This window comes from Stegostoma tigrinum, chromosome 28 (assembly GCF_030684315.1).
Source record: "Stegostoma tigrinum isolate sSteTig4 chromosome 28, sSteTig4.hap1, whole genome shotgun sequence".
NCBI lineage: Eukaryota > Metazoa > Chordata > Chondrichthyes > Orectolobiformes > Stegostomatidae > Stegostoma > Stegostoma tigrinum.
In genome coordinates, this window is record NC_081381.1 from 11,122,214 (window position 1) to 11,410,571 (window position 288,358).

Genomic DNA, 288,358 nt, shown 5'->3' on the forward strand with positions numbered 1-288,358 from the left:
TCCCAGGACTGGAGTTGCTCATGCGTAACAATAGCTTACATAGTTCATTGTTATAATTAGTACCTCTGTTAATCACTATATGGCTGAGAGACATTGCTAATGATCTCTGCTCAAGTGATGTACGCAGGTGTGACTACAATGGCAAAGTTATTTTGTGCAGAAGTGTTTCAAATATAAGAGGTTTTCTATAGATGTGGTTGTGAGGCTCCTAGAGCTGTAAAATCTACCTTATTTAAATTATCGGTCTAAATATCAATACACATTATAGTGCAATCACCAGATTTCAATAACAGCTGAAGAAACTCAATATAGCCAGTGCTGTGGCCCTATGTTTGTCCTGTACAGATGGGCAACAGTGTCATACAGTATTTACTCTAGAAATAACATCTGTACAGCTGCACATCTTTCTGATTTGGATGATCCAAAGAAAAAAATGAGCCTGGGCACCCTTTTACCAACTTTATAGCCATGCCAACGTAGCTGGCTCTGCCATTGGTAAAATTGCTTGAGACAAATATAGCACAAGTCTACAGGTCAAGAATCTAAATTGTGGAAGTGATGTACCTGCCAGTGAGATTCCAGAACTCTTGGTCTTTGTACACTTACATCCACATGTGGTAAAACGAGGCCACAGTGAGTTTAATCCCTGGGCCTTATTAGGCAGCTTCCAGTTTAAAGTTCACCTGGAACTTAATAAAAGTAGGCAGAAGGTAGCTGGTGGAATGTGAAAATCCAAGGTCTATAAGGGTGTCTAATGACACTCTGGTATGTGTATCAACTGGAATGAAAGGAGGACCAAGCTGGGATGCGTAAACCTTAAATGCACCTTGATTAAGTAAGCCTGCTTCGTAATGACTCCACAGAGAAAAGTAAAGAGAAACTTACCGGAAGAGCCTCTTATACTTCAATGCTCTTCTCAGTTGACTTTACCTGGTGAAAAAGCTGCTGCAGCCTCCCCACTCACAGTGGAGTGAAAATTCCAATCATGCCCAGTGACTTCATTGCACAATGATTTGCATTTTTAAAGAAAGATCCCATCAGCATTGTTTGAGTACCTTTGCTATTAGCCATATTGCATGAATAGATTGTGTATGCAGTTGATGGGCTCGGGGGAGAAACCAGCAAGTAAATCACTTGATGAATTAAGGGTAATGGTTGTGTAATGGTGATGTCAGTAGACTAGTGATCCAGAGGCTCATATATTATTCAGCTAACAAGGCTTAAATCCAATCGTGGTAAACATTGAAAACATATGGAATTGAAAGCTGAGCTACAGGGAGAGGCTGAATAGGTTGCAGCTACTTTCCCTGGGCCATCAAAGGCTGAGGGGTGACCTTATAGAAGTTTATAAAATCATGAGAGGCATGGATAGGGTGAACAGCCAAGGTCTTTTTTCCAGGGTGAGGGAGTCCAAGACTAGAGAGCATAGGTTTAAGGTGAGAGGAAAAAGATTTAAAAGGGAACTAAGGGGGAATGTTTTCACGCGGAAGATAGTGCATGCATGGAATGAGCTGCCAGAGGAAGTGATGGGAGTTGATACAATTACAACATTTAAAAGGTATCTGGATGGGTTTATGAACAGGAAGGTTTAGAGGGATCTGGGCTAAATACTGGCAAATGGGACTAAATTAATTTAGGATATCTTGTCGACATAGATAGATTGTGCCAAAGGGTATGTATCCATGCCATACATCTCTATGATTCTATGACTCAGTAATTGTGACCTTAGAAATCTCACTAATTGTTGCAAATACTCATCTGCTTCACCAATATCCTTTAAGGAAGAAAATGTGCTGTCCCTACCTGATCTCCAGACCCATGACAATTTGGCTGATTCTTAACTGGCCTCCGAATTGCACAATCACTTAAATTTAAGGGCAATTAGGAATAAATACTGTATGTGTCAGAAGCATCCCATGAAAAAGTAAATGCAACCTACCTCTTTGGTAAGGAGGGTTAAAATCAAGTTCAATGTTCATGTCTGAGCTTGCTATGCATTTGCCACTCTGTTCCATACAAGACAAAGGAGAAATGAAAATATCAGTTTTAGAGATGATCTGAGACAAGAAAAATCTCCAGGAGTATTTATAAGCTTTATTTGTAAGCCTTTATGTCATGGATAGAATGGAGAAGCAGGAGGTATTCTCCTTAGAGAATACAAAATTGATACATTCAATATCATGAGAAATCTGAACACAGTAGATAGAGATTTTTTTCCCCATTGGCAAAAAGATTGAGAATGAAGACACTGATTTAAGGAAAATGGCAAAAGAGACAGAGGTGATCTAACGAAAGTCTCTTTTTGTAAACACAGCATATAGTTAAGTGCTGGAATTCACTGCCTGAGAGCGTGGTGAAGGCAATTCAATCAAGGCTTTGAAAAGAGAATTAGTTAATTATCTGTAGGTCTATTGGGAAATGGGGAGGAATTGGAATAAGCTGAGTTGTTCTTCTACCACCATTCTATGATTCAATGCATGTGTTTGAGAAACTGGCCTAAGCATCACAAAACAATAAAAGGCAGCCACTAATTCAGCTAACAAGGCTTAAATCCAATCGTGGTAAACATTGAAAACATATGGAATTGAAAGCTGAGCTACAGGGAGAGTCTGAATAGGTTGCAGCTACTTTCCCTGGATCATCAAAGGCTGAGGGGTGACCTTATAGAAGTTTATAAAATCATAAGCGGCATGGATAGGGTGAATAGCCAAGGTCTTTTTCCCGGGGTGGGGGGGAGTCCAAGACTAGAGAGCATAGGTTTACGGTGGGAGGAAAAAGATTTAAAAGGGAACTAAGGGGCAACATTTTCACTCGGAAGATGGTGCATGTATGGAATGAGCCGTTAGTAGGAGCCAACGTATTGCCAAAAAGTAGCAAGACTAGACCAGAATCTTAACACTTGAAGATGGGTGCTCAACCAGGCACTAACACCATTAACAGATTAACATATTGGAGCTGTTTCATTGAAGATTCTTCACATAATCTGATCCCATCATATTTTTTAAATTTTTTTCTTAATTTTGGATTTATTCATAAATCAATATTCTTACTTTCTCAACTTCGTGAACAGATTCTTTCTTCACACCTACAGGCGCTGAAAATTAGTTTGTGGATGAAGTGCAAATTTGAACTTGAATAATTTTTTTTAAAATGTGGATGTTGGAAAAATAAAACATAATAGAAATTTCTGGAGAAACCCAGCAGGCCTGGCAGCATCTATGGGAATAAAGCAGAGTTAACATTTCAAGTCCAGTCACTCTTTAACCAGAACGGTTATTTATGCTGACGCTGATGTGGGGGAAGAGGCGAGTGGATAGACGGACCCTAGGGAGGGAGAGAGAGACATGAAACGTGTAGGTAAACAGGGAGATTATGGCTAGCAGGCCAGGAAAGAAGAAAAGCTGAATATGTGAGAATAAGGGTTAAGAGTGAGGAAAAAGGTTAGCAGTGCTGAATGCAACCCAGATGTGATAATGGGCCTAGAGTACATCGGAATGGCTACCTGTGCTAAAAGCAACTCATGTCATAACAGAACCAGGCATAGGATGGGTGGAAAATATGGAATGATGGAATCAGGCTCTAAGGTTATTAAATTCAATTTTGAGTCCAAGAGGCTACAAAGTCTCCACTGTAAAATGAGCTGTTGTTCCTTGCGGATAATAGAAACTGCAAATGCTGGAGAATCTGAGATAACAAAGTGTGGAGCTGGATGAACACAGCAGGCCACACAGCATCTTAGGAGCAGGAAAGCTGACGTTTTGGGCCTAGGCCCTTCATCAGAAATAGGGGAGGGGAAGAGAGTTCTGAAATAAGTAGAGGGACAGGGGGAGACGGATCAAAAATGGATAGAGGAAAAGATAGGTGGAGAGGAGACAGACAAGTTAAAGAGGTGGGGACGGAGCCAGTAAAGGTGGGTGTAGGTGGGGAGGTAGGGAGGAGATGGGTCAGTCCAGGGAGGATGGACAGGTCAAGGGGGCACGATGAGGTTAGTAGGTAGGAAATGGGGATGCAGCTTGAGGTGGGAGGAGGGGACAGGTGAGAGGAAGAAGAGGTTAGGGAGGCAGGGATGAGCTGGGCTGGTTTTGGGGTGCGGTAGGGGGAGGGGAGATTTTGAAGCTTGTGCAAAATATTATGCAAAATGGAACATGAGCACATTTCCTTACGTGTGACAACTTTTCTAAAGCACTTCATTGGTTGTAAAGAACATAAGAATGTCCTGAGATCATGAGAGGTACAAATGCAAATTCTCCTTATTTTTTTGATTTTCATAGTTAGAGAAACAATGAAAGTCAGAAGGGAAATGCTTGATTCCAATGAAGCTTAGTCTTCAAAAAGAAGTGAACACATGAAATGATGCAAATTAGTTGGTATTAAATATGGTTATCTATCAAATTTTTTGTTTAGGTTTTCAGTAAGATGGTGGCAGAGTAGGATATCCCAGCTAGAACTTGTCCATTTTGCCTGTTCTTTCTTCTCCCTCTTTTCTTCCCTTCTGTGGTTGTTCTTCTCCTCTTCTGCCTCAGATGCCCAGCCACAGCGTCTGACTCCCGGCATCTGAGGGGGGGACGTCAGTGACTAGTATCTAAGATGGCGTGTCCAAAGCAGGGAAGCCAGAAACCAGCCACTCGGTGTGGGATTGTGGTGGCAGTAGCTCGGTGTGGGAGTGTGGTGGCAGCGGCACAGATCGAAGCACAGTGGCAATCAGCGATCAGTCATGTGGAGGCCCCCCTGCACTGGTTCTGCTTTGGAGACATCTTAGAGAGAGACTGTGATGTTTGTCTTTTTAACTTGCATCTTGTTTTTCTGACCAATGCTGAATAGCTGAAATGTAACTTTTTTTCTTCATTTCTCCATTCTGTAACTAAAGATTGTACCTAGTTACTCTATAATTAAAATGGTGCCGTGTGTTGGTGACATTGTTACACTGGACCTAATCTTGCAACTGAAGAAGCTGTATCTGGTAACTTTGTATCTAAGATGGCACTATAAATGGCGACTTATAAACTTCACAGTATTCATTTGAGTACATGGAATAATAAAGCTAATTCAATTCAATTTCTCCACTGAATTAGTGACTAACTGCACCACATACTATAACTATAAACATCAAGTTATAATGGCACAGAAGCAGACCATTTAGCCCAATAGGTGCAGTACTGTAAATCACAGGTTCAAATGCATTTTCTGTGTAAAGTTTGCTAATCAGGATCAAGGCTACCTGTGATGCTTCTCACAATAAAATATTCTGCCAGTATTAACCATCTGAGAATGTGCATAAAGACTTGTCCCTTGTTGTTCCTTCGATTGGTATGTGTGAAATTGCATCCTGGGAATACTTAAAATGCTTAACTGATGAGACAGAGGGAAATAATTGACAAATAAAGCAATACTTTATCTAGATTTCCTTCGTAATTATGCATTTTTAATAAGAAGTTTTAATTGATGAAAACTGAATCCCATCAAGGAGTTGACAAGATGTGGAGCTGGGTGAACACAGCAGGCCAAGCAGCACCTTAGGAGATGCTATCTCCTGTTATCTCGGAATCTCCAGCATCTGTAGTTTCTATCATCTCTGATACAATTTTAATCCCATCGAGGAGTTTATAGTTTGTGCTCCTGAGAAGCAGAAGGCTCATATTTTACTGCAGATACTGGAAATCTGAACTACCTCTCACCTTAACGTCGCATTCATACTTAATTCTCCCACAGTAAGTATTATAAGCAATAGCACATTTGTAAGTTTAAGTATAGAAAAGTACAGATTTATACAGTTTGTCGATTACATTTATTTCCCTCTCAGCTTCTCTCTTCATTCAGTAGTATGTTCGATTCCCTTTCATCAATCCCCTCAACATGAACTCCTATCTTCCACAAATGAGCTCAGTGTACATCATTTGTCAGATATTTATCTTGTAAAATGCCAACCAAGGTCTATTATAATACTCTGCAAATAAATAGACTCTTGGAGAGTTTATATTTTCCTGAATTACCATATACTTTTTAATTGTTATACAATGCTCTACTGTTGCTCAAGTCATCTCTACGTTTTGTGTTACACAACCAGGATCCGCTAGTATCAGAGATAATAGGAACTGCAGATGCTGGAGAATTCCAAGATAATAAAATGTGAGGCTGGATGAACACAGCAGGCCAAGCAGCATCTCAGGAGCACAAAAGCTAAAAGCTTTTGTGCTCCTGAGATGCTGCTTGGCCTGCTGTGTTCATCCAGCCTCACATTTTATTATCTCAGGATCCGCTAGTCCTTACTAACTACTTTCCAAATTTTATTATGAACGTATGATCTTTGGCATGACTACAGTGCTCCTTTGAATCAAGAATTTGTGGTGAGTATCCTTTCTTTATTGTTCTATTCAGAAGTGCTCATACACACGACTGAATTTTTATCTCCCCATCACCAAATCATCCATCGTATTCTTATCATTTATTAACCACCACCAGTAAATCACTGTGTTTCCAACTGAATAGTTGATATGCAAAGCCTGTTAAGGGCAATACAAACCACCAAAGGCGAGGGAGAGATAGAGGGAGGAAGGTGGGGGCTAAATCAAAATGGAGTTGGAATGGGGTGGTTATCCTTCACTCTCTGTGCTTTAGCTTTTCTCAGCTGTTCTTAAGACTTTGCTTCTGATGGTGTATCATTCAACAGGCATTAGCCAACTGCTCAATCTCACACCTTGTAACAATCAGCTGTTCAATTAGAATAAAATCTCATCCCCTCAATGTAGTTAACATGTGAAATTAATAGCCACAGACAGTAATGCACTAATGCCACTAATCAACTTGATATTTCTCCTCAATCTCAAAAGGTATTCCTGATTATGACAAATCACGTCGCATAAGCATAGCTTCTTCTGTAACGTTATTATTTATGAATGCAAGTTATTTGTACAGATTTTTTAAATTCATTTGTGTGATGTAGGCATCATTGATGAGCCAGCATTTATTGCCTGTCACTAGTTGCCCTTGAGAAAGTGGTGATGAGCTACCTTCTTGAATTGTTGCAATCCACCTGCTGTGGGTTGACCCACAATGCTGTCAGGGAGGGAATTCGGGGATTTTGACCCAGTGCCCGTGAAGAAATGACAATATACTTCCAAGTCGGGATGGTGAGTCGCTTAGAGGAGAACTTGAAAGTGGTGGTGTTACCATATATCGGCTGCCCTTGTCCTTCCAGATGAAAGTGGTCGTAGGTTTGGAAGGTGCTGTCTGAGGATCTTTAGTGAATATCTGCAGTGCATTTTATAGATAGTACACACTGCTGTTACTAAGTGTCAGTGGTGGTGGGAGGGGATGCTTGTGGATGTAGTGCCAATCAAGTGGGCTGCTATGTCCTGAGTGGTGTTGAGCTTCTTGAGTGTTGTTGGGACTGCAGTCATCCAGGCAAGTGGGGAGTATTCCATCACACTCCTGACTTGCACCTTGTAGATGGTGGACAGGCTTTGGGGTGTCAGGGGGTGAGTTACTCACTGCAATATTCCTAGCCTCTGACCTGTTCTTGTAGCTACTTTATTTATGTAGTGAGTCCAATTGAGTTTCTGGTCAATGATAAATCACAATGGTAACACCATTGAATGTCAAGGGGTGGTTGTTAGATTTTCTCCTATTGGTGATGGCTCCTGGCATTTGTGTGGCACCAATGTTACTTGCTACTTGTCAGCCCAAAACTGGATATTGTCCAGATTTTGTTGCATGTGAACATGGACTGTTTCAGTATCTGAGGAGTCATGAATGATCCTGAACATTGTGTAATCATCGGCGAACATGACCACTTCTGACCTTATGATGGAGGGAAGGTCATTCATGAAGCAGCTGAAGATGGTTGGCCCTAGGATACTGCCCTGAGAACCTCCTGCAAGGATGTCTGGGAGCTGAGATGACTGACCTCCAACAACTACAATCTGGTATGACTCCAGCCACAGAAAATTCGCCCACTGATACTCATTGATGCCAGTTTTGCTAGGGGTCTTTGATGCTACACTGAGTTGAACGCAGCTTTGATGTCAAGGGCTGTCACTCTCATCTCACCTCTGGAATTCAGCTCTTTTGTCCATGTTTGAACCAAGGCTGAAATGAGGTCAGGAGCTGAGTGGAACCCAATCTTAGTGTCTCTGAGCTGGTTATTGCTGAGCAGGTGCTGCTTGATAGCGCTGTTACTGACACCTTCCATCACTCTACTGCTGATCGAGAGTAGACTGATGGGGCAGTAACTGACCTGGTTGAACTTGTCCTTTTTTTATTATGTACAGGACATACCTGGGAAATTTTCCACCTTGTTGGGTAGATGCTAGTCTTGCAATGGTATAGAACTGCTTGGTTAGGGAACGGCAAGTTCTGGAGCACAAGACTTCTGAATGTTGTCAGGGCCTGCAGCCTTTGCAGCATCCGGTGTCTCCAACCATTTCTTGATTTCACATAAAGTGAACTGAATGGGCTGAAGATGGTATCTATAATGCTGAGGACACTAGAGGGGCCCAAGATGGATTATGCACCTGCACTTTTGGCTGAGGATTGTTCAAAATGCTTCAGCCTTATCTTTTGCACTGATGTGTTGGGCTCTTCCATCATTGAGGATGGAGGTATTTGTGAAGCCTCCTCCTCCAGTGAGTTGTCTAATTATCCACTACCAGTCATGCCTGGATGTGGCAGGACTGCAGAGCTTAGATATGATCCGTTTGTGGGATGCTTAGCTCTGTCCATCACTTGCTGCTTATGCTGTTTGGCGTGCGAGTAGTCCTGTTTGGTGGCTTCACCAGATTTATATCTCATCTGCAGGAATGTCTGGTGCTGTTTCTAGCATGCCCTCCTGCACTCTCCACTGAACCAGGGTTGATCCCCTGACTTGATGGTACTTGTTGAGTGGGGGATATGCCAGGCCATGAGATTACAGATTGCTCTTCTCAGTCTTTAAACAAAAGGTAATAATATCATTAATGTCATTTCATGGAGTTAGGTGCTTGTCAAGCATTTTCAAGTAAAAATACGGTCTTTTTAAATATTGTGACCCTTAAGTACTCAAAAGGCCATTTGTGATTTTGCAAAGGCCTACGGTCAAATCCATGTCACTTCTTTAGCTTTTTGGTGACAAACCATGGGACTGATACGGATCAATACCAGTAACCTACATTCACTATGATAATATATACCAAGTTGTCCAATTTAGAAACACATGCAATCATGTAGTCTATTAAACAAACCAACATGACAATATATTGAAGATACATGCTGCTTTACGTATCACGTCCCCGCATTCTATGTGACTGTGGTCATAATGATCAACTGTCAACTTTCTCAACCTGGTCAATTGTAACATTCTCCTTAATTCCTTCCATTGTTCAACCTGATAAGGCTGTTCCCACCTGGTTCAGCTCCTATACATTCAGCCAAAGCGGGAGAATCTCCCAAAATGTATTTTTCTTATAACTACATGAAGAGTCACTTTGCCATCTGAGCAGAAGAAGCAATTGTACTTACGGGATACTGATTTAAAAGAGACCTGAGGGTGACTTTTCACATAGAGAGTGGTGTGTATATGGAATGAGCTGCTAGAGAAAGAGGTAGAGATGATTACAATTACACTACTTAAAAGGCTTACAGGGATATGGGACAAATTCAGGCAAATGGGACTACTTCTGTTTAGGAAACCTAGTCACCGTGGACGAGTTGGGCTGAAGGATCTGTTTCTATGCTGTAGACTCTATGGATCTACTATACCTCCTGAGACTATCTTTATTTCCTTCCTAGGCCTCATTCACATGCAGTCATTAGCAGCATCATGCTTAAACACAATAAACACCACAAGAACTGCGGATGCTGTAAATTAGGGACAAAAACAAAGTTGCTGGAAAAGCTCAGCAGGTTTGGCAACATCTATGGAGGAGAAAACAGAGTTAACGTTTCATGTCCGGTGACCCTTCCTCAGAACTGTTAACTCTGTTTTCTCCTCCACAGATGCTGCCAGACCTGCTGAGCTTTTCCAGCAACTTTGTTTTTGATGCTAAAACACAATGTTGATTCCACACATGCACTGAAGACACTGCCAGCTCTCTTGGTGATGCCTCATTACTCCAGATTTGTCATGCTGCTTGTCCAATATCATGTAGTGGATAAAAGAAATTTCCTTCAAATAAATGTTACTTTCACCTCTGCAATATCTTCCACCTCCTCCCCACCTCAATTAATCTTTTATCAAGCCTTCAGCCATGCTTTTGTTATTCCAGACTTGATTATTTTAATGTTCTCATCTGTTCATCTCTGTAACCTTCTCCAACTCCTTTGAGATCTCCACAATTCAAATTGAGTCTCTGTGCTTCTTCCACCGATGACCATCAGCTGCCTGGCCCCCAAGCACTGGGCTTCCTTCCTAAATTTCACTGACTGTCCTTCAAGTCAGTCTTAAAATCTGCCTTTTACACCAAGCAATTGGTCACATTGCCTAATATCTTTTTGAAATTCTGTCAAAATTTGTCAGATAATAATCCTGTGGAGTGTTTGAAATGTTTTACCGACAATAAATGCACTTCATAAATATTCATTGTTGTTTGAAACTCAGTAGTGCACACTTTGTTTGTTCACCCATGGGATATGGGTATTGCAGGGCCAATATTTATTGCCTGTCACTAGTTGCCCTTGAGAAGGTGGTGGTGAGCTGCCTTCTTGAACCACTGCAGTTCATCATAATTTATTCAAGCACATAATCCCAACTGCTTCTATTCAATAAGAATGACCAGAAATTGAAATCTGAAGAATGTTAACTTTCCTCTATATAGTTCACTACCGCTACTTTAAAAATTCCCTTTATTACATAGAAGTGCTCAAGAATTATTTTACTCAATAGAATGACCAAGCTGTCAGAAGCACTGTTAAGTCATGAAAATGTCATTGTTTTATGCCTGATATCTCAATAAATGTTATGTGCAGCTCCTCAGGGTAATTTTTTTTCACTTTCTAAACTGAGCATCTATTCAAACCAGCCCAGCAACGTCATTCAGTACATGGAACTGTGCAGCTGTCTCAGCTACTTGTATCAGCCATTTTGGAAGTATAGGTCACCTTATCATAGTTCGCAAATTTATTACCAACACATCAGTTACTTTCCGTATATTTTTCCACTATTGTATCATCCTTAATGTTCAGTTACTATATAATATACTGGATGTAATATTCATCCCTGCAGCATCTCCACTTTGGAGGTCTGGTACATTTTTGTTTGGATGCTGTGAAGGTTGTGAAACAGTGCTACTCTGACAGCACCCGGCCCAACCAGGTGGTGCAATGCCAGAACACCTGATCCGGATCACACAGGTTCAGCTTGCTCTCTTCCTAACTCCTTCAGCTGGGAAGACAGGCTCTCTTGGTTAAGTGAAAGCAGAAAATCAGAATTTGAGAGGGATAGAATGTTGGGTAGGACATAAGAAGTCCCTGGTCACATAGGAACACACTGAGAGACTCCCAGGTCTCAGTGACATGGAAATTGTGGACTCTGTCGCAGCCATTTCCAGGATGCTGAGAGGCATCTCCTCCACAGAGGTCAGCAACTGCTCATCCTCTGCTGGCTTTGTTTTGCTTCCATATATATTTATATATTGTCCTTGACATCTGTAAGGAACAAAGCTGCTGTCTCAATTATTTGCATTAGTCATTTTCAAACTATAGGTCACCTTCGAGACAGAAGGTATGGTGTGGAGCTCTGCGTTTAGGTGACATGCCTGCCAGTTGTATAGCCGGTGGTATAGAGACAGTAAGAAGTGATGTGAGGCTAGTATCGTTGATATGTGTGTGAAGTTGAACTTGGCAGCGTGGAGGAACAGAGGGATCTTGGTGTGCAGATACATAGATCCCTTAAAATGGCCACCCAAGTGGACAGGGTTGTTGAGAAAGCATATGGTGTTTTGGCTTTCATTAACAGGGGGATTGAGTTTAAGAGTCGTGAGATCTTGTTGCAGCTCTATAAAACTTTGGTTAGACCGCACTTGGAATACTGCATCCAGTTCTGGGCGCCCTATTATAGGAAAGATGTGGATGCTTTGGAGAGGGTTCAGAGGAGGTTTACCAGGATGCTGCCTGGACTGGAGGGCTTATCTTATGAAGAGAGGTTGACTGAGCTCGATCTCTTTTCATTGGAGAAAAGGAGGAGGAGAGGGGACCTAATTGAGGTATGCAAGATAATGAGAGGCATAGATAGAGTTGATAGCCAGAGACTATTTCCCAGGGCAGAAATGGCTAGCACGAGGGGGTCATAGTTTTAAGCTGTTTGGAGGAAAGTATAGAGGGGATGTCAGAGGCAGGTTCTTTACGCAGAGAGTTGTGGGAGCATGGAATGCGTTGCCAGCAGCAGTTGTGGAAGCAAGGTCATTGGGGTCATTTAAGAGACTGCTGGACATGTATATGGTCACAGAAATTTGAGGGTGCATACATGAGGATCAATGGTCGGCACAACATTGTGGGCTGAAGGGCCTGTTCTGTGCTGTACTGTTCTATGTTCTATGTTCTATGTTTAATGTACCTAGATCAAAAACAGAAACTGCTGGAAAATCTCAGCATGTCTGGTGGCATTTATGGAGAGAAATGAGAGTTAATGTTTTGGGTGCAGTGACCCTTCTTCAGAACTGATGTTAGATACAAAGGGTATCCGGATGTTAGATGCAAATCCTGAATCCCAGAGAGTCCAGCTGGGTAAGTGATGTAAGTGTGTTGTGCCATGTTGGGATAGATGGGTAGTATGGCAGGTAATTTCATGAGAGGATACACTCACTGATCTTCATCTCACGAATGAGATGCTACTGCAAGATCTTTGGGACCAGATTCTGGGAGATATCTTTCCCTGACCACATCCTCTCATTCAATTCTCATGTTGGTCCTTGACCTCGCTGACCCCTCTTCAGAGGCATGGCTGCTCTTCACCTGCCTACAACCATCTTGAAACCTCTAGTATCACATATTTCATTGTCCACATTGTAAATTCCAGAAACATTATTCATTGCAGTTCCCCATGAATAAGATAGTCTACTTAAAGAAGGAAGTGTTGGCCATACCATATTCAATTTGCAATATGCTATATGGTTCTTATGAAAGCACAGAAAAAGAAGGTATTATGACTTAATCATGAAGTTTGTATGCTGCCCACCTGCAATGGAACCTGCATAGATAGGTCACATATTGGGAATCCTACACTCAAGAAGCAAGGCAGGTGTGTTTAATTCACCATCTCCACTGAGCACTAGCCGAAATTGTTCTATTAAAGAGAAGCATAGCAATTAAGCAATGTTGAGTGGTCTGAATAAACAAGAAACCAAATTAAGAAAAACTGAGACAAACTAATGAAAGAGTCACATTTGAAACCATCATTATAGTAAGTTACCAAAATAAACTAATCAAGTACTGCCGCAGCCATACTTTTGAAGTACAATTAATTTTGACTAATTAAATGTCATAAATTGGATGTATTTAATTTTAAGGTTTGTCATTCATTTGAAATGAATGAGGATAATGCTCTATAACTAAATAAAAGATGCTGCCAGACCTGTTGAGCTTCCAGCAACTTCTGTTTTTGTTCATGCTCGGTAACTAGCTGTCTATACCAATCAAGCATATAGTATGAAGTTCTATAGCTAATTCCCTACAAAAATTGATATCTGAAAGGAAAAATAAAATGCATTTCATATAATGGCTTTATGACCATTTCTCAAAGTATTTAATACCAGAGAAAGTGCTTTTAAAGATTCCACAGATCTGAGGATATCTGCTCTTCCCTCGTTGATCAGTATGGAGGTGATAGCTTCAGTTCCAGGGCCCCAAGCTCCAGAATTCGCTCACTCTATCTCTATTGTTGTGAAGTTGGGTAAAGTATTTGTGGATTGGAAGGCAGGATGTTAGAATTTGATGTTTGTAAAATGATAAGGGGGGAATAATGTGTGGTCCCTTTAGCAGATAATGTGTTTTTTCTAAGCTTGGAAATTAAGAAATGTCTGCACGTGCACAGAGATTTCCTGAAATTGAAACAATGTATCAAGAGGCTGTGTGGTTAGCAACCCAGGCAATAATTTATTTTGTTATTAAGGCAACCAGTTTGAAAATCAGCCAATTAATTAAAACCAGGCACTTAGAGACTAAAAAACAATTAAATTGAAATGATAGTTTTGACAACCTAGGATTGATCCTATTGTAAGAAATTAATAGGTCAAAGGTGTAAAAGAAGAAGGCCTTTGAAGCTTGGGTTGAGAACAACTACCATCTGTTAGAGTTAACAAACAGCTGCGCTAAAGAAAAAAAAAATCACTGCCTCTCACAGAATTGTCTAAACTCTCAGAAAACAATCATCTGATTAAAGGTACAGTGGCACTCTTAGCTAAAATTGCTGACACAAGAATTTGATGGAGAAAGGTGTTCCTGACTAAAGAACAGCAGAGAAGTCACCAAATATCCTGGAAGAGATATCTTGGCTGTAATTTTGACAGACTAAATTTCAAGCTTTTTTTATTTATTAAATTGATTTATATAACTAGGACTTGTATTTATTGGAACAGCATACCATTAGAACCTTGTTTTATTTGGGAATAGATAGTTGTTAAGGCAGAATCCAAGATAACAAAGTGTGAAGCTGGATGAGCACAGCAGGCCAAGCAGCATCTCAGGAGCACAAAAGCTCTCTGATGAAGGGTCTAGGCCCGAAACATCAGCTTTTGTGCTCCTGATTTGCTGCTTGGCCAGCTGTGTTCATCCAGCTTCATACTTTGTTATCTTGGATTCTCCAGCATCTGCAGTTCTCATTATCTCTGTTAAGGCAGAATTGTTTGGTTTGTTAGTAGTTCTGTTAATTTGTTCATTGTTTAGAGTTAGATAAATAAATTATTATTTGTTGATTATAGAGTGACTGTCAGGAGTTCATTTCATTTGACCTCCTCTTTATAATTGATTGGGTAATGGTGAGAGGCAGGTTAGACCATTTTCACACTTCCTTTAACGGATTATGAGGTGAGGTGAGTTTCTCCAGGTGTTTTGGTTTTAGTTATGGTGGGGGGGAGGGTCAACTTCTGCTTCATAACAGTGTCACTCAGACATTTCGAAAACCTTCCTCTTTGACCGAATTATTGGTTATATGACCCGTTATCCCATTATATGGCTTGGTGTTTTCTAATGCTCCTGTGAGGCACCTTGGACAGTGTTTCATGATGTCAAGGTGCTATACTAACATAACTTATCGTTAGAATGCAGCCACTGCTTTAATTTATCCATGGGATGTGGGCTTCACTGACTGGGCCTGATTGCCCTTGAAAAGGTGGGGGTGAGCTCCAGTCCATTTGGTGTCGGAATGCAAGCAATGCTTTTAGGCAGGGAGTTCACAGATTTTAACCCAGTGACACTGAAGAAACAATCAGGATGGTGAGCTGTTTGGAGGGGAATTTGCAGGTACTGTTCCCATGTTATTGCTACTTATGTCCTTCCAGATGATAGTGGTCAGTGTTTGGAAGATGATATTTAAGCAGCCTTGGTGAATTTCTGCAGTGTAACTTGTGGATGGTACACATTACTGCTACTGCATGTCAGTGGTGGAGGGAGTGAATATTTATGGATGTGGTGCCAGTCAAGTGGACTGCTTCGTCCTGGATGGTGTCAAGCTTCTTGGATATTGTTTGAGCTGCACCCATCCAGGCAAGTGGGGAGTACTCGATCATATTTCTGACTTGCGCATTATAAATGGTGGACAGGCTTTAGGGAGTTAGAAGATGGCTTCCTGAAGGATTCCTAACCTCTGACCCGCTCTTGTTACCACAGTATTAATATGGCTTGTCCAGTTCAATTTCTGGTTGATAGTAACTCCTTTGATGTTGATAAATTTGAGCTGCTAAGTTATTGCTGGCGTGTTATTCATGTATCAAGTGTTGTTTACTCAATTTTTGGGGAGAATCATTGGCCTGGTATATGCTGTCAGCCTCAATGTCCCACTCCAGCAACAGCTTCTTTAACTATATGAAAGGAAAAAGAAAGCCACAGTTAACATTAGACCCCTTAGAGAATGAGGCTGGGGGAATAATAATGGGGACCCAGGAAATGGCAGAAGAGTTGAATACATATTTAGCATCATTGTCACTGCAGAAAACACAAATAGCACTTCAAAACTACTAAATAATCAAGGGGCACAAGGGTGAGAGGAAATAAACATCATAACTATCACTCGAGGAAACAGTGGTGGAGAAACTAATGGGCTAAAGATCGATCAGTTCGATCGGCCTAATTGGGCAGCATCTAGCACATCAAAGTAGTTACAGAGATAAAGGATGAACTGCAAGCAAGTAATCTTTTAAGAATCCTTAGATTCTGGAAAAGTCCCAGAAGATTGAAAACTGCCAATGTAACGTCATTCTTTTCAAGGGAACAAGATTTTTTAAAAAGCCAACTATAGGCCAGAGATAGCAAGAGCTGCAGATGCTGGAGTCACAGGTAACACAGTGTGGAGCTGGAGGAACACAGCAGGTCAGGCAGCATCAGAGGAGCAAGAAAACTGACATTACGGGTCAGGTGCCTGAAGACGGGTCCCAACCTGAAGTGTCAACTTTCCTGTTCCTCTGATGCTGCCCGGTCTGCTGTGTTCCTTCAGCTCCTAACTGTAGGCCAGTTCCTTGACATCTGTTATTGGGAAAATGTTTGAGTCTATTATAAAAGATGTATTAGCAGAGTCAGCATAGCTTCATGAAAGGAAATAATGCCTGATAAATTTATTAGAATTCTTTGAATAGGTAACAAACAGGATAGGTAGCAGGAGACAGTGGATGCAAAATATCTGGATTTTCCAAAGGAATTTCATAAGATACCACATGTTAGCTTAATTAAAATAAAAATCTATGATGTTGGAGGCAATATATGAGCATGGACAGGGAACTAACTAATTAATAGAAGGCAGAGAGTAACTATTGGAGTGTCACAGGGATCACTACAGGGGCCACAATTATGTGCAATACATTTATGACTTGGATAAGGAAAGGGAATGTACTCAGCTAAGTTTTTAGTTTGGGAATGCAAGTGTTGAGAATGATTGGCTCAAAGAGTCTGCAGAGGAATGTAGGCAGTTTAAGTGGGCAAAAACTTGTTAGACAGAGTATGGGAAGTCGAACGCCTAGTGTTATTATCACTAAACTGTTAATCCAGAGACCCAGGTAATGTTCTAAGGACTTAGGTTTGAATCCTGCTATGGCAGATGGTGGATGTGAATCCAATAGAAATCTAGATTTAAGAGTCTAATGATGACCATGAATCCACTGTTGCCTGTTGGGAAAACTCATCTGGTTCACTAATGCCCTTAAAGGAAGTAAACTGCCATCCAAATCTGGTCTGTGGCTCCAAACCCACAGCAATGTGGTTGACTCCTAATGCCCCTCTAGACAATTAGGGATGGGCAATAAATGACTTGCCTACCTACTGATGCCCTTGTCCTATGAATGAATAAAAATGTATATGATCTTATGCCTTTAGTTAGGCAATATTATTTAAAAAGTTAAAAGCAATAAAGGAGAATTAATTTCTTATGAAAAGAAGACACTGGTCAGGTTATAGGTGGAATACAGTGAACAGTTGTGGGCCTCTTACCTAAGGAAAGATATGCTATTATCATTGGAGGCAGTCCAGAGAAGTTCACTAGGTCAATCATTGGTATGGAGGGACAGTTTGATAAGGAGACGCTGAGTCAGTTGGGTGTACTGGAATATAGAAGAATGAGAAATCTTTATTAAAACATACAAGATTTTTAGGGGTCTTTTACAGGGTAGATGCAAAAAGGTTGTTTCCCCTTGTGGAAGGCATAATCTCAGAATGAGATGCCACACATTTAAAACAGATGAGGAGGAATTCCTTACCACAGAGGGCTGTTGAGACTGAGTTATTAAGTATTTTCAAGGCTGAGATGGATAAGATTCTTGATCAGTTGGGGAATGAAGGGTACAGGGAAATGACAGAAGAGTGGATGTGAGGAATGTTGGATTAATCATGATCCTATTGAATGGTGAAAAAGACTTGAGGAGCTGAATGGCTTACTCCAGTTCCTATTTCTTATAGTCTAAAGAGAGAGATGAGGATGGGTCTCTGAGAGGGAAATGAATCAGTGGAATGCTTTACAGCAGTGAGATGTTGAGGCTGGGTGGTTATTAGTATAGGTACTTTGAAGGCAGAAATTGATTTTTTTAATCAGTAAGTGGAATTGAGGTTTGTGGGAAAAGGAAACTGGAGTTGAGGATTATCTGATCAACTGCAATTGCAATAAATGGCACAAGAGGCTGGAGAGGCTAGATAGCCTACTTCTGATCCTTTTTTATATGGTCTTAAGACCGAGGTGAGGAGGAATGTCTTCTCTAAGAGGGGCGTGAACGTGTGGAATGATTTATTGCACAGGGTTTTAAGACTGGGAGGTTAAATCTGTCTTATTGAATGACAGAGGCGGCTGACTGATCTGCTCCTGCATCTTATGGTCTCTGATAGGTGGAAACTGAACAATAATTAATATTAATAATGTAATAGTTAACATTATTACTGTACCAGGTAGACCGCAGTGGGTGACCCCACCTAGTGACAGGGTAGGTAGAGGATGGGCATCTCTTTTCCAGGAGCTCACATTGTAGGACTGATAAAGAAAGAAGGGTCTCGGCCCGAAACGTCAGCTTTCCTGCTGCTCTGATGCTGCCTGGCCTGCTGTATTTATCCAGCCAGCTCCAACACTGTGTTAGCTCAGATTCTCCAGCATCGGCAGTTCCTGTTATCTCCACATTTTGGAGCCTGTCCTCCTCAGCAGCAGCTTCCCTAGCAACCGCATGTTCCATATCACCCTTCACACCGAGAGAAAATCACCTCGCAATACTTAAAAACATTTTCCTCATCAACCTGCCTGTACATCAGTAATTTTGTAGTAATTACTGTGTTCGCCATTAATCCCACGTTGCTGCAGTTTCTTCATTATAATTCCCCAGAAACTCTCACCCCCCCCCCCAACCGGACTGTTCCGCTCGCCCGTTACTATGGAGACGACAAGACGCTAGGCCTGAAGCCTGGGCCTCGGGTGGATTCGAGCTGCCGGGTGAGGAGCGCGGGGTAGACTCGGTCAGGACTTTACCGGCGCGGGTTCGCGTTGGGGTTTTATGTGTCCCGGGGGCAGGCGGACGGAGCACAGAGACCAATTTCCACCAACCCACATACCTCACCCCTCCTTCAACTCAGATCTCTTCCCTTCCCCCCGAATCTCTCAGCACTCCCTCTCCATCCCCTTATCTACTAAAGCTCTCCTTCCCTTCCCTCATCAGACTCTGATCTTTACCATGTAAATCCCCCAGAGCTCCCCTCACTTAAACCTTCCTGACCCCCCCCCCCTGTATATTAACCCTCAGAGCTCTCTCCCCCACCACTTAAACTTTCCTGACCTTCCCCCCTCTCTCTATTAACCCTCAGAGCTCTCTCCCCCACCACTTAAACCTTCCTGACCTTCCGCCCTCTCTCTATTAACCCTCAGAGCTCTCTCCCCCACCACTTAAACCTTCCTGACCTTCCCCCCTCTCTCTATTAACCCTCAGAGCTCTCTCCCCCACCACTTAAACCTTCCTGACCTCCCCCCCTCTCTCTATTAACCCTCAGAGCTCTCTAACCCACCACTTAAACCTTCCTGACTTTCCCCCCCCCATTAACCCTCAGAGCTCTCTCCCCCACCACTTAAACCTTCCTGACCTCCCCCCCTCTCTCTATTAACCCTCAGAGCTCTCTCCCCCACCACTTAAACCTTCCTGACTTCCCCCCCCATTAACCCTCAGAGCTCTCTCCCCCACCACTTAAACCTTCCTGACCTTCCCCAACCTTTCTCCATATATCACTCAGAGCTGCCACCTTCCCCACATATCCCCCAAAACTCTTCCCTGTTTTTCCCCCGAGCTCTCCCACGCAAATCCCATAGAGTTTACCCCCTCCCCAACAATCCCCCAGTCTGCCCTCCTCTTAATCCCCACAAAGGCTCTTTAACTTCCTTTCACCACATCCTTCCCCGCCCTCCCCCCGGAGAACTCTCCCTATTTCTTTAAACTTCTAGAAGTCCCCAGATCCCTCCACTAAGAGGTCTCCAGTGGAAGCAATGAAGAGTGGTACTGAAGAATGCAGACTTGAGTCTGACTCCTGTGACCTGCAGAGTTAGTTGTGATAGATGTTATTGGTCTTAGTGTTTCTGAAATAGAAACAACTAAAAATATATCGACCAGAATTTCTCTCCCTGATCTATACACAGTGAGTCCTTTGGCCATGTTTGTGTATGCGTGGAGCTATTGGTATGGCACAAAATTAGCTGAGCCCTAACTGTCCCAGTAATCCAATAACCTAGAAACTAATACTAGCTTTGCACATTTAAGACTGAAGCATTATACCAAAGAGTGGCTTATATCAATGGAACTGTCTCTTGATTAAAAAAAAGACTGCAGCCCAGGCTTATTAAGCAAAGTATAATGTAATTATAATAACTTGAATTTATATAGTATCTTGATGGAATAAAAAACTTAAAGACATTGTGTTAATTTGCAGTCAATTAATTCTGTTAAGACTTGATGTGAAATGTTATATTTTCCTTATTAAAAGAAGTATTCACAGAATCCTGAAGATTCTGTACCTGACCCATAAATGACGACGTGAAAACTTTTCACAATACTCATGTGAGTACATGTGACAGTAAACTTAATTCACTTAAAAAACAGACCATTCAGCCTATCAAGTCTGGGCTGACCTTCCAAAGACCATCCCACCCAGACCCATGCCTCCACCCACCCCATCACTGCAACTCTACGTGAGGTTTTCACTATGGCTAACCTACCTAAACTGGACACTTTGGGGACATTTCTTTTAGTCAAATCCACCAACTTGCACATTTTTGAATAGTGGGAGGAAACTGGAACATCAGAGGAACTCCACAAATATGGTAATACCCCACACAGAGTGCAAACTCCCCTTAACAAAAATCTAAAGATTTCAAACATTATCTTTTCAAAATGAAGATTGTAACTTCTTCAGTGTAGTAATAACTAGCTAGCAGTGCAATTGTGTGAAGTTTTATTTTTAAATTCATTCCCAGGAAGTTGGCTAATTGAACATTTATTGCACATTCCTATTTGCCCAGAAAGTAGTTAAGAGTTAACCACATTGCTATGATTCTGAAGTCACCTGTAGATCATGACCACCAATTTCCTCTAGTAAAGGGCATTAGTGAACTAGCTAGGGTTTTACAATAATTGAAAGTGGTTATGATGTCACTATTAGCCTAGCTGTTTGTTAATTCCAGATTTTTATTGGATTCAAATTTCACCACCTGCTATGGTGGGATTCAAACTCACGTCCCCACAGTATTACCGCAAGTCTCTGGATTACTGGTCTTGTGACTGTACCATCACATCTCTCATTTCCTATGAAGAGTGAATTCTGTGCAAAGTACTTTGCATGTAATGTAGCACATTTAATAACTCTCAACTCAACATGTAATGTTAATGCCTAAATACTGTTAACCTATTGCACCTAATTATAGCTAGTTCCTGAATAAACAAATTCTGTGAATAATTGCTTAAATGGGGCAGTACAGTTTTGATTGTCAGCAGTTTTGTTCGAACAAACTGAAATTTGCTTTATTTACGCGCACATATAGTTTTAGAAAGGGCATGTGTTTATCATTATTATTTAGGTTTAAAACAAATGTATAAAATGCATCAAAATTCTTATTTCTATCTATGTTGCAGCCATTGCAGATGGAATTACTTGAATATGGAGGAAGAGGATGATTATCAGGTTGAAAATGAAGGTAAGGGAGAAACCAAATTCGAGCCAGAACAAGAATTATAAATAAGTAAGGATGGAATTATTACCTTCAATATTTTTCTCCACAGCATGTTGCTGAGATATTAGTATCATTACCTTAAAATAAATTGTAATAAAGTGCATATAGGGGAGATTATTCAGTCCACCAACTCCTCTTGTTCCAGCTGTGTAGCCAGCGGCTTCCTGAATGACTGACTGACTGCAAAGTCTTTGTCTGTACTATCCCTCTGGAGGGCCAGCACAGGTATTGCTACTTTTTGTGCACCTAACCCTTTGTACAATATGGTAGCCTGATGTCTTGTTTGCTCCAAAACATGCTGTTCCAAGAAACTACCCTGAAAATGTTCTCTTAAATCTTTTTTAATCCACCTTTGTCCATCTAATTTTTCCAATCAAAATACGATTAAACCCCCCCCCATGACGATTTCCATATCTTTCTGATAATTTCCCATATCTTTCTGATAATTTCCCATTTTTTCTTCCTTTACCTTTGTAGGAAATGTTTGAGAGCTTATACTTCATGTCCACAAGTGACTTGTCTTTATCATTTCTCAACCTAAACTGCTTCTAGTTTCTGCCTTCCTGAACAGAACCTTTTTTTTCCTAATCTTGAGCCATATCAACTTTCAATTTATTCCTGTCACAATTTTAATCCTTTGCCCGCTATTTAGTTTAAACCCCAGTCCATTTCAGTTATGAAACTAGTTAGAACATGAGCTAAAACATTTTAGAGAAGACATTAGATGCTATTATTACAGACTCTATAGCAGGGCACTTAGAAATGTTTAAGATAGTCAGGCAGACTCAACATGGTCCTGTAAAAAGCAAATCATGTTTAACCAAACTGAGGGAGAAACGCGTACTCTGGGTAGAGGGAAACCAATGGATTTACTGTACTTCTTCTGGAAAGCATTGAATAAGGTGTCACATCAAAGATTTTCATGGGATGTGGACCTCACTGATGACATATTACATTTGATATGAATTGCTTTGACCGAAGGTGGTATTGCTAGATTTACTGATCCCATAGAGATATGTAGGAAAACAATTTGTGAAGACAATGTAAGGAAGCTACAAGATAGACAGGTTAGTTGAGTGAACAAAGTTTGGCAGATGTAATCTAATGTTGGAATTGTGAACTTGTACTTTTTTGGCGGAAGAATAGAAAAGAAACACATTATGTATATGGCAAAAGATCAGTGAGCTTTGATGAAGGGGATATGTATTTTGTTGTATTATGCAAGTTTTACAGTAATTAGGAAAACAAATGGAATGTTATGGTTTATTCTGAGGGAAATTAAATGCAAAAGTAGATAGCTTATGCTTTATTTGTATATTGGTGAGATCACGTCTGGAATAATATGTACAGTGTTGGCTAGCTTATTTATTGAAGCATGTAAATGCAGCGGAAGCAGATCAGGGAAGGTTTATTAGACTTGTGTCTAGAATGAGTGGGTTCTCTTATGAGGGTAGATTGAATGGGCTAGGCTTATTTGGCAGAGTGGAGAAGAGTAAGAAATGACTTGATTCAAATGCATATGATCCAAAAACGTCTTGACAAGGGTAGTTGTGGAACAGATGTTTCAGCTTGTAGGAAAATAGTCATTGTTTACAGTGTGGAAAGAAGCCTTTTAGCTTGTGTCTGTGGGCTCATCAAGAACCTATTGACTTTAATCCCATTTTCAGCACTTGGCCTGTAGCCTTGTATGCTGTGGCTTTTCAAGTGATTATCTAATTACTTTTGAAATGCTGTGATAGTTCCTACCTCTACTACCTTTTTCAAGCAGTGAGTTCTAGTACCCTCCACCCTCTGAGTGAAAAAACTGTTCCTTAATTTCCCTCTAAGCACAATGCCCTTTGTTTTAAATCTATGTCCCCTGGTTATTGACCCCACTACTAAAGATAAAAGTTACTATTTATCCACCCTACCTACACCCCTCATTATTCTGTACACCTGAAATGGGCCCCTTCAGAAAAACAACCCCAGGTCATCTAGTCTGTCTTCTTAGCTGAAATGCTGCAGGCCAGACAACATCCTGGTGAATTTCCTCTGTACCCTCTCTAGTGCAATCTCATCTTACTGTAGTGTGGTGATCAGAACTGCACTATGACCTAACCAATGTCTTGTGCAACTCCATCAGGATCTCCCTGCACTGTATTCAGTGCTTAGACTAATAAAGCCAAGTATCCCATATGCTATCTTAATCACCTTATCAGCCTGTCATGCCTTCAATGATCTGTGGGCATGCATACCAATGCCCCTCTGATCCTCTGTATTTCCTAGAACTATATCATTCATCATATTCTGCCTGGCCTTGTTAGTCACCCAAACTGCATCGCCTCATACTTACCTAGAACAAGGAGTCACTGTTTAAAAATCGGTGGTCTTCCATTTTAGATACATAAGGAAAAATGTGATGGGTCATGAGTCTTTAGAACTCTCTTCCTCAAAAGGCAGTGGAAGCAGACTCTGAATATTTTTGAAACAGAAGTAGGAAGAATCTTGATAAATAATGGAAAATTATTTGGATAGATAAAATGTAGAATAATCAAATCGGTCATGATTTTATTGAATGACAGAGCTAGCTTGAGGGGTTGTGTAACCTATTTCAGCTCTTAATTCATGTGTTTTTATTTCATAGTCCTGGTACTCAAGTATTTTGCTTCTGTCCTGTTTTCTAGAATTCCATAACGTCTTCAAAATCAGCAGCTTTTCTTTGGTACCTTTAGTAATATTACAAGGGTGAGAAGCTCTGGTAGCTTCTTGATACTTTTGTTCACTGGAAGTGACATCCGTCTCATTATGATGTGAAGGTAAAGGTGCAGGTGCTGGACAGGGGTGAACAAAGTTGGAAGTCACATGACACCAAGTTATAATCCAACAGATTTATTTGAAATCCCAAGCTTTCGGAACACTTGTCCTCCTTTCACCTGACGAAGGAGTTGCGCTCTGAAAGCTTGTGATTTCAAAAAATCCTGTTGGACTATAACCTAGTGTCATGTGATTTCCGACTTAAAACAATAAGTTTAAGTTGATTTTGCATGTTGAACTGTCAGTGATCATATGTTGTTTTTCTGAATGTGCAATAGCATAACTGGAGCTCATGTTTTATTTCTTTTCTTGATATTTTGTGTTACACATTATTATATCATTTTAGGCATTTAAGAATTATTAATCAGTTTCAGATAGTATTTTGGTCCCACGTTCACGAAAGTATTGAAATTATGTAAAGTTGGTTTTGCTATTATGGCTTGAAAATGGATGACCTATCTCTAAGAAAGACACTATTGAGGCACCAGAAAATTAAACCTCATGCAGTCCATCTGTGAATTCTTTCACTACGTTTAAGCAGGATGACCATGATCAAATCAAGCTCAAAATAAAATCCATCACCCTTCTTCCTCAGTTAAGGAAAAGTACAGACCTAGGGTGCACTTAGGACCATAGGAGCAGGAGTTAGCCATTCAGTCCCTCAAGCCTGTTCTCCATTCAATGAAATTATGGCTAATCTGTGGCCTACGTTTATAAGCCTGCCTTTGGCACTTAACCCTTAATACCTTTTGCTTAACAAAAAATTGATCTATCTCAAATTTAAATTAACAACTGATCTAGCTACAACTGTTTGTGGAAGAGAGTACCAAACTTCTATCACCCTTTGTGTGTAGAAGGTCTTCCTAACGTCTGTTCTGAATGATCTGATTCTGTTTTAGACAATGGCCCCGAATTCTAGAATCTCTAATCAGTCTCAAGAGCTAAAGATCATTGAGTTAAACTTTTTTGACAAAGCAACTAGAAGGGAAATGAGGAGCAATCATTTTGCAGATGTAACTATTTGAATGGGTGATGGAATGGGAAAGGCAATTGGTAGACATGTACTTGAAAAGGACTGATATCCAAGATTTTGGTGGAGACAGCTGGGTGTGGAACTAAATTTGACAGATCTTAGAGTTGAAAGGGTACAACAGGGTAAATGATCTGCTCATGTGTGATAAGCTCTCTTGCCTACACCTGACGACGGCAAAAGATCTGTGAGCTCTGATGCAGGGGATATGTATTCTGTTGGATTATGCAAGTTTTACAGTAATTAGGAAAACAAATAAAATGTTATGGTTTATTATGAGGGAATTTAAATGATTTCACCGCATTGTTTATCAAGAATCTATTTACCTCTGCCTTTAAAAAATTCTGCAAAAATTTCATCTTTTGAAGAAAAGATTTCTAAAGACTCTCAAACTTCCGTGAGAAAGATGTTTTCCTTATCTCTTTGTTAATGTGTGGCCCCTTATCATGAAACAATGACAGCTAGTCCTAGATTTTGCTACAAAAGGAAGCATCATTTTCACAGAATCTTAGATTTCAATCAAATCATCTTGCAGTCTTCTAAACTCCAGTGAATACAAATGTTGCCTATTTAACATTTCCTTGTAAGACAACCTGCCCAATGCCAGTATTGGTTGAGTAAATAAAAAACAAAACTGCAGATGAAGTCAGGTCCGGAAGCACCTGTGGAGAAAAGACAACAGAATTAATTTTGAGTTTGATATGACTCTTTGCCATAAGCTTCAGAATTCTCAGTTTTCCAGTATCCACAGTACTTCTGTGCTTGACCTGCTGTGTTCATCCAGCTTCATACCATGTTATCTCAGATTCTTGAGCATCAGCAGTTCCTACTATCTCTCCACAGTACTTCACTTTTGTTTTAGTAAAGTGAACCTTCTGTGGTCTGCTTCCAATCACTTGCATCCTTCCTTTCACAAGGAAACCAGTGTAGTACACAGTACAGGCATGGTCTCACCAATACCCTAGCTTAGACTCCATATTTTTACATGAAAGTTCCCTTCCAACAAGCAATATCATTCTGTTAGCTTTTCTATTACTTGCTACATATGCATACTAAACTTTTGCAATGTGCATACTAAGACACCCAGATCCAACTCCATCTTAGATGTATACAATTTCTCACCATTTAGATAATATGCTTCTCTTTATTCCTCCTGCCAAAATAGTCAATTTCATATTTTCTCCTCATTATACTCCATTCGTCAGCTTTTTACCCTTTCACTTAATTTATCTACATCCCTTTATGACATCTTACAATTTACTTTACTACCAATATTTACGTAATTGGCAACTATAATTGCCATACCTTTGGTACCTTCAGGTCATTTATGTAAACTGTAAGGAGTCGAAGCACCAGCACTGATCCCTGTGGTACACTACTCATAACTGAAAATGACCCATTTGTATGTACTCCCTTTAGTCTGTTTTCCCAAAATGTTATTTTCCACACGATGAGCTTTTACTTTCTGCAACAATTCTTGTTGTGGTGCCATTAACAAATGCCTTCTAGAAATCTATATACAGTACATGCATCAGTTCCCCTTTATCCACAGCACATTACTTCTTCAGAGAAGCTCAACAAATTGGTTAAAAATCTTCCCTTTCACAGAGCCATGTTAATTCTGCCTGGTTATCTTGAATGTTTCTAAATGCCTTTCAATAACATCTGTAAGAGTGGCTTCTAACACTTTCCCCAAGTCAGGTGGTAAGCTAACCTGCTAAAGTTTCCTGTTTACATTCCCCTCCTTTTGAATAAAGGAGCTATTTCCAATCTAATGGAATTTTCCTTGATCCAAGGGAATTTTGGAGAATTGAAACCAATATCTCAATTATCTCATTAGCCCTATTTTTACAATCCCAGAATGAAGGTTACAGGACCAATGGATTTGTCAACCTGCAGCTGAAACAATTCCTTAATGACTGTAACATTCTTGAATACTCCCTTCCTTGTGTTTTCTGATTTACAACTTTTTTGGGAATGTTACTTGTATCCTCCATGGTGAAGACTCCTGTAATATTCTTTACTTTGACAGTTTCCTTGTTGGGCACTAGTTCCCAGGGCCTATCCTTAGTTTCTGCCCAAGCCATCTTTCTTGCTTGTTTTCTTCAGCCCAGGGCTTATGATTCTTCATCCCCAGTAATTTCAATCTTTGCTTCAGCTTCCCTTCTTACCAGCTAATCTTCCTGTTGTCCTTCCTGTTGTGCCCTTGCTTTGCTCAACAGTGGCTGAGGAGCTCAGGAGGCTGAGGCTAATCCCCTCTGGGCAAGTAGGGATGGACAATAAATGCTGCTCTGGCAGTGATGTCCACATCCCATGACTAAATAAATTAAATCTTGCTTCTATTTGCATCTTTAATGGAAGAAAATTAACCCCAAATTACTTCACAGTACTATTCAACAAAAAAAACCAACTCTTCCCCCAAAGTAGGAGATATTTGGAGGGATGGAGAAAAGCTGGTTCAAAGATCTAAGCATTGTCATCTGGCACCTAAGCTTGGCTCATTAAAGGATGACATTGAGGGCAGCATGTAAAAGAGGAAGGATTCAAAGGTAGACTGTTGAATTCTCCAGAGGTAGTGTCACACCATTCAAAGAGATTGACCAAAATCACATGAATAAGAAAGGAACCAAGCGAGCGCAGTTCCATTCAGTTGGAAAATAGAGGAGAAGCATTTTGAGAGGTTGAGATACAAAAGCTACGGAGCCATTCAGAAGTACAAGGTCAGATAGTGTGCCAAGCTTGATAACACCTCTTCAGATTCTAACAGTTCGTGAATATCTGTTTAAACAAAACTCCACCTCTTCCTCCATTACATTGATGACTGTATCGGCGCCGCCTCATGCTCCCAAGAGGAGCTCAAACAGTTCGTCCATTTCACCAACACCTTCCACCCCAACCTCAAGTTCACCTGGACCATCTCCAACACATCTTTTACCTTCCTGGACCTTTCTGTCTCCATCTCAGGCAACCACCTACAAACTGATGTCCATTTCAAGCCCACCGACTCCCACAGCTACCTGGAATACACCTCCTCCCACCCACCTTCCTGCAAAAATTCCATCCCCTATTCCCAATTCCTTTGCCTCCGCCGCATCTGCTCCCAGAATGAGGCATTCCACTCCCGCACATCCCAGATGTCCTCGTTCTTCAAGGGCCGCAACTTCTCCCTTGCAGTGGTCGAGAACACCCTCAACCGTGTCTCCTGCATTTCCCGCACCTCATCCCTCACACCCCGCCCTCCAATATTCACCAAAAGAGAATCCCCATCGTCCTCACATACCACCCCACCAACCTCCGGATACAACACATCATCCTCTGACACTTCCGCCATCTACAATCCAACCCCACCACTAAAGACATTTTTCCCACCCCACCCTTGTCTGCCTTCCAGAGAGACCACTCTGTCTGGGACTCCCTTGTCCGCTCCACACTCCCCTCCAATCCTACCACACCCGGCACTTTCCCTGCAACCGCAGTAAGTGCTACACTTGCCCCCACACCTCCTCCCTCACCCCCATCCCAGGCCCCGAGATGACTTTCCACATCAAGCAAATGTTCACCTGCACATCTGCCAATGTGATATACTGCATCTGCTGTACACAGCGTGGCTTCCTCTACATTGGGGAAACCAAGCAGAGACTTGGGGACTGCTTTGCAGAACACCTACACTCGGTTTGCAGTAAACAACTGCACCTCCCAGTCGCGAATCATTTCAACTCCCCCTCCCATTCCTTAGACGAAATATCCATCCCAGGCCTCCTGTAGTGCCACAACGATGCCACCCGAAGATTGCAGGAACGGCAACTCATATTCCGCCTGGGAACCCTGCAGCCCAATGGTATCAATGTGGATTTCACCAGCTTCAAAATCTCCCCTCCCCCCACTACATCCCAAAACCAGCCCAGCTCATCCCCACCTCCCTAACCTGTTCTTCCTCTCACCTCAAGCCGCACCTCCATTTCCTACCTAGTAACCTCATCTCGCCCCCTTGACCTGTCTGTCCTCCCCAGACTGACTTATCCCCTCCCTACCTCCCCACTCATACTCTCCTCTCCACCTATCTTCTCCTCTATCCTTTTTCATTCTGCCTCCCCCTCCCTCCCTATTTATTTCAGAACCCTCTCCCCATCCACCTTTTCTGATGAAGGGTCTAGGCCCAAAACGTCAGCTTTTGTGCTCCTGAGATGCTGCTTGGCCTGCTGTGTCCATCCAGCCCCACACTTTGTTATCTTGGATTCTCCAGCATCTGTAGTTCCCATTATCTCTGATCCCTTCTTTTCCCCCTTTCTTCCACCAAATTACATATTCCCCCAGGTCCTTGAACCTTAGACATGAACTCTCTCTAGATTCTCACCCATACCCTTCCTAAGATAAGTGATAGGATAGTTTTGAAAGAATTTAGACTCTACTATTAGCTAGTGCTAAATACAGTAATTATAACTGACAGCTTAGAACAGTCTTGGTTTATTGCTATAGTTGTTCAACTGCAGCAAATCTAACCTCCTTTCATTACGACTTGGATTGTTCTGCCAACAAATGTAATTTTTATGACACAGATATTAACAATGTATTACAGCATGACTACATTTTTAAATTGTTTCTTTGTTGCCAAGGCAGCATTATTATTAAAGACATTGAGCCCGTTTCCAATTGTGAGATAGGAAATATGACAAGTCACCATGAAAAAAAATTTCGCACTTCATTTGCAAATGGAAATATTTATTTTACACATCAATTCTGAGAACTTTACATATCTTTTCAAACCAGCTTATCATTTACCATTTCTTCTTTTAGACTTTTTATTGCAGAATTTGGTATTACTATCAAAATAAAAAAAATACAGATGGTATATTTTAAAATTTTAAATAAGCAGGTTTCCTCTTTGCAAAACAAAAGATTTTAGTATTGAGCCTTTAACATGGACTTATTTCAACCATTTCAACTATTTGAGCAGTTGTAAAATATAAATTGCGACAGAAGGTATCACTGATCAGCATATGTTGGGGCCCTGTGTAAATGATTCTATATTACAAAAACATACACTTAGAATTCTGCAGAACAGATAAACAATGTAAGCATTGGGAGGTGGATTTATATTTTGTTGCCAAGCTAGTGAAAGGAGGATGGAAAGTAGTATTATCAACTCAAGACTGATTTACCACCTTTAGTCAGATAGTTCATAACCTCTCCTTGACTGGATAAGTACGACTGCAATAATGCTCAAGAAGTTTGACACTTTTCAGGACAAAGCAGACCCACTGATGATCATCCCATCTATCACTTTAAACACTCACTCCCTTTATCACCATGTTCCAAACCCAAAACCACTCACCTGAGAGAAAAATGGCAGCACACTCGTACACCAATTTCTGCAAGCTTACCTCCAAGCCTCATCATCATTCATGGAAATATTTTTGCAATTGCTTCACTGTCATTGGGTCAAAATGCTGGAATTCTGTCCCTTAAAGCATTTTGGCTATATCCATACCACATTGAACTGCAGTGGCTCCAGAAAGTGATTCACACCACCTTCTCAGAGGTAATAGGAAACGGGCAATAAGTGCTACCTTGCCAGCGATGCTGACATCCCATAAATGAGTAAAACAAATCACTGTGTTCCTATTCCCAGAGCCACAATGGAATGCCTTATCAATAATTGTATTTAAATAATTCTAAGCTTTCTGATTAGCTTTCATTGCCACTTTGGTCCATTCTACATAGTTAGTGCCTGATTTGGTATATTCTTGTTGGGGGGCCAAAAAAGAAAAATTGATGTAATTCAACATGTGTGAATGTCTCAGTGATACAATGGCCATGTAGATGCTCTGGTGCTTTAGTATAAGTCTTGAGTAAAATGTTATGTAAAGGAGAGTGCACTTACAAGAACAATTTTGGCAGACGACCACTTAAAACTATCAGTCAATTGCCAAATAAATATTGGCATTTCTGTTTTTATTTGTAGATATGGAAGAACAGTTTTATGAATGTGAGGAGCTAGGTATGGAAAACAACGATGGGTTTTCAGATGTTGATGACTCTGAAATTACATGGTGAGTTGGCGAACTCAGTGGAGCATTGATTCAAGTTAAGCAGGTTAGTTCGAGTTGCTGCAAACAAAGTTGCTGGAAAAGCTCGGCAGGTCTGGCAGCATCTGTGGAAGAGAAAAAAGAGTTAACGTTTCGTGTCCGGTGACCCTTCCTCAGAACGGGTCACCGGACCCGAAACGTTAACTCAATTTTCTCTTCCACAGATGCTGCCGGTCCTGCTGAACTTTTCCAGCAACTTTGTTTTTGTTCCTGATTTACAGCATTACTCTTCTTTTGGTTCTTTCTCAGTTACAATCTAATTGGATGGTTGAGCTGTCTTGAAAGAGGATGATTGGCTGTTCTTGTTTCAATATATTCCTATATTGAGATAGTTGATCACACCAAAAATTTTAGTATTCTCACTGGTTTTCTTATGCAACACATTTCTAAATCTGCTATATCAATATGAGCAATTCTGTTTTTTGATTATGCTGTTTTCCTCAAGAGAAACTTATCCTAAATTAAAACAATAAATACATATGTTGTTTTAAATTAGCTGCTGTGGCTTGTCAAATTAATTTTGAGTGTGAACTTTCAGCATTCATTGGAGCAGCCTAAAAAATTATATTTTCATCTTTGTTTCAAACTTTAAAAAGATACTTTTATTTTGAAATTTCACCTGCTCTTCAGTATTCATACAATTGAATTGGTTCATGCTGTACTGCAATATCTAAAATTGAAAGAGTAACATTTCTCAAAAACACCCAAAACACATCTATGAAAGGCACAGCAAGCCCCCTTGTCTGATTGTTAACGTGTCCCAGGATTTCTAGAATAACCAAATTATCCATTTGGATTTCTGTAGGAAAAATACAAAATTAGATTTCAAGCATACGGATGGAAAGACACTGAGTTCAAATCACACAGATAAAAGAAGGAACTGAGAAGAATTAGTTCACTTGGTGTTTTCTGTAATTCATCTCATTGCTTCTCCCTGGAGGGAGGCAAGTGTGCCAGCACTCCCACTAACATAAATGTGGGTGTTGAGTTGGCAGGGGTATATTGCAAATTGTATCATAATTATAGGATTGATATTGTAAACTACAAGTATAAACCTCAGGTGCTGTGTTATTACATGTATCAAAGATTATGATGTTTCTATTACATTTGACTTAGTAATCAGAATTATTTCTGTTTAATCATTACACTTTTGTAGTTAAAGAGGATGACATATTATTTGTTTGTTATAATTATACATTTTAGGACATATCTTACAAATTCTTGCTCCTAGTGCAGTTTCATTTGCCAGCTGTGCATACTAGATATTCAGGCATGTATGTCAACAGCTACCAGAACATTTAGCAACCATTATGGTTCAGCTGCCACTCTCTAATATTCTTGAACACTGCCTCTCTAGCTTGATTTCTATCTTAAAGCCTACTACTTTAACTAGGTTTTTGGTTATCTAGACTAACAACTGCATATAAGAGCCATGCAGCATAGAAATGGCCCCTTTGGCCCACCATGTCTACGCACACAAAAAACACACCAAACTACACAAATCCCAGTTACCTGCAATTGGTCCATAGCCTTTCATGCACTAGCATTTTAAGTGTTCATCCAGATACTACTTAACTGCTGCGAAAGAACCTACAGCCACCACCCATTCAGCAACACATGACATATTTCTAACACCCTCTGAATGGAAACATGTCTTTTTTAATCTCAGATCTGCTTTAAACTTGCTCCACATCATAAGCTTATGCCTTCTGGTCTTAGATACATCTAACTTGGGAAAAATATTCTCACAATCATCTCTGCCCATGCCTTTCATAATTTTGTATACTTCAATAAATTCCCCCTCAGGCTCCTCTGCTCCAAAGAAAATAAACCCAGCCTATCTAGTCTCAGACTTCCTTGCTTCCACATTGTAAGCCCTGGCTAATGAACGCAAGCATCTCAAATGCCTTCTTTACCATTCTGTCTACCTGTGCTGACAAAATTCAGGGTTCTATGAACTTATACATCAAGGTCCCTTTGTTCCTCAGTACTCTGTAGAGATCTACCATTCAATCTCACTAAACATCCTGCCACCATTATCCTTTTCGTCCTATTTGCAAATCAATTTTGGATCCAGTTTGCCAACTTGCCTTGGATCCAATGAGCTGTTACCTTTTGGACCAGTTTTCCGAGTCAGACCTTGTCAAAGGCCTTACTGGAGCCCACTTAAACCACTTCAACTGCACGACACTCATCAATATATGTAGTCACCTTTTGAAAAAATTAAATTAGTCAAACAGAATCTCCCTCTAACAAACCTGTGCTGACAATCCCCAATCAATCCCTGCCTTTCCAATTGATGATTAATCCTGTTCTTTAGAAACTTTTCCAATCATTTCCCACTTACTAATGTCAGATTAACTGCTCTGTAATTACCTGGCCTATTTGTGCTGTCCTTCTTGAACAAAGGAACCACATTAACTATCCTTCAGTAACACGGCTCTTCATCTGTGGCCAGTAAGGTATTAAATATCTTGGCCAGGGCCCCAGCAATCTCCTCCCTTGCCTCCTGCAGCAACCTGGGATACATTTCATCAGGTTTTGGAGATTTATGCACCTTTATGCCCACTGGAATGTCTAATATTTCCTCCTTATTAATCGTAACATGTTTTAGTAACTCACCATCTCAGCTGAAATCCTCAGCTACAATATCTTTCTCCTCTGTGAATACAGATGAGAAATATTTGTATAAGATCTCACCCACATCCTTAATCTTCACACACAAACTGCCCCTTTGGTCTCTATTATGTCCTATTGTTTCTCTGGTCTTACAGTCATAGAGTGATACAGCATGGGTAACAGACCCTTTGGTCCAACTTATCCGCACCAACCAGACATCCCATTTGACAGCATTTGGTCCATAACCTGCCCAAACTTTCCTCTTCATATACTCATCAAGATGCTTCCTCCATTTCCTCTGGCAGCTCTTTCCAGTCATGCACCACCCTCTGTAGAAAAAGTTACACCTCAGATCCTTTGGAGAATCTTTCCCCTCTTTTCTTAAGGATATGTCCTCTAGTTTTGGACTCCCCACCTTAGGGAAAAATACCTTGGCTATTCACCCTATCCATGCCCCTGATGATTTTATAAACCTCTATAAGGCCACTTTTGAGGAAACTAGTTTTGGGAGGACTAGTAATTTTCTTACTCGTAGAATAATTATCAAATTCCTTGGGGTTTTCCGTAATCTTATCTGCCAAAGATATTTTGTGACCTCTTTCTTTGTCCTCCTAATTTCTTTTTTAAACAACCGCTTGCACTCTACTTTTAAAGGGCCTCATCTGTTTTTAATGCTCTATGCCTGACATATGCTTCCTTGTTTTTCTTTATCAATCTCTCAATATCCCATGCCCTTCACTCTTTTTAAAGGAACACATTGCGCCTGAATTCTCACTGTACTTAAAAGATTCCCACTTTCCAAATTTGGACTTATCTGCAAGAGCTGCTCCCAGTCAGGTTGCCAGATCCTGTCTAATGATAATAGACACTTAACTTCTACATTATTTTTATCCATTATTGACTTTGAAACTTGTCACTATCCTTAAAACTTCTTGCCTACTGAAACTTCTACCACATGACCTGCTTCATTCCCTAGGATGAGGTCCAGCATTGCCTCATCACTAGCAGAATTCATATTGGCACAAAAAGCACTCCTGGATGCACTTTAAAAATTCTACTCCATCTAATCCTTTCACAGTAAGGCAATCGCAGTTAATGTTGGTAAAACTGAAATCCTCAACAAGTATAATCCCATTTCTCTCATACCTTCCTGTAATTTGCATGCGTATCTGCTCTGCTATCTCCCCACTGACTGTTGGGAGGCCTGTAGTATAATCCCAACAAAGTAATCAGCCTATTTTTGTTTATAATCTCTACCCAGATAGCCTCATTTGAAGACCCTTCTGGGACATACTCCCCAATTACTGCAGTGATGGATTCATTTATTAATAATCCAATGCTTCCACCTTTCTTGCATTTCCCCGTATTTTAGTTAAGCTTATGTATCCTGGAAAGTTGAACTGCTAGTCATCTCCTTCCTTTTGAGTCTAAGTGGTTGCATTAGTATCATATTCAATAATCATTGCTCTAAGTTCATCTGTTTTACCGAGCAAGCTCTTTGCATTAAAATAGATGCAATTTGGCTTTCTGGATCTCCCATGTTACTTATTATGCCTGTTGTTCTCCACCCACTGGACTGTTTTAGCATTCCTTCTATAACTGATTGAACCATGCTCTCAATTTTTCAACTGCTCTGTGCCCCAGCCCCCTGCCAAACTTTTAAAACCTCCCCAACAGCACAAGCAAACTTCCCATCAAGGATTTGGTCCCGTTCTAATTCAAGTGGAACCTAGCCAACTTGCACAGGTTCCACCTACTCCAGAAGCTATCCCAATTATCCAGAAATCTAAAACCCTCCCTCCTACACCATCCCTTTAGCCACGGTTTCAGATGAGCTGTCTTTCTATTCCTGTAATGCATGGCACTGGAAATAATCTGGAGATTACAGCTTTCGTCATCTTCCTGTTAAATCTAGTACCATCTCTCTAAATTCTTATTGCAGGACCTCATTTCCTTTTTTACCCATGCTGTTGGCACCTCCTCCCCTTCACAATGCTTTGCAGCCGCTCTGAGATATCCCTTACCCTGGAACCAGGGAAGCAACATACCATTCCAGAGTCTCGCTTACGGCTACAGGACCACTTGTCAGTTCCCTTTACAACCAAGTCCTGTATCACTAAACCTCTCCCAGTCTTTTTTCTCCTCTGCTGCGCAGCACTGAACCATGGGGCCTCCAACTTGCTGTTACTGCTGTCCTCTGACAGGTCATTGCCTCCCAACACAGTATATATTTGAAAGGGGCGGCTAACCATAGGGAACCTCTGTACTCCCTGTCTTGGTTATTAGTCTTCCTAATAGTCACCCAAAGCTTTTTGGCCTGTGTAGGCCTTACTTGTGATGTGAACCAGCTTGCTAAATGTATTATCCACAATGTCCTTACATCATGGATTCTGTGTAGGAGTCCGTCCATAGCGGCAGCCACTCCACGTGGTCAAATAGGAGCTGCAGCTGAACACACTTCCTGCACTTCCTCAGTGTCTTACTAATGTTTTATAGAGCTCCCTTGAAAGAAGACTTGAGCTCACAACTAGATTAACCATGATTTTAATGAATCATGGAACAGCATCCATACAGTCTGTAAATAGGCTAGTTGGCCCAACTAGCCCACCCGAACCCTCCAAAGAGCAGTCCACACAGACCCATCCCCCTACCCTTTCTCTGTAACCCTGAATTTCCCATGGCCAATCCACCTCACCTGCATATCTTTGACAGTGGAAGGAAACTGGAACACTCAGCGGAAACCCATGCAGACCCGGGGAGAACTTACAAACACCACAAAGACAGTCTCCTGAGGGTTGAATCAAATCCACGTTCCTCGCGCTGTGAGGCAGCAGTGCAAACCACTGAGCCACCATGCCATGAATGGTACAGCAAACCCAAAGGGCTGAATAGCCTACCCATCTCCTATTGGACCATAATATGTAGGAACTAGAGTAGGCCACTTAGCCCATTGAATCTGCTCTGCTATTCAATGAGTTCATGGCAGATTTGATAAACCTCAATTCCACCTACCACTTTATTCAAATAACTTTTGATCCTCCTCCTGATTTAAAAATTGTCCACTTCAGCCTTGAATTTGTTTAACGACCCAGCCTTGAAGTCCTCTGGAGTAAAGAATTCCACTGATTGACAACTGTCTGAGAGAATAAATTCCCTGTTTTCCCTGTCCTAAACGGGCAATGCCTATCTGAGATTATGCCCTCTGGTCCTAGACTCCTTTGCAAAGGGAAGTAACCCCTCCCCATCTAACTTGTCAAGTCCCCTAAGAATCTTACATTATCCAGCAAGGTCTCTTCTCATTATTCTAAACTCCAATGAGTTCAAACCCAAACTACTCAACCTCTCGTCATGTGAAAATCCCTCCGTACCCAGGATCAAACAAGTGAACCATTTCTGGACTGCCTTCAATGGCAGCATATTTTCTAGATAAGGAACCAAATGTGTTCACACTATTTCAGTTGTAGTCTGGCTGATGTCTTGTATAGTTTCAGCAAGACCTCCTATTTTACATTCCATTCCCTTTGAAATTGAGGCAAACATTTTATTTTCCTATCCTGTTACCTGCTGAAATTGGATGCTACTTAATGTAATTCATGCATGAGGACTGCCAAATCCCTCTGCACCGCAGCTTCCTGGAGTTTATCCCCATTTGAATTAAAAAGTATGTATTAATTATTTATTATCACATATATTTGGAAATATATGGTGAAAAGTGTTTAGTTCAACTCTTTGATCCTTGCTGCCAGAGTACATAACCTCACATTTTCTCACATTATATTTTATCTGCCAAGTTTTTACCTATTCACCTAACCTAGTAGACTCTTTTCGTCATTCTCCCTACTTGCTTTCCCAACTCTTTTTTTGTCATCTGCAAACTTGGATTTAGCTCATTCACTACGCGTCCAAGTCATTAATGTATATTGTGAATAATTGTGGCTCCAGCAATGACTCTTGTGGCACACCACTAGTTACAAGTTGCCATTCCTGGCAATGTCTGCTATATCCCAACTCTGTCTTCTATTAGTTATCCAATTCCCTGCCCGTGCCAATATGCTAGTGCCAACTCCAAGAGCTCTTATCTCAATAAGTAGCCTTATGTGCATTACCTTATTGAACACCCTTGGAAATCCAAATATATTACATAGATTGGGTACTCTTTATCTACCTTATTTGCTACCTCCTCAACGGATTCCAGCAAATTTATCTAGCATGATTTCCCCTTTGTTCTTTTAGAATGTCATGGAACATTTTTATTCTATTAAGGACACCAAAAAGCACTGTAAGTGGTTTGTAAAATGCATTTGCAAACTGTGAAAGTCATTGAGAGAACTAAGAGATTATTTTGTTTTGATTTAAGAACATTGCTATTTGTTGTTATGTCTTAAGGGAAGAAAATGATACTACTAATGTAAAAGGGCTATGCAATTCTGAGAGAGTGCAGGTCGGAAAACGCCAGAGAAAATTTAAGGAGCTTGAGATACTACATCAGGAAAAAGATGTGAAAATTCAAAAGATAAGGTACTGAATATTTTCTGTAATCCTTTAAGTGATCTGGAGGAGCCATATTTTAAGAATTGGGAAGAAGATATGTGTGTTAATGTGGATGTCTGCATATCAAAAAGTGAGATTATTTTTCTCATGTTTGACACAAAATCTCAATTTATCTTTTACAGTATCTCTGTCGTTTCAACATGTATTCCATTTCATTGCATTTTCCTTTCAATTAGAAACCATGGGCTGAATCTTACCGTATTTGGCAATGTGTAATTTTTGCTGAGTTTCTCTCCATGAGGCCTAACTTTTTTTTTGCACAACTGTCCCAACTTGATCTCAAACAAAATACAATGTCTCTATGGTGCTGCTCTCATCTGATGCTAGTTTGATTCTCCCTCCATCTTGCTATACCTGGAAGTACTCGCCAGATGTTCTGGCACCTTTGGCATATATGAAATTCACACCTCACTCTGCGGACAGAGACTGAGATCCTGGCAGATGAGTTGGTCTACAGAACTGTGTTCAGTTTTGGAATACTACATTCATTTCTGTTCCCCCAGTGTGAGAAAGATGTTATGAAACTTGAAAGAGTTCAGAAGATACTTACAAGGAAGATGCCACTGTTGGAGGGTTTTGGGCTATAGGGAGAGGCTGAATAGGCTGGGGCTATTTTCCGTAGAGTGTCAGAGGCTGAGGGATGACTTTATGGAAGTTTGTAAAATCATGATGGGCAAAGATAGGATAATAGCCAAGGTTTTTTTCGAAAGAATCTAGGACCTGTTGATTACAATTGTTTGACTGTGTTCTAGTTTTGCCTTCTTTTTCATAACATTCCTTTCATCAGATTTTAACCATAAATCTTTGGACATACCAGAATTTCCTGTCATCTGGGTATAGCTACACAAGTGCATGATGTCCATAATCTCTTCCAGTGAAGACGATATCACAGCTGTACTGAAGGAGGGCGCCATGGAGGACTCAAGCAGTGAGGCAATATGGGTAGAACTCAGAAATAGGAAGGATGCAGTAACAATGTTGGGGCTGTACTACAGGCCTCCCAACAGTGCGCATGAGATAAAGGTACAAATATGTGAACAGATAATGGAAAGGTGTAGGAGAAACAGGGTGGTGGTGATGGGAGACTTTAATTTTCCCAACATTGACTGGGATTCACTCAGTGTTAGGGGTCAAGATGTAGCAGAATTTGTAAGGTGTGTCCAGGAGGGTTTTCTAGAGCAGTATGTATGTAGTCCAACTCGGGAAGGGGCCATACTGGACCTGGTGCTGGGGAATGAACCTGGCAAGGTGGTTGAAATTACAGTAGGGGACTACTTTGGAAATAGCGACCACAATTCCGTAAGCTTTACAAAACTCATGGACTAGGATGGAAGTGGTCCTAAAGGAAGAGTTCTAAACTGGGGGAAGTCCGACTCTACCAAGATTCGGCAGGATCTGGGGAATGTAGATTGGGAGAAACTGTTTGAAGGTAAATTCACATTTGATATGTGGGAGGCTTTTAAAGGGACGTTGATCAGCATGCAGGAGAGACATGTTCCTGTGAAAATGAGGAATAGAAAAGGCAAGATTAAGGAACCATGGATGACAGGTGAAATTGTGAGACTAGCCAAAAGGAAAAAGGAAGCATACATGAGGTCTAGGCGACTGAAGAGGACGAAGCTTTGGAAGAATATGGGGAATGTAGAGCGAATCTGAAACGAGGAATAAAGAGGGCTAAGAGAGGACATGAGATATTGCTGGCAAACATGGTTTAGGAAAATCCCAAAGCCTCTAATTCATATATAAAGAGCAAGAGGGTAACTAGAGAAAGGATTGGCCCACTTAAGGACAAAGAAGGAACGTTATGCACTGAGTCAGAGAAAATGGGTGACATTCTTAACGAGTACTTTGCATTGGTATTCAACAAGGAGAGGGACATGACAGATGTTGAGGTTAGGGATAGATGTTTGCTTAGTCTAGGTCAAGTTGACATAAGGAAGGAGGAAGTGTTGGGTATCCTAAAAGAGATTAAGGTGGACAAGTCCCCTGGTCCGGATGGGATCTATCCCAGGTTATTGAGGGAAGCGAGAGAGGAAATAGCCGGGGCCTTAACAGATATCTTTGCAGCATCCTTAGACATGGGTGAGGTCCCAGAGGACTGGAGATTTGCTAATGTTGTCCCCTTGTTTAAGAAGGGTAGCAAGGATAATCTATGTAATTATCGACCAGTGAGCCTGATGTCAGTGGTTGAGAAGCTACTGGAGAAGATACTGAGGAATAGGATCTATTCCCATTTGGAAGAAAATGGGTTTATCAGTAATAGGCAACATGGTTTTGTGTAGGGAAGGTCATGTCTTACCAACTTAATAGAATTCTTTGAGGATGTGACAAAGTTGATTGATGAGGGAAAGGCCGTAGATGTCATATATATGGACTTCAGTAAGGCGTTTGATAAGGTTCCCCATGGCAGGCTGATGGAGAAAGTGAAGGCACATGGGGTCCAGGGTGTGCTAGCTAGCTGGATAAAAAGCTGGCTAGGCAACAGGAGACAGAGAGTAGTAGAAGGGAGTTTCTCAAATTGGAGACCTGAGATTAGTGGTGTTCCACAGGGAACTGTGATGGGACCACTGTTGTTTGTGATATACGTAAATGATTTGAAGGAAGGTGTAGGTGGTCTGATCAGCAAGTTTGCAGATGACACTAAGATTGGTGGAGTAGCAGATAGTGAGGGGGACTGTCAGAGATTATGGCAGAATATAGATAGACTGGAGAGTTGGGCAGATAGATGGCAGATGGAGTTCAATCCAGGCAAATGCAAAGTGATGCATTTTGGAAGATCAAATTCAAGGGCGAACTATACAGTAAATGGAAAAGTCCTAGGGAAAATTGATGTACAGAGAGATCTGGGTATTCAGGTCCATTGTTCCCTGAAGGTGGTGACACAGGTCAATAGGGTGGTCAAGAAAGCATACGGCATGCTTTCCTTCATCGGACGGCGTATTGAGTACAAGAGGTGGCAGGTCATGTTACAGTTGTATAAGACTTTGGTTCGGCCACATTTGGAGAACTGTGTACAGTTCTGGTTTCCGCATTACCAAAATGATGTGGACACTTTGGAGAGGGTGCAGAGGAGGTTCACCAGGATGCTGCCTGGTATGGAGGGTGCTAGCTATGAAAAGAGGCTGAGTAGATTAGGATTATTTTCATTAGAAAGACGGAGATTGAGGGGGGACCTGATTGAGGTCTACAAAATCATGAGGGGTATAGTCAGGGTGGATAGCAAGAAGTTTTTTCCCAGAGTGGGGGACTCAATTACTAGGGGTCATGAGTTCAAAGTGAGAGGAGGAAAGTTTAAGGGAGATATGCATGGAAAGTTCTTTACGCAGAGGGTGATGGGTGCCTGGAACGCGTTGCCAGCGGAGGTGGTAGACGCAGACACGTTAGGGTCTTTTAAGATATATTTGGACAGGTACATGGATGGGCGGGGAGCAAATGGACACAGACCGTTAGAAAATAGATGACAGGTTAGACAGAGGATCTTGATCGGCGCAGGCTCGGAGGGCCGAAGGGCCTGTTCCTGTGCTGTAATTTTCTTTGTTCTTTGTTCTTTCTTTGAAAACCTGTGGAAGTCCAGGCATGCCAGTCCTTTGCATGTATACTCAATGTGCAGTTGCATAAATCTTTACTTGACTTGAAATTTTGACATTTTTCTAGGTAGGCTATTATTTTAGAGCAACAAAATCATTTAAAATCCACTTTTATTTGAATAGGTCCCAGGAGTTTCTAATTTATCTGTTTAAAATTTGGATTCCTTGTTTCTGGCCATTTATAATTAGTCTATTTCATTTTGGTTGACTGAATATCCTATTTTCATTGCTTAGGATTATGGTATTTTCTGGAAGCGATTCCCAGTATATTATGGGCCACTTTCCATCTCTCAAGCAGCTTTCTGCATTTAAAAAAAGAGCTGAACTTTGCAAAGTCCCTTCCTCCTTTTTAAAATTCACCCTAGCTGCCTTTCTACGCTCTGCCTTTCCACCCTACACCTGAAAGCCTACTGTCGCTTCCATGAGTGTTTACAGTGTTCTTAATACAGTTCAATAGGTCAGTAATAGAAATAGTACTGTGCATCCACTGAATATAATCCTAAGGATGTATTTTGGACAGCCAAATGTTCACTTTTAGTATAGAGATTATAATACTTTAGATATTTGATAATAGCATGACAGCCAGAGCAAAATTGTTTGCCCTGAAATAAAAGGGTATTGCATTATTTGCAACATCTTGCAATCAGGCAGCTCATTTGCACAAGGCATGTTGTGAGGTTGGGAATGATCAATGGCAGTAATTAGAACATCTCACTGAGGGATTCTGACACTTTACTGCATCATTGCTCTTTCAGCTGTTCAGATTCAGACAAAAAAATTCTAACAGATGTCTATGAACATAGATATCCATATTACCAAATATTTATATTTAGAATATTGTCTTCTGATAGTTTGTCAGGTTAAACAGTTAGCTATAGATGCATTAGTCTATTTTTCAGATGATAATGTAAATTTTCATTTTACTTCCCTGTTAAGTCAGATTGTTTAGATGTCTGAATGAACTCTATGTTGTTTGTAATATGTTTCTAAAATACATTTTTCTGTGTTTTCTTAAAATCCAACCTTTGTGAATACTAAATAGTCCCATGCTAGAAATCATTCCCAAACCCACAGTGCCAGGGACTCGAGTTCGATTCTAGCCTTACGTGACTGTCTGTGTGGAGTTTTCATGTTCTCCCAGTGTCTGCATGGATTTCTTCTGGGTGCTCCGGTTTCCTCCCACAGTCCAAAGATGTGCAGATTAGATGGACTGGCTGTGGTAAATTGCCCCACTCTGTCCAAGGATGTGCAGGCTAGGTGGATTAGACATGTGTTACAGAGATAGGGTCTGGGTCTTGATGGGATGCTCTTCAGAAGGTTGGTGCAGACTCAGTGGATCAAACTTGCTGCACTGTCAGGATTCTATTATTTTTCCTGCCATTTTATATTTCAATATCTGGCATCATGCATACATGCTTGTTTATCAATAAAGATATAGTCTAATTATTTATTATCCCAGAGGCTTATGACTGATTGTAATTATTCAGTTATTTTAATAGTAACAGCTAAAAATATACTTTGTGTATTTATGATATAAATAATCATGAATTCTGATTTCATATGAATATCAATCAGGGTCCATATATTTGTCTGAGTATATGCCTGAGTGTTAACTGAACAAAATTTTAAATGACTGATCCTATGTACCTTTTTATCTAACTCAACTTCAACTTAAGGAATAGAATTAAGATGCATTATTTATTTCAAATCTTTAGAGAATCTATGAGCAAGGTAATCCTTGTGATTAGATTCTTAGTCATGTGGTTTCAGTGAAGTTCATGCATGTGGCTACTTTCAATAGTAATTCTCTGAGGACAGCCCTCCTCTATTTCTGACAATGTCCTGTAGGTGTTTACATTTCTGGGTGAATCCAAAACTGAAAGTCATAAATATAACATAGTAACCAATAGTCAGGAGAAACATGGAAATAATGTAATGCTTAGAATGTGGAACCTTGGTGCCTACATGGAGAACTTGAAATGAATAGTAAAGATGCATTTAAAGGAGAAGCTGAATAAGTATGCAAGGAACTAAAAAATAGAAGAATGGTCTGATAGACATAAACATAAACCATGATATTAAACACACATATACACAGACAACAACACAGGTACAGGGTTTTAAAAAGAACTGTTACACACAGGCAGGAAGAAAAAGTTATTAGAATCCTGGAGTGATTAAATTTTGAACTGAGACCATAATTGTTCAATTGGTGACTGATATCCTTAGCCATTGCAAAATATGTAGATTGTCTTGAATTCTTGGTCACTGGTTGTTCCTCTTTGTGTTTTTTTCACCAGGCACTGTTTTGAATATGATGAGGAGGAGCAGGGAGAAAAAGACTTTCAATCTTTGCTGTTACAAATTTATCTCTTTTGGTGAAATGCCAATTTTAATTCAGAAAATTTTGTTTATTAGTTTCCTGATCTTGCCTCAACCTGTGGTTAAATGATTGATTTAACAATTTTAGATACCTGATTAAAATCAGATGATGGAAATTGAAAATTGAAAAACATACTCATTCATTTTATGGGTAATGGTGTCACTGGCTGGGCCAGCTTTATTGCCCGTCCCTAGTTGCCCTTGAAGGTGGTGGTGAGCTGCCTTCTTGAATTGCTGCAGTCCTTCTGCTGTGGGATGACCTGCAATGCCCTTAGGGAAGGAATTCCAAGACTTTGACCCAGTGACAGTGAAAGAACAGCGATATGTTTCCATGTCAGGATGGTGAGTGGCTTGGAGGGACACTTGAAGTTGCTGATGTTCCCATGTTATGTGCTGCTCTTGTCCTTCTAGATGGAACTGATCTTGGGTTTGGAAAGTGCAGTCTGAGGATCTTTCAATTCTTGCAGTGTATCTTATGGGTAGTACACACTGCCACAACTGAATGTCAGAGGTGGAGGGAGTGGCTGTGTGTGGATGCAGTGCCAGGCAATCTGGCTGCTTTGTCCTGGATGGTGTCAAGTTTCTCAGCTGTTGTTGGAGCTGCACCCATCCAGGCAAATGGGCGGTATGCCATTACAGTCCTGACTTGCGCCTTGTACACAGTGGACAGGCTTTGGGGGAGTCAGGAGGTGAGTCACTCACTGCAGTATTCCTAGCCTCTGACCTGCTCTTGTAGCCACTATGTTTATGTGGAGAGCTCAGTTGTGTTTTTCGTCAATGATAACCCCCAGGATGTTGATAGTGGGGGATTCAGTGACGTTAACAACATTGAATGGCGAGATTGTCTCTCATTGCTGTTGGTCATAGCCTGGCATTTGTGTGGTGTGAATGTTGCTTGCCACTTATCAGCCCAAACTTAGTTATTGTCCAGATCTTATTGCATTTGGAAACATACTTCTTCAGTGTCTGAGGACTCACGAATGGTACTAAACATTATGCAATCATTGTGTGAACATCCCCACTTCTGACCTTATAATGGAGGGAATGTCATTGATGCAGCTGAAGATGGTTGGGCCTAAGATACTACTGTGATGAACTCTTGCAGAGATGTCCTGGAAGTGAGATGATTGATGTCCAATGCCACAACCATTTTCCTATGTGTCAGGTATGACTCCAACCAGTGGAGAGTTTGTCTGCAGATACCCATTAATTCCAGCTTTGCTAGGGCTCCTAGTTGCCAAACTTGTTCGAATGCAGTCTTGATATCAAGGCTGTGACTCTCTCACCTCACCTATGGAATTCAACTCTTTTGTCCATGTCTGAACCAAGGCTATAATGAGATCAGGAGCTGAGTGGCCCTGGTGGAACCCAAACTGGGCATCACTGAGCTGGTTATTGCTGAGCAAGTGCTGCTTGATAGCACTGTTACTGACACCTTCCATCACTTTACTGATGATCGAGAGGAGACTGATTAAAAGGGCGATAATTGGCCCAGTTGGATTTGTCCTGCTTTTTATGTGCAGGACATACTGAGACAACTTTCCACATTGTCAGATAGATACTAGTGTTGTAACTGTACTGGAAGAGCTTGGCTATGGGAGCAGCAAGTTCTGGAGGACAAGTCTTCTGTCCTATTGCCGGAATGTTGTCAGGGCCCATAGCCTTTGCAGCATCCAGTGTCTCCAGCCATTTCTTGCTATCACATGGAGTGAATCGAATTGTGTGAATGTTGCTTCCCACCTATCAGCCCAAACCTAGTGAAGACTGGTATCTGTAATGCTGACGACTACTGGTGGACGCCAAGATGGATCATCCACTTGGCACTTCTGGCTGAAGATTGTTAAGAAAGCCTCAGCCTTATCTTTTGCACTGATGTACTGGGCTCTTCCATCATTGAGGATGGGTATATTTGTGGACCCTCCTCCTCCACTGAGTTGTTTAATTGTCCACCACCATTCATGACTGGATGTAGCAGCACTGCAGAGCTTAGATCTGATCCATTGGTTGTGGGATCACTTAGCTCTGTCTATCATTTGTTCCTTATGCTGTTTGGTGGCTTCACCAGGTTGACACCTCATCTTCAGGTATCCCTGGTGCTGCTCTTGGGATGCCTTTCAGCACTCTCCATTGAACTTGGGTGGAACCCCTGGCTTGTTAGTAATGGTTGAGTGGGGGATATGCCAGGCCATGATGTTACAGATTGTGCTGGAGAACAGTTCTGCAGCCGTTGATGACTCTCAACACCTCATAGATGCCCAGTCTTGAGTTGCTTGATCTGTTCAAAGCCTGTCCCATTTAGCATGGTGATGGTGCCACACAACACAATGGAGGTTGTTCTCAATGTGAAAATGGGTCTTTGTCTCCACATGGACTGTGCAGTGATTGTTCTTACTGATACTGTCATGGACAGATGCATCTGCAGCTGGCACATTGGTGAAGATGAGGTCAAGTCTGTTTTGCCCTCCTGCTGGCTCCATCACCACCTGCGGTAGACCCAATCTAGCAGCTAAGTCCTATTAGGACCTAACCAGCTCGATCTGTAGCACTGCTGCCAACCCACTCTTGGTGTAGACATTGAAATCCCCCATCCAGAGTACATTTTGTGCCCTTGCTATCCTCAATCCTTTAAGTGTTGTTCATGGAAGAGTACTGATTCATCAGCTGAGGGAGGACAGTATGTGGTAATCAACAGGAGGTTTCCTTGTCCATGTTTAGCCCAAAGCCATGACACTTCATGGGGTCTAGAGTCAAAGTTGAGGACTCCCAGGGCACTCCCTCCCACAGTATACCACTGTGCTGCCACCTCTGTTGGGTCTGTCCTGATAGTGGGACAGGACATATCCAGGGATGGTGATGGTGGTGTCTGGGACATTATCTGCAAGGTATGATTTTATGAGGATGACGATGTCAGAGTGTTGCTTGACTTGTCTGTGAGACAACTTACCCAATTTTAGCATTAGCCCCCAGATGTTAGTGAGAAGAACTTTGCAGGGTCAACAGGCCTGTTTCTGGTTTTGTCTTTTCTGGTGCCTGTGTCAATGCCAGGTGATCTATTGGGTTTCATTCTTTGAGACTTTGTAACGATTGGTACAACTAAGTGACTTGCTATGCCATTTGTTGTGAAGTTGGTTAGAGTACTTGTGGATTAGGAGGCAGGATGTTAGAGTGTAGTATTTGTAAAATGCTGGGGGGGGGGGGGGGGATAAAGATTGCGTGGTCCCTTTAAAAGGTTGTGTTTTCTATGCTTAAAGATTTAAAATGGATGTCTGTGAGCAGCAGCTTGAAAGCACGCAAGTACACAGAGCGTACCCAAATTGAAACAATTGTATCAAAAGACTGTGCAGTTAACAGACCAAGACACTAAGTTTTTGAATTTGGCCAATCAATTTAAACCAGGCACTTAGATACCAAAAACCAATTACATTTAGATCTCATGGTTTTGACAACATAGGACCAATGCCATTGTAAGAAATTGATCTGTCATCAAGGCTATAAAAAGAAGAATCGAGAGAATCGCCAGCACTCTCAGACTCCACTAAGTCTTTAGAGAAAGCACCCATTTAAATACCATCAGTACCCACAGCACAACTAGTTAATATTCCTGACAGAAGAATCGACGGAAAAGTCACAAAGCATTCCGGATGACACTTAACCTGGTGGTAATTTCAAGAGACTAAATTCTATTTTTCTTTTATATTTATGTTTATGTTTGTATTTATTGGAACAGCATATCATTAGAATTTTAGTTTATTTGGGAATAATGTTCAAAAGTTGCTAACAATTTGTTGGATACTTAGTTGTTCATTAGTTAGCAATTAGCACCATATGCAGCCAAGGGCTCTTCTCCCTGCCAGTTTTAGGTCATTTACAGTTTTATATAGTTGCAGCCACAAAATTATTAGCAAACAAATCAAGATTGAGTTTTTTCAACAACATAGAATTTTTTTAAGATATACAATATGCATCACATAATAAGAAAGATCACAACAGAGAATTAGATTTTCTGAAGGGTCCCAACCTGAAACGTCAACTTTCCTGCTCCTCTGATGCTGCCTGGCCTGCTGTGTACCTCCAGCTCCACACTGTGTTATCTCTAGCTCCACACTGTGTTATCTCTGACTCCAGCACCTGCAGTTCCTGCTATCTCTGGGAGAGCCATTGCAGTTGGCCAATCTGATCATTAGTCTTTTCTTCATGAACTACCTACCTATTAAAATATGGTCACCACAATAATGCATAGAATATGTATCTAGAGAAGTAGAGTGTCACTCTGTGTAATCTGAATATTGATGTTATCACCTTGTATTAAAGAGTGCATTGCCAACTGTTTCATGGTTACTGTTTTTGTGGAATGATGGAAATTGAAACACCAAAGCTTGGAGATTGTTGTGGAACCACTTTGATCATATTCACATAGGCAGATAAGTTTCATAAACTTCATGCCTGATGCAATCTGTTGCAAGCCATCTTATTATGTTTACATGATGGGAGGTGGTAATTCCCTTCTCAGTTCAAAGATTTTGAAAATGAGGAGGAATGATTATGCCTTTAGGACTGAATCACTGAATATTTCTCTTTGAAATTAATAATAAGGTTCTTACTATATTTAGTTTTGCTAAAAGTTTAACTTTCTAGTGTAAACATGGAAATATAAGTTTCATTCAAATTTTAGTTATTGGTTTTTATTTTTGTCTTTAATGGGATATAGGCATTGCTGGCACAGCTGGCAATTGTTGAGTTTAATTTATTGCACTTTGAGACCAGTTAAGGATTAGCCACATTGCTGTGGGTTGGAGTGACATCTAAACTAGAATTCAGTAAGGATATCAAATTTTCTTACCATAAAAAAATTAGTGAACTAAATGGGTTTTCATGACATTCCATGATAATTTCATGCTTGCCCTTACTGAGAATTCAAACTGATTTATTTTGAATAATGAATTGTTTTTAAATTCCACCAGTTGCTGCAGTGGAATCTGAACCCTTGCCTGCAGAGGTTTTTCTGCATTACTAGTTCAGTGACGTTACTACTGTGTCACCACCTCCCCACAGAGAAATTAATGCCTAACCACTGAAAGATCTGCTATAAATATAGCCAAGAAACTTTTCATGGCAGAGATGCAAATCAGGAAACAAAAAATGCAGTCGCTTTGCTTTATCCCAGAAATCTTATTTATCTATTTCATTCATTGCTAAATTTTTGTTATCATTGAGATGAAGAATAGGATCTGAATTTTTTCCCAGCTTCCCCTTCAACTAATTTTTTTAAAAAAATCATTATATATATGATAGTTTTTCATCATTTATTATGAAATTGCTTTGTGACACGTGAGTATAATTGCCTAACATGTCTAAATTCAGTTCTTCTCTGCACTATCCTAATGAAACATTAACCTGTTTCATGTAACTTGGTTAATCCCTTCTCAAATAAACTAAAATAACTTACATGAAAATATTAAGCATTCATGTACTGGTAATTTCAACATGACTAGAGGCAGAATTTTCTTCTCCTTGTGTGGTGAGATTAATGGCAAGCAAGACAACCTAAATGGGTGAGAGTGAAAAGATTAGATTCTTGAATGCAAGAAAAACGTACCTCACAAGTTCCAGATGTCACCAGAGTGGCAACTAGCTCATTTACATACATTTGCATCTCACTAACAGCCAGCATTGCACTTCCAATTTTCCCATGCTGCATCAGGAAACTAAACAGCACGACAACTCGACAAGTAAAACAGAGGGTGCCTGGTGATTTGGCTGTCAGCCTTTGGTGCAGCTTAAAGAATAGCTGTGCTAGCCTTCTACCTTCTATACATGTGGAACTGCTTCATCTGTACAAGGTCCCTGTCTAGTTAGTGGCAACAATCCTCTTCAGCTCTCCATCCATACAACTCGGCACCAAAGTACAAGCTTCATAATATCACCATGCTTTCTCCATGACCAACTCAGACACCACCTCAGGGCTTCAACCATCTGATTTGGAGCTAAGTGACACCTGTGACTTGAATGCTTCTGCCAGATTGGTTTGACCTCAGCAGGCCAGGCATCTCACATATCCATACGTAGTTTTTTTTAAGCTGACAGAGGCAGGCATTTTATGCTCCTTGACTTGCTTTTAAGTATACAAGGGCTTTAGCACTAACATTTAAATACCATTCCCATTTAAATACTAATATGCCCTCTAATTTTTCTAGACAAAATGGACAACCTCACACTTATCCACATTAAACTTCCTCTGCCAGGTTCTGGCTCATTGTCCGAGCCTATCGATATCCATCTGTAAAATCTTTACCTGCTCATCACTGCCCACTTTCCCACCTATTTTAGTATCATTCATGACTTTTGATATTTACACTCTATCCCAGTTTTTAGATCATTTAAATAGATTGTAAATAGTTGAGATCCAAGGAAATGACCCCTGTGGCAACCCCTAGTTATAGTTCACAACCCAGAGAAGGACCCGTTAATCCCAACACTCTGCTTTCTGTCAGTCAGCCAATTCTCTAACCAAGTCATTTCACTACCCTTAAATGCCTGTAACCAACCTCCTGAATCAGTCTTTAATATGGCACCTTGTCATATGCCTTTTGGAAGTCTAGATATACCACATGCACCAGATCCCCATTATCCACCTTGCTGGTTACATCAAAGAACTCCAGCAAGTTTGTCAAGTTTGACTTGCCCTACATGAAATCATGTTAACACTGGTGAATTGAGCTTTGTTTTTCCAAGTATTCAATTATCTCCTCCTTTATGATTGACGCTAGAGTTCCCTGGATGCTGCATGTGCCTACAAAAGAGAGATGGAGGCAGTTGGAGAAAATGTCTAACAGCTTGCACAAAATAAGGATGCGTTAGAACTCGTGGTAATGAGAAAGAAGGACAACACAATAGAGCTTATTTGGTTGGTTATTCATTGGCAACTCCCACATGAGCGATTCTAGTCTTTCCCATTTTAGCCTCACCATTGTCTTCTCGTGGGCAGTCAAAGGCTTTTGTTCACTACTCCCCCACCTGTATAAAACCTGTAAACCCAGTTGTGAGCCAGTTTTTGTTGCAGTGAGATGAAGGAAGGGATTGAATATGCTGGAACAGGATGTTAGAGCCACCAGTGATCATGCATAGCAGGAGAGGTGATGAAATGTGCCTGTTGAGTTAATAGGAATAGGCTGATTATGGAGGATGGGGTGAATGTGAGGCTTGAATGGATATGATGTGTGTGATGCTGAGGGTTTAGTCCATCAGCCTTTGTAAGAAACATCTGCATTGGAACAATTAGAATGTATGCTGGCCTCCAAGTACGAAGTGGTAGAAAGTGCAGCAGATCATTGACCTTCTTCCTGCACTACTGGTCATTCCTGTTGACCCAGGAGAAAACTTGAGCTTGGCCATTATTTCTATTCAGGTTGGTTGGGTCTGGTGGCATGACCTCTGTAAGAGTGACCTCTGTAAAGGCAGTCAGATACTTGGAGACAGCAAAGTAAAACAGCACTTGAGAACTTTAGTCAAGCAAAATACTGGTGTGGGGGCCCAAGACTCACCCTGGAGTTTGAACTTTCTCCAAAAGTACCTCTTTTATACCATTACACAAATAAACTGCCACAACTCTGAAACTTGATGAAGGGTCAAGGCCCAAAACATCAGCCTTCCTGCTCCTATGATGCTGCTTGGCTTGCTGTGTTCATCCAGCTTCACACCGTGTTCTCTCTTAATTACAACCCACATCTGGCATGAGCAATAACTTTAACAGCACCACACAGTTTACTATCAGTGGAGTAGGGCTCCTACACTATCACACTAGAGGCTATGTCTGTTGAAACTTTTATCAAAAATAAACATGCAGTTATTCATTGTGCCTAGCCCTGACCCCTTGCCACTAACATTTGCAGACAAGTTTGCTTCCCACCTGAAACATCCCGTGGCCTGTTCCCTTGGGAACAATCTTTCAACTAATTATCTGTCCCTGCAGCAGCAAGCAAGTGCTATTTTAATCCTTACCTTTTAAACCTTACCTATACATTTGTCCCTTACTACAGATCTGTGAGAAAACTACACTTCTATAAGAAACCTATATCTATACACTCTTTCCCCCTTCACCTCTTTCTGCAGTTATACAGGAAGAATACAAATTTCTCCACCACCTCAGCCATCAGTGGCTCCGGATCTTTCTTTCCAGCAGAGGAGTAAGGTTGATTTCCTTCTGCACCATGTGTTCACAGCGTGGAAGCGAGCACCACAGTATGATGGGTCGAATGTGGCTTGCAGCAATTGAACCAATGTCCAGCTGGTGTTTATAAAGCAACAAGAGTATTAGAACCCAGAGATCTTGGCAATGGCAACCACATCAATCACTAGATTCAATGGGAAACATGTTCAACATCTCATTTGCATAATTAATAAGATGAAAGACAAACCCTAATCTTATCACTCATGATGACTCATCCAGAGTACGGCAGAGTGTACATTATGAAACTCACTTACCATCACACTTCAGCTGCAAATCAGAAAATCCATCTTTACATTCGGTGCCAAAACTTTAAAAGCATAATTGTTGCTTTTCATATTATAGGTTGGAATGCAGCCTTGTTGCTCAAAGGCGAACTGTTGCAGTTTCACTCAGTCTAAATGCAAATTAATGATTCAATTAGAACAATAGCATTTCCTGTAATGTTCGATGAATGTTATTCAGAAAACTGTGTACTTACCTTTGCATGTTCTTGTATCACCATGTTCTAATTTTAGAGAAGAATTAAAAGAATGCAAGATGAGAATAGAAACTTTGGAGAAAGAGAGGAAGGAAGTGGAAGCAGATATTCAAGAACAGGAAACTGCCAACAACAAGTATGTGATCTTTCTGCTATTTAGTTCATTCCATCATTTCTCTGTATGAATCAGATTCTTTGTACTTCTGATGAAGTTAATATTGCTTATTAGTTATTAAATAAATTCACAATTTGCTGTGTTCTCTTAAGATCTTAACTTGTCGCACTTGCTTTTTCTCCCCTTCTTACAACATGAGAATCAATTTAGTTTTGGGTCAATGATGCTCCTTGATGTCGACTACACAGTAGGGATAAAGAATTCTAATCTTGATATAATTTTCTTCCTTCTGAAAGCTAAAATTGAGTTTATTATGAATTGTCTTTAAACAGTTGTCACTGCTTTATGCTTAGAAAACATTTATTTGTTTTTTCTAAAAAGTATTGCAGAAATAATGAACTTCGCAGATAAGCAAACATCTTAAGACTAATAAATTTATTAGTGTGAAAAAAACAACTCCCACTATTTGTATCTCAACTTCAGAATGTTCAAGGATGTTTTTCAACCAATGAGATAGTTTTTACTGCAATGCAAAAATCCTCAGCAGCAAATTTTTCTCACTGCAGGATTGTATGAACAGTAGTGTGATACTAGCAAGTTGACCATTCTTTTCAAATGTTGGCTGAGAGATAAACGTCCACTAGGACATTGGGGAGAATTCACATCCACTTTTTCGAAAAAGTGGCATTGGATCTTTTTACATCCAACTGAAAGTGCTGTTCCTAAACCCCCACCCCTCCCCCTCTCGCTCTTGCTCGCTCTCTCTCTCTCGCTCTCTTTCTCTCCCCTCCTTTAACATATTCCTTAAACCTCTCATCTTGGACCAAGTTTTTGGCCATCAACCTAATGTATCTTCATGTGGCTCAGAGTCATGTTGTTTTGTAATGTTTCTGTTAAGCACTGTGGGATATTCAGTTATGTTAAATGCTCTTCATAAATACAAGTTTATGCATTATGCATTAACTTGTTACGTCTAAACATTACATGATGTGGTACTACTACATTGCAAATTGATTTCAGTGATGGAAGGATCTTGATAATGGTGGATTCAACAATGGGACTGCTGTTGAATATCAAGCGATGATAGTTAGCTTTCCTTTTCTTGGAGGTGGTCATTGCTTCAGCATTTGTGTAACACGAATGGTGCTTGGCACTGGTTGCACCAAACCTGGATATTGTCCAGTTCTTGCTACATTTGAACATGGACTGCTATAATATCTGAGGAGTTGCAAATCGTTCTAAACATTGTGCAATAATCAGCAAGCATCCTCATTTCCGACCTAACAATGGAAGGAAGTTCATTGATCAGAGCAGCTGATCTGCTAACAAAGGGGAGCGCCATTGTGTGCCATTTGCATCAGCTCATGGAAGAGGCTAAGTGACAATATTATGACTTATCTTCCTAACTGTTTCTGAATTATAAACCTAGTATTCAACAGTAGGCACTCATATTTAGACAGATGTTGGTCTCATTTCTTCTGCAGGTCAATTGATCAATTCAGGCAACACTCTCCATTTCCACCTGGTTTCCAACGCTAAGAAAATGGTTTGCCCTGGCTGACCCATTATTGTATTTAATTACTGCTTCCTTGGCATGGGTGTCAAGTCATTTTGCTCTTCCTTGGAATTGATTTTAACTTCAAGCAAGATTAGATCAGGCAATGCGTTTGAGAAAGGCACTCACCAAAATAAGTTTATTTCTAACTTCACAGCCTAACACATTTAATCAGTCCATTTTCTACTCATTATTGGTAAGAAGAGACTGCATAGCAGCTGTCAGTAGGTAAAGATCAAACCGTTGTTGGTTGGCCATCAGCTTGCAGCTAAGTTGTGAGAAATTTGTTTTGAGAAGGAAGAGAGGAGTGAGCCTGGAGTAGGAAGGTTGCAACTCTCCTTGACAAATCTAAAAAGCCTTTTCACCTGAAGTAATGGAAATAGTGGCAAAAAATAAAATGTAGAGGTGATAAATTAACTTTTATGATCAAATGCATCTGTACCTTCCTCGACTTGGTTTGTCTTGCTCAGAACCTGAACTAGATTTGTTTTAACTTGAATCCCGTAAATGAAGCCTATCTCAATTGTGTAACTTCTTTACAATATGTGAAACATTCTTTTCTTCCAGTTCTCTTTAGGCCCTCTCTTTGACCTGTTCTTCCGATACATTGATATTTAATATTTCTCATTTCCACTTTTGCCTCATCATGCACTTATCCACCACTGTTTTTGATCTTACCTTGCCTGGACTGTTCTCTGCCCATCTCAGAACATGAGCTTCCACAAATATCTATCACAATGCTACATGCTACTCAGCATCAGTTTACCTCATTTTGTTGATGTAAAAATAAAGCAATGTGATTTTCTGCTCCCGCTCTGTGATGATACCCAGGCTTTAAGAGATGTATTTTGTCCTGCTTTTGTTTTTAATAAAGAGAGATTATGACAAAGATGCCAGGCAGTCTGCTCCAAAAGCAATCAAGTAAACAGGTTATGAGGCCTTGGTACTTTTTTTTAAGTTGGAACAATAGAAGCAACCTGAATGGGTGGGGTCAAGCTCCCACAGAACCAGAACTATTGGTTTTAGTTTTACATTAGCAGTTGCTATTGGGGTCTTGAAGCTGAGTTGGAAGCTCCCCATTACTCTCTCTCTCTCTCAGAATTTTCCCTTGATATTTTTCCTCCTGGACTGGAGAATTGCCTGTGAGACAATCTATTTTACTGAACTTTCCTTTGCTAAGAGTGTGGTTGTGGGATGTTATTACTTTGGAATAGTTACTGTTCAGTAGTTAAATAATCTATTATTTTGTTAAGTTTTCCAGTAGAGTTCTAATATATTCTTCCTTTTGTTGCATTTTAACTATAGTGTATGAATAAAGTGTATTTTGCTTCAAGCCTGGTAGTTTGATCAATCCAATTGCATGCAGAACGCAACACCTGGCACTGGCCTTCAAAATAAAAAAGTTAGGGTCTAAGCTATCCTCTCAATATATTTTGAGGGGGTTTGGTCTGGTCTATAACACCCTCTAAGCCAGAAGACGAAGTTAGTAAAGAAAAGTTTAAGCATAAAGGAAAGGGAGGTATGTGTCTCTGAAGATTGCAGCTTAGCGCTTATTGTGATTTAATTCAAATGCACCGTGACAAAGGTCATGTGCATTCATTAACATATTTTGTGTGTATAATGTAAATATTAACAAATATAGTAACATTTACTTTTCTAGGTCTGTAAAACCTTTAACCTGATTACGATCTCTCTCATGACTTGTATCATTTTGCTGTTAAAATCAGTTTATAAATACAAATTGTTGTAAGTGGTTCCACAATGACAAATATGAGAATAGAAAAGATGGTGAAAATTAGGTGAAAAAAGCATTTGTTGCCTTCATACATAATCATTTTACTTATTATTAATATTCATCATTTCTCCTGATGTTGTACCAGTGCTGCTTTGTTTCGCCTTCGGGCACAACACAGACGGCTATGTGACGAGCTTCGGGGGGAAGAAGACCTTCAATCAAAAATTACTTTGAAATTGCAAGAGAATGAGTGAGTTATAGACTGAACAATGACGTTTGCAAATGCCTTCACTTTGCCATTGAAATAGTTTAAATGTTTGTAGCTGTTTGTGATATGCACTGATAGGTTGCATGTATGTGGTACTCAAAAGGAAAAGTAGATGTATTTCTTCAATTTTTTTTAGTGATATTTTCCTACGGTCAGTTGATGAGGACTGAAGGACTTAACAGCAATATTTTACAGTCTTTGCATATCAAAGACATCATGAGCATAGCTGGCATATGTACCCCATTTTGACCTCAAAACCTTCCTATTGGTAATAGCGTCACAAAAAATGAAGTGGCTTTTCTCGGTAAAAATAACTCAAATCAGAAGTGTAAAGTCATAGGCATGAACAAACTAGTATTTTCTGGTTAACCTAGCCATTCATAAGAATTTGTACCGAGTTGAAATGTAAGAGCATACATAATTAAGAAGAGCTACCAAAAGAGGAATTAATCAAAGTCTGCCTGTACTGACAATCCTGTAATGTTAAAATGCCCATTTTGATTTAGTGTGGCACTAGAGAATTTGGTTAGAAAAATATATCGTAACCTGTTGAGTAAAAAGATTTCTGCTTATCTTCTCACCTTTCCACCACACCCCATATTACCCTTGGTGACCTTTTTCATAATGAATTTAAATCAGTGATATTTGGATTCCAAATTTTCTCTTACTTGAACTTCTACTTGTCTGCTCTAAGTTTATTGTATTGATACATTTTGCGATATCACACGTATAGTACCGTCCGCCTGCTATCTACCTATCATCTAGCTCCCTAGCAATCTCACTACTAATTGGACAGATTTATATGTTTTACGTGACAAGTGTTGGGTTTGACATCATATTGAAATATTTTTATATTTATACATTGTGTTGGAGCGGAATGCTGATACCAACTCAATTACTCAATGCAGGATTTTGAAGCTGTAATGACTTCGTGAATTTAATAACTTTGCCTTCTAAATGTGTTACAATGACAGATTACAGCCCAAAAATACAGCTGACGTGTTTAGATCTTATTGTTAAAAAGTGTTTTTTTTAAAAAAAGAGAATTACTAAGGAGACAAAATATCTGCAGGTAAAATTCAGTGGCTGGCTGAATCTGGATGGGACCACGAGGATGTAACACCTAAATGCATCATAGAAACTTCAGAGTGAGAGAGCGGCTTGAGATAACGAAGGGCTGACAAATCCCTTCTCAACAGCAAATCACCCCTGCAGGTTTTGCCTAAAACTGCACACATTTTGTACTTCTCTCGAAGAATAAACAAGGACAGGGGTTAGAAAGAATGTTTCAACTTTACCGGAGAGTGCCAGTGGGACTGAACATTCTCACTTGTACCAGCCTCTGTTCAAGAGTAAGTGTACTGTGAAAGTCACAGTTAATCCCCAGCCTCTGATGCAGATGGAGACCCTTTATTGCTCTGAGTGCTTCAAGCCAGCTCACTATCAGCCACTTGAAAGGAAATAGGGCAACAAAAGTCCTCTCTTACATAGAACATTACAGCACAGTACAGGCCCTTCGGCCATCGATGTTGTGCCGGCCTGTCATACCGATCTGAAGCCCATCTAACCTACACTGTTCCATGTATGTCCATATGCTTGTCCAATGATGACTTAAATGTACTTAAAGTTGGCAAATCTACTACCGTTGCAGGCAAAGCGTTCCATTCCCTTACTACTGTCTGAGTAAAGAAACTACCTCTGACATCTGTCCTATATCTTTCACCCCTCAATTTAAAGCTATGCCCCCTTGTGCTCGCTGTCACTATCCTAGGAAAAAGGCTCTCGCTATCCACCCTATCTAAACCTCTGATTATTTTATATGTCTCAATTAAGCCACCTCTCAACTTTCTTCTCTCTAATGAAAACAGCCTCAAATCCCTCAGCCTTTCCTCATAAGACCTTCCCTCCATACCAGGCAACATCCTAGTAAATCTCCTCTGCACCCTTTCCAAAGCTTCCACTTCCTTCTTATAATGCGGTGACCAGAACTGTCCGCAATACTCCAAGTGCGGCCTCACCAGAGTTTTGTGCAGCTTCAGCATAACCCCTTGGTTCTGGAACTTGATCCCTCTATTAATAAAAGCTAAAACACTGTATGCCTTCTTAACAGCCCTATCAACCTGGGTGGCAACTTTCAAGGATCTGTGTACATGGACACCGAGATCTCTCTGCTCATCTACTCTGAATGCTGGAATTCAGTAACAGGTTAAAGGGTATTAGAGCTGTGGAATCTCAAAGAATACACTAAGCTAAGGATTATGAAACTGACTATTCAACTACCAATGTCAATGCCACTGATAGTCTCCACTGCAACAGCATATCATTCAATTATCCACCCTTCACAAAGAATTCTGTGACTGATCCAGAACGTTTATCTACTTGCATTTAGCTCTTATTTCTAATCTGTGTGTTTCATTACTAATTCTTCGCATGTTCAGTAACTATTAAACTCCCTCATTGTGAACTCTGTTAACTTTGTTGAAGCCTGGTTAAATGGGGCGGTACTGTGACATAGTGGTTAGCACTACTGCTTCACAGCATCAGGGACCCAGATTCAATTCCAGGCTTACATGACTGTCTCTGGGGAGTTTGCAAGTTCCCTCCGTATCTATATGGATTTCCTCCTGGTGCTTTGGTTTCTTCCCAAAGTCCAAAGATGTGCACGTTAGGTGGTTTGGCCATGCTAAATTGCCCCTTAGTGTCAATGGATGTGCAGGCTAGGTAGATTAGCCATGGTAAATGCAGGGTTATGGGGGAAATTGGTTACGGGTGTGAGTCTGTCTAGGATGTTCTTCAGGGGGTTGGTGCAGACTGAGCGGGCCAAATGACCTCTATTTGCACTGTAGGGATTCTTTGATTCAAATATAAGTTCATTTGGAATAGGAGAATGCCGTTCACAAGAGAAGGAATCTTTTAAGGCTAACCTTGTTGCAACCAACTGAGGGGTGGGTGTAAAAGAAGAGAGAGTCATTTCACCCCTCCTCACCTGGGAACTTAATGGTGTGGGGGTATCCTGTCTAGAATGTACTTAATTGAGGAACATCGCCTGGGATCTAACAAAGGAAATACTTGAACTGACATTCAGTTGAATTTGTAGAAATTATTAAACTTGTGCATTTCCCATTTCTTTTAACCTGAATTCACCTTGGAAAATCCAATTACCTTGATATCAATAACCCATGTTAAGGTATATTCTTTTGCATCGATGGTAAAGTGATGGAGATTTTAAACAAATTTTCAGCTGTGGTGGAATTTCTCGTCACTTTTACGTGAACAGAGAGCACTTTGGATGCCTTATGTAAGTAAGTTTACCTTAGTGCCCAAAAAGAATTTTAGCAATAGAGCAAGTAAAAATAAAAATGGTAAAACTGAATATTATTGAATTTAAAGGTGTTACCAAAAATAGTTTCTATCAGATATTTTCACTGTAGATTATTTATATATAAATATAAATATATAGATAATCTTTAGAACAGTGTGGTAAGGTTTTATTAGTTGTATTGGCATATGATTTGCTAACCTATAGTTTCAGCTTTTAGTTTAAATCATTTAATTGTTGTCTTAATTGAAATTTTATTTCACAGAATTGTATTGTTTTACATTTTAATATTTGATTACTTTTTCTCATTTAATATTCCTGGTATTTCAACCATGATGTGGAGATGTTGGTGTTAGACTGGGGTGGACAAGTTCAGAAGTCACATGACACCAGGTTATATTCCAGGACCTGACAAAGGAGCAGTGCTTCAAAACCTTGTGATTTCAAATAAATCTGTTGGACTGTAGCCTGGTATCATGTGGCTTCTGACCTGGTATTTTAAGATTTTTTTACAGTATGAGGGGTGATAGCAAAGAAGCTGAATAATTAACTTCTTACACCAGCATTTTTCTTTAAATGGTGTATATCTACTACAGAGGAATTCAGCTGTACAATGTTTACTTATTGAGCATTGATAAAGATTTGCTCAGAGCTGTATTTCAGTTTATTCTTTACCCCTTTTCAGACATGAAATGTTTGAAGTTGAACTTGAACAAGGAAAATTGATGCAACTGTATGAAGAACATAAGAATGACGATGCAAAATATGAGGCACAACTCTTACTAGAGGCAAAACAAAGACTGGAAGCAGAAGAGACAGCTATTTCACAAGCAGAAAAAAGAAAAAAGTTAGTGAAACCTAACCCAACAATTTAGTTCAGTCTTAGTCATTGCAATGGTATTGTTTGTTATCTGACAAACAGTCGTGCACTTCAGTAATAGACCTTTCATGGTTTATGTAAACTTTCTAAACCTTTCATTATTGGTTAAACATCAAAATAACATTGCATGTAAATGAGAGCTGCAGTCAGATATTAGTCACTGGAGATGTTTAATCCGTGTTTTATCAACATTTTTGTATTGCTTACTTGGATATGTTGTGCTTTAAGAAGATAATGAATAGAACATACAAAAGCAAAATACTGAACATGCTGGAAATTTGAAATTAAAACAAAAATTACTGGAATACTTAGCAAGTCAGACAGCATATGTGGAACATTTCATGTCAGACTTGCTACGTATTCCAGCATTTTCTGTTTTTATTTATGGATATATGTTCCACTTATTTGTTTGGCCTTAATATAAAACATTTCAAGCAGACATTTAAAAATGAACAAGTACTGCAATCTGAAATAAGGACGCAGTGGCTGAAAATACAACACCTGAAGTGAGAAATGACGTGTTGTTTCTTCACCGTATCTGATAAGTTACTGATCCTGAAACTTGGCTTTGCTTGGTAGTGAACATACTAACAGTAGAAAGACCTTCATCTACCATGACCATGTCAAAGCCCTTAGGTACTATGGACATTTTTAATGTGTGATTCTAATTTTTTGTTTTATTTGAAAGAAGTGTGATAAAGCTATAAATAGCTGCAGGTGTAAATTAAGTGACTGACTGAAGAGAGGCTCCTGAAGAATGTCACACCCACATATGTGAAGGGACCTGACCCTCTAAAGAGAGGAAGGGGCAAGTCAAAACAGACTGGACTGTGATCTTGTCCAAACAGCAGACACACAATTTGTGTTCAGAGATAATGGGAACTACACCTCCCAGTCGCGAACCATTTTAACTCCCCCTCCCATTCCTTAGGTGACATGAGCATCATGGGCCTCCTGCAGTGACACAATGATGCCACCCGAAGGTTGCAGGAACAGCAACTCATATTCCGCTTGGGAACCCTGCAGCCCAATGGTATCAATGTGGACTTCACAAGCTTCAAAATCTCCCCCTCCCCCCACTGCATCACAAAACCAGCCCAGCTCGTCCCCGCCTCCCTAACCTGTTCTTTCTCTCACCCATCCCCTCCTCCCACCTCAAGCCGCACTTCCATTTTCACCTACTAACCTCATCCCGCTTCCTTGACCTGTCCGTCCTCCCTGGACTGACCTATCCCCTCCCCACCTCCCCACCTGTACTCTCCTCTCCACCTATCTTCTCCTTTATCCATCTTCAGTCCACCTCCCCCTCACTCCCTATTTATTTCAGAACCCTCTTCCCATCCCCCTCTCTGATGAAGGGTCTAGGCCAGAAACGTCAGCTTTTGTGCTCCTGAGATGCCTCTTGGCCTGCTGTGTTCATCCAGCTTCACACACAATTTGTGTTTCTCTTTTTGAAGAATGCGCAATTTCAACTCTGCAGGAGTATTCTACTGGGACTGAATATTCTCATATGTACCAGACTAGGTCTGAGTATTAGCATGCTGTGAAGGCCACAGTCAAAGAATTATCCCCAAGTTACCCCTGTATTACAGTTAAAGACCCTCTCATTTCAGTCCGTGTGCCAGAAGTCAGCTAGCTACCAAACAACCAAAAGGAAATTGGACAGCAAATGGACTGTCACTCTGAATACTGTGATCGAATCCATAAGACCATAACATGTAGGAGCAGAATTAGGCCATTCAGCCCATCGAGTCTGCTCCACCATTCAATCATAGCTGATATGTTTCTCAAACCCATTCTCCTGCCTTCTCCCTGTAACCCTTGATCCCCTTATTAATCAAGAACCTATCTATAGGGTTTTAGAGTAGATTTGTAGCTTGGGTTAGAGATGTTCTAGTTGGTAGGCTCGCCAAGCTGGTTCATTGTTTTGCAGACGTTTCATTACTCTGCTAGGTAATATAATCAATGTAGCCTCCAATGAAGCACTGTTGTGTTTTCCTGTCTGTTATTTAAACTCTGGAGTCTGTTGAGCTGGATTACCTCATTTCCAGTTTTCCTTTGTAGTGGAGTGTATATGGGGTCAAGCTCTGTGTTTGTTGATGGCTTTCTTCGTGGAGTGCCACGCTTCTAGGAATTCCGTGCTTGTTTCTGCTTTGCTTGTCCCAGTCGAATTGGCCGTTCTCCTTGTCCATGTGGGTTGGGATGAGTGAGTATTGGTCGTGTCTTTTTTTAGCCAGTTGATGTTCATGCACTCTTGTTGTCAATTTCCTTCCTGTTTGTCCGATATATTGTCTGTCACAGTCTCTGCAGGGAATCTTGCATATGACATTGGTCCTGTCCAATGTGGGTTTGTGGTTCAGGTGAGCAGTTGTCGTAGGGTTGATGTGAGTTTGTGTGATATTCTGATATTCTGATAGGAGTCTTGTGGCCAGTTCAGATGTGTTCCTGATGTAAGGTAGCATGATGTGTGTGTCGGTGCATATAGTATCTTCCAGGTCCTCAAAATAACGAACCAGCTCAGCGAGCCAAACAACTACAACCTTTCTATTTCTGTAATTGTGGTTGAAAGGATCAAATTGACAGAATCTCAATCAATCTGCAAATCTAAGGATCATGAAACCAACTGTTCATTTCCGAATGTCAATGCTACCGGTAACCCCCACGGCAATGGCTGCAATGTTCATTATTAGCATTTCACGAACTGTTTAAATCTTGACCCATATATCTTTTTTGTACTCACCTCTTATTTCTAATCTGTGTTTATGAATGTTGTATTTGTATTTCTTCCCTTCTGTGATTAAAAATTTACCCTTTTTATTAACTCAAGAAGCCTTACCACTTTGGCTCTTTTTAAAAACACAGGTTCATTTTCTGAGAGATAGGTACTGTTGTGGGCAAATCTCCACAAGTTACTTTTAATTCGGCTACTTATTAAGAAGTCTCACAGACATTCATGTATGGAAACAGCCATTCAAACTTTATTGCATGTAGCAACCAAATATTGGACCTCACAAGTAAGCAACTACAAGCCTGCGACCCAATTTAGCTAGTACCTGATTAATGGTGAAATCTGGCCAGTACTTCAACCAACTGATGCTGAGGGTGGTAGTGTTTACGGCTCAATCCTTGTGCAGTTTTGTTTGTCAGAGTTCTGTTGTTCTGTTGTTCGATTCCCCATCCTTCAGTCTCTAAGGTGATCGATGATTTCTTTAGAGCCTTTCACCTGAGTTACTGCAAGTCTGTAGTTGGCCTTCTTAACAAACATAATTTCTTTGTTTCTTGTTACATTTGGCGTTGACTGTTCAAAGTAGCATTTTTCCTGTGATTAACTCCTTAAATTCTTCTGCAGGGCAATCCTTGTCCTTTGAGGCAATAACACACCCAGTTTATCAAGCAGGTTTCAAAGCAGTTTTTATGCAATCTCACCAAGTAAAGGCTAATTGCTTGTGTCTCTGTAACAGCTTGTCTTTGTTCCTTAACAGTTCATTCCAGACAGACTTTTTGCTGTGTGTAGTAGTTTATCTTTTGTTGATTGATTAAGTTTATGAACTTATTAAAGTTCTGAAGTCTATAATATCACTTATCCGTAAGGGAAGGTATCCTTTTAAAATTAATCTTGTAACCAACTGAGAGAGTGGGAGAATAAAGAAGGGGAAACAATTCATCCTTCACCTGGGAGCTTAATGGTTTGGGATATCCATTTGGAACCGTAATGAATTGGGGAACCATGCTGAGGTCTGGAGGTAACACATTCAGAAAGCACATTTCAACAGTTGAAATAGATCATGCTGTACATCCTAACACTACTTACCCAGCTTAGTTTCATATTAATTTACATTCTTATCTCAGTTTTGAAAATTAAGTTGACTCAGCATCTGTAGCCTTTAGCAAGAAGAGTTTCAGATTTTCACTAACACTTGCATGGAAAATTGCCTTGTGATTTCATACTTAAATTGTCAAGCTCAACGTTACGTTCTCATCTGGACTCCCAAACAATAGACAACAGACAATAGACAATAGGTGCAGGAGTAAGCCATTTGGCCCTTCGAGCCAACACCACCATTCATTACGATCAAGTCTGATCATAACCTCTCTCATATGTCTCTCAGTGTCTATGATATTGCATTCCTTAATCATTATGAACAACTTGAGTAAATTACTCCTTAACCTTCTACATTCTACAGAAAACAAACCAGGTTTTTGCAACGTGTCTTCATAATCTAATCCTTCATGTTCTGTACAATTCTGGTGACTCTAATGTATTTCTGAATTTTCACAGTCTTTCTACACCACTTCCAATTCTTCTGTCCCTCCTAGAGAAACTTGATGGTGCCAGTTGCTGACATGAAAATCAGAGTTCCTGCCTGGTGATAGCAGCTTTCTTGCTTGTTCCATCCTTCATCCAGCACTGGCTTCACTGTAATATACCTGAATGCTCTGTAGACACTATCCTCCTCCAAACTTCATTTATACAAGTCAGCAACAGTAAACCAGTAGCCTCACTACAACATCGTATCCACTCTTGGTCAAACTCACATACCACTTCAGCCGTTTAGGACTCTATGTTAGAGCTCAGGGATACCCACAATGTGCATGTTTCCGACAGGTCGCTTTGCACACAGGGATATACGCATTTCATGTTTTTCCGCAGGATGCATCTCATGACTCTTAGTTTCGTAGCACTCACTCACTTTGCACTTACTCAGAGGCTGCCAGCCTTGTGTTTTAGTGCAGAGGAAGCAGCTTCTCACTGTGGGGAATACTGAACAGTCATGTGAATAGACTTTTTGCTGTATGTCATGATGCTATATCAATGTCAGACCTACACCATGTGCCAGATGTTTACATGCCGAACACACGGCACGTGCTTACACCTTAGGAAGAGTGTATTGGTTTTGGAGGGAGTACACTGTAAGTTCGCAGGAATGATACTTCAACTTCGGGGTTAAGTTATGAGGAGGGATCATATAAACTAGGCCTGTTTTCTCCAGAATTTATAAGGTTAACGGGTGATGTGATCAAAGTCTTCAAAATATTGACAGGAAACTATTTCCACTGGTTGGGAATTCTAGGACTCGGGGCATAATCTAAAAGTTAGGTTCAGATTGTTCAGGAGAGTTGTTTGGAAGCATTTCTATATATAAAGGTTGTAATATGTTTCGAACTCTCTGCACTAATGGCAGTTGATGCTTAATCAATTGTTAGTTTTAAAATCAGAGAGAGAAAATTTTTACTAAGCAAAAGGAATTAAGGATATGGGCCATAGGCAGGTATATGGAGTCATGCCACAGGTCAGCCATGATCTCATTGAATGATGGTACAGGCATGAGGGACTGAATGGTCTACTCCTGTTCCTATGTTCCCATGCTGCAGGTAAACATCATGTCTGAAAGTCTAGAGGAAGCGGTCTAAAATGGGATCAGTGGGGCTGCAGTCAGTCAAGCATGCCTTCTAGGGGCTTGGCCATAGTTGGCCTGACGGTTGAATCTACCAGAACTAGTGCTCTGAGGAAGGGTCACTCAACCTGAAATATCAACTCTGATTACTCTTCACTGATGCTGCCAGAACTGCCAAGCTTTTCCAACATTTTCTATTTTTGTTTCTGATTTGGTACTACCAGAATCCAGACATCATATCTTTGTAGTCTGTGGATTTGGAAATGGCCACTGCTGCAGACCAAGTGCAACCAATCTGGGGAGAGCGGGAGACTTCCAGCAGATGCTGGAAGCCAACGCCTGTAGACGTGAGGCTGGAAAAGCACAGCAGGTCAGACAGCATCAGAAGAGCAGGAAAGTCAACATTTCGGGCCGCAACCCCCAGCCCTTATGAAGGGTTTCATAAGTTAACTTTCCTGCTCTTCTGATGCTGTCTGACTTGCTGTGTTTTTCTAGCCTCACGCCTATAGACTCTGGGGATTGAATGTACATGATGCATTCAACACTGAAAGTTGCACTCCATGATTCTAGGTGAGATGCATGTGAAATGGCAAGTTTAGATTGAGTGGTGACTCATTGAGTGTGTGGTAGCAGACCAAAGATACCCTTGTGGCATACAGAAAATCATTAACCTTCTTTCCGCACTGCTGTGTTTTCCATGTCACACTGAACAGAGCACAGACCATGGGGGAACCCTTGGCCCAGGCATACTGTGTCTGTTGGCAAGTTCTCTTTTTCTGGTCAACAGAATAATGCACTGCTCTCCCCTCTACCAACCCATTCGCCAATATTTTCACATCCTTGTTGGCAAGCTAAGGAAATAATAAAATGTGAGGCTGGATGAACACAGCAGGCCAAGCAGCATCTCAGGAGCACAAAAGCTGACGTTCGGGCCTAGACCCTTCATCAGAGAGGGGGATGGGGAGAGGGAACTGGAATAAATAGGGAGAGAGGGGGAGGCGGACCGAAGATGGAGAGTAAAGAAGATAGGTGGAGAGAGTATAGGTGGAGAGGTAGGGAGGGGATGGGTCAGTCCAGGGAAGACGGACAGGTCAAGGAGGTGGGATGAGGTTAGTAGGTAGATGGGGGTGCGGCTTGGGGTGGGAGGAAGGGATGGGTGAGAGGAAGAACCGGTTAGGGTGGCAGAGACAGGTTGGACTGGTTTTGGGATGCAGTGGGTGGGGGGGGAAGAGTTGGGCTGGTTGTGTGGTGCAGTGGGGGGAGGGGGCGAACTGGGCTGGTTTAGGGATGCAGTTGGGGAAGGGGAGATTTTGAAACTGGTGAAGTCCACATTGATACCATTAGGCTGCAGGGTTCCCAGGCGGAATATGAGTTGCTGTTCCTGCAACCTTCGGGTGGCATCATTGTGGCACTTCAGGAGGCCCATGATGGACATGTCATCTAAAGAATGGGAGGGGGAGTGGAAATGGTTTGCGACTGGGAGGTGCAGTTGTTTGTTGCGAACTGAGCGGAGGTGTTCTGCAAAGCGGTCTCCAAGCCTCCGCTTGGTTTCCCCAATGTAGAGGAAGCCACACCGGGTACAGTGGATGCAGTATACCACATTGGCAGATGTGCAGGTGAACCTCTGCTTAATGTGGAATGTCATCTTGGGGCCTGGGATGGGGGTGAGGGAGGTGTGGGGGCAAGTATAGCATTTCCTGCGGTTTCCCATTATCTCTGGCAAGCTAAGGAGTTAGCTTTCTAATCTGGACCATGTACTGAATGTAGAGGCTTGAGCACCAATGTGAGAGTCACTTCCTGGCTTGCAGCTTCTGAAGTGATGTGCAACAGGGCTTTCAATCTGGTACCAATAGTGTGAACGCTGGAAGGTCTTAGAGCACTTCTGCCTCTCCTGTGACTCGCCTGATTCACATTGGAATTCCAGTCTTCAGTTGACTGGGACATTATCCTTCATGAATTTCTTCTTCCTGTTTTCTGCCTACTGTGCCACTGAGTTACAGGCCTTTTTAACTTTCCAAATCACAACCATAGCCTGACTAATGGTATCCGTGAACTCTGATCCTGACAATGCATAATTAGATTCTCATTTGCTAAGTGGGGCCTACACAATGCACTGCCACTTCCTGATTGAATTTAATTTAGTTGAATTGAAGTAAATTAGCAATTGATGTCCATTCTTCCAGGATAGGAAACATGATTAGCATATTGTGTAGGATTTTGCTTGTTTTATGTGAATTCCTAATTAAACTGCACCTGTATGTTCTTGATTAGATCTGTGTTTTAACTAGAGGCTTTTCTGGAGGCCTCCTGCTGTGTGATGTCTTTTATTGTGGCTGTTGTGTTTAAAATGGCTACTTTTAAGACAGATTGCAGTGTTATTTATATATAGCAATATCTAACTAATATAGAGAATCACACAGTGAGTAGATCTCAAAATCTCTACAGAATGAGTGTAGGTTGGATAACAATCTGTAGTATTTCCGAGGTGGACTAGGTATAATATTCTTACATGATTAGTTAGTGCAGTCACCAGCGACAAAAGTCAAAGGGATTGTATAGCTCCAAAGCTAATCTTCCACTAACATTTTAAAACTCTTGATGGGCTGAATGGCCTAATTTCAGCTCCTATGTCTTATGGTCTTAAAAACTATATTTATCTATTTTCAACCTATGTTATAACTAAACTAAATTCCGAACTCCTAGAAAACACTTTGAAAATGAGACAATTCAGTTATTCAATTATTACATTACAGATTGTGGGAGTTCAATGTGTGAAAACTGGCTGACATATTTCCCAGGTTACAACAACAATTCAAAACACATAATTGGCTAAAACACATAAAATACTCCAGGCCATCCTGAAGTTGTAAAAGATGCAGCGTAATTGCAAGTTTTTGTATTTTAATGTATGATGGGGATAGTTTCTAATATTCCAATATACATTTCTAGTGGATAAGATGCCTTGCTGGGAACATACATTCTTTAAAATCAGCCTTACTGAGTTCATTGAAGCATTGAAAGGCAAATTAGAGTTATTTTCTTTCAATAGGTTCGGAAATAAAGGCAGAAAATGATCTTGCTGAATTGCTGCTTTCCATTTTCTTATATGGTGACGTTACGGTTTCATTTCTTTATTTGGCCCATTGTGAATAATTCAGAATTACAACCCATTTATTTCAAAGGTATAGATTTAAATCCTGTTCAAACAAACAGCATTAAAATATTTTCTCTCAGTTCCAGGGGTGCAAACTAAAATTAAATTTGGTCATCTCATGTGAGTGTACCCAATTCCTGTGGATATGATCCATATGTAATTAGTATCATTTTATAAGAAAATTCCAATGTGACAATTTGCTGATACCTCCTTGCCACAGAAACTGAAACAAGGCTCTGAAGTAGAGTGTATTTCAAATACTAACTGTTTCATTCTCCACAGATGCTGTCAGATGTGCTGAGTTTCTGCCGTGTTTTCTGTGTTTGACTCATGAAGAATGTTCAATTCAGGCTTCTACCTTGCAGTGTTTGCAGTCTGTGGACTATAATATAACTATAACTGCAGTATAAAGTTAGTATCAAATTATTTAATGATTAACAGGTAATTCTGTTAGGTGGAAAGGACATTCCTCTTCTGTGCTGAACAGATTTGTATCTCTTAAGAATAGTTAAAGACTTCCTTCACTGACCTTAGGAAGTTACAGCTTAATGGAAGTGGTTGCACTCCACTGAAAGCAGGAGTCCTGTCATGGAATGAAACCGTGATAATGGGAACTGCAGATGTTGGAGAATCCAAGATAATAAAGTGTGAAGCTGGATGAACAAAGCAGGCCAAGCAGCATCTCAGGACCACAAAAGCTGACGTTTCAGGATGAAGGGTCTAGGCCCAAAACGTCAGCTTTTGTGCTCCTGAGATGCTGCTTGGCCTGCTGTGTTCATCCAGCCTCACACTTTATTATCATGGAATGAAACCGATCTAGTTGTCTGCTTTTATCTGGATTAATCAGGAAATATTTATATTTTCAAAGTAGTTTGGCTGGCTTTATAGCTGAATTCAGTGAAAATACTTCCAGTGAAAATTCTACCTCAGTAAATAGATGAATCAGATAGTGTTGTCTGGTCCTCTATCGAAAGAAGGAAGAGTACACCTGTTTAGATTAGATTAGATTCCCTACAGTGTGGAAACAGGCCCTTCGGAGCAAAGGGTCAGCCTAATGGCATCAATGGACAAACACTTCAACTAAAGATTATTCTTTAACATAGATGTTCATTCAAAATGAAACCCTGAGATATCACAAAAGTTTTATGTTATATATTCCCACTAATTAAGCCATTTAATAATATTGTGAGTAATTTTACTTCTAGATGAAAGCCAAAATCATGGGAGCAGCAAATGGGCTATAAGTCCAGCATCACACTTGATTCTCTTATTTTCTGGTGCAATATTGGTTTGTATTTCACAGTTAATATGTACAAGCATCTGTTTATAAAGAACATTGTGTGATGTAAAGTACTTGCTGCCAGTTTGTCACCATGTCTTTTTAGGCCATTGATAAAAATAAAAATTATCCCAGTATCTTTAAATGATTTAGAATAACTAAGAGTGTTCCTTAAGGAAATAATTCTACAATATAGAAATAAAATGTGAATAATTATTTGAAATAAAATAAGAAATGATTTTCAACTGTTTAGCATTTATGATGCAACATACAGCCCCTGTGCTGATTTAGAAGGAAAATGAAAAAAGGGAGGAAATTGCCAAAGCATTGGGGGAGAGGAAAGTGACAAATGAATTTCAGGAAATGTGCAAATTAAAACTCTTCTAAATAATATGTTGGTTTCAAACCTTCATTTATTTTAATGTTACTGTGCATTGTCCTAAAGTGATTTTTAGGAATACAAATAATCTTGATGGAATCTTTATAGGTCGACAGATTTTGGAAAAGTGTGCACGCAGTAGGGTTGTTGTAATGGGTGACTTTAACTTTCCTAATATTGATTGGAACCTCCTTCGAGCAGAAGATTTGAATGGAGCTGTTTTTGTAAGGTGTGTTCAGGAGGGTTTCCTAACGCAGTACGTTGACAGGCCGACGAGGGGAGAGGCCATTCTAGACTTGGTGCTCGGAAACGAGCCGGGGCAGGTATCAGATCTTGTGGTGGGAGAGCATTTTGGTGATAGTGACCATAACTGCCTCACATTCTACATAGCTATGGAGAAGGAGAGGATTAGGCAGAATGGGAGGATATTTAATTGGGGAAGAGGAAACTATGATGCGATTAGACATGAGTTAGGAAGCATGGACTGGGAGCAGTTGTTCCATGGTAAGGGAACTATAGACATGTGGAGACGGTTTAAGGAACAGTTGTTGGGAGTGATGAGTAAATATGTCCCTCTGAGACAGGCAAGAAGGGATAAGATTAAGGAACCTTGGATGACGAGAGCGGTGGAGCTTCTAGTGAAAAGGAAGAAGGTAGCTTACATAAGGTGGAGGAAGCTAGGGTCAAGTTCAGCTAGAGAGGATTACATGCAGGCAAGGAAGGAGCTCAAAAATGGTCTGAGGAGAGCCAGGAGGGGGCACGAGAAAGGCTTGGCAGAAGGAATCCGGGAAAACACAAAGGCATTTTACACTTACGTGAGGAATAAGAGAATGGTCAAAGAAAGAGTAGGGCCGATCAGGGATAGCATAGGGAACTTGTGTGTGGAGCCTGAGGAGGTAGGGGAAGCCCTAAATGAGTTTTTTGCTTCTGTCTTTACGAAAGAAACGAAGTTTGTAGTGAATGAAACCTTTGAAGAGCAGGTGTGCATGCTGGAATGGATAGAGATAGACGAAGCTGATGTGCTGAAAATTTTGTCAAACATTAAGATTGACAAGTCGCCAGGCCCGGATCAGATTTGTCCTCGGCTGCTTTGGGAAGCGAGAAATGCAATTGCTTCGCCACTTGCGAAGATCTTTGCATCCTCGCTCTCCACTGGAGTCGTACCTGAGGACTGGAGAGAGGCAAATGTAATTCCTCTCTTCAAGAAAGGAAATAGGGAAATCCCCGGCAATTATAGACCAGTAAGTCTCACGTCTGTCGTCTGCAAGGTGTTAGAAAGGATTCTGAGGGATAAGATTTATGACCATCTGGAAGAGCATGGCTTGATCAAATACAGTCAACACGGCTTTGTGAGGGGTAGGTCATGCCTTACAAACCTTATCGAGTTTTTTGAGGATGTGACTAGAAAGGTTGATGAGGGTCGAGCTGTGGATGTGGCGTATATGGACTTCAGTAAGGCATTTGATAAGGTTGCCCATGGTAGGCTCATTCAGAAGGTCAGGAGGAATGGGATACAGGGGAACTTAGCTGCTTGGATACAGAATTGGCTGGCCAACAGAAGACAGCGAGTGGTAGTAGAAGGAAAATATTCTGCCTGGAAGTCAGTGGTGAGTGGAGTTCCATAGGGCTCTGTCCTTGGGCCTCTACTGTTTGTAATTTTTATTAATGACTTGGACGAGGGAATTGAAGGATGGGTCAGCAAGTTTGCAGACGACACAAAGGTCGGAGGTGTCGTTGACAGTGTAGAGGGCTGTTGTAGGCTGCAGCGGGACATTGACAGGATGCAGAGATGGGCTGAGAGGTGGCAGATGGAGTTCAACCTGGATAAATGTGAGGTGATGCATTTTGGAAGGTCGAATTTGAAAGCTGAGTACAGGATTAAGGATAGGATTCTTGGCAGCATGGAGGAACAGAGGGATCTTGGTGTGCAGATACATAGATCCCTTAAAATGGCCACCCAAGTGGACAGGGTTGTTAAGAAAGCATATGGTGTTTTGGCTTTCATTAACAGGGGGATTGAGTTTAAGAGTCGTGAGATCTTGTTGCAGCTCTATAAAACTTTGGTTAGACCGCACTTGGAATACTGCGTCCAGTTCTGGGCGCCCTATTATAGGAAAGATGTGGATGCTTTGGAGAGGGTTCAGAGGAGGTTTACCAGGATGCTGCCTGGACTGGAGGGCTTATCTTATGAAGAGAGGTTGACTGAGCTCGATCTGTTTTCATTGGAGAAAAGGAGGAGGAGAGGGGACCTAATTGAGGTATACAAGATAATGAGAGGCATAGATAGAGTTGATAGCCAGAGACTATTTCCCAGGGCAGAAATGGCTAGCACGAGGGGTCATAGATTTAAGCTGGTTGGTGGAAAGTATAGTGGGGATGTCAGAGGCAGGTTCTTTACGCAGAGAGTTGTGAGAGCATGGAATGCGTTGCCAGCAGCAGTTGTGGAAGCAAGGTCATTGGGGTCATTTAAGAGACTGCTGGACATGTATATGGTCACAGAAATTTGAGGGTGCATACATGAGGATCAATGGTCGGCACAACATTGTGGGCTGAAGGGCCTGTTCTGTGCTGTACTGTTCTATGTTCTATTTTCTATGTTCTATAACTGAGTAGCTGAAATGCTGACATTTGATTATCTTCTATTCACATACAGGAAGGCAATCAAAGATGTCGAAAAACAAAAGCTGGAACATAAAAAAGCATTGGAAGATGCTAAAAAATACAATCAAAAATCAATACAATATCTGAAGGAATCTATGGCCAGGTAAAGCATACTTGTAAAACTAGAAGGTGGAATGGCATTTTCATGAAATAATCAAAGAAACGTATTCATAATTGTTCCATCCAAGACCATCTTCCTTTTTAACCACATGAGGTTAGCAATCTGTAACGTTGAGATTTAAAGATGGGACTGCTCCATTTTCTCCTTGCTAATTTTTTTATAGGTCATTATTCCTAATGCCAGGCAGTGCTTTAGTGAAATAGGAATAAGAAATCTTTATTTTTATTGTTTTGCTAAACTCATACGCTTTGCTAACACCCTCCATTTGAACCCATAATCAGAATGGATGAACAGGCATTCAGTATTTCACTGCATTCAGCAATAGTCTTACCTTACTAATGGGTACAAGAAGAGGATATTTCAGAGTGTACAGAATAAATATATTCCGACTTATAACAAAAGTTCTAAGGTCCAGACCCACCAGCCATAGTTAGCTGGAAATGGATGAAGGGGAACCAGTGGATTTCAACTGTTTATATTTTATATAAATGACTTAGGTGAAGGGATGGAAGGCATATTGCTAAATCTCTAATATCTCTTTATTTACCTCAGTGCCAAAATTAGTTTGATTATGCTACCCTAAAGCATCTTTGGGTATGTTATTTTGTTAAAAGCATCATATAAGTACAAGTCATTGTCAGACATGAATTTGTCCTACATAGTTCCCTTTGACTCAGCAAATTACAGTTCTTTTATTCATTCCAGTTCTGCAGAAATCTCAGTGGGAAAATACTTCAATAATTGACAACTTTGTTAACATGTTAGTAGAACAGGCATTTCAAACAAATCATCTCAGCTATTTATTTTTTGAGATTTTAACCATGAGCTGAATTTAATGATCCTCCATTAGGCAAGTTTTCAAAGGAGGACACAAAATAAGTTGGATCGTAGCTCACCAACTTTCTTTGCAACTGAGCTCACTCCCATAACACATTCAATAGGCAGATGCTGAAATTGGCAGACCTTCTGCCATGGTAAATAATTAAAGGTCACTTAGGTATATTAGCAAGCCTATAGACAGGGACAATACACTGGCATGTTCAGGCAAGTAGGAGTGAGCAGGCTGTTTCTAAAGATCGACATGAAAAATGTTGGAAAGAAAGGGTACACCTCGCTTTGGGATTTCCTATGTGCATTGGGGTACTGCCCACCCAAGATGTTAAACCTCACTTAACCAACTGATAGACAGAACTCAGCCTCCCAACCTCCTCCTCCTCCTCCTACCTGGACTCTGGGAATCACTTCCCATCCAAAGTACCTGGACTTGCCTTCTTGGTGCAGCCATGATCAACTTCAGGCCACTTTCTGCAATCCCAGGTGCACTCAGCCCTGAGCTTTAGTCCTGCCAGGGAGAGATTGACTCAGATCAACTGGGAGATCTCACAAGGCTGACTGTCAGGAGAGGGGTAGAAGTCCCACTGTTAGCTGACTTTTCTTCTAGGGTGCTTGCAAGTAGTTCACTTCATTGTGAAATCCATTTAACATTTAGCATTCTAATGTCCAGATAGAATATGAGTTTACTGAAAACCGAATAACTGTGTTGCTGTTTAAGCTGATGAATTTCTCCTTTAAGAATTCGAGAAATCTACTACTACTTGAGCTGACCTTGGACAAAAGAACTATGGATGTTGATTTTGTCTAAAATTTGGTATTTGGAGTGCATAAAACCTTTGTTGGGTAAAACCTACAAAATACAGAGGACTTGCACTATTGGCAAGGACTGGGCTTGCAGCAGAAGAGGCTCAGGTGAAATCTGATCAGCAGAACTGAAAAATGATAACCACGGTGAATTATTCATGTTAACTGTCATAGCATACTATCATAATTGGAGAAAGATGATGGGAACCGTTGGCTCAAGTTGACTATTTTGACTACTGGAATACAAAACATTTTATTCTGTCTGTCATAGAGAAATTCAAGATCAACCAAAACCAGAGGAAAATATGAAAAAAAATTCACTGGGAAGGTATTGTTTGCTCATATAAAATGCGTGGCAGGTTACCAGAAGGGAGTCTGTGTTGAATCCACCAAAACCTGGAAATTGGCGATTCTGAGATCCAATGATCATTACGTTGATGATTTATTTCTCATTAGCACTGCTGCTGGCAGTAGTGCAGGGAGGAAATGAAACACTATGACATAATGAGTACTATATAGGCATAAGTTGCTATAAAAATAAACTGAAGTGAATTTCCGAGCATACTATAATGAGATGTTTCTTTTCAAAATAGAGCTCGTCAAGAACAAGCTGATAAAGAACTAAAGATAAGAGATGACCTGGAGAAGAGGATGCAAATCATATTGTCATTGAAGAAAAACATTACAATGAGCCGAGTAAATATTGCTATGATAACTAACTGGATAGACAAATCAAAAATTATTGACAGAAGTTAAATTGTTCATCCATCGGGGGAAAAAAGGCAAGATTTTGAGGTCTGGTTCTAGTGTAGTAAAAATGTTCAGAACTAGAACACATTACAGGTGTGGGCTTTTACTCAGTTCCACAAGCAATTAGATACAACCTCTGCTAAGCAATTGGAGCGAAAACAAATTCCCAGCTGGAGGAAAGACAGTATGCAAATTGAACATTAAAAACCAAGGAACTGGGGTTGCTAGAAATCAGAAACAAACTCAGAAATTACTGGAAAAAACCAGCACTCAGAACTGGGGAGATGGCACTGTACCTGAATCATTGCCTCTGCCTGCCCTTCCCAGCTGCTGCCAGACCAACTGGGTTTTTCCAGCAATTCCTGATTTTGTGACAGATTGCACATGGCCTTTTTAGTAAAAGATTACAAAATATTAGTAAAGTTCTGGATCATCTCAGATTGATCAGAAGAATTTAGAGAAAATGTGAAATAGTTTTGACTGAATATAGTATAAAAGAAAATACAATTCAATTCATATTTTTGATTAAATTATAACAAGGTAAATATTATGTTAGTCTTATACTCGCTCCATCAATTTCTAAATGCTTGTGAGCAAATGTTTTCATAGTTTATATAACTTTACTGTAAGCATGGTCTGCAACACAGAACTAGAAATATGTAGTAATCTGGCAACTGTTCATTTACTTACTCAATTCGCAGACATACACATATTAGACTAATGGTATCTGCAATGATGCTATCACTGTGTGCTTGCCCTGCAGCCTATGTAATGCAGTAAGCAACAAGTACTTAGTATGCCATCTACAGAGATTCATTTATGCTTCATATTTACAAACTCGGAGAATCGCTCATTCCCATAATTCACAGGGGTATGTTAAGCCACTCAGCAAAAACAAACTCATATAAAACTGTTGTAAATACAAAAGAGTTAAGTAAGTGCACCAAATAAAATGCAGTGCTGTCCAGAATAATGTCAAAATTACAGACATAAGGCGCACATTTAAGAAATTACTTTTCCTGGCAGTCTTCAGCAAATTATATTTTAAATATCTCCCCAAAGTGAAGTTGTTGCTCACCTGAGACAACAGTACAGACTGTCTGAAAAATACCTAGCTTTGTTCATTGGAATTGCACCATACCTCACATCTATTGTCCAAAATTTTAACAGTAGGATCGGGTCGATTACTTGCAGGGAGAAGATATTACATTTGAGACTATTTCAATTTCCATTGATACATAATTCCAACAAGGATCTCTGGATGTAGAGTTTAAAACAGGAATCTTGGCTAATTCTCCTAATTCACCCAATGTAAGCCCAAATCATTGAGATTGAGTGAATACAGAATTTCTACTCTCAGCTTCACTGAGATAGACTAATTCAAATCAAGTTTAGTATGACTTAGTTGCAAAGAAAATGCAAGTACAGAATAGTGAGGGAGTTCACTTTAGCATATTTAGTGTTAGGTCATGCTGCAGGACGATATGTGTTGTATGTCGTATGTTCATTAGCTCTTACAATTAAAAAGTTATTGCATAAAATTCAGTTTCTTGTACACTTGCTAATAGGAAAGCCTCCGGGCAATTCAGGCAAGGAAAGCTGCTCAGTCTGCAGCAGAAAAACAAAAGAAGGAAAAAGAAGCATCAATAGGCTCAGAAAGTGAAAGTTTCCTACAACATATGCTTTACAGAAAGCACCTACAAGAGCTTGAGAAAAAAAAGCAGTGAGTATGTTTGATTCTTCAATAAATTAAATGTTCCCATTCATAAATTACATTTTTGTGAGATTTGCAACTCAAAATTTTGCAGTCAAAATATGAACATAAATGATGCAGATAACATGTTTAATTTTTAAAATTAATTTGTGCATTCATTATAAATTAAAATTCTATTCAACATCATTGTCAGTTAAAATATGTAGGAAGCAGAGATAGTCTTAAATGGGACTCATAACAAATAGATCTTAGAACAGTAAGATCTATTCACACAGTGGGCAGTCTATTTAAAGAATGCATTATGACAATCGAAAAGTGTATTGGAAAAGAAACTGCACGAACTACAGCAAACAGTGCTCATGACCATGACTGCAGCAAATGTCCCAGTGAAAGCAGGATAATTCCTTAGTAGTTGAAGAATGTTACAGGCATGTATGTCCACAAAATTAATCCTAGTCACTTAGAGCAGTGCTGTGTCCAGGTATGGATTGTATAACTGAATTATCCAATCATTTCCACTTTTGCCCACAATAATACCATTTGCAGGTGGTATAAATTGACCGAACCTGTACATTCCTTATTCCAAACATTATCCTGCAAATTTGAAACTAAGAAGCTATGACCTGTAAGAGGTCAGTCACTGCAGCTTTCGGAGAGCAAGAAATTATATTTTAATGTGCTCTGCCCGTTTTGCTTGCTACTGACTCTGCACAGAGATGATAATGGGAGACTGAGTGGTGGAAGAGAGTGGGGAGTCTAAAATACATAGTGGGACCAGGCCACAAGCATTTGAGTACATTTCCTAGGGTAAACTGCAATGCCATCTGCCAATGACCTGGTATAAACCCAACTCAATACTTTCAACCAGCACTCAATGACTCAAATATTTCTGATTGGAAATGGGGGAGGGAAAGGGGGTTCTGAAATAAATAGGGAGAGGGGGGATGTGGATTGAAGATGGATAGAGGAGAAGATAAGTGGAGAGGAGACAGACAAGTCAAAGAGGCAGGGATGGAGCCAGTAAAGGTGAGTGTCGGTGGGGAGGTAGGGAGGAGATAGGTCAGACCAGGGAGGACGGACAGGTCAAGGGGTCGGGATGAGGTTAGTAGTTTGGAGATGGGGTGTGGCTTGAGTTGGGATGAGGAGATAGATGAGAGGAAGAACAGGTTAGGGAGGCGGGGACAAGGTGGGCTGGTTTTCCTGTTCCTAAGATGCTGTTTGGCCTGCTGTGTTCATCCAGCTCTACACCTTGTTATCTCAGATTCTCCAGCATCTGCAGTTCCTATTATCTCTGATACTACTTTCTGATTGCAGTGTTTTATTGATTTAGGCTTTTAAATGTCATAGCTGCAAAGAGCAGAATTTTCCATGTAAATTAAGATTTTGGTCCTACTGATACTGGCCAAAAGTTGTCACTGTTTTATAAACTAACTACATTGCCCATCTGATGATTTTAATTTGAACTACCTTGAGGTTGGTTTATGTTGATGCTAATTCAAATATATGGGAGTATTAACTAGAGGCTGACTTATAGACCATCCCATTCTCTCAAACAACTTTTTCTGACTACTTTTGAAATACTTGCACATATGGACTCACTGGGTCTAACATATGAACTCAGTTTTTGGCATGCTTAGTAGCTCAGTGAGTTTGTACTAAAAATGTAGCCATGAAGATCACCATGAAAATCATCAGAGATAGGAGTATTAATAGCATATGCAGATCTAAATAATGAGCCCAGATTGTAGCACTGCATCTTGGAAAAATGATATTTGTGTCATGCTGTTTCATGTGGGGTGCACAGGAATTTACTGGCATTTAAAATTCACGAGCACAAGATGTTTAACGATATGCTTCAGAACTTTGTTTTTTTCCCCTATTCCAACAGAATTTTTGCCTGTGAAGCTTAGTTTGAGTCCCGCCAACTCGGTTTACTCCTTCTCTAAAAAAGGATTATTTTAATTAGTCTGAGCTGATTCTAGTGAATGTGCACAGCAATTATAAAGTGATCACACCCTCATGGCGAAACAAAGTAGATCTTGTAAAGTTTTGACACTTTTTGTGTCTTTATCAAAATTAACCTTTTAAAAGTGAAAGAAAAGAAGAATTCTGAACTTTACAGAAGGGGAGAAATTGCAGCTAAATATAAGGCCGATCAATTTTTATTGCTAAGTTGAGTAGTGAGTAAAAATCTCAGCTCTGCAAATCTGACCCCAATTATGTGATTTTCATTCAGGGTAGGGGCGGGGATCAACTAGGGTTGTGGCTGCCATGCTGGTAAGAGTTTGAAGGCAGCCACAGAATGGGGAGGCAGGCTGTGGGAAAGGCACAGTTTGATGGTCCAGCACATTGTTGTGACTGTTAATAAAACGAGAAACAAATTCCCAGCCCTCACCTGCCCTCACATCCACACACACACTCCCCATGCCCCATCCAAGTAACCTATAGTGCCCCGTGCCCCTCTACTCACTCACCTCATGGCCCATTATGCCTCTGATACCAACTTATATCTCCCCAAGCAGCCCTAACCACCACCACCCATTTTCCTTGCACCCTCTATGCCAACTCACCAGCGCCCACTATGGACAGTCTCCAGGACCTAAGCTAAGATGAAGCAAAATTCTACATGTCAAATGCAGACTTTATTGAAAAATGAGTGGGAATCAGAAAGCTTCCTAATTAGATCAGGAGTCAGGCAGGGCTGTCACTCTCTCCTGCCTTGATTGTGTGTTGTGTAAAGCTTTTTGCCACGCCCATCAAGCACATTGCAAGTTTGAGAAGAGTGACTTTTTCAGGCAGCAGTCACAAGCAGGTCAAAGCCTCCCTCTGCATGGATTGCATCGCTGTTTTCTGCTCGGATCCACTGTCAGTACACAGACTCATGAGCATCTGCGATCAGTTTGAACTGGCCTTGGCTACCAAGGCAAATCGGGGCAAGAGCAAGGCCATGTTCTTTGGGAAGTAGGCTGACCGATCCTTAATTCCCTTCACCATCAGGACATATAGAAATATGGTTTGGAGGGACTGAGGGTGATGCTAAAGCTTGGGCGGAGTGACTCACCAAAGTGAAGCAAAAACTGGGCAAATAGGAGCACTGCTCCCTCTCCTTTGTGGCTAAAAACCTGCTCATCAGGTGTGAGGTACTCTCGGTGTTGTTGTATGTGGTGCGGGTTTGGCCTCTTCTCTGAGCTTGGGCTGCCAACATCAGCGAGCCATCCTTTATTTCATTTGGAGGTTAAAGATGGTTCGGGCCAAAAGGGACACCATATTTAAAGTGCTGGACAACAACGGGGGGAATAATCTACCCGATGCCATCCTCAACCTGATGGCTGCCTTTGTGTGCCCCTGCATCAAGCTATGCGTAGACACTCTCTACAAACACTCAGTGTCACTACTTACTAATGTTCTGCTTGTCCCCAGTGTTATGAAGGATAGGTCTGGCCTCACTGCTGCAGAACACCCCATGTAGTTGCACCTTCCCATATCACATCCCACGAGGAGAAAGTTGTGAAGAATATCATCTTTGACCAAAAGTCCATCAAGCAGTGGTCAGCATGGAGCATCCTCTAGACCGTGCAGGAAAAGGAGAGTGTGGACCTGTTGGGCGGTTCCCTGAGTAGACTGTCAAAGTCACTTGAAAGTGTGCCTCATTGCCAGATCTTTCCAATAAGCACCCAGATGGCTGATGGTGAGAAGGGCACTACCTGTGAAACCATTCTTGAATGCCTGATGTTAGGAAGGGGAGGTCGAACCCCCCTGATAATTAAAATTGAAACATACGCCTCTGATCTATTATGGCAGGAGTAGAGGTCCCCTTCTAATAATTAAATTTGAAACACCCAGAGAAGCTTACTTCACCTGACCTAACTACTAAACTGTTACAGAGGAGCAGAGATTAAATGAAAGAAAATTGCTGATATTCACTTTATAAGTAAAAATTTACTGATTTAACCCTAACAGTGAACAAATTAACAGAATTACTAACAAACTGAACAATTCCCCCTTAACTACTAACTAGCCCCTAACTGAAATAAATTCTATTTGTATGCAGTTCGTATAAACACAAGTCCTACTTATATAAACTTAAGTAATAAGAAAATAAATTAAAACTTATTCTCTCAAAATTTACATGCTTTTCTTCTGCTGTTCTCAAGTCAAACAACTTTCTCCCACTGATCTGGCTGTTAGATGTTTTCTCTGACATCTTCAGTGAGGACTCTTAGCTAGAAGTGCCATGGTACCTTTTATGGTGCTTTCTTAGAGAGCCTAGCAATTTCTTGTGACAGCTAAATGCTCATTTCTCAGATGGCAGTTTGCTCTTGCACTAATTTTCAAAAACCCTCTCCTTATAGGCCTTGAATGACATATCAATTTTCTTACAATAACATTGGTCTGAGGTTGTCGAAACCATCAAATTTAAATTCAATTGGCTTTTGATTACTAAGTAATTGATTTAAATTAATTGGCTGATTCCAGCTCAAAACAAGCCTAAGGTTTCTGATCACATAGTTAATTGATACATGTTTCAATTTCAGAATTGTCTGTCTGCCCTTCAGTTGCTTACAGACACATTTTCATTTAAATCTCAAAGCTTAGAAAAGCGCATCACCTCTTAAAAGCACGACGCATTCTTCTCCTTTTTATTTAACAAACAATTTCTAGCTTCCTGCCTTCCGATTCATGATTATTCAACACAACTTCGTAACACCTCACCCTTGAAGAAAAAAGTTGAACCATCATTATGAAAAGATGGCTTTTTTAAAAAATGGAACACCATTATCATGAGATACTTGGGTCAATAACCTAAACTTTTAAACCCATGATAACCTTAGCAATAACTTTTCACAGCCTGCAACATGTACAATCTGTTAATTTAAAGCCTGTAAACTAAGACTCTAACAAAATTGTCTTGTATTCCTGTCCCTAACGATTTCCAAAAAGGTGTGTGTATTGTTGCTTGTATACACAACAGTCTCCAAAACATTGTTTGTATCTTAAACATTTGAGAGGTGGCACGGTGTGTCTCAGTGGTTAGCACTGCAGCTTCACAGAACTAGGGACCCGGGTTCGATTCCACCCTCAGGTGACTGTCTGTGTGGAGTTTACACATTCAGCCCGTGTCTGTGCGGTTTTCTTCCGGGTTCTCCAGTTTCCTCCCACAGCCCAAAAAAATGTGCGGGCTAGGTGGATTGGCCATGCTAAATTGTCTGTAGTGTTCGGGGGGGATGTGTAGATTAGGTGGGTTACACCTTGTTATCTCTAACCTACCAGGGTCTCCATTTTCACTTTTGGATTCTGTCCTTAAGATAACACATTTAGGAAAACTTTCAGATTTCTTTTCCAAGTAGGCTTTATGATATAAATATTTGGTTGTCTCATCTTTTCATTGCAATCTTTCAGAAGTAAACATCTTTGCCTAATGCTCTACCTGTTTATGTTTCTCTTTACCATTTCACCAAACAATGATTAGGTAACTGGACCTCAATTCCTTTGTGTCGCACTTTGGTTTCTCCTTCCTGCTGTAACTTACAACTGGGATCTTGTTACCACACAGTCTGGAAAATATTCCAGCATATTTTTCCTTTAACTCCTCAGTTCCCTAGTTTTCCTTCAGCTTCTCCACAACAAGGGGCATCACTCACACCTTTGACCCTGCTAGGTTGTTTACAAGAACAAACTGTATTCCTTGAATAGACACTCTTTCAATCCCTCCCACTGTCACTTCCCCATTCTTGATTGGACTTTCCAACCTGATTTTACATAGGGAATCACTAAATATCACTCCAGTTATTCCATAGATTACCATACTGTCAGGAACATTTCAGAAGGAGTTCAAATACTTTCATCTGTTACTATTAGGGACTAGTTGACTCTCATATCTCACAATATTTTAATTTCTCTTGCGTACTCACTCTCTCTTGCCCACACACACTCCCTCTCTCTCACTCACTCACACACACACAGACTCTCTCACACACATTCTCTCTCTTTCTCTCTCGTGCACGTACACTTTCTCGTGGGATAGGTCTGGGTGGGATTCTCTGACGGTCACTGTGGACTTGTTGGGCTGAAGGGCCAGCTTCTACACTGTGGGGATTCTATGATTCTTTAGATTCATAAGGCCAGTACCAAGCTCAGTAACTCTTTCTCAATGATGGATTATTTTCTCTGGTGGATATTGAGTTTCTTTGAAAAATAATCAATTGGCCTTTAATTCCACCATCATCCTCCTGCAGCAACATAGCTGGAACCTTTACATCGCAACGTCAATAGTGACTTTAAATGTTTTCAAGAAATTGGGTGTGATTAAAACTGGTGTGGTGGTAAACGTGGCTTTGAAATTCCCTAATGCCTCATGGCATTGTTCCGTGCACCAAACTTTTGTGCTCTTCTTTAGCAAATATGTCAGTGGTGCCACGATGCTACCGAGGTTTGGTAGAATATGTTCAGTCCCAAAAATCGAAGCACCTCTTTCTTTGAGGAATGTCTTGGAAATTCCACAATGGCCTTTGTCTTCACGTTCCTTGGGGTCATCCTTCCATGTCTGATGTTGTGTCCCAAGAACATCACTTTTGCCTTTGTGAATCCCGTTCTTGCTAGATTTATAACCAGTTTTGCCTCCCGTAGTCTTTCAAAGAGTCCTGCTAAGTGCTCCATGTGATCTTTCCATGAATGGTTAAAAATAAGTAAATCATCTATATAGATGGCACAGTTAGTCAACCTGACACAGCTCTGCTGATAAGTCTTTGAAAAGTGGCTGGTGTTTTCTTCATTCCAAAGGGCATCACTTTAAATTGACACAGCCCATTCAGCGTTACAAATGCAGAAATGTCTTTCACTGTCTCCCACAAAGGTACTTGCCAGTAACCATGAAGTAAGCCTAACTTTGTGATGTCAGTGGTTTGTCCAATTTTTTACACACAGGATTGCAGCCTTGGAGTTGGGCATGAGTCCGATTTACTTATGGCATTGACTTTCTGATAACCAGTACAGAATCGTTAAGTACCATCAGGTTTGGGAGCAAACATGATTGGCAAACTCCATTTGTTTCGACTCGGCTTGAAGATGTCTTTTTGGAACATCACTTCTAATTCTCTCAAAGCCACACAGGTATAGAAAGGATTGAGCCCATAGGGGTATTGTTTTATTGGAACAGCATTCCCTACTTCAGCCTTAAGTAATATAATATTAGTCTGGCCCATTCTATTTCTGCATATGTCCTCATATTGCTCAACAATCCTTTCAATTCAGTTTTCTGTTCCTGAGACAGACAGCTCACAATCCTATCCTGTTCTCCAAGGACTTCCTCATTATTTAACTTATTTTGATGCATATCAAAATCCAAATCATCTGGATTTGATTCCTCACTCTGAGGGGCAGTAACTAATACCTGTTTCTCTGGTTCCCTGTCATAGTTTCAGCACATTCATGTGACATACCCAATAAAGTTTCTTTCTATGTGGCATCTTTACCAAATAATTCACTTGACTCAACTTCTTCTTAATTGATAATGATCACTATACCTTGCTTTGAAGGGATCTTCTACCACTGGTAACAGGACCAATACTTTATCCCCACGGGTAAATGTACGAATTTTAGATTTCTTATCTGCTTTTCTCTGTGACATCTTCTGTGAGGACTCTTAGCTAGAAGTGCCATGGTACCTTTTATGGATAGATGGTGGTTTCTTAGAGAGCTTAGTGATTTCTTCTGACAGCTAAATGCTCATTTCTCAGATGGCAGTTCACTCTTGTAATGATTTTCAAAAACCTTCTCCTTATAGACTTTGAATGACATCAATTTTCTTACAATAGCATTGGTCTGAGGTTGTCAAAACCATCAAATTTAAATTCAATTGGCTTTTGATTACTAAGGCTTCCGATCACACAGCCAATGATACGTTTCAATTTCAGAACTGTCTGTATGCCCGTCAGTTGCTTACAGATACATTTTAATTTTACTCTCCAAACTTAGAAAAACACATCACCTCTTAAAGGGATTGCACAGTCTTCTCCCTTCTCATTTTATTAGCAAAGAAATTCTAGATCCTTGCCTTCCAATTCACAATTAGTTAATACAACTTTGTAACTTCAGGCTCTCTAAGCTATCGCACGTTGCTCTTGAAGAGGCTGTTGGCGGGGAGAGGTCCGCATGGATGAGACTGTCAGCATCTTCTGGAATGTCCCTCTGCGAAGGGACTTTGGAGAGACATGCAGTGATTATTGTCAAGATTCATGCTGAGCAAATCCATGATGCAGAACTCTGTGCTCTGTGGTCTGTTCCTCAGGATACATACCGAAACAAACATCAGCTGTACCTAGAAATTCTTCAACTCAGTGAAAGACATTCTTTGGTCTGTTCAAAACTTGCTGGTCTTCCAGTTAAACGAGTTGACCCTGACTGAGTGTTGCAGACTGAGAGACATACTAAGGCCTGTGGCAGCTGCTGCCAAAGCACAGTGCGAAAAGGCCACCATATAAGGTCTTTCTGCCAAGCTACACTGGAGGTCTGTTCAGTCATTGGACCCTCCCGATGCCTCAGATACATGTAAATAGTTCCTAGTTCCTAGCACAATTAGGAAATGCCTTTAGATTAGTTATAACTATCGAAAAGTCAAACCCCAATGTTTGTTTCCTTCTCTGTACGCAAAAACTGTGTAGATCTGAACTGCTTTAGTAACTGCGTATGTACATAAAGACTTATGTTTTTAAGAATAAAGTATATTTTTGCAAAATAGGATGGAGAGGAAGCAAGATAAAAATTTGTCTTCTGATTTATAAAATGTGTGCAAGATACTCAAATTGTAAACATTTTATGTTTGATGTTTAATTCAGTGAACAGAAGTAATCTAAAGATAGTTGATAAATTGCAGTTTCTAAAAATGCTTATTTTTCAAAGAAATGTAATTCATTGAATTAATCTGTATTCATATTATATCTATCTGCTGTTTATCTGTGGTTGCTATATGGAACATGAAAAGTTGAGATGGGTATTTCAGAGAAAAGTTAAAAATGCTGGAGATAGGAATGGGAGGATGTCTTAATTGTGGGAGATAATATAAGGAGGGTCCAGTGGAACACAATCATCAGGATAAACTAGCTGGTCTGAATGCCTTTTCATGCCAATGATTCAGTATCAGGACTTGAGTTTTGTCATATATTTACCTTTGAAAGGGAATTTGTAGAAGAGCAGAAAACATTGAAGGCAGAAATTATGGCTAAGATCCTCAGGGAAGAATCCAATATGGAAAAGAAGAAGAAGATGTATCCTGTACTATTTCCAGAAAATCTAAAGAGCAAAGATAAAACTTCAGAAGTGTGGAAATTAGGGGAAAAGCTGTTGCAGTGCATAGAAAACAACTCTGAAGATGACAGAGTTATAAATACCCATGAAGTAAGTGAAGTAACTGATTTGTCAAAATTATGTACTTTGTTATAATTATTTAGTAATATTGAACTTGAATATTACTAACAAAGACGAACTTTGTGTAAGGCTTTATCTTGCACTCATCAGGACAGTTCATAAGAATACCAAAGTAAAGTAAAACCGATATTCATTTTGTATGAGAAGAGAGTACTGATTGGTTGGCATGTGGATTTTGATTGATAAACGCATTGTCATAAAGAAGAGCGCTTTGCCTTCATAGAGTATGAATCTTGTTTTCTCTTTATTTTGCTATTTCTCACGAATTGCCTTGCTGAATACAAGATAAAAAGCTTCAACAAAATGTCTTTTCAGCAATACATAATTATACTATACCATATGTTCGTTGCAATTCTATTTTGCTACGTATGGCCAGGTTTTAAAGGTATACATGCCATCTGACTGAGATGAAAGAACTCTTAACAGTCTGCAGAATGTATTAAGTAAAAATTTTCAATGTTGAGTTCTGCATTTAAAAAAAGACTCAAAATGATGACTTAGGAATTACGATCAGACAACATAAAAAGTTCACCAAGTTTTTCAATATATAAATAGATATAATGGTATTACATAATTTATCCCCTGGAACTATTGAGTAATATGTTTATATGTTTATGTCTGTATGAATTGAAAAACGGGTTTGTTTTGAATGAGTGACTTTGCAGAGCATCATTGGCATCAATCTTTCTAATTAAGAGGTACACAAAATCCTTTCATAATAAATTGAAGTAACTTGTTGAAGGTGTAAATGGAATTAAAATTTGCAGTGATTGTTTTCTCTCTGTAATTCTGATGCTAGTGATGCGATAAACTAGTTTTTCATGTCATGCTGTTAAGCTACTGCTGTGATCAATTCAAATGGAAATGCTTGAATTCACCACTATAACTCCAGTGATGATACTTCTGGAACCCATAATAAAACTTTGGGAGTCAACAGAAGATATACACCCGAAACGTAGAAGGAGATGAACAGCAAGCAGGAACCAAGCTCCTAATAGAGCTGAAACGCATAAGAGCAAAAATTTTAGCAAAGGGCAACAGGCTACAGTGAGGTACTGCTGCTGACAATAGGCTTAGCAAAATACAATAGGTGATTATAAAATTATCAGTAACTCATCCTTGAAGTAAGAACATACCTATATTTTTCTGTTTGATGGTGCAGGTAGGTGCCATGGCATCTCAAAGAAACTTGATTTTTATTCCACTCATTATTTAGCAAGTAGGGACAGGAGTAGATCATTCATATCCTGAAGCCAGCTCTGCCGTTCAAGTAATAAAATGTGAGGCTGGATGAACACAGCAGGCCAAGCAGCATCTCAGGAGCTGTGCTCCTGAGATGCTGCTTGGCCTGCTGTGTTCATCCAGCCTCACATTTTATTACCTTGGATTCTCCAGCATCTGCAGTTCCCATTATCTCTGCCATTTAAGTAGTTCATTTTCCCACACTATTCCCATGTTCCTTCAAATCTTCAACATCCAGGAGTCTATTGATCTTTGTCTTGAAGCTATTTGTTAGCAACCAGAAGAGGGGATTTATATTTTTGTTCCTAGTATATCATTGGTCCTTCTCCAGATGGATGATGTAAGAATAGATTTTTAATTTGCAGGCCGAGCAGAAACACCTCTCCAAAGACACAATTAAAATTGGACATATAAGCTGATAATTATGAAGCAGGCCTGCCACAGACCTGGTCTTCTGAGGAAGAGTCACCGGACCTGAAATGTTAATTCTATTTTTTCCTTTACAGATTTGCCAGACCTGTTGATCTTTTCCAGCAACTGAGCTTTTGTCCATGAATTATGAAGCCAGGCCTGCCACCGTTATCTGCAGTAGTTCATTGATAATAGTTGATCTTTTAAGCAGATTTGTTGCCTGCCTTCTTAAGAAAGTTGACTCCCACGCTCCTGCATGTTTAATAATGGGTTCTCAGGCCCTACAAGCAAACAATTAATTTTGATTGCCCAGAGATAGCAGGAACTGCAGATGCTGGAGTCAGAGATAACACAGTGTGGAGCTGGAGGAACACAGCAGGCCAGGCAGCATCAGAAGAGCAGGAAAGTTGACATTTCGGATCAGGGCACTTCTTTAGAAATGGGGAGGGGAAAGGGAGCTCAGAAATAAGTAGAGAGAGGAGGGTTGGGGCTGGGGAAGGTAGGTGGGATATGATAGGTGAGTGTAGGTAGGCAGTGATGGGGATTGGTCAGTGAGACGGGAGGGGTGGACGGGTGGGAGAGAAGATTGACAGGTTGTGTCAGATCAAAGAGGCAGGGATGAGACTGGGAGTGGGGAGATTTTAAAACTGGTGAAATCTATGTTTAGACCATTGGGCTGTAGGCTAAGAGGCTGCGTCTGCTCCCAAGATGGGGCTTTCCACTCGCGCACATCCCAGATGTCCTCCTATTTCAAGGATCGTAATCTCCCCCCTTCGGTGGTTGAAAATGCCCTCAATCGCATTTCTTGCATTTCCTGCACCACTGCCCTCATGTCCCATCCTCCCAACAAAAATGAAGACAGAATCCCCTTGTCCTCACACATCACCCCACTAACTCCCACATTCAACATATCATTTTCCACCATTTCCGCCACCTACTATCCAACACCACAACCAAAGATATATTTCCCTCCCCACCCCTATCTGCTTTTCATAGGGACTGCTGTCCCCATGATTCCCTTGTTCACTCCACTCTCCTTACTAACCCTATCACGCCCGGCACCTTTCCCCGCAACAGCAGGAAGTGCTACACCTGTCCCTACACCTCCCCCCTCACCTCTATTCAAGGCACAAAACAAACCTTCAACATTAGACAGGGGTTCACCTGCATATCCGTCAACTTGGTCTACTGTATTCGCTGTTCTTGATGGGGCCTCCTCTACATCGTTGAGACCAAGCGGAGACTCAGAGACCACTTTGTAGAGCATCTGCACTCTATACGTGACAAACGACAACATCTTCCAATCGCGAACCATTTCAACTCCCACTCTCTGAGTGTAATGTCTCCTCCAGTGTCACAATGACACCACCCGCAAACTGGGGGAGCAGTGCCGCATATTCCGCCTTGGGAGCCTACAGCTCAATTGTCTAAACATGGATTTCACCAGTTTCAGAATCTCCCCAATCCTGGCCATATCCCATATCCAACCTTTCCTGTCATCCCTATGTCCTTGACCTAGCACTATCTGTTCTTCTTCAGTCCCACCTATCCGCCCCTCCCACCTCACTGACCAATCCCCACCACTGCCTACCTGCACTCACCTAACACCATCCTACCTAATCTCCCCAGCCCCACCCCTCCTCTCTATTTATTTCAGAGATCCCTTCCCCCTCCCCATTTCTGAAGAAGGGCCCAGACCCGAAACATCAACTTTCCTGCTCCTCTGATGCTGCCTGGTTTGCTGTGTTCCTCCAGCTCCAACACTGTGTTGTCTAATTTTGATTGTTCTCTTGTTTGGATTTTTATGTAATATGTAGACCTTTATTTTTTTCAAAATATGTTAACTGTATTTCACATTATTTTGTCTGATAAATAAAATGCTTTATTCTAGAACCGGTGTATAATTAAAGTGATTGGAAACAACAGAGTTCACCTATTTCTTCAGTACAGGTACACAAGTAAAGAACACATGCATTAACGCAGAGAGGAGATTGATTTGGTATAAGAAAATAGGTTCACACTGCAATTTGGTTTTTGGAATGGATTAATAGTGCAGCATAAGACGGGCTAGAGACACTAACAGATTTTAAATAAGCTCCTTAAAGCTCAGGTTTATATCTTATTCATGGAAAATTAGAAATCTGAATCTTGACCCTGAGATTAAGTTGAATCAGAAAGATCAATTCCTAGATCTAATGTATTTATAAATACATAGATATTATAGATTTCTTTCTTTCCCCTGCAGCAAGAAAGGCGATCCCCATCACAAATATCAGATGAAGAAGCCATCACAGAACAAATCCCAAATTATTTCACGCAGGATTTCAGTGACCAGCTTCTGGATGAAGAAAGTCTTAATTTGCCTGAATTTCCGGGGCTTTGGGATAAAGAGCACACACCCAACAAGGTACAAAGGACATTTATTCCAGTAATGGCTGGTGGTGATGATGTGGCAGAGCTTTGAAATCAAAGAGCATGACACAAAAGGGTGGCTCATTAAAAGACATTTATTTTTTAAATACACTTTTGTTATGCTATCTACTTTGGTATTTTTATTTAGAATGTCTAACTGACCACATTATTGCAAATTTTGAATTATATGTCACTGTAATATGTTAGAATCACCATTATAATAAAAATAAATTTGTGCTAAGTGCAGAGAATAAGGAGAATCAATAAAAATGAAAGATACAGGTAAAATATGGGTGCAGGAACAGAGTGACATGAGGTAAATGAGCACAAGAGATTGCAGATAGCAGGGTTAAAAGGGCACACAAAATTATCAGAGTCCTACCATTCATAATGTCTTGTTAGCCCCCTCCAACTCCCTTACCTCACACTCTGCTGAGTTGAAATAAGCCCTTTTGTTTTAAAGTAGAACACTAAATATTTTTGACCGTAGATTTAAGCAAATACCTTTTCCTTTAAAAGTTTTGTCAATTTGTAAAAGGCTAGGATTTAAGGTATATATAGGCTTATTTTTAAAACACTTTGTTACCATGTATTGGATGTATTTTTGTGTCACTAAGGATGAAAAGGTCAGCAAACGTTTCGGAGCAGGTACTAGTAAGATGGAACAAGAGATATTGGCACGACAGTTGGAGAAACAAAGAAGTGGGATTGTCCAAAAACAAGTAGCAGCTGGTCGGGAATTCAAAGGCTGTCCTTTCTACAGCAAGCCCGATATTATTCACTTCAAGGTTGGTGTCACATAATCGATTCAGATTGTTTTACACTTTTGGATGCCAATGTTGAAAGTAAGATTGTGCTTCATTAACTTCCTATACCTAAAGAGAAAATTATTAATTTACAAAACTGTAGGTGAGGTTCCTTTGTTAGAAGCTGAATGTTTGATACCAAGGAGGCTGCTGCATTAACTCACCACCATGTCCTTTATTTGCCTGAAGGTCTCAAATGTGGGTCAATTCTGTAGTATCCTGTAGTATTCATCAACTTCAATCTTTGGCAAACACACAGCATATTTTTCTTCTTCTTTCACTCCTCAAATTTGAAATGTTTTATAATATGCTCTTAATTCTGAGTTCCTTGCTTTTCAGATTCACCTTCTCACTGTTCCTTGATACAATATCCCCTTGCTGTGAAGATTCATGCAGCCTTTTACTGACTGCTGTGTCCAACGCTAAAGTTTGGATACTAGCCACATCATAAGTTAATGCCAAAAAAAAATGTCAGTGAGCTAGCTGACCTTGCTTTACAATTATGTGTAGGGCTGCATAATGTTGAGATAAGTTAATATTGAGTCTTTAATTTAGGAATCCTGCAATGATAGATATGTATTTTAGTGTCTAAAAATTAATAGCATTTCAGTGCATTTAATTCTATTTTAATCCAAATGAGTAGATAACAATTATTAGGAAATAGAAGATATATTGTAATCAATTTAACTGAGCATGCAGTCACTGAATATCACTTATCTTTCTTCAATGCTGTTCATTTTGGTTTTTTTTTGCCTGTTTGTGTTAGCTCCTTTTCCTTGAATCCCTGCTCATTTTGTTTATGTCTCCTCACTGCTGGTAATGTTGTTCCTATCTGTGTCCACCTGCTGATTTTCCCTTTTCTAATTTCACTTCTCAGGCTTTCCTGTTTTACACTGGTAAGTTCACTGGTTCAGCAAGTTTCATGTTCATCTCATTCTCACAGATAATGTCAAGACAGGCAGGTTACTTAACTTGGAATTTGAATGTAGAACTAATGAACATCAGTATAAAATTAATGAACTGAGAAAATATTTTGATTAAAATCATATTTTCTGCTACAGACTAGTAAGTACGTGGAATAGTTCCCAAATAAAACAGTTGATGTCTTATCATTGAACACCTTACAAAATAACATTGTTCAAAATCATAGCATTAGATGTTGGGTTGTGAAACAGTTATGCCCACGGAAGGCACAACCAAAAAATTAAATGTCACAAATTCAAAAAGCTGAATCAATCTCTCCAGTTTTATCTCTGAAGTAAGATTAATTCTATCCTGACTCTGAGTTGTATTTAAAATAGTGAGACAATGTGCCCTTAAACAGTTTGTTGGGACACTATTCCAAACAGTTATAACTCCGAGTACATTTTACTATCTGTTCTGACTTTATTCTTCACTGATTTTCAATATATCCTGTGGTCCTATGTAGTTGAAATGGTATAAAATAGTAATGTGATGTGCGTGAAATAATGCACATACACTACAATTGTGTGATTGGTGCATAATTTTTTAAATACTAATGGTACTTTTAAATTTTGAGTTTGCAGTTATAGACAGACAAGTGTTGGTTATTTCCATATAGGGTTTCCTTTTTAAAAAATATAAAGTCAGAGAGTTCTTCTGGAACAGTGAACTAAATCCAGAATTTGTCAGAAAGCAAGTGACTGTAGAAATCTAGGATGATAATAGAAAGATGCTTGTGCTGTTGTTTGTATGACGGTAGAGTAAATATTTATCTTAACATTTAAACGTTGTCTTTGTGTTCAGCCTGCTGTGTTCATCCAGCCTCACATTTTATTATCTTGGAATTCTCCAGCATCTGCAGTTCCCATTATCTCTAGGATTGAGCAAGTTTTGTTTTAAATTCTGTTTGAAAAACACCAGAATTGAGCTCAGAAGTAAGTTTTTAGTTTCTAGCCTACAGGAGTTGAAAACATTTCAGGGAACTCATCATCCCAGCAGAAAGATTTAGTTTATGAATCTTTTTAGCCAGGAAAGTTTGTATAGAAATCTGTAGGCTATGAGAGCTAAGAAACTTTGTGCTGTCAGATTTGTGAAAATTTGATGTTGGCAGTATTAGAATGGAATCATCACATTGTCTCCAGGGTTGGAGCAAAGAAACTATCAATCGGATAAATGGAAGCTTAAAGATATGAGAGACAGTGGGAACTGCAGATGCTGGAGAATCCGAGATAACAAGGTGTGGAGCTGGATGAACACAGCAGGCCAAGTAGTATCTTAGGAGCACAAAAGCTTACATTTAGGGCCAAGACCCTTCATCAGAAAAGGGGGAGGGGGAGAGGGTCCTGAAATAAATAGGGAGAGAGGGGGAGGCGGATCGAAGATGGATAGAGGAGAAGATGGGTGGAGAGGAGACAGCCCTCCTCTCCACCTATCTTCTCCTCTATCCATCTTCAATCCGCCTCCCCCTCTCTCTCTATTTATTTCAGGACCCTCTCCCCCTCCTCCTTTGCTGATGAAGGGTCTAGGCTCAAAACGTCAAGTTGAAGATATGATATAGGTGTGTATTTTCTCATGACTTGTGTCTGTGTAATGGATTGTGTCAGGAAACAGGTTGAAACTTTGTTTTGCTATATAGTTGAAGATCATTCTAATTGCCTTTTATATTTAGCTAGCTGAATTGTTTCTTCTTTTTTTCTGTAATAAATGTCTGTGCTCATGTGAAGAAAATCTGCAGGCTCAATGCTAACTAACTAAATAAAAAAAAAAATTAGTGAAGCGAGGTTTCATTCTGAGATCGGACTTTTCCATCAGTCATCAGCTGGGATCATAAGTGTCATACACATATCACACTGCTGTGTCTGAAATAGAAGGACAATTTATGCTGCCTTCTCCATGATCAAAGTTTTCAAAAATTTATTCATCTACAAACTTCCTAATTCAAAACAACCGATATATTGGCCTCACTAAGGAACTTCCATTTGGCCACAGGATAAACTTACATATAGAAATTAGATCTACTGTCTCCTGTTTCACTCAATCCTGTTAAGCAACTCTAATGATTCCTTTTCCATTTCTGACAAGGGAATAGCATTCAGAAAGTTAAACATGTTTTCTAGTTTTGCAGATGCAGACTGACTTGATATATTTCTAGCATCTTACATTTTTCTTCAGAATTTGGTGTTTGTGGTATTTTTACTTATTTTCCTTGATTTTTATTTTGTATCTTGAACGTTACCATTTTATTCTGTTCTGTTATAATTCACAGTACAAATAAATTGGTGTCAGCTAATAGTCATGTTGTAAACTGTTTGCATTTTTAGAACTTTGACGTTGGTCAAACTTACAAGAAAAAGGCAAAGCTGATAAATGCTTCATACGGTATCACTTTCTGCAGGCTGATTGCCATCACTGATTGCTTGAAAGACTTCATTGAGGTTGAGTGAGTATTATGTAATAACTAGAAATGTTTTATTACTATTAAAAAGGTGTTTGCAATTAAACTATTAAGTTGTATGTAATTCACTTCAATGGATAAATAATTAAAATTTAAATGGTACTAATTCCTCATTTATCAATGCCTACATAATGCCTGGCATTATCTAAACATGTAGTAGGATCTAGTTCTATAGTTTTAGAATTAAAATGGAACCAGCTGTGTTCGAATTAATAACATGGGTGAATCTTACTTTTTTTTGGTTAAGCTTCATCAGGTTCCATGGAGCATTTCTGTTGTGAGATCTTGCAAATTTCTTGCAACACCTGACCATCTCATCTCATTAAATTCCTACATAGCATCTATAGTACTCTTCTTACTGGCTCCTTTGCACCGTGAGCCATTCCTGGACAAATCTGCACTCACAGAATACCCGCTGAGCAACAAACATCCCTGGTGCCCAGGCCATTTAACAGACTGCGAAGCACCAGGCTACACTGGCATCCTGAAGCTCAAATCTGATCCAGAATGGACAGTCTTTCTGATGATATCAGAGAAGGAGTAAATAGCACAGTGATTCTCCAAAAGGAACTGGAGATTCTGGTAGAGAAGGTGGCTCAGATTTGTGCCTTCTCTTTCTAGAAATCTGGCAGAGGAGGCCACACCACCAGACCCTGGAAGCCTGGTCAAGGGGTCACCACCCAGCACAGTGTTATTTCTACAGCCTGGAGGAATGGCCTGGCTGCTGCGCTCTGTCTCTCTGGGGAGCCGCTGCATGTACCTCTTTCGAGCTAATAGGATTGCACATGAGAAAATCTATTTCTCTAAATTTGCCTTTTTTGTCAAGGATGTCTTCATGGGATGTTGCTATCTTGGAACAGTCACTATTTAGTCGTAAAATAACCAGCACCTTGCACTTAAGAAAAAGGTTGGATCTAGGCTATCTTCTTGATGTAGTTGTAGGGGGACTTATCTGGTCCTAATATTTGCAACTATATGATTGGCTGCTGAATAGCTGAAGAGCTTGTAGATAGAAATGATATTGCCAGAAACCTTTGAACCTCTAGAAGTGGAGGTAGTGTGTTTTTGTGCAGGAGAAAGTACTTGAAGCCTGAAGAAAGCCTATCATCTTCTCTCATCAGTTGCTGTAAGCTGTTGCTTTTAACTTTTAAGTCACAGACTTTATAACTTGTGAACCAGCCACTTTGCATCTCCTGCAAGGAAGTGGAAAGTACCTAGAAAACAGAGATTAAAGAACAATAAGTTTTGACCAGAACCTGAGGACACAACCTCAAAATGAAGGGACGATGCTTTAGAGCTGAAATGAGAATGAATTTCTTCAGCCAGAGGGAGCTGAATCTGGGAAATTCATTGCTGCAGAGCCCAAGATATTGAGTATATTTGAGACAGTCCTAGATGGGTTCTTGATTAATAAGGCAATCAAGGGTTACATGGAGAAGACAGGACAATGGGTTTGAGAAACATATCAGCCATGATAAAATGACGGAGCAGATTTGATGGACCAAATGGTCTAATTCTGGTCCTATATCTTATGAACCATCGCTGATTTCCACCACACAAAGGAATAGGATGTTCTTGTGTTGTTAGGCAGAGAAGAAAATTAGTCAAATGCTATTCACCTAAAACAAATACTTCAGAATGAAATTTGAAGTTAAAAAAAATCAGTTAGTATTCCTTGTTGTATAACTGATCCATTGCCTGATTATTCTAGTTATTGTATTTAATTATTTCCAGTCATCTCAGTAACAGTGACTGACTGACTACCTCAGCTTAATCTACTCAAACAATTCAGTTGCTTTGGTAAAGCAGAAAAATCACTGGAAACTCAATATACCCCATTTTGTGTTGTATTCAGTTTGTGCATAACAGGTGGTGAGTTTATTCCAGTGGTCTTTGGGGTGTAATGGTTAGAGCATAAGTATTACAATTCATGCTACCACCCAGTGCTGAGTTTACCCCATTATTTTTAGGATAGTTTATAGACCCAGTTTTGTACATTTTTATATCAGTTATATAAGTGCTTTGTTATTGTTATAATTACAGAGGAAGCGTTTTCATTGGAAGCTAAAAGAAACCTTGAAGAACTATCAAATTTTGTTTTGACAACCAGTCAGCTAGTATTTTAGATGACCAATGATTGTCTTTAAAGTGATTGTTCCAAACATACATTCCATCCCATTCTGGAGTATATGTGTCAAAACAGCATCTTCTCATTTCTTGAAGACAGCTGCAGATTTGGAGTATGGTTGTTGTCTTATAAAGCTTCTTGTTATCCTGTGTTCTGTTATGTTTATTTATTCCTAGCTTCAAGCCTCCAGGTCAGATTTCAGCTGGTATGTCTTGTGAGATGACAGTGACTTTCAAACCTCTGGTAAGAAGAAATATATGCTTGATTAAAAATGTATATGCCAAGAGTATTTTGGTGGGTAAACCAGCCACTGGAATGTTTTCTTCAGTTAAGTGGTCCATAAATAACTCTGTCGGCTTTAATGCTGTGCAACAGGGATGTGACTTGTAACTCAATTCCAACTTCTTCCTTTTCAGAAGTTCCAATTAAACATATTGCATATAAATTATCAAGTACTGTTTACATATTGAGTTTCTTAGTCTAAGTGACTTGTTAGAAGTGTGTCAGAGATAGTAGGAACTGCAGATGCTGGAGAATCTGAGGTAACAAGTTGTGGAGCTGGATGAACACAGCAGACCAAGCAGCATCAGAGGAGCAGGAAGGCTGACGTTTGGGCCTAGACCCTTCTTCAGAAATGGGGGAGGGGAATGGGGCTCAAATAAATAAGGAGAGAGGGGGAGGCGGGTAGAAGATGGACAGAGGAGAAGATAGGTGGAGAGGAGACAGATTGGTCAAAGAGGCAGGGATGGAGCCAGTAAGGGTGAATGTAGGTGGGGAGTTAGGGAAGGGATAGGTCAGTCCAGGGAGGACGGACATGTCAAGGGGGCAGGATGAGGCTAGTAGGCAGGAGATGGGGGATGGACGTCAGGTGGAAGGAGGGGATAGGTGGGATGAAGGGCAGGTTAGGGAGGCAGGGACAAGCTGGGCTGGTTTTGGGATGTGGTAGAGGGAGGGGAGATTTTGAAGGTTGTGTAGTCCACATTGATACCAATGGGCTGCAGGGTTCCCAGGTGGAATATGAGTTGCTGTTCATGCAACCTTCAGGTGGCATCGTTGTGGCACTGCAGGAGGCCCAGGATGGACATGTCGTCTGAGGAATGGGAGGGTGAGTTGGACCATTTCAATTGAACCATTTCAACTCCACCTCCCATTCCTCAGAATACATGTCAATCCTGGGCCTCCTGCAGTGCCACAACGATGCCACCCCAAAGTTGGAGGAATAGCAACTCATATTCCGTTTGGGAACCCTGCAGCCCAATGGTATCAATGTGGACTTCACAACCTTCAAAATCTCCCCTCCCTCTACCGCATACCAGAACCAGCCCAGCTTGTCCCCGCCTCCCTAACCTGCCCTTCCTCCCACCTATCCCCTCCTCCCACCTCAAGCCCCATCCCCATCTCCTACCTACTAACCTCATCCCGCCCCCTTGACCTGTCCATCCTCCCTGGACTGACCTACCCCCTCCCTGCCTCCCCGCCGACACTCAACCTCATCCCGCCCCCTTGACCTGTCCATCCTCCCTGGACTGACCTATCCCCTCCCTGCCTCCCCGCCGACACTCACCTTTACTGGGTCCAGCCCCACCTCTTTTGACCTGTCCGTCTCCTCTTCACCTATCTTCTCCCGTACCCATCTTCTACCCGCCTTCCCCTCTCTCCCTATTTATTTCAGAACTCCCTTGCCCTCCCTCATTTCTGATCTCATTTTGGGAGAGAAAATACAAACATATATGTGAATGTATGAATTTGAAGCAGGATTAGACCACTCGGCCCTTTAGCCTGCTCCATCAACGAGATTACTTCTGATCTGATGAGTCCACATTCACACTTACTCCCCATAATCTTTAGCCCCTTGTTTATCAACAATCTATAAACTACTGCTTTAGCAATATTCAGAGACTGCTTCCACCTCATTTTGAGGAAGAAATTTCAAAAGATTCAAGACCTTGTGAGAGAGAAAAATTCTGTGCCTTAATTGAGTGCCCTTTTTTTTAATACCTTCAAAAGATCCCCTATCCTTCCCATATCCATGTTGCCAAGACTCGTCAGAATCTTATATGTTTCAATCAAGTTGTCTCTTACTGTTTGAAACTCAAGCTTTCCCTTATTAGACAGCCGCCCATTTCAGGCATTGATCTAGGTAACCTTCAAATGTGTCCACTATGGTAATACACAGAGTCATTTAGCTACATACATTAGAATATAACAAAACAAATTATATCAAAAAACATATCAAGCAGGTCAGTGAAAAGTACTAAAAGACATGGAAATAACCATGTAGGCTAAGAATCTATTTCCAGCATAAAATAAAATCAAAGAATTGCAAATGGTGGAAGTCAAAAACAAAGTAGAAAGTGCTGGAAAAACTCAGCAAGTCTGGTGGCATCTGTAGAGAGAAAAACAAAGTTAACATTTTGAACTAACTATACAGAGGCCAGTTCCCTTCATCAAGTCACCGTTTATTTATAGTGCACAGTACACTGGCTGTGGTCAGTCAGCTTAGAGTCAGTCCTCAGTTGAGGAGATACTTGTCTCCTGAATATATCGATCAGTCAAGGCTTTCCTAATTGGCCCAGGTTAACAACCCCTATCAAAGACTCTGTAGCCAACAAGGCCTGAGATATACAAGGTGTAGAGCTGGATGAACACAGCAGGCCAAGCAGCATCAGAGGAGCAGGAAGGCTGACGTTGCAGGCCTAGACCCTTCTGCACCTCTGATGCTGCTTGGCCTGCTGTGTCCATCCAGCTGTACACCTTGTATATCTCAGATTCTCCAGCATCTACAGTTCCTACTATCTCTCTCAGCCAACAAGGTCTACTTGGTTCCAGTCACAACACATTTCAATTCAATAGTCCAGTTTTTACGAGGTGAACCACAAACATTTCTGCCCAGGCTGGGGTAGATTTTTGATTTAACCTCCTTATGTTAAGAATCACCTGTGTGAGTGAAAATCTGGTTGGAATATTGCAGGCTGGTATTAGACCCACCTGATTTTCCTTCCACCTAAATTAATGAAGTATAAATGATACATTCTTTTTCTTCATAGCTTTTGTAAAAGGAATAAGCAGTATCATTTCTGTATTTTTCCATTTTTGTTTTCACGTGTGACCAAAAAATGCATCAAAATTAATTTGAAAACAGAAATGAATACCGGCAAAGAAGAATTTGCTTTTATATTCTGACTTGATCACCCTTGAAATGTTCAAAAGATCCTCACAGCAATATTATTACTTCTTTGTGATTTTGTTACGTAGTGAAGGCTGCAGTGAGTTTGTGCACAATAATGTCACACAAAATAATGAATAAGTCGTCAGTTGATGATGTTTTGTTTTTTACTGGTTGGGAGATTATTATTGACCACCACAATAGACGAATTCCTTAGTCATCTTTAAGTATTGTCATGGAATTTTTCAAATCTTCCTCGGTAAACACTTAATGAGTTTTCAATTTCCATTTGACAGTTTGCCTTACATTGCAGCACACCCTCATTAAGACACTGAAATTCTGGGAACTTGCTTGTTACTGTCTCTGGAAATCCCGTGCTTAGGAAAAATCATGAATAAAGGGCCAATGTGAGCCCAGACCCATTTGAAACATAGAACAGTTAGGGCACAGGAAGAGATTATTCAGGCTGCTGAAATCGTGCTGATAAATGATCAACTCAACTAATCCCAATACTTGCTCATCTCCTAAAAAATAAGTTAAAAATAGGCTTAATTTTATAAGTCTGTCTCACTTCCCTGCCTGAACCCTGCCAGGTGAGTCTTGAAATGTAATTTTCTTGATCAAGATGTCCTCATCCTAGGAGCTGAAATCAGTGAGGGATCAGGCAGAATACTTCAGGGCATTATTAATGTAAAACATGTGTATTTGATGTCCTGGTGAAAATTTGCACCAAGATAGGGATATGAAACATAGGGGGATCATACAATAGGAGGGGAAACAAAATATGAAAGATACTAGCAACATGTTAAAAGGCTGAGAGTCAAGAAGGCAAAGATTAACATTCTCCAATTAGGAGTGATATACAGCTGATAATATACAGAAACATGTCAGAAGATGCAAGGAAAACCGCAAGTAGAAAATTTTTACAGCAAAACATTTGAAATATTTAAATAAATTTATAAGAAAAATGAAATACTATCATTTTTGAAGAAAAGAGTTTGATATTTCATGCATGAAACGATTAGAATTATTTTTCTTTCTGTACTCAGGTTAATAAAGATTTTGAAGGAGAAATAATGTTTCGGACTCATATTGGTTCCTTTGCTGTTCCACTTAAATGTGCAACTAAAAAATGTGATGTAAGTCTTGACCTAATATCTGTGCATCTTTGCCATGGTTATATTTAGTATTTGAAATTAAATGTATAAGGACAAAACAACTTCTCCCCCATTTCATTACAGTAGCTGGGCTAATGTAATACATCCTCCTACCAAAGTCTATCTGCAGAAACCATGTAGTTTAAATTCAAAGTATTTAATAGACAAGGTGAAAAACAGAGGCTGCAAGCCTGCCAGGGCAGAGTTGAAAATATCTGCCTCAATGATACTGTCAGGAACATCCACTGATATCTTGTTGATTTGATTATTTTAAATTTGAAAAAACTAACTGGGTATTGAAATTCTTAGTTGTTAAACCTTGGAGACCTCAACAGGTCATGTCATAACCATTTCTTGACCACTGTCAATAGATTCATATCAAGAGTCTAACTTCTTCAGAGGCATGTTCCTTACTTATTTCTTCCCAATTGTAATCTAAGAGAAAAGGAAAGTAGAAAGCAAAAAGTTTGAGCTTATGTCAATTGCTTAGTTCAACATAATGAACTGGCCCAGGGCTCAAATTCCAGCAGAGTGAAGAGGTGATGAAAATGAAATAAAACAGGAAGTGCTGCAGAAATTCAGCAAGTCTAGTAACATCTGTGGAGAAAGAGACAGTTACCAAGTCTAGAACTATGTGGCTGTTCTTCAGAACTGTTCAGATTTTGCATTCCTGTTCTTTTTTTTTGCCTTTTTTGTTAAAAAGGAAGTTGGTTTAACATTTGACCTGAAAAACAGTTCCTCTTAACAGTGCAGCTTCATTCCACACTTTACATGACTTTTTAGGATTTTTTCAGATATTTTATGATTCCCGAGACCAGGGAAAAGAATTAATCATGCTTTAGAGCTCAGTCATTCATAGGAATAAAATTCAAAACAATGCCACAATTAGTTTGAAGGAATCTTTTGTTCTGAATTTACTTTATTTTAAAGGTGTTAAAGCGATTTTGTTTTACTTTGTTTTCAGATCGTTAAATAAAATTCTTATACTTCTAAATCATAGATTAAAAGTGCTCCAGGTTAAATCCGGATATTGGTTCCCATGTTGAGTTCCTTCTTTTCAGGCAGCAGGACAATTTAAATTGGTTACAATGTCCCGAGACTCAGAATAGGAAAGATCAGGTCCTAATCATTATTTGTTGTGGATGTTGGCTTTGTTCATTGACTGACTGATGAGAACAATAGACAAATGGCCTGCCTGTATTTACAAGAGTAAATATCTGCTAGGACCGGTAGAATATCACCTAGATTTTATTATTTACAGTATTACTAATCAAATCATTATTGATTTCATAAATTTCACTGCTGTTTAATAGACACCATAAATCTACTTAAAATCAAGTTGGTTTTGCTGTTAATGTAAAATGAAACCTATTTCTTACAAATGTGTCAAATACTCATACATTAATCACTGTCACCAACCAATATTTCTAGATTAACATTGCAGGAGGGGTGAAGTCTTCAGCAGGGAAAGAAAAAAAGCCAACGAAAAAATTGTATATGTGCTGGTTTTTCAAATTGCTTCAAACCTTCTGCATAGGCTGAGTGTTTACAATTGAATCTAAAGTCTATAGTTAATTAGAAAGATCAAACTTGTATATACTGTAAAAGGTCTTGTTCAAACATGAGTTAAACTTTATGTTGGTTCCTACAGCTCGTTGTAGATAAGCACATTATTGACTTTGGATGCCATACTATTGGTGAAACAATTACTCAGACTATCACTCTGATCAATCGCGGAGCACTGAACACATATTTCCAGTTTCTGAAATCCGTTCCAAAGCAATTGTTTATTGGAGAGGTAAGCATACTCAGATAGTGTCAAATTTGTTTTAAGTAAACCATCATGGTATTTCGTGTACAGAATTCCAATGCCATGGTGGAGATTATTTTAACTCATTTGCTCATATTGTTATGAACACATGAAAAAAGAAAATTCTTGTGATGGGTGTGTGGAATGCGCTGCCGGCTGTGGTAGTGGAGTCAGATACTTTAGAAACTTTTAAGCGACTCTTGGATAGGCACATGGAAGATAGTAAAATGTAGGGTATGCAGGGTAGATTGATCTTAGCAGGATAATAGGTCATGGGCTGAAGAGCCTGTACTGTTCTATGTTCTATGTTATGTTCAAATTGGGATTGGACTTTTAATAGTCCAGAAATAATGTGAATGAAGGATATAATGGGGGGGGGGGAGGAAATAGTTGTTTGATGACAGAAGGTGCATCTAAAAGGAATGTGGCAGTTTTTTCGGGAGAGACGAAGGTCTTGAATAGTGCCCGAATTTGATTCATTAGTGGATGGAACAAGATATGCCAACACACTCTACCTGAATGTAGCGTGCAGCTGTGTAGCAGTGAAGTGCAAAAGCACCAAATGCAGCCTATTTTAAGCAGCTATTCCCACCTTACATGGGTCTTGGGAGGCCACCCAGAAATTGAGCAATCCTAAGATAATTGAATGGTCAGTCCATCAACTATTTTTTAAAAAAGGCCCTGGCATTAGAATTACTTATTGTACACAGGTACTATCAGGTGAAATTTGCCATTCACATTAACCCTCATTTGTCTGAATACTGCCCTGAGTTAAAGTCAGGGCTCATGCATTAGAATAATTTATATTTAGGAATGGCAGGTTTGAAGCTTGCCTCCTCCTGATGGAAGGCAATGTCATACCACCACTATCAAAACTGCTCATGATGTGTATCAACAGACCATGAGCAAGGGCCTGTACTAGGGCAGAGCAGATATGAATGAGTGAAATGAATATTTAGGCTAGCTATCATTATAAAGCATGTCATTTCATTTTACTTTATGTTTTTCTAGATGACTGAATTGATTGTCCCATCTTCAGAAGGTAACATACCAAGTTCAGAAGTTGAATTTAAAGACCAGCGAAATGATTGAAACTTTTCTCCAATTAAATATTGGGAAGAAAAGACACTACAATCTTTGGCTGCAAGCTTTACACACAGGCCACAGACTCCATCCCTGTCCCTGGCAGTTGTCTGAAATTCAACTTTGCTGTGCACAAAATTAGTGATGAACTTGCAGTCATATTTTCACTTTGTAATATCACCCGACTAAGCCCTATCTGAGCATTTTTGCTGCTAAGCCCTTATCCACGCCTTTGTTACCTGTAGATTTGACTATTCCAATGCATTCCTGATTGGACTCCCACATTCTACCCTCCATAAATTTGAAGTCATCCAAAACTCTGTTGACAGCATCCCAACTTGTACTAAATCCTGTTCAACCTCACTCCAGCACTCACTGACCTACACATGCTCGCACTTAGGCAAATTTTAAAACCTCATTTTTGTGTTCAAAGTTCTCCATGACTTCACTCCTCCCATTATTGTAATCTCTTCCAGCCTCTGAGCTATTGGTTCTCTTCTGATTTCATCACTAACGTTAAGCACACCAACATTGGTGGTCACATTTTCAGCTGCCTGGACCCCGAACTCAGAAATTCCCCCTCCACAACTCTGCATTTTACTCCTTTATTTTCCTCTTTAGTGACATCTCTAACACTTTAAACAAGTATTTGGTCAACTGATGGAAGTCCTCCCTATGTGGTTTGGTGACATTTTAGTTTCGAATGCTTCTGTGAAGTGTCTTGAGGTTTTATCAGATTAAATGTTACTGTAAAACCACTAGCTGTTCTGATGGTATCCTTCATGAATTCTAGAACAGCAACATGTTTCTAACTTTGGTACATTAATTTCAAGAAATTATACTTCTGCCAAAATTCTTAGAATGGCAGAATGCCCAGTTTTTCCACAGGATATTATTAGAGTCACACCGCATGGATGCAGAACCCCTGGTCCAACCAGTCAATGCTGAACATAATCCCAAACTAAACTAGTCCCACCTGCCTGCTCCTAGCCCCTAGCCCTGTAAACCTTTCCTATTCATGTACTTATCCAAATGTCTTTTAAATGTTGTAATTGTACCCACATCCACCACTTCGTGAGAAAGTTCATTCTATATGCGAACCACCCTCTATTTAAAAAAATTGCCCCTCATGTCTTTCTAAAATCCCTCTCCTCTCACCTTAACCATTTTTCCCCTACTCTTCAAATTGCCCATCCTAGGGAAAAGACAACGAACATTAATCCTATATATAGCCCTCATGATTTTATAAACTTCTATACAGTCACTTCCCAACTTCCAACGCTCCAGTGAAACACAATCTCATGTGGCTAAACCAGCAGGTCTTTGAAGATGGGAGGGGTCACTTAAAATTTAATGGGTGCCATGCCCACCAATTGCCTGCCCAGCCTTGCCTCAATCACAATGATTTGAGCAGAGTCGCCATCAGCAAGAAAAAAATCACTAAAAAAGCAGCAAACAAGAGGTAATACAGCATCACGTGGTAAATGGCAAATAAGTCCAAAATCTTAACACATTTTTATTTTGATTTTGGTAGAAATATGCAACAGTGACAGTCTTTTCAAGCACACTGATTTGCATATTTATATTCCCAAATTCCTTGCCTCTTTACCACCATTTCAGTCTCACTGTTCAAGCACCCGTCCAGCACTTTCAACATTCATTTCTTCCACTGCCAATGCACAGTGTCAGCTGTATATACTATCTAAAAGATGCAGTGGAAAAAATAACCAAGGCTGCAAACCCAGGATCTCTACCACCTCGAAGGACAAGGAGAGCAGGTACATTAGAACACCACCACCTACAAATTCCTCTCTAAGCCACTCACCATCCTGACTTGGAAATATATTGCCATCCCTTCACTGTTGCTGGATCAAAATCCTGGAAAACTCTTCCTTACCAATACCAAATGGACTACAGTGGTTCAAGAAGGCAGCTCGTTGCCATCTTCCATGGGATAAGAAGGATGCCTCAGAGAAGGTGGTGGCCGAGCCAATGACAGCCTCCCCATCCTGTGAATGATTTTTTTAAAAAAGCCGTAAATGGCCTTCTTATCAAAATGCCACGCCTCACATATACATAAATTGAATTCTATTTACTAATTACACATCCATTTGTTTATGTCCTTGTTTTTCTTTGGATTTCCAGATTTTTTTGATCTTGATCAACAGCTTCACAATGAGATCAAAGTTGGCAAGGTAAGAATAATGAATGGAACACTGAGAAATGCCAAGTTTTTAACTATTCGTACATCAATATATTCGTGACTTTCATTGTTGTAGCAGAACAGAAAATGTTAATCAATGGAAAACATCTCAGAGATAAGGGGAGCTGCAGATGCTGGAGAGTCCGAGATAACTAAGTGTGAAGCTGGATGAGCACAGCAGCCCAAGCAGCATCTTAGGAGCGCAAAAGCTGACGTTTCGGCAGGGTCTAGGTGTGAAACGTCAGCTTTTGTGCTCCTAAGATGCTGCTTGGTCTGCTGTGTTCATCCAGCTCCACACTTTGTTATCTCGGAAAACATCTCAGACTTTGTTTTCCAATTCCATTGTCACTGGTGTGTAAATTGATCTAGATAGGAGCATTGCACCATGACTAACTATGCTGCAACTCCCTCCAAACCTCTCTTCCCCTTCCCCTCCACCTTCTGTCTTTACAGGGAGCCTCATATCAAAGATAAGCCTTTATGCCCAAACTAGGCCACTCCACTCGTGGCTTACGGCCAAAGTCATAAAACCAGCACTCCCATTAATTGCCATCAAAACCTCAAATGCTTTACATGAAAACAATGAACACAACTGTTAGTTGCAAGTTATTTTGTAAAACCAAGCTGTTGTAACCTTATAGCATACAATTACAAATTATAATTTGTCTCTGGTTTGTTGCCCGTGCCATGTGCTAGTGAGGCGAGGAATAGGGAGAGAGAGGAGTTGAACACGTGGCTACAGGGATGGTGCAGGAGAGAGGGTTTTGGATTCTTGGATAATTGGGGCTCTTTCTGGGGTAGGTGGGACCTCTACAAAGCAAGATGGTCTTCACCTGAACCAGAGGGGTACCGATATCCTTGGGGGGAAATTTGCTAAGGCTATTCGAGTGGGTTTAAACTAATTCAGCAGGGCAATAGGCACCAAAATTGGAGTTCGACAATAGAAAAGGTTGAGAGTAGGGTCGTCCGAAATAAAGTTTCAGGGAAGCAAGATGGCACCGGCAAGCAAGAAGTTGGTTTGAAGTGTGTCTACTTCAATGCCAGGAGCGTCCGGAATAAGGTGGGTGAACTTGCAGCATGGGTTAGTACCTGGGACTTCAATGTTGTGGCCATTTCAGAGACATGGATAGAGCAGGGACAGGAATGGTTGTTGCAGGTTCCGGGATTTAGATGTTTCAGTAAGAACAGAGAAGATGGTAAAAGGGGCGGAGGTGTGGCATTGTTGGTCAAGGACAGTATTACAGTTACAGAAAGGATGTTTGGGGACTCGTCAACTGAGGTAGTATGGGCTGAGGTTAGAAACAGGAAAGGAGAGGTCACCCTGTTGGGAGTTTTCTATAGGCCTCCAAATAGTTCCAGAGATGTAGAGGAAAGGATAGCAAAGATGATTCTTGATAGGAGTGAGAGAGACAGGGTAGTTGTCATGGGGGACTTCAACTTTCCAAATATTGACTGGGAACACTATAGTTCGAGTGCAATAGATGGGTCAGTTTTAGTCCAGTGTGTGCAGGAGGGCTTCCTGACACAGTATGTAGATAGGCCAACAAGGGGCGAAGCCACATTAGATTTGGTACTGGGTAATGAGCCTGGCCAGGTGTTAGATTTGGAAGTAGGTGAGCACTTTGGTGATAGCGATCACAATTCTGTTATGTTTACTTTAGTGATGGAAAGGGATAAGTGTATACCACTGGGCAAGAGTTATAGCTGGGGGAAAGGCAATAACGATGAGATTAGGCAAGATTTAGGGAGCATAGGATGGGGAAGGAAACTGCAGGGAATGGGCACATTAGAAATGTGGAGCTTATTCAAGGAAAAGCTCCTGTGTGTCCTAGATAAGTATGTACCTGTCAGGCAGGGAGGAAGCTGAAGAGCGTGGGAGCCGTGGTTTACGAAGGAGGTGGAATCTCTGGTCAAGAGGAAGAAGAAGGCTTATGTTAGGATGAGATGTGAAGGCTCAGGGCACTTGAAGGCTACGAGGTAGCCAGGAAAGACCTAAAGAGAGAGCTCAGAAGAGCCAGGAGGAGACATGAGAAGTTGTTGGCGGATAGGATCAGGGTAAACCCTAAGGCTTTCTATTGGTATTTAAGGAATAAAAGAATGACGAAAGTAAGATTAGGCCCAATCAAGGATAGTAGTGGTAAGTTGTGTGTGGAGTCAGTTGAGATAGGGGAAGTGCTAAATGAATATTTTTCAACAGTATTCACTCTAGAAAACGACAATGTTTTCGAGGAGAATACTGAGATACAGGCTACTAGACTAGGTGGGATTGAGGTTCACAAGGAAGAGGTATTAGAAATCCTTGAGAGGGTGAAGATAGCTAAGTCCCCTGGGCCGGATGGGATATATCCTCGGATCCTCTGGGAAGCCAGGGAGGAGATTGCCGAGCCTTTGACATTGATCTTTAACTCGTCATTGTCTACAGGAATAGTGCCAGATGACTGGAGGATAGCAAATGTGGATCCCCTGTTCAAGAAGGGGAGTAGAGACAACCCTGGTAAATTAAGGCTAAGCGTTCTTAGTAGGTCTTAAGCTGTCTTAGTTGCCCACTATGACGTTTTGACGTATTTTTGGCACATAGTGCGTGTCGTGCCTCCCCATTGGCCCCGCCAGTAAGCCCAACAGTCCTGGCTGCTGGGTGACCAAACGACCAGAAAAAGTACGAGACAGCCGTGGTCTATACAGACCAACACTCAAAAAACCAGTATAAGTCTCCAGTTCCACTAGAGCAGTCCGGTTGGGAAGCGTCCCGGATAAACAACCTCCCCGCAGCATCGTCCACAACCGCGAGCTGTGATAAATCATTCGGTTGTACATGTGTAACATCCGCAACAAGGTCCATCTCGGTCCAGATCGAGACAGCGACATTGAGACATTACCTCCTACCATACATGGAGCTGAGATCGGTCTGACAGGAGCCTGTATTGGATGACATAGATAACGTTGCAGAAGGCACCGTAAGGGCAGCCCACCCTGCGGTTGAGATAAGCATTACCACCCAAACCTTCTTCAACAAAAGTTATCGAGACATAAAGCTGGGCAGAGACAAAAACGATAACTGAGACTGGCGAGGAAACAGCTGATGCAACTGCCTTCATGGAAGAAGTTGTCATCGAGCCAGTATACGACATTAAGACTCACTCTGTCACTGACACTTGACAGCTCTCCAGTGACAAGTGAGCAAAAACAGGGCACATCATCAGTTGGGCCCCGCTGATAATGACGATAACAACCAGCCTCATATAACACCAGCATCACCTGGTCCTTGGTCTGTGGTGATGCTAGAGAGTACACACACATCAACGAGCGATGTAAAGACTCAAAAAAGGCACTTCCCGGAGTGTTCCAAAATAGACCAGTGAGCCTTACCTCAGTTGTTGGTAAAGTGTTGGAAAAGGTTATAAGGGATAGGATTTATAAACATCTAGAAAAGAATAAATTGATTAGGGATAGTCAGCACGGTTTTGTGAAGGGAAGGTCGTGCCTCACAAACCTTATTGAGTTCTTTGAAAAGGTGACCAAACAGGTAGCTGAAAGTAAACCGGTTGCTGTGGTGTATATGGATTTCAGCAAGGGGTTCGATAAGGTTCCCCACAGTAGGCTATTGTACAAAATGCGGAGGAATGGAATTGTGGGAGATATAGCAGTTTGGATTGGAAATTAGCTTGCTGAAAGAAGACACAGGGTGGTAGTTGATGGGAAATGTTCATCCTGGAGACCAGTTACTAGTGGTTTGCCGCAAGGGTCGGTGTTGGGTCCACTGCTGTTTGTCATTTTTATAAATGACCTGGATGAGGGCGTAGAAGGATGGGTTAGTAAATTTGCAGACGACACTAAGGTTGGTGGAGTTGTGGATAGTGACGAAGGATGCTGTAGGTTGCAGAGAGACATAGATAAGCTGCAGAGCTGGGCTGAGAGGTGGCAAATGGAGTTTAATGCAAACAAGTGTGAGGTGATGCACTTTGGAAGGAGTAACCGGAAGGCAAAGCACAGGGCTAATGGTAAGATTCTTCGTAGTGTAGATGAGCAGAGAGATCTCGGTGTCCATGTACACAGATCCTTGAAAGTTGCCACCCAGGTTAACAGGGCTGTTAAGAAGGCATACAGTGTTTTAGCTTTTATTAACGGAGGGATCGAGTTCTGGAACCAAGAGGTTATGATGAAGCTGTACAAAACTCTGATGCGGCCGCACTTGGAGTATTGCGTACAGTTCTGGTCACGCATTATAAGAAGGATGTGGAAGCTTTGTGCAGAGGAGATTTACTAGGATGTTGCCTGGTATGGAGGGAAGGTCTTACGAGGAAAGGCAGAGGGACTTGAGGCTGTTTTCATTAGAGAGAAGAAGGTTGAGAGGTGACTTAATTGAAACATATAAAATAATCAGAGGGGTAGATAGGGTGGATAGGGAGAGCCTTTTTCCTGGGATAGTGATGGCGAGCACGAGGGGGCATAGCTTTAAATTGAGGGGTGAAAGATATAGGACAGATGTCAGAGGTAGTTTCTTTACTCAGACAGTAGTAAGGGAATGGAACGCTTTGCCTGCAACGGTAGTAGATTTGCCAACTTTAGGTACATTTAAGTCGTCATTGGATAAGCATATGGACGTACATGGAATAGTGTAGGTTAGATGGGCTTGAGGTCGGTATGACAGGTCGGCACAACATCGAGGGCCGAAGGGCCTGAACTGTGCTGTCCTGTTCTATGTTCTATATTTTCAAATTAGTTGTTATTTAGATGGCTTTCTGAAAATGTCAGATCTTCCCAGATACACATTTGCTGACCAACTCTTGCCACGGATTATTTTATCACTTCTCTGTTTCCTTGTTCCCTAACGAATTATTTTTAATTTCTACCTATGGATTTTGCCCTGCATTAATGAAGTTTTCTAGTTACACAGCTTATCCTACCCACTGTTTTAGATCTGTTGCCTTGGTGTTTGCTGTTTAAAGTATCCTCTTCATAGTAACAATGTATCAACAATTAGACAGAAACCAGGGCACTCTATTGCTTTACTTTTGGTATTCTTCACTTTCCAGCTAGATTTTCCAGTGTGCTGGTGACTGTGGAGCCAGAAACATAGTTGGAATCAATGAGTATCACCAAAAACAGTGGGATTCCTACCCAGCCGAATTGTAAAATTGAAACTCTTTTTAAAATTACTTTAAGTACTTTCTTTAATTTCTCTTGAAGAGTTTATTGGTATTCACAATTTGACATGCAATATGACAATTCAATGTGTTTTACTTCATTATTTGCTAATGTGTCATCATTTATTGATGTCATTTAGTGTCAGAGGAAGGAATATTTTTTAACAAGCCAAGGGTTCCCTACAGTTTCCCCAGAGAAACTCCTGTCATGTTTGGCAGAAACAACAACTTTGGATGACAGTGGCAGAACTAATACAGTACTAACTGGAATTATTATGGAAGCTAACAATATCCACTGTTCCTTGTTTACTTCCGCCCTCCTCGCTGTCCAAGGCTCTAGACACAGCTTTTGGGACTCAGTATTGAGGTCATTAATTTTAGGGTTTGAGGCACCTCTCAATGTCTTTATGACAATCCCTACTCTCTGGGCAGCATGGTGGCTCAGTGGTTAGCACTGCTGCCTCACAGTACCAGGGACCGGGTTCAGTTCCAGCCTTGAGCGCTTGTCTGTGTGGAGTTTGCACGTTTTCCCCACGTCTGTGTGGGTTTCAGTCTATACTGCATTTATACTCCACTTGAGACTCCTCCTATCTTTCCTCATCTAAACCTTCCATTATAACCCTTTGTTCCCTTCACTGTCATGTGTATATCTTGCTTCTCCTTAAATCCATTTGTCTCAATGAGTTTTTGTGATGGCAAATTCCACATTCTCATCATTTTGTTCCCTCCTACCTACCTATAATGTAATAAATTAACATTTGTTCCTAAGGTAATAAATCACTGAAGTCCAGGAAATAATTTTCAGTGCAATCAATGATAGCTGCTTCATAAAGTCTCATGTTATGTAACCATGTGTTTTGGGATTAAAGAATAGAACCTTTAATATGTACTACCCTGTTTTATAAGATTTATCTGTTTGAAAAATGATTAAAATTACCTAGCAACATTTTATAATGTTAATATTGAGAGGTCAAATTAAAGTTTGCATATTTACTGCTAGGTAGTACACAAATGTTATCCTATCCCAAAATAGATTGAAATGTTAGCAAGAAAGAGATTAGATCTTTATCTGAAAAGGAAAGAATTTGCAGGTCTATGAGGAAATGATGATGGAGTGGCACCAAATGATGTGTTTTTTCAGACGACGAGCCTGGATCAAATGGCCTCCACTGTATTATTATGATTTTCTGATTTTATGATAATTGTAAACATTATCTAACTGTGATGTAAGGTAACTTGTATATATTTTAATATCATTTATTTTAGAGTTTCAATTTGAGCCAGTGGCATATGGGCACACTCTATGTGTCTGAAGGGGGTTTGATGATTAACTTCTAAGTGGTTCGGAAGCCATGGTGATTCGTTTTAAAAAAGCTGCCTGAGACAGACAGTTTGTGAAGGCTCATGGGAGTTTGTTTACATTGGGAGTTTACAGTGAACAAAATAAGCAATAAAGTGCCTTAGGCTTTCCGTTGGAAAGCTCAGGATTTTTTTTAGACATGGGGAAGCACCCACAGCTTGGAAAAAGTGCTTTAGTTTCAGTTTAAGAGTTTGTAAAAATCTTAGCTGAAGCTGGATGTATGAAACAATTGCTTCTGAGGAAGGGAGTTAGTTCAGGACTGTTAAGAAATAGGCTACCTTAATGTAAGGAGTTTAGTTTAAAAGTTCCAGGCAAGCCGTTTTGGTTAAAATGCCATGATGTGGAGGTGCTGGCGTTGGACTGAGTTGGAAAAGGTCAAAAATCACCCACATCAGGTTATAGTCCAACAAGTTTATTTGAAAACATTAATAATCAGAGATAAGTGATAATGGGAACTGCAGATGCTGGAGAGTCCAAGACAATAAAATGTGAGGCTGGATGAACACAGCAGGCCCTTCATCAGCTTTTGTGCTCCTGAGATGCTGCTGGGCCTGCTGTGTTCATCCAGCCTCAAATTTTATTGTCCATTAATAATCAGAGCTCTGTTCCTTCCTCAGGTACAGTGTGCAAGAGGAAATATACCAACACAGAATTTATAAGCAGAAAGATAACAAACCTAAAAATGACTTGCTGACTGCATCCTGTTGAATCTTTAATCAGTCAGAAAGAAGAAGCAGGTTTCTATTGATTAAAATGCAAATCCCAAAATTTCTTTCAAGTCATTGCCCTGAGATAATTAAAGGTTTTATCAGTATATACAAGATGTTGTGTGTCAGGTCAGACAATGCACTTCAGGTGTGTGGCCTTATTTAGGATCTATCTGGTGTTTTAACCTGCAGTCAAGCTGGTTTCATTTTTTGAACAAAATAGGGTTGTATCTGCAAATACACAAACATCTTGGATGAAATAATTCACCCCATAGATTTATTTGTATGTGCGTGTGTGTCTGAGAGAGAGAGAGACAGAGTGTGTGAGTGAGTGTGTGTCTGTATATATGTATGTGTGTGAGAGAGATAGAGAGTATGTGTATATGGTGTGTGTATTTGTGTGTGCGTGCCTGTTTGAGAGAGAGAGAGAGACTCTGTGTGTGTGTGTGTGTGTGTGTGTGTGTGTGTGTGTGTGTGTGTGTGTGTGTGTGTGTGTGTGTGTGTGCGTGTGTGTGCGTGTTGTGTGTGTGTGTGTGTGTGTTTGTGTGTGTGTCAGGACACTGACTTGAAAGAAGTTCTGGGATTTGCATTTTATCAATAGAAACCTGCATCTCCTTTCTCTAACTGATTAAAGATTCAACAGGATAATAAAATGTGAGGCTGGATGAACACAGCAGGCCAAGCAGCATCTCAGGAGCACAAAAGCTGACGTTTCGGGCCTAGACCCTTCATCAGAGAGGGGGATGGGGGGAGGGAACTGGAATAAATAGGGAGAGAGGGGGAGGCGGACCGAAGATGGAGAGTAAAGAAGATAGGTGGAGAGGGTGTAGGTGGGGAGGTAGGGAGGGGATAGGTCAGTCCAGGGAAGACGGACAGGTCAAGGAGGTGGGATGAGGTTAGTAGGTAGCTGGGGGTGCGGCTTGGGGTGGGAGGAAGGGATGGGTGAGAGGAAGAACCGGTTAGGGAGGCAGAGACAGGTTGGACTGGTTTTGGGATGCAGTGGGTGGGGGGGAAGAGCTGGGCTGGTTGTGTGGTGCAGTGGGGGGAGGGGATGAACTGGGCTGGTTTAGGGATGCAGTGGGGGAAGGGGAGATTTTGAAACTGGTGAAGTCCACATTGATACCATATGGCTGCAGGGTTCCCAGGCGGAATATGAGTTGCTGTTCCTGCAACCTTCGGGTGGCATCATTGTGGCAGTGCAGGAGGCCCATGATGGACATGTCATCAAGAGAATGGGAGGGGGAGTGGAAATGGTTTGCGACTGGGAGGTGCAGTTGTTTGTTGCGAACTGAGCGGAGGTGTTCTGCAAAGCGGTCCCCAAGCCTCCGCTTGGTTTCCCCAATGTAGAGAAAGCCGCACCGGGTACAGTGGATGCAGTATACCACATTGGCAGATGTGCAGGTGAACCTCTGCTTAATGTGGAATGTCATCTTGGGGCCTGGGATGGGGGTGAGGGCTCTCCAACTGCCGTCGACTCGACCTCTTCATCTCCAACTGCCGTCGACTCGACCTCTTCATCTCCAACTGCCGTCGAGACATTAACCGCCTCAACCTCTCCACCCCTCTCACCCACTCCAACCTCTCCCCCGCAGAACGGGCAGCCCTCCGCTCCCTCCGCTCCAACCCCAACCTCACCATCAAACCCGCAGACAAGGGTGGCGCAGTGGTAGTATGGCACACTGACCTCTACATCGCCGAGGCCAGACGCCAACTCTCCGACACCACCTCCTACCGCCTCCTCGATCATGACCCCACACCCGAGCACCAAACCATCATCTCCAACACCATTCATGACCTCATCACCTCAGGGGACCTCCCACCCACAGCCTCCAACCTCATTGTTCCCCAACCCCGCACGGCCCGTTTCTATCTCCTTCCCAAAATCCACAAACCTGCCTGCCCTGGTCGACCCATCGTCTCAGCCTGCTCCTGCCCCACCGAACTCATCTCCACCTATCTGGACTCCATTTTCTCCCCTTTGGTCCAGGAACTCCCCACCTATGTCCGTGACACCACCCACGCCCTCCACCTCCTCCAGGACTTCCAATTCCCTGGCCCCCAACACCTCATATTCACCATGGACGTCCAGTCCCTGTACACCTGCATTCCGCATGGAGATGGCCTCAAGGCCCTCCGCTTCTTCCTGTCCCGCAGGCCCGACCAGGCCCCCTCCACCGACACTCTCATCCGCCTAGCGGAACTCGTCCTCACACTCAACAACTTCTCTTTTGACTCCTCCCACTTCCTACAGACTAAGGGGGTGGCCATGGGCACCCGCATGGGCCCCAGCTATGCCTGCCTCTTTGTAGGTTACGTGGAACAGTCCATCTTCCGCACCTACACAGGCCCCAAACCCCACCTCTTCCTCCGGTACATTGATGACTGTATCGGCGCCGCCTCTTGCTCCCCAGAGGAGCTCGAACAGTTCATCCACTTCACCAACACCTTCCACCCCAACCTTCAGTTCACCTGGGCCATCTCCAGCACATCCCTCACCTTCCTGGACCTCTCAGTCTCCATCTCAGGCAACCAGCTTGTAACTGATGTCCATTTCAAGCCCACCGACTCCCACAGCTACCTAGAATACACCTCCTCCCACCCACCCTCCTGCAAAAATTCCATCCCCTATTCCCAATTCCTCCGCCTCCGCCGCATCTGCTCCCACGATAAGACATTCCACTCCCGCACATCCCAGATGTCCAAGTTCTTTAAGGACCGCAACTTCCCCCCCACGGTGATTGAGAACGCCCTTGACCGCGTCTCCCGCATTTCCCGCGACACATCCCTCACACCCCGCCCCCGCCACAACCGCCCCAAGAGGATCCCCCTCGTTCTCACACACCACCCTACCAACCTCCGGATACAACGCATTATCCTCCGACACTTCCGCCATTTACAATCCGACCCCACCACCCAAGACATTTTTCCATCCCCACCCCTGTCTGCTTTCCGGAGAGACCACTCTCTCCGTGACTCCCTTGTTCGCTCCACACTGCCCTCCAACCCCACCACACCCGGCACCTTCCCCTGCAACCGCAGGAAATGCTACACTTGTCCCCACACCTCCTCCCTCACCCCCATCCCAGGCCCCAAGATGACATTCCACATTAAGCAGAGGTTCACCTGCACATCTGCCAATGTGGTATACTGCATCCACTGTACCCGGTGCGGCTTTCTCTACATTGGGGAAACCAAGCGGAGGCTTGGGGACCGCTTTGCAGAACACCTCCGCTCAGTTCGCAACAAACAACTGCACCTCCCAGTCGCAAACCATTTCCACTCCCCCTCCCATTCTCTTGATGACATGTCCATCATGGGCCTCCTGCACTGCCACAATGATGCCACCCGAAGGTTGCAGGAACAGCAACTCATATTCCGCCTGGGAACCCTGCAGCCATATGGTATCAATGTGGACTTCACCAGTTTCAAAATCTCCCCTTCCCCCACTGCATCCCTAAACCAGCCCAGTTCATCCCCTCCCCCCACTGCACCACACAACCAGCCCAGCTCTTCCCCCCCACCCGCTGCATCCCAAAACCAGTCCAACCTGTCTCTGCCTCCCTAACCGGTTCTTCCTCTCACCCATCCCTTCCTCCCACCCCAAGCCGCACCCCCAGCTACCTACTAACCTCATCCCACCTCCTTGACCTGTCCGTCTTCCCTGGACTGACCTATCCCCTCCCTACCTCCCCACCTACACCCTCTCCACCTATCTTCTTTACTCTCCATCTTCGGTCCGCCTCCCCCTCTCTCCCTATTTATTCCAGTTCCCTCCCCCCATCCCCCTCTCTGATGAAGGGTCTAGGCCCGAAACGTCAGCTTTTGTGCTCCTGAGATGCTGCTTGGCCTGCTGTGTTCATCCAGCCTCACATTTTATTAACTTGGAATCTCCAGCATCTGCAGTTCCCATTATCTCAGATTCAACAGGAGGCAGTCAGCAAGTCATTTTCAGGTTTGTTACCATTCTGCTTATAAATTCTGTGTTGCTATACTTCTTCCACACTACACTTGAGGAAGAAGCAGAGCTTTGAAAGCTACTGTTTTCAAATAAACCTATTGGACTATAACCTGGTGTCATGTGATTTTTGACCTCGTTAAAATGGTGAAGGGCTTATTTTTAAGCTGAGATAGTCTAAGCTTAATTGTGTGATGACTGTGGGAAGAGGCTGCCTCATTCTTAAGTCGTGACTTGAAGCTACAGGTAAATTAAGCCATATAGATATAAAAGAGAAAAGAATTCCCTCTGTGTGAGTATTGTAAAGGTTACTTTGGGGATTAATGGAATTTTAATTTATTGAATGTTTCTAAATATTTATGTTATATGTAAATAGTATGGTTTATTTTAATTTATTGTCATTTCTTTTGTTCAATCAACTTCTGTTTTATTATTAAAGCTGAATCTACAATATTTCATGTTTATCTTTCAGTGGAAGACAATCTAGTTACAGCTAAAATAAGACAAAATATGATCAAGCCAGATTTCAGTGTGGGATCTGACTTGTCCAGTAATAAAATCAGCTGGAATTATATCCCAACACCCATTCTGGCCGTGTTTAAAACACAGGCACATTAGTTCTAAATAAGCAGTCGGCCACGGATTAAGCTAGCTTTCTTTATTCTGTTTTATCTCAATCTCAATATAATCCTAATTATATCAGATAATACTTTGAGCTGCACTGTATGTGCATACTTTGTTTCAGTTATTATATTCTAACCAACCCATCATGGACTGTGCTTGTGCCAGCCATTTATAGTGTCATGGAAATTATTCAGCACCTATGCAGTGTGCCCACAGTTGAACACATGCTGTATGGTTGACTGCATTGCTTCAATAGTTTTGAAATGCAGAGAGAGGAAGAACCTTAGCAATTAATGGCAAGAGAAAACGGTAGCAGATGACGGGCAGCTCTAAGTAATACCAGGTTGTCATGCAGAGTGTGTGAGGAAAAGAGTTCAGTGCCAAGAGAAAAGGTGGTAAAGATGGCCAAATATTTTGTGTGGCATATACTCTGGCCTTACCATCTGTTTCTGTCCACAACGCCCATGATTGCCAACTGCATTGGCATGAAGCCTTTGTAGATGGCAACTGTTCTCTAGTTCACATCAACATGTGCCAGATTGTCCTGCAAGAGGGGTAGGTGAATTATTCCTTCAGCAAGTGCAAGACCTATTTCTGGCAGTGATGGAGACTGCCTCATAAAGTTTCCAGTATTGTACAGAGGTCAGTCAACTTCTACCCCCTCAAAATGAAGTTTCAGAATTTGAACATCACATCTTCATGAATGGCATTTAGCCATCTCAGGACGGGAGTGGAAGACCCTTATCCTCAATCCTGAGGAACTCCTAAGAGATAGAGAGAGAGAGAGAGAGAGAGTGAGAGAGAGAATTATCAGGGCCAGCATAATTTCTTGGACTACCATTGATCTCCTAAAGGAATCAGAGAATTTCCCAGATATTTTTACCCTGAATTGGCATACTCTGATGATCTGGTTCTCATCTCTTCCAGGCAGTATTGAAAGATTTTTAAAAATCGTATATTTTGTCTGTCCTGCTGCGTTTATTTCAGTTTTTTTCTCTCTGATCATCCATTTAATATATTTTTGCATGAATTTATATCCACAATGGCAAGATTCTTTTTCTCCCTGCAGGATTTCTTCAGCTCATTTTTCCTTTTTATTTTTTATTGTCTGTGAAACTATTCAGGATGACACTGGTTCAGTCTAAGCTCACGATTTTTGAGCATGCACTTAGCTTATGTGGCCACGGCTATATTTTAAAAGATGTTTCTATTCTCATTTCATTGAACAGGGATTAAGCATAACTGGGCTTTCTCTCCACATATGCTTCCAGACTTGCTAAGTTTTTCTAGCAATTTCTGTTTCTGTTTCTGATTTCTAGCAATTGCAGTTCTTTGTTTCTTTAACTTTGTAAGCATTCACTTAAATCAATTTGTTTTGAATCTTCTGTCATCCTATCAAATATAGATCTTTTAAAGTGACAAATGTTTCTCTTAGTCCTAGGTTTAATTGTGTCCCTGTTTGTATAAATGTTTTTGGTTCTGTGGTCTGTGGTGTGCTGGGATTTCCATTTTCTTGTTGCTGTATTTGTGAGATCAAGATGAGCATTGCTTCTCTCGTTCAATGAGTCACGATAAAGCCATATAGTACACTTTCCAATTCTGGATCTAGACCAGTTTAGATCAGGCTGACTGAAATTATCTTCCATAAAATATTCCTGTTCTCACACACCTTTCTTAGGTCTTCAAGCAGATCCTCGTCTTTCTGTTTAATTGGTGGTCTGCAGCAGTTTTTTGCAATGATAGCTAGAGCTATCCATACTAGTTCTTCATGTTGCAAACACATCTGAGGTCATTTTCACTCACCCCCAAACTGTTCTGACATACATGATAAGCCGCCTTGTATTCTCTCCTTCCTCAGGTGATATTTATGCTTTTCTGCCCTCTGTTTTAGCTCTATTTCTGATATTCTCAACAATTTAAATTTGACAGCTACCACAGCAGCTCTGGCCCAATAATCTCATTTTACTATACAAGTAATAGGAAAGAGAGTATGGAAAGGGTCAGAAATCTATCTTCAGGCACAGCAGACAAGGGGTCAACAATGAGAAGGGGAGCAGACAATGCAGGACTGAGGGTCTTGTATTTAAATGCGTACAGTATATGAAACAAGGTAAATGAGCTTGTCGCACAGATTGAAATTGGCACGTTCAATATTGTGGGTATCACTGAGTTGTGGCTGTAATGGGATCAGGGTGGGACGTAAACATGCAAGGATACATGTCCCATTGAGAGGACAGGCACATGGGCAAAGTGTTGCCTTGTTGGTAAGAAATTCAATCAATAGAAAGAAGTGAAATAGAGTCAGAAGACATAGAATCTGTGTGGGTAGAGTTGAGGAGTCACAAACAAAGAAGGACCCTGATGAGAGTTGTGTACTGGCCTTCTGGTAGTAGTCAGGATGTGGGGAAGAAAATAAATTAGGAGATCAAAAAGGCATATAAAAAAGGCACTATTACAATCATCATGGGGAACTTCAATATGTAGGTGGACTGGGAAAATCAGGTTGGTAGCAGATCTCAAGAAAAGAATGTCTATGAGATGGTTTGGTTTTGGAGCAGCTTGTGGTAGAGCCCACAATGGGAATAGACAATTCTAGATTTCATGATGCGCAAAGAGACAGATTTAATTAGGGTGCTTAAGGTGAAGAAACCCCTAGGAGGCAGTAGCTATAACATGTTAGAATGAACCCTGCAGTTTTAGAAGGAAAAGCTGGAATCAGATATGAAGGTACTCAATTGAGTAAAGGTAACTACAAAGACATGAGGGAGGAGCTGGCTAGAGTTGATTGGAAGGGTAGCTTAACAGGGAAGATGATAGAGCAGCAAGGGCAGGGGTATCTGGGGTAAATGGAAGAGGCACAGCAGCAATTCATCCCAAGGAAGAAGAAACATACTACAGGGAGGATGAGACAACCATGGCTGACAAGTGAAGTCAGGCACAACATAAAAGCAAAAAAAAAAGCATGCAATGTGGTGAAGATCAATGGAAAGTCAGAGGATTAGGAAGCCTTTAGAACAGCAGAGGATAACTTAATTAAAAAGCAATGGAGGAGGGGCGAAGATGAAATATGAGAGTAGACTAGCTAGAAATATAAAAAATAGTTTCAAGAATTTTTTAAATATCTAAAACATAAGAGATAGGCAAAAGTGGATGTTGGTCAACTAGAAAATGAGGCAGGAGAAGTGGCAATGGGGAACAAAGAAATGGTGGATGAATTACATAGGTATTTTGCATCAGTTTTCACAGTGGAAGACACCAACCACATACCAGAATTCCAGGACAGTCAGAGGGATGAAGTGAGTGGCCATCACTAAGGTGCTGTGAATCTGAAAGCTGGATAATTCACCCAGGATTAGATGGACTGTACCCCACAGTTATAAAGGAGATAGCTGAGGAGATTGTAGAGACTTTGGTAGTGATCTTTTCGGGATCACTAGAGCTAGGGACGGTGCCAAAGGACAGGAAAATGTTTAAATGTAGCACCCTTGTTTAAGAAAGGAGTGAGGCAAAACTATAGGCCAAGGATAAGATTGTGGACTACTTGGAAGCGCCTAGTACTGGGGTGGAGTCAGCTTGATTTGCCAACAGGAAGTTATACCTGATAAATCAGTTAGAATTCTTTGAGGAGGTGACAAGCAAGTTAGGCAAAGGCAGGCCAGTGGCTATGATGTATTTGGATTTCCAGAGGATTTTTGAAAAGGTGTTGCACAGGAGGCTGCTAAATAACATAAGACCCCATGGTATTAGGGGCAAGGTACTAGCCTGAATAGAGGATTGGTTGACTGGCAGAAGGTGGAGAGTGGGGATAAAGGATTCTTTTTCAGGATGGCATTAATGATCTAGACAAAGGAACTGAGGGCATTATTACTAGGTTTGCAGATGAAACAAAGATGGGTGAAGGGACAGGCGGTGTTGAGGAGACAGGAAAGCTGCAGAAGAATTTGGAGAGGTCAGGAAAGTAGACAAACAAGTGGCCAATGGAATATAATGTAGGAAAGTGTGAGGCTACAAACTTTGGTAGGAGGAATGGAGATGTAGATTATATTCTAAATGAGGAAAGGCTTTGGAAATCTGAAATACAAAGGGACCTGGGAGCCCTGGTGCAGGATCCTCTTCAGGTTAACATGTAGATTCATTTGGCAGTTAGGAAGGCAAGTACAATGTTAGCATTCATTTCAAGAAGCCTAAAATACAAGACCAGAGATGTACAGCTAAGGCTGTATAAGGCTCTGGTGAAACCACATTAGGAATATTGAGGGGTTCAGGGCCCCATATTGAAGGAAGGATGTGCTGACCTTAGAGGGAGTCCACAAGAGTGATCCTGGGAATTAAGGGCTTATCATATGAGGAGTGGTTGGGGACTCTGGGTCTGTACTTGCTGGAATTTAGCAGAGTAAGGGCAGACCTGATTGAAACTTACAGAATACTAAGAAGCCCGGATAGAGTGAATGTGAAGATATTTCCACTAGTAGGAGAGAAAAGTACCTGATGGCACAGCCTCAGAGTGAAGGAACAACCCTTTGGAACTGAGATGAGGAGGAATTGCTTCAACCAGAGGGTGGTTAAAATGTGGAACTCATTGCTATAGAGGGCTGTGGAGGCCAAGTCATTGAGTGTATTTGAGACTGAGATATATAGATTCTTGATTGATAAAAGAATCAAGGGTAGTTGAGAAATATATCAGCCCTGATTGAATAATGGAGCAGAATTCAATGGGCCAAATGGTCTAATTCTGCTCCTATGTTCTTATAATCTTATGATGCAAGGCAAAAATAGTGTTGGCCGCTTTTAAGAGGTGTTTAGTTGTTGAAACAAAATGAAACATGCAATAGATCTTTTAATATCTATGAGGAGGAAACACAGATCAGCTTGCATTCTGAGAAAAATTCTAAACCTAAAGCACCAAGGTTGCCTTTCTCACTATAGATCCTGATTGCTCCATTTTTTAAAAAAAGTTGTTCATGGGCTGTGAGTATTGTTGACTGAACCAGCATTTATTGATCATTCATAAGTGCCTTTAAGAAGGTACTGAGGGTAACCTTGAACCATTGTATTCCATGCAGTATAGGTGCTATTTGTGAAGAAATTTTAGAGGAATGTTGCTTGGATATACTCTGTTTATAGTTCATCTTGATAGTACCTATAGTTTTATTTCTTTTCCTTTTGATTTGTATGAGTTTGGATTTCTTGTTGTTCAGATTTGACAGAAAGAAAGGATCATCTTCCAGAAATTTTAAACTGATCGCTAGTTAAAAAAATGTTACTTTACTCATGAAAGTGAACACAGGTCCATATGAAAAGGTGAATCGAAAGTGATAGATGAAAACTGCAAATTTTAAATTAATACCTTTACAGTTGCAGTTATTAAGGGATGAATTTGAGTTGTTTGCATGGATTTGAAAGCCAAACACATTACTAAGCAATGAAAACTGGGCACTTTTTTTAAAAACAGTGACCTACCATGATGTATTTAAGAAGAGTCAAGCCAGTATTCAGGCTACTCCTGAATTCATCAAATTAGAGTCTTGTGGTTGTTTAATAGCAGAAAAGGTTTTGGTATAGTGAAAGCATCATAATAAATGCATGCACATTTGAAAGTTGCATAGACAACCTCACCTCTTGTGTGAGTCTGGAACAATTTTTTTATGAGATGTAGTATATATGTGGCACCTCCAACTTGCATTTGAAAATAGTGTGAAGACCGTAACTCTTAATGTTTTTGGATTTTTGATGGTGGACTGAAATGGGAAAAGAACTGTTTTAAAAGCTGGGGGTCATTGCATTTTTTCTGAAGTAAGTTGCCTGACACTCATTGTAAATGACGTTTACACAGTGGTTCATTCAAGCAATGGGGAAAGCCTAGGTACAGATAAGATGAAGCCAGGGGTCTGTGTATGAATGGAGATTTTGCTGATGGCAAGTAACAGATTAGCCTGTGAAATGGTGACTAGTTATTAATGACAAAGGCCTCCTGTCTGCAAACAACAATATGGTTGGCTCCCAGGTAGCTGAACAGCTTGTGGTATCACTGCTTGGGGCAGAACTATGGATTTCTGGAAGAAGAGCTGCTTATGCTCTTTCATGAAAGGCATCTAAAACCCAAAGAAAGCCAGTTTATTTCCCCTCATCAGCTGCTGTAAGCTGTGATTTTTAATTACTTAGTAAAGATCTGTATAACTGTGAAATCCTGTGCCTGCTGCAAACATGTGAAAATACCTGGAGAAGGACGATTGAGAAGCAGCATTCTGATCTGCAAAAGGATCCACCTCAACAAACGCTGTGGACAGGGACCTCTGAATTACCTTCTTAACTCTTCACTCTGCCCATAATACATACATTTTTTTTCATGTCTGTCTATATGGATGAGTAGGGAGGAGTTTATAAGTGCATTAGTGTTTTAACTAAAGTTATATATCAGTGGTTCATAATTATTTATTTGTAGTCAGAATCTATTAATGGATCTAATGGTAAAATTCTTAGTAGTGTAGATGAGCAGAGAGATCTCGGTGTCCATGTACACAGATCCTTGAAAGTTGCCACCCAGGTTGACAAGGCTGTTAAGAAGGCATACAGTGTTTTAGTTTTTATTAATAGAGGGATTAAGTTCCGGAACCAAGAGGTTATAGTGAAGCTGTACAAAACTCTGGTGCAGCCGCACTTGGAGTATTGCGTACAGTTCTGGTCACCGCATTATAAGAAGGATATGGAAGCTTTGGAAAGGGTGCAGAGGAGATTTACTAGGATGTTGCCTGGTATGGAGGGAAGGTCTTATGAGGAAAGGCTGAGGGACTTGAGGCTGTTTTCATTAGAGAGAAGAAGGTTGAGAGGTGACTTAATTGAAACATATAAAATAATCAGAGGGTTAAATAGGGTGGATAGGGAGAACCTTTTTCCTAGGATGGTAACGGCGAGCACGAGGGGGCATAGCTTTAAATTGAGGGGTGAGAGATATAGGACAGATGTCAGAGGTAGTTTCTTTACTCAGAGAGTAGTAAGGGTATGGAACGCTTTGCCTGCAACGGTAGTAGATTTGCCAACTTTAGGTACATTTAAGTCGTCATTGGATAAGCATATGGATGTACATGGAATAGTGTAGGTTAGATGGGCTTGAGATCGGTATGACAGGTCGGCACAACATCGAGGGCCGAAGGGCCTGTACTGTGCTGTAATGTTCTATGTTCCACGTTCTATAATTGAGGATAAAATGTAATTCTTGCAAAGTACAGAAATCTAATCCATTTCAACCTGTACACAGAAAAAAAACCAAGTGAACTGGGAAATTCTGCGTAATTTGTAAAATCTTTAACTCTTGTAATGACTCCAAGATAGTGGGACTAGATTTCCAGCATTCCACCCCAGTGAAGCATAACTATAGTTTTAACACTGTTTCTCTCAGTGAAGACTGTTATTTGTAAATTCAGAGAATCCTATAAATTAAGATATAAAATGCTGACATTCATTGTCTTTTCCACTGAATTTTATTACTTCTAAACATCATATGTTTACTTTTTTTTGTTTTAGATCACAGTGGATGAAATTGGTGCATTTACTTCTGTCAAGTTGCCAATCATCTTTGCACCTTTAATCCCTGGTGAAACACAAATGGATTTTGAATTAGTATTTTCTGATCCAGCATCTGAAAGTGTAAGTCTTATTCCTAGTTAGTTGATAACATTAATAAGCAAGCCTTAAATTTGAAAAGCCTTTATGAGGAAGATAAAATAACTCCACAGAGGCTGCTATCCTATCACCAAATCACTGTATAATTAGACATAAATAGTCCTTGACCTTAGTACCACATTGTACAGAGTCAGGCACCAGAGTTTCAGTATCTCTGAGACTCACTCTTTTTATGTGTCAGCCAGGGCTTCCCAATTGGACCAGATTAACAACCCCAATCAAGGAACTCATATTCTATAATGTCCAGCTTATTGACTTCATTACAATCACTAAGAAGAAACAGCAGGTTGCCAAAGTAAGTAACACAGAGGGGACGCGTACATTTTGATGGAAACAAGAGTAGGCTGATCAGTCTAATAAGCCTGTTCTTTACTTAATATAATCAATTCCTTTCACCCAATGCCTTTTACTCATACTATCTCCTTAATCCTTTACATCATGGATAATCAGAAATCTCTCAACATCTACTTTAATTATGCTCAAAGACTAAACTTCCACAGTCTTCTGGGGTAGAGAATTCCAAGGATTCACACACCTCTGAGTAAACAAATTTCTCCTCACTTCGGTTCTAAATAGTATACCCCTTATTATTAAATTGTCCCCCTAATCTAGACTCTCAGTTAAGAGAAACTCCTTAATCCTTGCCAGTACATCACCTTCCATCCCATGTTCTTTAACTTTGTTTTCAACTGCCTGTGGAAATTTTATCAAAAGCCTTCTGAAAATCCAAGTGTGCCTGTTCATTTACTGCGCTATAAATTTTGGTAGTAAAATCCACAAAAAACTCGAACAAATTTATCAAACACGATATCCTATTCACAAATCCATGTTGACATCCAGTGCCTACTTAACACACTCCTTATGATACTACTACTGATGTAAGGCTGACAAGTCTGTAGTCTCCTATTTTCTTTCTTCGCTTTTTCTTAAATAATGGAGTGACACTAGCTAGCTTCTAATTTGCAGGAATTGTTTTAGAATCTATGGAATGTTTATAAAGTCTAATGAACATGGGCTATTCAAAACAATCTCTCCTTGGAAGGGCATCCCTGATAAACCTCTGCCTCACTGCTTGTATAGCAATTATATGCTTACCTAGGTAGCAAGATCAAAACAGGAAGCAATACTCCAGCTGTGGTCTCACCAAGACCCTGCATAACTGTACTAAGACTTGTGAATGCAAATCCTTTTGCAATGAACACTAGTATTCCCTTCTTGTTCCTAATTGTTTGCTGCATCTGCCTGTCTATATTCATAGGCTGGTGTATAAGGCTACCCATATCATTTTGTGCATCACATTTACCACTATATCATCATTAAAATAACATTCGTCCTTTCTGTTTATCATTCCAAGGTGTATATCTTTACACTTAGCCATATTGTACTGCATCTGCTACATATTTGCACACTCTGTCTACTTGTCAGATTCACCTTGAAGCTTCATTGCATCGTCCTTCCAACTCTCAATCCAACTAAATTTTGTGTCAAAAGCAAATGTGGGAATATTGCCTTTGATTCCCTCATCCAGATAATTTAATATCTATAGTGAATAGCTGAGGCCCAAGCATTGATCCTTACGATACCCCCGCAAGTAACTACCTGCCACTCAGTGGGGAACATTTTTCTGTCTCAGTTTCCTTTCTGTAAACCTGTTCTTAATCCATGCCAATATATTACCCATTATTCTATGTGATTTAACTTTACCCTTAAAAGGATTTTATCAAAGCTTCTGAAAATCTAAATATACCACATCCACTGGTTATCACTTATCTATTCTACTTGTTGCATCCTCAAAAAACACTAATAGAATTGTTAAGGGTGTATCAGAGATAATGGGAACTGCAGATGCTGGAGAATCCAAGATAACAAAGTGTGGAGCTGAATGAACACAGCAGGCCAAGCAGCATCGCAGGAGCACAAAAGCTGACGTTCCAGGCCTAGACCGTTCATCAGAGAGGGGGATGGGGAGAGAGTTCTGGAATAAATAGGGAGAGAGGGAGAGGTGGACCGAAGATGGAGAGAAAAGAAGATAGGTGGAGAGGAGAGTGTAGGTGGGGAGGTAGGGAGGGGATAGGTCAGTCCAGGGAAGACGGACAGGTCAAGGAGGTGGGATGAGGTTAGTAGGTGGGAAATGGAGGTACGGCTTGAGGTGGGAGGAAGGGATGGGTGAGAGGAAGAACAGGTTAGGGAGGCAGAGACAGGCTGGGCTGGTTTTAGGCTGCAGTGGGTGGAGGGGATGAGCTGGGCTGGTTGTGTGACGCAGTTGGGGGAGCGGACAAACTGGACTGGTTGTGGGATGCGGTGGGGGAAGGGGAGATTTTGAAGCTGGTGAAGTCCACATTGATACCATTGGGCTGCAGGGTTCCCAAGCGGAATATGAGTTGCTGTTCCTGCAACCTTCGGGTGGTATCCTTATGGCACTGCAGGAGGCCCATGATGAACATGTCATCTGAAGAATGGGAGGGGGAGTTAAAATGGTTCTCGACTGGGAGGTGCAGTTGTTTATTGCGAACCGAGCAGAGGTGTTCTGCAAAGCGGTCCCCAAGCCTCCGCTTGGTTTTCCCGATGTAGAGGAAGCCATACCGGGCACAATGGATACAGTATACCACATTGGCGGATGTGCAGGTGAACCTCTGCTTAATATGGAACGTCATCTTGGGGCCTGGGATGGGGGTGAGGGAGGAGGTGTGGGGGCAAGTGTAGCCCTTCCTGCGGTTGCAGGGGAAGGTGCCGGGTGTGGTGGGGTTGGAGGGCAGCGTGGAGCGAACAAGGGATTCGCAGAGAGAGTGGTCTCTCCGGAAGGCAGACAAGGGTGGGGATGGAAAAATGTCTTGGCTGGTGGGGTCGGATTGTAGATGACGGAAGTGTTGGAGAATGATGCGTTGTATCTGGAGGTTGGTGGGGTGATGTGTGAGAACGAGGGGGATCCTCTTTGGGCGGTTGTGGCGGGGACGGGGTGTGAGGGATGTGTTGCGGGAAATGCGGGAGACACGGTCAAGAGCGTTCTCGACCTCTGCGGGGGGTAAGTTGTGGTCCTTGAAGAACCTGGACATCTGGGATGTGCGGGAGTGGAATGCCTCATCATGGGAGCAGATGTGGCGGAGGTGGGGGAATTGGGAATCGGGGATGGAATTTTTGCAGGAGGGTGGGTGGGAGGAGGTGTATTCTAGGTAGCTGTGGGAGTCGGTGGGCTTGAAATGGACATCAGTAATTAGCTGGTTGCGTGAGATGGAGACTGAGGGGTCCAGGAAGGTGAGGGATGTGTTGGAGATGGCCCAGGTGAACCTGAGGTTGGGGTGGAAGGTGTTGGTGAAGTGGATGAACTGTTCGAGCTCCTCTGGGGAGTAAGAGGCTGCGCCAATACAGTCATCAATGTAACGGAGGAAGAGGTGGGGTTTGGGGCCTGTATAGGTGCGGAAGAGGGACTGTTCCATGTAACCTACAAAGAGGCAGGCATAGCTGGGGCCCATGTGGGTGCCCGTGGCCACCCCCTGGCATAGCTGGGGCCTATGCGGGTGCCCATGGTCACCCCCTGGCACCAACCACGCCCTCCACCCTCTTCCAGAACTTCCAATTCCCCGGCCCCCAACACCTCATTTTCACCATGGACGTCCAGTCGCTATACATCTGTATTCCTCATGCAGATGGCCTCAAGGCCCTCCGCTTCCTTCTGTCCCGCAGGCCCGACCAGTCCCCCTCCACCGACTCCCTCATCCGCCTAGCCGAATTTGTCCTCACCCTCAACAACTTCTCTTTCGATTCCTCCCACTTCCTACAGAAAAAGGGGGTGGCCATGGGCACCCACATGGGCTGCAGCCATGCCGGCCTCTTTGTAGGTTACGTGGAACAGTCCCTCTTCCGCACCTACACAGGCCCCAAACCCCACCTCTTCCTCCGTTACATTGATGACTGTATCGGCGCCGCCTCTTGCTCCCCAGAGGAGCTCGAGCAGTTCATCTACTTCACCAACACCTTCCACCCCAACCTCAAGTTCACCTGGGCCACCTCCAACACATCCCTCACCTTCCTGGACCTCTCAGTCTCCATCTCAGGCAACCAGCTGATATCCATTTCAAGCCCACCAACTCCCACAGCCACCTAGAATACACCTCCTCCCACCCACCCTCCTGCAAAAATTCCATTCCCGATTCCCAATTCCTCCGCCTCCGCCGCATCTGCTCCCAGGTTGAGTCATTCCACTCCCGCACATCCCAGATGTCCAAGTTCTTCAAGGACCGCAATTTTTCCCCCGCAGTGGTCGAGAACGCCCTTGACCGCGTCTCCCGCATTTCCCGCAACACATCCTTCACACCCTGCCCCCGCCTAAAAAGGATCCCCCTCATTCTCACACACCACCCCACCAAGCTCCGGATACAAAGCATCATCCTCCGACACTTCCGCCATCTACAATCCGACCCCACCACCCAAGACATTTTTCCATCCCCACCCTTGTCTGCCTTCTGGAGAGACCACGCTCTCCGCGACTCCCTTGTTCGCTCCACGCTGCCCTCCAACCCCACCACACCCGACACCTTCCCCTGCAACCACAGGAAATGCTACACTTGCCCCCACACCTCCTCCCTCACCCCCATCCCAGGCCCCAAGATGACTTTCCATATTAAGCAGAGGTTCACCTGCACATCCGCCAATGTGGTATACTGTATCCATTGTACCCGGTATGGCTTCCTCTACATTGGGGAAACCAAGCGGAGGCTTGCGGACCGCCTTGCAGAACACTTCCACTCGGTTCGCAATAAACAACTGCACCTCCCAGTCGGGAACCATTTTAACTCCCCCTCCCATTCTTCAGATGACATGTTCATCATGGGCCTCCTGCAGTGCCACAAGGATACCACCCGAAGGTTGCAGAAACAGCAACTCATATTCCGCTTGGGAACCCTGCAGCCCACTGGTATCAATGTGGACTTCACCAGCTTCAAAATCTCCCCTTCCCCCACCGCATCCCAAAACCAGCCCAGCCTGTCTCTGCCTCCCTAACCTGTTCTTCCTCTCACCCATCCCTTCCTCCCATTTCAAGCCGCACCTCCATTTCCTACCTACTAACCTCATCCCACCTCCTTGACCTGTCCGTCTTCCCTGGACTGACCTATCCCCTTACTACATCCCCACCTATACTCTCCTCTCCACCTATCTTCTTTTCTCTCCATCTTCGGTCCGCCTCCCCCTCTCTCCCTATTTATTCCAGAACCCTCTCCCCATCCCCCTCTCTGATGAAGGGTCAAGGCCCAAAACGTCAGCTTTTGTGCTCCTGAGATGCTGTTTGGCCTGCTGTGTTCATCCAGCTCCAAACTTTGTTATCTTATTATAGTAGAATTGTTAAGCCTGATTTGCTTTTCATAAAGCCGTGCTGGCTTTGTGCAGCCCCATTGTTTATTTCCAAACATTCTGTTTTCACATCCCTTGTACCAGATTCTAACATTTCCCCAGCGCTGAAGTTAGACTAACTGGTGTGTAATTCTTGATTTTTTTTTCCTCTCCGGATCTTTTTAAATAGTGAGGTTACAATTTTCAGCAACTGCTGCAGAGTCTATGGAATTTTAGAAGATGACCATTAATGTATTCAGTATTTCCAGGACCACTTCCTTTTGTACTCTGGGATGTAGATGACCAAGCCTTAGGGATTTGTCAGCCTTTAATCCCATTAATTTTCAGTCCCATTTTCTTCCTAATACTGTTTCTTTCAGTTCTACCCTCTGACTAGATCTTTGGTTACCTAGCATATCCAAAAGGCTTTCGTGCCATTTTGGGAAGACAGACCAAAGCATGTGTTCAATTCCTCCACTGTTTCTTTCTTTCCCATTAAAGTTTCCCCAGCTTCTTACTGTAAGGTTTCTAAATTTGTCTTCACTAATCTTTTCCTTCTTACATTATCCACTGAAGCTGTTACAGTCAGTTTCTATATTCTCTGCAATTTTTCTTTCAAACTCTATTTTCCCTCTCTTGATCAATCTTTTTACCCACTTTTGCTGCAGTAACCTGAAATGTAAAGGTCCAGAATCACAGCCTGATCAGAGGGGGTGTGGGGGGATGCAGAAGAATGAGCATGAGAGAGCAGGGGAAGTGGTGAAGTGGGCCTGGCAGGGGAAAGGGTGAAGGCAGTGGGTCTGAAACAGATTATGGCGGGGCACCAGGTCAAGTTCTAAGTGTTCTGGACCTGCAACCAACCCCACCTTGCCCTGCTATTTCTGAGTTCTACCCAAACATTCCATGTATTGGTCTTCTGATCTGAAATCCTCCCTTACTACTGTATTGATCCCATCTTGTGTTATCAGCACAACTCCACCTCCATTTTCATTTAGTCTGTCCTTCCTAAACATTAAATATCTTTGAATATTTGCTTCCCAGACCTCATGACCATGCTGTCAAATTTCTGTAATGGCAATTATACCTTTACCATTTACCTCTATTTGTGCTTTTACATAAACTACTTTGTTGTGAACAGTAGAGTACCCTGTATTTTTGACTTTGTTCAGTATTTGGGGCAAATTCGATGTAGTCTTTCTCCAACTTCATAAACTTTAAGATAGAAAAGACAGACTACGGAGTCAGGCCATCTTTGTGAAGGGAGGTCCACCTAGTAGTCTGTGGCTCCAGCTGAAGCTGTGTGGATATGGAGGGCTTCAAAGCCTTTCTGGAATACTTTATCCCTTACCACTCCACCCATCCCAAAAGAAGCATGCAGCTTCCAATCTGAGAGTACATTCTTCAGTAGTTAGTTTCTAAATACATTCCTTCCAGACAAGAAGTAACCAAGCAATGGTTTTAAACAGAAATGCTCAGATAAACAGATTTAGCTGCCAAATATCACAATATGGCATAGCAAAATTAGCTGGTACCTGTGATGTTACACTTTTGTCTTTAGTCATGGTGCACTGCACTGGCAATGCATATTGGAAAATCGTACATGTTACACAGTGTTCTCTTCATTGTGGACATTGGTCCTTGATTTTGCAATATTTACTCTTACATATGAGGCAATAGCTTAAAATTTTACCCCATTTAATTTTATTATTTTATTTTATTATGTTCTCCATGTTCTCACAAATAAAACCTTAGCATTCAAAATACAGCAAACTACCAGTGTGTAAAACTATTCAGAAGTACTAATATTCAAACAATACTCAGGATAGATTCCACATTAATGTATTTTTGAGCAAGACTCCAATTGAGGACCTGAAGTTTTTGGGACTTTTCCTGCTGCAGTTTTGTCATGTTAGAGGAAGCTCGGTGAAATCTGCGCCAGAGTAATCTGTTCATTGAGGAATTTTGTCGCCTCAACCTAGAGAATAATTGTCTAATAACTGGACCCAAAACAATCACCAGACTATCCTATGCAATATTTTCTGATATAAGCATCAAGAACTTTTTCATGGGATGTGGAACTTTATTGCCCAAACCTGTTTGGCCTTGAAAAGGTGCCAGTGATCAATCTTCTTAAACCACTTCAGCCAATCTCTTGCAGCTACATTCTCAGAGTGAAGGGAGTTTCGGGACACTGTCAGTCACACATTCTTCTTCCAATCCTGTTGCATCTGAATGAAATCGGGAACAAAAACAAAGTTGCTGGAAAAGCTCAGCAGGTCTGGTAGCATCTGTGAAGGAGAAAACAGAGCTAACTCAGTTCTGAGGAAGGGTCACCGGACCCGAAACGTTAACTCTGTTTTCTCTTTCACAAATGCTGCCAGACCTGCTGCGCTTTTGCAACAACTTTGTTTTTGTTCCTGTTGCATCTAAGTTTCTTGCCACCAAATATTTCCACCTGCCCTTCGGTTTTTGTCTCAACCATTTTACCTCCATCACCATATGTCCTCTGTTTGTTCATCACAGATGATCACACCACTTCAGTTTATTCCCATCTACTTTCTTTGACGCTGTCACAATCTTCACTGACCCCTCATGTACTGCTTATGTTGTGAAATGTAAAACTAAATTCAAATGTATTTATTACCGCAGATGGAGATAAATATAAGATCCATTGGTGAATCACATTTCTAAGGGTGGCAACATGGTGACTCAGCGGTTAGCACTGCTGCCTCACAGCTCCAGGGACCCGGGTTCGATCTCCCCACCAGGTGACTATCTGTGTGGAGTTTGCACATTCTCCCTGTGTCTGCAACGGTTTCCTCTGGGTGCTCTGATATCCTCCCACAGCCCAAAGATGTGCAGGCTAGGTGGATTGGCCATGCTAATTTGCCCGTAGTGTTCAGTGTTCATGATATGTAGATTAGGTGGGTTATAGGGTATGGGTCTGGGTGGACTGTCTGAGGGTCGGTGTGGGCTTGCTGGGTTGAAGGGCCTGTTTCCACACTGTAGGGATTCTATGAAGGTGCTTTCTTTCCATTGCTCCTGAGAAGTTGATTAATGACAACATTGCACAATTCTTTTGTTTAATTGATAAAATTTACTTGATTGTAAAGAAATTTAGGTGTTCTCATTCCATTTTGCTGGCAGATTATGTATGCATGTAACTGTGACTTTAATCAGAAGGGTCAGTGAATTCTTTGTGCTACTTCTACCGTTCATACTTTCTTCACTAGCCACTCAGGCTTGTTCAATTTACTTCTCACTTCTACAGGGCAGGCTGAAGACTGTCATCTTTTGTTGGTACTGTTCCAACACCAGCTGTTATTCAGTACACAACCCTTCAGTGTCACAGAAAAAGGTTATAAAAGATATGACTTGCAAAAAATTACAAAACAATTTTTTTTCTGATTTGAGGTTGTTCTACTCCGCTTTTATTTGTCACAAAGCAATAACTTTCTTGGAATTGTTGCAATTTTTAAACTAAGCACAGCAGGTTATACAGATTAGCGATGATAATTTATTTTTTCCTACTCCTAAAAATAGATATCCATTACGGCACGAGCAAAGAGTGTTGACGTACCAGTCTGGCTATCAAATCCTAATATAGACCTGAAAATCTGCATGTACGACCGGCTTTACCAAGACTCTATTTGTGCTTATAGTAGGTGAGCTGATGTGAGAAAAATGATCCTTTATGGTACAGTGATTTGATGTAAGGAGAAAAGAGGTGAAATACATAGTTTGCAAAGGCGGACAGCAAGCAACTGTTTCTCATTCAGACACATTTTCTGAGAACCATGCCTTGTGAAGGTCATTTTATGCGAGTAGCTTTCTCAAGAATATTATATAACTACAGTAGCCTTTTTCCTTCCACATTTCCAATGCTTTCCTTAGCATTACAGTTGCTTGTTGTGATTCTTAGGAAAGAACATTACAAACAAAGAAATAATAAATAGATTTTAATTTTCTAAAATCTTGAGAGTATAGTAATTCATTCATTTTGGTGTGCTGGTAAAAGCTTGTTTTGGAATTATGAAATAGAATGCAGACTTATTCCAAGAGTGCTGCATTGGCAGTTCTTATTCGATTCTGAACATACACAATATTACAATATGCAACAATGCTCAAATGATATGTTGGATGCAAAACATAAAATATCTTAAAATTTGCAGATGTTATGCACTTGTCCAAACTACGCATACACAATACCTTTCATTTTGTTCCTCACAAAAAGATCCACGAAACTTACTAATACAAAATTAATAATATTCCAGGAGTTCATAACAAGCCTGTTGATGTGTATGCCTGATTATATAGACATTTTTCCTTTAAATACAAGAATTTCATTTGGTCCCATGTTGCTATTCTTTCCACTGTTTTTCATTTCATTCTACTGATAATCAACTGTCTTTTAAGTAGCATCTATAACTTATTCTATATTGTTATTTAAATAATTCCTCTTTGCTTCCTGTTGTTTCTTCCCAGCAGTTGATGTAATAATTCAACAGATTTGTGTAAACTTTTGCATACTTTTGGGAATACCCTTCCTAAATAGAAATGGTACTGTAAACCGACATTATAAGTATTCCCAGGACTTGAAGGTACACAGAAAGAAAAATGATCTTTTTTGTAAGTTTTGATACTATGTTTGCACAGTTCACAGTTGGATTAACAAACTGTACAGCATTTCTAGTACTCCAATATTTGTTAGCCCCAAGAGAAATAGTAAAGGATAATTGTTTTAGAGCTATTTGTAACTGCCAGCTATGCTTTCATTATGATTGAGAGAATTACATTCTCAGGCAACACATTCTAAAAATCACAGTGTAATAACTTAGGAAGTCTGACTAGAAAAGGAACATGATTTATTGTTGAACACCAAAATCTTGAATCACATAGGCTGGTTACAGCTCAAGATAGTCAGTTAGAACATAGAACATTACAGCACAGTACAGGCTCTTCGGCCCTCGATGTTGTGCCGACCTGTCATACCGATCTCAAGCCCATCTAACCTACACTATTCCATGTACGTCCATATGCTTATCCAATGACAACTTAAATGTACTTAAAGTTGGCGAATCTACCATTGCAGGCAAAGCGTTCCATACCCTTACTACTCTCTGAGTAAAGAAACTACCTCTGACATCTGTCCTATATCTTTCACCCCTCAATATAAAGCTATGCCCCCTCGTGCTCGCCATCACCGTCCTAGGAAAAAGGCTCTCCCTATCCACCCTATCTAATCCTTTGATTATCTTAAATGTCTCAATTAAGTCACCTCTCAATTACCTTCACTCTAACGAAGAAGAAGGTTGAGAGGTGACTTAATTGAGACATATAAGATAATCAAAGGGTTAGATAGGGTGGATAGGGAGAGCCTTTTTTCTAGGATGGTGACGGCGAGCACGAGGGGGCATAGCTTTAAATTGTTAGTTCTGCAGTCCCATAGCTGGGTCTGCTTTAACTTTCTTGTTTAACCTATTTTTCCTAATCAACACGTTCAGAGATGTTATTACAAACCTCAGGAGCGGGTGAGGACTTGAAACCAGGCCTCCCAGTCCAAGGGTGTGAACACTACCAATTCAGCACAAGAGAGCCCCATGGATTTGCTTCCTATTTCTATTTGGTCAGAAATCACACAACACCATGTTAAAAGATTTATTTGAAAACACAAGCTTTCGGAGTTTTACTCCTTCACGTGTTAGTGAGAGAGGTAAACGTTTTATCAGTATAAAGAAAGGGTGAAATTTTAGGTCAGACAATGTATGTTAGGTGTGAGGCCTTGTTTAGAATCTGTTTGTGTTTTGGTATGGAGTCAGAGAGTTTTATTTCTGAAACTATTGGGGGGGGAGGAGGGAGAGAGAGAGCGAGAGAGAGACTGTGTGTGTGTGTGTGTGTGTGTGTGTGTGTGTGTGTGTGTGTGTGTGTGTGTGTGTGTGTGTGTGTGTGTGTGTGTGTGTAGAGAGAGAGGTGTGTTTGTGTGTGTGTTGGGGGGTGCGGGGAGGGGGGAGAGTATGTGTGTTGGGGGGAGAGAGTGTGTGTGGGGGAGGTGGGGAGGGGTGTGGTGGGGGATGGTGGAGAGAGAGAGCAAGAGAGTGTGTGTGCGCGTGCACTTGAGAGAGTGTGTGCATGAGAGAGGATCTGTGTGAGAGTGTGTGTTTGAGAGAGACAGTGTGTTTGAAAGGATCTGTGTGTGTGAGAGAGAGAGATTGTGTCTGTGAGTAAGTGTGTGTGTATGGTTATGTGTGTGTCAGAGCGTATAGTGTGGTGGGTTCATCTGTAGTGTGACATGAACAGTTGAGGCCATCATCATGGATTTCAAACTTGGCTATCAGCCTCTGCTCGGCGACTGCATTGTTCTGTATCTGAAGTGTCCATTGGAGGACATTTACCCAAAGATCTGAGGTAATGTCCTTGACTGCTCAATTATAGGATAAATTCCATATCTAGTGACTTATTTCTCAGTATTATTTGTACATATATTGGTTGATTAACTAGTAAAATACCAAATTTATAATTTCCAATTACCAAAATTCATTAGTAATATAAACATCTTTACAAAACGAAAGGTTACATATGTTTACTGCTACTTATTAAGAAAACTCACAGACAGTCAAGTACTGATACAATTGTTTAAAATTTACTGCAAGTATCACAACCCAACTCGACTGTAACCCAATTAATGATATAACTTGGCCAAGATTCCACTAAACAGTGACTGTCTCTGGAAGTATCCATGGTTCAATCCTTATGTTGTGTTGTTCTTCGAAGCTCTGTCACTGACTTATTCTGGTGTTGGATTCTTATTCTATTTTCTCTTTCTAAAAGTTTACAGTGTGATATTTCTGATGATTCTTTTATCCCCTATTTTGGTTAGCCACTCTAGAGACCTCAAGTCTATAGCTTGCCTTCGTATCAGAAGTAGCTAGTTATATTCAGGAAAGGCTGTCTGTTTAAAATACAGCTTTTCCTGCAATTAACCCTTTTACTTCACAACATTAAGTCTCCCTACGAAAGCAATTGTCCAATAGCCATGAGGCAGCAGGTTATCAAGTGGTTGCTATCTTCTCTCTCCCAGGAAACAGCTTGTTTATGTTATTTCTTCCAGTGGTGGTTAATTTGCATGTTTTTGAGAAATGGGTCCAGGCAGAGTGGAACCTCAATTGTCAGTGTTCAACCCACTTTTGGTGGGGATGTAAATATAAGGCAGTATTTTCTTTTTCACATCAGAACTCTGACATCAAGGCATTACTGGATCCAGCCTGCACTCATTGGGAGAAATCAGCTAAAATTGATTTTTGCAGCATTGGTCAGTAAGTGGCCAGAGGACTCGTTGGGAATTTTAAAGATGGCAGGTGGGTCCCTGAGGCTGGAGGACCAATGAAAGATTCTCCAGCAGACACCACAGTGATTCCACGTTCTGGATTAGGAGCTGCTGGTGCCTGCAGAGAAACAGAAAGAGGGAGGGATGCCTCAAATGCGTCAAATACAAGGCAACCCCTTCACTGGAAGGACAGTGGCCACATCTGTGCCCACTGAGTGCAGGGTGAGAGGTCCCTTGTAAGATTGTAACCTACTTCCAGCTGGAGACCACTGTGTTTAACCGATTGCACTTCAGCTGCTATGTGAAGCTTGCTGCTGAATGGAAAAATCCAGTTGATGTGACCAAGAGGCCTTAATGCGTCCCCATATCATTTAATTGCCTACATACTGCTTTCAGGGGGATGCTCAAAACGATTTGGGGATGGAATTGTGCCAGCAAACTGACATACCAGCCAGAAGCGCAAAATGATGCCTCTCAGTTCCTCCCTGCCAATAATGAAACATCAGGCCTGGCCACAAGACAAAACTGAACTTAAAAACTTAACAATACCTCCATTTCCATGAGTGGCCAACATCTGTGATTGACTGATCATGTTTTAGAAGCATTGCCTTCCAACATCCGTCAATTTCCCGAATGACAAAACTACGCAGTAATTACTTACATCTGGTGTTAAATAAGGGCACAAATTACAGAAGTGTAACGCATGATGTGTTCTCTTCGTTTCAATAGTATCATAAAATGCTCAGAATTTTTGATGCCTAAACAAGTAACAGTGTTTGGTAAAACAAACTGTTTCACAATATTCTGCTCTGGCCTGCATACTCAACCTTGTTTTTGCAGCTCCTCAGTTGTCATTCTTCAGTCTCCAGAATGCAGTTATTTTTATTTCCTCCAGATTCACCATTAAAGCTAATCTATATTTTTCTTCCAAATTCCTTTCAAGAAACAAGCATAAAACTTACAAATCATTGTATTTAAGTCGATTAATGATGTAAAAATATTCAGAATTCACAATGTCTCAAGCATCACTTCCATTAAATCATGCGTTTTTCATCTAATGTGAAACATCTTGAGTGAGCAGTTACAACTCATTCCCATCACAGTAAGAGTGAACAGCAGGTTCTTTCTTAAATAGGTCTTGGGAGCCTGACTAGATTATCCACTTTGTCTCAGTTTATGTTTCTCTTTAATTTCTAGTCATTAAGAACATTATAAAATTACTACTATCCATTTTAGGATTTTTATAATCTAATGTCCACAGTTATTTCTATCAAAATGTACTGAAAATTTATAGAATCAAAGCTAGGGTTGTCTATGAAGAAAGTGACGATTCCTACACTTATGCCGCATCTAGTTTATGTGTATGTCTCTTTGTGTGTTTTGTCTTGAGGGCAGCACACAAGCATACACGTTAGGAGCAAGAATAGGCCATTTGGCCTCTTGAGCCTGTTCTGCCATTCAATAAGATCATGGCTGACCCACTTGTGGCCTGAACTCCATATTCTCACTCATTCCCTGATAACCTCTGGCTCCCCTTTTGGCCAAGAATTTATTTACCTCTGCTTTAAAAATATTTAATGACCCAGCCTGCACCGCTCTGTGTACCTCAGAATTCTGCGAGTTGTCCATTGCAGTAAATGCTGTTTTTCTATTCTACCTGCCAAGGTTGACAGGTACACATTTTTCTCATTATATTTCATCTGTCAATTTTTTGCCCACTCCCTTAACCAATTTATATCCATTATGCCCTCTTCACAACTTCCTGTTATGCCTACGAGGAGCAGGAAAGTCAATGTTTCAGGCCAAAACACTTCATCAGGACTGGGGAGGGGAGGGGAGCCCAGAAGTAAATAGATGGAGAGGGGTGGGGCTGAGAGAAGGGTAGGTGGGATGGTGATAAGTGGATGCAGGTAGGAGGTTATTGTGATTAGTCACTGGGAAGGGAGAAGTAGATAGGTGAGTAGAGATGGACAGGCCGAGTAAGGTAAGGGAGGCGAGGAGAAGGAGGAGGGCTGGACATGGTATAAGACTTGGGGTGAAGGGACCTTGAAGCTGGTGAAGTCAATATTAAGGCCATTGGGCTGTAAGCTCCCAAGGCAAAATATCAGGTGTTGTTCCTCCAGTTTACGTTTGGCCTCATCCTTCTCTCTGCACACAAGAACCAACCTGACCTTCCAGTTGCCATTCATTTTAATTCCTCTTCGCAATCCCCCAGTGACATGTCCATCCTTATCAGAGTGAGGCCTCAATTTGCCTTGGCAGCAATTACAGGCCTAAATGGAGAGCAGGAGGTTTGCCGGTGCATGTCTGTGACCCCTGTCCACTATCACCCCAGAGCCTCAGGAATGTTATTAACTCTTGACTGCCCATGGGCAATTAGGGAGAGACAACATGAACAAATAAAAACAAATGGCTCTTGAAGGTACAAGATTATAAACTGGCTTAGCAGATAGCATTTCTCCTTTGCCTCGACATCTGCCTAATTGTTTACAGTCATTTCTGTGATCATGTGGCTCTGGATCAGGTATTTCTCAGCTGATTTATCAAGTATGTACCAATGCTTCATTGCATTTATTTATATTCTATTTTATTAATGCTTTATTTCATCAGGGCAAGCGTAGCACTCCAGTTAAAATTTGAAGTGTGCTCCGAGTTGAGAAATCACTTAGAACTGCTACCAAAAACTGGTTACATCCAAGCGCATTCCAACTTTAGTTTTCAGCTCAAATTTCTACCCAGGTAAGAGCTTCATTAAAACATTAATGAGTCCAAAACTAGCAAAAGAAACATTTAAAAATAACCATACCTAGGAATCAACACTGACAATAAATTAGCAGATGGACAATTTGTATTTGTATAAATTTTTGAAGATAGAAAATATGGTATATAAACAAGTATAGAAGTGGAACTAAATTACAAGACTAAGCCCAAAGACCTGGCTATGAATATGGGTTTCAAAAGAACTTGAAGATGAATTGAAGAACAGGAGAGTTCCTGATATGATTTGTAGGTAGATTGTTGTGTTCCCAATTATGTAGGCTGTGGGGTGGTTGTGAGTAACATGGAAAGGCAATGTGAGAGGACTGGAGGAGACAATGGATGGCGTAAAATATAATGACAAAGGATTGGGTGAAATCGTAAAATATAACAGTGTCACTTGTTACCAGTACATGTCATACTCTATTGTAGTCAGAGTTTGACACGATCATGCAACTTAAACACTATATTTTCAGTGTTATGCAGAGTCCCCATAGTTCCTTGCCAACAAGGTAGACAAGATGGTGAGGAAGGATTTGGCACATTTGCCTTCATTGGTCATAATATTGAATATAGAAGTTGGGATGATGTGTTATGGCTGATCAGGACATTGGTTTGGCCACTTGTAGAATACTGTGTACAATTCTGGTTGCTCTTCTACAGGAAGGATGTTATTAAATTTGAGAGGGTGCAAAAAATATTTGCAAGAACATTGCCAGGACTGGTGGGTTTGAGCTACAGGGAAACACTGAATAGTTTGGGGCTAATATCCCTAGGGCATCAGAGACTGAGGGGTGACCATATAGAGGGTTATAAAATCATGAGGGGCATAGATAGGGAGAAAAACAGAAGTCTTTTTCATTGGGTGACGGAGTTTAAAACTAGAGGACGTAGGTTTAAGGTAAGAGTTTAAAGAAATAAAAGGGACTTGAGGGGTAACTTTTTCATGCAGAGGATGGTGTATGTATATAACGAGCTGCCAGAGGAAGTGATGGAGGTGGGTACAATTACAACATTTAAAAGGCTTCTGGATGGGCATATGAATAGGAAGGATTTAGAGGGATGTGGGCCAAATGCTGACAAATGGGACTAGGTCAGATTGGGATGTCTGATCAGCATGAATGATTTGGATCGACGAGTCTGTTTCCATGCTGTATGACCCTATCTCCGTATACCAAAGAAGAAAGGACATGTTGGTAGCAAAGAACGCTGGGAAGGAAGTAATCCCTTTAAGAAGTTTTATCATCAATGATACTTTAACCCTTACTTATCATGCGACTATTCACATGCATCTACCCATAACTGATTGATCAAGTTTGTTTTTTGATTTGGTGATACTTAATTTCATGTTAATACAGAAATTAATTTTATTCTTATTGTTTTCTCAAAGTAACTGGTCTCCAATATTAAATTTCTGCAGTGTTAAAGTAGAATTTCAGAGATACACACAGAGACTTAGAGAATTTTATAATCCACAGTGTAGCAAAGTATAAACCAAAACAAATGTCCTGTTATGTACCTAAATGCTGCAAGGGAGAATGAATCTTTTAGCAGTAATAGCTATTATTTTATTTCTTAACATAGCTTATTTTGTTGATAATCTTTCAAGTAAGATAACATTTTAAATTTATAACTTGGGTTCCACAGGGATCAATGCTGGGACTGCAATTGTCCGCAAAATATATTAATGACTTGGAGGAAAGAAGTGAATGTACAATAGCCAGATTTGAAGATGACAAAAAAAAGGTGGAAAGACGGATTACAGTTTACAAAGAGATATTGATAGGTTAAGAAAATAGGAAAATAACTTGGCAAATGGTGTATAATGTGGGAAAATGTGATGTTGTTCATTGTGGAAGGGAGAGCAAAAGAACGGAATATTATATAATTTCAGAATATTTGCAGGAAGCTGCACAATGAAGGGGCTTCAGGACACTTACGCACAAAATGCAGAAAACTAGCGCAAAGGTCCACCAGGTAATCTGGAAGGCAATGAAATTTTGGCCTTTTTTTCAAGGGGTTTAGAGTATAAGAGAAGGGTGGTGTTAGTGAAGGTTTTCAAGATGCTGGTGAGCATCTGGAGTACTGTCAGCAGTTTTTGTCCCTTATTTAAGGAAAGATATTATTTCATTGGAGTCTATTCAGAGAAGGTTCATAACATGATCCCTTGTATGGTGCGGCAATTGTGTTATGTACAAAGGCTAGACAGGTTGAGACTCTGTTTGTTGGAGTATAAAAAATGAATGGTGATCTCATTGAAACATGTAGAATTCTTAAGAGGCAAGACAGGGTAGAAGCTGAAATCATCTTTCACCTCATGAGAGAGTCTAGGACCAGAGGAGTTAATCTCAGAATAAAGCGGTGCCAATTTAAAACGGAAATGAGGAGGACTTTCTCCTCTCAGAGGATTGGAAGTCTTTCAAGCTCATTGCCACAGAGACCTGTGGAGGCAGATCCCTTGTGTACATTTAAGGCTGAGATAAATAACTTCTTCATCATTTGGGGAATCAAGAGTTATGGGGAAAATGCAGGAAAGTAGATATGTGGAATGTTGGATCAGCCATGATCCTTTTGAATGACACAACAGGCTCGAGGGGCCGAACAGTCTACTCTTGTTACTATTTCTTATGGCCTTATAAAAAACTGAGATCAAAACCAATGAAAGAAATTAATGAGTTGTGAAGACTAGTCTATTACCATGGAACATCTTGTTTTCATGAACTTACAAAGATATTTTCAGATATTTCTGCTTACAGGAAACACAGGCAAAAGACAAATATAGGAAAGTTCGACCATAGTATAGGTGGTATTTTATAGTTCAGTATATGTAGCTATCAATCAATTCTTTGCTAGATATGAATTGTAAAACATTACTTTGCATTTCACTAGACGACATAGCTTTAGTTTTATGTAGTTTATTTGAGTATATGCAAAAGTAATCATAATTTGAAAGTAAATACACAAACCACTTAACCCAGATTTAAAATGATGTTATAACCAACAGCTATTATTATTTCTATTCAGACCATATTGACTATGACATAAGATTTTAAATAAAAAGCAGGTGACTGAGGATGAAACTTCAGGGGCACCCAATAGGAACAAGTGGAATTGAAGCCATTCCATCACTCTTCACTCTTTCTGCTCTGTAGTTCATCATGTGCTGACAACATTGAGATGAATAGAGTGGAATAAAGCTCTTGCTCAGGTAACAGCTTTACTCCATCCCTGTATCATTGTATACACTGCACCTAATGACCATGCCTAATTGCCTGTGGGCAAGTTGCACTGAACCACCTTCCTGAACCACTGCAATCAACGTGGTGGAGATTTTCACACAGTGCTGTTTGAAGGAAGTTCAGACTTTTACCCAGCAACATTAGAGGATCACAGATAAAGTTCTAAATTAGGGTGATATGTGGTTGAGAAAGGAACTTCCAGGTGGTGTTGTTCTGATGCATCTGCTGCCCTTGTTCTTTGAGGTTGTAGAGGTAACAATTTTGGATGATGCTGTTGAATGAGCTGTTGCAATGCAACTTGTAGATGGCACACACTACTGCTACTTTACTGGTGGTGGAAGGAGTGAATGCTTTTGAGTGAGGTGCCAATTAATTGGGCTGCTTCGTCCTGGATGTTGTTAAGCTTCTTGAGTGTTGTTCATACTGCATTCATCCAGGTAAGTGGAGAGTTCCATTACACTCCTCACTTGACCCTTCCAGATGGTGAACTGGCTTTGAGGAATTGCAACTTGAGTTACTCACTGCAGAACTGTAAGCTTCTGTCCTGCTTTTGCTGTGTATGAACATAAATTGCTTCAGTACCTGCACCATTGCAATTGATGCTGAATACTGTGCAATCGTCAATGAAAATCCCACTTTGGACCCTGTGAAGGAGGGAAGGTCATTGTTAAAGCAGCTGAAGATGGTTGTCCTGAGAACAGTACCCTGAAGAACTCTTGAACTGATGTACTGGGACTGATATGATTGGTTTACAACATCCACATTCCATCTTGCTTTGTGCTGGGTATGATTGCTACCAGCAGAGGATTTCTCCTGATTGATGCCACACTCGATTAATAGGGCAGTCACTCTGAGCTCACCTCTGGAGTTTAGCTCTTTTAGCTCTTTTATCCATGTTTGAACCAACGCTGTATGTGATAAGGAGCTGGGCGGCCCTGGCAGAACTCAAACTAAGTATCAGCCATGTATTCAATAAAAACTGAATGAACTATGGATGTGTAAATCAGAAACAAAGACATAAGGAAAAGCTCAGCAGGTCCAGGAGCATCTCCGAAGTGAGGTCCAAGTTAACATTTTAGGTCTAGTGACACTTCCTCAGAACTGATGGTAGCTAGGGAAAAGGTTGCTTTTTGTGCAGAAGATAAGGTGGGGAGAAGGGTGTAAGGAGTAAATGATAGGTTGAGATAGGCTGAAGAGAGAGAAAAACAGTTGGACAGACAAAGAAATGCATAACAATCAGCCAAGGAGAATGAATCGCTGTTACTGGGGATTGTTGTTGGCTAACAAGGGGTAGTATGTAATAGCAGACCATGTGATAACGAAGCCTGGTGTATGGGTGTTGGGATAAGGACGTGGGAGAAGGTGACTCAAACCCTAAAACTGTTGAACTTGATATTGAATCCAGAGGTAGAGTTCTCAAGTGGACAGTGAAGTGCTGTTCTTCCAGTTTATGCTGAGGCTTCTTGGAGTACTGTCGCAAGCGTAAGACAAAGAGTTTGGCCAGGGAGCACGTGGTGTGTTGAAGTGACAGGCAACTGGAAGCTCAGGGTCTTTTTTGCGGGCAGAATATAGATGTTCTGTGACACAGTTGCCCAGTCCATGCTTTGTTTCTCTAATATAAAGGAGACCACTTTGTGAGCGGTGAATGCAGTAGACTAGATAGTGAGAAGTGCAGGTAAAGTGCTGCTTCACCTGGAAGGTGTGTGTGTGGTCTTGGATTCTGAGGAGGGAGGAAGTAAACGGGCAGATCTTACACCTTATGAAGTTGGGGTAGATCCCATCGCACTGTGGTGGGTGTTGAGAGTGAAGGAGCTGAGGACTACGATGTTCCAAAGGGGACAGTCCTTGTGAAAGCTGACAAGGAAGGGGAGGGAATTATGCATCTGGTGGTGGCATCTCGCTGCAGGTGGCGGAAATGGTAGTTAATGATCATCTGGATGTGGATGCTGGTGGGATGGCAGGTGAGGACAAGGGGGGTGCCACAACGCTGTTGTGGAAGGGAAGAGGAGCAAGTATCATGATAACAGTTTTCCTGGTGTGGTCAGAGCAGAACTGAAGTGCATTACCTTAAAAGCAAGAAAAAACACTAACTGTTTCTGCCTTCTCTCTCTGTAGTGTTTGGGATGAGATCCCTGATTAGGCCTGTTACCCTGGACCCATCAGGGAGCCCTGGCTGACAGATATAAACAGGAGTCTCAGAGATTCTCTTCATTCTATGGACTGGCTCTGAGCTAGCTGGTCAGCTAGCCGAGTCCATGTATGTTGCACATGTAAATAAAGGGTGACTTGGTGAAGGGATATCAGTCTCTGTTTTAGTTATTTCAGTGGCAACGAGAGAGAACAATATTCCTGAAGAAAATTCACTCACAACAGTCATCTTTGAGTTAGGGTAAGCATTTCTGGCATTATGCCTTTATTTGGGAAGCTTGACTCATTTGATCCTGCCTTTGAAGGCTAGGCCCCATTTGTGGACAACAAAAATGTTGAAGGCAGGCTTAAACAAACAGCCTATAGCTTCACTCGATAACAAACCGACCCGGTCCTTGTTTGATTGTAGGACGACCCCTCATGCAACAACAGGGATAGCTCCAGGAGAGCAGCTGATGGGGAGCAGACTGTGCCAGATTAAACCTGATATTCCAAGACCTGAGGGAAGGGTAAAATGACATCAGAAACGCCAATGCCAGCCACATGCCTCCTCTAAGTGGGAGAGACAATTTACTTCAGAGGACAAAGTTTGGTGTCAAAACCACAGAAATAACCCTGCGTGGGTATGAGGTGAGGTCAACGGGCGGTCAGGTCTGTGATATACAAAGTTTGGGTGGGTGAGGCAGTGCTGAACAAACGTGGATCACAAGGGTGGCACGGTGGCTCAGTGGTTAGCACTGCAGCCTCACAGCGCCAGAGCCCCAGGTTCGATTCCAGCCTCAGGTGACTGTCTGTGCAGAGTTTGCACATTCTCCCCATGTCTGTGTGGGTTTCCTCCCACAGTCCAAAGATGTGCAGGCTAGGTGGATTGGCCATCCTAAATTGCCTGTAGTGTTCAGGGATGTGTGGGCTATAGTGGGGTTGGTCTGGGTGGGATTCTTCAAGAGGCGGTGTGGACTAGCTGGGCCAGAGGGCCTGTTTCCACACTGTAGGTAATCTAGTCTAATCTAATCTAATTATAAAGCTGCTGCCTGTCAAAAGGCACAGGGGTAAAACATCCCAACCCCTCAGAACAGCCAGAAAGTCTGTCAGAAAACTGTGGTTTCTCCCCCTCCACCTAGTGTCAAAGAAAGCTCAGAATCCGAGATGGATGCAGCCAATGTCACAGTCCCGCTTCTGCTACCACCAGAAGATGAGTACGAATTTCTTCCAAGATGCGCAAGGCACAAGACACACGCTACAGTCTGGTACACACCACCCATGTCTGAGTCAGAGTTGGAGGAACCAGACCTGGTGCAAAAACATCCCAGGAAGAGCTGCAAGAAAAAATAACAGGCTACATCCATGGACTTGGAGGGTGTGCGGGCATAGTGGTTTGAACATGGACCAGGTGGACCTCATTGGGTATGAGATCCCTGATTGAGGCTGCTAACTTTGGCTAATCAGCGAACCTTTGCTGACAAATATACTCAGGAGTCTCAGAGATTCTCCTCATTCTAGGCCCAGGCTTAGACTGTGACCTGGCTGGTCAGATTCCATGCACAGTGCACATGTAAATAAAGGGTGCCTTGATGAAGGGATATCGGTCACAATGGAGTTATTTCAGTCAACCACCTGCCTACCCCCATAACACTTCCCCAAAACCGATCACAGCTTTGCATTTAATTTTGTAATGTAGAAATGACTGAATTTACTCGAGCTATAAAACAAAATGAATAAGCATCAGAGATAATGGGAACTGCAGATGCTGGAGAATCCAAGATAACAAAGTATGAAGCTGGATGAACACAGCAGGCCAAGCAGCATCTCAGGAGCACAAAAGCTGATGTTTCGGGCCGAGACCCTTCATCTCTAGGCCCGAAACGTCAGCTTTTGTGCTCCTGAGATGCTGCTTGGCTTGCTGTGTTCATCCAGCTTCACACTTTGTTAAATGAATAAGCATCGTCGTGTTTTGAACCATTTACTCATATGCTGGGAAACTGAGCGCAGCTTAAACTCTTCTCCGCTCCCAGCACCACCTGTTTCACGTCATTCAACCCACTATGTCATTGGTCAATTTGTTATCAGCTCTTATTGTAATGAATTCATCTTTAACTAAAATTGCAGCATCCACTGACAGGTGTCTTTTTGTTGGGAAAATGGTCATTTTCATGACTGCATTTCAATGTGTTTGTTGTATTGGTCAAATTAAAATGAAACTAGTTGAATAGCATTCAATTTTGCTTGTGATTTTACAATAATTAATTCCTGACTGGCAGTAATGTTTTGACACAAAAGCAAAGTAGAACAAAAGTATAATTGGGCTAACATATTTGTGAGGCGTATTGTAAGTTTGGACATTTTTTTCTAGATTAGAAATTGACAAAATAACATTTTCATTAATGTGTTTTTTTTGTTAGGACTGCAAATGGCAATAGATATTCCAAAGTTATGTTATCTATTTCAGGCAATCTTTACCAGAAGATGCTAAAAAATATTTTAACAAGGTAACAAGAGTCCTGGAAGCTCCGATGAACATATTGGTGGCAAATCAGGTTACTATTAATTTTTTGTGATGTGCTAAAACAGTGTCCACCCAAAACTTGAATTTTTACTCTTGCCAATTAAATCGTTAAGATTAGCAATTTTTTGATCAATTTCTATACTTCTCAGTGCATTTAACTGTCCATGAACACTGTGCTGCAAAATCATACAAAGCAATTGTAATTTTGCGGTGACTCTTTCTTTATAAAGCATGTCTCTAAGGCTCAAATTAACTTTGAATTTAAGTATACTCAAACTGCTACCTCTAGAGAGATACCCTCCTCCGTACTCCATGATATGGTTGCATCTATGTTGGAAGTGAAGTAGTTGGTACAAAGTAAAACATATCTTTCACCACAGAATGACTTACACTCTACAACATGGAAACAGGTGTTTTACCCAGTCACTCAGTTTATTCTGCACACACACCATATTTCTACCCCCATATTGCAACCCATTCAGATATCCCTCTATCCCCAATCTTACTTATTCTTAAAGGTTGTTCTAAGTACATATTTTCAACTTGTTACCTAAATTGCCTGTAATTGCTTATCAGCTAAAAATTAGCTGGATTCTATAAATGGTGGGCGATCTATTTGTCCTGGCCACTCCACAAGCAATTAAGAAAAATATCTGCCTTTGGTTAGTCTCTGCTTCAGCCAGTAATACCAACTTCGTCGAAGGCTCACTGATGATGTTACCTAGAACGGTGACGAAACATCTGAAAACTAACCTTCCAGCTCAGCGAGCAAACTCACATCCAGAACCTCAACCTGAGCTACCAATCTTCTCAAAACTCGCTAGTAATACCAACATAAATTCCACAATTCAACCCACTTCAGTGTATTGCTCTTTGTAATTTAAAGGCGGGAAATAGGCCTAACATATGTTGTCCATCCTTAATTGTCTTTGAAAGTGATGCTACACTGTCTTCTTGATTCTCTGCTGTTCATATCATGTAGGTGCAGTCACAATATTGTCAAAGAGGCAGTTCCAGTATTTTAACCTGCTGACTTTTTGAAGCACTGATAATATGATTCTAAGTTAGGATGCTTAGTAACGTGGAGTGAAACCTGAAAGTAGTTGATTCCGATGTGCCTGTTGTCCTTGCCCTTCTAAGTGATAGAAGTCATAAGTTTGGAAAGTGCTGTTGAAGGAACCTTGGCAAGTTGCGATGCAATCATCTTATTTCTGATTTCTTGTTCTTAATTTCTAACATCTCAACATGTATCTTGGTTTCCTTGTTCTAAGTCCCTCAGATACAATAAAGTCAGTTTCTATCTGTTGTGTTCTATCTCTTCACAATCTGCTAAGTCTCTATCAAATCATTCCTGTTTCCTAATGATAACACCCCACTTCCTCAAGTGTGCCTTTGTATTTGCTTTGCCTCACATGAGATGGTAACATATGAATTTGCACTATGGTTCTCTGTTAAGCCAAAATCCTTCTGCTATCATGGCGTCCAAAACTGCACACAATGTTGTGATAAATACGAAGTTCCATGGATGCTGGAGATCTCAAACAACGACAGAAAATGGTGGAGAAATTCAGCAGGTCTGGCAGTGTCTGTGGGAAAAGAAAGTGTTGACATTTGAAGTCAAATATGACTCTTTCTTAGAACTGGTTAACTCTCTATAGTATTATGATTATCACCTTACAAAGGTTTTACATACAGGAGAATCACATTTTATGTCTTTGCTATTATTGCCGTAAAAATCAATTTGACAACACTACAGCTATAGAATCACTGAATTTTTCAGCACAGGAGGGCTTTTAGACCTGTACTGGTCTTCTAAAAGACCAATATGCCTTTGTCCATGTCCTTTTACATACTTTTTAACTATCCATCCATCCCTTTAAAGCTTATCATAAGTTTTACTTCCACGCCTTCTCTCTTGAAACTTCTCTTTAAAAGTCTTCTAATTTTTATGGTAATCTAAAATGTTATACATCACAGTTTTTGATTTATCCTTCTGTGCAAACCTATTCTTTATTTAGCTTATTAAAGCACTCCTCAGTTTTGAACTATCTATGAGACCTCATGTTAACGTGTTCTGTAGTTGAAGAAAGCCCTAGTCTCTGCCCTCTCTCATCATAATCAGAACCACTCTTCCTCATTTACTGTTACATGAGAGTACTGGATGTTCACCCACTAAACATAGAACATTTTGCACACTCCTTCATTCCCCGCCCCCACACCCTCATAATGGTTCCAGCTGACTACCACTGTTTACATCCTCCATGTGTCAAAGTGATTGTCAGTAAATTCCCACTACCAGGTTCAGGACACAGGGCAGCGTAATCTCTGTCATAATTACCATGGTTCATGAGGGCCATAATCTCCTGGTATTGTTTCATTGATGGGAGAAGCAAGGCAAACAGAATGTAAAAAGACTGCTCTATGTACTATGGCGTGGAGCAGCTGTATCTCTGCCTCCTCACACTAACTAGTATTTAATCTACATAAACAGTCTCAGCACTGGGCGCTCAGTAACCCAGCCATTGCACACCTTCCCTCCCCTCTGACTCTTCCGCACTCCTGCCACAAGCCCTGGGATCAATAACTAATTTTGGAAGCTGATTAGGTTGCAGTGTGGGAAGTGAATTTAGACTGAAATCTCGCCAGAGGACACTATCAGCTACTAATAAGTGCCTTATAGCTCAACTAATGGCATGACAATAGAAAGTACAGGCAAGAGTGAGGGAAACATAGATGTAGCTTGCTACAAACAATTGGATTTTATGTCCATGGTTCCCCATGGAAGGCTCATTCAGAAGGTCAGGAGGAATGGGATACAGGGGAACTTAGCTGCTTGGATACAGAATTGGCTGGCCAACAGAAGACAGCGAGTGGTAGTAGAAGGAAAATATTCTGCCTGGAAGTCAGTGGTGAGTGGGGTTCCACAGGGCTCTGTCCTTGGGCCTCTACTGTTTGTAATTTTTATTAATGACTTGGACGAGGGAATTGAAGGATGGGTCAGCAAGTTTGCAGACGACACAAAGGTCGGAGGTGTCGTTGACAGTGTAGAGGGCTGTTGTAGGCTGCAGCGGGACATTGACAGGATGCAGAGATGGGCTGAGAGGTGGCAGATGGAGTTCAACCTGGATAAATGCGAGGTGATGCATTTTGGAAGGTCGAATTTGAAAGCTGAGTACAGGATTAAGGATAGGATTCTTGGCAGCGTGGAGGAACAGAGGGATCTTGGTGTGCAGATACATAGATCCCTTAAAATGGCCACCCAAGTGGACAGGGTTGTTAAGAAAGCATATGGTGTTTTGGCTTTCATTTACAGGGGGATTGAGTTTAAGAGTCGTGAGATCTTGTTGCAGCTCTATAAAACTTTGGTTAGACCGCACTTGGAATACTGCGTCCAGTTCTGGGCGCCCTATTATAGGAAAGATGTGGATGCTTTGGAGAGGGTTCAGAGGAGGTTTACCAGGATGCTGCCTGGACTGGAGGGCTTATCTTATGAAGAGAGGTTGACTGAGCTCGGTCTCTTTTCATTGGAGAAAAGGAGGAGGAGAGGGGACCTAATTGAGGTATACAAGATAATGAGAGGCATAGATAGAGTCGATAGCCAGAGACTATTTCCCAGGGCGGAAATGGCTAGCACGAGGGGTCATAGTTTTAAGCTGGTTGGTGGAAAGTATAGAGGGGATGTCAGAGGCAGGTTCTTTACGCAGAGAGTTGTGAGAGCATGGAATGCGTTGCCAGCAGCAGTTGTGGAAGCAAGGTCATTGGGGTCATTTAAGAGACTGCTGGACATGCATATGGTCACAGAAATTTGAGGGTGCATCCATGAGGATCAATGGTCGGCACAACATTGTGGGCTGAAGGGCCTGTTCTGTGCTGTACTGTTCTATGTTCTATGTTCTATGTCCAATCCTTCATAGAAATTCCAAACCAAAATGAGTTTTCATGGTACATCATTACTTCTAGTATTTTGAATAAGAAAATCAAAAATTTAGTTCCTATGTTGGTGTAAGGGGAGAGGTTTTTTGAATTGTGATGGCTGTGTACAGAAAAAAAATGTTGACGTCCACACTAGAAATGACTCATAGGAACTCAGTAATTTTTGGTTAGATTAAGGATTGGACAACAACTGAACTTCTGAACGAAAATGTCAAATTTATGTTTTATTACTCTATCTATCACTTTCTCTTGTTATCTGGAATTTCTTGTTGCTTTAGAAAGACCTTAATTTTTAGAACTTCCAAATAATTTATCTCAAAGACACTCATGGCATTTACCTTTCTTTTAGACTACACCGATTCCTTTCACTGTTCATGCCGTTGTCACCAGTTCAGACTTGGAGATTGATCGTCAAACAATTGACTTTGGTTATTGTTCGATCTATGAATCTGTGTGGACTACTATCAGCCTCACAAACAAATCAATCCTGAGCCAGGAATATGGATTTGTTGATATTCCAGAGGTAAGAGAAAAGTTATTGAATTTCAGTCCCATTGATGTGATATTTAACAATAAATAAAATGAAATGCAGGATAAAGCATAGCCTTTTGACTAAATATACTGAGTCCATGGTCGCTGTCAGTGGTTCTTCATGCTGACTTGATGGGGAGGTCCTGCACGGCCTTTTGTTATTTGGTCCAATGATGTCATTCAAGTCTAATCAGCATGTTTTAAAGAAGGATCCCATCAATTTCCTTAGGTCATCGTTTTGACCTGCTTCCCAGCACAACATAAATTTGTAACACCAAATTTTTTTAATGAGCCTTCAAATCTAATATATTGAGAATGGACACTTGAAAAATCTAAAAATAAGGGTTCTGGCGGTGGTGTAGTACAAGGCAGTAGAAAAGGTTGCTTTGTTTGAAATATTGTTTTCATAAGAAAATATTTTTCTCAGATTTTTGGCATCAAAAGACAGAGCCGTTTAATGACCGATAACAGGGATCAATATTCCCTGATAATATCACAAGCACATACAATAACCTGGACTCTTAATCCCACCTTTATTTTACACTGTAAAGGGAATATTACTAACAGGTAACAGAAAAGACTCTGCAACATTAACCTGTTAAGATTTGGAATTACAATTTTCTGGATTATTTCAATAATTGTTGATCGGTAATTTACAATTTTCAGCAGTGTTATTATGATCCCTATTGTGGGTTATTATTAAGATTTTAAAATGTAGAGCTAACAAGGAGTAGAGCTGGATGAATATAGCAGGCCAAGCAGCATCAAAGGAGCAGGAAACCTGATGTTTCGGGCCTAGACCCTTCTTCAGAAAAATGGCTTTTGGGTTTTAAAGGTTTTCTGAAGAAGGATCTAGGCCAGAAACATCAGTTTTCCCGCTCCTCTGATGCTGCTTGGCCTGCTGTGTTCATCCAGCTCCACACCTTGTTATCTCAGATACTCTAGCATCAGCAGTTCCTACTATCTTAAAAACATAGAGATTTGGTTTCAGTTTAAGGTGAATTGGAGGATGATTCCTTTATTGTCCCACTCCTCCACTGGTTACAACAAAGCTTGAGTTTAAAAATATGAGGCAATTTTGCCATTTATATATTAGATATATCAAATTATTTATAGCTCAGTATCAAAAACAAGTAAGCCTACTTTCTTACGTAACAAAGAATTGGCTTATTCCAAAGAAAACTTAAAGTAATGTTGTAAAGATTATTCACAAAAATGTTTATACTGTGCAAATTTATGTAGCTACCATTCTTGAGAATTAGTGTACACATATGCATACACAGGTCTGGGGAAAGATGTAAAAACTCTGCTACCTTTAAAGTGTTTTATTTGCCAAATAACAATAAATTCACCAAAAAGGACTGTTCACAGATTGTCCCAATGCTGGTGAGTGACCTGAAGTCACCTTCCACATAAAATGGTGGCTCTGGAATTTCTTCCGGGATGAGGTATAGCTGGCTGATTTTTATTTTAATCGTGAGAGTAGGACTGATTCAGAATTCGCTCTTAAAAACTCTCCACTTGCAGTGTTGAGCTATCCAATGTTGTTGCAGATAGATTATCTCTCTGACATCTGTGTTCAAATCCCAATATCTCATTACACTAAAAATATGGACCATGTGACTTCTCTTGAAAACATTAGACTCAGTGGGCTGAATTTTCTCAAAAATTAGCTCATTGTTAATTTTGGAGGGTTTCCCTCTGAAGCCCAAGCAATGTTTCTCTCATAATGTTACCGTGCTCACCAAATTGAGTGTGCACCATGCCTCCACAGCTATCTTGCTGATGGCTGCAGTGAAATGCTTGTCAGGGACAAACCTTATAGCGTTCATATCGCAGGCATCAATCTTTAAATCCAGCAACTGGGATATGTCAAACACTGCCAGACTGGTCTGAATTAATCACCAGAGTTAGTACAGTGCCCTTGATTTGCAGGAATGAAACCAATGCTACAAAAAAACATAATGACCTTCTGCCCACCACAGGGTGAAATACTTCTCTCTGATCTTCTTAAGATCTTTTGTCTGCTACCTCACAGTCACTCTAACTGTGCCATTTCTCCCACCAAGGCCCATAATCCACCAACCGCGCTATTCCATGCCACAATGGCCCTTAACCCACACCAACCTCCCAACCTACTAACCCACTCTGTCCTCTGCACTTTATACCTGCTCATTGAGACAAACATAGAACAGTTCAGCACAGTACAGGCCCTTTAGCTCACGATGTTGTGCTGACCTATTATCCAACTAAGATCAACCTACCCTGCATACCTTACATTATACTATCATCCATGTGTCTATCCAAGAGTCGCTTAAATGTCTCTAAAGTATCTGACTCCACTTCCACCGACGGCAGCGCATTCCATGGGCCCACCACTCTCTGTGTGAAGAACCCTCTTCTGACATGTCCCCTATACCTTCCTCCAATCACCTTAAAATTATGACCCCTCCTTATAGTCATTTCCACGCTGGGAAAAAATCTCTGGCTATCCATCCTATCTGTGCTGTCATCACAAGTAACCACTTTTCCTAACAGACAAAGGACCTGCCCCCTGACTGACCATAGTGCCCTGAACTGGATTAAGGACTGCTCCTCTTCGACTTTCAGACATGTGGTTGAAGCACATAGACTCATAGCCATAGAATTAAACGGCACAGAAACAAACCCTTCAGTCCAACTTGTCCATCCCAACCTGATGTCGTCTCATTTGCACTGTATTTGCCACGTAAGTTGCTCCCATAAGATATGAGAGTGATATTGACATTGTACAATGCCAGTCAATAAAATGCCCATTCCCTTGACTGTTCATTGCTGGCAAACAGTTCAAACTCCTAGCTTTCTATCTGCTCTAAAAAGCGAGACAGGGCAAAGCAGAGATGCTTTGACATCCAGTGAGCACAAGGTGAGTGAGTGCAAAAGACAGCAAGTTAACAGCTATAAGATGCACCCAGCTGTGATCATGAGTTGGTTGTCTGTTCCTATGTGCTAAGCAGCCTGACAGTACCATTGCAGTGAGACATGTCAGTCAGCTCCAAACTACAGTAGTAAAGCGCTGAACTGCATTGTACCATGCTAATATGATGAGGCTTGTACTTTGCCATTGCCAATCATTGTGAATGAAGGTTGCGGGCAGTTGCTGCCCATGGACCATACCCTGAGATGTGGGATATTACACAATATGGATGCTTGGAGAAGAATCCATGAACAACATAAAACAGTACAGCACAGGAAAACATATTGACCACGATGCCATTCTAAACTAATCCCATCTACCTACTCCTGGCATTTCATGCTTTATTACCTGGTCTAGATATCCACCCTATCCATGATCCATCTGTGAAGATGCAGAGGATTTGGGAAGATTTAAATTAATTCTTTACCTCTGTATTCATAAAGGATGATGTGGATATAGTAGTCCAAGAGGAGCAGTGTGAAATATTGGATCAAATAATTATAACAGGACACGAAGTGTTAGAGAAGTTGAAATCCTTGAAAGTGGATAAGTCATCAGGGCCAGATAAATTGTCGAACCAAGGATGTTGAAGGAGGTAAGAGAGGAAATGGCAGATGCTCTGAGGGCTATTTTCCAATCTTCACTCGACACAGGTAAAGTATCAGAGCACTGCAGGAATGCAAATGTGGTTCCTTTGTTTAAAAAAGATACAAAGGATATGTGAAACAATTATAGACCAGTTAGTCTTAGATAAATGGTGGGCCAATTGTTAGAATCAATACCCAGAGGTCAGATAATAGTCACTTAGAAAGATATGGAGTAATCAGAGGTAGTCAGCATGGCTTTGCTAAGGCTGGGCCATGCCTTATAAATTAGATTTAATTCTTTAAGAAAGTGACAAGGAGGATTGATGAGAGTAGTGCAGTGAATATTGTCGACATGGATTTTAGTAAGGTATTTGCCCATATGGTAGACTGTCCAAAAAAGTAAATGCCATGGGATACAGTGCAATGTGTCGAATTGGAGTCAAAGTTGGCTTAGTAACAGGAAACAAAGAATAGAAAGCTATTTCAAGTTGAGTTCCACAGGGCTTGGTGTTAGGACCGCTGCTATTTGTTTTATACATTTACAATTTGGACTTGAGCTTTGAGGCACAATTGGGAAATTTGCAAATGACACAAAAATTGGCCATGTAGTAGATAGTGTAGAGGATAACTGTAAGCTCCAAAATGATATGGATGAATGATTGGAATGGGCAGGAATGTGGCAGATGGAATTCAACTTTAATAAGTGTGAAGTGGTACATTTGGAGAGAGCAAACATACAAAGGAAATTCACAATAAATGGACATATACTGAAGAAAATCTAAATAAATGATAACACGCTAAGAATAGGAGAACACATGTGAGCTCGTCTGAATGCAACCCATATAGTGTGATAATGGACCTAGGAGTATATGAGAATGGAGTATGTGAGAAGAAACCCATGTCAAAATAGGTCCAGATGTTCACTGGGTAAAAAAACATGGAAGGATGGAATCAGGCTTTATAGTTGTTGAACTTGATGCTGAGTCCTAGAGACTGCAGGGTAACATTCTGCTAAACCTCTTTTGCACCCTCTCCAAGGGGACACAAAGATCCTGTCAAAGCCCCAGCAATCTCCTCCATTGCCTCCTTCAATATCATGGGATGGATCCCATCAGGCCTTAGGGACTTGTCTAACTTAATGTTTTTCAAGACATTCAACAGTTCTTCCTTCTTAATGTCAACATACCCTAGAATATCAAAGTACCCCTCCCTAATTTTACCATCATCCGTGGCCTTCTCTTTGGTTAATACCAATGCACAGTACTCATTAAAGAGCTCACTCACTTCCTCTGGCTCCATACATAAACTCCCTCCTCTGTCCTTGAGTGTACCTGCCCTTTGCCTAACTATCCTCTAGCTCTTAATATACGTATAATATGCCTTGGGATTGTCAATAATCCTACTTGCCAGGTGATTTCGTGGCCCCTTTCGTGCCTCCCAATTCCTTGTTTAAGTTCTTTCCTGCTTCCTTTATATTCCTCAAGGGCCATGACTGATTTGTTTCCTAAACCTTATATGTGCTTCCTTTTTCTTTTTGACTAATCTTTTACTTCTTCTCGCCATCCTGGGTTCCCAAATCTTGCTATTGTTGTGAAGTTGGGTAAAGTATTTGATGTTTGTAAAATGATAGGGGGAAGAGTGTGCAGTCTCTTTAAAAGGTAAAATGATATTTTAGGCCTGGAGATTTTTTTTTAAGTCTGCAGACAACAGATACACAGAGAGTTCTTGAAATTAAAACTTTGTATCGTTGCCTGTGAGCAAGACAACAGGTTTTTTAATTTAACCAATTAATTTAAACCAGGCCCTAGATACCAAAGCCCAATTAAATTTAAAATCAGATGGTTTTGACAACCTTGGATCAATCCTATTTTAATTAATGGGTCATCAAGGGTATAAAAGAAGAGGGCATTTGAAAATCAGTGTGAGAGCAAATGCAATTGGAATAGAGTTAATAATCAGCAGCTCAAAAGAGAAAATCACTTGCTGTCACGGAATCTCTCTACATTCTCACAGTGACCGTCATCTAAATAAAGATGTAGCGGCACTCTTAGCTAATGTTCCTTAGACAGTAGGTCAATGGAGAAACATGTTGCAGGCTGAGGAATGCAGAGAGGGTGTGGAACATTCTAGAAGACATATCCTGTCTGTACTTTTGAGAGACTATGTTTTAAGTTTCTTTTAATTAATTTGGTTTATACAAGTGGGACTTGTATTTATTGAAACAGCATAGTTAGTAATTAAGGGGGAATTGTTCAGTATGATCGTAAGCCTGTTACTTTGTCCACTGTTAGTTATATAAATAAATTGTCACTTTTTGATTATACAGTGAGTGAAAGGATTTCATTTCGGTTAACCAATCCTTTATAACATTCTGGGAAGTGAGAGGCAGGTTATACCACTTTTCACACTTCCTTTAACAAATTATGAGACGAGGTGAGCTTCTCTGCATGTTTCAGCTTTAATTATAAAAGGGGGTTGACTTCTGCTTCATATCGCTATCCTTATCTTTTATCCTCACAGAAACATGCTGGTCCTGAACTCTGATCAACCAGCCTTTAAAAGACTCCCACATATCAGATGGATTTTCAGATTTACCCTGGCACTGTGAGAGTTCCAGCCAATACTAGGAAGTTAAAATTACTGTCTAATAACACCCCTGTTGTTTTTACACTCTTCCATGATCTGCCTGTATGACTGTTCCTCTATCTCCTGCTGGCTATTGGGAGGCCTATAGGAAACTCCATCATAGTAATTGTGCCTTTCTTATTCTGAGTTCTACTCATAAGGCTTCATTGGTTGTGCTCTCCAAGATGTCCTGTCTTAGTGCGTCTGTGACAGTCTCCTCAATCAGTAATGCAACTCTTCCACCCCTTTTGCGTCCTGTCTATCCCACCTGAAATATCTAAACTCTGGAACATTGAGCTGCAAGTCCTACCCTTCTCTGAACCAAGTTTCTGCAATGACTATAACATCACAGTTCCACATTCTAATCCAGACTCTAAACTCATCTGCATTACCTGTTATACTCTTTGTATTACAATAAATACTCTTCAGACTGTCACTCCCACTGTGTCCATTAACCTGGTCCAGCACATTTTTCCTATTAGACTTACTTAACTTCACTTCTACCTTCTCCTCAATCATTCCATATGCTGACCTACTGCTCTGGTTCCTAGCCCCTGCCACACTAGTTTAAACTCTCCAAAGTGACGCTAGCAAACCTCCCTCTGAATTTATTGCTTCCCCTTCAGTTTGGGTGCAACCCATCCTTTTTGTACGGGTCTCACTTGTCCTGGAAGGCATCCCAATAATCCAGATACCTGGAGACCTTCCTCCTACATTTGCCCTTTAGCCACGCATTCAAGTGTGCTATCTTCTTATTTCTGGCCTCACTAGCAGGTGGAATAGGGAGCACTCCCAAGATTACAAACCTACAGGATCCTGCTTTTTACCTTTCTATCTAGCTCCCTATATTTCCTTTGTGCTCTCACTTCCTGCCTTTGTCTGCTCATTCTCCCCTTTCAGAATGTCCTGTGCCTGCTGAGATACATTGTTCATCCTGACAACAGGGAAGCAACACACCATCCTGTTGTCTTGCACATAGCCACAGAAATGCCCACCTGTGCCCTGACTATAGAATCTCCTATCACTACTGCTCACCTATGCTTCAATCCTCACTGCTGTACAACAGAGCCAGTCATGGTGCCACTGATCTGGCTGCTGTTGTTTCTTTCCACTGAGAGGCCATCAACCCCCCCATAATTGTATCCAAAATGACATAACTTGTTTGCAAAGTAAACAGCTACAGTTGGCACAGTACTACCTGGAAAAAAATGGTTTTTAATTTTCTCAATTTTGAGAATCTCATTATTTCAGCTTGCCATTATTTCCAACCTTTCCTGCTATTATCCACATTGTTCAGAAGCTGAGAAACTTCAGCCCATTATCTGCCTGTTCCATGTACCTGTTTAGTCATTATTGTGTACATTTATTTTGCTCAGATTTATCAGGTAAAGGTTCTCATAGTGTTTCCATTTAATCCTGGAGTTCTACCACTTATTTTCTTACCCTCAGTTCTCCATGCATTCTGTTAAGTGATGATAGTCTATCAAGCTAGATCCTAATAAATAAATTGTCCAGTATTCTGAACACTGGCATCATAAAAGAAGTGATCATTTACCTAATACATCACACAAAAGCCACACATGCTTATCTGTTAGTACTTGAACTACTATTTAAAGAACTCCAAAAAATCAGATTACATCTGTAGTGATGCAAAGATTTTTTTAAAAATTACTTTTTGAAATAACTGCACAGAGGCTGGTAGCACCTTACCAAGTCACCCTCTGGTTATTTGTGCACAGTACACTGGCATAGCTAGCCAGCTTCGAATCGGTCCCCTGAACTGAGGGGATGCTAAATCTCCTGGTTATATTGGTCAGCCAGGGCTTTCCTGATTGGCCCAGGTTAACAACCCCAATCAAGGATCTCGTCAATGCAATCTGGCTGGTTTCAATCGCTATACTTTTATTATTGTGCTTAAACTTGTCTTAGCATGTCGTCCTCAGCTCATGACACTGAATGTAAAATTTGATGCAGTAAAGTTCAAAGTTAGTTTGCTTGACCCAAAACATTAACACTGATTTCTCTCCACAGATGTTGACAGACCTGCTGAGCTTTACCAGCAATTTCTGTTTTTGTTTCTAGTTTGTTTACTTGTCACTTTTTCTGTTTTTTACAGTATGTGGAGGTGCAACCTAATGATGGGTTTGGTGTACTTTTACCTCTGGAAACTCTGAATATCGACATCATGTTCAAAGCCAAACAAGCCAAAGAGTATGCCTTTGAGTTGATTTGCAAGTCTGAAATTAATAGGTAATCAAAGCTAATATGGAGTGTCTGCTTCTAACTAGGACAAGTTTAAAAAAAAGTTTGATTTTATTTTTGTAATTACTGAGATATTTTGTGTTGTAGGGTCTCTAATGGATCATTGATCTGTAGTAGTGATGGTAGACCCCTCATTATTTACTTTTGTACAAATTGTAAATGATTTCATTGTCTCCTGTCAAGCTTCTCATGACTGAAGGGTTCAACATGAAATCAGTATGGACCTGCACAGAATTGTCATGACAAGAGAGTTAAGGATTTAAAAGGATAGGCAAAAAAGTGGTATTAAGGCCTCAATGTGACTGGCCATAAACTTACTAAGTGGTAGGGCATGCTCAGTGAACTGAATGGTCTACTCTTGCTCCTGTCTCTTATGAACTGATTGGTGTTTGGGGTAAGCTTCTGTGCTGCATGGCCTTATTGTGGGCTCATTCAATGTTGTGAGTTTGGCATAGATGGCCCTCTAAAGTACAGGCATAACATCTGCTAATGTGGTATTTCCTAGGAATCAAACTGAAATACTTGTCACTGTAATTAATTTATAAAATGAAATTTGAACCTGTTCACAAACTGGCAGACTTTGAAATTCAGTGAAATAAACACACAAGGTAGTAGCTATATTAGAACTGATAAAAAGTAGTAAGAAAGCATAGATCACCTCATGCTTATTTTATGTCAGAAAGGCAGTTTCTCTTCCCTCAGAAAATTTTTCACTTTGAAGATAAAGTTGGTACAAAGGCAGTCAAAAGGTTCATTTATTAATAAATACCGTTTTTACCCAAATAAAGTTCAAAAGCATGTCTCCAGGGCCTAAGGCGAGCAAGGAAGATGACAACCTAATAATCTGCCAGATTTAATGGTGCGATAATTATGTACAAAGCTATTTGAACAGCTTTGTCATAAAGTAACCATGCTATGACTATACTTAAACAATATTAGCGTATTTTGCCTCACCTTTCACAAAGCAGCCTTGCAGTTGGCTTATGCCCAAAACCCAGTTCTACCTTAGTGAGTGCACGGTTCTTAAACGTTTTAAAAAAATTTACCATGAAATACCATAAAGTAGAAAAAGAACAACAGAGAATGGGCAAAATACTCTTTTTTTTTATCTTCAATAACTAATAACAAATTCTGTTTAGCCTGCTAGCCCTTTCTTTCATGACTGCAGCAGGAGGAATGCTTATATTCAAGGCCCATGACTTCACCAATCTCACCATGAGTGTAACTGTCTAGGTTCAATCACCAAAGTGGCTAAATCCACTCATTTGTATTGCATCCAGACTAAAAGAAATATTGACCAGGCTTCTGTAATGAATTCAAAACTAACCTGTTTATTATAGACAAGACTCATTCTGAAAAAAATGAGCAACTATTTATTACCACCTAGGGTATGGTCCAGAATTTAAATGGTGTCCCATCAATCCCATTCTCAGACATGCTCAGACAACACAAAAAGGCAAGTCTCTGCAGAGATGATAAGTTTTATTTTTTAATAAAGGCCAAAAGGGTGAAAAACAAAACCCATGAGACAAAGTCTGAAAACAAAGTACAAAATCTGGTAAATTCTCACATCTGCTGAAATTTCCTGTTGACTAAGCTGAATTGCTGACAGCTGAAGATTGCTGACAAAGGTCAAGTTCCAATTCCAATGAACTTAAATTTGTGCTGTCAAGAATAGGTCACAATCCGCCACTTAAGACTTCAGAAGGTAGACAGAAAGACTGGCATTTAGAAACTCTACCAGCTTCCCAGGGACTCCTTTAAGAATCAGGACATCAGAAAAGCTAATAGCTACGGAGTATTTTCTCTACTTACTCTAACTTATGGGTTTACAAAGCAGAATTCTGAGGCCAGAAGCAGTTGTATAGACTACTTGTCCTCTCAAAGCCACTTTTTTTTTAACCAGTAATTTAGCCAATAAACTCCGTTTCTTACCTTCTTGCTTCGCGTAGCTGTCTTTCCAAAGCCACTTGATTTCCCAAAACACCACAGATGGCTTACAGCAAGCATTAAACTTTTGATGTCAGTAATTACCAGATAAGTAACAGCCCACATATTTCTGAACACAATTGCAAGAAAGCACATGATCCTGTTTATTTCAGAAAATGTCCAAATAATTCCATGTCTTCATGCTCACATAGTTTTTAAGTATTTGTGTATATTCCCAACAACTCTTTCCAATATGTATGATGTCAACTTTCTTCCACTGAGGTAATAATCCAGTGCTAAAATGAAAAAGCTCAATTCCCTACCTAGCATCACTCTGGGATTACTATCATCACAAAGACTCCTATGATCTAAGAAGAAAGCCGACATTCTCAGAGCAGTAAAGGATGAGTAATAAATATGGTTTAGCCAAGATCTTTCACGTTTCCCTCCCTACCAATTTTTTTTTAATTGCTGTAAATTTGCAATGAAAGCAAGGATTTCCAGATAAGATAATATAAAAACAAAAGGTGAGACACCATGGTGAGATTAAGGATGACAGTTTTAAATACAAGGCATTAATTGTCTGGAAATCAGGGTACATTAATGTACCTAACCAGATGCACTATCTCCCATTGTAACATTGCTAGAATGTATTAATTTGATTGCAAACAGGGATCAAACAGGACCATCTCTATATAGATTCATTTAAAGACTTTACAATTGAGCCATTACAAAAATTTATTCTTGATGTATAAATATTTTGAATAGTTATTGCTGAGAAATCAAATATTCATAATTTCCCATGGTGTGCGAGTTATTACATTTATGAAAATCACTTCTATCTGTTTCCAGCTTTGACCAATGTTCTGCATGTGAAAAAGTAAATTTCTACTGTTTTTTCCTTTTATAGTTTATTAATAGCCAAGTATGAATATAGAGAGAACACAGCTAAATGTAAACGTTATCGTTGAGGTCCTATGTTGCTGTTTCATTCCTCAACGGATTAAAAATATTCAACTGAGGCATGCCTTTATTCCATCAAACACCGTGACCTTCATAAATATGCACATATAAATTGAGTATAGGAATTGGGATGTCATGTTGAAATTGTAGAGGGCATTGGTGAGACCTCTTCTGGAATACTGTGTGCAATTCTCGTTGCCCTGTTAAAGGAAGGATATTATTAAGCTGGAGAGCGTTCAGAAGAAATTTATCAGGATGTTGTCAGGATTGGAGAGTTTGAGTTATAAGGAAAGGCTTTTGTCACAGGAGTATAGGATGTTAAGGGGTGACCTTCTAGAGGTTTATAAAATTGTGAAGGGTTTAGATAAAGTAATGGCAGGTGTCTTTTCCCTAGGGTGGAGGATTTCCAGACTTGGGGAAATCTTTTTTAAGGAGAAAGGTTTTCAAAGACATGGGGACACTACTTTTTATGTGTCAAATGAATTTCAAGGGACGTGGTAGATGCAGGTACAATGTTTAAAAGACATTTGGGTAAGTATATGAATGAGAAATGTTTGAAGGAAAATGGGCCAAGTGCTGGCAGGTGGAACTAGTTTGGGTTCTGGTCAGCATGTACTAGTTGAATGTTTCTGTGCTGTATGACTCTATAAACGGGAATCTCCTCTGTGGCAGTGAGCTATGCTAGATATTTCACTCGTAAAGAGATTACATAAGCCATCAGAATCAGGGGCATAAATGAGTTATGATCATGAGCAAAGCAACACCTGGATGTTGTCAGCAGTGGTGAAGAATCATTTTTAATAATTGGCATGCCTCCAGCCTCAGATCAGAATTTTGAGCTAATTAATTCTGGAGTAGAGGCTGCCAGCAAATCATTAAATGCTAGAAATGATCACTTTTGAGTTAAGTATCAATCCTATGAGCGGCAAATATGCTTACCATTCATGTTGAATAAGATTATTTGTTTAAAAAATAACAGAATTTGAAGAAAAAATGATTTCACGCAGGGGCATCATTTTAGGTTCTACTACAAACAGAGCTTAATAGTATGGCTGCAAACTGTACCTCAAGTTAGGGTTATTCAGCATTCACTGTTAGAATCATAGAATCCTTACAATATGGAAGCAAGCCATTTAGCCCATCATGTTCACATCAACCCTCCGAAGAGCATCCCACCCAGAGCCACCCACCACCCTCTTCTCACAAGTACACATATCCGATGGCTAATAACCCAACTTACATATCCCTGGACACTACGGGCAATCTAGCATGTCCAACCCAGCTAGCCTGCACATCTTTCAACTGTGGGAGGAAACTGGAGCACCTAGAAGAAACCAACGCAGGCACATGGAGAATGTGCAAACTCCCCACAGACATTCACCCAAGGGTGGAATCAAACCCAGGTCTGTGGTGCTGTGAAACAATAGTGCTAATCACTGAGCCACCATGCCGCCCTAAATGTCAGAGATAACAAGAACTGCCGATGCTGGAAAATCTGAGATAACAAGGTGTACAGCTGGATGAACACAGCGGGCCAAGCAGCATCAGAGGAGCAGGAAAGCTGATGTTTGGGGCCTAGACCCTCCTTCAGAAAATCTAAATGTAATATTCTTTTCAGTGTGATTTGATTGCCGAGCCTTATCCAAACTAAAACAAAATAGAACAGTGAAGATATTTTAAATAATCAACACCAACAGGCATCCAGTCTTAAAAAATATCATCCATCAAACTCTCACATCCACCTTGTCAAATCAGTTTCGTAATTATTCACTTTTCTTACTTTTGTTCCTGGTTTTTCCCACACTTTGAAATGTTGCCACTTTTGAACAATTCACATATATTAAAATTAATAAATTGAATTATTTTCGCAGGAGCTGTTTGTTCAGAAATAGCAATGCACTTCGAAAGATTCTGATTGAAATAATAGTTATTGGATGTGAGTTTTCAGACGTTTCGTCACCATTCTAGGTAACATCATCAGTGAGCCTCCGGTGAAGCGCTGGTGTTATGTCCCGCTTTCTATTTATCTGTTTAGGTTTCCTTCATTCCTACCCAATGAACACAGTCTGCCGATTTCTCAGCAACAAACTCAAACAAACAGACAAAACGGGCTCAGAAACCATAACCACTCTCCCCTACATCAAAGACATTTCGGAAATGACTGCCAGACTACTCGGACCCCTTGGCATCAGGGTAGCCCACAAACCCACCAACACACTAAAATAGCAGCTAATGAACTGAAAAGACCCTATACAGACAACAAGCAAAACGAACGTCATCTACAAAATACCTTGCAAGAACTATGACAAACACTACATTGGACAAACAGGCAGAAAGCTAGCCACTAGGATACACGAACATCAACTAGCCACAAAAAGATATGACCCACTATCACTCATATCCTTACATAGCGATGAGGAAGGACACCACTTTGATTGGAACAACACATCCATCCTAGGACAAGCCAAACAGAGACACGCACGAGAATTCCTAGAAGCATGGCATTCCAACCGGAACTCCATCAACAAACACATTGATTTGGAGCCAATCTTTCATCCTCTGAGAAAAATAATAGGAAATGACATCACCAACGCAGGAAATGACATCAGCAACCCAAGGAACCCTAAACAGATAAATAGAAAGCGGGACATAACACCAGCACTTCACCGGAGGCTCACTGATGATGTTACCTAGAAAGGTGATGAAATGTCTGAAAACTAACCTTCCAGTTCAGCGAGCAAACTCACATCCAAAAACTCAACCTGAGCTACAAATCTTCTCAAAACTCGATAATAGTTATTATTTAAAATCAATGCCACTATCCAAGATGTGAAAAATTAGGTCATGTCTTTGACACAGTATCTTACATAGGAAGAACCAAGTGATGCCAATGTATTGCAGTCAGGATGAAAGAAAATTGGCTTGAGCCAAATTCTTTCCATGGCTGAATTTTGCAAAACACTTTTTCCCGAAGATAGGGGCCTAGAGGAGCATGTGGCATACTAGAGGTGCCAAGAAACCACTTTGACAATATGTTCAGAATTGTCACCATCTAGTTTCTATCTGGTGTGTGGAAAACTAGGAAACTATATATCAATGAGATGAGATTAGATAATAATAGTACAAAAATACATCTTGCCTGTTACTAGTGAGATTCTCATCTTGCCATTCAAAACTTAGTTGCAGAATGAGACAATTTTTTCTTAATGTCGCAAATCTCATTTTCTCTGATGTCACCATATTTTCCCAAGTGACTCACCATTGTCCAAATAGTTCAGGGGTTGGAAATATTCTGTCCCAGGTCTTCAAAGCATAATCAAAATCCAACCATTAAAATTGTGGTCAGTGCCAGAAATGCTTAAGAGAACTCTGCTGAATTTCAACATTTTTGTGTCAGTTTGGAATTCTGATAAAATGTAAGAAATTTGATGGTTTCCCTGATATCACTTGGATTTAAGCTTGTGTTGAATATAGTAATTTCTATTTGGAACCGGAGAATTGTTCGGTTTTTAAAAAGGAAGAAAGCTTGTTCCCATCTTAATTTTGTAAGTTTTTTTTCAGGTCATCATTTGAGTAATGACAAATTAGATGAGAGAGTAGGCATCAGTTTTCTTATTCTCTACCAACTCGGAGGTGATTGGCTATTACTTTTAAAGAGGAGCTTGTGAGCATTTTCCCTCCTGGATATTTGCTGTTTTGTGGCGGGTTCCTCCTAATGATTTTGTTGAGATTCGACATGGACAATTGCGGAATCAGAACCCAAGGGGAAGAATCCATATTGTACCATTACATGTAACTACCTGGTACTATGTCAACAGCTTAAACCCTCTGCTTTCTGTCAAAACAGATAGATAGGTAACTAATGCATGGCAAATGACTCAATTAAAATTCAGTGCTCAATGATACTGATTGAAAAAGCCCTCAGTGAAATTAGGTAAGGCAGTTTCAGTCTTATGGGCAGACATTGGCAGCATTAAACTGTTTGTATTTAATGCATTATTGAGGCACTTTTACCCTACATCTGGTGACTGCTATACTTGATCTAGCAATACACAATGTTGATTGTGCATTGTTAGTTAAATGGAAATAGTTATTTTCCACAATGCTAAGTAAAATGGGTGCTCAAATGTATTATAAATTGGTACTGATCACCATTCTAAAGCACTGTCCTGAAATATTACTATTTCAAATAATGTATGTTTATAGTTGCCACAGCCTGCCCTCAAAAACACTTACCGCAGAAATGGAGATCATATAACCACAGCAAGCCAACCAGTTCACAAAAGGCACAATTTCATTTCTCCAAACATTCCACTTCCATAACAATAAAATTATATGCATTAACATTTATAGTTACATACATTATCAAGTATAAATGGTCACAAAGAAATTCAAATTTACATTAACAAAGCAGACTATATCTCCCCTCAATTCCACTTTCACCAATCTCTGTGCATGCAATGCATACATAGTCTTTAAATTATGTAGGTCTCTTAATGGTACATGTGGATATTGTCATTGGCAGTTCTTATAACTGTTTTTGAAAACAACAAAAGACAAAGTGTGGAATGGTCAGGTGGCTGTCTGACGTTTTGGTCGGTGTACATGGGTATCATCAACATAGGCAGATTTCTGTGGGATCTTTTCAAATGTAGTTTGCTTTGGAACTACACAGTTAAGAATTGTTCAGAGCACTCTTTGATAGAACTTTCACATTTCAAGCTGGTTTCACAACAAGAATTTTTTTCCAGAAACTGGAGAGCTGAATAGAAAATCCTTATTTCTTTTAACAGGCTTTTCTCCAATTATAATTATCTCCAAGTTGGCGAAATGCAGTTCATACATTGGGGTAGCGCAGATGGACAGGGGACAGGAGTAGCTAAAAGCTTACTGGGAGCTTACCCCTAGGTAGTTGCCCGCAGCATTTGCATCAGCTTGGGATAATTCTCCAGAATAAGCCTTTAAAGGGCCTTAATTGAATACCAAACCTTGCACAGGCGGATAGCCCTTCCATTCCCCATCCCACGTCCAAAAAATGGCTGGGGAATAGGGGTGATGCTTAGGGTTAGTAGCATGTCAGCCAGTTTTCACATCAGCTCTCTTCCTTGCTCATTCTCATTAGGGGCTAAAAATCCCACCACATATCTTTATTTGGGGAATCTCTATCATCAAAGAATTAGATTCCATTTTCTTAATGGAATACTTTAAATTTTTTTATAAACATGCTTTAGAATTAATGGAGGGAAATTTGTCTTCAGTGAAATGGCCCATTTCACCCCCACCTGCCCCACCAAGTTATAGAATATAGAGCTGTAGTGAAACTGTAGTAGGTTCTGCAATTCACGTCAAGGGCACTGATCAGAGCGCATTCTTTTCAAGGTGGAGCAGCTGGCCACATTACAACATACAGTGGCCAGCTTATTAGTTTCACAGAGAAACGGGTTCAGGCCAAATCATGTGGCCATGACAGACCGTAAGTAGCTAACCCCCTCATTACTTCATGTGGATGAAGGTCAGGGAACCAGACCTGAACAAAAAACATTCACAATCACAACACTCTGGCTGATTGTGAGGAGTGGAATCTCCAGATACAACGCATCATCCTCCGACACTTCCACCATCTACAATCCGACCCCACCACCCAAGACATTTTTCCATCCCCACCCTTGTCTGCCTTCTGGAGAGACCACTCTCTCCGTGACTCCCTTGTTCACTCCACACTGCCCTCCAACCCTACCACACCCGGCACCTTCCCCTGCAACCGCAGGAAATGCTACGCTTGCCCCCACACCTCCTCCCTCACCCCTATCCCAGGCCCCAAGATGACATTCCACATTAAGCAGAGGTTCACCTGCACATCTGCCAATGTGGTATACTGTATCCATTGTACCCGGTGTGGCTTCCTCTACATTGGGGAAACCAAGCGGAGGCTTGGGGACCGCTTTGCAGAACACCTCTGCTCGGTTCGCAATAAACAACTGCACCTCCCAGTCGCAAACCATTTTAACTCCCCCTCCCATTCTTTAGATGACATGTCCATCATGGGCCTCCTGCAGTGCCACAATGATGCCACCCGAAGGTTGCAGGAACAGCAACTCATATTCCGCTTGGGAACCCTGCAGCCCAATGGTATCAATGTGGACTTCACCAGCTTCAAAATCTCCCCTTCCCCCACCGCATCCCAAAACCAGCCCAGTTCATCCCCTCCCCCCACTGCGTCCCAAAACCAGCCCAGCCTGTCTCTGTCTCCCTAACCTGTTCTTCCTCTCACCCATCCCTTCCTCCCACCTCAAGCCGCACCTCCATTTCCTACCTACTAACCTCATCCCACCTCCTTGACCTGTCCGTCTTCCCTGGACTGACCTATCCCCTCCCTACCTCCCCACCTATACTCTCCTCTCCACCTATCTTCTTTTCTCTCCATCTTCGGTCCGCCTCCCCCTCTCTCCCTATTTATTCCAGAACCCTCACCCCATTCCCCTCTCTGATGAACGGTCTAGGCCTGAAACGTTAGCTTTTGTGCTCCTGCGATGCTGCTCGGCCTGCTGTGTTCATCCAGCCTCACACTTTATTATCTTGGAATCTCCAGATCTGTTGGCTCACACACCATGACATTTTGTGAGGAGATTAAGAGATCTTGCATCACCACTTTCTCCCTTGAATCTGAGTGAAGTAAAGATGTCGTGGGCCTGAATGGCATATTTAATCCATCAGCCTTTGGTGACCAGTCCAAAAATGTGTCACAATGTTCTTCAGTCCTTAATTTCTTCAACGAAATGTTGAAAATAGCTCCACCTCAGCCTTATTGCAATCTTTCTATACTGTGTTGCATAAATAAGATGAAGACATGCTTAGTGGTGTGGCTATTATTGAACCAGCACCTTCACAACAGAGAGGACAGTATAATAAAATGCTCCACTATTATAATATATTACATTGCTCATACTGAATATTCTGTTTTATACATCACTGTTACCTAAACGGACTCAAAACATCTGCCATAAGTAATGAAAATCAAGCAGTGCAATTACAAGTACGGGTATGATTGTAGCATATTAAACTTTCACCATTGCTAATCAAATGCATGAGATATCATCTCAAAAGGATCATTCTCACTGCTTAGGAAATCATTGCTACTTTGATGCAATTACCTTTCAATAACCAACATTTATCAATACACTTTGTTTTATTACTTAGGGAATTCAAGATTTCCTGTCAAGCTATTGGTGTCTTCCCTCCACTGACGTTATCCCATTCAGTGATTCACTTTGCAGCTACAGCTTTAAATGATACATCTACCGTGACTCTGTATGTGGAGAATTCACACACCAGCCAAAATGAATTTACTCACCCCGTGCCAAGGATCGGAAAAGGAGAAACCGTGCCTGTTGGGCCAACATTATTTGAATTTGCCATTCCAGAATATTCTTATTTATCTATTGCACCTGCTGTTGGAACTGTGATGCCAGGAGAGGTCAGAGTTGGTCCACAGCTTTTCCACAGAGCTCAAAGCAAATTGATCATATGCTAAAAAGAAGTTGTTTTGGTGTTATGCTGCACATTTTATAACTGACCTCCCTCTCCTTTGAGACTCCTTTAAACCTATCCCTTTGACAAATCACTGCCAATCTTTCTTTCTTTGCTTTCTGAGAAGGAGGTTGAAGTATTTTGTTGTCGGTTTTACCTCTAGGAAAGATGCTGAAATATTTTACATGCAATAAGTGTGATCTATAGTTACATTACTAATGTTGTGATTTTCGTAGATCTGCAGAAATTGATATTCAATTATAACCATCAGTCGTGATCCAAATTCAGCATGTCTCTGGGAGTTTGTGCAGAGCATTGGCTAAACCCCATCTTTTCACCTCCATCGCTTAGACTTGATTTCAGTCATGAGCAAAGGGACCAGCGTTGCAAATTAATCTAATTTTGCATCCCTACTTAACATACATACAAGGATAACTGGTCTTCGCAGTGGAAAAGTTCACATTGACGTGGAAAAAATGCTTTCCTCAGATTGGAGATAACACAGTGTGGAGCTGGAGGAAGACAGCAAGCCGGACAGCATCAGAGGAACAGGGAAACTGACGTTTCGGGATGGGACCCTTCTGATGCTGCCTGGCCTGCTGTGTGTTAACTCTGACTCCAGCATCTGCAGTTCTTTCTGTTCCTAATGTTGGAGTTGTTTTAAGTGATAGAGCGGAGTTGAAGGAGCATTGATGTGCATCGAGCTGGGCTACACCTTAATGTGGAGACAATGAGGACTGCATATACTGGAAGCCAGAATCTATAGGTTTGAGGCTGGAAAAGCACAGCAGGTCAGGCAGCATCAGAGGAGCAGGACTTCCAGCCTCACATCAATAGACTCCACCTTAACATGTTCAATGTAGGCCCTGCTTGATCAAAGGGGAACACATTCCCGTCTGTCATCCTTTAAAATCAGTATCTGTGACATATCACTATGTAAGATATTTTGATAAAGATTACTAATCTGTTTTTCCTGCTTGAGATAAGCTTATATCTGTTTTACTGCTCAGCAAATTATGTAAATATTGTCTTTAAACATGGAAACTCTGAGAATGCTTGACAGACATGTTCCTAATCAAGGAGAATGGTGAATTCTATCATTTTCTATTTAAACAATAGTCCAGATCTTCTAGCCTTTAGATTGTCAGAAGTGAGTTGGCAGATGAAGGGCTGAAGGGCCTGTTCTGTGCTGTACTGTTCTATGTTCTGTGCTGTACTGTTCTATGACCAAAATGGTAGTTGGGAGTTGGGACTGCATGGGAACGGCCCAAATAGTTTGAACTTCCAGTGGGCAGTTCTCCTTCATCCTTAGACCCTCCAAAAATTCTCTCACCCTGAGTTAGATTTGGAGACTTTACTCATTTCTGATTTATTTGCCTGAGTAGTCACCCAGGAAATGGTGAACAAGAAAATCCTAGTCTAGCTCCTTAGTAACTGCACAACTGTTCTCTTTGATTCGTGCCCACTATTCCCTTCACCCCTTCCAACATGACACAATCCAACCACGCCACCCTAACTCTTTACCTCATCCACCCTACTCACTTACACACTAACACAGTCATTCATCCATTCACTCAGACACTGATGAGCTATGGGACATTTAAACTCTTAACAGAATACACAAACTGATGCCATAATAAGGGAGTGTGGTTCCGCGCAGATTTTGTTTGCTGATGTCTCCAAACTTTCATGTGCTAACAGAGTTCTGCAGGATGTTCCTTCAGAATTTAGCCAGAAAAATTGGAGGAACTGGGCAGCGTTTTGTCTAGTCAGTTCCAGAAGCAGGGGTTTTAATGCAGAACAGAAATTTGAGCCTTTGAATTTCAGCCCCAATTTTATGTGCCGATGTGATCAGCTTTTCTTCAAAAGTTTAATTTTTTAACAAGTTCTTTTTTTAAGTTTGAAATAAATGATGACCTTTCATCATACTGCTTTTCCATACCAGTAATTTATTTGATTTGTTTGTCACTCACATTTTTTGTAATTTTAAAATTTATCCATTCTATCTCTGAACTACAGAAATGTTTGGTACATTTGTTATTTAAACCAACACTACCAGACATACTGGTACAAGAAGAAGCTGTACGAATGCTTTGCCAAGCTGCAGAAACAGAAAGGATTTTGGAGAAACAAGAACCTGAGAGCTCAGAATCAGATGATATACCGGTAAGAATATTTCAGTTTGAATATTTGGAAATATTGTTTATGAAATTACATTTAACATTTTTTTCTGGCATGTGCAATAAGTATTAACTTCTAGTTTTGCCAGTTCACTTCACAAAACTGCTTTGTATGCTTAATTTTTTTATTCTTATTGAGAAAGTTGATTGGAATTGGCTGGAGGATGTGAAGATAATTTTGGCACCTGTTTTGTGAATAACATTAGCAGGATATTGTCTTCAGTATGTAAAGTGTGTATGCAATAGACTAGTGAATTACATTTACCACATGGTACATATTATGAAATGTATAAAATAAGATAAACAAAAAAACATAGTTTACATAACAAGTAATAATCTCTAATCCACCTTTAGTGTAGTAACTATTGGTGGAAATGCAACCTGTGTGACTACAAACTCTTGGGTTTTTGTTAAGGAGATAAATTTTGAATTTTGTGATTTGAAAGTAATAAAATGTGAAATACACATGGGCTAGAGGTCGGCAGTCTCAGTAGCTGTATGAGCAGAAGATCAAGTCTGATTAATTCAGGGATGACAAAATGAGAGTTGGGTGACAAGATAAGAAAGCATGGAACAGTTATCGTGGATAAAACTCTAGTGTATGGCTTTTCATCTATCAATGTGGGGATAGATGAGTTCATGAATGCACGTGATTTGATACTAAAATCGTTTGGTCATGGATTATGAATAAGCTGAAAAAGTGGTGAAACAGATTCAGTAGCTATCTTTAAAGGGAGTTGGATTCACATTTGAAGGAGAAAACTCTTAACAGGGTTGTGAAGAGAAGGAAGTGGTCTTATGGGTTACTGTTTGAAAGATCTGACACAAAATTGATTGGCCAATGCATTCCTCTATGCTATACTATTCGGTGATCTGTGGTTATATCAGACACATAGAATATGTATTAAATGGCTTATTTGAAATTTGCAATTTGCAGAATAAGGAGATAGGACCATAAATGACTAAAGACTGAAGCTGAAAATCTATTCAGAGTGGTGTACTGTCTGCACATTTTCTGATGACACATTAAAATACGGTAGTGCTTATGGACATCAATGACTCTGGAGAGCACTGTAAGCTTTGAGCACAGTATCTCCCATTGTCATTGCTAATTTACAATTGGTGATCAAATCCAATGTTAAGTTATAACCCTGTCCATTAATTTGAGTGGTCCTGCTGGCAGAGTAGGCTAAGAGAACAAAGGTGCCTGGTTTATTATCACACCTTAGAATGACTTTTCACAAACTGAAATGCAACTCCACACCCAGAGGAAAAATAATCAGCCTGGTATATGAGGCCCTTTACAATTGACCAGCCCACTGATATTTAGTGTCTGCTTCTACATGTATTGAAGAAGGGCACAGGTAAAATACTAGAACATAGCTGATACCAGTCAAGGATTCAATACCTTTAGAAAAGGACACAGTTCAAGGAGGAAAGAATATTACCAGAAAAATAATCAAATTTCAAGTAATTTCATTCTTTGTAGAAAGTTTCTAAGGTTTCTATTATCCAAGTATTAACAAGTATTCCATCCAATGAAAGATGATCAAATTGAGGGAAATGTTCCTAACGTGTTTTCGTTTGTTCTGCAGAGCAAAAAGAGAGCATTGCCAAAACAAACAGAAACAAGAAGAAGTAGCCCAAGTCCTCCTAAACCTAAGGAAACAAGCAGTATAAGTGACATCTCCTTGTTTGAACCTCCCAATCCTGTAAACATTGCTCTAGAGTAAGTAAAGCCACAGTTATTATATGATTTTTATCACTGTGGGAAATGAAAGGTATTTTTATTAATTGTGCAACCAGGCATGGAACATTAGCCATCAAAAATAGGGAACTGGATGAGCATCTAAAACAAAGCTAGAGAACTCCGTAATGGGAAAGGTTATGGGACTAGTGCTAGCCAAAATTGCTGTTAAGGAGCAAAGGCACTTGACAAGCCAAATGACTTTCTTCTATTCAGCAAACATTCTATGATCTGATTCAATGAGGAATTCAGGGTACATCATTTATGATATTCTATTAATTCATTACATAGCTAGAAAATTATAAGGAGGATATGTCCAAGACATCAAACTATACTAGTAGTGCATACAGGTCTGCGCTCAGTGGGATTTCTGAAATTATCCCAATAGCGTTCAGATTGGGACGGAGAAACAATGTTTTCTTCACAAATTTTGACTTGTACCTTTAGTTTTAAAAAAAAGTCAATTGCATTGGCCACAGACAGGGAATACAAACATTTTGGGTTCAACCTCCAAAGAATGTGACAAGGCAACCATGAAGCAGGGATTCCAAACTTTCATTAATGGCAAAAACCAAGGGTGTTAAAGGAGAATCACTAATGTTATGTGATTATCCAGATGTGCACTTATAAAATCTTGCACCTTTGACAGCATCTAATTTATACCCCAGGTTGAGAAAAAAGGCATTCCGTTCAAATAATCCTGTCCTTTATTCTTTCAGTTCTGATGAGTATAATGCAGCCCTTGCTTCATTACTCAGGAATTTTAAAGAAGAATTTCACTCGCTTGTCATTCCCTGTTTTGTTAAATATGAAGGATCAACAGACCATAAAGCACCAGGTTACTCCCCTTACAGGTAAGATAGCATAAATAGTATTGTGCTTTCAATAAATCTTGTCTTGGCCTGACTGACTCAGCATATAGCTGTATTCTCATGTGTTGAAACATGTAAGTATGTCATCTATGGCCCTTATTTTTGACAAATCACAGAAATTACGTAAGATATATAACACAGAATCAAGCTATAGGCCAAACTAGTTCATTCTGCAGCTTATACTCCTCTTGAAATTCCTCTAACCTTTTCTCATCTAAATCTATCATCACTACCCTGTGTATTTTATGAAGTAGCATAACTGATTATATATGTAATGAAGGGTACTTTTCTTGGCAGTTTTAATTTCGTGGAGTCCAGCTGTTTGTAACTTCTAGCAGTTTTATTAACAGCAATAATCACAAGAATTTTCAATTATTGGTATCTTTTTGTGAATGTTTTTGGCAATAGCGATCTTATGTCCTACCTTTAGTGTTACTTTTAACCTGTTTTTTAGGTATTGGTTAATTCGTAGAAACATAAAACTCAAAATTCTGTTCTGCCATTAAACTGTGATAACAATGGCTTTTGATCATTGATAATTAAGTGACTATAACATGAGATAAAAACAAAGCTCTGAAGAAGAGTCAGATCGGACCCAAAACCTTAACTTTGTTTTTCTGTTCACGTGTACTGTCAGAACTGCTGAGTTTCTCCAGCACTATTTGTTTTTATTTCACACCATAGCAAATGATAAGATCATATCAACATCATGAAGCAGAGTTAACTGGTCTTGTTTGTGCCATAAAATGGATCAGTTGTTTGGTAATACAAAATGTAATGTAAGGTGTATAATATATAGTATAATACTTTGGAATTTGGATTTCAAAAAAGGCAGATAGGTGTTGATCAGTCTGTGGAGTTAATCATTTTTAACCAGTTCATAGAAACATAAAAACATAGAAGATAAGGGCAGGAGGAGGCCATTCAGCCCTTAGACCCTGCTCTGCCATTGATCATAATTATGGCTGATCATCCAACTCAATAGCTTAATCCTGCTTTCTCCCCATAACCTTTAAATCCATTCATCCTTAGTGCTATATCTAGCTGCCTCTTGAATACATTCAATGTTTTGGCATCAGCTACTTCCTGTGGTAATAAATGCCACAGGCTCAGTTCAGAAAATTGGCTGGAACAATGACCTAAGTGCATCCTCTCCAAGAAAGTATTTGGCTGCAGCCACATATCTGGAAGAAGCCCTGTAGTGTTAGTAGATGGAATGTTTAATTTGCCGAGTTTACAACAGACTAAAAAGCCATGAGTAGCTTTTGACTTTAGAAAAAAGTTTCAAGGCCTCAGTTCAGAGGAACCAGGAGTTTAGTTCAGAAGGGAGAACAGTCTGTCCCAGCAGAGAATCAAGTTTTATTTTGTGGGAACCAGTCACTATAACCAAAGTATCCTGTTTATGGAGCTTCTAAGCCAGGAGAGCTTGGGAAAGAAATTTTCAAGTTTAGACCCTCAGAATTATAAAAGCTTCATGCCAGTGGACTCAGAAAGGAATGAGAAAACTGTCTCTTCAATCCAAAGGAATAAAAAGATGAGGAATCAGCTAAGTAAAAACTTATTGTAGAGATAGAAGTGAAATTTATCTGCAGTTGAAAATCTGTAAAAGGATAGTGTTGTAGAACAAACTCAAACTTTGTCTTGCTATTTGTTGTTAGGATCTTTCTCATTCTCACATATGCATGACATTTTTTGGAATATAATAAACTTATGTTCCATTTTAGAGAGCATCTGTTGCCTCATATGAATAATATATGAATTAAGTATATGATCTATCAAGCCAGATATCATTCTGGCATGTGACTTACCCAATATTATCATCATAACAATAACTTGAGTATTAGTGATAATGGGAACTGCAGATGCTGGAGAATCCAAGATAACAAAGTGTGAGGCTGGATGAACACAGCAGGCCAAGCAGCATCTCAGGAGCACAAAAGCTGACGTTTCAGGCCTAGACCCTTCATCAGAGAGGGGGATGGGGAGAGGGAACTGGAATAAATAGGGAGAGCGGGGGAGGCGGACCGAAGATGGAGAGGAAACAAGATAGGTAGAGAGGAGAGTGTAGGTGGGGAGGTAGGGAGGGGATAGGTCAGTCCAGGGAAGGTGGACAGGTCATGGAGGCGGGATGAGGTGGTAGGTAGGAAATGGAGGTGCGGCTTGAGGTGGGAGGAAGGGATGGGTGAGAGGAAGAACAGGTTAGGGAAGCAGAGACAGGCTGGGCTGGTTTTGGGATGCAGTGGGGGGAGGGGACGAGCTGGGCTGGTTTTGTGATGCAGTGGTGGGAAGGGAAAAACTGGGCTGGTTTTGGGATGCAGTGGGGGAAGGGGAGATTTTGAAGCTTGTGAAATCTACATTGATACCATTGGGCTGCAGGGTTCCCAAGCGGAATATGAGTTGCCGTTCCTGCAACTTTCGGGTGGCATCATTGTGGCACTGCAAGAGGCCCATGATGGACAAGTCGTCTGAGGAATGGGAGGGGGAGTTGAAATGGTTCGCGAATGGGAGGTGCAGTTGTTTGTTGCGAACCGAGCGGAGGTGTTCTGCAAAGCGGTCCCCAAGCCTCTGCTTGGTTTCCCCAATGTAGAGGAAGCCACACCAGGTATAATGGATACAATATACCACATTGGCAGATGTGCAGGTGAACATCTGCTTGATATGGAAGGTCATCTTGGGCCCTGGGATGGGGGTGAGGGAGGAGGTGTGGGGGCAAGTATTGCACTTCCTGGTTGCATGGGAAGGTGCTGGGTGTGGTGGGGTTGGAGGGGAGTGTGGAGCGGACAAGGGAGTCGGGGAGAGAGTGGTCTCTCCGGAAGGCAGACAAGGGTGGGGATGGAAAAATAGCTTGGGTGGTGGGGTCGGATTGTGGACGGCGGAAGTGTCGGAGGATGATACGTTGTATCCGGAGGTTGGTGGGGTGGTATGTGAGAACAAGGGGGATCCTCTTTGGGTGGTTGTGGCGGGGGTGGGGTGTGAGGGATGTGTTGTGGGAAATGCATCAGACGCAGTCAAGGGCGTTCGCGACCACTGCAGGGGGAAAGTTGCGGTCCTTGAAGAACGTGGACATCTGGGATGTGCGGGAGTGGAATGCCTCATCCTGGGAGCAGAAGCGGTGGAGCCGGAGGAATTGGGAATAGGAGATGGAATTTTTGCAGGAGGCTGGGTGGGAGGAGGTATATTCTAGGTAGCTGTGGGAGTCAGTGGGCTTGAAATGGACATCAGTTTCTAGCTGGTTACCTGAGATGGAGACTGAGAGGTCCAGGAAGGTGAGGGATGAGTTGGAGATGGCCCAGTTGAACGTGAGGTTGGGGTGGAAGGTGTTGGTAAAGTGGATGAACTGTCCGAGCTCCTCTGGGGAGCAAGAGGTGGCGCCGATACAGTCATCAATGTAACGGAGGAAGAGGTGGGGTCTGGGGCCTGTGTAGATGCGGAAGAGGGACTGTTCCACGTAACCTACAAAGAGGCAGGCATAGCTTGGGCCCGTGCGGTACCCATGGCCACCCCCTTTGTCTGTAGCAAGTGGGAGGAATCGAAAGAGAAGTTGTTGAGTGTGAGGACGAGTTCGGCTAGGCGGATGAGGGTGTCGTTGGAGGGGGATTGGTCGGGCCTGTGGGACAGGAAGAAGCGGAGGGCCTTGAGGCCGTCTGCATGAGGAATACAGGTGTATAGGGACTGGAAGTCCATGGTGAAAATGAGGTGTTGGGGGCCAGGGAATTGGAAGTTCTGGAGGAGGTGGAGAGTGTGGGTGGTGTCACGGACGTAGGTGGGGAGTTTCTGGACCAAAGGGGAGAAAATGGAGTCCAGATAGGTGGAGATGAGTTCGGTGGGGCAGGAACAGTTTGAGACAATGGGTCAACCAGGGCAGGCAGGTTTGTGGATTTTGGGAAGGAGATAGAAACGGGCCGTGCAGGGTTGGGGAACAATGAGGTTGGAGGCTGTGGGTGGGAGGTCCCCTGAGGTGATGAGGTCATGAATGGTGTTGGAGATGATGGTTTTGTGCTTGGGGGTGGGGTCCTGATCAAGGGATCGGTAGGAGGAGGTGTCGGAGAGTTGGCATTTGGCCTCGGCGATGTAGAGGTCAGTGCGCCATACTACCACTGCGCCTCCCTTGTCAGCGGGTTTGATGGTGAGGTTGGGGTTGGAGCGAGGGAGCGGAGGGCTGCCGTTCTGCGGGGGAGAGGTTGGAGTGGGTGAGAGGGGTGGAGAGGTTGAGACGGTTGACGTCTTGACGGCAGTTGGAGATGAAGAGGTCAAGGGAGGGTAGGAGGCCTGGGGGTGGTGTCCAGGAGGAGGACTTGTGTTGGAGGCAGGTGAAGGGGTCAGTGGAGGGAGGGTTAGGCTCCCGGTTAGAGAAGTAGGCGTGGAGGCGAAGGCAGCAGAAAAATTGCTCAAACATGACTGATATTCGTTGATGTGTGTGTGGAGGGAGACAAAGGTGAGCCCCTTGCTTAGGACTGACCGTTCATCCTCAGTCAGTGGGAGGTCTGCGGGGATGGTGAAGATGCAGCAGGGCTCAGTGTGGCTGTCTACTCTGGGGTTGCTGGCTGTGAAGGTTGTGGGCGGGTATTGTTGGTTAAGAAAAACCTTCTGTTGGAAGCTTTTCATCTTGCAGTCATCAGGACTGTTGCAAGAGTACCATTGTATAGGGAAACATTTTATATTGCTTGAGATTGGTTGGCCAGCAGACTCAATCGAGTCTTTATCAATGAAAATGTAAAACTTTAATAAAATATGTATTTTTGCAGCAATACACCTTAGGATATATGTTATCAATGTTACAGGTGGTGTCAAAATTGAAAAGGGAGTTCAATATTTACTATGCACTTTACCTAAAATCGATGTAGAAATGCAGCATTGACAGGTGAACAATAGAACAGCAACAGTTACACAAGTATAGTTTAAAGCCATATATGATTTATCAATTGTGTTAGATAAACCTTATCCATTGATATTTGAAGTAATAGCTTGTTTAAAGGGCATGTTATTGTTGAGGGATGAACAATGAAGTAGATTTTCGATGTAAACATGAAACCTTGATAGTTCTTACACAGTTAGTGCCTGATCCTAAATAATGAATTTATGCATGGGCAAGAAATTGAAAATTTTCCTATTGTTTTTACTCATTTTGTGTTTTAAAGCTATACTCCTATTGATGCCTACTGTGGAAATAATCATTGATGCCTTATGTATTTGCAGCATCCATAACACCCTATATCTAGAGGTGAATTGCCCTACAGTTGCCCCACCAATAGTACTCATTTCTGGTAACAAACAGAATATGGTGGACTTTGGAGCAATTGCAGTAGGTGAGAAAAAATTATTTAACTAACTGATTATAGCTTTGTAATAAAACAAAGAACTGCAGATGCTTGAGAACAAAAGCAGAAATTGCTGGAGAAACTCAGCAGATCTGTCAGCATCTGTGGAGAGAGAAACAGAGTTACAATTTTTAGTCTGGTAACTCGAAACATTAACTCTGTTTTCTTCCCACAAATTGCTGAGTTTCTCCTGCAATTTCTGTTTTTGATTGTAGTTTTGGTTGACTTACTGAATTTATGATGGATTTCATTGGGAGTATTCAATTCAAATGCTTCTGGTTAATCTAGGAAACACTCAGCTGACAAAGGAAGGTGCATGACCCAGAGCCTGGCTTCCACAGCGCGCACAAGTGCAGCATACTTTCCCATCTATAGACCAACCTGTCTCGGTGGAAACTGGTTCTTTTTTTAATTAAACCAGCACACATTCATCACAGTACAGCCTTAAGAAAAGGGCAGTAGAAACTGTTTTTTTTTCTGTGTTCAGAGATGCTATGATGCGCCTCTGAACTGGAAACTGGGCTCATTTCTCGTATCCAGAGGTGCATTTACATAGCACTGGACATTTTTTAACCACCTCTATCGCTTGTGTTTCTGAATTAATTACCAATCTGCGTACAAAGCTCATCAAAGGCAGCGCAATGGCTGTAGGTGTCGCTGGCTAGGCCAGCATTTATTGTTCGTCATAATTACGGAGGTCAGTCAAGTGTCAACCACATTGGGCAGATCTGGAGTCACATGTAGGCCAGACCAAGTAAGGATGACAGCTTCCCTCCCCAAAGTACATTAGTGAACTAGATGGATTTTTCCTGACAATTGACAATGGTTTCATAGTCATATTAAACTCCCAATTCCAGATTTTTGTTGTATTCAAGTTTCACCTTCTGTTATAGTGAGGTTTGAACCTGGGTCCCCAGAACATTACCTGGGTCTCTGGATTAATAGCCCAGTGATCATATCACTAGGCCATCACATCCCCACCACCAGCTTAGCCTTGCAATGTTTCACCTGTAATCCGCCACCAATTAACAACCAGTTTATATGCAGAGCCCGTTCAGGGCAGTGTGATGACACCAAAGTTGGGTAAATGTGGATTTTTTTTTATATACTCTCTAATCCACCTAATAAACAGATGTTCCGACGCACCAGGTCTCTTCGGTCAGGGGTAGGGACACCAAAGTACCATGAGAGCCCCTTTTTAAAGCGGCAAGAACTGCTTTCAGGTCCCATTGAGAATGTGAGCATATGATGGTTTCAATCCATTGACCTCTGGTTTATGGACCCTGCATGCTCCTGCTGTGATATTCTACTGTATGAGTGGAAATGGGTTATTTTCCTTTGTTTTCAGAAATGAGTTTTCCTTCATATCTTCTGATCAACCTGTTCAGAGATGTGACTGCACACTTCTTGAACCCAAGTCTGCTGGCTCAAGAATTGGGACACCACAACTGCTCCAAAAGACCCCATTGGAATTGGATTCTCATAATCTTTCCCTAATTATCAGTTGCTGTTGATCACAACTGGAGCCAAGATTAATCCATCTCACTCGTTTTGAGTAGAATGAATTTTTGGGATGGGAAGATGGTCAGCCAGCACCAAATATTTAATGTCTTTTTCCAGGTCCCTTTGGAAATTTGTAACAGTGATTAGGTTTTCTCGTGCTGTTTAATTTGAATGGACCATTTAAAGGGTCTTCTGGCACAGAGACAGTGTCCATACCACTGGGTCAGAAAGTTCAGGTACAATTCCTACCATGGTCATGGAGGTGTGTCACAACCCACTGAACCAGTTGATTTGAAAAATACAGTCAATTGACACAACTTACAACATTCATGTTTCATACAATGAAATAACCTTGAAAAGAGGCTGAATTTCAGAAGTTGACCAACATCTATCAGACTTTGCTTCACTAACACCTTCTTAGAGGGAGGAAAGATTCAAAATATAGAAATTCTTATTAAAGAGTTTCTTCAACAAATGCTTCAATATCTTAGATAACAAGGTGTAGAGCTGGATGAACACAGCAGGCCATGCAACATCAGAGGATCAGGAATGCAAATCTTTCGGGTCTGGACCCTTCTTCAATATCTTAATCAGGTTTTCAGTTTGCAGCCCCACAGTTGTGTTGTACACGACTTCAGTAGGTGTTTCATTACAGGTGGTCATTTCCTCCAGCATCTTGCTCTTTGTCACATCTCCCCAGCAAAAGTTTATTAGCTATAAGGAGAGATTGGACAAACTTGGATTGTTTTCACTAGAGCATCAGTGGCTAGGGGGCAACCTGATAGAAATACAAAATTTTAAGAGATTATGGATAAAATTGGATTGTCGGAGTCTTTTTCCCAGAGTGGAAATGTCAAATACTAGGGACAATAGATTTACAGTAAGAGGGAGAAAGTTTTTTTACATAGAGGGTGGTGCCTGAATGTGCTGCCAGCGGATTTGTTAGAAGCAGACCTGATAGCAACGTTTAAGAGGCATTTAGACAAACACCTGGACAGGCAGGGAATACAGGGGTATGAACTGTGTGTAGGCAGATGGGATTAGTTTAGAATGGCATCAACGTTGGCACAGACCTGATGGACCAAAAGGCCTGTTCTTGTGCTGTACTGCTCTATGTTATATGCCTGATGTTGAAGCTTTTTCAAAGGACCAGTTTTCCTTAAGGATTTGTTACGCACTTTACATTAATACAATTTATTTTCATATTATTATTGCAGAACAGAGAGTGCTTAAAAAAATTGAGATTGAGAATATTTCTGAATACCACCTGAATGTATCCTTCTGTATTATAGTCATACTGGATTCCTTCAGCACTTCCAAGAAGTCTGTGAAAGGTGCCCTTGTGTGCAGGCTGAGTTTATACTGTTTTCATTTATCCTTTTGTTTAATCTCTTGTGGTCTATGCAATTGTCCAATTGAAAAGATATACCAGTATCTGTCAACATGTTATTTAATGAATATCCACAAGTGTGTTAACTTCAACAAGACTCACTAATTAATTTCTGTGTGGAGAGCATTGAGTATGAGTTCCCTTGGTAGCAGCCAATGGCCTGCTCAGCTGGAGCACATCACCTTTTTTTTATTCATTCATGGGATGCCTACAGCGATACTAGTCTGAAAACACCTGATCTCGGAAGCTAAGCAGACTCAGGGGCCCTCTGGTGCAGCGGTAGTGTCCCTACCGCTCGACTGGGAGACTACGAACAGGTTGCTTAGTAAAATAGGTTAATTCATGGTATGAAAGTGTCACTGACCAGGCCAGTATTTATTGGCCATCTCTACTTGCACATAAGAGTCAACCACATTGCTGTGGGCCTGGAGTCACATGTAGGCCGGACCAGCTAAAGATGGCAGTTTCCTTCCCTAAAGGACACTAGTGACCCAGATGGGTTTTTCCCACAATTGACAATGGATTCATGGTCCGAGTCCTTTGTAAAGCAAACTCAGGGATGAACCTCTAAAACTTATTCTCCCATCTTATTCTCTACTTCCAAGCCAAATAGACATTTTTCACGTACTATTTCCCATAAATATTCTCAAAGGACATCCATCGTGTAGGGATTGTAGGAGCCTTGAAAGTTTACAATGGGCTGCTAAATTCCATTCTACTTCAAGTTGAACATGAAGTTGCAGTTTTGATTAGATTTCTTCACAGTTTGATATTTTCCTCTGTGAAGCACTGGAATGTAGATTTAAAAAGGCCAATATGTGTTTTCTCTTCATTCTTCCCTGGGATGTGGGCATTGTTGACAAGGCCAAAATGGTTACTTGCCTCTTGAACTGAGTGGTTGCTAAGCTCTTTCAGAGGGCAGTTAAGAGTTAACCACATTGCTGTGTGTCTGGAGTCACATGCAGGCCAGACCAGGTAAGGATGAAAGATTTCAATTCATACAGTATTAGAGCACCAAAGGAATCCCTTCAGCCCATCATGCCAGCGTGGATCATCAAGCACCTATCCTACTGTAATCCAATTTATCAGCACTTGACCTGTTGCTTTGTATTCTATGGCTTTTCAAGTATTCATCTAAATATTCCTTACATGTTGTGATGGATTCCACCTCTACACCCCTTCAGGCAGTGAGTTATTGTTACTGACTAGTGTTTGCGCGAAAATGTTATTTGTTAAATTCCCTCTAACCCTCCTGTCCCATACATTAATTTTTTGTCTCCTGGTTATTGATCTCTCCACTAAGAGGAAAGGTTTCTTCCTATCTACCCTCTCTATGCCCCTCATAATCCTGTACACCTCAGTCAGATCCCCATCAGCTTTCTCTGCTTCAAGTAAAACAACTCTTCCTACCTAGCTTCTCTTCATATCTGAAACACTCCAATCCAGACAGCATCGTGGTGAATTTCCAGTATAATCACATGCTTCCTATAGTATGGCAATCAGAGCTGCACACAGTACTCCCTAAAGGGCATTTCTGAACAAGATGAGATTTTTCAACCAAAAACAATAATTTCCTGGAGACCATTGTGGAGATTAGTTTGTTTTAAAAAAAGCATATTTTACAAATTAAAATGTAAATTCCACCAGCAGCATTAGCCTGGCCCTCTGCATTACTAATTTATTGATGTTATTGCTGTACCACTAGCACTGAGGTGTTGCCAAGCTGCTTCTCCACAGAGACCAGACAATACTGAGTGTAGAACAACCAGTCTTTTTGCTTTGATAATAGTATATCGCACAATGCAGAAATGAAAGGGGAGAGTTTAAAATAAAAGTATGATGATTTATTAAGTTGCATAGCGTTCACAGCACATAAACAGGTCATTTAGCTTTGACTCCTATGTTCCACATGAGCATCACCCTACCCAACATCATCTAACCTTATCCATACATTATTCTGGGATAGCAGGAACTGCAGATGCTCGAGAATCTGAGATAACAAGGCGTAGAGCTGGATGAACACAGCAGGCCAAGCAACATCAGAGGAGCAGGAAGGCTGACGTTTCGGGCCTAGACCCTTCTGAAGAACGGACTAGGCCCGAAACGTCAGCCTTCCTGCTTCTCTGATGCTACTTGGCCTGCTGTGTTCATCCAGCTCTACACCTTGTTATTCCCATACATTATTCTATTCATTTCTCCCTTGGTGTGTGTTTGTTGAGCCTCTGCTTAAAGCTATATATAATTGTTCATCTCAACTACTTCATTTCAAGTTCCACATTCTACTCACTCTGCGTAGAGAAATTTCTCCTGAATGGTTTAAAGGATTTATTAATCAATATCTCATCCTTGATATTATTTATCTTAATGATTTCAGCATAATGAACAAATGAAATGTTATCAGATTCATTTAACCATAGGCCTTAATTTTCTGTAGTCTTATCCAAATGATCCTTGACTAACGATGTTACAGCTGAAATCATCTGTTCTGGATCCTTGTGGGCCCTTTGAATTGTTGAATTCTCTTCGATCCCTACAGCCAGGAGCAACTCACAATCTCATTTTTTCCTTCACGCCAGCAAAGAGCAAAATGGTAACATAGTTTAATTTTCTTACTTTATTCATACTATGTCCAATGTACAAAACAAGGAACTGCAATCTTTCTTTCACATCTGTTTTCATTTCCCAATAACAGTGACAGGACAGGTGCTGATATTTACTGCAGTACCAATCCTATTGAAATTTGCCACCCACATTACATACTGTTTGTGAAAACGCACACATGCATACCGGACATTGTGAGAGCCCATATTTTCTCAAATGGGGAAGGCCTGTCATAATCATTAGCTTTACAAGATTAATATCCCCCAGACTGTAAATACTGACCCCCAGCCAGAGACTGGAATCTCTCCATTGTCCATCAGCATCCTGGCAATGGTGACCACTGGCATACCTATGCCCACAGTCACTGGGAGACCCCAGGGAAGAGTGAGTAAGGATTGTGTAGTGAATGTAACCAGGTAGATCTCATTGACTATGAGATCCTTGATTGGGATTGTTAACAGATATAAACCTGAGATTCAGGAGTCTCCTCATTTCAGGGACTAACCAAGCTGGCTGGTCACAGCTAGTGTACTGTGCACATGTAAGTAAACTGTGACTTGGTGATGGTATACTGGCCTCTGTGCAGCTGTTTCAGCTGGGATGGGAATTGTATGGGATCCTATGGGTGGGAGCTGTAGGGCAGATAGGGAGTGTTTTCTTCAATGGCAGACCTCTCCACTTCCCAATACCAAGTTCCTCAATCAGCCCCTGAATGCCCTTGTTCCCTAGGTAGTTTCCTGGTGGCTATTTCCCTGCTTCTCTTTAGATAAATATTAGTGCAGTGGGATGAGACTAAAGAGGGTATTATTTGCTCATGTAAGGGTCTCAACTGGCATTTAGATAGGAAAGTGCCCACTGATCTTCCCAACCAACACTGATCAGATAGAAGGAGGAAGGTAGCAAGATTCCCAACACCGTGTGCTCACTTGATTAAATGTTTTCCCAGTTCCAAATTCTCTGGGTGGGAGACATTAAATTCCACTCACACAGTGGGAAATATAAAGCATTGTCAGACAGTTCAAGAGCACTTGGGTGAAGCCAATGCTTTTAGTTTACTGCTGGTGAATTCTTAGGTTGAAGAATAATGCCCAAAAGGGGCAGCAATAGGCAGAGTGATTCCCCAGCACATTGGTCTTAACCTTGCCAGAAGTCTGCCTGCAGGTTTGATTTGAATGGGAGCAATTAATTCAGAGTGGCATTCAGAAATCCTGCTGCCGGTTGCCTGATGAATTCTAGCCATGATGTGGAGGTGCTGGTATTGGACTGGGGTGTACAAGGTCAAAAATCACATGACACCAGCTTATAGTCCAACAGGTTCATTTGAAAACACAAACTTTCAGAACCTCACTCCACCTCCTTCAGGCGTTAGTCACATACCTGACACTAGTTCGTCGCGAACACTTGAAGAAGGAGCAATGCTCCAAAAGGTTGTGTTTTCAATTAAACCTGTTGGACTATCAGCTGGTGTCATATGATTTCTGACCTGATGAATTCTGACCAGCTTTCACATGTAATTGGTCTGCAGTTGATAAGCAGAATGGCAAAGCAGAAGCCTGAAGAAAAGGGCCAAGGGATCAGGGAGAGACTTTGGCTAACAGCAGCCCAGCAGAATTTATCCAGTACTGGATGTTGCATTCTCATTCTCTCTGGTTTCACAAATGAATAAATTTTATGAAGTTTTTGGTTCTTTCTTTGTATCACCTCCAGTAATCCCTCAAAGAATGATCATTTAAGTCATTAAAGCCCTGGTTTTATGAGGTGGATGCCTATGGAGGTTGACATTTCCTATCCATTGCGCGCAATTAATTCCTCCTTTCATCCTGCTGTTTCCTGCTTCACAAAATACATGAAGAGCAATTCACTTATTCAGATAATTAATTCAGGCAGTAGTTAAAACAAAAAATCTTCTGGTCAAAAAATCATTGGAAAATCCAGTTTAAAGTCACAAGCCCGAATTTCAGATCAGCTCCGAATAAAAATATATTGGGACTTCTTTAAAAGCATGATGGCTCAGTGGTTAACACCACTGCCTCACAGCACCAGGAACCTGGAATTGATTCCAACCTTGGGTGACTGGCTATGTGCAGTTTATATGTTCTCCCCATGTCTGCATGGGTTTTATCCGGGTGCTCTGTTTTCCTCCCACAGTCCAAAGGTGAGGTTGGAGGGATTGGTCATGCTAAATTGTCCTCTAGTATCCAGGGATGTGTAGGCTACGTGAATTAGCCATGGGAAATGTGAAGTTACGGAGATGGGGTTGGGGTTGGGGCTGGGTCTGGGTGGGATGCACACCAGAGAGTCAATGCAGCCTGAATGGACTTTTACTGCATTGCACAGATTTTATGATTCTGGTTTCCTGTCAACCTAGCATTATGTACCTGGCTACTTTATAACTATTTTATAACAATGAGACTGCACAGATTTCATTCCTGAAGAAAAACTCATGCATCTGTTTATTTCCATCTCATTGTTAAGTATTAGTGTGTTAAAACCAAGGCTAATATTTTGTTTAAGAGGAGAGTTAGACAAACCAGAAAAAGCTTTTCAAGAATTCCATTTACCTAACGGAAAGTAGAGACCCTACACAAGTACACCCACCCAATGTTCTACCCTCATGCCAGCAGCCACAACTAGAAATTTATCCCGAGAGTAGTATCCTTCTATTTACTCTGCAGTGGATAGCTATTGTGTAATAAGACAGACAACAGGACACTTAGGAAGAACACCTTAATTATAACTGTAATATCCTGAAAAAGAAAACTTCTCATATTCTTGAACACTAAACAATTTATTTTTCAGAACACGTTGGGCTTGGCTTTAACTGCGTGCAAGTGAATAGGGCTTTGAGCAACAGAAAATCTCACCCATTGCCTTTGTAATATAGCCAAATGTGCTGAAAGTACAAAGATAGGTGGGAGGGCATGTTGTGGGAGACGAAAAGAGCAGAATTATTGTACTGTTTCAGAATATGGACCTCCCATTTAAAAGGAGGAATTTCATCTCAGAGACATTATGGAGTTCAACCTGGAAAAGTGTTAGATAATGCAGTTGATGCAGATAACAGGCAAGGCATTACACTATGAATGTTAGGACCCTGAGAAGTACTGAGGATCAGAGGGACTTTAGTGTGCATACCCATAACTCCTTGAGCAGGACAGGGAGCCTGCAACTCACTGCCCGAAAGAGTAGTTGCCTCAGACATTTGCATAACATTTGTTGTAGCCTTTCACAGTTTTATAATTTTGAGACAGCCAGGACCTCTGCAATTTAATGTAGAAGAGAACAAAGTGTGGAGCTGGATGAACACAGCAGGCCAAGCAGCATCTCAGGAGCACAAAAGCTGACGTTTCGGGCCTAGACCCTCATCTCTGATGAAGGGTCCAGGCCCGAAACGTCAGCTTTTGTGCTCCTGAGATGCTGCTTGGCCTGCTGTGTTCATCCAGCTTCACATTTTATTATCTCAGATTCTCCAGCATCTGCAGTTCCCATTATCACTCTTTGCAATTTAGTGATCCTTTTCAACTCACATCTGTTGTTACCTTTCATGAAAAGACATTGAGTCCTGAAGAAGGGTAATACCCGAAACACTGACTGCTCCTTTCCTTCAGATGCTGCCTGGCCTGCTGTGTTGTTTCAGCTTCCTGTTTGTCTAACTTAGATTCCATCACCTGCAGTTTTTTTGTCACTAATTGAGTTTCAGCCTCTGGCTGGCTCAGGGACAAGCAAAAAGGCAAGTCGACAGAGACATAATCAACTCACTTTGTCGACAGTCTCCCTTAACAAAAGAACTTGTGAATTTCACATGTGGCTTTGATTGTCCATATTTTAATTAAGTGTTTGGTTGATTTTCAAGACTGTTTAGAGATGATATTGCTAAAGTCACATGATATATTGGTAGCTATCTTAAAAGCTATATCCACTTCTAAACATTTTTAAGTTTGTAGTATCTTCAAGTATATATTTGACTAAAGAATTGGTGTTGCTGTCAGTTATTTTTGAAGTTATGAAAATCTAACAAGTCCAATCAGCTGCTTGATACTTAAAACAAGAGTTAAGTGAAGATGGTGTTGAAGTGGATTGAAATAGTCAAGTAAAGGGTGTTAGACAAGCCAGTGACAATGAGATGGATGAAACTACCGAAGTATTTTATAAAGATAAAGTTGAAGGAAATAAACTAGAAGATCCTTGCTGATAATATATGTAGGAATGATACAACTTCATAATTTGTGAAATAACGGTGTTAAGAATGTAAGTTTCAAACAATAACTTGATGATGTTCTATCATAAACAGAGACAGAGGAGAGGACTTGATAAAGTACAGGATAATTTTAGTGGCTCATCACAGCAGTTAGTGAATGGTATAAAATGCTGTTTAGACCACACCTGGAATATTGCATGAGATTCCAGTTACCACATGACAGGAAAGAATAATTGCACTAGACAGGGTAAAGAGGAGATTTACCAGATGCTGCTTGTGCTGGAGGATCTGAGCTATAACGAAACATTGGATATGCTGTGGTTGGTTTCTTTGGGACAGTAAAGGTTGAGAAAGAAACTGATGAAGGTGTCTAAGATTATGAGGGGATAGAAGATACATTTTTTTCCAATAGTAGAGTGTTCAATAATCAGGGGACGTTGATTAAAGGTAAGAGGTAAAAGGGTAAGAAGAGAGTTGAGATTTTGTTTCATTCAGAAGGTGCTGGGAATCCAGAACTCACTGCCTGCAAAGGTGGTTGAATTAAACTGTCATAAAATTTGAGCAGTATATAGATATTCACTTGCATTACCATAACCTCCAGGCAATGTGCCAAGAGCTGGAAAATGATATTAATGCGATCAGATGTTCTTTGACTGGTGCAGTCATGATGGTTGAATGGCCTTCTCCTGTACTGTAAATGTCTATGAGCCAATCAATTAATCTTCAGAATTCTCTTCCTCAAAGAGCAGTGGAGATCACACCATTGAACATATTTTCAAGGCTAAGCTAGCAATGCTGTGTTCTACAAGGGAGTCAGAGTGAATGGGTAACAGATAGAAATGTGAGGTCGAGACAACAATCAGATGAGTCATGACTATATCGATTGATAGAGCAGTCCTGACAGCCAAATGGTCTACACCAATTTCTCAGATTCTTACACTTTTATATTCTAATACTCTGTCAGCAGGGTATAGAAATGTAAGGGAAATAGAAGTATACATTATAACCAGTGTTTATAAGCAGAGTATAACTTGCATAGTTCCTTTCTCAGATGTTATTTATCATGACATCTCACCCATTTTTAATGTAACAACTGTGTTAGGAATATCTTTTCATTGTAGTATAGTGTTTAACAAATGCCCATGTAAAGTTGGAGAGTGAATTACCTGTATTTATTGAAACCCCAATTTGAGATGATCTATCATCTTTTCACAGTACTATGAACCTTTGGAAATCCGTAGTGTTAAAGGAAATCTTTCTCTAATCCTGACTGGATGTGGTATAGACCCATCAGTGAAATGTTCTGTAGAAAATGTATTGGATGTGGGATATGTTCTTGCAAATCAAAGCAGAACAGTGACATTTCAGGTAACTGACACCAAAGCTACTTATTTCCATCTTCACTCCCCAGATTTTTCCTTTCTCTCTTTTCTTGAAGATGTTAATTTTTGTTGGTATATGATTCTATGATGCTTAACAATGAATAACAGTTAAGCCCAATTCATCCCTCACCTTATGTCTATAAACCTGCACTTCCAGCAAGGCTCTCCAAAGATAATGATCATATACAGGTAATCTGACTGATTTCTTCCTCCCTAACCCATGTCAAAGAGAATAATTGCAACTCCCTAAAGGCAGTTAACATCAGCAAGCAGAGCGCAGACTGAGAGCCAAACATGGTACCTTGGTACCTAGTCTGATTCAGCTACTCATTAAACAATCTCTATACATCAACTGTATCTTTTGTAAATTAAGTTTCAGAAATACATTATTACTTGCATAGCAAAGTCTGCAAACTAAAATTTGATAATAATTATATTTTGTTGGTTAAATATAAATTGAAATTCATAAACTCATTTTTTGTATTCAATGTTAATCATATATTTTACTAAAATCAGATCATTTTTGCTGTTGCATATAATCAGTTTTCTGTATAGAACTCATTTAACCATGGCCACAACCCAAATAATACATACGTTTCTCTGTCATGAACTTTATCGGTTTTGTCATCTTTACAAATTGCAGCAAAGTCAGAGTAATTGTTAGGATTAATTTAAATAATTTGTATTCCCTCTAAATTGTTAAATTCTGATGTTAGTTTGAACATTTAATCCATCACATTATAAAATGCCAAAGAGACAGAAGTTCTTGCTTGTCCTGTTGTTCATTTTTGAATTATGAGTACAAATTTATTCTCAAAAAAGCTTATTGATGTAACATATATTAGCAAAATTGGCCTTTCTGAAAAAGACTGCCCAAAAAGGTTGACTAACCAAAGTACATCTGAGTGCATTAAATAGTTTGGTTGTACAATTAAGGCATTAAAGCTACCTGAAGACAAATGATTGAAATCCATCTGCAGTCCATTCATTGCAAAATACAAAAAAACATTCACATGCTGATTTGGGTTGGAAATGCCATCTGTAAATCCCACTATCTCTGTCTGTAAATCCGTTGTTTTCCTTTTAGCTGAACTTTATTAATGCATCACTTTGACAGCTGGAAAATGCTACAATCCTTAATGTCATGTTTAGTGTGAAGCTGGACAGCCTGTCTTACAGCAAGCACAGAGAACAACAGGTGCTCCCAGAATTCTTGGCACCTGATCAAAAATCTGATTCATTAGTGGGTAAGTAAGTTCTGATTCTCTTAATTATTTGAAGCCATTTTCAATACAGCTGTTTAATAGCCAGTTCATTCAAATGGTTCAATTCAACCAATTTTACCGCATTTTCACTGTTTTTCTCTCCTGAAGGCGGAAGTACATTGGCGAGTTAGAGCTACATAAGCACTGGTTCCATGTATTACCTTACCTGAGTTTCCCTTTTTATGTGCTCACCCAATGTCTAGATATGTAAATTCCTGGCAGCATTGCTGGATAACAGTCAGAAGGCATGTGAGAAATGGAAAACGTTGCCTATTATAATAGCACCTTCTTTGTCATGATTTGGTCAGCTCCTGCTGGCTGTTTATGAAGCTGAGTAATATTTAAAAGCTGTTCAGGATTCCCAGTGAAACTATTGAGATTTGGAGAAGAGATCAAGAATAAAAGTAACCAAATATAAACAAAATGCAAAATCTTTAAAGCATTTTTTTTAACATTCTGCCAGGTACTCACAATTATGGGGGTCAAAGTGCCTTCAGTGTCTCACCTATTAAAGGGTCCATAGGCCCAATGCAGAGTCAAGAATTTGAAGTCACTTTCAGTCCTGACCATGAAAGTCTATACTACTCAGATGGCATGCAAGTGGAGCTGTTTGATAAGGTAACTGGATAGCACCTCTATCTCCAGAAAGGTTTTCTGTTTATAATGACCTTTACAATATCTATAGTTGCATTATTGCACTTGGTTACATAGACCTTGTTTCTATCGTGGAAACATCGACCGAGGATCCCCTGGGACTTTGTTTGTGGTTAATTAATGTGTGCTAGGAAACAATGTGGACAGAACCAGGTTCATTTCTGACACCCCACACTGCAATAGATTGAAATGATTTTAACAACCAACATTGCTTGTTATAAAGCTTACGTAACATTATTGTGTAGCATAAGGGGAGGTGATGGCATTATGGTTATATCACTGGGTGAGCAATCCAGCACCCAGCACTGGGAACAAGGTTTCAAATCCCACCATGATTTATGTTGAAATTTGTATACAGTTACAAAATCAAAACTGGAATTAAAAAGCTAGCCTAATTGTAATCACTGCTGGTTACCATAAATACTCATCTGATTCACTAATGTCCTTTAGGGAAGGAAATACTTACATCTGACATACATGTGACTCTGGACCCACAGCAATGTGGTTGATTTTGGGCAATTTGGGATAGGCAATAAATGCTGATCTAGCCAGTAACAGTCACATCCCATGAATAAATATAAAAGGAACTGCCATCTTGGAGACAATACAAATTGTCAAAACAGGCATGTCAATGAAAGGTTTCTATTGTGCTGCTTGTCAGAATGGCATTTTTTTTTCTGGAGAAGGGTCTAAGCCCAAAACGTCGGCCTTCCTGCTCCTCAGATGCTGCATGGCCTGCTGTGTTCATCCAGCTCTACACCTTGTTATCTGTGGCAAAAATACATCCCGGATTTAAAAAACAATTTGCCCCTAGCTTGATTAGTTTGTCTGGGTGTTTCACAGCCTGAGAGAGGAACTAAGTCACACATCTCATACTGCCCAAGCTGCGTACACATTGGTATAGAGACACGAGAGTAAGGGAAGGAAACCCATGGGAAAGAGGGGTTCCTTTCAATGGGGCACTGGCATCAGTAGTCGAACAGGAGGGATCTGTACCATTGAGTTGGTCTCTACCTAAACTGAGCTGGGACCTGTGTTTTGGCAAAAAGGGTAAATAGGCTTGTCAACAGGACTTTAAACTAGAAAGTGGGGAGGAGAGTAAAACTTCCCCCAGTGTGGAACGAAACAGCAGGCTAACATCTGTAGGCGCAGATTCCACTGTGTGGAAAAATATTTTAAAAATGACTGGAAAGGAGAACTCAGGACTGGTTATTAAAGTCTCCAGCACAGACACAAATATGATAGAGTGTTTGGAATTTACCTCCTCCCTCCCCAGTGTCCATGCGCCCAAACGTACCTTTCAGGTGAAGCAACACTTCACCTGCACTTCCCAGAATCTAGTCTAATGCATTCGCTGCTCACAATGTGGTCTCCTCTACACTGGGGAAACAAAGCATAGACTTGGTGACCACTTTGCAAAACATGTACGTTCCACTCGCAAGAAAGACCTTAAACCACCTGTTGCCTTCCACTTCAATGCACCACCCTGTTCCCTGGCCAACACCTCTGTCTCTGGCTTGCTACAGTGTTCCAGTGAAGCCCAACGCAAACTGGAGGAACAACACCTCATTTTCCGCTTGAGGACCCTGCAGCCCTCTGGACTCAATATTGAGTTCAACAATTTTAGGGCCTAAACTCTCCCATGTCCCAGCCCCCAATCCCACACACCAGGCTTTTTTACCAGATAGCCTGCCATTACACATCCCTGTTGTTAGTCACTAACAGTCCCTATTAGCAACTATTCACCCTTTAACCCCGATTGTTAGCAGCTCCTTTGTCTGTCCAACTGTCTTTCTCTTTGGGCTCTATCCTGTCGTTTTCTCCCCACCCCACCCACCTCCCTATTTTCTGCGTCTAAACTGACATTTTCCCAACCACTATCAGTTCTGAGGAAGGGTCATTGGACCTGAAACGTTTGACTCTGTCTTCTCCTTCACAGATGCTGCCAGACCTGCTGAGCTTTTCCAGCAACTTTGCTTTAGTTCCTGATTAACAGCATTCGCTGTTCTTTTGTTTTTTTTATCAAGAATCTACTTAGGTATCAAGACTCCTGAAATAGAATGAGTGGTAAATTACTGATAAAGCCAATCTGAAATTCTAAAGTAAGGGTGCAAAGAAACCAAAGGTCTCCTCATCATGGCATGCTTTGTTAAAGATGCTTGAGGTTTACTGTGAAACTGAATTATAATACCTTAAGACCATATAGGACCAGAATTAGGCCTTTCAGCTCATAGAGTCTGCTGTGCCATTCAATCATGGCTGAGATGTTTCTCAACCAATTCTCCTGCCTTCCACCCATGACCGTTGATTCCCTGATTAATTAAGGACATATCTATCTCTATCTTAAATGCTCGTAATGTCTTGGCCTCCGCAGCTTTCTACAGCAATGAGTTCCACACTTTTCAGCACACTTTGGCTGAAGAAAATCATCCTCAACTTAGTTCTAAAGAATCATCCCTTCACTCTGATACTGTGCCCTCGTGTCCTACTAGTGGAAACATCTTCTCGATGTCCACTGTCTCCAGGCCTCTCGGTAAGTTTCAATCAGATCCCCTTTCCTCCTTCTGAGCTCCAAGAAGTATAGACCTAGAGTCCTCAACCGCTCCTCGTGTGACAAACCCTTTATTCCTGGGATCATTCTCGTGAACCTTTTCTGGACCCCCTCCAAGGCCAGCACGTCCTACTTTAGGTTCAGGAGCCAAAACTGCTCACAATGTTCCAAATGCAGTCTAACTAAAGCCTTATACAGAGTCAACAGTACATCCCTGCTCTTGTATTCTAGCCCTCTCAATATGAATGCTAACATTGCATTTCTCTTCCAAACTGCCAATTGAACCTGCATGTCAAACGTAAATCCCTTTGTTGCTTCAGATTTCGGAAACCTTCTTCCATTTAATAAAAAGTTTACACCTCTGTTTTTCCAACCAAAATGCATAACCTCACACTTTCCCACACTATACTCCATCTGCCACTTCTTTGCCCAATCTCTTAGCCTGTTCAAGTCCTTCTGCAGCCTCCCCACTTCCTCAACACCACCTGCTTCTCCATCTATCTTTGAGTCACCTGCAAACTTAGCAACAATGCCCTCAGTTCCTTCATCCTGATCTTCAATGTATGACATGAATAGTTGTGCTCCCAACACTCACTCCCCTGTGGAACTCCGCTAGTCACTAGCTGCCATCACGACAAAGACCACTTTATCACAAGGCGTTTGAAAGCACAAAGCTCCAAATGGCAGTGATGGCCTTTTCACTTAATGTGGCCCAGTGGCTGAGTAAATCAGTTTATAAACTGCTCAAAGCCACAGCAGCAATTCTCCTTCTGTGTTTATAAAGGAAATTGATAAACAGATTATTGTCAAATTATTGATCTTTTTGCAGGTTGCTCATACGATCCAGTTGAAAGGAGCTGCAAGAGAACATTTGATGTTTGTTGAAGGAGGAGACCCAATAGATGTTCCAGTTGAATCTTTAACCATCCTACCAAGTTATGATGTATCAGGTATATATGTACCTAAATAATGGAACAGGAATAGGCCATTTGGTCCCTAGAGCCAGTTCCACAAATCATTGAGATCAACGCTGATCTATGGCCTAACTCCATAAACCTGTCTTTGGCCCATATCCCTTAATATTTTTGCTTAACAAAAAATGATCTAACTCAGATTTAAAATGAACAACTGATCTGACATCCATGCCATTTTGTGGAAGAGAGTTCCAAAGATCTATCACCTTTGTGTGCAGAGGTGCTTCCTAACATATCTCCTGAACAGGCTGGCCATAATTCTCAGACTATTACCCCTAGTTCTAGAATCCTGTGCAGTGATTGTAACGAGGTCATCCAGGTGAATCTCATAGAATATGGGTTCCCAATTGGGGCTGTTAATCTGGTCCATTCAGGGAGCCCTGGCTGACAGATATAAACAGGAGTGTCAGAGGTTCTTTTCACTCTGAGAGCTGGCTCTGAGGGTTCTGGATCAGTGTCAAGGATTTCCACGTGCCCTCAACAGGGGATCTCTTGGTTTTGCCCATGGCAAAACGCCCAAAACAAAGCCAAGCCTCAGCCAAGCAGTTCATATTTTTTTCAGATTACTGGCCAGCAAGCCATTGTCGTTGCTGCTGGTATGCAGACTTGAGACAGCAAAAGAGACTCACTGGGCCTAAATGAGTGAGAGAATCATAGGCTGGATTCCAAGAGAGTGCACACCATGGAAAGCCCATCTACATGTGGCTTGGAACAGTTAAGTTGTTTAGCAACATTCAAATAAGAGCCAATCAAACTAAATGTCTGGTTAAATAGTCACCATTTAGTCGAAGTCAATACAGCTCTGGCCGTTTCAGTGACCATAGAAACAGTTTTTAACAAAATTCACTCTGGACTCCAACCCTTAAGTTTGTGCAAGACATCAGCCAGACTGAGAACCTGTACTGTGGAACCTTTACAGATTAAGGGAACAACTTTGATTCCGGTCTCTTATGAGAAGCAGCTGGTTCAAGTACCACTGACTGTAATATAAGGCTCAGGCTCAAGCCTAATGGGATAAAACTGGTTGTGAAAGATTCACCTAGACTGGCTGAACATTTTTCAGTTTTAAAAGAATGGCTGCCTGAGTGAAATATTAACTGAATACCTGGAAGTTTTTCAGGAATGTCTAGGGACTATCAAAGGGGGCCAAGGCCACCTTGCATGTTGACAGGGAAGCAATCCTACGATTCTGCAAGGCCTGCCCAGTGCCATTTGCCTTACAGGAAAAAAATAGAAGCAGAAATCAGAAAGTGGAAAGTGAAGAAATCATCAAAACAGTCCAGTTTACAGAGTGGGCAGCACTGGTCGCACCAATTGTGAACCCTGACAGGTCTGTTCACCTTTGTGGGGTTTTATACAAACGGTAAACTGCTTTTGAGATAACAAGGTGTGGAGCTGGATGAACACAGCAGGCCAAGCAGCATCACAGGAGCGGGTGAGCTGACGTTTTGGGCCTAGACCCTTCTTCAGAAATGCGGCAGGGGAAGGGGGCTCTGAAATAGATAGGGAGAGAGGGGGAGGTGGATAGAAGATGGATAAAGGAGAAGATAGGTGGAGAGGAGACAGACAGGTCAAAGAGGCGGGGATGCAGCCAGTAAAGGTGAGTGTAGGTGGGGATATGGGGAGGAGACAGATCAGTCCAGGGAGGGTAGACAGGTCAAGGGGGCGGGATGAGGTTAGTAGGTAGGAGATGAGGGTGGGGCTTGAGGTGGGAGGAGGGGATAGGTGGGAGGAAGGGCAGGTTAGGGAGGCGGGGACGAACTGGGCTAGTTTTGGATGCAGTGGGGAAAGGGGAGATTTTGAAACTTGTGAAGCCCACATTGATACCATTGAGCTCCAGGGTTCCCAAGCGGAATATGAGTTGCTGTTCCTGCAACCTTCGGTTGGCATCATTGTGGCACTGCAGGAGGCCCAGGATAGACATGTCATCTAAGGAATGGGAGGGGGTGTTGAAATGGTTCGCGACGGGAGGTGCAGTTGTTTAGTGCGAACCACCTATGCTCAGTCCACACTAAACAACGGCACCTCTCAGTCGTGAACCATTTCAACTTCCCCTCCCATTCTGCAGACGACATGTCCATCCTGGTCCTCCTGCAGTGCCACAACGATGCTACCCGAAGGTTGCAGGAACAGCAACTCATATTCCGCTTGGGAACCCTGGAGCTCAATGGTATCAATGTGGACTTCACAAGCTTCAAAATCTCCCCTCCCCCTACCACATCCTAAAACCAGCTCAGCTTGTCCCCGCCTCCCTAACCTGTCCTTTCTCCTGCCTCAAGCTCCACCCTCATCTCCTACCTACTAACCTCATCCCGCCCCCTTGACCTGTCCACCCTCCCTGGACTGATCTGTCTCCTCCCCATCTCCCCATCTACACTCACCTTTACTGGCTACATCCCTGCCTCTTTGACCTGTCTGTCTCCTCTCCACCTATCTTCTCCTTTATCCATCTTCTAATCGTCTCCCCCTCTCTCCCTATCTATTTCAGAACCCCCTTCCCCTGCCCCATTTCTGAAGAAGGGTCTAGGCCCAAAACGTCAGCTCTCCTGCTCCTCTGATGCTGCTTGGCCTGCTGTGTTCATCCAGCTCCACACCTTGTTATCTCAGATTCTCCAGCATCTGCAGCTCCTACTATCTCAGTAAACTGCTTTTCACAGCTAGATAAATACCCAACCCCCACATAGAGGATTTATACACAAAGCTTGCAGGGGGTGTTGTCCTTCACAAAGGTAGACATGAACCATGTTACTTGCATTTGCAGTTCACTGAGGATTCCCAGGCATACGCTACAATTAATACCCATAAGGGTATGTACCAATGGACAAGACTGCCATCTGGGGTATCATCAGCCTGTGTTATTTTTCAGTTGATAATGGAGAACATTTTACAAGGCCTATCCCCAGCTCGCCATTTATCTAGATGATGTGCTACTCATCTAGAGTAGGGAAGACTGATAAAGAGCACTTAGAGAGCTTGGACATAGTCCTTCAACATTTCTCCAGGTGAGTGTATGCCTCAGGAGGGAAAAATCTATGTTGCAGGCTCTCCAAGTGACCTACTTGGCCTGTAAGTCACTAAGACTGGGTTACACCTGTTGGAAGATAAAGTGAGTGTGACACTGTCACATCTGTCCCAGAGCTTGGGTCTTTCCTTGGGCTGGTGAGCTATTATAGAACGTTCATACATAACCTGGCCTCTATCCTGGCACCTTTCCATCAACTTCTTAAAAAAAGGGGTCAGCCCTGGAAATGGTTGAAAAGGTAAAAGATTTATATTCCTCTGAATTTCAGATGTGTAACATTTACTTTAAAGAGTTAAGTAAGGATGCATTGGTCCAGAATTAGCTGAACAATGGTTGTGAATTTAATACCTGCACCATTTGTTCATGTGTTTATAATTGAAGTGAGGGAGAAATGCTGCAGGAGTTATGAATTATCATGATCTGTAACCAAGCCACAGCGTTCAGGGAATTGAAGAACCAGCTATAATCCTCTAAGGTATTGCACAGTATGATCCCAAGCAAGATCTGGCAGAATTAAATAAATCAAAATTTATTGTCATTTGTACTTTTAAATGAAAAATACTACAGTGAAAAGTTTTATATGTCGCCCTATCACGGTGCCTACATCAACGACAGACATCGTACATAGTAATAAAATTTGTAAAATTAAGACAGAGCTCATCACAGTTCAGTTAATGACTTCTCAGCTTGGGGAAAGCTGTTTTAGGAACAATGGAATACCCTGAAAACGCAGCCCGGGATGAGACCGCTACGCTGGGCTGCTGGATACTTGGCTAGAAGTCTCCGCTGAAGGAAGTTGCCAAGCCAGGCCAAGACCACCACTCCTGAATGAGACAGCCTGCTGGGCTGCTAGAAGTTCTGGACACCAAAGACAAAGAAGACCTCTTCATACATACATTTCCATTGCTTCTAATAAGATGTATGTATTTTCCATGGCACATGACAGACAAAATATTTCATTCTAAATTTGTCATTTTCATCAACTGGGTGCAGTTTTTAACTCCTGGCTGAACTGGGATGGCTATAGGAATGTACCTGAATAAGTCTACTTGTGGAGTGCGTATCAATGATTTTCTCTCATTGTTGCCTGCAGATATTCCTAGGGTACTGAAGTCTGTACAGCTGACTCTAAAGAGCACTAAGTTTGACAACAAATTGACAACAGCTTTGAGAGAATTCCAGGTGGGATGTATCCGATCAACCCATGCTAATGCTAGAAAGGTAGCAGATTTACGTTCCTCTGAATTGTAGATGTGTAACATTTACTTTAAAGAGTTAAATAAGGTTGCATTGGTCCAGAATTAGTTGAAAAATGGTTGTGACTTTAATACCTGTGCCACTTCTTCGTTTATGTTTAAGTGACGTGAGGGAGAAATACTCCAGGAGTTATGAATTATCATGATCTTTGAACAATTAACTTCAAAAAGAAGAATTTCCCTATCAGCCTCCTCACAAATTTCAAGAAATGGCTATAGTTGTGCTGATAAAATATATTAAACTCTCCACAGCATATTTGGGCTTTAACTTGCATTGAAAGACTTGGGGCACAGAAGAACCATTTGGTCCATCATATTTTTGCTGGCCAGAAAAGGTCTAACATGTCTTATCTCAGCTTGCAGCTCTTGTCCATTGCCCTTTATGTTTCAGTACCTCAAGTGCATTTCCAAGAGCTTTATAAATGTGGCTTTCTGCTTGTGATGTCATTTCAGACAGTGGGTTCCAAACTCCCAATTACCCTCTTGGAAACCATAAGAATATAAGGAAAAGGAGCAGGAGTAGGTTTTTCATCCTTTCATCCTCTCGATAAGATCATGATCTGATCGTAGCTTTAATTCTACTTTCCTGTTTTCTATGATAATTCCTTGACATGCTTGTCAATCACAGATTTGTCTAACTCAGCCTTAAAGATATTCAATAACCCAGCTGCTACTGCTTTCAGAGGAAGAGAATTCCAGACTCTGTTGCCCTTTTGAGAGAAAAACAATGAAGGAAGAGGGATATATTTCCAAGTGTATCTTGGAAGGGAATTTTCAAGTGTTGAGGCTTCCATGCCTCTGCTCCCCTTATCCTTAAGGATCATAGGTTTGGAAGGTGCTATCAAAGGAGTCTTGGTAAATTCTGCAGTACATCTTGTAGACAGTACACACTGCTGCCACTGTGCATTAGTGGTAAAGGGAGAGAATGTGGAACTTGGCAGTTAGGCTCTCAATCAAGCTTCACCCTGTTGAGCTTCTTGAGTATTTTTGGAGCTATGCTCATCCAGCCAAACGAGCAGTATTCCAAAATTCTCCTGACTCGTACCTTGTACAAGGTTGACAGGCATTATGGAATGAAGTCATGAGCTAGTTACCACAGGATTTGTAACCTCTGACCTGCTCTTGTAGTCTCAGCAATTACATGGCTATTCCAGTTCAATTTCTGTTCATTAGTACCCTGTAAGATGTTGATGTAGGGAAATTGGTGATGGTAATGCCATTGAACAGAAAGGGGTGATTAGATTATTTAATTTTGGAGATGTTCATAGTTAGGCATTTGTCTGATGTGAATGTTACTTGCCATTTAACTTGCATGATGTCCAGTCATGCTGCTTTGTTCAGTACCTGAGGAGTCATGAATGATGTTAAATATTTTCCAGCCATCAGCAGACATGCCCACTTCTGGCCAAATGATGGAGGAGAGGTCATTGATGAAGCAGCTGAGTATGGTTAGACCTTGAGGATTACCCTGAGGAACTCATGCAGTAATGTCCTGGGACTCAGATGATTGACGTCTAACAACCATAGTTATTCCTCCAGCCAGCTGACCGTTTTCTCCCTGATTCCTATTGACTCCAGTTTTCCTGATGTGGAGGTGCCGGTGTTGGACTAGGGTGGACAAGGTCAAAAATCACACCACACCAGATTATAGTCCGACAGGTTTATTTGAAAATACTAGTTAGTGTTGACCCAGTTTTCCTAGCGTTGCTTAATGCCATACTCAGTTAAGTACTACCATGGTGTGAAGGACGGCCATTATCGCCTCACCTCTGGATTTCAGCAAGTTTTGTCCATGGTTGTAATCAGGCCAAAAGCTAAATGGCTCTGGCTGAATTTAAGCTGATTGCCATTGAGCAGATTATTGTTGAGTGAGCGCCACTTGCTAGCATTGCCAGTGGTTCTTTCCATCACTTTGCTGATAATTTCAATTCAAGATGGTGGCAGAGTAGGATGCTCTGGTCAGAGCTCTTCTGCTCACCAGTGCTTTTACCTTTCTTTCCCATTTTTTCCCTCTGCTCTTGTGATTTTTCCTGCCTCCACGCACCCTGCCCACACCATCCCACTCCCCTGGAGAATGGAGTTCCGGAGCGGGTACGGGCCGAGTCCCACGGTGGGACCAGCATGAGCAGTGTGGCCTTGTGCTGTGGGGCCTGCAGGCACATGCCGTTAGCACCAGAACACCGCAAGCAGTGAGCCTGGAGCAGTGTGGGGAAGAAGCTGCAGAGCAGTACGCAGGCAGCCAGTCCTGGATGGAGATTGGTCTGAGGGGTCAACCCTTACCTTCAAACTCACCTTAGAACTTAACCCCTCAATATTTTCCTATTTTTAACTTAATTTCAATTCTGTAATTAATCAACTACTTCCATTCCTCTGCTGTATCTATGAACTGTACCTAGTTACTTATACCTAAGATGTCGCCATAAGAAGGCAGACATTGTAAAAGCTTTTCACCTTACTCTGACAATTGAGTACTCGTGACAATGAAAGTGTATTAAAATGTATTATACAACTGAAAGTAGCCTAATGGTGTAATAATTGGCAGGAATGAATTTGTCTTGCCTTTTTGTGGACAAGACATACCTAGACAACTTTCCATTTTACTGGGTAGATGCTTGGATTGTAGCTGTACTTAAACAGCTGGTACTTAAACAGGGCCGTGGCTTGTTCTGGAGCACACGTCTTCAGTTCTTATGGTCTGGCAAGTAACATCCTGCAACAAAATTATAGTATAAACAGAGACCAGAAGAAAAATAATACGCAAAGCTTGCTGGAATAAGGAAAGAGGATTCAGACCAATTGCAAGTGTATCGAGTTTATTTGAGATGTCAAAGTATTTTTATAACAATGTTAAAGAGATACAAGCCAACATTTAATAAAGTCTCTGGGCCAAAAACATCAAGGCTGAGTTGTGTTTTCTCCCATTCCAAACTAGTTTATAGAGTACTTTAAATCTTCATCGTGAAATAGAGTTATAAGAAGATCATATAGTAGCATGAACAAATTCAAAATTACAATTATATTCAATGTAATCAAATAAACATATTTCCAGCCATATAGTTCGCAAGAATTGATTAGTACCAGAAAGTTAGTATTGTTCAAATTTGACTTTATAGTCCAGCTGATAGAAAGGTTTTCTGTAATTTTCTTCAAAACTACAACAGGATGGTGTCATTTTTCTTTTAGAATGTGGAGTTCACCATCGACAGTCCACAGGCCCTTCACGCGAAAGGGTTCGTCATTGATCCAGTCAAAGCCACGGTGGAAGCTGGGACTGTGAAAGTGGTCACTGTTAGCTGGACTCCACCTAGTGGACACGATGTATGTTATTGTATAGTGAAACCTGATAACACTCATCCCGGCCGTGCAATTTAATTATTGGGAAAGGAATTCATTACTTCGTATAACTTAGACCCAAGTTTACTTTTGAAAATAAAACTTGTGGTAAGAAGTTTGATAGAGTAAAAAATAACAAATAGAACCAGGAAATGCAGCTTTATCAATATGTACATTTCCTCTGATTCAGGTATTTCTAGTATATACTATAGATCTGCAGAGTGAGGGCTGAGAAGTGGAATTAGATGTAGAGTTCTTTCGTGGCTGACACAGATTGAATGGCCTCTTTCAGTGCAGTTTTTAAAATGTTGTTTAATTTTTTTTAAATATATGAATTAGATCCTTCAACTGTTTTAAGTCTACTTTTAACAATCTGTTGTTGTAGTCAGGGTGCCTGACTGTACCATTTTGCTTATTTCAGCACAGTTTGCAAATTTTTGTTTGCAGCAGATTTTATCATTCAGCTCACTTTTTCAGGTTAAAATCAGCAACCATTAATCATCAACACTTCCTATCAATTAGTATTCCTTAAGGCTTTAGTTAAGGTGAAAAGCCAAGGTCTTTATCCCGGGATGGGGAGGGACCTGAGGGGCAACTTTTTCACACCAAGGGTGGCGCATATATGGAACAAGCTGCGGAGGATGTGATAGAGGCAGAAACAATTATAACATTTAAAGGACATTTGATCAGGTACATGAATGGGAACAATTTAGAGGGATATCGGCCAAATACAGTGTAGAGAATCTGGTCAGCATAGATGAGTTGAGCCAAAGGGCCTGTTTCAATGCTGTATGACTCTTTAACCAAACTCCTATTTAATTCCATGTTCTGCACTGCATGGAACTTTATCAAAACTTTTTTTTTAAATCCTAAGAAAGCTATATTGTGGAAGTATAATTTTCTTGGGGTATTTCAATGTTTCTGTGGCTCAATTAATGTCATACATGTATTATTTCTAAATGATGTTTCATTAATAGAATGCTGGAATATTGTAACACTTTAAGCTAAAACTAGTATGTTTGAGTTAAATAGATTGAACAGTTAAACGGGTATTTAAATAGAATGTTTTAATTTTGTTTTCAAGCCACTTCCAACAATCTCAGCTACAGTTAAAATGTCTATCAAAGGAGACATCACAGAAAATTACCAAATCATTTTAACAGCAGTGGTTCGATGAACACAAGATCAAGTTGAATGACTGGGAAAATTACTGAGAAGACTTCTTATAATATAGGATGCTTATATGTTGCAGGAAAGGCAAAGATTTTTAAATTCACATGTTTAACTTTTTAAAAGTTTTTACATCTAACTAATGTTTAACTTTATTTACTCATCTACAATTTCTACCAATTACATTCTGCCATGGAAAGAAGTCTCTGTAAGTAAAGCTTTTCAGGTCTAAATAAAATATTTATATTTGTTCTTCATGTTTTGAATTTTCATATTTGCACTTTCTAAATTACTGTAAACTGCTCAATCTTTCAAAAGACTGCAAAGTTTTTTTGTCTTTATATAGTGCTAATGCAAACGTCCATTACATGCTCCATTTTACCTTGATTCTATTGTTCTTCTTCATTGACTGCTGCCTTATCCAGCATCCAACTTGTACACAAAGAACATTGTTAACTTCAACTTCATAAGTGCATTTGTGACCAAGTTATTTGTGTATCTATTTGCAGTTTGTTTAGCTCAGTTAGCTGGACAACTGGTATGTGATGCAGAGTGATTCCAAGACTATGTGTTGACAGACCTTCATGTCAAATTCACAACCAGACATCTTTCTCCAATGAGAGAGCAGTTCTAGAGTCCTCTAGGACTGTGGTGAATTTTTGTCAACAGTCTGAAGATTGACAAGGTACCTCGGAAGAGTTTAGGCCATAGGTAGTATATTGGCATGAATAGAGAATTGGCTCTTCGGCAGGAAACAGCAAATAGGGATGAGGTGTTCTTTTTCAAGCTGGCGAATGGTAAGTAGTGGGGTTCCACAGGGATCAATGCTGGGACCACAAGTGTTTACAATATATATTAATGACTTGGAGGAAGGAAGTGAATGTACTGTAGCCAAATATGCATACAATGCACAAATAGTTTGAAAAGCAGGTTGTGAGAGAGATAATAAAATGTGAGGCTGGATGAACACAGCAGGCCAAGCAGCATCTCAGGAGCACAAAAGCTGACGTTTCGGGCCTAGACCCTTCATCAGAGAGGGGGATGGGGTGAGGGTTCTGGAATAAATAGGGAGAGAGGGGGAGGCGGACCGAAGATGGAGAGAAAAGAAGATAGGTGGAGAGGAGAGTATAGGTGGGGAGGTAGGGAGGGGATAGGTCAGTCCAGGGAAGACGGACAGGTCAAGGAGGTGGGATGAGGTTAGTAGGTAGGAGATGGAGGTGCGGCTTGGGCTGGGAGGAAGGGATGGGTGAGAGGAAGAACAGGTTAGGGAGGCAGAGACAGGTTGGACTGGTTTTGGGATGCAGTGGATGGAGGGGAAGAGCTGGGCTGGTTGTGTGGTGCAGTGGGGGGAGGGGACGAACTGGGCTGGTTTTGGGATGCGGTGGGGGAAGGGGAGATTTTGAAGCTGGTGAAGTCCACATTGATACCATTGGGCTGCAGGGTTCCCAAGCTGAATATGAGTTGCTGTTCCTGCAACCTTCGGGTGGCATCATTGTGGCACTGCAGGAGGCCCATGATGGACATGTCATCTAAAGAATGGGAGGGGGAGTGGAAATGGTTTGCGACTGGGAGGTGCAGTTGTTTATTGCGAACCGAGCGGAGGTGTTCTGCAAAGCAGTCCCCAAGCCTCCGCTTGGTTTCCCCAGTGTAGAGGAAGCCACACCGGGTACAATGGATACAGTATACCACGTTGGCAGATGTGCAGGTAAACCTCTGCTTAATGTGGAAAGTCATCTTGGGGCCTGGGATAGGGGTGAGAGAGGAGGTGTGGGGGCAAGTGTAGCATTTCCTGCGATTGCAGGGGAAGGTGCCGGGTGTGGTGGGGTTGGAGGGCAGTGTGGAGCGAACAAGGGAGTCACGGAGAGAGTGGTCTCTCCGGAAAGCAGATAGGGGTGGGGATGGAAAAATGTCTTGGGTGGTGGGGTCAGATTGTAGATGGCGGAAGTGTCGGAGGATGATGCGTTGTATCCGTAGGTTGGGGGATGGTGTGTGAAAACGAGGGGGATCCTCTTTGGGCTGTTGTAGCGGGGGCGGGGTGTGAGGGATGTGTTGTGGGAAATGCAGGAGACGCGGTCAAGGGCGTTCTCGACCACTGTGGGGGGAAAGTTGCGGTCCTTGAAGAACTTGGACATCTGGGATGTGCGGGAGTGGAATGCCTCATCGTGGGAGCAAATGCGGCGGTGGCGGAGGAATTGGGAATAGGGGATGGAATTTTTGCAGGAGGCTGGGTGGGAGGAGGTGTATTCTAGGTAGCTGTGGGAGTCGGTGGGCTTGAAATGGACATCAGTAGCAAGCTGGTTGCCCGAGATGGAGACTGAGAGATCCAGGAAGGTGAGTGATGTGCTGGAGATGGCCCAGGTGAACTGACGGTTGGGGTGGAAGGTGTTGGTGAAGTGGATGAACTGTTCGAGCTCCTCTGGGGAGTAAGAGGCGGCGCCGATACAGTCATCAATGTAATGGAGGAAGAGGTGGGGTTTGGGGCCTGTGTAGGTGCGGAAGAGGGACTGTTCCACGTAACCTACAAAGAGGCAGGCATAGCTGGGGCCCATGCGGGTGCCCATGGCCACCCCCTTAGTCTGTAGGAAGTGGGAGGAATTGAAAGAGAAGTTGTTGAGGGTGAGGACGAGTTCGGCCAGGCGGATGAGGGTGTCGGTGGAGGGGGACTGGTCGGGCCTGCGGGACAGGAAGAAGCGGAGGGCCTTGAGGCCATCTGCATGCGGAATGCAGGTGTATAGGGACTGGACGTCCATGGTGAAAATGAGGTGTTGGAGGCCAGGGAATTGCAAGTTCTGGAGGAGGTGGAGGGCATGGGTGGTGTCACGGACGTAGTTGGGGAGTTCCTTGACCAAAAGGGAGAAAATGGAGTCCAGATAGGTGGAGATGAGTTCGGTGGGGCAGGAGCAGGCTGAGACGATGGGTTGACCAGGGCAGGCAGGAGAGACAGTTTAGAGAGAAGTATTGTTAAGTGTGGGCAAATAAGTTGGCAAATGGAGTATAATGTGGGAAAATGTGAAGTGTTCAATTTAAAAGGGAGAACAAAATAACCTCATGTTATTCAAATGGAGGAAAACTGGAAATTAAAGGGATTTGTGGTTACTTGTGCAGGAAACCCAGAAAGCTAGCACACAGGCAGCAGAATATCAGGAAGGCTAATGAAATGTTAGCCCTTTTTACAAGGAATATATAGAGTAGGAAGTCTAACTGCAACTGCGCAAGTTGCTGGTGAGACCACATCTGTACTACAGTGAGCAGTTTTGGTCCCCTTATTTAAGGAAAGCTATCATTTCATTGGAGGCAGTTCAGAGGAAGTTCATTAGGATGATCGCTGATGTGGAGGAATTGTCTTATGAGCAAAAGCTAAGCATGTTGGGACTCTACTCACTGGAGTTTAAAAGAATAAGAGGGGTTCTCATTGAAACATATTAGATTCTTAAGGGTCTTGATAGGATAAATATTGAGATGCTGTTTCCCCTCTAGGAAGGTCAGGCACTACAGGGCAGAGTCCCAAAATGAAAGGGTTCAGATGAGGAGGAACTACTTCTTTCAGAGTTGAGAGTCTTTGGATCTCCTTACTGAGATATACACATAGAATTGTTGTATATATTTAAGTCTGAGATAGATAGATTCTTGATCAGTCAGGGAATCCAGGCTTACAGGGAAAGGGCAGAAAAGTGGGCATGACAAGTGTCAGATCAGCCATGTTCCCACTGAAATGGTAGACCAGGCCCGAGGGGCCAAGCAGCCTTTTCAAAGGAACCAATTAAGTTCACTCATGAAGTGAAGTAATGAGTAATGTGAGAATTTTGGTGTACTTTGTAATTGAGGCACTACTGAATACTAGTGAATAGTTAGCAGATGGATAAAGTAATAAAAATTGAAACAATCTGCAAATTAGAAGAAAGGGCTTTATGATAGAAAAGAAGCTCTCGGAGGGAAATTGTGTCTAAGGACCAGGGATTCCTGTCCAGCATTTATATCACCGTACATTAGAGGTTTCTTCTGGCTAGTCTGTTCTTTTGTTTTTTCCTGGGAAGGGGAATATTTGGAGGGTTATGGGGTGGAGGGATGGGGGAAAGAGCAGAGAAATTAACCTAATTTGATACAGAGATGGTAGGAACTGCCGATGCTGGAGAAGCTGAGCTAACAAGGTGTAGAGCAGGATGAACACAACAGGCCAAGCAGCATCAGAGGAGCAGGAAAGCTGATGTTTCGGGTATGGACCCTTCTTCAGAAAGTGATTTCCGATGAAGGGCCCAGACCCGTAACATCAGCTTTCCTGCTCCTCTGATGCTGCTTGTCTTGCTGTGTTCATCCTGCTCTACACCTTGTTATCTCAGACTAATTTGATAGTTCTTTTTAAGATCTGACTCTGGTATGATGATCGAAATAGCCTCTTTCTGAGTTGTATAATTTTATGATTCAATCTGTTTTTGCTGCTATTACTTTTTGGTATTATGCATGTTGTTGCTGCTATTGAATAGCATCAGACAAAGTAGTATTGCCTGAGATGATTTGTACTAGGTTTACCAACTCGTCACATATTCATTCATAAGCATGTTATAAAGGATCTGATTCATTTTGCCAGTGTTGCATTATAAGGCTTTGCAAGATTGTAAGGTGCTGCAGGATGACCTGCAGACCATACTAGGAATAGAGACCATTTTTCTATTCATTACTGCCACACACCCTTTAGTGTTGAGCTGCAGCCTTGAAACAGAGAGTTCCTCTTTTAAAGCTCTCCAGCAAATGTACTCCATCCAATTCAGGCAAGCCTCTTTCATCAGCCAAAAACTACAGGCAAGACCTTAATTTCAAAATTAACACTGCTCACTGTAGATATTCTATCCATAGACGAACGAGGTGATGTTATTTTCACTTTTGTTTTTCAAAAATTGGGGCCCAAATATTTATATTCCAAGAACTTATAATGTGCTCAAGAGAGATTCATTTCTAGACTATTTCATTGAAGATGTGTGAACCTTCCTTACTCACTTCCTCATTGCTAATTCATTCTGAAATCAGGTGAAGTAGGAAGCCAGACGTTAATCTTTTACTTAAGAGATAATGGGAACTGCAGATGCTGGAGAATCCAAGATAACAAAGTGTGAGGCTGGATGAACACAGCAGGCCAAGCAGCATCTTAGGAGCACAAAAGCTGAAGTTTCCAGCCTAGACCCGTCATCAGAGAAGGTTTAGGTCCGAAACGTCAGCTTTTGTGCTCTTAAGATGCTGCTTGGCCAGCTGTGTTCATCCAGCTTCACACTTTGTTAGGTTTTACTTAAACTCAGTTTATTCACAAAATACTACATTAAAAATGCCTGCCTTCTCAACAACCAAAACCCAGTATTCTGGAAGATTGTCTTTACACTTCATACCCTTCTCAACCTCAGAACTTCCCAAGGTATTTTACAGCCAAGTAAGTAATTTTAACGTGTACCTTCTGTAGTAACATAGAAAATGCAGCCAAACGTGCTACATGCAAACCAAATTCTTGAAGTACCTAGTTAGTCAATGCTCTTCATCTATGTATTGTTAAGAATACAATTAGCATGTCATTAACACACACCCCAACATTCAGATGGAAATACAGTCAAACATGAACTTTTAGCTGTTTTATTGCAGTTTATTTTCAGGGACAGTTTTCCTTAGTTTTCTCCTCAGAGAATACCGAGTTCAAAGGAGAAAAGGAAACAGAAAGGATAGTGTTCCACTTTCAGGGATATACAAAGTTCACCTCAAAACATGGCAGCTTCAACTCAGTGGTCTCAACGGAGCACAGAAGCTTCCTGGCTCTTTAAACCTGACTTGGGAGAAAGTTAATCAGGGGTGTTAATGAAAGTCAAACCTGGTGCCCCAAAAAAGTGTAGAAAATTTCGCTTACGGGGTTTTGCCAGTCATAGTGAGATCATTCGCCTGAAACTGTCTCAACTCAGTTGACAGCCTTAGGACAGTAGACTCTGTCCATAAAGCTGTTTGGCCTGGGTCCCATTAATCACCCTTTAAAATGTGCAAAAGGCCATACTGAATAACTAATACGTCACTTTGTTATCTCCATAATTATATACAGATTGCCAATTAATGATTGAAACAATCTGATTTGCATAAAAGATAAATTATTAAATTCAATTATACACAGGCCATTTATTTCATTGTTGTTTGCAAGTTAGCAGCTGCACTTTTCTATGTTACAACAGAAACTACACATTAAAATGACTTACTTGGCTGTAAAATACCTTGGGAAGTTCTGAGGTTGTGAAGGTGTATGCCGTTTCCTTGACTTAGTGAAATTTGTGGCTGAGTTGTTGCAGGATATTTTTATAACTGTAAACGTTAAAATTAAATTCATAATGGTGGCTGTTTTAAAACTCAGTCACATGTCACGTAGGGATGATTTGAAGACTGCAACTTCTAAATGAAAGCAACTTCACAAGAATTCCTACGGGATATTGTTCTGCGATTACAATTAAAAGGTGTCTGGATGGGTACATGCTTAGGAAAGGTTTAGAGAGATATGAGCCAAATGCTGGCAAATGGGACCAGATCAGTTGAGGATGTCTGATCAGCATGGATGATTTAGACCAAAGGATTTGTTTCCGTGCTGGATGACTCTGACTCTGTGAATTTGCTTTTTATGCTTTTAATTTGCATTCCCTCAAGTAATATTTTCATTAGATATACGATCATTCATATTCCAATCAGCGTTCATGCAAATTGTCTAATTAATTTTCCAGCTGAATTTAAGTTTGAATTTTATATGTCAACAGTATATTCTGAGTTCCAAAGCAGAATATTAGCCTGGGACAAACCAAAAACCCTTCATATTGTACGAAGCCAATCACATTTAAATAAATAAAAGCACAATATTGTGGATGCTGGAAATCTGAAATAGAAGCAGAAAAGGCTGGGGAAACTCAGCCGATCTGGCAGAGCTAACACTTCAAGTTCAATTACTCTTGTTTAGAACTGGTCACAGTTTAACATGGATAAGCTGAAATACCAATTTAGAGTACATTCAAAACCTTCTGTACTAGAGAGACACTCATCGTACATGGACTTTAATCTTTGTATTCACTGTACTCCATGTGCATCAGTTTTAAAGTGACGTGCCTCATTTTGAAATATTCAAATGGTGTTCAGTCAGCATCCTGGCACGTGTTGATAGATGTCAGCAAATGAAAGCAGGCGCCACTAGATTTCTTGTAGATGGAGTTCATTCATGAATCTTCTGGAATTCAGAAGCCTTTCAGGAGAAAGGCTGGATTGGCTTTTTCAAGTGTCAACTGAACTCTTAAAGGGTTTATAGTGGGAGCTGAAGCAAATGTATGCTTCTGTTATTGGAACTAACTTTGATGGATATTGCACAAGTGTAGAGGCCTTGGAGAGTTTGAGAGCAATGACAACACCTGAAGAGACGCTTGCAGAGTTGGTTTAGCTAACTGTCGGGAGGTGGTGGGGGCAAGAAGGGAAATTGTGTTGTCACTAGTTTGATAGGAATAAGAGTCGAGGGAACTGGAGATAGGCCTCATAAACAACATGAAATATTACAAAATTGGTGATAGCAAAGTTGCAATAGCATTTTCTTCCATTGTTATCATTTTTAAATTTTGCTTACAGTTCATTACATAATTCCTAATTAAATAAATAATATGGTGTGGTAGGAAAATGTTTGTAGGTCCCACAGTCTTTGAAGAACTTCCTATTCCTTTGAGATCTCAAAGTAAGACTGCCTTGTCTGTAGTTTTAAAGTCACTGATTTGTCTATTTCTTGGGAGCATTTTCACTGCTCTCCTTCATAAATAAAACCAAATTACAACAAAAACATAAAGCTGCAACAAAGATAATGAAAATCTTCCAAAAGGAAATCTCAATTAAATAATCTCTGGCTCTTGATTAGTAGCTTTCCAAATGTCTTTTAACTTAAATACCTGGTATTCAGTGATGACAGCAGTGCACTAGGGGCGCTTATTAATGCCAAAAGCCCCACACTTCATTGCTTATACAGTGGTGTCCAGCAGAAACTGTGTGATTACAGAATTCATTCTTTCTCCAGAACACACCCCAAAATCTCTTACGTTAGTGTGTATGTGTATGTGTGTGTGTGTGTGTGTGTGTGTGATTTTTGTCAATGAATACTGATGAATATACCCCTCAGAAAATATGGCACAGTCCTATCAGCTGAATCTCATTCTTGTGCTTTTATTACAAATAGCCCATTAATCTGCCTGGTACTTTTCCTGTGGCATGCGTGAACACATGCTTTGTTTTATAATGGGCACAAAGCAGCTGTGTTACAAGCTTATTCATTCTTTAGAGTGCATACAGAAATGAAAGATTTACATTTATGTTACAGCTCTTGGGATAGTTCAAAGCCCCGTCTTACAAAATATGTTTGAAAGTTTTGTACTGTAAAAAAAGTATGTAAATCTGTTACAATTGTGTATCTAACCCTAACCCTATTTATATTTTGGACCTTTTGGAAAGAACAGTTACGGTGCAAAAGAGACCAGGTGCAGAGAGGTGTATTTTCAAAGAACACAAAGTGTTCAGATGGAGTCACTGGTCTGTGATACCTTCAGACAGTAATTTCCAGACTGAGTTTATTGGTGTCATAAAGATGTTGGTTTTAAGACAGACAGGGAGAGAGATAACTTGCTTAGAGCTATAGCTTTTATCCTGTCTCTCCGTCTAAAACCCCTCTCATCAAAATGTATAAGTTGAAAACCAAATGGAACGCCTCATTATCACAAGTGATGATTCTCAAAGGAAATCTTGAGATCAGCCAGCCACAACTGATCCAAGTGTTAATAGCTTCTGCGGAAAATTATGTCAGCTGCAGACTAACATTTGGGACAAGTTTTTTCTGAATTTATCTGCTACTTGGCCAAAGTACTTTTAAGACTGTACAGAGTTTTACACATTTTTGTTGACTGGAAGCTTGTATGCATTTATTTTTCAAGAGGAGTAGATGTATGTATTTGCACAATTTAAATCTTTTGTTAGGAGACATTATCCTTTGCTGTGGTATATTTCATATGGGGGGGGGGGTCGCAGTAGAACTTGAAGCACAATTTGGCTTATTAGCATGACAGCTCTCCAGCACAGTAAGACTAGCAGCTATAGATTAGTTTGAACTCCCTTTCTTGTGTATTCCTGAGAGGGTAAAAACACAAATACATCTTTCACTCAGAACAATCTTTCTTTCAACTCTTATCATGTTGCAATCTGGGACACAGTCCATAGGGATAAGGATTCAGCTTTTTAAATGCCATCTCTGCCTTTGAACTGTTGCCATCAGAAATTCCCTTGGCACTCATCTTGTGCAACATTCCATGATTCTTCTTGCGACTCAGTGGAATCCACACAGAGATTTAAGATCGCCACTGAATTTACAATCTCAGCAATTCTTTGGCTTGTATATCTTTCTTTTCAAAGGCACATGTTGTGCTTAAAAGTTCAATTTATCTGTGAGTAATTCGGGATTATGATCCATTTTCATGACAGGGGAAATTTTAGCATGTCGTCCCCGCTTGCACCATGAGCAACCACTCTGATGAAGGGTCTAGGCCCGAAACGTCAGCTTTTGTGCTCCTGAGATGCTGCTGGGCCTGCTGTGTTCATCCAGCCTCACAGTTTATTACACTGAACTGTCTTGTTGGGCACGTGTCTCCGAAGCATGTGCCAATATCAGGTAACAATGTTAAATGAGAGCGATGGGAGGGAACGTGAAATCTCCAATCCCTCCCTCACCCCCACCCACACCCACACTTCCAATGTACAAAGTTCCACACTTGCCAACACAGTGAGTAGCAAGGTCACTGACAGGTATGTACCTCATGACTCTCATGCTGGCCCGCAGTTTCTCAGTTTTTATATCTTAACCTCTCAATAGGCTGCTGACAACCTTTGGCTAACTTAATGCAGTGTGCCTCACCTTTCACATACTGTGTGTTCACCTTGACTTCCAGTATTGTACTTTTCCGTTGTTAGCTTACACTGTATACCACATCAAAACATTCTGAGGCAAGCATTAATTACAACCACTTATGCATGTTTGTTCCTTAATAGGTCTCTAAAACTGCTGATACCCATTTTTCATAAATAGTCATGAGTTTAATGGACATGACAGTAATTTTCCCCATGTGAGGAAAAGTACTGGGGAAATAACTGGGTTCAATTAAGTCTTAGCACACAGATATATTGATACAGTATTGACCTCAGCCTGTTTTCGTTCTTCCATTATTATGTAAGTTGCATTTGCTACACACCAGAATTTAACACAACCCTGCCCAATTCACTTTATTGTGCTCTAATGTAACGGTAACCCTGCATAATGTGCCAATCATTTTAACACATTTTTTAAAGTCCCCAATTCTGTAATTACCTTATGTATAATCTTGAGCAATGATAGGATATTAATTTTGTAAGTAAGGTAACTGAATATTGCTCAGCAACCAGTTTGTCAATTATAACATGGAATCACAGAGTGTTTTATGGTGCAGGAAGAGACCGTTTAGCCCATTGTACCTGCACTGCCTTGTTAGTGAGCTCACTGGGACTAGGTAATCTCCTGATTTCTCCCCAGACCGTTGCACATTATTTTTATGACGATAATCATCCAATGCCCTCTGGAATGCCTTGAACCCGTCATTGTGCAAATGATTCTGAAAATGTTATAAAAACCCTGATTGGCAGAAAGCAACTCGCTGTCTTAACAGACTCAAGTGTTATTGTGGTGCATTTATCTGTAGCTGTTATGAGAATGTTCACCTTTTTTAGAGCAAAAGGGATCTACTCATCTATTACTGAGCTGGTGGAGGTCAGCAAAGATGAGCAGAACATTAATATGCCTGTTTTTTTGCCCCTCATCCAGTGACAAAGGCAGCAGAAAGCCACAATTCACAGCCCTACTATTAACAGTGAGAAGAAACTCATCTGGACAGACCACATAAACACAGTGGCTACAAGAGCCAGTCAGAAGCTAGTACTACAGCAAGTAACTCACTTCCTGACTCTGAAAGCCAGTCCACCATCTACAAGGCACAAGCCGCCAGTACGATGGAATACACCCCACTTGCCAGGATGCGTGCAGCCCCAACAACCCTCAAGAAGCTTGATATCATTCAGAATTTAGATGTTTGTTTATGCTTGCTATGGAACATAGAGTCACAGAACTGTACAGCACGGAAACAGACCCTTTGGTCCAACTCATCCACGCCGACCAGATATCCTAAATTAACCCAGTCCCACTTGCCAGCATTTGGCCCATATCCCTCTAAACCCTTCCTATTCATGTACTCATTCAGGTGCCTTTTAAATGTTGTAATTGTACCAGCCTCCACCACTTCCTCTGGCAGCCCATTCTATACACACATCACCTTCTGCGTGAAACATTGCCCTCAGGTCCCTTTTAAATTTTTCCTGTCTCAAACCTATGCCCTACAGTTTTGGATTCCCCAATTCCGGGGAAAATACCTAGTCTATTCACCCTATCCATGCCCCCCATGATTTTATAAACCTCTATAAGATCACCCCTCAATGAAGGCCATCAGTTTAACTGGGGCAATGTAACCATAGTAGTCCAAACAAAACATAGACACGCACAGGATTTCCCAGATGCATGATTCCCCACCCTTAATGCAGTCAACAAACGTATAGAACGGGACCCCATATGCAAACCCATACAGAACAAAACTAGAAATGACACTATTCACCATAATAGACCAGACAGTGTAAATTCCAAGCAGAGTAGAATAACATCACTTCATCGGAGGCTTAGCTAATGATGTCACCTAGCATGGTGACAAAATGTCTGAATGAAAACAAGCCAGCTGGCGAGCAAGTCAACCTCACTCGTAGCCTGAGCTACAAATCTTTGCTAAAACTTTAAATCACCCCTCAGCCTCCAACGCTGCAGGGAAAATAGCCTTAGCCTATGCTGCCTCTCCCTATGCATCAAACACTCTAACCCTGGCAATATACTTGTAAATCGTTTTTGAACCATTTCAAGTTTCACAACATCCTTCCTATAACAGGGAGACCAGAACCGAAAGCAGTATTCCAAAAGTAGCCTCACCAATATCCTGTTTCTGCAACAACATAACATCCCAACTCCTATACTCAATGCACTGATCAATAAAAGCAGGCATACCAAATACCTTGTTCATTATCCTGTGTACCTGAGACTCCACTTTAAAGCAACTATGAACCCGCTCTCCAAGGTCTCTTTGTTCAGCAACACTCCCCAGGATGTTACCATTAACTGTATAAGTCCTGGTCTGATGTGCCTTTCCAAAATGCAGCACCTCACATTTATCTAAATTAAAGTCCATCATCATTCCTCAGCCCATAGGCCCATCTGATCAAGATCCTGTTATAACCTGAGGTAACATTCTTCACTGTCCACTATACCTCTAATTTTGGTGTCATCTGCAAACGTACTAACCGTACCTCTTCCGTTCACATCCAAATCTTTTATATAAATGATGAAAAGAGACCAAACCCCCTCAAATATATTAAGAAGATAGCCTAGATCCCAACATTGCCTTATTTTAAAGAGAAGTGTAAAGCATTGCATTTCAGACGTAGTTCAATTGGTCAGACTACTTGATGTTAAGCAAAACACCTATTCATTTGGCTTAACTGTAACTCTATTGAAATGCTGAACAAAATAATAGATGTAAAAACTACTAATAATTAATCATTCCAATATAGTAACATCTCATAAACACACCCTTTAGCGAATTCAGTAAAACAGATTGTCTCATGTGTAATTCTAGCAGCGGGAAGATAACCCCAGCTTTCAGCTGTAACAGCGAGAGGAGTCAGAGCATCCACATCCAGCTTCAAGACCCCAGCAACTGCAGAAAGCTGAAACTAAAAGTCTGGTTCTATGGGAGCTTAACCCCACCCATTCAGGCTGCTTCTACTGTTCCAACTTTCTGAAAAAAAAGGCCTCACAAGCTTTTTACTTTATTGACTTTGAAACAGATTGCCCAGCACCTCTGTATCTCTCTCAACCTTTCTTCATAAAAAGATCAGGGCAAAATACACATCTTAAAGCTAGAGTATTGTTAAATGCTCGACTCATTTTACGGTTACTCACATTGAACTGAATCCTGGTGGATGGGTTACTGCAGTTCATTTCATGATCTGTTTTGAAATATATTAAGTCCCTTGAAACAATTTTTTTGTAAAAGCCCATCTCATTTGCTAACGTCATAGAAAATAGGAGCAGGAGGAGGCCATTCAGCCTTTGGGCCTATGCGACAGTTCAATATGATCACGGCTGATCATCCAACTCAGCTCCCTCTTGCTGCTTTCTCCCCATACCCTTTGGTCCCTTTAAATATAAGAACCAAAACTAACTCCTTCTTGAAAACATTCAATATTTTGACTTCAGCCACTTTCTGTGGCAGAGAATTCCAGGGGCTCACTAGTCTCTGGGTGGAGACATTTCTCTTCAACTCTGTCTGAAATCTCCTTTAGAGAAGAATGCCTACATGTGACTCCAGATCCGTAGTAATATGACTGATCCTCAACTGCCCTCTGAAATGACTGAGCAGTTGTATCTAAGGGCAACCAGAGGTTGACAATAAATGCTGAACAGCCAGTAACATCCACATCACGAGTGAATAAAAACATTATGAAGACTGATAGTTTTTGTTTATTGTACACTAGTGATATTCAATAAATACAAATTTCAATCATAAATTACACATTTCAGTCATAACATACCCGAGTACATTCAGGAACTGGATCAGTATGAACGTTTAAATTTATCATTCTAATTGGTTTTCGGAAAACTCTATTAAAATGTATAGTATTTGCTTGATTTCAGCTCATCAATATATAAATTAATAAATATGCCTTGATCTTCGAGCTCTTCAAAGGGATCACTAACTCAAAGAGTGGTTCTAAATAAGCATCTGTTGACTGAAAATGTGTTCTAAAATTAATCAGAATGGGCTATTTTTAATTCCAAAGTTTCCGCAAGAGAGTGGACATGTGAACAGATATAGGACAGCATGGCGAGAGGCTGCTTGCGGGTGGGAGCATGTGCTGTTTTGAACTTGTTGCCTGTAACCAGCTTTCCGGCTGCACACTGGCACAACCCCACTCAGATCCTCATCTGTTCTTTCAGGCAGGCAGCCGGAAAACTGAGCGGAGTTACAGCGCTGATCATCACCTTGCGGCAAAGATCAGAAACTACAGCTCACTGACCAGGAACACGCAAAATATATTTGCAATTAGTTACATGGAAATTCGTAACGCAGGATCAAATAATAGTGTGGATAAAATTCATAAATATTTAAAGAAGGAAAGTGAAACACTGTTTAAAATATTTAATTATATTTTTGTAAATTCTTGGAAAAACTTACTTGTCATCCTTCACCTGTCTGCAAGTGATCCTGAAGACAATCGAGACTGTGCAAAACGAAGGATACAGTTCTGAAGGGGGTATGGGGACAGACGGACAGATTATTGAGGGGGGCAAGGAAGACGTGGAAAATGATGAATAGGATTTATACGATATTGAGCTTTATAAAAAGAGGCACAGAGGTTAAAAGCAAAGAAATGATGACAATCGTTTTTAAAACACTGGGTCAGTCTAAATTGGATCTCAATTCTAGGCATTACCTTTAGAAAAGATGGAAAGATTTTAGACAGGGGGTTTCATTAGAATGATTCAAAGGAGGATGGACGTAGATGAACTGGACAAGTTGCGGGTGGGGGAACCTGGCTAAATTGATTTTACTGCAGACCAGCATGGATTCAGTGGGCTGAATGGCCTTTTTGTGCTGCAAGCCGTTTCTGATTCCTTGGAGACGGAGGCGATTTTATTTATTGGCCGTTATGGTGATGAAGTTACTGATGTCACTGTTTGTAATTCCTCTCTGCTGGTTCCCCTTTCGGTGACTCGTAAGGGGTTAAAACTGGAGAGCTCACAATATCGTCAAAATATTAACCCCGAGAGCAAATACCTGCAGCTGGCCCTTAAGCCGCTACCACCCCCACGCCCCGGAACAGACAGTTTTAGCTGACTGGTTGGTGCTTCCACTGTCTCTGCTGTGGCCCTCGGCTAGACCTGGGATTGTCGGTGTGTGCAGGGGACCGCATTCCTGTAACACAAAATCACTTCTTAAAGTTTGGCAAATCGTGCTTAAGGTAAAGGTACCATCATGTGATAGTATCTGGGTTTCTCCCACCCGGGGCAAAGAAAGAACGAGCAGGATAAGTAACTTTAACAAATGGTTTGTTGAAAAGACAGACTGAACTTTGTACTTTTTAACGAAAATTGTCACAGGTGAAAAGACAGACACTGTAGGGTCTAAGATAATAAAATGTGAGGCTGGATGAACACAGCAGGCCCAGCAGCATCTCAGGAGCACAAAAGCTTTGCTTTGATGTGGATGGACTAGCACTGTAACAGAGTAAATCAGTCAGACATTACCGGGACCAGTAAAAGATGCAACAGGAAGAACATGCCTTTCTCTAGCGCCTGTCACCACCTCAAGACATCCCACAGTGTATATCCCAGTGATCTGCAGGCACTGTTATATTAAATGTAGCAGCCAATTTGCACACAGTAAGCTCCTAGAGAGAGTAATGTCATTGTGCCATCGTGATCTGCCTTCCTACAGTAAAGGATCAAATTAAAAGCAGGCTGTGATAGAATTGGGAGTTCAGATAATAAACGTGTAATTGGGGTCTTCCTACAAACTGGAAAAAGGGCTGTAAAAAATTGAGCTGAAAGAATTGGAAGAGAATTTGGGGCCGACCTGCAATACGAATGTGGTGAGAATATTTCACATCTCATATTGATCGACTAGGGGAGACAGGATCAGCACAGGGTTGAGGCAGAGCTCATTGTAGAGGTTCAGATTGTGAATATATGTGAAGCAGCATTGTTAAACAGACTACAAGCTCTACCTGTGAATGAGCACGTGCAAAGGACTTCTTACAAAGTAAGAAGTGAGGGTGCATCTAGATATGTCAATGGTTATCAACTGAAAGAGAATACATGAACCATTAAAGAAATAAACAAGACTATTTCACAGTGTAGAGACTGTTAATGTAATTGTATCAATATCAGAGTAGAAGATGATGCCATTCAGAAATGTAATGGGATGCTTAGAGATCTTTGGGAAATAAACTGTAATGACAGGAACAAGTAAATGAGGTTTAAAAAATAAATGTATGATAAAGATGGATTGATAATAATAGTTGGAATAAAGTGTAAAACAAATAACATTGTAAAATGATGCAAACAATTCATAAGGTACATTGATTTATGTCAAGTACAGACCTGGAATGTATGGTAGCAAATTCCTCCTTTTTAAATAGAGATCAGAACAAGAGGCTGCACCATTGCAACCTCAGGCAACACTAAACTGGTTGTCATCACAAGCGGAGAGATGTATAATAGTTCCTGACTGTAGGTCAATTTAACCAGGTGATGTAGTCAATACGCATCATCATTTAGCAAAAATACTGATACGGGAAGTTATCTTTTAAAGCATGAATATTAAAATAAGACATGAGTTTGCATCTGCTAAACTGAGACAAACAAATGGATTTAATTCAAAAGGCTTCAAACCATAATTATTCATAGTTAAATGTTTGGGGACAGCACAGTGGCTCAGTGGTTAGCACTGCAGCCTCACAGCACCAGAGACTGAGGTTCAATTCCACCCTCGGGTGACTGTCTGTGCAGAGTTTGCACATTCTCCCCGTGTCTGCGTGGATTTCCTCCGGATGCACCGGTTTCCTCCCACAGTCCAAAGATGTGCAGGTTAGGTGGATTGGCCGTGCTAAATTGCCCATAGTGTTCAGGGGTGAGTGGGTTATAGAGGAATGTGTCTGGGTGGGATGCTTCAAGGGGCGGTGTGGACTTGTTGGGCCAAAGAGCCTGTTTCCACACTGTAGGGAATCTAATCTAAAGAGATTTATGTAAAAATTAGTTGGATTAATAATGCTTTACTCAGCACCATGTATTTAAGAAATTCACATGTGACACCTCCAGTTTGTTGCTCATTGAGAAGTTCCTGATTGACAGAAAGACCAACGGAAAAATCTCCACATTTCTGGAATTGAAAATTGTTGGTAAAGTGTGTTTTGGAAATGATCAAGTCCACCTGATATGGACACATGTTGCTGTTCCATTACCGTTGCTCAGTCAAAATCGGAGATTTGCCAACCCAACACCATGACCAGGAAGACTGCAATCAGCACCACAGAAACTGTTTTGTATTGCCCACATCTTCAGAGAAAAACTAAAAACAACAGATTGGCACAAAACACAACAGTTCAAGGTCATGAAAGATAAGCACCGTATAAAGCACCAGAAAATCAAATAAGGGACGAACTCCCATTGACAATTCCACTGTCGAAGGTTATGCCACTTGAGGTTCTGACAAAGGGTCACTAGAGCCGAAACATTGACTCTGATTTCTGTCCAGAGATGCTGCCAGACCTGCTGAGCTTTTCCAGCAACGTCTGTTTCTGTTTTACAACATCCGCAGTTCTTTCGATTGTCCTACTTGTATTGTCTCCACTGGCTGACACATTTGAGATCATTGACAGAGGCGATTGAAGATCAACCCATTGTTACAGTAAAATTCCTGAAGTAGATAGGCAGAAGGAAGGGACATTCTGTGGTATAGGTGTGTTGTCAATGTAAGAAGGTTTTAAGCAGGAATTGAATTCAAAACATTATTGGCATATGGAGTTGTTTTCAATCATCATAAATCCCATGGTTATTTCATTTATTACTTGACGTTGGACCATCACAAATCTTTAAAAAAAGTACAACTTTGGAATAAAGAATGATACAGTCACATTGATATTGTTTAACTTTGTGCCAGTCAGATACAGACATTGAATATGTATCCCTCTTGACCCGAATGACAGTGTCACTAGCCAGGCATGTTTACTGACTCCTTAACTGGAAGGAAGCGGAAATAAAGTGATACATAAATAGCTCTGCCCTTGTAAGAATGACTGGCATCTAACATTGCCAAGAAATGGTGAATGTCTACATTCCCAGAAAGTTCCAAAACACTTCTTTTAAATAGTACTTTTCATTTATCTAAATTGCTGCTATTTATTTAGCCTTTCCTTATTTTGTTGCAATAACATATTTCCTCCTTTATGTGCTACAAGCCCATACTGTTAACAAACAGAACCATAGCCACCAGTCACAATGTCTCCAGTTGCGCCAAATCAACAGAAGTGAAGGTCAATGATTAGGAATTGGGCTCCACTTTGAATCATGTGACAGGATCTATTTTTCCCACAGCAGGGAAATGGGACACACCTAGAACTGAGCCCAGCCCATCTCCCACTGCCATTGCAGTTTTATTTTGGAATATTCCATACTACAATCATTCTTTAGCAGCTTGACGGACAACTCATACAGAAGCCACTTTGAGTTGGTAAATCTAAAGTTAAAAGGAGCAGCAAAAGAGATGTCATGCTGCAGGACTGAGGGAAAGCTGCACTGTCGATGGTGTCATCTTTTGTCTCTTACCTTAAACTGCGGTCTGGCTCTCTCCAGAGACTGTAATGGAAATATTTTGAAGAACAGCAGAGGACAGTCATGTACTGGCAAATATTGATCCTTCAATGAACAATGCAAAAAACAAATGATCTGGTCACTATCGCATTATGATTTGTGGAAGCTTGCTGCTTTGTTTTTGACATTTCAACAGTGATTACCCTTCAAAGAGTCTTTAATTGACTTTGAAGCATTTAGAGACATCATGGAAGTGGTTGCAAAGATTTATGAGAGTGTTTTATCAAGCATTTTTTCCAATTTTTAAAACTTTATATTCACAGATCCCATCAATGGAGTATTTTAGCTTTATCTCTTGTTTTAAGTTAAAGGGGTAGAAACTGGTTATTGTCACATCCATTTTCTAGCAAAGCTTTTCGGTAACTTCGATCAGAATGAACATGAGGATTTTGCTGTAATTTAGTTGGCATGTGCTACAGCCAATGCACATTCTCTTTGGAGATATTAATAGTTGATTAAATAGAAAACCATCAGCTTATGATCATGAAATATATCTTGCGTAAGTTTTGCAACGATTCATCTTTCATGCAAATTGATGCCAATGCTATTTTCAGACTGTCGGTACCAAATGTACTTTAGTATGCTCCTCTTGTTCACATCTTGGTCGGACTACCATCCCATCATGTTTATAGGCAACTCCTAGCAAGCACATTGTGAGATACATGGATCTGCAATACTCACAGAAAGCAAACTTTTGATTTCAATCCTACCAAATGCCAGAAACCTGTTTGCAGAAGAAAAGAAAACTTGCAGGATCTGTAGTGCTGTTAAAAGAGTTTTGTTTTACATAGAAACATAGAATCTAGGAGCAGAAGTAGAACTTCCTTCTGTATTCAATAGGATCTCACCTGATCAATTTAGAACTCTTCTCACTTTCTCCCCATTCCCTTTAAACCCTTTAGCCCTAAGAACTGTATCTAACTTATTGAAAACATTCAACATTTTGTCTTCAATCACTTTCTGTAGCAGAGAATTCCACAGGTTCTCCACTGTCTGTTCTGACAGAGTCCTTTCCCCTAACGTGTGGAACCCGTGATAGCCCTGCCCCTATGTCCTGTTGCTAGACAGGAAAAAATAGTCTGAGGAGGTAGCACAGAGCCCCAGCCAGGACAACATCCTACAATTTACAACTAACTGTGAGCCCCCCGTGGCAGTGAGTGCTGAGAGCAGTCAGACAGAATGGTTCAAAGTCAGCATGTGTAACAGTTTGTGCACAAAGGTGGGAGCTTAGGATCAAAGCCCTGCAGCTCCCCGAATGAAACCCTGAACTTTCTGTTGTGCATATTACCTGAGAGTGCACACTTTCAGTGGCACATAGCAGATTGTTATTGTCTGTCTAACCTATGTGGAATACTTAGATACACCAGCCTGCTACTGAGTGAAAATGTAGCCACAGCATCATCAGGGCTGCAACTGAGGGTGATGGGGGTTTCCTGATGGACATTACTGGCTGCTGTTTGTTAAATTGGAGAAAGGACGAAAAATGAAGTAATGTATTTGGCAGGATTGAACTGGCAGTTAGTAATTTGGAACATATCTGGACACGTGTAACAGTTCTTCCTGGATCCAAGCACTTTGTTTGCTCTCCAAAGGCTTTTACAGCTCCTGGAAATTGTTTATCCCACAGGGCGAATGGTACGTGGCTCACAGATCTATGGAAACTGGTAGCTTCAGTTGTTAAAGTCAGTCTTTATCAGAGAATTTGCTGCAACTTTTAATGACTCATCTTTTAAAAATAGCTAATTGTAGGAATCTGACAAACCATTCTGTCTTGCCCCTGAGTACACAGGCAGACTCAGCTCAGGGAACACTCACAGGTAATATGCACAACAGAAAGTTCAGGGTTTCATTCGGGGAGCTGCAGGGCTTTGATCCTAAGCTCCCACCTTTGTGCACAAACTGTTACACATGCTGACTTTGAACCATTCTGTCTGACTGCTCTCAACACTCACTGCTACGGGGGGCTCACAGTTAGTTGTAAATTGTAGGATGTTGTCCTGGTTGGGGCTCTGTGCTACCTCCTCAGTCTTTTCTCTCCTGTCTAACAGCAGGACATAGGGGCAGGGCTATCACAGGTTCCACACATTAGAGGAAAGGATTCTGTCAGAACAAAGGGCAGAGAACCTGTAAAGGAGAATGCATTAGCTGGGGAAAAATCTGAAAAGTTTAAAGGCAGAATCTCTCTGGAACTTTACAAAGAGGCAGCAATCTGGTGGCAGCTCGAAGAGAAAGCACAATCAGAAGTCAGGCTTCTCCAGTGAATTTGCTAAATTCTTCATCAAACTTAAAAGAGCTACATTGTCCAGAGGCTGTGAGACTGTTGTTAACAGGGCCGATCATAACGTCTCTCCTCTGTCGAGTCTAGATCTAATCCCACTGTGACATTTCAGACAGACCCTTACTGATATGTGCTGATGGAATTTCTGCCTTTGAATTTGCCCCAGCGGATTTCTCAATCTTGATTGATTGATTTATTATTGTCGCATGTACTGAGGTACAGTGAAAATTGTTGTTTTGTGTGCTATACAGGCAGTTCATTCCATACAAAGTGCATCAGGGCAGCAGAACCGAGTACAGTAAACAGTGTTGCAGCTGCAGAGAAGGTGCAGAGAGAGATCAACATTAATATTGGGGAGATCTATTCAAAAATCTGATAAACAGCAGGGAAGAAGCTGCTCTTGAATCTATTTGTCAATGCATACAAACTTTTATGTCTCCTACCTGGTGAAAGAGAGTATAACCATGGTGGGAGGGGTCTTTGACGATGTTGGCTGCTTTCCCGAGGCGGCTGTAAGTATCGATGCAATTGATGGATAGGAGGCTGGTTTGTGGAATGGACTGGACTGTGTTCACAGCTGTCTGTAGTTTCTTGCGGCCTTGGGAAGAGCAGTTGTTACACCAAGCTGTGATGCACCCGGATAGAATGCTTTCTACGGTACATCAATAAAAATTAGTAAGAATCCTTGCCAAATTTCCTTAACCACCTGAGGAAGTAGAGAAGCTTTCTTGACCATTGCACAACCCAGGGGTAGACCAGGACAGATTGTTGGTGAGCATCATTCCCAGGAACTCGAAGATATTGACTATCTCCAGCTCAGCAACTCTAATGCAGACAGGGGCTTGCCCTCCACTCCCCTTCCTGAACAGAGTTTAATCTCAGATAACAAAGTATGGGGCTGGATGAACACAGCAGGCCAAGCAACATCTTAGGTGCACAAAAGCTGACATTACCTAGACCCTTCATCAGAGAGGGGAATGGGGAGAGGGTTCTGAAATAAATAGGGAGGGGGGGGGAGGCAGACTGAAGATGGATAGAGGAAGATAGGTGGAGAGGACAGTATGGGTGGGGAGGTAGGGAGGGGATAGGTCAGTCCAGGGTGGACGGACAGGTCAAGGAGGCGGAATGAGGTTAGTAGGTAGGAAATGGAGGTGCAGCTTGAGGTGGGAGGAGGGGATAGGTGAGAGGAAGAACAGGTTAGGGAGGCGGTGACAAGCTGGGCTGGTTTTGGGATGCAGTGGGCGGAGGGGACGAACTGGGCTGGTTTTGGGATGCAGTGGGGGAAGGGGAGATTTTGAAGCTGGTGAAATCCACATTGATACCATTGGGCTGCAGGGTTCCCAAGCGGAATATGAGTTGCTGTTCCTGCAACCTACAGGTGGCATCATTACGGCACTGCAGGAGGCCCAGGATGGACATGTCGTCTGAGGAATGTGAGGGGGAGTTAAAATGGTTCACGACTGGGAGGTACAGTTGTTTACTGTGAACCAAGCGTAGGTGTTCTGCAGAGCGGTCCCCAAGCCTCCGCTTGGTTTCCCAATGTAGAGGAAGCCACATCGTGTACAGCGGATGCAGTATACCACATTGGCTGATGTGCAGGTGAATATCTGCTTGACGTGGAAAGTCATCTTGGGGCCTGGGATGGGGGTGAGGGAGGAGGTGTGGGGGCAAGTGTAGCACTTCCTGCGGTTGCAGGGGAAGGTGCTGGGTGTGGTGGGGTTGGAGGGCAGTGTGGAGCGAACAAGGGAGTCACGGAGAGAGTGGCCTCTCCGGAAGGCAGACAAGGGTGGGGATGGAAAAATGTCTTTGGTGGTGGGGTTGGATTGTAGATGGCGGAAGTGTCGGAGGATGATGCATTGTATCCGGAGGTTGGTGGGGTGGTATGCGAGGACGATGGGATTCTCTTTTGGCGGTTATTGCGAGGGCGGGGTGTGAGGGATGTGTTGTGGGAGACACAGTCAAGGGTATTCTCGAGCACTGTGGCGGGGTGGGGGGTGGGGGAAGTTGCGGCCCTTGAAGAACGAGGATATCTGGGATGTGTGGGAGTGGAATGCCTCATCCTGGGAGCAAATGTTGTGGAGACGAAGGATTTGGGAATAGGGGATGGAATTTTTGCAGGAGGGTGGGTGGGAGGAGGTGTATAATCTGTCACACCTGGTCCTCTTAATCTCTGAAAACACTTCAGTGTCAGTTCTGTTTTACCCTGTAAAGAATTACACAAAGTAACACAAGAGATCCCAAATACTGGTCAGCTAGCAGTTATGCTGCTACTGGTTCTGATCTGGCACCAATAATTTTGAGAGATGTCATAGAGGCATCTACTGCACAGGCAGAGTCTGTTCAGCAGTTTAAACCTGTGCCAGCTCCCACACTCAAACCCCGTAACTTTGCAAATTTTCTTGCCTCCAAGTGCCCATCCAATCCTTTTGAAATAATAGACTATTTCCACTTGCATCACCCTCATGAGCCAGGTCATAACCATTCACTGTGTTACTTTGATTTGATTTATTATTGTCACATGTATCTAGGTACAGTGAAAAGTTGTGTGTGCGGTACAAGCAGCTCATACTGTACAAACTACATTAGGCTAATAGAACAGAGCAAGGCATACAAAGTTACAGCTGCAGAGAAATCTAATGTGTTCTTCTTCACATTCTCTCTGTATCTCCTACTGAAAACACAAAGTTTTTAGCCCTCTAATCTTTGACACATCAGAGAATGGGGACAGTTTTTTCCCAAATCTACCTTACCTAAGCCTGGCATGATCTTGTTCACCTTAATTAAATAGCCTGTAATTCAAGGGGGCCTCACATTTTCAAAACAGCCTTTGCCGAAAATCAGAGTCACTCAGATACAAAAAGAATGTTTCACACTCGGAATTGATAAATTGACAAAAAAAACTGTCTTCTGCCACAGATGTGGAGGTGCTGGTGTTGGACTGGGGCGCACAAGCTCAGAAATCACACCACACCAAGTTATAGTCCAACAGGTGTATTTGAAAACACAAGCTTTCGGAGCCTAGCAAGAGCGCGAGCGAGCGCGAGAGAACCAGACACAGAATTTATAAATAAAAGATCAAAGGGGCACACCATTGATCAGGATGTATTAAACAAACCTGAGACACTGTTAGAGATAGTGGGAACTGCCGATGCTGGAATCAGAGATAACACCGTGTGGAGCTGGAGGAACACAGCAGGCCAAACAGCAGCAGAGGAGCAGGAAAGCTGACGTTTTGGGCTGGGATCCTTCTTCAGATGCTGTTAAATCTTTAGTCGGGTTTTAATTGATTCATATGTATGTGTAAATCACCAAATACCTTTCAAGTCACACTTCTGAGAGAACTAAAGGCCTTATCAGTGTAAAGAAGAGGTGACATTTTAGGTCAGACAATACACAATAGGTGTGAGGCCTTCCTGACTTTCTCCAGCATTCTGTGTTTATTTCTGTTTTTCCAGCATCCACGTATTTTCTATCACAGAAAATTGTCCATTAACAATGCATTCCTTTTACTCATCAATTGTTTGTGGGCATCAAGTAATTGAGAGGTGACAATGGTCTAACCGTATGAAACCAAACGGCCCAGGTATTGTTCTGGGGACCTGGGTTTGAATCCCATCACGGCAGGATCACTGAACTCAAAATGTTAATTCTGTTTCTCTGCTGAGTCTACCAGATCCAGCACTTTTCTGTTTTTATTTCAGTTCCATGATCATTGGCAGCTTATCAACACTTTACCCAAGCAGCCAAACTTCATTCTGCACCCTACTTCAAAGAGCAGCTAATCTGCCCTCCCTTCACACCCACATGTGCTCACTTTCCAGCCAGTATTAGTGCATGGTGAGTGGGTGGGAGGATATTGTCTCAGATAATGGGACTGCAGATGCTGGAGAATCCGAGATAACAAAGTGTGGAGTTGGATGAACACAGCAGGCCAAGCAGCATCTTAGGAGCACAAAAGCTGACGTTTTGGGCCTAGCCCACCTACCTTCTCCTCTATCCATCTTTGATCCATCTTCCCCTCTTTCCCTATTTATTTCAGAACCCTCTCCCCCTCCCATTTTTCTGATGAAGGGTCTAGGCCTGAACATCAGCTTTTGTGCTCCTAAGATGCTGCTTGGCCTGCTGTGTTCATCCAGCTTCACACTTTATTATCTAGGGAGGATATTGGCTGTTTTTCACCCTCAGTGAAACAACGGTTTAACTGAACTCCCTTCCCAACGTGCAAAAATGAAGGTGACTTGGTCAACAGAAACCAAGATCTGAATATCTGGTTGCACTGCCCTGCCACAGAGCATATAATCAGGAATGTCAAAGACCCAGGATATTATGGAACAATTCCTTCCCAATTAGGTTTTCTGTAGCATAAAGTACTTCTACATCTATATTAATACAGGCCAATCATTTCCTCCCTGCCCAAGGTTAATGGACTAACATCAAACAAATAGCAGGAATGTTTCACCTTCGTTTGCGGTAATATTGTAGGAAGCTACTGGTATAATCTTTGTACAGCCTCGGTATGGGATGACATTGTGATGTTTTACTGATGTTGACTTTAAGCAGTCTTTCACTTTTAATAAAAAGGAATAAAGAATCTGTTGTAAACAGAAAAAAGCTAGAAAGCATGGAGAAACTGTGCTGGTCTATGGACAGAGAAACAAGTTAACATTTCAAGATAACAAGGTGTGGAGCTGGATGAACACAGCAGGCCAAGCAGCATCTTAGAAGCAGAAGTCTGATATGACTCCTGTAAATGAAGGGGATTAGAAAATAATGGTTTTTATCCTATTGACAAAGGGAGTGCTAAATGTGGTCAAGAGTTATAGTGCTGAAGGGTAGGTGTTAATAGTAAAAAATGGGTCAGCTCTGCTGAGAGCAAATCCATGCAAACAAGACACTGGATGGGGTTTGGGGAAGAGGGATAATTAAAATGCCAGACACCGTCCTTAGCCTGAGGCTGTTGAGTTCAATGCTGATTCCAGAAGGCAGTAAAGGGCCTGATCAGGAAATGAGGTGCTGCTCCTGCAGCTTGCATTGGCCTGGCACACTGCGGCAGGTAGAAGGCAGAAATGTGAGCCAAAAGGCAAGATGAAATATTGAAATGGCAAACAACTAGAAGGTCAGGGTAATGCTCTTATGGACAGAGTGAAGGTGCTGCACAGTGACTCAATGTGCACATTTTGAAGAGTGAATAGAATACACTGGAAGATATACAAGTAAATAGAAGTGAATAGAATACACTGGAAGATATACAAGTAAAATGCTGTTTTACCTGGAATGCGTATTTTCTGAGAGCAAGCTCATGCAAACAAGACACAGGACTGAGGTGGGAGTGAGAGTGGGATAGTCTTCTTTCAGGGAGGTAGTGGAGAGCTTTCAGGCCATCCTGATGAGGGATGGCCATTTGGAGGGACTGCGCATTGATGGTGAAGAGGATAACACAGTGTGAAGCTGGATGAACACAGCAGGCCAAGCAGCATCAGAGGAGCAGGAAAGCTGACGTTTCGGGTCAGGACCCTTCTTCAGAAAATGGTGAAGAGGTGGTGGCTGGACCAAGGAAGAGGACATTGTGCAACTGACAAGAAGTGTAAGAAGAATCACGAATATAAGTGGGGAGAGACTGGATGAGAGGGGAGAAGACAAGGGTCAAAATAAAAAAGACCTAGGCTATTGGATCAGAACAGGCCAAAATGATGGGACCACGAGGATAAACCTGTTGGTAGATTTTGGGAAGGAGTGGGAAGTGGGCTGTGTGTGGCATTATTGTGAATGGCAGTTTCTTGTCTTGCTATATTTCTAAGCAGCCACACAGAATGTACTTATGGCCTCCTTTGACAGAACTCCACAAGCAGGCTAAGCTAATTGAGCTATTTACTAGGACCACCCCTATCTAACAAAGAGACTGTTTTTGTTAGTACATTCAGAGTCGCAACAGCCCCAAGAATTGTGAAATTAAATTAGCTTCATCCAAGACATTGGATCGTATTTTGCTGATCTTTGAGAAACCCAAATGATTTCCTGAACTCTACGGAAGATCCCACAGCCAGGGAACATTGTGACTCTACAAATATATTCTTACAAGCTTCAGATACAGGAGAAGCAGAATTCATAATACCTCGAGTATGAATGGAATAAAGAGTTTATTGTAAATAGTGAGAACTGGCAGGGGCACTAAGGGAGTGTTACAAATGTACCTGGAAGCATCAGGTGATGCCAGCCCTTGCCATGGTTGGTGAAACAAAGACATTATTATTTCAGATTACGGAGTCACTTACCTTTCACTGTCGGTGTGATTATAGAGAATGGTATAATGGTGAATGTCGATATAACCTGAATTCATCAACATGGAGAATGACACATCATCTTCTGGTTCCTGAAAGGAGCATGTTCTATAAAAGTTAAAAGCTTTGGTGATCATTACCAGCTACAGTCTGAGCTGTCTACACCATGGTTTAGGGCTTTGGGGAAGCAATGTCCTGGTGCTACTATTACTGGAGTGTTAATCCCTGAGACCTGGATGACCTTCTGGGGACCTGGGTACGAATCCCGCCATGGAAGATGTGAAATTTGAATTGAATAAAAAAACTAGACTTAAGTTTCTGATGATAACAATGAGTCCATTGTCAATTGTTGTTAAAAACCCACCTGGTTCACTAATATCCTTTAGGGAAGGAAACTGCCAACTCTTACCCAGCCTGGCCTACAAGTGACTCCAGACCCACAGCAATGTGGTTGACTCTGGACAATTAGAATGGACAACAAATGCTGCCTGGCCGGTGACATCCTGCTCCCATTGACAAATAAAAGCTTGGGCGTTGGGAGTTGTGTCAACAACAGGTCACTGTTGCTCAGTGACACTCTCCTCAGGCAGGATGAGGGCTCCTCAATGCAGTCTGCCCTTGCTGCCGAATACTTCATGGGTTTATTATGTGGAGAGCCAGTTGCTGAGACAGGTCACTGTCACCATGGGGTCCAGATATAAAGTCCTTATTTAAATGCTATCACAAGGCTTTTAAACATTGTAAATGTGGTGGGGAACCTGATCTAATATGGTAGGGAGCAAATATTCCGCTTCTACCTAACATCCAATTCCAAGGATTTACAGCCATGAACCAGGCCCTGAAACAGCAGAGTACAATCCAATTCAACTTCTTTGTTAACCTGGAAAATTTGAATTGAAAATTAAACTTCTGGAGGCTGTTGGAACCATAAGTGAAGTAAACACAATCTCCATCAGTATGACAAGGGACATAAAATCCTTGTAAAATACATTACTCAATGCTTAAAAATAAATTAATGTTAAAGATTGATGAAACCTTTAAGTCAGCAACTGAAAATGAAGCTTACTTTCATGCCTTGGACATTCTAAACATTTGTCTTTAGAGTTTGTAGAAGAATCCAAGAGAGGGTCAGGAGCGGAGGAGTATTTCCAGGTTTTGTCTGTATCAGTGCTCAGTTCACCGATATCAGCTTTTTCCATGACACCTGCTGTGAAGAATGTTTCAATTCACCCATCAGTCTAGTGAGAAAGATTGATCCTTTTGTCCTACAGAATGGAAAATACTTCTCATTCCTGTCCCGCCCACATTTTCCTACCTTGAGGGTTGCGAAAACACGAGAAGGCATTTCAAACAAAGCACATGAAAAGGCCGTGTGCATATCTGAACTAGGTGAACTGCAGTGGATCAGTTATAAGCTTACTCCCTGTGATTTAATTTGCAAAGTTGACTTGATCTAACAATACACACAGCCAGAAACTAGAGCAATTTAGGTTTCTGTTAATTCAAAGAATCCCTACAGTGCAGAAAGAGGCTGTTTGGCCCATCTAGTTTGCACCAACCCTCCAACGATCAACCCACCCAGACCCAGACCTCGACACTATCCCCACGGCCTCACATTTACCACAGTTAATCTACCTAGTTTGCACATGCCTGGGCACGAAGGCATAATATAGCATGACCAATCCACCTACCTGAAAATCTCTGGACTGTGGGAGGAAACAAGAGCACCCAGAGGAAACCCACACAGACGTGGGAAGAATGTGCAAACTCCACATGGACAGTTGCCCAAGGCTGGAATTGAACACAAATACCTGGCTGTGAGAGACAGCAACATTAACCACTGAGCCACCATGCAACTCTATCAGTGAGGGCAGCTGGGAATCTGTATCAGTCAGGATAGATCACATTTTGTAGGCAACAGAGAAAAGCTTCAAATCGAGAATATGGACTCTTCCCTTCCTATGAATAAACATTAATGAGATGGCTCAATGATATTGTTTCCAAAACCGCTCAACTAAATTACAATTAAATCTACAACTTAATTACTTCCACGACTATTCATAGAGCCATAAAAATCATACTGCATGGAAACAGACTTTTCAGCCCAACTTGTCCATGCTGCCCAAGTTTCCCAAAGTAAACCTGTCTGCATTTGGCCCATATCCCTCTAAACCTTTCCTATTAATGTACCTGTCCAAATGTCTTTTAGATGTTGTAACCATCCTTGCATCCACCACTCCCTCTGGCAGGTCATTCCAAATACGGACCATTCTGTGTGAAGAAGTTGCCCCTGAGGTCCCTTTTAAATCTTTCTCCTCTCACCTAAAAAATATGCCCCTTAGTTTTGAACTCCCCACTCTAGGAAAAGACTTCTGTTATTCACTTTATCCATAACCCCCCCCCATGATTTTATAAACTCTAAAGGGTCATCACTCAACCCCCTAACCTCCAGGGTCTTCTCCTTATAACACAAGCACTCTGCTCTGGCGACATCCTGGTAAATTTTTTCTGAACTCCAAATTAATAATCCTTCCTATAGTAGGGTGACTAGAACTGTACGTGGTACTCTAAAAGTGGCCTCACCAATATCATCTACAACATCAACATGACGTCCCAACTCCTATACCTAATGGTCTGAGCAATGAAAGCAAGCACGCCAAGTCCTTCTGAACCACCCTCTCTACCTGTGAAGCAACTTTCAAATAACTACATACCTGAAACCTTCGGTCTCTCTGCTCTGCAACACTACCCGAGGCCCCACTTTTAATTGTATGAGTCCTGTCCTTGTTTGTCTTACCAAAATGCAATATCTCTCATTTATCCAAAGTAAACTCCCATCTGCCACTCCTCAGACCATTAGCCGAATTGATCAAGATCCTTTTGCTCTCTGTCCACAATACCTCAGATTTAGGCGTCATTCGCAAATTTACTAACCATGCCTCCTAAGTTCTTACCCAAATCATTTATGTAAATGATAGATAACAGTGGACCCAGCACCAATCCCTGCGGAACATCACTGGTCACAGGAAGCAGTTGGAAAACAACACTCCAACTTTGTTTCCTACCATTAAGCCAGTTTTATATCCAATTGACAGGCTGACCCTGAATCCCATGTGATCTAACTTTACCATTTAGCCTACCATGTGGAACCTTATCAAAGGCTTTACTAAAGTCCAAATAAACACTGTCCAAACCTCTGCCCTCTGCAATCTTTTTGGTTACATCCGTAAAAAAACTCAATCAAGTTTGAGAAGCACAAAGCAGAACCTTAGTCACCACCTGGCACCTCACCTGTGGCAATAGATGACACAAATATCTTTGCTAGGGGCCCTGAAATTTCTTCCCTAACATTCCACAACATCCTGGGATCAAAACCTGGTGAATTACCCACCTTCATGTTTTTTAAGACATCTAGAACCTTCTCTTTCTGTAATGTGGGCTATTTTCAAAATATCGATGTTTACTTCCCCTAGTTCCCTGTCCTCCAAGTCTTTCTTCACAGTATTAAACCAAACCGCGCTGCCCAGCCGGCACCATAACCAAACCACACCATACAAACAAAACTACAACCAAACTAAATTGCCTAAAAGTTGTAACTAAACTACACCACACAAACTAAGTTTCATCTTTCATTCAAGATAGATACCAATTATGTAAGATTTCCTGATTTCCAAAGGAGGGCATTCTGACTTTCTGCTTATGTTAGATTTGTCAGCATATGTTGAAAAGCTTAAGGACTCTTTTGAACCTGTTTGGTTGGTAATACTTTCACATTCCTATGTCACAGATTCAATAAATACAAACAAATTAAGCAGCAATTTCTAATCCACAGAGAAATTTCACTCTGACAGCAACTTCAGAAGGGATATTTTAGTACATATTTGAATGAAAGGCAGTTGACTTTCTCATTGTCCTGCAAATTTGCCAAGAGCGTTAAACCTTAAATCTCAAGAGTCATCTTTCTATTACTGTTTAAAACTATTGCTGGTGGTGAAGAGTACAAGAACAGTAATGGTGCTTATAATAACTCCACAAAGGTCAGTATCCCATCACCAAGTGACCCTTTATTTACACATGCACAGTATATCACACTGACCCAGCTAGCTCAGAGCTAACTCCTAGAGTGAGCAGAACCCCTGTCACTCCTGTTTATACCTGTCAGCCAGGACTCCCTGATTGGACCAGGTTAACAGCCCCACCTCATTACAAACACAACACTCCTGCTGCCCCAGAGCTGAGTGTCTGTTGTGTCTTAGAATAGGCAGCCATTTTGCTTGTTCTGAGTGGTCCCTGTCCCTGTCCAATATAAAACAGAAAGTGTCAGAAAGACTCGACATGTCTGGCAGCATGTGGTGAGAGAAAGAATTAATGTTTCAAGTCTGATATGACTCTGCTTCAGAAGGCAAGAAAAAGAAGAATTTGGCTAAATGTAAATAAATGGCTTAAAATAACTAACCTTGAATTAAATTAGAAACCATTTCAGTCATAGTAAAATGTCAGTAATTATATTTTTAGATATTGTTTACTGAGCTATCTTTTAATGGCATACTGTAATTTTTTTTATTAACAATGCATACAAAGCCAAAACTGTAATGGCACACTGACAATAAAGCAGAACATTAGACTTTCAAAGCAATTGCTGGCATCAAGGCTGAGATTGTAGTTTATTTTTGTCATGATGCTGTTTCAAGGATTACCTGAAAGATGAACTTCAGAGACTTCCTGATCACTACAGTTGATCATTGGAGAAAATCCAGGGCATTCAATATCTCAACAACACAGGAAATTGATTTATATTTTGCATGTCACTCTCAATGAAAAGCAATGGGCCTCCGTTGCAGTGATAATGGGAACTGCAGATGCTGGAGAATCCAAAATAATAAAATGTGAGGCTGGATGAACGCAGCAGGCCCAGCAGTATCTCAGGAGCACAAAAGCTGACGTTTCGGGCCTAGACCCTTCATCAGAGAGGGGGATGGGGTGAGGGTTCTGGAATAAATAGGGAGAGAGGGGGAGGCAGACTGAAGATGGAGAGAGAAGAAGATAGGTGGAGAGGAGAGTATAGGTGGGGAGGTAGGGAGGGGATAGGTCAGTCCAGGGAAGACAGACAGGTCAAGGAGGTGGGATGAGGTTAGTAGGTAGGAGATGAAGGTGCGGCTTGGGGTGGGAGGAAGGGATGGGTGAGAGGAAGAATAGGTTAGGGGGGCAGAGACAGGCTGGACTGGTTTTGGGATGCAGTGGGTAGAGGGGAAGAGCTGGGCTGGTTGTGTGGTGCATTGGGGGGAAGGGACAAACTGGGCTGGTTTTGGGATGCGGTGGGGGAAGGGGAGAGTTTGAAGCTGGTGAAGTCCACATTGATACCATTGGGCTGCAGGGTTCCCAAGCGGAATATGAGTTGCTGTTCCACTCCCCCTCCCATTCTTTAGATGACATGTCCATCATGGGCCTCCTGCAGTGCCATGATGCCACCCGAAAGTTGCAAGAACAGCAACTCATATTCCACTTGGGAACCCTGCAGCCCAAAGGTATCAATGTGGACTTCACCAGCTTCAAACTCTCCCCTTCCCCCACCGCATCCCAAAACCAGCCCAGTTCTTCCCCTCCCCCCAATGCACCACACAACCAGCCCAGCTCTTCCCCTCTACGCACTGCATCCCAAAACCAGTCCAGCCTGTCTCTGCCCCCCTAACCTATTCTTCCTCTCACCCATCCCTTCCTCCCAGCCCAAGCCGCACCTCCATCTCCTACCTACCAACCTCATCCCACCTCCTTGACCTGTCCGTCTTCCCTGGACTGACCTATCCCCTCCCTACCTCCCCACCTATACTCTCCTCTCCACCTATCTTCTTTTCTCTCCATCTTCGGTCCGCCTCCCCCTCTCTCCCTATTTATTCCAGAACCTTCACCCCATCCCCCTCTCTGATGAAGGGTCTAGGCCCGAAACGTCAGCTTTTGTGCTCCTGAGATGCTGCTGGGCCTGCTGTGTTCATCCAGCCTCACATTTTATTATCTTGGGGTCTCAGTTGCAGCTCCATTCTGATTGGGATTTTCTGATTGGTCTTTTCAGGACCAGGCCCTCCAGTGATCTTGTGCAAGGCCAGTGACATCAGACAGTGAGCCAATGGGGGAGCTCAGAGGCTCAGTGACTCACTTCTCCAGGGATTTCACACTCTTCTTGATCAGTCTCAGAGACTGGGACGATGAGTGAGACAGTGGTGTAACAACATCTCCATGAGTCTGAGCAATCACATGTCACCCGAGGTTTAGAGGAGAGATGGCTGGGAGAGGTACTCTGCGCGCTCACCTCCCGTGTTGTTAGGATTTTGTGATCACGTTGAAAGGGGGTGCGCGATGTAGCTGAGCATCAGTGAAATAGGCAGGTAAGCTACACGTTAACTGACAATGTGCAAACATCAGTGAAATCAGTACGGGAGAGCATTTGTGGGTCTGATCCTGGGATAAACACTGGGATCACAACCCAATGGATTTCAGCACTAATTTCTTTCATTTCCTGAGGGATGGTTAAATATTTAAATTAAATTTTTGTAAGCAATTTGAAAACCCAGAACTAATTGGTAAACTCACCATAATCCCAAATGGCCACTCTCTCATTAGAGAGAGAGATGGCTGCGCTGATCCGGATCCTCTATCTAAACCTGCTGCCTATTTTCCAAGAATCTGTATCCCTCTGCTCCCTGCCCATCCATGTATCTGTCTAGATACATCTTAAGTGATGCTATCGTGCCCACCTCTACCACCTCCACTGGCAACTTGTTCCAGGTATCCACCACCCTCTGCATAAAGAACTTTCCATGCATATCTCCCTTCAACTTTTCCCCTCTCACCTTGAAATTGTGACCCCTAGAAATTGAGTCCCCCACTTTGCTTCTTGCTATCCACGCTATCTATACCTCTCATGATTTTGTAGACCTCAATCAGGTTCCACCCTCAACCTCCATCTTTCTAATGTAAACAATCCTAATCTACTCAACCTCTCTTCACAGCCAGCACCCTCCATACCAGGCAACATCCTGGTGAACCTCCTCAGCACCCTCTCCAAAGCATCCACATCCTTTTGGTAATGTGGCGACCAGAACTGTACACAATATTCCAAATGTGATTGAACCATAGTCTTATACAACTGTACATGACCTGCCAACTCTAATACTCAATACCCCGTCCGATGAAGGAAAGCATGCCACTCTATTGACCTGCGTTGCCACCTTCAGGAAACAATGAACCTGAACACCCAGATCTCTCCGTGCATCAATTTTTCCCAGGGCTTTTCCATTTACTATATAGTTCGCTCTTGAATTGGATCTTCCAAAATGCATCACCTCGTATTTGCCTGGATTGAACTCCATCTGCCATTTCTCCGCCCAACTCTCCAATCTATCTATATTCTGCTGTAATCTCTGACAGTCCCCTTTACTATCTGCTACTCCACCAATCTTAGTGTCATCTGCAAACTTGATAATCAGACCATCTACACCTTCCTCCACATCATTTACGTATGTCACAAAGAGTGGTCCCAGCCAGATCCCTGTGGAACACCATTGGTCACAGTTCTCCAATTTGAGAAACTCCCTTCCACTATAACTCTGTCTCCTGTTGCCCAGCCACTTCTCTATCCATCTACCTCGTACACCCTGGGTCCCATGAGACTTCACTTTCTCCATCAGCCTACCATGAGGAGGCTGATCAAACACCTTACTGAAGTCCATGTGTATGACATCTACAGTCCCTCCCTCATCTATCAACTTTGTCACTTCCTCAAAGAATTCTAACAAGTTCGTAAGACATGACCTTCCTTGCACAAAACCATGTTGCCTATCACTAATAAGCCTATTTTCTTCCCCCACCACATCAGAAACCAGCCCAGTTCGTCCCCTCCCCCCACTGCACCACACAACCAGCCCAGCTCTTCCCCTCCACCCACTGCATCCCAAAACCAGTCCAACCTGTCTCTGCCTCCCTAACCTGTTCTTCCTGTCACCCATCCCTTCCTCCCACCCCAAGCCGCACCTCCATCTCCTACCTACCAACCTCATCCCACCTCCTTGACTGTCCGTCTTCCCTGGACTGACCTATCCCCTCCCTACCTCCCCACCTATACTCTCCTCTCCACCTATCTTCTTTTCTCTCCATCTTCGGTCCGCCTCTCCCTCTCTCCCTATTTGTTCCAGAACCCTCACCCCATCCCCCTATCTGATGAAGGGTTTAGGCCCGAAACGTCAGCTTTTGTGCTCCTGAGATGCTGCTGGGCCTGCTGTGTTCGTCCAGCCTCACATTTCATTATCCTGTTTTATTAATATTTTTGCTGGTGTGAGTAGATGAGGACAGGGTGCAGGAAGAAATAACAATTGTTTTCATATCTATCTTTTCATTTTCTTTCATGGATAGGATTGGGCATTGCAGGCTGACCAGCTTTTATTGTCTGTTCCCACTTGTCTATGAGAAGGTGTTAGTGAGCTGCTTCTTGAATCTCTGCAGTCCATGTACTGTAGATACAAACGTAATGTTGTTAGGGACGGAATTCATGGGTTTGTGACCAAGAGACAGTAAAGAAACAGAGATATATTTCCAAGTCAGGATGGTGAGTGGTTTGGAGGGGAACTTGAAGGCGGTGGTGTTCCCAAGTACCTGCTGCCCTTGTCCTTCTAGATGGAAGTGGTCCTGGGTTTGGAAGATGCTATTTGAGAATCTTTGGTAAATTTCTGTAGTGCATCTTGAAGATAGTATGCGCTGCTACGACTGAGTGTCAATGGAGGAAGGAGTGGATGCTTGTGGATGTGGTGCTAGTCAAGTGGGGGATGCTTTGTCCTGGATGGTGTCAAGTTTCCTGATTGTTGTTGGAGCTGCACCCATCCAGGCAAGTGGGAAGCATTCCATTACACTGCTGAGTTGTGCCTTGTAAATGATGGACAGGCTTTTGGGAGTCAGGAGGTGAGTTACTCACTGCAGTATTTCTAGCCTCTTGTATTTACAGCATTTATATTGGCTAGCCCACTTCCATTTCTGGTCCATGAGAGTGCCTAGGGTGATAGTGGGGATTTGAGTGAATAAGTTAGTATGTACCATGTTCTATCCTCAAACAAGCGCCACAGGATTATCACCAGCCAGCAAATAAGCACAAAATGAATGCTCCTCATTGTTGAGCAAAATTGTAACCTCTGAAGCTTTGACAGATCACAGAATCCCTGCTGAGCAGAAAGAGGCCATTTGGATCACCAAGTCCAAAGAGCATTGCACCCAAATCCATTCTCCTACCCTACCCCTGCATTTCCCATGTTAATCCACCTACCTGCACATTATGGGGCAATTTAGCAAGCTCAATCCACCTAACCTGCACATCTTTGGACTGAGGAAACCAGAGCACCTGGAGAATACTCACGTAGACACAGGGAGAATGTGCAAACTCTCAAGACAGTCACCCACGGCTGGAATCGAACCCAGGCCCCTGGTGCTGTGAGGCTGCAGTGCTAACCACTGAATGACCAGGCCACCCCTTGTCAAGCATTTTAATCATTGGGGCATAATTAACCCAACAAATCCCAAAATTGCGACCAACTTTCAACACTAATGTCCGTTCACACTCAATGACAAAGTCAGTACTCCCTAAATATGACAATCTCCAAGATTTTGTTCTGTCAAGGTCTAATTGAATATCCTTTAGAAACATAACGTGACATGCAATAATCAAAAGCAGCAAAAGCAAAGTTACTGAAATGTCTGTGCAACAGATCAATGTACTGTGCAAACGAAAGCAGTCACGAGAAGGAGAAGCATTTACGATTCTTTCGAGAAACAAAGTACTGTGGATGCTGGAAGTCTAAAACAAACTCAGAGAAATTGCTGGGGAAACTCAGCAAATCTGGCAGCATCTGCGGAGAGAGAATCAGAGTTAATATTTCTTTATGGTTCTTGTCAGATGACGGGGAGGATTAGCCATCAGGACAGGATAATGAGTTTGTGGAAAGAAGTGGCGAGAGACAGAGCAGCTGCAAAACTAAATGACAGAAATTCCTTCAGCACCCAACCAGCATGAGGGTTCTGAAAGAGGAAGCAAAACTACAAGAGATTCAAATCAAGTTGTGTATGAAGATGAACTAGAGATAAGAAACATGCTAACTAATTGCTTTTATGAAAGACTAGATGAACAACATACCAGTCAACATTCTACACACGTCAGAGCTTTGATCTCAGTGAAGTACGAGATAATGATAAGTCCAAAGGGCTAATCAGCACTATATTTCGTTGTATTGATAAACTACACCCTGAAGGACTCAGAAAGATGTTAATGGAGACTTGTGATGACTTCATAGTCATTTTAATGAAGGAAAGCAAAGCCAGAATATAGATGGAGTTAAGCACTATGAGCTGAACGTGCTGTAAATTCTAGCACTGGTTCTACAACTGAACACAGCAGATAAACAATTTATGTGGATCACCTGAAAGCTCATGTGTAATTTATATCAGAGATAACAAGGTGTGGAGCTGGATGAACAAAGCAGGCCAAGCAGCATCTTAGGAGCAGGAAGGCTGACGTTTCAGGCCTAGAGATAATGGGAACTGCAGATGCTGGAGAATGTGAGATAACAAAGTGTGGAGCTGGATGAACACAGCAGGCCAAGCAGCATCTTAGGAGCACTAAAGCTGATGTTTGGGGCCAAGAGAAGGGTCTAGGCCCGAAACGTCAGCTTTTGTGCTCCGAAGATGCTGCTTGGCCTGCTGTGTTCATCCAGCTCCACACTTTGTTTCAGGCCTAGAATCTACTTAACTGGGTTACAATGTTCTTCACAGATCAGTGTGCCACAAATTACTGGGTGGAAGCATAGGCAGCAACACTGTTCCCATCATGACACAGGCTCATCTCTGAATCAGAAAGTTACAAATTTAAAACAAATGCAGAAAATGCTGGAAAATCTCAGCAGACCTGGCCGCATCTTTGGAGAGGAAGCAGAGTTACTGTTTCAGGTCCAGTGACCCATCTTTGTTTCGTTGCAAACTTAAGCCTGACTGCAGGACTTGACATGATAATAAGGAATTGTGAATAATTATAGGCTTGTCTTTCAGATTGGTCAGTAATCCAAGGGTCCATTTGTCTGTTAGGAAAACATACAAGCTCTCTTGCTGCTGCTGTTCTTAGAAGAGTCTTCCGGTTAATATTCCTGCCAAAGGCGTGTGATTTGGTCATTGATCTTGTGGACCTTGCTGTGCCTATGTAATAGCGATGAACACACCTCAACATCAGTTCCTTACCTATGAGGCACCTGACAATGATAAAGAATGCAATGATAATTATCTAATGCTTTACCAGTGAAATATATCAAAGGCAATCATTAGAGTAAGGTACTGCATATTTTGGAAACCTGATGTAAAAACAGACAATGCTGCAGAAACGCATCATTTCTGAAGAGAGAAACAGAGTTAACATTTCAAGTATGGTACGATTTTCTTCAGAACTGAAGTCAGACACGAAACATTAACTCTTGTTATTTCTTAATTCACTCGCAGGATATGGGAGTCTCTGGCCAGGCCAGCATTTATTGCCTATTCCTAGGTACCCAAAGGGTTGTTAAGAGTCAATCACGTTTCTGTGGGCCTGGAGTCACATGTAGGCCAGACTGGGTAAGAATGGCAGATTTCCTTCCCTAAAGGACATCAGTGACCCAGATGGTTTTTGCGATGGTCGACATTGGTTTTATAGTTATCATTAGACCATTAGAACAAAGGACAAAGAAAATTACAGCACACAAACAGGCAATTCGGCCATCCAAGCGTGCGCAGATTCAGATCTTCTATTTAAATTAATTCCAGATTCTTTTTTGAATTAAAATCCAACTGGCAGCCATGGCAGGATTTGAATCCAGGTCACCAAAATGTTAGCTGTGTTTCTGGACTAATAGTCTAACGATAATACCAAATTTCCTTCTAAATGACTCTACCAGGACAAAATGTTTAAATCCTGGGAATACTTCATTTGGAAAAGTGGGGACTATTTAATCAGACACATTATCAGTTGGTTTTCTGCTCTGTTTGGTTGGAAATTATGTTAAAACCAATTAACAGTGAAAATGCCTGATCATCAGGTTAGTACAGATGACCAGAGCAATGTGACATTCACAGGCTCACTCATAGTGGTCACATTCAGGGCTCTACTTTTCTATTTCCAGAAAAACTGGGATAGAAACTGCTGGAGAAACCCATCAGGTCTGACAGCATCTATAGAGAGAGAAAGCAGCATTAACATGTCAAGCCCAGTGACCCTTTTTCCAGAACAGTCCCTTCTTCTTGGTTTTGATGTGTGGTCACTGCACATGGAACATTAACTCTGCTTTCTTCTGCACAGATGCTTCCAGACTTGCTGAATTTCTCCAACAATTTGTTTATTTCTTTCCCCTTGTTTCAATGTTCCTATCCAGTACAACTGGGCCAGTTGCTAAAATATTGAATTCAAAATAGACTATTCCTTTCTCATTGGTGATATCTCTTGTGGTCAGCAGGAAGACTCAGCTTACTGGCATCCCTACCGGAGCACGTGTAAACCCAAATGGCACAAATCGATAGATGGTGTCGGAGATAATGGGAACTGCAGATGCGGAGAATCCAAGATAACGAAGTGTGGAGCTGGATGAGCACAGCAGGCCAAGCAGCATCTTAGGAGCACAAAAGCTGATGTTTCGGGATGAAGGGTCTAGGCCCGAAACATCAGCTTTTGTGCTCCTAAGATGCTGCTTGGCCTGCTGTGTTCATCCAGCTCTACACTTTGTTATCTCGATAGATGGTGTAATGTGCCCAACCACCAGAGGGAGCTGAATGAATTTAGAGAGAGTCATAGAGTCCTACAGCATGGAGACAGGCCCTTCGGCCCAAACTGATCCATGCTGTCCAAAATGTCCATCCACGCTAACCCGACTTCCCTGCACTTGGCCTATATCCTTCTAAACCTGTCCTATCCATGTATTCATCCAAATTCCAAGTAAATGTTGTTAACATACCTGCCTCAACCACCTCTGCTGGCAGCTCATTCCATATGCATACCATTCTCTGTGTAAAAAAGTTGCCCATCGGGTTCCCATTGTATTCTTTCCTCTCCTCTCTTAAACTGATTCCCTCTTGTCCTTGATTCCCTAATCCTGGGAAAAAGTGAGTTAAAATTAAATTTTGATGAATAAATAATAGAAACTAACTAAGTTACACACGAAGAGAGAAATCTCTGCAGAAACTCAGAAAGCCCAGCAGCCTCTGTGGAAAGAGACAAACAGTTAACAGTGCAACTCCAGTGACCCCTTTTTTTAAAACATTAACTCTGCTTTCTCTCCACAGACTCTGCCAAACCCAGCTATTTCTATTTTCATTTGTTTCAGATATCCCAGATCCACAGCTCTCTAACTCAGGAAGGAACCCCAGGCTCCAGATAGGTTTTAGGGACAGGAACCCCAGACTCTGGATGGGTTTTCGGGACAGGAACCCCAGACTCTAGATGGGTTTTCGGGACAGGAACCCCAGACTCTAGATGGGATTCAGGGACAGAACCCCAGACTCTGGATGGGTTTCAGGGACAGAACCCCAGACTCTGGATGGATTTTAGGGACAGGAACCCCAGACTCTGGAGGGGTTTCAGGGACAGAACCCCAGACTCTGGATGGATTTTAGGGACAGGAACCCCAGACTCTGGAGGGGTTTCAGGGACAGAACCCCAGACTCTGGATGGATTTTAGGGACAGGAACCCCAGACTCTGGATGGGTTTCAGGGACAGAACCCCAGACTCTGGATGGATTTTAGGGACAGGAACCCCAGACTCTGGAGGGGTTTCAGGGACAGAACCCCAGACTCTGGATGGGTTTCAGGGACAAAACCCCAGACTCTAGCTGGGTTTCAGGGACAGAACCCCAGACTCTGTATGGGTTTTAGAGAGAGGAACCCCAGACTCTGGATGGGTCTCAGGGGCAGGAACCCCAGTGTTGCTACTGCCATTCCAGTTAGCATCTGGAACTCAGGGTGGAATTTTTCTGGTTTATTTGTAACAGTTGAATCCCCCTTAAACTACTGAATACGTTTCACCAAATCAAATATGCAACAGCTGACTCATTCCAAAAATAGTAAACCTTGCTCTCTAGTGAATATTTCTTTGTTGTGGAGTTTACTTCAATGACTTGTGTTTTGCAAGTCACATGGGAAATTAGTACTTTTTCAGTGACCAGTCATTTCTTTGAATCACCTTACCTACTGCCAGTCACGTTAACGACTTTGTGTATTCATCACATTCACTGAGACTGACTCATTTCAATGCCACCTCTCTGTGCTCTGTACAAGAGTCTGTCTACGCATGACCTTAACAGGAGACCAGCATCATCCACAGTTGATGCTGCAGAGACTTGAGGACCGCTTTGCAGAACACCTACGCTCGGTTCGCAATAAACAAATACACCTCCCAGTCGCGAACCATTTTAACTCCCCCTCCCATTCTTCAGATGACATGTCCAACCTGGGCCTCCTGCAGTGCCACAATGATGCCACCTGAAGGTTGCAGGAACAGCAACTCATATTCCGCTTGGGAACCCTGCAGCCCAATGGTATCAATGTGGACTTCACAAGCTTCAAAATCTCCCCTCCCCCCACTGCATCCCAAAACCAGCCCAGCTCGTCCCTGCCTCCCTAACCTGTCCTTCCTCCCACCTATCCCCAACACCCACCTCAAGCACCCCCCCATCTCCTATCTACTATCCTCATCCCACCCCGCTTGACCTGTCTGTCCTTCCTGGACTGACCTATCCCGTCCCTATCTCCCCCCCTACAGTCACCTTTACTGGCTCCATCCCCGCCTCTTTGACCTGTCTGTCTCTCTCCACCAATCCTCTCCTCCATCCATCTACTATTCCCCTCCCCCTCTCTCCCTATTTATTTCAGAGTCCCCTTCCCCTCCTCCATTTCTGACTATGGCTCTAAGCCCAAAACATCAGCTTTCCTGCTCCTCTGATGCTGCTTGGCCTGCTGTGTTCATCCAGCTCTACACCTTGTTATCTCACCCACAGTTCAGACTGTCTTTATCAGAAATTAGAAAGCAAAATTCATGGATATTCCCGGGATTACACCCAGTGAAGTTAACTGGGTGGAAGTGAGAAATAAGAAAGGGATGATCACCTTATTCAGATCGTACTGCAGACTTCCCAATGGTGAGTGGGAAATCGAGAAACAAATTTGTAAGGAGTTCTCAGTAATCGGTAAGAATTATAGGGTGGTTACAGTAGGAGGTTTTAACTTTCCAAACATAGACTGGGACCACCATAGTGTTAAGAGCTTGAGTGGAGAGGAATTTGTTAAGTGTGTACAAGAAAATTTCAGAATGTGGATGTACCTACGAGAGAAGGTACAAAAGTTGACCTACCCTTGGGAAATGAGGGAGGGCAGATGGCTGAGGTGTCAGTGGGGAAGCACTTTAGAGCCAATGACGATAACTGTATTAGTTTTCAAATAGTGATGGAAAAGGACAGACTGGATTTAAAAGTTAATGTTCTAAATTGGAGGATGACCAACTTTGATGATATCAGGCAAGCCGATATTAGGCAATGATATTTGGGGAGTGGAAGCTCGCAGGTTAAGAGATGGCTGGAAAATGGGAAATATGAAATAATGAGATTCCAAAAACAGTATGTTCCTGTTTGGGTGCAGGGTGAGGCTGGTAGGTGTAGGGAATGCCGGATGACTGGAGAAATTGAGGTTTTGGCCAAGAAAAAGAAGGAAGCATATATCGGATATAGACAGCAAGGATTAACTGAATCTCAAGAAGAATGTAAAGGCAGTTGGAGTATACTTAAGAGGGAAATCAGGAGGCCAAATAGGGGACATGAGATAGCCTGGCAAATAGGCTTAAGGAAAATCCAAAGTGTTTCTACAAGTATGTTAAGGACAAAACAGTAGCTGAGTAGAGAACAGGGCCTCTTAAAGATCAACAAAGGCACCTGTGTGTGTAACCGTAGGAGGTGGGGGAGATGCTAAATTAATAATTTCCGTCAGTGTTTACTGTGGAGAAGCATATGGAAGATTGAGAACTTGGGGAAATAGATAGACCCATCCTGAAAAATGCCCATATTACAGAGGAGGAGGTGCTGGACGGCTGAAAACACATAAAGGTGGGTAAATACTCGGGATCTGATCAGGTGTATCCTAGAACTCCATGGGAAGCTAGAGAAGTGATTGCTGGGCCCCTTAATGGGATGTTTGTACAGGACAGTGGTTAGGCCACTTTTGGAATGTTGTACGCAATTCTGATCTCCCTGCTATAGGAAGGATGTTGTGAAACTAAAAACGGTTCAGTAAAGATTGACAAGGATGTTGCCAGGGTTGAGGGTTTGAGCTATAGGGAGAGGCTGAATAGGCTGGAGCTATTTTCCCTGGAGCATCGGAGGCTGAGAGAAGATTTTACAGAGGTTTATAAAATCATGAGGGGTTTGGATAAGGCGAATAGCCAAAGTCTTCTCCCTGGGGTAGGGGAGTCCAGAGCTAGAGGCCATAGGTTTAAGGTGAGAGGGGAAAGATTTAAAAGAGACTGAAGGAGTAACTTTTTCACGCAGAAGGTAGTACCTGTATGGAATGGGCTGCCAGAGGAAGTGGTGGAGACTGGTATAATTACAACATTTAAAAGGGATCTGGATGGGTGTATGTATAAGAGGGGTTTGGCAGGGCATGCTGGCAAATGGGACTAAATTTGTTTAGGATATCTGGATTGGCATGGACAAGGTGGACCGAAGGGGCTGTTTCTGTACTGTACAGCTCTATGACTCTGTGGCTCTGTGAGTGCTATAAGTCTGATCACCATTATTCCTGATCCAAGGGGCATGCAAATATCCAAATGCCCTTCAATTTATTGCCATTCTTTTTTATATATTTCTGAAGAAGTCATATCAGTCTCGAAAGATTAATTCTGTTTCTCTCTCCAAAGATCCTGCCAGCCCTGCTGAGTTTCACCAGCTTCTCTTGTTTCTTTTGTCTGTTATTTCCTGCCTATTGATAGAATGTAGACCTTCCAAGTTGCCCAGGAGACCGACGGGGACCGTCGAGGTGGGGTGCAGGAGTTGGCCCTGGGCGAGGTGCGTGCGGATGGTACTGTGTGAACCAAGCCATTGTTCAAAACCCAGAATGGTGAAATGGGAGACTTTGCTATTTCTCTCCCATTCATGAGGCTGTCAACTGCAGGAGAGGAGTATTGTGTGATCACAAAGTGTGGAGCTGGATGAACACAGCAGGCCAAGCAGCATCTCAGGAGCACAAAAGCTGACGTTTCGGGCCTAGACCCTTCATCAGACCCCCTCTCTGATGAAGGGTCTAGGCCCGAAACGTCAGCTTTTGTGCTCCTGAGATGCTGCTTGGCCTGCTGTGTTCATCCAGCTCCACACTTTGTTATCGTGGATTGTCCTGCATCTGCAGTTCCCATTGTCACAGAGGAATATCGTGTGATTGGAGGAGCACTAAACAGCACAGTGTGAGTGAGGCTAGCAGCAATAGTGGGGAGGGGAGTCTGTTGGACTGGGGAGTGGGGGCTTTGAGCGAGATCCCAGTTTGGGGAATGAGGTAATGGCAGGAGAACTGAGATCAACCACTTCACTCAGCCCCAGGCCCCAGCCCCTTCAGAGATGATCAATTTGGGAACCCAAAACTAGAGGGGCATAGGCTTAAGGTGAGAGGGGAAAGATTTAAAAGGAACCTATGGGTCAATTGTTCACTCAGAGGGTGGTGTGTATGGAACAAGTTGCCGGAGGAAGAGGTAGAAGCTGGTACAATGCCAACATTTAAGAGGCATCTGGATGGATAGAAAGGATTTAGAGGGATATGAACCAAATGCTTTAAATGGAGTTAGGTCAGATTGGGATGTCTGGTCGGCATGGATGAGTTGGATCAAAGAGTTTATTTCCCTGCTGTATGACTCTATGACTTCAGAACCCAGTCTTGTTCTCTTTCTAACTCTGTTTCCAAATTGAAAAGACCAAAAGGATTTTGATGGTTAGCTCTGCTGCTTGGTGCTTTGCAATGGTCATTTTTATTAATTACTTTTGTAATCGATCAATTTATTGTCTCTTGGATTGTTTCTTATTTCTGAACTTCAGGTCTATTGTTGGAACAGATGTACCTGTCTGAAACTGCTTGAGAATGAAAGCCACTGCTGTCTTTCAGAAGCTCTGCAGGCTGCAGAAACCACTCCAAAGTAATCATCATTTTGCTCCTATCCCATGAGCTGTGCATGGACGCAAAGATCACAGGTAGTCACCTTCCATAACTGCATGATGAGGCAATATCTCACAACAGCTGAGAAAACATGAGATGGACCATCCTCAGTGGTGACTGTGGAGGATCTGCAGATCCTTTCTGTACCCCCAGAAAGAGACGTCCTCAGCCCGGAGACAAACTTCCTCACACGACAACTGGGATTGGATTGATCACTGCATTCGAGTCCTAAAGCCCCCTCTCCACTTCTAGCCCATGACTGTCAATGATGACACAGTGGCCAATGGAAAATGCTTCAAAGGTGTAAATCCACTCAGTGAAGTTTGACTCTGAACTGGACATCGGGGAAAGAATGCACTGTACCGGCCACCCAGGCCAGGCCCCCACTTCACAAAGTTTTGAAGCAAGACAGGAGATGAAGGTTGAAGAAGCAAGAGCAAGAAGATCGTTCACAAGGATGTTTAACAAGGGTATTGAACATTGCACGATCAGTTGACTCTCTAATGACTAGGTGCCCTATGTAGACTTAGATTTGGGATTTTGGTTTTTATGCAGTTTACCTCCTAGACTTTTATTTGTTCTTTCCCACTTCATTTCCCGTTCACTCACTTCTCCCTATCTCTTATGGTGCCTCCCTTTTCTCCATCCTCTTCCTTTTCCCCTCTTTCCCTGTGTCCTTACTCTGGGACTCAGTCACTCTCACTCAGAGGAACCACTGAGAAGACCTGAATGGGGGGCGTGTGATGACAGGGCTGGAGAATGTTGCCCACATTGATAAAGACTGTCAGCACCAAGTCTCCGATCTGACAGATGAAAAGCAGGCTCTTGGCCAAGTCTGGCTGTGCCAGTGTGAGAGTGGACGGGAATGAGTCAGCACCCACTCAGAATCAACATTTGTTAATCAAACTCCTCTATGGGAGCACCGAGTGCCTGTGCGTAATGGATTGGGCAAACATTGCTTCCTGTGTGCATCATTCGCAATCTGACTCAAGCGACATTGACTCCATTGTCTATTGTAGGGCAGCTTCACCTCTAAAGTAGCAGTCAAACCCATTATGAATCTATTTAAAGACATAAAACAAACAAGAATGATTAATATTCCCAGGGTTATTGTCGGCCACTTATTGTAATCAGTTGAGTAAATGGTTCTCATTGACAACTGAATAGGTTTCAAACAATACCACATGAAAGCTTTTCGTGCCAATCACTGTGGACAAAGGCTTATTCTCAATGTTTCTGCCATATTTCACTCATTCCATTGTAAGATTAGGGTGTGAAATTCAGTCTTTCACCTGCTCATTGTCCAATTACCCTTCTACCACATGGTCCCTCACAACGAGGATAAATCCAGAGTCACTACATTGAGTGAGGGGAAGTGAGCTCAGATACACTTTTTAATATCTTGAGGTCAGCTGATTGTGCTGAAGCTAAGGAAGGAAATGTCGCAATGTTCAGTTGGGATCTGGCTACACTTACAAATTGAAAGAACATGTGATCAGACAAATATAACACTCACAACCCCAATGTTTGCCAGTTGAAATTGATTCAAAAAAATAATCTAATAATCCTTCGTACAATCATTGCACTGCCATCCATACAGTTCTCCAAAACAACCTCATGAGTGAGACCCCTGCAAACTGAGGAAAGCCAAATGATTCTTTTCTGAATTACTAAAGCATTCCCTTTCTCACAGAGAGAATGATTGGACGTAACATTCAAGGCAAGTGAGGTCAGTTTATTAACTGTACTCCCCCTTCACCAAATTTGGTCACCACTTCAGTTGGTTTGTTGAAAGCCCCTCGCAGTGATTACGCAGTTTCAGCCAGCAAGTCTGCTTGAATCTTTACACTGTTTCTCTCATTTATTCATGCATAGGATGTGGGCATCATGAAGAAAATTGGCATTTCCTGCCCAACCCTAATTACTCAGGGACTGAGTGGTTTGCTCGATCACTTCAGAGGGCAGTTGAGAGTCAATCACATTGCCATAGGCCTGGAGTCACATTTATTCCAGACCAGATAAGGATAACAGAATATTAGGTTCATTTTTCAGAGACCCTCACGGACTTGATGCAAGAGCAAGACACTGACCTGGTTACAAAAACACAATCCTTTATTATTAAGCAAGTACAAGCTGCGGAGAATCGCTGTGCACAACCCAGCACAGAGTGCTGAGTATCGTGAGCAATTCTCCCCAAACAGGGGAAGTCCCCGCTTTTATACCCTTGGAATTGGCAAATACATAAAACAAGTACTACATCTGAGAACAGATACAGCTTTGATTGTCACGAAGTATATGATAACGACAGGATGCAATTTCAAGTGGTGACAACTGCCTGTTTTGATCAAAGGTCACTGACCTGGCCATTTCAGCAGAAACAGGGTTAGGCAGCAGTGTGGGTAGAGCCATAAAGATTACTGAGCCTAATGCCATTTGTGTTCACAGATGCTCACACCCAATCCTATTCGGGCAGGAAGTTGAGACAGTGTTCACATACCCCTGTATGAGGAGAGAAGGAGCATAAAAATTCATGGGATGTTAACCCATTAACATCCCAAGAATTCCTTCCCTGAAGGACATAAGTGAACCAGATGGGCTTTTACAAAAACCGATGATAATCTCATGGTCGTTGTCACTGAATTGCATCCAGTTCCAGATGTATTTGTTGAATTCCTCTTCAGTGATAGGACTGAACCTGGGCATTCGCTTGCATGTGTTAACTTCTGTAAAACTACTATGTTTTACAGTCTTGTTAATGTAACATTTCTGACATAAAATTGGTGATATTCCTAACCATACCCAATCATCAAACTGACCAATGTCAGCTCTGACTGGCCTCCAAATTGATCCTTCCTCCCTCACCACTGCAGTTGGTTTTAGTTTTAATATGGCTTCAGGGTGGAAAGTAATCTTTGTGCAGTGTTTTTTCAACTCCTTTCAGTTTTGAAATGAGCTGAATATTCTGTCACTATTTTCCATCAGGTTACTTCCCCGTTGAAAGCAGGCAGAGGACATCTCGGCATTTATTTCATCAGGTTCTAAGATTAAAGCAAAAAATGGTAAAATTTCCATTAAAAGAAGACTGTGACTAAGTTTAGATTGAAAATGTCTTCACATTCTTCCAATTATCATTTAATATTGCATTTAGGCACTCAATCAGTCCTAACATCTGTGTGTAATTAACAAATTGCTGTAATTAACCACTGAGGCAAAAACTTGGTTCTGATGAAGTTGAGGCCTGTGTTGATGCAATCGGTATTTAATACAACAAAGCAATAGGAAGTGGGTGAAAATTAACTGATCTGTTTGTGTTTACAGTCATTCTGAAGATTTAAGGTAATTGGTGGAAGAAGCAGAGGTTAGTATGAGGAGGATGATGGGAGTCTGAAACTCACTGCCTGAAAGGGTCAGGGCAGTAACACTCAAACCATTTAAGAACACTTGGATATGCACTGGAAGTGCTCACTTTTTGGCCGGTACATTGTGGCGATATCACTGGATAAATCATTCATGAGAACCAGCCAGCCTGATATTCAGGGGTCACAAAGTTCAAATCCCACCATAACAGCTGGTCGAACTTAAATTCATTAAAATCCGAAATTGGAAACTAGATTTGGAGATGGTGATCATGAAGGAATCATCAGTTGTTGGAAAAACCCATCTGCTTCAGTAATGTCCTTCAGGGTAGGAAACCTGCCATCCTTACCTGCTCTGGCCCTACATGTGAGTCCAGGCCTAAAGCAATGTGGTTCACCTTCAACTGCCCTCTGGGCAATTAGGGATGAGCATTGACTACTGGACTTGGCGGTGACACTCACAACCCATCAAAGATTTTTTTAAAGTTCTGTTTCTACAATTATATTTAATGTTCTTTTTGATTTATTCTTACATGGGATAGGGATGTTGTGATGGTTCTTGCTCATTGGCTGGAGAGTTGCTGAAAGTTCCTGACACATACATTTGGAAGCGCCCATTATATAAATCAGGCATTTGATTGGGTAGTGGTGGGTCGTCTCCAGGGTCAGGGACCTGCCAGCCAATCAGAGACTGACTACTGTGCATTATTAGCAGGGCCATCATGATGTGATAATCACTGTTGGTAACACACCCACCCAGGGAACAGAGATCCAGCTAAGTGATGGTGGGAGGGTAAAAGCCATCTGAAGGGGGTCAGCTGCAAGAGCAAAGGGATACCTCTTGCAGACCTTTTCTGTTCCCTAATGAGTGCTCAACAACAAGGAACTACTCCCTGTAGCTCACAAACAATCCTGGCAGAGTTTATTTCCCAGGCTTAGGAAATCATAGAAGCCCTACAATGTGGAAACAGGCCCTCTGGCCCAACGAGTCCACTCCGACCCTTGGAGCGTCCCACCCAGACCCATCCCCCTATAACTCACCTAATCTACACAACCCTGAACACTACAGGCAATTTAGCATGGCCGATCCACCCTAACCTGCACATCTTTCGGACTGTGGGAGGAAACTGGAGCACCCGGAGGAAACCCACGCAGACACGGGGAGAACGTGCAAACTCCACACAGTCGCCCGAGGATAGAATCAAACCCGGGTCCCTGGTGCTGTGAGGCAGCAGTGCTCACCACAGAGCCACCCTGCCATCCTTTTTTTAACATCCTTAGTAATTAACTCCAGCATTTTCCCACCACTGTTGTCAGGCTGTCCAGCCTGTAATTCCACATATTCTCTCTCCCTCCTTTTTCAAAGAATGGGATATTAGCTACTCTCCAGCCTAGTGAAACTCTTTCAGAGTCTACAGAATGCTGGAAGATGATCACTAATGCATCACTATTTCTAAGGCCACTTCCTTAAGTACTCCGGGATGCAGAGCATCAGGCCCTGGGGATTTACCAGATGTCCAAATACCAGCAGCAGCAGAATAAAACCCTTGGTTAGGCAATAGATATCTACTTAAGGGCTTCAATTGGGAATGGGGCAGTAAGGCCATCAGCAAATCTCCCCACTCTGGACCTAGAATCATTCAGTCCAGAAAGAAAACCTTCAGCCCATCAAGTAAGACCTCTTGGGACTGAGGTGGGCAGTTACCACCCAGTACACTCCCTTCCTGTTGAAATGAGAGGCGATGAAATTCCAACCAATGTCTCAACAACTCAGTGAGTTCTCTTCCTGCAGTAAAAATAGAATGATTACACTCACTTGAAATTCCTTGTCTGCAGTAATCATTTGGATTTTAGCCTCTGTCATATTTGTGTTTGTGTGTAATTGCAGATTGCAGCATTAAGATTGATGCTAAATCAGTTCCTCTTGTTCCACTCTAAACCATATTTGGAGCTTCCTGCTATAGTGCATTGTGTAGAAGAATGCATTGTACATTTTGATGGAATGGAACTGAACACACATGCTGTAAAGCAGGAGTGAGAAAATATTGAGGATACATAATGCTGCCATTATTTAAGTCAACAGGAAAGTGGCTTTGTTTTAGGGAAGTAAACTGGAACAAATCAGCGCAGGCGAAAGTATATACGGGCTCAAATCAAGAAATGAGCTGCACCTGCAACAGGCCAGGGATGAATGAAGCTGTGATTGATAATCTGCCTTGGGCAGAGCTCAGCTGGTACAGGACGCCAGTGCAGGTTTTTTGTTCAGTGCTCTGTTCAAGCAGAGACTGTGGGTGGAAACTTATCAGACTCTGAGTGACAAGAGCTTCTGGCAAGTTGAGTGGCAGAATCAGGCAAGATGTTTGTTAAGGCTCATCTCATCAGCTAGATCAACTTGCTGCATTTCATTCACTTTTCACAAGCAGCAGGGTGAGTTTCTCACAGGGTGGCAACAAGTTCTGATTTAATGTTCTTTATTTTCGTTAAACTCCTTATTAGCAGTCCACTTCACATGGGACGGATTGTATTATAAGCAAAGATTAAACAGGTTGGGACTCTACTCGCAGAATGAGAGGTGATCTCATTGAGACATGTTGGATTCTCTAGGGGCTTGACAGGGTCAATGCTGAGAGGATGTTGTGCCACATGGAGAGTCTTGGACCAGAGGGAATAGTCTTGGAATAAGAGGGCACCAATTTCAGACCGAGATGAGGCAATTTCTTCTCGCTGAGGGTTGTGAGTCTTTGGAACTCCTTGCCACAGAGAGCTGTGAGGTCAGAGTCTGTGTGTGTATTTGGTTTATTCACTTGTGGGATGTGGGCATTGTTGGCTGGCCAGCATTTATTGCCCATTCCTCACTGTCCCTGGAGAAAGTGAGGGTGAGCTGCCTTCTTGAATCACTGCAGTCTGTGTGCTGAAGCTTGACCCACGATGCCATTAGGGAGGAAATTAATATAATGATATATTTGCAAATCAGGATGGTGTGTGCTTTGGAGGGGAACTTGCAGGGGGTGGTGTTCCTATGTATCTGCTGCCTTTGTCCTTCTAGATTGAAATGGTTGTGGGCTTGAAGGTGCTGTTTGAAAATCTTTAGTAACTTTCTGCATTGCATCTTGTAGGTAGTACACACTGCTGCTGCTGAGGTGGAGGGAGGGAGGGAATGCTTGTGGAGGTGGTGCCAGTCAATCCGGCTGCTTTGTCCTGGATGGTGTCAAGCTTCTTGAGTGTTGTTGGGGCTGCCCCCATCCAGGCAAGTGGGGAGCATTCCATCACACTCCTGACTTGTGCCTTGTAGGTGGTGGACAGGCTTTTGGGAGTCAGGAGGTGAATTACACACCACAGTATTCCCAGTTTCTGGCCTGCAGAGTCATGTGGTGAGTCCAGTTGAGTTTGTGGTCAATAGTAATCCAAGGATGTTGATTATGAGAGATTCAGTGAGAGTAACAACATTGAATGTCAAGGAGCAATGGTTAGCTTGTCTGTTATTGGTAATTGTCATTCCTTGGTATTTGTGTAGCACTAACATTACTTCCACTTGTCAGCCCAAGCCTGGATATTGTCCAGACCTTGTCGCATTTGAACAAAGACTGCTTCAGTATCTGGGGAGTCATGAATGGTACAATTATCAGCAAACATCCCACTTCTCACCTTATGATGGAGGAAATGTCATTGATGAAGCAGCTGAAGATGGCTGGGCCTAGGACACTCCCCTGAGAGGAACACCTGCAGAGATGTCCTAAGCTGATAGATTCTTGGTTAGTACGAGAATCAAGTGTTATGGGGAAAAGGCAGGAAAGTGGATGTGAGCAATGTGTGATCAGCCATGATCATATTGAATGGTGGAGCTGGCTCAGGTGGCCAAACAACCAACTCCTGTTCCAATTTCTTCTGTTCTTATGGGTGGGAACACTTGACATGAAAGTCACAGCAGGTACCAGGGCACTGCAGCTCGCTACTTGCTCTGAAGGAGATCCATGTTGGTCACTGGGCACCAGCATCTCAGGGGTACACTCTGTGGACACCAGGCTCTCTCAGCCCACATCCACAGGCATTACCATCCGACATGTGCCAGCATCTATGAACCCTCATGGTCCATCTCTGACCCACTTACAGGACACTCTGCCCTTCAATGCTGCCCCTTGGGTTTTCCCAGTAAATCTCATTGTAAGACTGCAGCAAGGGCACTGTGTGCTCAGGGACACAACACCCGTCCACACCACATAACCCCCCCCCCCCCCCCCCCACCACCGACCCCCAGCTCAGGGGCTGCCCCAGGCTGTATCTCCGAGATCCTCACTCCCTGTCAGAGCCCTCACTCACTCTGAGCCTACTCCGATGCCCACCCACAGCACCCCTGCCTTACCTTGCTGTTTTGTGCCTTGCCCCTCAGCCAGAGACACCAGGCTCTCAGTATTGCTGTATCGCTGGGCTGTTCAGCACAGACACAAAGCCAGGAAGCTTGTCTCGGTTATCAACAGGACTCAGTCAGGGTGAGGTACGCAGCCTTCACCCAGGGGCTGCCAGCACAATAAGGCAAGGGCAGTCTCCTAGACCAGCCCAGAAGCTTGGACACTGCCAGTCAGCTCCTTGGGGTGGGCAGAGTCAGGATCCTCTCCACGTAAGGGATAAGGGGGGGGCAAATGTTGGGCATCCCACTGCCCATGTGGACCCTTTCTGCACCCACTGTGGTGCTTTTTCCCTCCTGAAGGGAGAGGGAGACAGATGCAGATATGACAGGAGAAGAAAGTGGGTGGCACAGCCGTAGGTCCCAGTGGGGAGGTGCCCTGAGTGAGTGGGAAGGCAGGGTTAGTGGTGTTGGGGTTGGGGTGGGTGAGGGTGAGTGAGGAGGATGTTGTGGGTATCAGTGAAGTGGAGACAGTGAGCCTGTGAGGCAGGTGGGTGCAGCAGCAGAGAGATACTGAAGTGAGAGAGCAGAGACAGGGCGACAGCACTCACACTGTATAGCAGTGGGCATTCCTCCAGGAGCCGCCAACTCGGGGGGGGCAACCTTGGACTAGACTTTTAAAGACAGTCTCAGGAATTCTGGAATCTCCAGCGAGTGGCTCTGGAAACAGCATGTGGTAAAATGGGATGGAAAGTCGGTGTGATTCTCACTGAGGGCCAAAGCACCAATGCAAGTGCTGCATTTGCTGAAATAAAGTGAGAAACCCATTTGATCTCACAGTGAGAACCACTCAGTGTAACTCACACTTAATTAACCAAAAAAAAACCCCATCAGTTTTACCCCAAAGATCGAAACTGGCTCGTCTAAAAAATGGCCATTCTGACCTGAAAAATGGATGGGAATTGTCGGGGTTGTGGATGATGTTCTAGTGTTATTGTTTTGAGCCACGAGTCCCAGCGTCTGTGCAGTTTCTCCTGGAGCTGGGTGCAGTACAGTCCCGTGGCAGCCTGCCAGAGTCACGACTCCTGACATATGCTGGCCAGCCTGTGGTGTGCCTCCCAATCTGAGAATGAACCTCCTCAGGGCAAATCTGTAACTTTGGTGAGCATTCATTGTCTAGAAATTCTGGGCAAAATCTTGTGCTAATGCCAGGAGCAGGAAGCAAGGCAGCAGCGAGAATTTAATTATGCGAGAAATCAAAAATTCAGGCTCCCAGCGGCGAAATGGAAGTTTGTAAACATGAACAAGCCGGTAAAGCTTCCTGTCAACAAAGTACAGGTGTTACACATCTTCATGGAGAAGCCAGCTCCCCTTTGTGACTCCCTTCTCCCTCAGCAAGGCGCTAAGGCCCAGGAGGGAAGGTATTATACTCACCGTGGTTTAGACGGAAAGAATATCCTTTACTGTCACTTGTACTTCAAGACAGAGGTATAGGAGTTCAGTGAAATGTTTTTACAATGGCTGCCTTTCAGTGGCACTGTCTCAGGTACAAGTACCTAGAGACAGATCTTACAGAGGGATAAAAAATTTTGTGGACTTACCTAAAGTACATTAAAGGAAAACGTAAGTGTTACTTGCAGAGGTAGTTACATCATAGTAAAAAGGTTTTAAATTACAGTCCGATTACAGAAACTCAGCATGTGGGACCAGGCCCAAGCTCAGCAATTGTCTCACATTGCTCCAGCCTCCAGCCCGCTCACCAGCACTCAGCATCAACAAGGTAACTCACACTGTATCGGGATTCGTACATCGGCCCCTCCATTAGTCCAGCACTCACCCTTCCATCGCCACCTCGGGCTGCCTTCTGCCTGCTCCCACTCGCCTCGGGCTGCCGGCTAACACTCACCCCAGGGCTACTTCACCGTGTGCTGCTGCAGGGCTCACAGCTCACTATGTTCCAGGGCATGAGGTCTCACTGCTCTGAACTTGCTGTCAGGCCCAGTGCTGGGAGGAGAGAAGAAGGAAAAAATGAAGAGGAAAATGAAGGAAAAAGAGCAGGCAGAGCGGTGGAGCCGCCATCACATTCACAGACCACTGCTTGTCTCTTTGGGAGGTTCTGCAGGGTACTGAGGGTGGCAAAGGAAGGGAGGCTGGTATGTAATGTGTAGAGACCAAGGAGGCTGGCCAAGGGTGGTGGTCTGGTTGGTGAATGGGGACAGGCTGACCGGAGAAGCAGGGAGTACCAGAAAGTTTACTCCGAGAGTCTGTCTGGTGCTCCTGCCAGGCAGTGAATTTGTGTGGGTCTGGGTGCCCTGTAACTATGGTGACAGGATCTTTAACTCTACCCCACCCCCCACAATAAGGTCACAGCAGAGAGGTCAACCCCCAGCCCTCCCTGACCCCATGACCCCCATGCTCCTAACCACTCACCAAGTGGAGCTGGCACTGGTATTTCTATCAGACGTTGAGCAGATTCCACTAAACCAAACCCACTGCCCCCTGCTCCTGCACGTGAACCAGTTCCCACCAGTTCCAGCATCTAAGGGGGATTAATCTGTGGGAACCCTCTGGGGTGACACTTCAGTTGCTGGGATGTAGCTGAGTTACCGACAGACTGAAAATTTTTTTTAAAAGCCTGGAATGAGTGCCACTTAAATAGAGATCACAAGTGTTATATTCTCAAATTTACCATTTTTCTTGTTTCTGCAGCTAATCAATGCTACAAATCCAAATACTTATCCTTTTGTACTTTCAGTTCTAACTGGAGGTTCAAGGATAACTTGAAAGAATTTTGAGAGTATGGGTGGGGGTTTGTTTGATTTCCAGAAGTTGGACTGTTTTAGAATGAAATGTACTAATCCCCAGGCTATCCTTGATACTGTCAATCCATCTGTAATACTCTGCCTCCCAACAAACTGCTTTCATGCAGAATCCTGTCCCATCACAGACCATTCAATGTTGATCCAGTAGTTTCATTCCTGGTACAAATGCCTGCCTGTGGGATTCCCAGTACTCTGGGTGCTCTCCAACATGACTTAAGTTTTCGAGACCAAAATGGCAATAGGATGAGGTTGTTAAATTAGAGTCATGTTAGATAACAGTTTGTACTCAGACACAATGGAGATGTTTCATCTTCCCAGTGTAGAAGAGACCAGAGCTTGAACAGTGAAAGCAATAGATTAGAGAAAAGACACAAAAGACACAGAACGAGCACTTACGGCATGAGCTGTCAAAGTGGGAGCAGAGAAATTGCATCTCCTGCTTTTGCACAGGATAGTATCTGGGGAAGGGGACATTGAGCAATGGGAGGCAAATGAGGAGCAGCGAAGAACAGAGGGTGGTGTTTGGTGGGATCACATCAGAGAAAAGGGAATTAGTATAGAATGAGCTGACAAATACACAGTTGGCAGGGAGGAAAGTGAGGAGCAAGTGATCTTGATCACAGGGAGAGCTGAGAATTGTTCAGGTCCAGTGAGGAGGCTAGATAGTAGTATGACAGGATCTTGTACAAGCAAAGGCCCAGGTGATCACTGCAGAGAAGATCCCTGGGCTGGCTGAGATAAACATTTTTTTTATAATTCAGAAGTAACAACTCGTAATGATTCATGTCTGTATTTCCTTAAATTCATTCACTGGACGTGGACATCACTGGCCAGGCCGGTGTTCATTACCCAGAGGGCAGTTGAGAGTCAACCGCAGTCAGTTGTCGGTCAGACTAAGTAAGGACAACAGATTTCCTTCCCTAAAGGACATTCGCAAACCAGATGGTTTTTTCCAACAATCAGCAACAGTTTCCTGGTCATCATTAGACTTTTAATCCCAAACTTTTTTAAAACTTGAATTGAAATTTGACCATCAACTGCAGCAAGATTTAAACCTAGGTCCCAAGACCATTACCTGGCATTTCTGGATTAATTACCCAGTGATAATACCACTAGGCCATCAGTTCCCCTAATCTGAAACTGTGATAAGCACGATTTAACATATTGAAATTGTCTGAGGTGGACGATAAAGGGAGAATTCATTCCTGTGAAAGAAACTGCAAGAATATCAGACCAGAGACCCGGCCAAGAGATGCCCTGAAGGGAAGAGAGAATCTCCCCCGACCCAAATGGGGGGAGGTGGGGGCTGAACAAGTCCATGGCTCACACCTGCCTCACAGGAGACAGTGGTGTCTCTCAGGGAATGACCTTCACTGATGTGTCCTGCTCAGTTGACAGTGACTAGGATCCTATGGTAGTGATTAGAATCTGATTTGTGAGTGTCTATAGGGTGCCAACTTTATAATTGAATGGGGTCCCATCTTGTAGCTCCCAGGCTGCCCCTCAATTGTAAACCTATGCTTATCACATTCAGCCAGTGACTGATGTGGGTAAGACAGTGTTGGCTTGTTAACCTAGTAGCTGGTTACCATAACACAGAAGCTCACTAGTCTTCAACAGATTACATCCAAGCAACAAAACAAGCCAAGATAACAAAGTGTGGGGCTGGATGAACACAGCAGGCCAAGCAGCATCTTAGGAGCACAAAAGCTGACGTTTCGGGCCTAGACCCAACAAACCAGGATGTTTCGATCAGAGAGTATATCAGTGTTCACCTTTCTCAGGAGTTAAGTCCCGAACCCATATCTGAATTTGTTTCTCTTATCCATTTCTTTCAACCCAAGACATCCTTCCATCTGTACTCCCTCCTGTTTCAACGACACTCCCAGTTTTTAAGTTGTCATCATCTTTATATTGGATTACATCAGACAACTTCGTGTAGAATCAGCAGGCCACCTGCTCTATAGACACAATCATCTTCTGATTATCTGGAGCATAAAATCAATGTGGTTCTCCAATAATAATCTAAATGAAGTTTTATGAGGGGACAGTTTAGCCATGTCTTATCCGACAGCAATCATCCAGTCCAGCAGCAGCAGAGGAACAGGAAAGTTGACATTTCAGTCCTGACGAAGGGTGTAAACCCGAAATGTCGACTTTCCAGCTCCTCCAATGCTGCCCGACCTGCTGTGTTCCTCCAGCTCCACAATGTATCAGCTCTGACTCCAGTACCAGCAGTTCTTACTTTCCTCGAGGAATCATTCGGTGCAGGAAAACACCATTTTTCCAATTTCTTCTCAACTTCTGATCCCTTCGCCCACACAGCTTAGACATAAAGAGCTCACAACACTCTTTGATGAAGACTGAGGAAACTCTCCCTACTGCCCAGCCAATGTTTCTTCTGTGCCCAAATTCATCAAAACATTTCCATTTTTCCACAGTTCTGAGGAAGGGTCACCGGACCCGAAACGTCGACTCTGTTTTTTCCTTCACGGATGCTGCCAGACCTGCTGAGCTTTTCCAGCAACTTTGTTTCTGTTCCATTTTACAGTGGAGTTTCTAGAACTGGAACTACTTCCTGCAGCCAAGGAAAGGGACTTTACATTCTACATTCTGGAATTCTTATTTAAAAAAGGCCACGTGAAGGATTGAAATGCAAAAGGAAATGTTGCCTTAATTCAGGATGGACTGTTCTTCAGAGGGCTCGCTCTGCAGAGATATCATAAAACGAGCTTTTCCCTGCTCCTCATCCAGAATATAACTGACCTGGCACTAGCACAAATCGTGAAAAGGTAACGTCCCATTCTTGACAAATCTTATCTTGAACTTAAGACACTACAAAGCAAGTTTAAAGGTTAAAATTGTTTATTTTTAAAGAAAGGAAGTACTGATCAGCCTGTTCTGAACCACCAAAAGGGAGGGCATTTCAGTGATCCAGTATGAGTGCGGAATGTTCTAAGATTGGGCAGTCATGAGCTTCCTTTGTAATAGCTTAAAACCAGTTTAATGGCTTCAGAATTGACAAAAAAAAATCATGATCATGTAATTTCCTTGTGTCAACCTGGGATATAGTCTCTCTGTGGATTCTCTTCCTGTGTTCATAAAAATACAAACTATTCCATTCTCACTTAGACAGTAGCTACTGGTTTTTAAGATGTATCGAAATATACAGCAACAGTATTTAATTAATTCACATGTTGTGGATATTATTGGCTGGACCAGCATTTATTGCCTATCCCCTAATTCCCCTTGAGAAGATGCTGATGAGCCACTTCCTTGAACTGCAGCAGTCTGTTTGGGTTAGGAACACCCACAATGCTGTTTATTGGTATAAGGTGCTTTCGGAGGTACATTGGTGTGTTGATGCAGTACAGCTACTGAGTGTTGGTGGTGGAGTGAGCAAATGCTTGTGTATGTACTGCCAATCAAACAGGTTCTTTTGTCCTCCTGTCCTCAGAGATAATGGGAACCACAGATGCTGGAGAATCCAAGATAATAAAATGTGAGGCTGGATGAACACAGCAGGCCAAGCAGCATCTCAGGAGCACAAAAGCTGATGTTTCCAGCCTAGATCCTTTGAGCTAATTATAACATCAGCTTTTGTGCTCCTGAGATGCTGCTTGGCCTGTTAGCTTGCTTTGTCCTGAGTGGTTTCAAGCTTCTTGAGTGTTGTTCGAGCTTCAGTGGGGAGTGTTCCATCACACTCCTGACTTGTGGACAGGCTTTGAGGAAGCAGGAGATGAGTCATTTGCCACAGCATATCCGACTTCTGACTGTATTCACAGCGGCAGTATTTCATAACTGTTCCACATCGGGTTTCTGGTTGATGGTAACTTCTCCAGAATGTTAATGGAGGGTTTTTTTAATTCGTCCATGGGATTTGGGTGTTGTTGGCTAAACCAACATTTATTGCCAGCTCCTATTTTCACAAAGGGATGTCTGGAGTCAACCCCATTGCTGTGGGTCTGGAGTCACATGTATGCTGGCCTGGAAAATGATGGCAGATTCCTTTCCCTAAAGGACATTAATGAAGCAGATGGGTTTTTACAACAATCGCTAGTGGTCACATGGCTGCCATTCCACTAGCTTTTATTTTCCAGGTCTTTGTTGAATTCAAATTTTACCATCGGCCATGGCAGGATTCTGCTGCTCGCGTGGAATGAGTGTGTTACTTGTCCTTTGGAGTGGCCGGTGTCCCATCACCAAGTCACTCTTTATGTACACATGGAGAGTCCTTGACACTGATCCAGCTCCCTCAGAGTCAGCTCTGAGTGAACAGAAGCCCTGACACTCCTGTTTATATCTGTCAGCCAGGGCTCCCTGATTAAACCAGATGAACAGCCCCAACCAGGGACCTCAATACAACCACTGCACCTTCACCAGCCCAGGTTTTGATATTATAATTGATATTGTCTTACTCTTCATGGACGGGATTGTGAAAGTTCCTATTCTGGAGGAATTTGCCTTCCTCCGTGCCCCAGGGACATCAGGATGAATTAACCCCCTCTTTGTTCTCTTGCAGCTTCTCAAAAATCAAGTTACAAACATGACTTCAAATGCAGACACTGCACAAAGTAATATGGATGGATTGGCACTGGTTTAAAAAAAATCCAAAGGAATGTGGAAGCATCTCAGACAGACCCAGCACAAGAGCTTACTGAGTCAGTATTAATCCGTCATTTCTTTCCATGGGGCATAGTCTGAGAGTTAGGGCCACGCTATGCAGGAGAAATGTTAGAAAGGACTTCTACAAGAGTCGTGGAGGGTTGGAACTCTCTTCTTCAAATAGTGGTCAATGTTAATCCAACTGTTAAATTTAAATCTGAGATGGGCACATTTTTATTGAGCAAAGGGATCACCAGAAATTAGCCCAAGGTAAACGTGTGGAATTAAGCTGCAGATCAGCCATTATCTCATTGAATGGTGGAGCAGGCTCGATGGGCCGAGTAGCCTACTCCTGTTCCTATGTTCCCATAACTGAAACAAAAACTAGGTCACTGTCCTTGGCATGCAAATTTTGTTTGGAATTTGTGGAACGGAGATGCAGGAGGACAACCACAAGTAAGACTACGTGTGAAATGAATCATAATTACCTGACATGATCTAACTGACTGTGGGCACCGCTGGCTGGGTCAGCATTTGTTGCCCTTGAGAAGATGGGGAGAGCTGTCTTCTTGAACTGCTGCAGTACTTGTGCTGTAGGTTAACCCATAATACCATTAGAGAGGGAAATCCAGGATTTTGACCCATTAATAGTGAAGGAACAGTGATATATTTCCATTTAAGGATGGTGAGTGACTTGTTGAGAAACTTGAAGGTGGTGGTTTTCCCATGTATCTGCTGCTTTTGTTCTTCTAGTTAGACTTGGTCATGGATTTGAAAAGTGGTGGTGAAGGTGATTCGTTTTATGCAGCTTCCATTATTAATATAAATATTGAGTTAATAATGCTGGGAAAGGGTAGAAAGAAACCCAAAGCATGGGATAAATCTTCAATAGAAGCATCTATTGTTCAGATTTCTGGTGTCCACAGTGTATATGGTCTGCATTCAGGTGGGAGTTACAGTCATTTCCATTCTAGGAATTTCTCTTCCTGCTCACGATTGCTGCCACATTCAGTCCATTATCTATATAGTAACAGTAGAAAGAGGAGACCATTCAGCCTCTGTAGACTGTACCTCCATTAAATTATTAAATTATGGTGAATTATGTCTATTAAGCCCATTAATCCAGATCTTTCAATATCCTGTTGCCAAACAGAGTCAAAGACAGCACCTCTGCCAGCTCAGCACTCTCACCGAAGTGCTCTGCAGGACCAGCTGTGGTTTCCTCCCCAAAGCTAATGATTGATACCACAATTCAATTACAACTGACTTTTCATGAAATGGAAACAAGTAAATATTTTTGGCTAAGATAACAAAGTGTGGAGCTGGATGAACACAGCAGGCCAAGCATGAAGGGTCTAGGCCCGAAACGTCAGCTTTTGTGCTCCTGAGATGCTGCTTGGCCTGCTGTCTTTATCCAGCTTCACGCTTTGTTATCTTGGATTCTCCAGCATCTGCAGTTCCCATTATCTCTGATCACAAATATTTTTGGCTTTTCAGGATATTAGAAAATTTTTGCCAACTTTAAGAGAAATTATTTCAATTTGATTTTCTTTACAGTCCATTAAGCAAGCTAAGCTCATTAATAGACTACAAATGATACATTAGGGTAAAATTAGTTTAACTGCACAAACTTCGCTCAGTGAAAATTACAGGGGTTCCCCAATTTATGAACTTCCGTCTTACAATAGCTTGTGCTTATGAACATGATTCCATAAAGGAATGTAATTTTTTAAGCCCTGACATATGAACATTTCCTGTACTTAGAAAGAACTCCAGTGTGCACCCTGGAGACTGCCTGTACTCTTGATAGCGGCCCTTGTGGTACAGGGGTAATGTCCGTATCTCTGAACCAGGAGGCCCAGGTTTAAGTCCTACCTGCTCCAGGGGAGTGTAATAATATCAGTGAACAGGTTGATTAAAAATATCTAACTGATTCCTGATGCTGAATGACCACTTGAAATTAGATTCAGTTCTTCATTTTGAACAGAGATTGCGATGGAAAGTGTGGGAATGAGGAGATCAGGGCACCAAGAACAAGAAGCAAAGTTGTTTAGTGATCGTAATGTAGATACGAACTTGAGTTCTTCCGTCTTTGTTTGTTTCATCAAACTTACATTTATACAACAGAGGATGAGCCTCTAGGTGATCATTAGACATTGGTTCAGCTCACCACAGAGACTGAGTTGTTAATGGAGATCAGAACAATTCAAATAGGCATCCGGCTTCAATGGGAATTACAGGGAGGTTTAACAGAAATATGTGAAGATATAAAATATAAACTAAACTGTGGCTTCAACAATATTGGTTTTAAGGATGACAGGACAGGTAAAGATGGTGATGGCAGGACAAGGGAACTTTGAGTAACAGAATAATCTCTTCAGATCTACACCCTGAACACTTTCACAAAAAGAATTTGCTCAGTCAAGGAATGAATTTCACAAAGGAAATGGCCTCATGCTTCAGGCACTATGGATGGGCTGTGCTTCAAAACAAACCAAAACATACATGAGATGTGTAAGTAAGGGAAACTCGGGAGATTATAAATTAAAAGAACAGAATTTGTCTCAAGGATGCTTTTATCAGTATTTGTGATGTGTTACAGGACCATGAAAGATGAAAATGGTAGAAGTTAAAGGAAAACAGTACTTACATTCTTTATGTTGGCGTTTGTAACAAGTTTAGGAAGCAGCTATATCCTGGACCTGTTGACATGAGGTCATTAGGGTAAGAGCAGGATTAAAAGGGCTAACTGGGCTTTTGTGGCACAGTGGCAGTGTGGAGACGTGAAGAACTGAGTTAAAGTCCCACCTGTCCCAAAGGTATGTCACCACATCTCAAAGCAGGTTGATTCAAATAATTAAACAGGCAGAGGAAGATGTGTGGGGGCCAAATGGGATAAATCTGAGAATCCCATGGAAAGTACAAGAAGAAATTAGGAAGTATCTGGGTGTTATTTTTGCGTTAATTTGAGGTACAGAGGAATTTGGAAGGTGGCTGAGGGATCAGTGTTCTGCAAAGGGGTATTGGAAAAAGGATGTACACATTTACAGGCATTATAGGCTGCATTAATGTTAGGGGAAACTCTAGAATCTTTAACCAGAGCTTGCTTTCTGGACGGAGAGAAACAAAAGGCACAGCAGGTAAAACAGATCTCAGAATCGAAGGTGATGTTTGAAAAATATAAAAGAGCCCTTTAAGGAGGTGACTATATCATGAATATGATACACATAGACAAATAATTTATGCCTGTGAGGTAACACAAAGCACGGTCATTGAAGTATTTCTGCAGTGTGGCCCTGGCTTTAATGCAGGAAACTCAACAGTCAGCTTATGCACAATGAGATCTCACAAACAGGAAGAGTCAATCACAAGGGGCATAATTTTAAGGTGAAATGTCGGAGGTTTAGAGGGGATTTGAGGAAATAAAATTTCACCCAGAGGATTGTGGGGATCTGGACTGCACTGCCTGGGAGGGTAGTTGAGTTGGGAAACTTCAGAGCCTTTAAGAAGTACTTGAGTGCGAACTTGAAATGTCACAACATTCCAAGTTTTGGCCAAAGTGCAGGAAAGTGGGATTAGTGTGGATTTAGAGTATTTTTTCTGTGTGTGCATGCTGAATAGGCTGAAGGGCCTATTCTGTATTGTTTTATTCTGTGAGTAACCAGACAATCTGTTTTTTAGAGATGTTGGTCAAGGAATGAATGTTGAAGAACACCCTGCTCCTCTCCTAATGCTATGATCTTTTTGATCCATCAAAGAGGCTGGACAGGGTTGCTGTCTATTACCCCAAGAAAAGACAGCTCTTCTGTCAGTGTTACATTCCCTCAGTTCTGCCCTGGTGTGCAGCTTGAACCCATAACCTTCGGACTCAGAGGCAAGTATACCTTGACTGCATGCGAAATAAAACATTTCCCTGTACCTGCGTACATGTAACATTAATAACTCAAATCAAATCAAAAACTATGCTTGGACTGAGCCACAAATAGTAAAATTGCCTTCACCATGCAGCTTAAACTAAGACTCACAAAACTGGTTGGCCCTGAAAGGCAAGTATGCCACATGGTTTGACATTGATAGCTTAATGCTCAAAGCATTTTTCAAAAATGTTAAAATGGCACATCATCTTTCCAATAGTCTCCACAAACACCTGACTTGGGCCATAACAGGGAGAGCATACGTTACTGAGCTCATGTATGTTTCCACTTATCACAAAGGTATTTCATAGCCACAATGGTTATGTAAATCAGTGTGCCAGACTCAATGAGATAACCAGCCAGAGATTGCAGGAATGTTCCATTAGTAAAGTAACTCTGAGGAAGTGACTCAGACTGTCAGTGAGGGCTGATTGTAAATAAAAATACTGGAAACCCACTCACAGAATTCTGCAGAGATAATGGGAACTGCAGATGCTGGAGAATCCAAGATAATAAAATGTGAGGCTGGATGAACACAGCAGGCCAAGCAGCATCTCAGGAGCACAAAAGCTGACGTTTCGGGCCTAGACCCTTCATCAGAGAGGAAACTGTCTTCAAACATAACCTCCACTCCAATAGTTATTTGGCAGCTGATCAATTTTATAAGGATGATAGAAGGAATGCACCCATGTGGTTGTGATCATTCCCTGCGCATCTCACCTTATTCCAAGTCACAGAAATCCTCGAACTCAAAGAGAGTGCAACAAGTTCACAACAGCCTGTTTCTAGTGAGTTTTGAGAAGATTTGTAGCTCAGGTTGAGGTTCTGGATGTGAGTTTGCTCGCTGAGCTGGAAGGTTAGTTTTCAGACGTTTCGTCACCATTCTAGGTAACATCATCAGTGAGCCTCCAACAAAGCGCTGGTGTTATGTCCCGCTTTCTATTTATCTGTTTAGGTTTCCTTGGGTTGCTGATGTCATTTCCTGTTCTTTTTCTCAGGGGCTGGTAGATTGATTTGGAGCCAATGTGTTTGCTGGAGTTCCGGTTGGAATGCCATGCCTCCAGGAATTCTCGTGCGTGTCTCTGTTTGGCTTGTCCTAGGATGGATGTGTTGTCCCAATCAAAGTGGTGCCCTTCCTTATCTGTATGTAAGGATACGAGTGATAGTGGGTCATGTCGTTTTGTGGCTAGTTGATGTTCGTGTATCCTGGTGGCTAGCTTTCTGCCTGTTTGTCCAATGTAGTGTTTGTCACAGTTCTTGCAAGGTATTTTGTAGATGACGTTCGTTTTATTTGTTGTCTGTATAGGGTCTTTTAAGTTCATTAGCTGCTATTTTAGTGTGTTGGTGGGTTTGTGGGCTACCCTGATGCCAAGGGGTCTGAGTAGTCTGGCAGTCATTTTGGAAATGTCTTTGATGTAGGGGAGAGTGGTTATGGTTTCTGGGCACGTTTTGTCTGTTTGTTTGGGTTTGTTGCTGAGAAGTCGTCAGACTGTGTTCATTGGGTACCCATTCTTTTTGAATACGCAGTATAGGTGATTTTCCTCTGCTCTGCGTAGTTCCTCTGTGCTGCAGTGTGTGGTGGCTCATTGGAATAATGTTCTAATGCAGCTTTGTTTGTGGGTGTTGGGATGGTTGCTCCTGTAGTTCAGTATTTGGTCCGTATGTGTTGTTTTCCTGTAGACGCTGGTTTGAAGTTCCCCATTGGCTGTTCGCTCTACTGTGACATCTAGGAATGGCAGTTTGTTGTTGTCTTCCTCCTCTTTTGTGAATGTTATGCCAGTGAAGGGTATTATTGATGGTCTTGAAGGTTTCCTCTAATTTGTTTTGTTTGGTGATGACAAAGGTGTCTTCCACGTAGCGGACCCAAAGTTTGGGTTGGAGATTGGCAGAGCTGTTTGTTCAAGTCTCTGCATTACTGCCTCTGCTAAGAACCCTGATATCCGAGGTCCCATGGGTGTACCGTTGGTTTGTCTGTAGGTTTTGTTATTGAAAGTGAAGTGGGTGGTGAGGCATAGGTCCACTAGCTTGATGATGTTGTCCTTGCTGATGAGGCTGGTGGTGTCTGGTGTATGTGTCTTCGGTTCTTCAAATTGTGTAGTCAGTGTTTCTTTGGCCTGGTTGATGTTGATGGATGTGAACAGGGCTGTTACGTCAAAGGAGACCATTATTTCATCCTCTTCTATCTTGGTGTCTTTGGTGTTCAGGAATTCTTGGGTGGAGCGAATGGAGTGGTGGGAGTCTTCTACTAGGTGTTTTAGTCTTTGGTGTAGTTCTTTGGCTAATCTGCAGGTTGGTGTTCCAGGTAGCGACACTATGGGCCTGAGGGGGGCTTCTGGTTTGTGAATTTTTGGTAGTCTGTAGAAACAAAGCTGCAGTAGAACATTATCCCAATGAGCCACCACACAATGCAGCACAGAGGAACTATGAAGAGCAGAGGAAAATCACCTATACAGCGTATTCAAAAAGAATGGGTACCCAATGAACACAGTCCACCGATTCCTCAGCAACAAACCCAAACAAACAGACAAAACGGGCTCAGAAACCATAACCACTCTCCCCTACATCAAAGACATTTCCGAAATGACTGCCAGACTACTCAGACCTCTTGGCGTCAGGGTAGCCCACAAACCCACCAACACACTAAAACAGCAGCTAATGAACATAAAAGACCCTATACAGACAACAAATAAAACAAACGTCATCTACAAAATACCTTGCAAGAACTGTGACAAACACTACATTGGACAAAATGGCAGAAAGCTAGCCACCAGGATACATGAACATCAACAAGCCACAAAACGACATGACCCACTATCACTCGTATCCTTACATACAGATGAGGAAGGACACCACTTTGATTGGGACAACACATCCATCCTAGGACAAGCCAAACAGAGACATGCACAAGAATTCCTAGAAGCATAGCATTCCAACTGGAACTCCATCAACAAACACATTGATTTGGAGCCAATCTACCATCCCCTGAGAAAAAGAACAGGAAATGACATCACCAACCCAAGGAAACCTAACCAGATAAATAGAAAGCGGGACATAACACCAGCACTTCGTCGGATGCTCACTGATGATGTTACCTAGAATGGTGACGAAATGTCTGAAAACTAACCTTCCAGCTCAGCGAGTAAACTCACATCCAGAGCCTGTTTCTAATTTGTGCATGTTAATTGCGAGAGCTGAGGTGCCTCCTGCAGTGATGTAAACATTTGCAACTCTCTAAGAAGGTACATTACATTACAATCCCTCAGATTTCCACCCCCAACAAATCCTCTTAGCCACCATAATTCCTCACAATTCCCCCAAACGTTTACCAATGCTCCAACTTTGTGTTGGACAGATGTTAATGCTACACAATTAGTTGCTGATGAGCCACAAAGCAAAGTGCAACTGGATATTTCTTGGGGTGGAAAAACACAGAAATAAAACGCCTTAGAGAAACTCAGCAGATCTAGCTGTGTCTGTGAAGAGAGAAAGAGTTCAAGTTTGAAGATTTCAGTTCTGTGATTCTCCGTCAATTCTGTCAATCTGCGGAAGGGTCACCGTTTCTCTCTCCAAACAGATGCTGACAGACCTGTTGAGTTTCTCCAGCAATGTCTGTTTTGGTTTCATAGAATCCCCACAGTGTGGAAACAGGCCCTTTTGGCCCAACAGGTCCACACTGACCCATCCCCCTATAACCCACCTAAGCTCCACATCCCTGAACAACTACGGGCAATTTCCCATGGCCAAACTGCCTAACCTGTACGTATTTGGACTGTGGGAGGAGACCAGAGCACCCAGAGGAAACCACACAGACACAGGGATAATGTACAAACTCCACACAGACAAACACCCGAGGGTGGGATCAAACCCGGGTCCCTGGCGCTGTGAGGCAGCCATGCTAATGACAGAGCCACCGTGGCACCTTCAGATTTCCAGCATCCGCAGTTCTTTGCTTTGTTTTAGGTTAAAGGTTAATGCAGTCAAAGGGGATGGGAGACAGTGGGAACAGGGCACTGAGGGGATAATCCACCATGACAATATTGAATAGTAGAGCAGGCTTCATGGGCCAAATAACTTACAGCTGCTCCTACTTTCTCTGTTTTTATATGTCAATTGGTAGTGAGCAAGATCATAAGAAACAGGAGCAGCTGGACGCCAGGAAGGTCCATCGAACCTGCCTTATGGTTGGATGCCCTTTGTGTCCAAAAATCCATTGATCTCTGTCTTGAAGATATTCACCAACTGAACTTCCAGAGCTGTCTGTGGAGAGAATCCCAGAGATTCACCACCCTATGAGTTAAGAGATCTTTTCTCATCTCAATCTAAAGTGGTTGACCTCATATACTGGATACTAAGGTGGTTGAATAGTTTCCCCAGTTATAAGGTGCTAGTTTATCACCTCTGGCTTCACACCCCAACCCTGTGTGTGTGTGTGTGTGTGTGTGTGTGGGGGGGGGGGGTGGTGATGGCGGGGGGGTTGCAGCTGGTGGAGGTAATCAGGAGGGAGAGTGTGTTGCAAGGGATCAGGGCGTTGGTGGAAGGGGTTGAGGGATTCAGTTGGAGGTTCATTTGAGTGTTGGGAGTGGAGAAGGGGGAGCATTAATAGCTCCTTCTGACCCAAGTAGCAGTAGAGTGGCCACAGCAGACATGTTGGCTCAGATTGTTGCTCCTCACAGGCCCCAGAAGGACTAGTCTGGCCAACGCTGAAGTCAAATAGCACCCACTTTCGCCAGATGTATCTAATAATGTCTTTTAACAGGTTGATCAGAAATACTTTTAATAAGACCAGACTGAAACTGAGCTTTAATCATTCATTTAATATTGATTTCTTAACAGTGTTAGAGTGCAGGATATATGAGGACATGGACAGAAAGTTTGAACACATTTGAATTTGGTCATTTTTAACTGGGATTGAGGAAACATAAAACTGTTCCAATAGCAGAGGGCAGGTGAGAGAGGCAAAACTTTTAACATAGAAACATCGGACTGACAAACAGACAGGACAATTGCAGCATTTCTCTTCACAACATCAGCTCTAATACCCAGTTATGTGAACGGCTGCCAATAATTCAACTGGTTCAAGATCCGAGTAAAAGCAGGGAATCTCTGCAGGAACAACCACACCAGGCTTTTTTCCTTCTTTAATCACAGGTCAACAGTAACCATGAAAACATTCTCATGCCTCAGTTCCTTTACAAATATCTGCACGAAGTTTACCTCAGCACTTTGCCAATTTCTGACATGCTTCAGTACGGGAATGTTGGCAGTGTGGATGTCTCTGTGGGATTGGACAGGTGCCCAGCTTTCTCAGTGGTCCAGTAAATACCTTCCCCCATTCCAAGGTAACAGGTTTGGACTAGGCCAGAGTCAAATGGGTGAACCAACACCTGATAGTATCTATCATGGGGGTGATTTTTAGTTGTCCCCTTGAGGCAGAAGCCAGTCAAGATGTTGTTTAAAATTGCTTGGGGCATTTGCCAGCTGGAATTTCGATAGGCATTGATGAAGGTCATGACTAATTTTACCTGAGGGGAAAAAGACACCCAGTCTTCCAGTCAGTTGAAGGCTCATAGCACCAGGGAAGGCAAGTCCTTTCACTTCTTCATGTTTGCACCCTCAGCCACCACAGGCTCAAATCTCCGAAATTCTGACTTTAAGCCTCTCTGCTTCACTCTGTCTCTCTGGGAGACTATATGGACATCAGGTATCATTGCCCCATCTGGATTTTCTCACATGCTTTGAGCTTTTCCTTTACAGGTACCTTTTTATATATCAATGCAGATTACACAAGGGGAAATGTAGAAATATAGGATTGTTTGTATGTTGCATTTATCACATTGGCTCCTGAGAAGATATTCAGTGAGTTTTGTGGTTCAGAGTTCAGTCTCCTGTCCATCAAGAATTGAATGTGTAACCCAACCTTTCACAACAGTGCAGTGAAAGAATGCTGCATTGCCAGCAGTGATAACTACCGAATTAAAAACCAAACTAAAAGCTGCAGATGCTGTAAAAACAGAAATTGCTGGAAAAGCTCAGCAGGTCTGGCAGCATTTCAGGTTGATTGACCCTTCCTCATAACAGATGTTATTTGGGAAAAATCTAACTATCTACCTGTTCACCTCATGTATAAAGAAAACTCCTGGGAAGTATCCCAGTGCCATTTGCACTGCTAATCCCTAAATCAAACAAATGAGCAGATCTGTCTCAAAAAGAAGGAGAAGTTGCTGCAGAAACTCAGCAGGTCTGTCAGCATCTATGGAGAGAGAAAAACACAGTTAACATTTTAGGTATAGTGGCTCTTCAGAAGTGTTTTATTTGTCTCAGGAACAGTGCCAATTTTGCATTTTAGGTTGTTCTGTCCAGGCAGTTCTTTCTTCATTAATGCTGTTTGCAGCAGGTTTAAGCGTACAGCAGAAAGTGATGAGCACGAGCACTCCATGTCTACTTAAAACATGCTGGTTGAGGAAGAGGAATCCATGGGGGACCGCCACTTCACTCAAGTGGTAATGGATGAAAGATTACACAAAGCAGCAATCGTCTTTTTAAAAAAAGCTCTGGAAAAATAAAATATGAATGCGGGTATTGTGAAATGAAAATGATATCTGACAAGCTGCACTGTTTGTATTGCAACATGGTGTTTGTAATACCGGCAGTATAGTAACATGAGCAAGGCAGCACAGAAAGCCCTGAAGTATCCCAGACTGCAGATTTCTCATTGTTAGCATTTGCACCCCATAATTATAAACCTAAAATTGTAATTTTCTTTTTTTTATTGCAAAAGTATACGATATTCGCAAATTATCTGTATGTATCAAGGTCCGAAACATTTCTATTCAGACTTTGCAGAAAAAAACACAGTGGAAATTGACTTTCCTCAAAACTTTCAGCCAGATGCAATAGAAGACAATTTCTAATCATGAAAGGAAACTGTTTACATTCCCATTAAGGGCTTTGAGGGATCTTGGAAATTAACAGACCTTAGTTATATTTTGACAGAAAGAATTTCTTTCTTTCATCGCAAAAATATATTTTATTCACAGAAATTATCTATAAGTACCTAACAAAGGTCCTAAATCAGTCTTGTGCAGTCTTCGGAGAGAGAGGGACAACAGCATGTTGGATTTGATGTTTCTCAGAGTTTTCCTGCAGCTGCAAGACAAAGGCATTTTGTACTCATGCAGGAAACGATTGACATTCATTTTGAGGCAGCAAGGGGGTCTGAGAATTGACTGGGCCCTCATTACACTTTTGCAGAAAGACCTCAGACTGTAGCCTTTCCCCACTGCGCCTTGGCAGCAGCTGCCCCAGGCTTTAGTGGGTCCCTCAGCACATAGTCCCGGACCTTGGAATGTGCCAGTCTGCAACACTCAGTTACAGTCAGCTCCTTGATCTAGAGACCAACAAGGTCCAGGCAGATCAGAGAGCGCCTTTCACGGAGTTGATGGTCCTCCAGGCGCAGCTGATGTTTGTCTCAGTGTACGTCCCAGGGAACAGGCTGTAGAGCACAGAGACCTGCGTCATGGAACTGCTCGGGGCAGACCTCGACAAAAATAGCTGCATCTTCCTCCAGATTTCCTTTGCAAAGGCACATTCCAGAAGCAGATGTGTGACAGTCTCAACCCCGTACCCCAACAGCTGCTTCAAGGGCTGTATGCGGTGGGACACACCAACTGGGTGTACATGAAGGATCTCACAGGCAATGCCCCTCTCACCACCAGCAAAGTGATATCTTGGTGCTCGTTGGAAAGCTCTGGTGATGAGACATTCTGACAAATGACTTTGACAGTCTGCTCAGGGGCCACCCTCTCCTTTTCTCACAGGGTCTTGTAGGTGCTGCATGCTGACCATTTCCTGAAGGACTGATGGTCAGAGGTGTCAAAGAACCTGTGTTGCCCTCGTTCTGAGATTTTCTCTTTGCTTTAATGGGAGAATCTCACAGTACAGGGACTTCCAACTCATTAAAAATACTCTCTGTCTCTTAAACAAAGCGACTGTAATTTCCACTGTCCATGTACCTGGAAGTGAATGTGGTTCATTATTCAAGTTGAATTGAATGAAACCAAAGCTGCTTTACTTTCATGTTGTAACTAATGAAGGAACATTTACCCAAAAACAACTAATTAAACTCATCAGGTAAACTAATTACAAATTAAGCAAATAAAGGTTGTCCTCATTAGAAAGTATGTGTTGAATCTTTCTGCTGGGATAAGAATGGCCCTGGGCATGATGCCACAATTTATTTTAATCTTTGTATTGCAGCATTGAGAAATGCACCAGATGTAAAAGTGTTGCTGAAAGTTCTTCACTTTCTGTAACCAAGATAAGCCAGCTCTCACTCCCCAGTCCAGAGAGCCTTGGTACATTGTAGGAGTCCAATAAATAAGGACTGTGTTGCTGTTGCTGACCTTACTCCCAAATGGAATAGTCTGAAGAAACATCAGCTTATTAAAAAAACATTGTGATTGCCGCATCACCGTGTTCCAAAGGAAGAGTGAGAGTGTACAAATCCATCTGGGAAACCATTAGCTTCAGTCTAGACCTTTGAAAGCAGCACCTAGACCATGAAGGGTCTAGGCCCGAAATGTCAGCCTTTGTGCTCCTAAGATGCTGCTTGGCCTGCTGTGTTCATCCAGCTCCACACTTTGTTATCTCGAACTTCTCTGAATGTGCTTCAATACCGTTATACCCACATTCAAGACAACAATAGAGTGTTTACAAAACAGAAGCAGACCCCATGAGCCATTGTGTCTGTACTATCAAACTCCACAACATTCTGTCATTGGAGCAGGAGGTGACTACACACTGAGGTCCTAGGGATTGAAGTGTTTACAACCTCTTAACTTTATATTGAGTGTTTAGCTGAATTCAAGCGCTGGGCATTTCATTGTGATCGTATTTGTAGGAGCAGAGAGTTCTTGTGGAGTATGGGCAGTGTCCCTACTTCTGGGTTCACGTCCCATTTGTTTCAGAAGTGTGTCATGATACTTTGAGAAGTTTGATTAAACGAAAATCTTGAGAAAGTGCTCATATCCGAATTGCCTTCCTGTGGCAAATGTCATTCAAGGAATAAGGAAAGTTTATCACACCAACATTAGGAGGGCTCTTGTGATGCAGTGTTAATTTCCCTACCTCAGGCCAGGTTCTGGTCCCATCTGCTCCAGAGGTGCGTCATAATGTGTCTGAACAGATTCATTAAAAAGTACTTTGAAATGAATGTCACTAAATTGTCTGATTGTAATTCAATGGACCCACTTCCCTGTTTCTACCTAATAGTCCTGCATTCTTTATATATTTTTTCAATTCCCCTTTTGAAAGTTACCATTGAATCTATTTACACCACCACACAGGCAACGCATTCCAGGTTATGACAGTTCAGAGTTCAGAAATTATTACCATTAGTTTTTTTCTGTTTAAAAGCAGTCTCACAGCGATGGTTCGCCTCTCGGTTTCTATCCCTTTATGCGTCAATTTCCACTATCTCTTTAATTTTTGTAACTTGTCAGACATACATCATTTCACCAAACTCCTTTTGGAAACTCAATGGCACATTTTCCTAGAACAATATGTTGTGGATCTCTTATTTTATAATAAGGCAGATTTAATAAACAATCTTAGAGTATGAGATTGCTGGGTTGAAAACAATTGTACTAAATGCGAAACAGGATAAATCATAAGAGAGCAAGAGGAGAGTTAACTGAAATGAATTGAAAAAAGTGATTAGTAGAAAAGACAGTGAACAATGGCAGGCTTTTAAGAAAATGGTTTGCGACTCACAGCAAAGATATAGCTCAGTAAGAAAGAAGGATTCTGGGAATAAGATGAACCAACCAAAATTAACCAAGGAATTTGAGGATAGCATCAAATTGAAAGCCAAAAATTTACAATGTGGTAAAGATTAATGGTTAGCCAGATGAATGGAAAACTTTAAAAACTAACAAAAGATGATCAATAAAAACAAGGAGGGAGAAAATAGACTTTGAGGGTGAACCAGTAAGTAATATAAATTAAAATGATAAGAGTTTCTTCTGTACGTATAAAAAAGAAAGAGGAATCCGAAGTGAACATAGGTCTGAAAGAGAAACAGCTGGGAAAATGATCATGTGGAATCAAAAAGGGGGTAATTTTTATGGTACAGGACATTAATAACTTTCCAAAAATACTGATGTGGCGAACATGAACAATGGAAGTAAATAAAATAAATATCAGTCGAGAAAAAGTGCTGGGAAATGAATGGGGCTATGTCCACTGGGCCTGATTGGCTACATCATGAGATATTAAAGAAGTAGCTGCAGAGATAGTGGAAATACTGATAGTAAATCTTCTAAGAATACTTAGATTCAGAGAAACTCCCAGAGGATTGGAAAACTACCAATCTTGCACCCTTATTCAAAAAGGGAGGAAAACAAAATCAAAAAACTATAGGCTAGTGGTTTAACGTGTGTTATCTGTAAAACATTAGAGTATATTTTAAAGGATTGAGTATGGGGAATCATACTTGGTAAATTGAAAAGAATTAAATGAGATTACAAGCAGATTAGATGAAGGGAAACCATGTAATATAAAATACAAAATAAACCAAAGTTTAGTGGATGCAGGAAATCAGAAACAAAAATAGAGATGAAAAAACACAGCAGGACTGTAATAGGGAAGGCAACTAGAATATTGGCCTTTATTTTAAAGTGAAATGGGATATAAAAGTATGGAATTTCTGCTAAAACTATACAAGGTGCTACATTGCTCACACCTAGAATGCTGTGAATACTTTTGATCTCTTTACCTCAGAAAAGATCACGTAGCTGCAGAGAGGTTATTACCCCTTGTGGCAGAGTCTGGACCAGAGGTCATTATCTCACTGTAAGGAGTCACCCATTTCAGACAGAGATGCGGAGGAACTTTTTCTCTGAGAGCTTCATGAATCTGTTGAATTCCTTACAGCAGAAGGCTGTCAAATTGGTGTTTAAGTATTTTCAATCAGTAAGGGAATAAATATTAATGGGGGAAGAGGCAGGAAAATGGATTTGTGGGTTATCAGCTCAGCCATGATCTCATTGATAGGTGGACTAGATACAATCTTCGGTTTTTACCATCTTATGGGATCAATTGCATTACTCTTATCCATCCTCTCCTTTATTTGATGGTGGATGTCGATTTAGCCAGCTTTGACATTTGCAAATCAATTTCAGAGACGGCTTTTTTATGAACGTAACTTCTTCCAATTGGCCATTAACATTGTTTATGAATGTTGTCAGTTGATGTTTCTCCATCATTGCTTGTGTCTCAGTCACACCCTCAGTCTTCATAAGGACATTCTCTTTTTAAGACCCTAACCAGCCCCCATCCTGTCTTTAACTCTTTTCTGTATTTTATCTCAAGGTGGTGGCCTCCAGAGGGCCACAATTATTCTTGTTTGGGGCCTTGGTCCGCAATTATTTACAATAGATACAAATGATTTGGGTGAGGGAAGCGAATGTGCTGTAGCCAGGTTTGCAGGTGGTACAAAAATAGGGAGAAAAGAGGAAGTGGTGAGGATGTTAGAAAGAGCCCACAGAGGGAGTTAGACAGTTTAAGAGAATGGATGAAAACAGATGGAATATTATGTAGGAAAATGTGAGGTTATATACACTTTCCGGAGAATAATTGAATATTATTTAAATAGTGAAAAATTACAGAAAGCTGCAGAACAGCAAGTTTTGGGACTACTCATGCATAAATCACAAAAATAACTAGCATGCAAGATCAACAGGTAATGGAGACAGCAAATAGAATGGAAAAGGGAAAGGGATATATTGATAGGGAAGTCATGCTGAAACTGTACAAAGGCACTAGTTAGTCCACTGTGGAGTACACATTCCTCAGCGACCATGCTGAGATTTAAACTAACATCTGTCAATTGTTGAACCAGGCCTCTGAGTATATAAGCAGAAAATACACAGAAGAAAACTAAAAAAAAACTGAAGATGCAGTAAGTCAGAGACACAATTAGAAATTTCTGGAAAAGCTCAGGAGATGTTACCAGGCCTGCTGAGCTTTTCCAGCAATTTCTGTTTTTCTCTCAAAAAATACACAGAAACCATCTTCTCTAGAGAAAGCCAGAAGAAGAGGATAGAGGATTAAGATGATTAGTGCTGTTTCTCTTTCCACAGATGTTGCCAGATCCACTGGGTTTCTCCAGCAATTTCAGGTTTTGCTTGTTTCAGATCTTCAGCACCTGCAGTTCTTTGTTTTACTTTGGTGGCTCAGAGTTTGTTGGGTTTTTATTGGATACTGAAACAGGGGATATGGATAAAGGAGAGAAACGCAGGTGCAGCTCGTGGCTTTAAAACAGGAGAGGGGAGGTGGTGAAAATATGATGATATTTGTCATCACCCAACCTTGTCTAAATGCCACAGAGGGCTAGGTGCAAATTATCTGTAAATTCTAACCAGGGAGGTCTGCATAATCTCACCAAGATTTACTTGGACAGTCAGCTGATACAATTGGGTTTATTTATACAGTGGGAGTTGTTTCAATTCTATTAATGGAACAGGTCCATTTGTTCTTGCAAAGATTCATTACAGGCATGTACAGGGGCTATTTGAATACTGAAATCTCTCAGTGAAACGACACTTTCTACACAAGGGAATCCTTTCATGGCCTGTAAAAAAGCTTAGTCACCATTAGTGACAATGCCAATCCTGCCATCAGTCTGTAGAAATTACAGTATTTGTTGTCAGACATTAATTAGGTCTCACTGTTATTGTGCTTTTAGGATCAATCCGGCACCAGTGCCCTCTCCCCCTCATCCACACCCACATTGTCACACACGTGACTGATAATGTGGGAGGCCGTAAGAAGACAAACTTTGTGGGAAAACAAGTGAATGAATGGATGCCAGACAGGCCAATGCCTTAATTTAGAAAATTCAAAGTGTAAATAATGGAGTGAGTTTGTAACACCACAAAGCAATGTGTTACAAAGTGCGGAGAATCGGTTACTACTAATCTGTCAGTGAACGAGATCTGTATTTTGTCAATTATTATAAGTTTGTATTGCAGAATGTTCATCACATTGACCAGTCCTCCTGCTACGCTGGGGTTTTATCAATGTCTATCAGTCGGAGTTTAGGGGACATTTTTGTGTTGTTACAATCTTCCTCCACCTGCCACCGCGGTGTGTTCCAGACACATGGGAATCGCTCTGTGCAACATGGGGAGGCGTTAGACTAGTGGTATTATCGACGGACCCAGGTAATGTCCTAGGGTCCAGAGGGCAGACAGTGGGATTTAAATTTTTAAAAATTTGGAATTAAGAGTCTCGTAATGAGCATTGCTGATTGTGGGGAAAGACACATCTGGTTCAGTAATGTGCTTTCCTTTGGGTCAAAAACTGTCATCTTTAGCTGGTCCAGACAGACAGCAATGTGTGCTTAACTCTCAACTGTTGGCTGGGCAATTAGGGATGGGAAATAAATGACACCCCCACCCACACACCGGCCAACCATTCCCCCCCCCACACACACACACACACATCCCGAACAATCCCCCATCAGCCCCCCCCCACACACACACACACACCACACCCACCCAATACCCAAAACCCCCCGACACACCCACCCAATACCCAAACCCCCCCACACACACACACACCCAATACCCAAACCCCCCCCACACACACACCCAATACCCAAACCCCCCACACACACACACCCACCCACCCAATACCCAAACCCTCCCCCCAACACACACACCCAATACCCAACCCCCCCCCCCACACACACCCAATACCCAAACCCTCCCCCCCACACACACACCCAATACCCAAACCCCCCCCCAACACACACACCCAATACCCAACCCCCCCCCCCCCACACACACACACCCAATACCCAACCCCCCCCCCCCCCACACACACACACACACACACACACACACACACAGTCAATCTCAGGGGCCAGAAACAACATTTATTATTTGTTTTGTGCAGAAATGAGCAGGGAATACTGGAGCCGGGACATGAACTCGGTTTCTCTCTCCCCACAGTCACTGCCTGAGCTGCGGAGATTTTCCAGCCCTGTCTGTGTGCCTGATTCCCCGGGACCCCCAGCTCCTTCCGGGCTTAGGGGTGTGGGTATCCCTTTCAGCCGGGGCCTGAGCCCGGGTTAGTCAGCCGAATGCTGCGTGTGGGAGGGTGTGGGAGCAGAGGGTTATAAATAGGAGGAGCTCGCTGCCGACTGTAAAGCACCTGTAAGTGACAGCGTACAGCTCAGTGAGGAGACACGCCGGCAGCGATGGGGAGAATGAGCTTCTTGCGTGGGGCAGCTTTACTCGGTCTCTGCATGTTCCAGGTGGGTCACCCCAGAGGGTGCTGTCTCCCTCTCTACCCCCCTTCCCTCTACCCCTTCTCTACTCTGAGCCCACCCGTTCCCTCTGAACATCCCCATCCCTCTGAACCCCCTGCCCCTCCCTCTGACTCCTTCTCCCTCCATATCCCCCTCCCTCAGCCCTCTGCTCCCCACCCCCATTCCTCCCCAGGGGCTGGGGTAGTGGCTCCCAGCGGGGGCTGTGTGAGGCCAGCCAGTTCCCAGAGTTGGGCTCACATTCGGGAATGGGTCAGTGCGTCTGCTCTCAGTTTGAGGTGAACAGCTTGTGGCTTCTGTCCCTGCA

General features: G+C 41.8%; 2 protein-coding genes across 5 annotated transcripts in view; both read left to right on the forward strand.

Annotated features, from left to right (window-relative positions):
• Window positions 1–18,756: 18,756 nt before the first annotated feature.
• On the forward strand, window positions 18,757–209,543 carry cfap74 (cilia and flagella associated protein 74). Of its 4 annotated transcripts, none has more exons than XM_048561032.2 (39): window positions 18,757–19,078; window positions 21,756–21,817; window positions 31,639–31,726; window positions 38,768–38,899; window positions 53,644–53,742; window positions 57,157–57,261; window positions 61,284–61,445; window positions 74,340–74,450; window positions 76,700–76,802; window positions 78,425–78,579; window positions 87,744–87,963; window positions 91,892–92,053; window positions 92,676–92,846; window positions 96,149–96,267; window positions 98,587–98,653; window positions 102,626–102,715; window positions 104,385–104,531; window positions 105,555–105,585; window positions 107,772–107,821; window positions 127,141–127,263; window positions 136,168–136,289; window positions 142,559–142,687; window positions 150,539–150,626; window positions 154,878–155,051; window positions 163,344–163,477; window positions 173,579–173,855; window positions 175,928–176,074; window positions 177,684–177,817; window positions 178,555–178,689; window positions 183,904–184,013; window positions 186,746–186,801; window positions 189,389–189,508; window positions 194,933–195,085; window positions 196,217–196,346; window positions 196,828–196,982; window positions 200,399–200,519; window positions 204,659–204,786; window positions 208,005–208,139; window positions 209,239–209,543. In XM_048561032.2, exons 2-39 carry the CDS (start codon window positions 21,781–21,783, stop codon window positions 209,329–209,331), a joined length of 4,713 nt encoding a protein of 1,570 aa, XP_048416989.1. In that variant the 5' UTR covers window positions 18,757–19,078; window positions 21,756–21,780; the 3' UTR covers window positions 209,332–209,543. The 4 variants fall into 4 exon arrangements, with proteins under 4 accessions (XP_048416989.1, XP_048416990.1, XP_059494042.1 ...); XM_048561033.2 differs by having other exon boundaries at window positions 178,594–178,689; XM_059638059.1 differs by lacking the exon at window positions 208,005–208,139.
• A 78,382-nt stretch (window positions 209,544–287,925) lies between these two features.
• Window positions 287,926–288,358, forward strand: part of LOC125466731 (transmembrane protein 52-like) — a 5,700-nt gene continuing 5,267 nt past the window's right edge. The window contains exon 1 of the mRNA XM_048561664.2: window positions 287,926–288,039. Coding sequence (XP_048417621.1) covers window positions 287,983–288,039 — 57 coding nt within the window. The 5' untranslated portion in view covers window positions 287,926–287,982. The remainder of the gene's footprint in view (window positions 288,040–288,358) is intronic.

Bases quoted from the DNA above. Each gene is read 5' to 3' on its own strand.
- cfap74 (XM_048561032.2), top strand. From the start codon at position 21,781: ATGGAGGAAGAGGATGATTATCAGGTTGAAAATGAAG. The intron at 76,803-78,424 runs GTAAATATTGCT...ACTTGCTAATAG, and splicing joins AAAACATTACAATGAGCCGA to GAAAGCCTCCGGGCAATTCA. The intron at 184,014-186,745 runs GTGAGAAAAAAT...TTATTATTGCAG, and splicing joins CTTTGGAGCAATTGCAGTAG to AACAGAGAGTGCTTAAAAAA.